This window comes from Hevea brasiliensis, chromosome 10, assembly GCF_030052815.1.
Source record: "Hevea brasiliensis isolate MT/VB/25A 57/8 chromosome 10, ASM3005281v1, whole genome shotgun sequence".
In the NCBI taxonomy this organism is placed as follows: domain Eukaryota; kingdom Viridiplantae; phylum Streptophyta; class Magnoliopsida; order Malpighiales; family Euphorbiaceae; genus Hevea; species Hevea brasiliensis.
In genome coordinates, this window is record NC_079502.1 from 4,661,360 (window position 1) to 4,910,517 (window position 249,158).

The following is a 249,158-nucleotide window of genomic DNA, read 5'->3' on the forward strand; positions in this document are numbered from 1 at the left end:
TTGGATGAAGTATATATTTAAAAATTACAAATATAAATTATAATAAGCATGTCATTAAATTGATATATGTGGTCACTTATACATACATACATACATACATATATATATCACATATATCAATTTAATGACATGCTTATTACTTATACATACATACATACATACATATATATATATATATATATATATATATATATATATATATATATATATATATATAATAGAAAAAATGGCCAATTGGGATCCATCATTAGTGTATTATATATCTTGCATGACCTTGCTAAAGGCAAGCCATTATTGAGTTTTAGTGGAAGGAGTAGCTAGCCGGACTAGATAAGTCATATACTATACTATATAATATAATACGGTTTGGATAATCTTACTTAATTAACTTCTCTAATTTCATATTCTAATTATTAAATGCAAAGGAAAGTAGTTAAGATGCCTTTGAATGGAAAGACGATATTACCCTTAACAAAATACTTGTTGAAGCATTTTTACAAAGGGTATATTAGTCCTTTGATCATATGAAATTAAATAACTAAATTAGGAAGTGTCCAAGCGGCCACAAGTTATTGTTAGACTCGTCACTGTAATGCATAATCCAACAACAAAACTGGAATGGAGGTTGGTGGTCTTAGGTTCTACTAAATTCCAGACAAAAGAAATTGGCCAATGCAGCAGTCACTCAGCTCAGTGAAAGCCACAATATAGATAGAATCTAATTGCCTAATTTGTTTAATGCTAAATGAGAATTTATTATAGCTTTTAAGGTAGCATTTGATATTTTAATATCTAATCAAAATATTATTTATTTTATTTATACTATTTATAGGAATAGTATTTATATTAATGTTTAGAAATTAAGGGAGTAGTTCATAAAATGTTACAAAAAATGAGGGAGTGTTTTGACTAAAGTAAAAAAGATATATCACTATTTGTACTTAACAGCTAATTTAACGATTATTTTTACTAAATGTTTTTATTTTAAATCACTATATAAAGAGCTAGCAGTTAGTAAAACAATTGACAGTCACTGAAACAGTTAATAACTACTAAAATAATTAATATTGCCAAATAAGCCCTATATTTAAAACACTTCAATAAATAGAAAAATAAATAAAAAAAACTATATTCAAAACACTAATTATAATTTAATTGATATAGGAAAGAGATTATAAATTGTGGCATGCACGCATGGGTTTTTTTTTTTAATGACAAAAAGAATAATGACTAGAGAGGTAGGTAGAGACCAGCAATTTTCTATTACAATCAAAAAATCAAATTATATGGACATTAATTAATTTATTCTATTTAATTTGATTAATTTTTTTTTAAGTGTCACAAGGGTTTGCGATCGCCGAAGGAGATGGCGATGAATATTGGTTTTTCCAAGCCAAGCCAAACTGCGGGTTGTTCACCAATCTCTCCTCCTCGCTGAAGAATTGAAAAGATCGGTTTTTCATATTAAGGAGCAAGGATCCACATGGCTTTGAGGGAGTTCCACGTAGTTAGAAATATTTGGTTCCTAAAGTGCTAAAGAAGATCGCCCTGAATAAAGATGAGGACACCATGGTAACAGAATTGAAGAATCAAGCGACCGTTCATAAATATTCATGTTTGGATGCGGGTATGGCTGAGCTAAAGTGGTGGATGATGCGGATGATCGCCCGTGAGGACTATGAGCTGCAACTCTCTGACCTCAGCCCTAGGATCGGTAAAACCTGAACTTTAGGTCTTACACTCTCAACAAACTCACTAACTTATTTTATGTGTAGATATGGCTGGAGGCGAATCCGCAAAGGAGAGCCGCAAGCGGAAAAGGGAGCTTGCTCGAAAGGTGCATGAGATGAAGGAAGCTACAATCGCCGCTCAAGCCCAAGATCGGGTTTTGGTTGAAGTTTCGAGTTCTCCATCCAAGCCTCAAGAGCAGCCAGCCTCGGAAGCGGAGGTCATCACCTCCCCACCTCGACAGGCCGAACCTTCGCCTCCTCCGGTCTCTTTAAGTGTAGAGGGGGGGTCTTCTGGACCCGTTGCTCAGCCGCTCTCTCGGGGTGCCTAGGTCCTCCTCCAGTCTTTGGAAAGGAATCGCTCAGTTTGGGGCAATCCCGATCTGGCTAAGGTCCTAGGCGCCACCATCTGCTTTCAAGAAGATAGGACTCGGATGGCCCAGGATAGCATCGATGATCTTCTGACTAAGACAATGAGTTTGGGTTTGGTGGCTATTGCGAACTAGCAAATGATCAGAGAGAAAGCCCATCTCTTGAGGAGGGAGATCATCAAGGCGGTCCAGGACGCAGCGGCTGCAAAGACCCAACTCTCAACTGCCAATGATCGGATAGTTGAGTTAGAAGATCGAGTGAAATCTTACGAAGAAAGGATGGCAGAACTGGAGCAGGAACTTTAAGACGCTCGGGCCTGTCGAGATGTCGATCTCGTTCGATTCTCTGAGAAGCTCAAGGCGAAGGAGGAGGAGGCCTTTGTGAAAGAGGCTGGGGCTTATGTGAATGCTCATAGTGACCTCCTGGCCGAATTGGTGAAGCGTTATCCTAAAGAGGACTTCACCTGGATGGAGAAGCTCGCTCCGACAGTTGAAGATGACAGCGAAGAAGAGCATGAGAGAGAGGAGAGAGAGAGAGGGATGAAATTGAAAAAGTAGCTCAGGAGCAAGTTAGGGAAGACCCTCCTGCCGAATGACTTGTGTATTTTCCTTCTAAAATGAATTTTTTTTTTGTTTGACTAATTTTTGATGAGGTCAGAAAAATAAGCATTAATTGAATGAGTTCAAACACAAAGCTAAAGATCGGTTATCGAACATAATTGCTTAAAGAGATCGGTGAATATTAAGCGCGAAAACCCCTTAAAAAGAAAAAAAAAAAGAAATGACTTGAGATCGAGTTTTAGTCCAGATTTGCCAGGTTCAGGATCACCTATTTAGAGATAGGATAAGATATTAACTTGAAAAAATGTACGCGAGTTCTTATCCTGAGATCGGGTGGAACACTGAGACGAGAGATCGGCTTAAAAGACACTTGAATTAATTTTAAAGGTTCGCCCAAAATATGGTGTCTACAGTTACCCCTTTTCACATGTTTTCTATTTGAGAGAATGAAATTCTCTCATATAGGAATCATGTAAAGATTTAGAACTATATTTTGGGCGGTTGGAATACTGTGATTGAAATCAACTTAGATCTTGAATCCAGAGGTTGATGGCAGGAAATTAAAATTAACTTGGATCTTAAATCCAGAGGTTGAAAAATGCTGAAAATTAAAATCAACTTGGATCTTGAATCCAGAGGTTGAAAAATACTGGAAATTAAAATCTAAGGTTGATGACAAGAAATTAAAATCAACTTGGATCTTGAACCCAGAGCCTTGTGATGTGATTTCTCTTTAGCCTCTGGCTATTGAGATTCTATTTGTTTCGAATGGCATGATCTAACTGTGGGTTTTATGAAATGTGTTTTGATACTTCGAAATGAACTTGGTTTGCATTAAAACCTCATAATTCATGTTTTGTGTTTAATGCTCATGTTTAGTCAAATTTTTTTGAATAAATGTGATTTAAGTTTTGCATAAAGATTATTTTAGTATGTTGTGCACCACTGAGTCCTAGTACTCAGCGATAGCTTCTATTGCTGTCGCAGATACAGAGACTAAAGGAGCAGCAGACTGAGCTGCTAAAGATTGAGGATCAATAAACTTGAAGTCTTCGGGTATAATTTATACCCTAATTGTAAATATTTCTTTTGATGTATGTGTTGCATATAAATGTATGGACATGTAAATGGGTCTTGAGCAGCTTGTACAAAAATTTGTATGAAGTTTGTAATAAAGTTTAGTTTGTATTTCTTTTGATGTAAATTTTGTAAGAATGTATATAAATTGTTTTGTCTCTAATGAAATATGAGTACAACTATTTTATTTAATTTAAATGAAATGTATTGCTAATATGCTGAGGATTATTGAATTTTGAACTTGAGAAATTTATTGAAATGATTGTGAAATTGATTGAGTTTGATTGTGAAATTGAAGTAGTGGTTGAGAAAAATTTTTAGAAGTGCTTTTTACAGGTATTTGAAGAACTGGTTTCTCAAAATACAGACAGAACTCTGTCAAAATTTTTATAAAATTTGCGGAAAACTAAAATGGACCAAAAATATTAACTAGTTTTAATTTTAACTAAATGTTTTAAATACCTATTAGAAAATGCTCACCACTTGTCAAAAATAAGAAAATTGTTTTAAAATCCCTTGTAGGGTACTTAATGAGTTATCGGTAGGTGAAGTTCGGTAGTTCATTAGGTATTCTACGAGATCATGTTATGCCTTACAGAGGGGTAAGGTGTGACACAGAAGTTGATAACAGGAAATTAAAATACTGGAAATTAAAATCAACTTAGATCTTGAATCCAGAGGCCGATAACAGGAAATTAAAGTGATGAAAATTAAAATCAACTTGGATCTTAAATCTAGAGGTTGATAACAGGAAATTAAAATACTAAAAATTAAAATCAAATTAGATTTTGAATAATTAGTTAGCTATTATGAATGAGTTGTACTTTGAATGTTCAAACTACAAAGCAAATCTGATGCAAGGTGTTCATGCCATTAAAGTTTACTTAACAAGGCCTCGTAGTTAACCGACTAATGGAAGTAGTTGGAGCAAATCCCAAGACTTATCTCATTAACTACTTTGTCATTATCATTCTGAAGACTCAAATGTTTTCTTCGAAGAGCCCCTTCAGCTTTCTCCTTTTTTTTTAACTCTCTTTTCCAGGGTGCCTTTCCGGGTTTTCACCCTTCACTCATTTTGTAGAAAGCGCCCTTGTGGGTTTTCGCTTTCTTTTTCATATTTTGCTAGGAGCGCCCTTTCGGGTTTTCACCCCTACTTTTTTTCTTTTTTTTTTTTTTTGGCTCTGATCCTCAGATGTAGGTGCACCAATCGCCTGTCAATCGTTTACCTCCTGCAAATCTCAAAACAAAGTATATGAAGTTACCTATGTTTAAATCCTCATCTTATAATGAAGCTTTAATAAATTAATAGCCCATAAACCAAGGTAGACGACTTAAGAACAAATTTATTCATGAAATAAGGAGGTAATTATATTATCACAAGAATAAAGATACATTTTTGAAGAAAGGGTACAAGGGCAAGTCTCACGAATTCCTTTTAGTTAACTTCTAAAGAACCCCAACCACCATCGTTTTAAGTAACCCTCTAACAAGCGTTTGTGCTATGATAACTTATTGCTTCTTGATCCTGAACCCCCTTATTTCTCTGCTGTTTCTAACTAGGAGTGCCCTTTTCGGGTTTTCACCCCTAGTTTTTTTTTTTTTTTAATTCTCTTTTCCAAGGCGCCCTTCTGAGTTTTCACCCTTAACTCATTTTGCAGAAAGCGCATTATGGGTTTTCACCTTCTTTCTCACATTTTGCTAGGAGCGCCCTTTTAGGTTTTCACCCCCATTCTTTTTTTTTTATGCATAATATCTTCTTACAGCATCTGTGTTTACTGGCCTCGGCAATTCTCCCTCGTCCATGTGAGTCAAGACTAATGCACTGCCAGAAAATGCCTTCTTAACCACATAAGGTCCTTCATAAGTTGGTGACCATTTACCCTAGGAATCGCTTTGATTTGGGAGAATCTTCTTTAAAACTAGATCTCCTGGTTGGAATTCGCATGGGCGTACATTCTTATCAAATGCTCTAGCCATTCTTTATTGATACAACTACCCGTGGCATACCGTTGTGAGTCTTTTTTCATCGATCAAATTCAACTGATCTATCCTGGATTGAACCCATTTTGTCTCGTCTATCCCTGTTCCTTTTAGAATCCTCAAAGAGGGAATCTCCACCTCTATGGGTGAAACAACTTCCATTCCGTAGACTAACAAATATGGGGCTGCCCCAGTGGAAGTTCTTATTGTACTCCGGTAGGCATGAAGGGCAAATGGGAGCATATCATGGTAATATGGTCATCTTTTCAATTATGCGTTTGAGATTCTTATTGGCAGCTTCCACAGCTTAATTCATTTGGGGTCGATAGGGTGACGAGTTGAGATGGCGTATCTTCTATTGATCGCATAACTTTTGAACATTTGGGCCATTCAAATTCTTAGCATTATCAGTGACGATCTCATTGGGAAGGCCATACCTACTGTTATTTCTGAGAAACTTCAGAAATGTATTTTGAGTAATATGGGCGTATGAAGTGGCTTCGACCCATTTGGTAAAGTAATCAATGGCCACCAAAATGAACCTGTATCCGTTGGATGCCTTTGGATTAATCGGATCAATTACATCGATGCTCCACATCGCAAAAGGCCATGGTGTGATGAGATTATAGAGTTGATGAGGTGGGACATTTAACCGGTCAGCGTAGATTTGGCATTTGTGACATCTCCGAAAATATTCAATGCACTCCTCTTCCAAAGTGGTCCAAAAGTACCCCCGCCTTAAAATTTGCTTAGCCATCATGTGTCCATTGCTATGAGTAGCACAGTTCCCCTCATGGATTTCAAAAAGAATTCTCTTTGCTTCTTTTGTATCTACGCACCTCAATAATTCACCATTAGAGCTCCTCTTGTATAGGATTTCGCCACTGGGAAAGTATCCCAATGCTAACCTCCTGATCATTCTTCTTTCATTTCTACTTGCCCCAGGAGGGTATTCTCTACTTTTGATGTAAACCTGGATGTCATAATACCAAGGTTTGCCATCCGTCTCCTCTTCAGTCATGAAGCATTATGCCTGTTCACTCCTTGCTTTAATTCGTAATAACTGCGTTATTTGTCCTTTCTCCATTTGAGTCATCACAACTAGAGTAGCTAAGGCATCGGGGAATTGGTTCTTGTTACGATTCAAGTGAGTGAAGGAAATTTCTTCAAACTCCTTGATTAGCTTGAGGAGATATTTCTGGTATGGGATCAGTTCTGGATCTTTAGTTTGCCATTCCTCTTTGACTTGATAAATGATTAGAGCTGGATCCCCATACACCTATAATTTCCTTACCTTCATTTCTATGGCAGCTTGTAAACCACTCACGCAGGCTTCATATTCTGCTAAGTTATTGGTACAGTCAAATCTTAGCTTGACAGCTATCGGGAAATGCTTCCCATCTGGGGATACCAATACCGCCCCAATCTCATTACCGAACAAATTGACTGCTCTATCGAAATACATTTCCCACACGTCATCTAATTCCTTATCATCACTGCTTACTGCATTAACATGCTCATCAAGGAATTCGAAATCCAGAGCTTCATAATCATCGATTGGGTATTCCGCCAAGAGATCAGCAATCATACTTCCTTTTACTGCCTTTCTTATCATATAGACAATATCATATTGAGAGAGTATGACCTGCCACTTTGCTATTCTTCCAGGTATGAACGGGCTTTCAAATACGTACTTAATTGGATCCATCCTGGAGATGAGCCACATTTTATGATCCAACATATAGTGTTTGAGTCGATTCGCTGTCCATGCTAACGCATAATAGGTTTTTTTCTAGAAATGAGTACCTCGACTCACACTCGTTGAATTTCTTACTTAAATAGTAAATGGCTCTTTCCTTTCTCCTAGTGTCATCGTGTTGCCCCAGAACACAACCCATTGAGTTTTGCTGAGCTGCCGTGTACAGAATTAACTGCTAGCCAGCCACTGGAGGAACCAATACAGGTAGATTCGACAAGTACTACTTAATCCTTTCGAAGGCTTTTTGACAAGGTTTATCCCATTTCACGGGATTGTTCTTCTTAAGCAATTTAAAAATGGGTTCAGCCTTAGCGGTGAGATTGGAAATGAATCTCGAAATGTACTTTAATTTTCTCAGGAAACTTTGCACATCTCTTTCTGTCTTTGGGGACGGCATTTCTTGAATAGCTTGAATCTTGTTTGGATCTACTTCTATTCATTTCTCACTGACTATAAACCCCAGCAGCTTTCCCGATCTTGCCCCAAACACACATTTCGCAGGGTTTAATTTCAATTGATACTTTCTGAACCTTTCGAATACCTTTCTTAATACCTGCACATGGCTTTCAGTCCCTCTAGATTTAATAATCATGTCATCCATATATACTTCCACTTCTTTGTGCATCATATCGTGGAATAATGCGACCATGGCAGGTTGGTAGGTAGCTCTTGCATTCTTTAATCCGAACGGCATCACTCGGTAATAAAATACTCCCCACTAAATCATAAAGGTAGTCTTTTCTTTGTCATCTTTGTCCATCAAAATTTAGTTATACCTTGAAGCCCCGTTAATACATGAACATCTCTCCAATACTGCTACATTATCCACTAGCACATCTATATGTGGGAGAGGAAAATCATCTTCCAAACTTGCTTTGTTGAGATCTCTATAATCAACGCATACTCTTACTCTTCCATCCTTTTTTATCACAGGGACGACATTAGCTACCCACTCAGGGTATTTTACCACTTTCAGGAATCCTGCATCGTACTACTTTTTAACTTCATCCCTAACCTTGAGCAGTGTATTAGGGTTCATTCTCCTCAATTTTTGTTTAACTGGGATTGTCCCTGGAATTAGGAGGATTTTATGTGTCACTATTTGGGGATCCAATCCCAGTATATCATCATAACCCCATGAAAATACGTCAATGAACTCTTTTAACAGTTGAATCATGGGTTCTAATTCTTCATTATTCACAATCTTGATTTCCTTTTTATTTTCTTTAGTCCCCAAGTTTAATGTATTTATCTCATCTCCACAAGGTACCAGAGTGGGCTCATTTACTTCTGTTTGTTCTTTCACAGACTCTTCTTTGGAATCACTTGTGTCGATGGCAATTGTGGGACTTTTAAAGTTAACATAGGGAATTTCAGAGTCAATTGAATTATTATGTCTGGATTGATCAGTAGTCCTGAAGAAATGAAAGTGGAGTGCATTAAAGAATGGATTTTAACAACGAACTTTTAGAAGGAAATATTAGACATAGAATTTTGAAAAAATGCACTATTAATTCATTAATGTCTTATCATAAAAAAAGGGTTCATTTATAGAATCACACCTGTTATCATGGACGGAGTAATCAAGTGTTGGTAACAAAATATACTTTACTTGAAATAAAGCATAGGAATATCCTCTGCCCCCCAATTATCAAGTTTTTGCTCTTCGGCAATTGGTAAAATCAGCATCTCGGATATGGTTGTTGGTTGTAGAACATTGGTGGATAGCTCTGAGGGAGGTTTTTCATCTTCTTCTAGATTTTCAATGATCGGTCTGGTAAAAACATCTACAATCTTCGGGATGTTTTTCATCTTCCCGAGTGATTTGTCAAATCTCTAATCTCTGAGCATGTTTCTCATCCAGAACCTACCATCTGTCAGAGCATCCTCCTCATATCCTAAGCCAAAATGACCATTTCTCTGAATAGCTGATACAGGTTCGATAATTCTTTGCAATGTGGTGCCCAATCCCTTGCCTTTTTTATAACTGTTTCTTAGCATCACCTTTGCGACCATAGCTGCAGCTCCCCCATCACTCATAGCGGTTCCTTGCAATTCCAACGCTTGGAAAGAACTTTCCAAGGATCTTTCAGTTGTCTCTACATAGGGAACTGATTGGGGCTTGTTAACTAGCATAGCTTCCTCCCGTCTCACTGTGATGATTTTGCCATCCATGACATATTTGATCCTCTGGTGCAAAGTTGAGGGCTTTGCGTTTGCTGAATGAATCCAAGGTCTTCCTAACAACATGGTATATGCCGACTCAATATCCATTACCTAAAATGTGACGTTGAAAGTATATGCCCCAATCTGAAATGGCAAATTAATGTCTCCCAGTACATCTTTCTTTGTATCGTCAAAGGCCCTCACTATCATGGTACTTTGGCGCACGCCAGATGCGCCGACGGGGAGTCTTGCCAAGGTCGCATTAGGCAAAATGTTGAGTGCTGAACCATTGTCAATTAAGACTTTAGCAACCATACATCCTTTACACTTGACTGTCACATGAAGAGCTTTGGTGTGCTTCAAGCCAGCGGGGTCTATCTCGTTTTTTGAGAAAGTGATGAGATTGGATGCTTGGATTTGTCCAACTATCTTCTCAAATTGTCCTAGTGTAATATCGAGATTTACGAAGGCCTGATTTAGGACCCTTTGTAAGGCATGGCGATGCATCTCAAAGCTCAATATTAGTGACAACAAGGAGATTCTAGCAGGTGTTTTTCTCAACTGTTCAATTACATTGCCTTCACTTTGCTTCATTATTTGTAACAACAATTCATCCTCTTCTTTCGTCTCACTGGATTGTCCTTTCTCAACCTCTAAGGCTCTTCTTTCTACACTCTCTGGTAATTCTCCCACCTTTACTTTCCCTTTATCTTTCTTCTCCATTTCACCAGTGCCATAACACCTATCACTTCTAGTGATAAATTCTATTCCTTGCTCAGGGAGGAGTGGGTCCTCTGTTGGAACTGGTTTTGGTGTTAATTGGGGAGAAGTATCATTAGAGGAGCTAGAGGGTCCCATATAGGTCATTTTAAAGTGAGCATGTGGGGTGAAGCATGGTTTGGGGGTTGTGATAGGTTATGTATAGTTATGGTTGAGAGTTGGGATAGAAGTGGTTTTGGATGCATTTTGTGTAAAAACTTAGAAGTTATAATTCCAAGGAATGGCATGAGTATTGGTGACTAAGAGCTATGATGGAGTGCGTATGACTGTTCTTGGCAGTACTAATGGTGTTGTAGTGGTGGGCACAGAAAAAAACATCTTTGGAGTAGATCTTGAGATGTCTTTGCCATATCTGGTAGTGTTTACTTCCTTTTCTTCTTTTGACTTCAATTGACACCTCAAGATTCTAAGCGATAACATTCTTAGAATTTTCTCCTTGAATTCATTACAGTTCTACAGCTCATGATCTGCTACTCCATTATGATAGGGACATCTTGGGCCTGGCTGATCATTTTCATAGTCGAATCCCCGTGGGTGTATGTACCCTTCCTGTACTGCCATTGTGAGAATTTCATTAAAATACGGGATCAACTAATTCACTTCCATAATTAAATTCTCGTCTAGGGACTCTGCCATATTCACACCGTTCCCTTTTCCCATATCATGATGGGGTAATGGGTTTAAAGTGATATTAGGAGCAGAGCCATTCCCTTCAATCCTCAGCCACTCATTCCTAATCAGGGATTGTACCCTTCCTCGAAGTGCTCCACAGTTATGTGTTGAATGTCTGACAACCCCACCATGATATTCGCATCTAGCGCTGGCATCATACCACCTTGGATATGGCGGTTGGACAGGGTCTACTAGGATGGGCACTATCTGATTGATGCCTAACAAGTAACGGTAGATTTCACTGAGTGGGAGAGATAATGGCAGGTCAGGATTCCTTGATGGTCTTAAACGGGGTTGAGGAGCAGATGATCTGAATGGAGCAGGTTGGGCAAGTGGTCTAGGATTATAAGCAGCTTGGGGAGGATATTGTGGACGAGTGTAACACCCCTCACCCGACTACAGTGTAGTCTAGCAAAGTGTACTACATTCGGTGCCGGAGCACCCTAACTTATCTTACTTTATTTCTTTAAAAATTTTGTTCTCGTTATATTTAATATTGATTATTTTTTGACAGAGAAACTAACGGAGTTTTCCCTATTTTATTATCGTTTGACTTGTTTTACTATTCATCTGTTTGAAAATTTCAATAATATTTTAAAATAAAAATCTCATCCATACTGATCATAATCATCTGATCAGTTCAAATATTCTCTATATAATTCAATTTCACATTCATTTCCATACTTTATCATTCATGCTCATCATATTCATCTCACATTTAATTCTTGTAATTCACATACTCAATTCATATGTAAATATTCTCAAATTACATAAGCAAAATTTTAAAATTTCCTTAATTTACAAAATAATTACATAATTTACAAATTTACATGATCTACAAATTAATTACAGTTCCATAATCTCTATAATTCAACATACAATTCATAGTTTACATTACAAATAATAACTAATTATAATGTACAAAATACATAATATGATCTATATGGGCCCTATCTACATGCATTGCTGAGTAGGTGACAACCTTGAACACTCTGCAGATCAAAACTCTAAAATCTCTGTTTAGTATTCGCTGGGCTTTAACTTCAGTACCTGCGCGAGGAAACAAATTCATCGCGCTAAACATTTCTGCTTAGTGGTGCAATAATATAACAAGAAATAATGTATACAAATAAAAATAATTGGAGCATATTTTCCATACTCAAGAATTTTACTGGGTTCATATGAAATTTGCCATACAGTATATTTTTCGTCATTTGTGTTGCTCTCTAGAATCTCTTCTGTCATAAGTTTACAATAATCATTTATATAATGTGCAAATAAATCTAAATATTTAGTTTATGTTTATATTATTATGGAGGATGCATTTCTAATAATTATTTACGTTATGCTTATTTTGCTAGTCTTTCATTTACTCTCTTAATATTTTCTATGTATTGTGGATCATTTCGTAATAATTAAATTCTTAATACTAGTTTAATACCTTTCAGATTTTTCTCACTGATTTATTTAGTTTCTAATATTTTTAACTTATTTCAATAAATTTTTCTGCCCAGGTAACCTATGATAGGCTGACTAAATTGGATAACGGGTCGTTGGCACTGGACACCGTGGTGCCTCGGGCCGTCATACCATGGGACGCAGAACGTCAACCACGTATGCAATCAGTATGGCTAAAAAGCCATGATAATACATAATCGGACATAAAGCCATGAGTGCGGGCATAAAGCCATGAATACAGGCATAAAACCTTTTGCAGTACTGCTAAAATAATACCCTATTGGCATGCCAAACTATCCAATCTGACACATATGTCTAGGCAATACAAGGGCATATAATATCATTAAATATTATTATATTGTGTTTTATGACTTCATTATTTTATAATAAATTTTGATTATAATTCATACATTCATTTGATCATTTATATGATCACAATTCACATCAATTATCATTTTATACCATTGTACTCAAAGTACTTTTTCTTTCTACAATAATGAGAACTAATCTCTCATTTATACATTAATATGATTCATTTATTTATTCATTATGTCATTCATATTAATCACAATTCAAAACAATGGTTCACATGTACCATTGTATTCAAAACATTTTTCCTTTCTCATTTATTCATTTTATGAATTCTATTTGTGATTGGCATATAAGCCCTAACTATCTATTCACATCAATTAGTTGGTTTACTTTTCATGTTTCAAGCAATCCATGAACATTTCATGGATTTCAAATTTATGGCCTTAATTTCCCTTTAACAATATAGTTCTTACACTTTGTGTCTTTGTATTACTATATTCACTCAAATTGTTGACTTTTTAATACATAATAAATTTATTGAACCTAAGTTCACCAAGATACCACATTTTGCATTCTAAAGTTGTTGGTATTGGTTGCCAATACCATTTCAAAGCTTAGTGTTGGTTACTTTATAATTTTCAGATTTCAAGCACTAAGGTTTACTATTCCGTTGGTCATTTGTACAGTAGAAATTTGACAAAATTGTCTTCATGAAAGTTGTTCCTTATTGTGTCTAGTTATATTTATTTTTTTGAATCACTCCATTTGGAGTTTTGTAGCTCAAGTTATGGCCTAAACACCATAACTAGCTGGATTGCAAATTTTCCAAATTTTCTGGACAGAACCAAATCTACAGTGATTTGTACACTGACTGCAGGTCAGTTTTTAAACATGTTATGATCAAAATTTGGGTTTGGTTTCTCCATGAAAGTTGTAGGTCTATGTCTCAGCTATCTGCTGGTAAAATTTCAGGTCAATTGGACCTTTCTACACTGAGTTATGACCAAATGAATAAATACTGTTCATTTAGTCATTTTGCCCAGGCAGAATGCAAGTCACCCGGATTAGGGCAATTTTTAGGTTAACTTGGTTTGGTTTTCTGGGCAGGGTTTCTAGACCAAAGTTGTGCCATTATGTGTCTAGTTTCATGTCCAATTGGCTTTACACCAATTGAACCTATACAACCTAAGTTATGGCTAAATAACCATAACTGGTTTATTTCCTAATTCTGTCTCTTTAATTAGGCAGATTTTGGCATTACCAATTTCCAATTTAATTATATATGTTGTAGTTACTTTCAGGCTTAGCATTCTTCATATAATTTGTTCCTTGTGTCTTATAGTCACTCAAAAATTTTAATTACAATTTTCTAAGTTTTGTAGAATTAATTATACTAATTTAATTGGCCTACACTCCCGTACCCTGTGTCTTCCGGTTCCAGGTTCAAGTCAGTGACTGCAAGTGGATTTTTAAGGTTCTTACGTTCATAATTTGAGGAAGGTTTCTAAAACAAAGTTGGGGCCCTGCTTCTTATGTTTCTGGAAAGGTATGGCTCGTCCCAAATGGAGTTGTCTAGTGAAAGATATGCTATAAACACTAATCCTGGATCAGATGAAATTGAGCAAATTTCCAGGTTTGGATATACCAAGTCCTTTTAAGCATTTGACCTAATTTCTTTAGGTTCTGAATTTTGGCCAAAAGACCAATATTGTAGGCCTATGTCTTATAAAACGTTTTCCATCGGTTTCATTGCATTTGGATTTTTATAGACCAAGTTATGGCCATTTTTCCAAAACTGGTCAGGTGAGCTTTAGTCCACGAAATTCTGGGTAGAATGGTTCTGGTCAGTTTGGTGACCTCACTTGGGCCAGCAATTTCATTTGGTTAGAGGCATTTCTGGGCTTGGTGTTCTTAATGAAAGTTGTAGTCCTATATCTAATCTTTCCAATGACACAAAAATCAGGTCATTTGGACCTGTCTCGAGGAAGTTATGGCCAAATACTGTTCATTTGGTCAATTTTCTTGGTTCAGTGTTTGGATTTCTGAATTGGACCAACAAATTGGTCAACTTATGGATAAAATTTGGGCAGGGTTTCTTCATGAAAAATGGGGTATTTTGAGTCTAGTTTCACCTCCAATAGGCCTCATACCAATTGGAGTCACATAATTTCAGTTATAGGTCAAACAAGACCCTGGACTCATAGGTCCAAATTTCCTGCACCTGAAACATCACTTCCAATATTCCATTCTCCTTACTCCCAACTACAATTTATCACTCATAGCACTTCAAATGATCAACAAACAGCCTCAACAAGATCAATCTTAAGCCATATCACCAGGGTAACAAAATTAACTCAAACCCTAACATGTATAGTTTGCTTCAACTTTTTTTTTCATTTTATTACTTAATTTGTTGTTCTAACAAGAAATAAAGATGTAAAAGAGAACAATAAGGCACTAACCTCAATTGATCACTCTTCCAAGTTTCCAAATCTTCCTTTTCTTCTCTTCTTTTTGCTGCCTAGAGGTGTTCTAAGGTGTGAGGATCAAATTTAGTGAAGTCAAGTTAGAGATTTATGGTGATTTTTCAAGAGAATTTCTAGTGAGAAGTTTGCATGAAAATGGTGTGAGGAAAGAAAAGAGAGAAACGACTGAATGAAGGAGATGAGATGCAGATTGTTGTTTCATTTCATCCCATTTTATCTCTTTTTAATAACTTTAAATATGCTTGTTGTGTTGTGATTGGTGGAGGCCTTCTTAATAACATCATGTGATGTCAAAATTCCAATTTTCTTCATTTTTTTTTCTTTTCTTTTCTTTTCTACTCATTTTCAATTCAATTTTTAGCAATATTTATTCATATTTTAGATCATAATAATTATTTACTTAACTGGACAAGTCGGCCAAAAATCATATCTGAAGCCGAAATGACCAAAATGCCCTCTGTTTGGCTTAACAGACTAAAATTGTCTGTATCGATTGAAAAATTTTTCTAAACCTTTTCTTGGCATTCTAATGCCATAGAAATCTCAATGACTCTTGTCAGGAGTCCCAAAAATTATTTTATGAATTTTCTCCTGGGTCTAGGGCTCCTAGTTGCGAGAACCGCAACTTCCCACTGGGTTACCCATCGCTAGGGCATAACATGATCCCGTAGAATACCTAATGAACTACCGAACTTCACCTACCGATAACTCATTAAGTACCCTACAAGGGATTTCAAAACAATTTTCTTACTTTTTAGAAGTGGTGAGCATTTTCTAATAGGTATTAAACATTTAATTAAAGTTTACTAACTAGTTAAAATTTTTGTCCCTTTTTATTTTTTCGTAAATTTTAGAAAAATTTCGGCATAGTGCCGTCTGTATTTTGATAAAATAGTTCTTCAAATACCTATGAAAAACACTTCCAATGATTTATCTCAGCAACTTCATCAATTTCCACAACCATCCCAACCAAATTCAACATCATTTCTCAATTTCCAAAATTCAACAATCATGAAAATACTATTAATCAATTTCATTCAAATTAAAACAAAATATTTCCATTCATATTTCATTAAAGATAAAATAATTTATATACATCATTACAAAAATTTACATTAAGAGAAATTCAAACCAAAATTTATTACAAGCTTTATACAACTCTATACAACTTTATACAACTGCTCATAATCAATTTTATATGTCCATACAGTTACATACATTTACATATATCAAAATAGTTTTTACACTCAGGGTATAAAATATACCCGATAACTTCAAAGTAGGTAGCTCCTCAATCCTCAGTAGCTCACTCTGCTGCTCCTCTAGTCTCTATATCTGCGACAGCAATAACAGCTATCGTTGAGTACTAGGACTCAGTGGTGCACAACATACTAAAATAATCTTTATGCAGAATTTAAATCATATTTATTCAAAAATTAAACTGAACATGAGAAATAAATAAAAAACATGATTTATGTGCATTTAATCCAAACAATTTCAATTCGAAAGTCTCAAAATACATTTTCTAAAAATACAAAGTTATATCATGCCATTCGAAACAAATATCATCTCAATAGCCATAGGCTAAGGAGAAATCACATCACAAGGCTAGCTAGCTCAAATATATGGGAACCCATTCTTTTTCTTCTTCTACTGGCACACACCTCAACACTTCAGCCAGAGAATGAATCAAAATTCAAAACTGATTTCCCCCACTAGTCATGCTAGTGAGGTGTTCAAATATATGGCCATGACACTGTGGTTTCAAAACTTATCTTAACAATTTACTAAACATTTATTGCCATTTCAAACATACACAAATAAACTTTCAACAATTCAAAGCAAAAGCATAATACACATTTCATGCACTTTGTAAATGAATTTTAAAGCATATTGATGTTGTGCACAAACCTTAAGCGAGTCGCCTCTTGGTCTTGACTCGATCCCTCGGATTCTTTCCCGGTATTCTTTTCACTGAAATACACAGTTTCACAGTGTTTCAGTATCACAACTCATCATAAATCCAAAAATAAATTCAAATTCACTTATACCTAGCTTTAATATGCTAAACTTGGCGTTCTTTAAATTTTGTATTTCGGGGTTACTATTCATGATACTATTCAAGTCAATTTGTTGACTTTCTAAGGCTTAATAGGTATGGAAATTCCAACTATACTCACATACCACATTTTGGTCACCAATTTTGTTGGTTTTGGTTGTTTTCTCAAAACTTAAGTCTTTTAGGTAAATTTGCAAATTTTCAGTCTTGGTGTCTTATGTTGCATTGTTCCATTGGTAATTTTTCTGTTAGAATTTGGTAAAATTTTCTTCATAGAAAATGTTTCCTATTGTCTTAAATTTATTCTCCTTTTTGAATCACTCCAATTGGAATTTTTTAGCTCAAGTTATAGCTATTTGAATCATGGCTGCCGGATTGGACTTAACCCAAATTTTCTGGGCAAATTCTGGTTCTAGCAGTTTTAGGTCACCGAATTTGGGTGCTTAAATGACTTGGTTAAAGGCATAATTTGGGTTTGTATTCTTCATGAAAGTTTTAGGTCTATATCTCAGCTTTATACTGGTAAAATTTCAGATCATTTAGACCTGCCTAGCCCAAGTTATGGCTAAATGAACAAATACTGTTCATTTGGTCATTTTTGTACAGGTCAGATTGCCTAATCCGGATTTGGTCAATTTGTTCACTAGGTTTTAGTCACTTTTTGGGCATGATTCCTAAATGAAAAATGTGTCATTTTGTGTCTAGTTTCATTCCCAATTGGCCTCACACCAATTGGGCTTGTAAATTTTCAGTTTTGGTCCCTGAAAGGGACCTTGGTCATACTGCCTGCAGCATGTCCCTAATCAATCCGAATTTGAACCTAATTCTAATACTTCCAACATACCTCAATTGGTCACAAATGACCATTTTTCAGCTCAAACTAGGTCAAACATACCATTTAACCAATTCTCCAATTTTTTTTTCTAAAACCCTAAGGTCAAGAACCCTAACTTTTCCAAGTGTTTCAATTTATGCAATTAAGGTATCTAAACATTCTCTACACACTTAATTACTAATTAAGCTTATATACATAATTCATTGAACTAAAACACTTCAACCTCTCCTAACATCATGGCTGCTAGATTTTCTACTCATCATGCATGCAAGATTATTTTCATTTTCTTCACAATTTCCATGCATCTCAACTAAATTTCAAGTAGTATTTAAATATTTAAAACCAATTTATACATACCTTGATTTATGGATTCTCTAATTCTCCAAGTCTCCTTCTTTTCTTCTTCTTTTTGTTACTAATCACTCCACCAAGGTCTAAAATCAAACTTTAATGTTAGTGGTTAGGGTTTTTATGTTGAGGAAGGGAGGAGAAATGAAGCTTTTAAGGGTTAAAAATGGTGGAATTGTGAGAGAATTAGAGAGAAAGAAAGAGTGGCGGAAATCTATGAGGAAGAAGACCAAAAAAATAAATTTCTTTATTTTGTTATTTTATGTGTATTTATCCCAAATTGACTTAGTCAAATTAAGTAAATAATTGATAATTATTTATTGAGTCATACATGATGTCATCTATGATGATGTCATTATTCTTTATTTTATTTTCTTTTCTTTTTCTTTTCTTTTTCCTCAATTCTTTAATTTAATTATATATTCCAAAATTTTCATTTCTCAGATTTTATTGGACAGTTAGGTCAGGTGTCAGCTCTAGGGGTAGGTTTCTTCATGAAAGTTGGGGTAGGTTCTGGCCAAAATTTGGGGTAGGTTTCTTCATGAAAGTTGTTTGTCTATGTCTTATCTTGTTGTTGTAAAAATTTCAGGTCAAGTGGACCATTCTACAGTGAGTTATGGCCAAATGAACAGTTACTATTCATTTGGTCATTCTGCAGATTCTGCTTGCAGGGTATCCGGATTGGGGCCAACTTTTGGTCTACTTGCTTTGGTCTTTTGGGCATGGTTTCTTCAGCAAAATTGTGCCATTATAAGTCTAGTTTCATGTCCAATTGGCCAAACACCAATTGAACTTACACAGCTAAAGATATGGCAGTCCAAGTGGGCTGGACTCACAGCCTCCCTGCTGCTGTCACTAGGCAGCCTACCAATTTGGTTTGTAACACTCTAGTTCACTTCAAATTATGATTAACTTATCTCAAATGGTCACTAATTGACCATTAGAATTTTCACTAATCATTTCATAAGCCAAGTCCAATTTTCACTCCCAAAACCCTAATTTCCCATTATGATTCACACAATATGCCTTAATTAACTAGCTAATTCACTATCCACATATATATATGCTTTAAACATGATCTCTAGTCCACTTTAAGTCCATCAAAACAATCAACCCTATCCCTTCCTTAGGGCTGCCGAAATTCATGGTAAACATACACATAATTTGTATTCATTTGGCTTACAAATTCTTACTCCTTTTTAAGTCTCTAACATGGAAATAAAGAGTTTTAGATATATATGTGCACTAACCTCTTGTAGGGCAGAATTTTCCAAGCTTAAACTTCACTTCCTTCCCTTTTCTTGGCTGCCAAAAGGTTATGCAAGGTGCAAGGATGAATTTTAGTGAAAGGAGTAGGAGGATTTATGGTGAAAGGAGGAGAGAAATGCAGCTTGCTTGAGGTTTTAATGGAGGTTTGTTTAGGGCATGAATTTCGGCTGCATTTGGGGAAGAAGAAGGCAGCTGCATTTTTTTAATTCCTTAGGTCACATTTGTCTCTTTTTATTAGTTAATCACATGGTTGTTTGATTATAATTGGTGGAGCTTTTAAATGACATCATAATGATGTCATATTTGGCATTTTATTGATTTTTCTTTTCTTTTCTTTTCTACTAACTTCAAATTAATTTTTCATCAATATTAATTCATATTTTATGTCATAATAATTATTTACTCAACTGGACAAGTCGGCCAAAAATCACCTCTGAAAGCGAAATGACCAAAATGCCCTCCATTTGGCTTAACGGGTCAAAATTATGCATCTGATTGAAAATTTTTTCTAAATATTTTCTTGGCATTCTAATGCCATAGGAACCTCAATGACCCTTCTCTGGAGTCCCAAAAATTATTTTATGAATTTTTCCCCGGGTCTAGGGCTCCTAGTTGCGAGAACCGCAACTTCCCTCTGGTTACCCATCGCTTGGGCACCGGCTCATTTGACTTGGCTGTATTTTATTTCTAAAATTTTTCCTAAATTTTTCTTATTAATATTTGAGTTAATTATGGTTCCTTACTTTAGTTTAAATATTTTTCCGGACTTTCTAGCTGTCCGGACCGACACCGGTCACCGGAACAGTAGAATGTACGGAGTTGTTACCGGAAGGGTGTTACAGGACTGGAGCCTCAGTCAAACACCTCTTCAATTCATCAAAACTCTGTTGACATTTATCCGTCCACTGAAATTTCACATCTTTTCGGAGTAACTTAGTCAATGGAGATGCCAACATAGAAAATCCCTTCACAAATCGATGGTAGTATCCAGCTAAACCCAGAAAACTGTGAATCTCCGTGATATTTCTGGGTGGCCTCTAATTAAGGATAACTTCTATCTTACTTGGATCTACCTTCATGCCCTCTACCAATACTACATGCCCCAAGAAAGATATTTCCTTCAGCCAAAATTCACACTTCGATAATTTAGCGCATAGTTGTTTCTCCCTCAAAGTCTGCAGTACAATCCGCAGATGTTTATCATGCTCTTATGCACTCCTCGAATAGACCAATATATCATCTATGAATACCACAACAAACCGGTCGAGGTATGGTCTGAAGATAGTGTTCATCAGATCCATAAAAGCAGCGGGAGCATTAGTTAACCCGAATGGCATGACCAAGAACTCATAATGGCCATAGCGGGTTCTGAAGGCAGTTTTAGGAATACTCTGCTCTTGTACTTTCAACTGATAATAACCTGATCTCAGGTCAATTTTGGAGAACACAGCTGCACCCCTCAACTGATCAAACAAGTCATCAATACAAGGCAATGGATATCTATTCTTTATTGTCACCTTATTCAACTGCCGATAGTCAATACATAAGCGAAGAGTGCCATCTTTCTTCTTAACAAACAACACTGGCGCTCCCCAAGGTGACACACTAGGGCGGATAAAGCCCTGGTCAAGCAGCTCTTGCAACTGCACTTTCAACTCTTTCAATTCTGCTGGAGCCATTCTATATGGTGTTATGGAAATTGGGTCCACACCAGGCATAACATCAATCTCAAACTGCACCTCTCCTTCTGGACGTAATCCTGGCAATTCATCAGGAAACACATCCGGAAAGTCACATACTGTAAGAATGTCCCTCAGTGCTGGGCTCCCCACTTGGGTGTCTATCACATGTGCCAAGTATGCTTCACACCCCTTTCTGATCATCCTTCTGGCTAGTGCAGCCGAAATGATGTTTGATGGCAGTAAATGCCTCTCCCCATGTATTACCACATTACCGTACAGAGAGAGACCAAAAGTGACTGTCTTCAATCTACAGTCAATCATGGCGTGATGCCTGGCTAACCAATCCATGCCCAAGATAATATCATAATCTCTGAAGGGTATTTCAATCAAATCTGACAGAAAAACATGTCCTTGGATCACCAAAGGACAGTCTCTATAAATTTTGTTGACCCAAACCTCTTGTCCTAACGAACTAGTTACTAGCACTTCAAATTTTGACACACTGAACAGCAAGTGAACTAACTATGCTAGCACTAACATATGAGTGGGTTGAACCCGGATCAAAAAACACAAATACTTCTTGATCAGAGATAGAGAATGTACCAGCTACAATATCAGAAGTCTCAGCCTCTTCTCGCTGTCTCATTGTGTAAACTCTGGCTGAAGCACTTCCTTGTCTTGATCGACCAACAAGATCGCCAGCGGTGCCTCTACCTCTGCCTCTTCCTCTGCCAACTGGTTGTGAACCTCTGGGAGTAGGACTCTGAATAGATCCTTCTGCAGTCGTAGGAGCTGGACCGAATCTAGGAGCACTAGTGCAATCTTTAGCAAGATGGCCCTTGCCTCTACAGTTAAAGCAGGTTCCTATTGCCCTATTGCATTCTCCCCCATGAATCTTGCCACAAGTCTCACAGGGGCGGGGAGGTTATGAACCCATGCTCGACTGTTGACCAGACCTAGGGGGTCTCTGTCCAGAGAATTAGCCCCTTCCAAACCTTCCACCTCGACCTCTGCTAGGTCCACCAAATTTCTTCCTCTTCCCAGAAGTACCACCAGGACTTGGCTCTACTGACTTTTCCCCCTTATCTTTCTCTGATTTTTCTTTTACTGGGGTCGCTTCTGATTCAATTCTTTCCAACTCAAGTGCTTGAGAAATGAATTCTGAAAAATTACTGTGCCTGAATCCCACTACTTGCATCCGTAGGCTGGGCTTCAAACCCGTCTCAAATCTCTTGCACCTTTCCTTGCTAGTAGAAAGGAGACTCCCAGTATAGTGGCTTAAGCGGGAGAACTCCCTCTCATATTTTGCCACTGTTCTATTACCTTGCTTCAAACTCAGAAATTCTTGTAGTTTCTGATCCACATATGCATTTGGGACATATTTCTGTCTGAATTCTCTGTTGAAGTCATCCCAGGTCAGTACTAGTGGTTCAGCCATGCTGTGGGGGATGGTCTTCCACCAATCATACGCATCCCCTTGCAGTAGTGACACAGAGTATTCAAACTTCAGTTCATCTTGGCAGTGTAGCTTCTTGAACACTCTGTCCATTCTTTCCAGCCTTTGCTCTGCCTCTAAAGGGTCTACAGTACCCTTAAATTCCGTAGCCCCATACTTCAACAGCTTGTTATACTGTCTGGCTGGAGGCTGTGGTTGTATCACAGATGTCTGGGGTGGAGCTTGAGTAGGCATACCCCCAGCCATTTGTTGGAACATCGCAGCCATCTAATGTGTGAACTGTGCAGGAAACTGCTGCATTTGTGGGGCTGGTGCCACTGACCCACTGACATTTTGTAGAGCTGGGGCTTCCTCTTGTGCCTCAGCTTCAACAGATTGCTCAACTGAGCGATCCCCTTCTTCCATATCAATCTGGAGTAGGAAATCTCCTGAACAAATAACACAAGGAGATTTCCCTCCGTTAGTTCATATTTATGATGTAATGCACTGTATGTAACAAATAAGGACATTGAGCAGTTGTACTTAGCAAAGAAAAGACACAAATTCATAAGTAAAACATACTTTAAAAAAATTTACTCTGATACCAGTAAAACATGTCACACCTTACCCCTCTGTAAGGCATAACATGATCTCGTAAAATACCTAATGAACTACAGAACTTCACCTACCGATAACTCATTAAGTACCCTACAAGGGATTTTAAAACAATTTTCTTACTTTTTGAAAGTGGTGAGCATTTTCTAATAGGTATTAAACATTTAATTAAAGTTTATTAACTAATTAAAATTTTTATCCCTTTTTATTTTTTCACAAATTTTAGAAAAATTTTGGCAGAGTGCCGTCTGTATTTTGATAAAACAGTTCTTCAAATACCTATGAAAAACACTTCCAATGATTTATCTCATCAACTTCATCAATTTCCACAACCATCCCAACCAAATTCAACATCATTTCTCAATTTCCAAAATTCAACAATCATTAAAATACTATTAATCAATTTCATTCAAATTAAAACAAAATACTTCCATTCATATTTCATTAAAGATAAAACAATTTATATACATCATTACAAAAATTTACATTAAGAGAAATTCAAACCAAAATTTATTATAAGCTTTATACAACTCTATACAATTTTATACAACTACTCATAACCAATTTTACATGTCCATACAGTTATATACATTTACATATATCAAAATAGTTTTTACATTCAGGGTATAAAATGTACCCGATAACTTCAAAGTAGGTAGCTCCTCAATCCTCAGTAGCTCACTCTGCTGCTCCTCTAGTCTCTATATCTGCGACAGCAATAACAGCTATCGCTGTGTACTAGGACTCAATGGTGCACAACATACTAAAATAATCTTTATGCAGAATTTAAATCATATTTATTCAAAAATTAAACTGAACATGAGAAATAAATACAAAACATGATTTATATGCATTTAATCCAAACAATTTCATTTCGAAAGTCTCAAAACACATTTTCTAAAAACACACAGTTATATCATGCCATTCGAAACAAATATCATCTCAATAGCCATAGGCTAAGGAGAAATCACATCACAAGGCTAGCTAGCTCAAATATATGGAAACCCATTCTTTTTCTTCTTCTACTGACACACACCTCAATACTTCAACCAGAGAAGAAATCAAAATTCGAAACTGATTTCCCTCACTAGTCATGCTAGTGAGGTGTTCAGATATATGGCCATAACACTGTGGTTTCAAAACTTATCTTAACAATTTACTAAACATTTATTGCCATTTCAAACATACACAAATAAACTTTCAACAATTCAAAGCAAAAGCATAATACACATTTCATGCACTTTGTAAATAAATTTTAAAGCATATTGATGTTGTGCACAAACCTTAAGCGAGTCACCTCTTGGCCTTGACTCGATCCCTCGGGTTCTTTCCCGGTATTCTTTTCCACTGAAACACACAGTTTCACAGTGTTTCAGTATCACAACTCATCATAAATCCAAAAATAAATTCAAATTCACTTATACCTAGCTTTAATATGCTAAACTTAGTGTTCTTTAAATTTTGTATTTTGGGGTTACTATTCATGACACTATTCAAGTCAATTTGTTGACTTTCTAAGGCTTAATAGGTATGAGAATTCCAACTATACTCACATACCACATTTTGGTCATCAATTTTATTGGTTTTGGTTATTTTCTCAAAACTTAAGTCTTTTAGGTAAATTTGCAAATTTTCAGTTTTGGTGTCTTATGTTACACTATTCCATTGGTCATTTTTCTGTTAGAATTTGGTAAAATTTTCTTCATAGAAAATGTTCCCTATTGTCTTAACTTTATTCTCCTTTTTGAATCACTCCAATTGGAGTTTTGTAGCTCAAGTTATAGCCATTTGAATCATGGCTGCCGGATTGGACTTAACCCAGATTTCTGGGCAAATTCTGGTTCTGGCAGTTTTAGGTCACCAATTTTGGGTGGCTAAATGACTTGGTTAAAGGCATAATTTGGATTTGTGTTCTTCATGAAAGTTTTAGGTCTATCTCTCAGCTTTCTACTGGTAAAATTTCAGATCATTTAAACCTTCCTAGCCCAAGTTATAGCCAAATGAACAAACACTGTTCATTTGGTCATTTTTGTACAAGTCAAATTGCCTAATTCGGATTTGGTCAATTTGTTCACTAGGTTTTAGTCACTTTTTGGGCATGATTCCTAAATGAAAAATGTGTCATTTTGTGTCTAGTTTCATTCCCAATTGGCCTCACACCAATTGGGCTTATAAATTGTCAGTTTTGGTCCCTGAAAGGGACCTTGGTCATGCTGCCTGCAGCATGTCCCTAATCAATCCGAATTTGAACCTAATTCTAACACTTCCAACATACCTCAATTGGTCACAAATGACCATTTTTCAGCTCAAACTAGGTCAAACACACCATTTGACCAATTCTCCAATTTTTTTTTTCCAAAACCCTAAGGTCAAGAACCCTAACTTTTCCAAGTGTTTCAATTTATGCAATTAAGGTATCTAAACATTCTCTACACTTATATACATAATTCATTGAACTAAAATACTTCAACCTCTCCTAACATCATGGCTGCTGAATTTTCTACTCATCATGCATGCAAGATTATTTTCATTTTCTTCACAATTTCCATGCATCTCAACTAAATTTCAAGTAGTATTTAAAGATTTAAAACCAATTTATACATACCTTTATTTATGGATTCTCTAATTCTCCAAGTCTCATTCTTTTCTTCTTCTTTTTCTTACTAATCACTCCACCAAGGTCTAAAATCAAACTTTAATGTTGGTGGTTAGGGTTTTTATGGTGAGGAAGGGAGGAGAAATCAAGCTTTTAAGGGTTAAAAATAGTGGAATTGTGAGAGAATTAGAGAGAAAGAAAGAGTGGCGGAAATCTATGAGGAAGAAGACCAAAAAAATAAATTTCTTTATTTTGTTATTTTAAGTATATTTATCCCAAATTGACTTAGTCAAATTAAGTAAATAATTGATAATTATTTATTGAGTCATACATGATGTCATCCATGATGATGTCATTATTCTTTATTTTCTTTTCTTTTCTTTTTCCTTTCTTTTTCCTCACTTCTTTAATTTAATTCTATATTCCAAAATTTTCATTTCTCAGATTTTATTGGACAGTTAGGTCAGGTATCAGCTCTAGGGGTGAATTGACCAAATTGCCCCTCGCCGGTTCAATCCGGTTTGCTAGTTATTTGATATTTCTTCCGGATCCCTGACCTAATTATTTAACCTGCTTAACAATTCTTTTTCATTATTTTCTCTTTTCTACTGTGTTCACAATAGTCCTAAGGACCGCGGCGTCACATTTTACGGTTCGAAATTTGAGTTTAAATCGACCTCGCAGTCCTTCCCGAGAAGGTCACCCATCGCTGTAACTCTCGGCTCATTTAACTTCTTGTGTTCTGTTTTTCTTATTTATACTTAACCAATTGACAATTACTAATTATTTGTGTTCAGAGCTTATCTAATTGTCTTAGGCGTGGTTCTAATTCCCTTAATTATCCGGACCGACACCGGTCACCGAAATAGTGAAATATACCAGGCTATGCAAATAGGGGTGTTGCGTTCAGTGCTTTAATGGGGGAAGTGTTCCTCAAAGTACTCATGCAATAGTGGCAGACATTCAACAGCTTGCTAAAGGATGTCTAACTGTTTTATTCTGGTTTGTTCCAAGATCATGTAATAGAGTGGCTCATCAATTGGCTTCTAAAACTCTTCATGATACATCTTTTTGGGTTAATATTATGGCCCAATCTTCTTTTATATGTAACGAACTCCATTTGGATATTTGCTAAGTAATGCTATTCCATCTTTTGAGGAAAAAAAAAAAAGGGTGGCATTGGGGGTTTGGCCATTCTGTAATTTGATCCTATTGTATTTGCCCAATTAACTTTATTTAATACAATGCATATAAAAGAAAAAAAAAAAAAAGAAAGAAAGAAGAAGGTAGGTAAATTACGTGTCTCTTGTTAGAATTTCATTAAATTATTGTTAATTTTAATAAAAATAATTAAAATATTTTTATCTTTATTTTTAATATAAAAATAATTTAATTTCTAAAAATTTGTTTTATTAACAATTCAAACTGATTTTCAAACAGATTTTCCGTTAACTTTATAATATAGAGAGAGATTTAAATCTCAAAATTTGCCTCTCACAAAATTATATTATTTTGAAAAAAAAAACGAAAAAGAATAAACAGGCCCATTTGGTTGATAATAAAATAGCAGCATTGTTATAGGCTATGAATCTCCAACATAGAAAACAAACAATATTAATTGAATCAACAATATTTAGTCGTAAATTGAAAATCATATAAATAAATTAACAAATTAATTAGATATTCAAATATATATATATGTGTGTATATATATAACATAAAAATTTAAATATAATTAATTTACATATATGTTTATGAATTATAATTACAATAAAATGTACATTTTTTTATTAAAAATAATTAATTTGTATATATTAAATAAAGTTTATTAGTCTTATTAATGCCATTAATAATATGTGACTTTTTATTATTAATACTTAATATAAAATTTTAAAAAAATTAATAAATATTTATATTTATGAATCATAATTGCAAAAAATTCTTAAAACTAGGACTAATGAGTATAAATAATTAAAAATACAATCAAATAACTAAGTAATTGTCCATAATTTTAAGTAATTGGCCATAATTTTAATGTATCTTATTTCTATCTTTTATAGATATATTTTATAATTAATAATTAATAACTAATATGTGCATATTAAATAAAATTTATTGGTCTTATTAAATTTATGATCATATTATTTTTACTAATCACTTATTAGTGTGACTTTTCGATTTTCTAATTCTTAACATAATATTTGTATAAATTTATATCTATGTAATATTATAAAACCAAGCTATGAAATAACACCATAACATAAAACTAAGTTATGATAGGAAGATAAATAAGCTAATGACAAATAAATGAAAAATAACTAATGAACATAATAGTGGCATATATAAAATCATAATCACAAGTGTATAATCATAAATAAATGTTTAAGTAAAATTAATAGTGAAAAAATAATTATATTAATTTTAATAAAAAAACTAATATAAATTTAAAATTATTATAAACATCTATTGTTAGATCTTAAAGTTATGGTTAAAAAAAGTATGTACAGATGGTGAACAACAGTTTTCACAAAATATTTAAAAACTATGTTCTTAAATTTAAGATTTTTTGTAACATTTTTAATATTTTTTCTAAATTTAGATACTATATTTTTATTGTTTATTAATAATTTTAAAAAATTAAAAAATCTATGCAAAGCAGGAGTAAGTGTCTAGTCACCATCAATTTAGCCTCAAATTTTCACTGTAAAGACATTAAGATTAGTCACCAACAATCAATTCAAGGCAGGCAGTCAAACATTGTCATTTAAATTATTTGTATGGGGACATGGAATACTAAAAGCCATTGGAATAAATGGACAAAGCTTTTACTTGTGAATTGAATTATGATGAGCAGTTGAATTTTAACTTTGAAGATGTCTGCTCCATTGTATTTTTACCAACTTTACATTAATTTACTATGATCAGCTCTACCGTTCAAACCAATTAGTTCTATCATATTTTTCAAAATGACCTCATTTACTCCAAATTTTGAGAGACTAGCTCTAGATGCTTTGACCTTTTTTTTCTTCATGTGTTAATTGCAAAACAGTGGCGTTTAGTGCAAAATCAAATATCTAGTGTTTCCTTTGCCATTGTGATTGTTTAAGTATACATAAAGCAAACTTGGAAGTTTGAAAGGTCTAAACTCCCTCTTGTCTTCTACCGATCTTTATTATTTCCTCTTTTTAGTTCTTATTACGTTCAAATTAACTTCCCCATCTCAAGAATTTTTAGCTTCTCCACTTCCCAGATGCTGAAAAAGGTACGTTTAACCTTTCTTGATTCTTCATCTCTCAGTTCTTACTGCTAGTTCTTGCGTTCTTGTTCTTGTTCTTCTAGATTTATGTTTCATTTTACAGCTCTAATCTCTGTTTCTGCTTCGTATGCGTTTCCTTAAGAAGGAAAAGGCAAAATTTTCACAGAAAGATAACTAGTAATTTCATCACTGCTTTCAATGGTGGTTTAGAGTATTTATTGTATAGCGGATGGATTGGTTGATATGAAAAATGATAATAAAAACACATGGCGTCATTTAGATAAGCCATGGCTGTGGGTTGCCTTGTAGTTTGGCAGCAAGCCAGTATTGTTAGCCTGCAGGAGGAGCGGTAGATATAGGTGTACATCAAGACAGTTCAGAGTGTTTGGTTTGCATCAGGGTTTAATTTTTGAGATTGGAACTGGTAGAGCGTCCATGATTTTAGCTTCTTTGGAACCTAAATGAGCTTGTTGCATAAATTTTATTAAAATTTAATAAATATTATGATATTATAATTATTATTTATGTACATATATGTTTATTATATGTAATAAATAATAATTAATTGAGTTTTATGAAAACAAAATCTTAAAATATTTTAAATTAATGATTAAATTATATAAATTAAAATTTTAAATAATATTTATATTTAAGAAAATGAAACTTTAATTAAATTAAAAATAAAAATTAATTAATTATAACTCAAAACTGTTTAGTTATAAGATTTGTCAATTTAACAAAATGCAGAATTGAGAATCTAGTTCCATTTTTAAAATTTTCTCACTCCTAGTCCTAGGCCCTTAATTGCGTTCATCTGCACAGACTGATAAGTCTAGAAACTCTTTCTTGAGCAGGCAGTCTCGTAACTAAAACCACAGTTGCTTGTGCTAGTACCAGATCATCAGAAAGATGAGGAAAGCAATCCTATCAGTTAATTACCATTGCATTTTCTTCTGTCTTATTGCATTTCTGTTACTATATGAATCGGTTATGGGGGATCCCAGAGCTCAACAAGTGAAAATGACATGCGGACGACAACTTGGACACAATTCAAGTATCTATGTACCGAATTTTGTTGCCACAATGGAGAACATCAGTGAGCAGATGCGCAATTCAGGATTTGGAGTAGCAGTTACAGGTTCTGGACCTGACGCTGACTATGGCCTTGCTCAATGTTATAGAGACCTTTCTTTACTTGACTGTGTATTATGCTACACTGCTGCCCGAACAGTTCTACCACAATGCTATCCTTACAATGGGGGTCGCATTTTTCTTGATGGTTGCTTCGTGAGATCAGAAAACTATAGCTTCTATGAGGAATATAAAGGACCTGAAGATGAAGTTGTGTGTGGAAATACAACAAGAAAGAATTCAACATTTGGAGAATCAGCTAGGCAGGCTCTTTCAACTGCAGTTTCAACTGCACGAAATAACCAAGGCTATGCAAGGGCTCAGGTGGCAGTTGCAGGGACAAATGAATCAGCTTATGTATTAGTTGATTGCTGGAGGACATTGAATGCAAGCTCTTGCAGAGCATGCTTGGAGAATGCTACCGCGTCCATATTGGGATGTTTACCTTGGTCAGAGGGGAGGGCACTGTATACTGGGTGTTTTATGAGGTACTCGGACAGTAATTTTCTCAATGCAGAGCCAAGGAATGGACGTTCAAGGGGTAAAGGAAATTGACTCTGTGGTTCATTAATAGTTATTTGAGTCATAGGAGAGTTAGAACTTTTTATGTAGATTAATATAGCCTGATTGTTTCAAATACTGAATGCAGGGAAGGTCATAGTGATAGTGGTTTCAATTGTCAGCTCTCTGGTGGTCTTAGGAGTTGGGGTAACTATAGGAATTTATATCAGGAAGCACAGATACTTAAAGAAGAAAAGAAGAGGTAATGAAGCTTTCGTTGTTCGCTTGTGCAATGTGAAATCCCCAGCATAGCAGACATTTTAATGGATGGTGGTTGATACATTTGGATAAAATTTACATTTAGATTAAATTAACTATCCATTCGGTTTTCGTTATCTTTTAGATTGCTATTGTCTTTGTCTTCCAGGTTCAAATGACATACATAAGTTGGTTAAAACCCTTATCGACAGTAGCTTGAACTTCAAGTACTCTACACTTGAGAAGGCTACAGGATCTTTCGATGATGCCAACAAGCTTGGACAAGGAGGATTCGGATCAGTTTATAAGGTAGTTGTTCTCCTTACAAATTTTCTTTCTAACATGTAGAGTATTTATTAAGTCATCAAAACCACCTGCCACTTGCCATTTTTCGTCTGATTATATGCTTACTTCATTACAGGGAGTTTTGCCAGATGGAAGAGAGATTGCTGTAAAAAGGCTTTTCTTTAACAACAGACATAGAGCAGCAGATTTCTACAATGAAGTTAACATGATAAGCAGTGTGGAACACAAAAATCTAGTCAGATTGTTGGGATGTAGTTGTTCCGGACCTGAAAGCCTCCTTGTCTATGAATTCCTGCCTAACAAGAGCCTTGATCGTTTCATCTTCGGTAAATACTAGAATTTCACATTTAAAGCTCATCTGATATTTGCAAAATTATTACAACCCACAGTAACACACAAGGCTACTCTAGACTTGATACCTTTCTATGACCATGTCTTAGTCTTGCCGTCTCAATACTCAGTCAAGCTGAACTTGATAATGTTATGCATAACATCTAAATGTGTCAGATCAAAACAAAGGCAAAACACTAACTTGGGAGAAGAGATATAACATCATTATGGGGACAGCAGAAGGTTTAGTCTACCTTCATGAAAACTCCAAGATCAGGATCATTCACAGAGACATAAAGGCCAGCAATATTTTATTGGATACTAGGTTCCGTGCTAAAATTGCCGATTTTGGATTGGCCAGGTCTTTCCAGGAAGATAAGAGTCATATCAGCACAGCCATTGCAGGAACACTGTGAGTATCTGTTCCATTTTGGTCTTTGGCAAACTGAGAACATATTAAGTATCGGTCAAACTTTAAGGTCAATATTCTAGTAATTGAAATGATTCAATATGTAATTCATATATGAACATAATACTATCTATATATATTTGAACGAGCAATGATTTCAATTTTATAAAACTATAGTGGATACATGGCTCCAGAATACCTTGCTCATGGCCAGTTAACAGAAAAAGCAGATGTATATAGCTTTGGTGTGCTTTTGTTGGAGATTGTCACAGGAAGGCAGAACAACAGGAGCAAAACCTCAGAATACACAGACAGTCTAGTCACCCTTGTAAGTTCCAGGAATCTCACCTCTAATAATTTTCCTGTTTTCGGTCAATCATCCTTATGCAGCATTTAAGAACGATCAGTCCCTGAATTTGTGTACTTTTAATACATCTTACCCAAAAACCAGACGTGGAAGAAATTTCAGGCAGGGACAGTGGAAGAGCTTTATGACCCAAACCTAATGTTGCACAACCACCATAACAGCAACGTGAAGAATGATGTTCTGCGAGTAGTGCATTTAGGACTCTTGTGTACCCAAGAGATACCTTCGCTCCGACCAACAATTGCAAAGGCGCTACAGATGCTAACAACAGAGGAACAACTCCCTGCACCCACTAATCCCCCTTTCACAGACGAAAGAACCATGGAATTCAATGACACATGTGAGGACCCATGGTATCCCCTTAATGCTGGCCTTTCAGCATCAATTGCAACTGTCACCCTCAGTTCCTTCCATTCGAGATGAACTGGAGCAAAAAGAGTTTTACAAAGGATAATCGCATTTAAAATGTGAATATAAAATCAAAGATTATAAACATCCCCAGTCAGTATGTAACCTCATCAAATCACATGTTGCAGGCAATTTCAGGAACCTGATGAGGTATTTGAATAGTTGGCAATAAAATGGGAAGCTGATTACTTGTAGACATGAGGATAGTTGCCAATGTTGATATGATTATCATGACATTAGTAAAAATACAGCATCCCCCTAAACTTGCATTATCACCAGCCCACAAATTTTGGGTTTGAATCGATGGATAACAGCTTGTCCAATGGCAATAATAAGGTCCCTATTTCTTTTTTTTACCGCTAGTGATTTGCATTTTTCTTTTCTTCCAACCACGGGAAAGAATGGATCAAGAAAGTGAGAAAATAAAGTTCACTATATTAGTGGGCAGGAGAAACAGGACTATAATTAATTCATTACTCAGTTTGGGACTTCCGAGTTCACAGACAGCATTCAAAATACAAAGTTAAAACTCCTATACTTCCTCACAAGAAAACTAGGAACACATCCTGGCAAATCCCAAACACCATTCTTTGTCTAACGGGAGGCCACTAGGTTTCCCATTAGGCCTCCACTAATTTCATAATGTTTGGCAGTCGAAAATCCTGCTTCCAGAGCAAGTTCCCCCAACTCCTCCCCTGTATCAAGAGCACACACTATGATCACCTAGTCAACAATAAGAAGTTGCAGGAGTAAATGTGCCTTCCATAAGTATTTCCAATTTTGCAGTTCCACCTTCAAACAGTTTTGAACATACTGGCTATTATAAAACAACCAAAACTTGATACAAATCAACGGCCCAACAAAAATCTTTAGTTTCTGACACAGTAGACAAAAAAGACCTCGAGATGGATAGTAACTTGACAGAGAGAAGCAATTAAATATGTATTTTCATTAGACCCGAGGTTTTATTAGTATTCAAAATTTGTTTATTTTACATTACCACTCTGAAAATAAATAATGCATACATTATAGGGGGAGAAAAAAGACCTGTCAAAAATTCTCTGATTGAGCTGTTCAAGTATTCATACTCTTTTGCAAGGCCATGGGCAGATGCTACAGGAACAACAACACTGCCAATCATCCATTCCTTGATAAGAAATATACAAAAGATATGATTTTTGTCATATTTTCAAATAGACAATAAATATTATCAAACTTTAAGCCTGCCAATCAATTGACATTTGCAATAAGTTTCAATAATATATAAAAGTCTAATTGTCTGAAAAATCCTAAACTTTTAAACACTTTCAATGGTATTCCACACTTTTAATTTTGTCATTTGGTTCATAAATCATCAATAATCAACGCTGGCTCATATTGAGCAAAAAAAAAATCATTGACAGCAAACAAATTTCATTTGTTCAAGCTCGATTAGAAACATCATATGCACAGAATTTTAGGTGTCAAAAAGGCAAAAACCAAAAGTCTTTCATTTTGTAACTGAATACCTGAAATGAAACCACAAATGGTTGAGTACTCTTATTAAAGTCAAGGACAGATGCTTTTGCACCTGTAAAACAGAGCAAGGATGAGAAATTTTTTATCAACCTATCATTTTATTGGATAATTTTCAGGCAGAGGAAGAGCAAAAAAAGGACCCGGTTTGGGGATTCGAAACATCCCAGAGCAAGGATGAGAAATTTTTGATCAACCTATCATTTTATTGGATAATTTTCAGGCAGAGGGAGAGCAAAAAAAGACCTGGTTTGAGGATTCGAAATATCTCCTGCATGGACTTGCGCTTATCAATCACATGTTGGAGCCCATAACCCATGGTAACAGCATCAAAGTTACAATCAGAAAATGGCAAATCAGTTGCATCACCCTCAACCCACCTGTGATCACAAGAATCTCTTTTTAGAGCAGGACACCCTACCATTCACATTATTGAGGCCAGAAAACTCAATGATTATACATGAATCATATAGAACTTGGTAAGCATTTTCCAAGGGTTTTTTCCCCACCCCCTTAAGCATCTTTCAGTGTCTCTATATATTAAAAATCTTTTCATTCACCTTGCTGATATATACCAATGCTCACTCGATGATTTGGTAGCATTCTTTTGAAGACAATTGTTGCCGGGATGAAGCAATCAACAGCTGCTCCCTCAAGAAATCAACACCTGTCACCTACAGTGTCGCTAAAAAAAGGGAATTGTACAACAAAACTATACAAACTATACGGTATAAATGTATATGCAATAGCACAAGTTTAGACAAAGTCAGAAAGCAAGACATTCAACAAGACAACAACATTATATGAAACAAACAGTTAACAGCTAAAATATTAATACTTATACAAAATGCAAGTTTGTGCTTACTAGAAAGCATTTTTTGTTTTAGAGAAAATAAGGTTAGATGCAACAAACTACTATATGATTAGAGGGAAGCCAGCCACAAGTTCAAAAATATGTTTCATCACTAATTTTCCATTAGTAGACCCATTAACCCTAGGCTACTCAAGATTAGGACTCTCATCTCTAGAATCCAACCACAATCAAATTAAACTAGAACAACAGTACTCATTGTTAGAATTTCATCCCAGTGTTTCTTCAGCAATATTATCATTACCCAAGCAAATGAAATTTCACATAATTGATTTCACAAATTTGCATGAACCAACATCAAGCTTCTTAGCACATTTTCTAATCAAGAAACTGCTAAGAACATAGAAATAACATAAGGAGAGAAAAGAAGAAACCTTTCCATTGGAGCGAACTTTGTCAGACGAGAAATGCTAAATCCCCACTTCCACAACACAAATCCAACACACTGTCCCCCATTTTTGCCCTTTACCAATATTCCAATATTTTCAATAAATAACATGACTTCTTGAAAATACAAAAGCCAAAATAATAAAATAAACAAACAAACAAACAAAAAAATAAATAAATAATACCCAGTCCAGGATACAGCCATTCGTTTCCATATTCGATGCTGACCCAGACTAACAAATCATTCAACTGTCACCAAAAAAAAATCACAAGATAAAATTAAAAATAAATAAATAAATAAAAGAAACAAAGGGGAAACTGGTGCACGTTATCGTAAACAGAAGCAATGCGGCTAAAGAGCGCCTGGCGTTCGTTAGTGCATCGAACAGGCCGGTATCTGAACCAAAAAATGGAAGTTCGTGGACCTGATGAGAAGGCTTAACTGAGCTGAAGAGCAGCCATGGCAGCTCCGTTTATCCTGAAACTTTTGTTTACAGTTGATTTGTCAACAAAACCAAAGAAGAGGGGATATCTATAACCCAAAACTAAAAGTGTAGATATGGGCCAATTCATTTCTCGACAAGGATAAGGTCCAAAACAAGTCCTTTAGGCCCAATTGGCTCACCATGTGATAAATCCATTTTATATAGGTATTTTAGAATAGTTTTACATCTATTTTGTTCTTTTTAATTTAATAATTTTATGTTTTTAGAGCTTGTTTTAGTTAATTCGTTAATTTCAATTTCATTATATTTGATTTTTGAAATTTTAATGTTTTTTATAGGTTTTAATAAAAGTTTAAAGGCAAAAATGTCCATATATAAAAAATTTAAAGTGATTTGGAAGTTTAAAGTAGCGTGAAAAATAAAGAAAATTTGCCTAAGGGAAAAGACCAGTCGAGATTTTTAAGGGTTTCAACATGTCGGGTGTTGAATGTCGTGTGAAGATAAGAGTTAGCCGACAGAAATCATATGAGGTATGTAAATTCAATACTGGGTCGTGTAGACAGAGATTTTGGAATAAAATTTGCCGAATGTTTTAGAGACTTCAACATGCCCCGTGTAGCTGATCGTGTATGATCTAAAGGCTCCTCCTCCGAATTAACATGAGGCATGTTGAAAATAACTAAAATCAACATGAGGCATATGAGATGACACTAACAGATTTGTTGACATTAAAAATTTTTCTTTTTTCACATCTTTTACACATTTTATCTTTATTCCTTTATATATTACTTTTTAGGGCAAAACTTGAGGGGATATATAAGCATCATATTCTCATTTTTACTATAAGGAGAAAGAGAGAGAAAAATTTGAAGAAGAAGGAAAGAAGGAACCACGCCATTTTCTGGATGAATGACACCTGCAGAGTGATGTTTTCAACTTCCATTTTCAGATATTTAGATTCTCTTCTTCTGGGTTCTTTTATTTTTAGTCTTATTTTTATGTTTTCTTGCTCTATTACATATTTTCTACTTATAAATATAAACATGAATGAGTAGATACTTAAGATTTCAGAGTTAGGTGTAATGATTTAAGTTTTATTTATAGATTTGGACTGGTTTTAACCATATTTTAGTATATATAAATTTTGATCTTTATCTTGTGTGCTTATTTACGTACTCATTATTGGTACCCTTTGGGTTTTGTTCTTAATTTTAGATTAAATGACTGAGAGGTGAAAATCTATGATAGATAATCATGATAATGAACTTAATCACCTAGTGTTAGAAATAAACTAGTAGGTTAAGAGGAATTTCAAGTTGATTAAAGTGTTTAAAAGGTTTTGGGTAATTAAACATCGCATGAGAATGGAGTTTAATTTCATTTAAAATACTATTTAGTTTGCTTGAAAGAGAAATTAAAGAAAATCAGAATCAACTTTTTCAAACTTGTATTTCCCTTAATCTTGGTCTTACCTATCAAAATCCCAATGAAATTTACTTCATGAACCCCAACTCTGTAATAAATTTTGTCATTAATTAATTAAATCTTATGTTACATGCTAAAATTTTAGTAAAATAGTATAGTACTTAGAAATTTAATTGCTTATTTTATTATAATTTTCTTATTTTTTTAATTTAATTTGCTACATCTCTTGTTTTACTTTTTGGCACATATTATTGATAGCCCAAATAATCGTGACTTTTATAATTTGGTACTCAAACAATAAATATCTGTGAGACGATATTTTTTCTTTACTACTTGAATGACCCGTATACTTGCGGAGTACGCATCACCACGATTCTTCAAATTTTCAAACGATACCAACTTCTAAAAAATAAAATTATTAAAATTCTATTGAGATTTACATTATTATATACACTTCCATAGATATAATTAAATTTAATAAAATATTTTGATAAAAATAATTAATAAAAAATCAGCAATTCAGTGTATTTCCCATTTCCTTACTCCTTCAATTTGAATCATATTCCACTTATTTGCAAATTAAAATTTTATAAAAATTTAATTTAATTAATTTTTTTTATTAATTCTCATATTTAAAATAAAAAATTTAATTCTTTTTAATTTAAACAATTTTCATTTAAAAAAATATAAATTAAATTAAATTCTTTTTTTCAAATTATTTATACTAAATGAGGTCATTTAATTTATTCGCTCTTTCATTTCTCATGGCTAGCCAATGAAATTGCATCCAATAATTTAGTGCCATCACAATATTAGAAGGCATAAAACATATAATAAATAAAAATAACATAAAATATCAAATTATAAAGTTTTATTAATTAAAAAATTTATAATAAATTTAGTTTTGGCTATTATGTAAGGTTAAAATATAAATTATATTATAATTTATGTAACAACCTGATTTTTTCTTAAATTTTATTTCTTAAATTCAAAATATTATTTTAATAAGATATTTTAATTGAATGTTATTTTAATAAAATTACTATTATTTAGAAATTTAAATTAATGTTATGGATTTAATTACAAATATTTCCAAGAATTAATTTAAACATGTTGTTGTTATTATTATTATTATTATTATTATTATTATTATTATTATTATTATTATTATTATATTTTCTTTACTGCTCAAATAAACACATATTTGCAATTGGGATCTAATTGAAAAAGAATTTTTGGACTTATTTGAGTAAACCTGAAAAGTTCAGGGATTGAAAATGTAATTTTTCTATTTTATGAGAATTACCTTGTTTGGAGGGCCCAGGAGGAGCCATACGATGTTGATGGGATATGGATGTGGGAATTGTGATTTAGAAGTGTTATTTGAATTATATTGTAGGTTGGGTAGGTCCTAGGTATGGGGAAAACTCTGTCGAATTTTTGGCATAAATTATAGTATTTTTTTGTCTCTTTTGAGTCCTGTTTTGAGTTAGTACTAATGAAAATATAATATAATTATTTAGATAATCAAGATTGATCGCCTTCCTCCATCTAACCACTACAGTAGTCATTGGTTAACCAGTGAATAGATTTTAATTTTATTTACAATTTCAATACTATTGTTATTATATATCACAGCATGCTCATGCATCACTTATAGATATATATATATATATATATATATATATATATATATATATATATATATATATATATTAGCTACTATAGGCACACTTTGTGTTGTATTTTTACTTGATGCTTTGATGTGGGTGTCGCCTAGGGTAATTTGGAGTTGTGTATGTGTGTCGGTATGCGTATGGTGTATTGGTGGTGGATATGGGTAGGACGGGTAGATCGGCTTAAGCTAGTCTCGCTTGGGCCCAGTCCTTTTGTGATAAGTTAGGGTGAGTACGGCATTGAGTTGATCTCGCTGACCCCAGCACTTGGATTTTTAAGAGAAAGTCCAACTTGAATTGAACTCGCTAGCAGGCCTTGGATTAAGAGAACTATATAAAGGATCAACTCCTATATTGTATTTATACTGGTGTGACACACAGATGTGTAAGTGCTCCAAATTATTATTTGTGCGAGTATTATTGAAATTATTTGAAATTGTTAATATATACTGTATTTCATCCTTAAGAATGCACTAGTACTAGGTAGTTATAGAAATTGTATGTAAAATCAATATCTTACTATATGAGTCGAACGCTCACTCTTGTTCATTCTATTTTTCCAGACTACAAGAAGAGTTCTTTTTCAGAATAACTTGCTTTCTTTCTTGCAGGTTTATTAGCAGTTATTTATTTGTATTATATATATTTTTTTAAATTATAATTTAAAATCCGTATGTGTTAGAGGAATTTTGTTAAGGATAGTGTTAATTTAAGTTTTTGGTATTAATAAATGAAAATTTTTATGATATTTAAATAATTTGTAGATGATGGTATCAGGGTTGAGTTGAGCTCCCCTGATTTTAATTTTTTTTTTTTTTATGATTATCAGGTTTGATTGACCCGTATAAAAATATAATATATTTCTGGCTTATATACTAACTGAGTACTTATAATCATAAGTCAGCTTTTGGGTTATGCCTTATTTGCATATTGGACCTTAGTTTTAAGCATTGGTTATGAATTTAGAGAATAATAAGATTTACTATGGGCCTTGGAGGCTTTATACTAATTCAGGTCCTAGTGTCAGTTCGACCCGTAGAACCGGGTCATAACAATTTAAAATAATAAAAACAGTTGACATTAAAGTATTATATAAAATTTTTTCATGAACTTATAAACCTAAAGCTAAAAAAGCAAAAATAAATCTCAAATAATTAAATTATATGACATAATTATTTAAAAAATAAATAATTTTTATGTAAAATAAATTCATTACAATTTTATGAAAATAAGAAAAAATAGTTATATGTATCAATTATTAATCTATTAAACATTTAAATACAAACAAAATAATATTTGATTTTACTTTAACTCATACATTATAATTAGATGTGGGCTAAGTGTAATAAATTCTCAAGGAGCTTTGAAGTGTTTTTTAATAATTAATTAAATAGTTATAAAAAATACATTTTAATGGTCAACCAAACGCCAGCACACCTCAGACTTCCAGCAAAAGCCAGAGAAAGCAAGGGGGAAAGCGAAGGCTGAAAAGTGCAATCTTCATTTTTTATTCCTTTGACGAACTCTAGATATGGAGTTCAACTTCAATCCATGTCCTCCTATAGCCTTCTGCCATTACAATGCCAAAAGCCAAGGAACAAACATGCATCAAATTATCATCTCCCAAATGTTATCCTTTCACTAGACAATTTCTCTTAGATAGCCAAAGTTTAAAGACTCAGTTGACCCACCATTTTTTCCGAAATCAACCATGCTTAATTGTCTAGCAAAAGCAAGATTAAGCTATCAATTGTGGCCAATTAGCGCACAAGCACAAAACATTTTGTCGGGTCAAACTAAAAATTACAGTTTGCCATCTTAAACGTGGCTTAAGGTTCATCGTGGTATGTGCTTAATTAAAAAGTCAATTAGTATAAAATTTATCTTATTAGCAACTAATCCTAGGCTTTTACTTGGGTATCTCTTGATAATGACTCTTAAGGCTATTTCAAGTCGTGAAATTTATGACACGTTTGTTTTGACTTGCAATTGTTCCTAATTATAATAACTTTCTTTAAATGCACCATTTTACTCTTAAGGTTGTGGTGTTTAGTGAACTTCTCTTTTTTTCTTGTTTCCTTTGACCAACTGTATCCCAAGATGCCTTGCTTTGATTAATGATGATGAAAGTTCATGTTTATTCCAATAATTAAATGTTATCATAGACACATGTCGAAACTTCATTTATAATCCCATCATTATTTGTTGAACATCATTTTACCAAGTTTTTTTTTTTTAATTTTAATCGAATTCTCTCGTAAATCTACGTAAAAAAAAATTAATTGAATTAAATTTTTATAAAATTTTAATTTTAAAATAAAAAAATAAAATTTTAAATTTCATCTTTATTTTTTAAAATTCTCTAATTAATTACTATTGTCCACCATACAAAACTAAAAGCAAGCTTGTCAAACAGAATCTAAGCACTCCCAAAACAATGATGATTCTTTCTTTGGGGAGATAACATAATTATTAGGGGCTAAACACTAAATGAATAAAATAATCTAATAAGAGAAACATTTCCAAGCTGATGTCTAGTGATCTTGTTTGTTTGAAGGTGAAAGTCTATATAAAGGGACCAAATCAAACACTTGAACTGAGCTATCACAACCCATTTGCATTTGATTTACGCAACCTCTCCTTTTCCTTTCCGGTGCTTCCAAATCTACTGCTACTTCCTAAGAATGGCAATCTATTAATGAATATGCTGCCAAATTCGCCTATCCCAACTTCCAGTTTGGCGTTTTTTGCTGTAAGCCTATCTATGCAGCCTGCCTTTCAATATCAACCTTCGGATTCTAATTGCTTCCACGGATACGCCTAATTTTAGTTTCCCAGGTATGTTTCCTTCTGTACTCCTTAATTTCGATGTAGCTTTGCTTTTGCACAGTATTTTGGACTTTCGATGATGCCTCGCATGTAGAAGCAGCTATGCTTCTTCTTATAGATCATGATATGTGAGTTTATATTTGTAAATTTTATTATAATGATTATTTTGAAAATTAATTTATTTTACTTTAAAAATAAAAAAAATACTCTAGTTTATAATTTAAATATTTAATAACCTTATAAAATATTTAATTTTATTTATCTAAAATATAAGAAACAAAAATATATATATATTGTTATGAAAATGTTAAATTTTATATTTTATTGATTATTTACATATACAAATTGTATATTATTTTATATCTAAATAATAGATTGATCCGATGTACCTAGACTTCGGATGAACTAGATTGGGATCAGCTCATCAATGATTTCAATTCGTGAATCGGCCTGAAACCGGGGTATCCTCTCTCAAACTTAATAGAAACTGGCCTAAAATCGCGATTTGAATTGGCAGCTTTGAGCCTAAATTGGTTCAATTAAAAAAAATTTTCTGAATAAAAGATTTCTAAAAATTTATTATAATTTGATAATATTATGATCCAAATTAGAATAGAGCCATAATCATATTGAATTGAAACCGTTTCAAACTATAAGATTAGCCAAACCAGTGATTTCGAGTCGAAATCAAACCAAAAGAAGCCCTGGTCAGGTCTAGATGTGCTATCTTCTGATTGGATTTAATTATAATGCTCATCCTAACTGGATCATACGTGCATAGGCAATTATTTTTTGAGAAGAACAAAAGCAATCGAGCGAGTGGGGTTGTAGTGATTAAATTTATTCTGACCGTACGATTAACATTGAAAATCGTGCTTGTGAGATACGAGAATAATCAAACGGTGAGTATTGAAGCACGTAAAAACAGCTACTCTAGTTTCTGTTGTCAGTTAATTTGCGCGCCAAAATACGCAAATTTGATAAGTCAATCAATCAATCAATCAATCAGTCTTTTTGACAAGAACCCAACAATTGCTTACGGCCTGTAAGGTTTTTTCTTTTTTTTTTTCTGCCAAGTAGATGCACAAGCACTTGAAATATGTTTAAATTTGAGAAAAATAAGAAGAAATGAAAAATTATAAAAAAAAATATATATAATTTTTTATTTAAAAATGAGAAAAAAATAAAAAGTGGAAGTGAAAAATAATAAATGTATTTATTTTTTTTATTTTGAGGAAAAAGTGAATAAAAAATTATAAAATTATTTTTTTATAATTATTTATTTTAATTTTAAATAAATAAAATAAATATTTTATTATTTAAAAAATTATTTTTTCTTTTTAATATCTAAACAAGAAAAAAAAATATTTTACATTACTTTTATCTTTCTTCCTTTTTTTTTTTTATTTTCTTTCCTCTCTAACAAAGTTTTCAAACATAATGTTAAATAAAGGGGATAGACCACACCTCAATTTATGATAATTTTTAGAAGAAATCTCAAATATTGCTTCTAAGTTCTAAGCTTATATTTATTATTATTATTATTAAAAAAATATTTCAATTTTATTTATCATAATTTCAGTTTAAAATATAATTAAAATTTATGATATTGTTATAAAAAAATTTCACATTAAAAATACATAATAAATCAAAATTTAATAATTTAATTAAATATTCAAGTGTACCTCCATAATAGGCCCGAACGTGAAAGTGTCAACCAAACACGTCTTCTTGTCTTCTTTACCTTTTAGGCCATGTTAGGAGGAGAGATTAGAAAAATTAGAAAAATTTATTTTTAAAAAATATTTTTCACAACAAAATTTTCTTTTGAAGATAAATTTCTAAAAGAAAATGAATTTTAGTATTAAAAAACTTTAACATTGACATGCATATTTAAAAGAAGATTAAGATATTTTTATTATTTTTTTGGGCAAATAAATTTTGTATGGAAAAAAAATTATAGAAAAAATTTCATTTGAAATTTTTATTTATTTGGAAAAAAATGTTCCAAAAATATTGGGAAAATACATTTTTCATGGAAATAATTAGTAATTGATAATATTTATGAAATTTTATAATATTTTAAAATTTTTATTGCTATGCAAAAAATGTATAAAAAGTAAATGAATTAACTAAAATATTAACAAAATCAAATATTAATAACTAATTGATTTTAAAATATAAGATTGAACAGTTAATTTTATCAAAATTCAGTTTAATAATTTATTTTCTATGTAATTTCAATTTTTTAAATAAGTTAATAAAATTACAAAAATCACATTTATAATTTGTTAAAAAATCTTTTTTTTTAAATCACCAAGAAGTAAAAAATTATATATATATATATATATAAATCGCTAAAAAATGGATGTGAGCAAAAGAATTTTACTATTTTATTAAAAATAAATAAATTTTTTGAAATTTTAATTTTTTAAATGAGATTTTGTAAATATATAATTTTTGAAATTTCTTGTTTTAATTTTTTTTATATTTTTTTATCATAAAAAATATTTTCACATGCATAAAATTGACTAATATATTAAATAAGTGAGGTTGTATAAAATTATGAAACTAAAATTTATAAATTTTAATCGCCACCCCTTCTCTCCAATAACAGCTAACCCATGACGTGTTCTGCTGATGGGCCCTGGGTTCTTCGATCTATCGGTTTGTGACTTGGTAACAGTATACATTTAGTGGCCCGTAGTGCAGCAGATCAGTCTAGTTAAGTACCGTTTAAAATTGCATATAGAGATTAAAAATTACTTTTTTTTAATAAAAATATTATTTTAAATATTATTAAAAAATAATTTTAAAAAAATAATTTTATTATTCTTATAACTAAAATTATCAAATTTAATTTTAAATTATTTTTTAATACCCTCTGACTAATATATTTAAAAAGTGATTTTTTCAATAGTAATTCCAATAGTCATGTTAGTAAACCTGTAATTGATCAAGGCATGCATGAGCATGTGTCAAGGGCTGAATAAAGGAGGAGGATTGCAGTAGTTAGGTGACAACCAGCTTAAAAATTTTGTCACACCTTATGATATGGACGTTGGGGTGTATTCTACTAACGACGCGCTACATCGGAGCCATGGTGTAATGAGAAATATGCAAGAGTGTAGGGCGTTCACCGAAAGCGATGCGCTATGCCGGCGCCCGGGTGTGGTGTTAAGTGAGCAAGGGTTCTCACATCATGGACGGGTGTGGGTAAAGAAGTTAGTCCATAAGATAGACAGGAGAACAGATAGTGGAACAAAACACAAGATAGACATAGAAAATAATATAAGATATCATAAAAGGAGAACAATTAGGAAGGAACAGGATAGGAGGAGGATCAGGGTTAGTACTTGGAATGTTGGAACACTTACAGGAAAATTAATGGAGCTTGTAGATATCTTGGAAAGGATAATGGTGAATATTGCTTGCATTCAGGAGACTAAATGGGTAGGAGAGAAAAGCAAAGAAGTGGGTAATTCAAGGTACAAACTGTGATTTGCCGAAAAGGAGAGAAATAAGAATGGAGTGGGCATAATCATAGACAGGACATTGAAAGACACTGTAATAGCTGTGAAAACAGTAGGAGATATAATTATACTAGTAAAGCTAGTACTAGAAGAAAAAATAATAAATGTAGTTAGTGCTTATGCCCCACAAATAGGACTAGATAGTGAGAGTAAACAAAGGTTTTGGGAAGATATAGATGATTTCATGCAAAGCATACCAAATGAAGAGAATATTTTCATTGGTGGAGATTTGAATGGACATGTAGGAAGTGATAGGCAAGGCTATGAGAATGTTTATGGAGGTTTTGGTTTTGGCAGTCGAAATGAGGAGAGAAAAAGCATCATGGATTTTGCTATGGCATACGATCTAATACTAGCATATACCTACTTTATAAAAAGAAAGCCACATTTAGTGACTTTCAAAAGTGGGTAACATAAAAGCCAAATCGACTTTCTCTTAACCAAGAAGAAAAATAGAGCTCTATACAATGATTGCAAGGTCATTCCAGGAGAGGCTTTAATAAGTCAACATCGGTTAGTGGTCTTGGATGTCAAGTTTATGAACAATTCAAGTAAGGTCATAAGAAATAGTGTAGCTTGAACAAAGTGGTGGGAGTTCAAAGGAGTAAAGCAAGTGAAGTTCAAAAATAAGCTTATCGAGTTCGAAGTATGAAAGCTGAATATGGAGGCCAATGATATGTGGATACAGATGGCATCAAAAATTAGAGAAGTAGCTAGAAAAGTACTTGGAGAGTCTAAAGAATATGAACCACCCTCAAAAGAGAGATGGTGGTGGAATGAGAAAGTACGAAAAGCAGTAAAGAGAAAAAGAGAATGGTATAAGAAATTACCTAAATGTGATAATAATGAGGCATATGAACAGTACAATATAGTAAAGAAAGAGGCAAAAAAGGCAGTTAGTCAAGCAAGAGCACAAGCCTTTGAAAAGTTATATGAGAAACTTGAAACTAAAGAAGGGGAGAAAGATATTTATAGATTAGCAAGGAGGAGAGAAAGGAAATGTCGAGATCTCAATCAAGTTAAGTGCATTAAGGATAAAGAAGGAAAAGTGTTGGTGAAAGATGAGGGTATTAAATAAAAATGGAGAAATTGTTTTAATGATCTCTTTAATAGTAGTCAAAATAGTAATAGTGTGAATATAGACTATAGAATGATAGAAAAGAATGTGAATTATAATAGAAGGATTAGATCTTTAGAAGTAAAGAAAGCACTTAAGAGAATGAAAGTGGGTAAAGCCTGTGGACCCAATGAAATACCAATTGAAGTGTGGAAGTGTTTGGGAGATATGAGAGTGGCATAGTTAACTAAATTATTTAATAAGATTCTAAACTCAAAGAAAATGCCTGATGAATGGAGGAGGAGTATTTTAATACCTATTTTTAAAAATAAGGGAGACATACAGAGTTGCTCGAACTATAGGGGAATTAAACTCATGAGCCATACTATGAAGTTTTGGGAGAGAGTTGTGGAGTATCGACTACGTCGTGATACTTCTATCTCTCTCAATCAATTTGGCTTCATGCCCGGTCGTTCAACTATGGGAGCGATCTTTCTCATTAGAAGCTTGATGGATAAATATATAGATGTGAAGAAAGATCTACACATGGTTTTTATTAATTTGGAGAAGGCTTATGATAGTGTTCCAAGAGATGTCCTATGGAGTGTGTTAAAACAAAAGAGGGTATCTATTAGGTATATATGTAACACCCTAGGCAAATCCCACATCGGCAAAACACGGGAGAGATGCTGGGTTCATAAGTTGATAGTTCGTAACCCCTATTAACGCGTTTTAAAACCGTGAGGGCTTCGGCCCAGAGCGAACAATATCACTAGTGGGTCGGGCCATTACATTTGTGGTATCAGAGCCGCTCCGCGTGCAACCTTGAACGGTGGTGGGGCAAACCTCAGCGAGGACGCTGAGTCCCATAAGGGGGGTGGATTGTAACACCCTAGGCAAATCCCACATCGGCAAAACACGGGAGAGATGCTGGGTTCATAAGTTGATAGTTCGTAACCCCTATTAACGCGTTTTAAAACCGTGAGGGCTTCGGCCCAGAGCGAACAATATCACTAGTGGGCCGAGCCATTACATTTGTTTATAACGCGTCAATAGGGCTTAGGAACCTCCATCTTATGAACCCAGCATCTCTCCCGTGTTTTGTCGATGTGGGATTTGCCTAGGGTGTTACAATCCACCCCCCTTATGGGACTCAGCGTCCTCGCTGAGGTTTGCCCCACCATCGTTCAAGGTTGCACGCGGAGCGGCTCTGATACCACAAATGTAACAGCCTGATCCTTCTCCAGTTAGTATTGTCCGCTTTGGCCCATGGGCCTCACGGATTTGTCCCTTGGGAGGTTTCATTCCCAAAAGCGCGCGGACCAGGTGAGGAAGGCTCCCACATATATGGCCCAAATCTTTTCTTCCCATTTCCGATGTGGGACACGAAGTTTCCACCCCAGTGCGTAGCTGGTTGAACAAGCACGTCCCAACCCCATCCCTGGGTCGTGACAAGCCCACCAGCTTCCGCTTGGTGCGTCCTCGCACCACACACCGTACTAGAGGGAGTCCAGCTCTGATACCAAATGTAACAGCCCGGCCCACTAGTGATATTGTCCGCTCTGGGCCGAAGCCCTCACGGTTTTAAAAAGCGTCAATAGGGGTTACGAACTATCAACTTATGAACCCAGCATCTCTCCCGTGTTTTGCCGATGTGGGATTTACCTAGGGTGTTACAATATACAAGTGTTGAAAAATATGTATAAAGGAGCAAGTACTATTGTGCGCACAGTGGGACGGGACACAAGAGATTTTCTGATCTCAATTGGATTACACCAAGGATCAGCTACAAGCCCTTACCTTTTTACATTAGTTTTAGATGAATTAACGAAACATATACAAGAGAGTATTCCTTGGTGCATGATGTTTACGGATGATATTGTTATGATAGATGAGACGTGAGAAGGAGTCAATAGAAAACTAGAGCTTTGGAGAAGTACTCTAGAGTCAAAGGGCTATAAGTTAAGTAGAACGAAAACAGAATACATGCATTGCAAGTTCAGTGAATGCCAAATTGGCGATAGGGAAGGAGTTAGTTTGGATTGAGTGGTACTGTCCCAAAGTAATCACTTTAAATGTCTCGGCTCAGTCCTTCAAGTAGATGGGGGATGTGAGGAGGATGTTAGTCATAGGATTAAAGCTTGATGATTGAAGTGGAGATGTGCCACGGGAGTTTTATGTGATCACAAGATTCCCAATAAGTTGAAAGAAAAATTTTACCGTACAGCCACACGACCAGCTAATTAGTTGAGTTTAGTTGAATTTATAGGACATAAAATCCATCTTTTTAAATCAAGTAAATAATTAATTTTTGTTTTTCTACGAATTATTTTTTTTGCTCTCACTATATTTTAGAATTTTTCAGTATCTGTTTTTTTTTTTTAATTCAAAGAATATATTATGAATCGGATGCAATTGATAAACTACACGAAGGTAATACTTAAATTCGAAACTTTCCTTAAAGTGGAGGAAAATAATAAGGTTATTCTTAATTGGTAATTTTAATTTTAATTTAGTTTGAAAATTTTAAACAAATTTAATAATTTTTTTAATAAAAATTTAATCATCCGTGAAGATAAATAAGTCGATACATAAATTCAGAAAAAAAAAATATTTTTTAATAAAATTATAATAATTTTATTAAAATTTATTAATTCTTATAAATTAATACACATTCATTTATAATTTATAATTGATATAAAATTTTAAAGAATCAGCACATTAATAAATGGAATTATCCTTTATTTTTTAATCATGAGCACACCAACACCAACTTAACTCTTAGCTTTAGCCATTTTTTATTAAATAATTATGTCATTCTTTATGATTATAATATTCTCCGACTTTTGGTGGCGTCCAGAAAACAAAGTGAAATGTGGTAGAATAGAATAATAATGAAAATTTTAAGTTTATTTTTGGATGGTAAACATTTGGTGAAGTGAAAGGTGGTGAGTCTGACAAAGCCAAAGCCAAATCCAAATCCTTACCATTTTGGCTAAGCCTTTTTTCTATGGCAACTTGTGGTTCCTTCCTCATTTCCCCTCCAAAAATTCACTCACTCCACACTCATGTCTTGCATATTCTCACGTGAGCATATCATTACCTTTTTTTTTTTTTTTTAATAAATACTATTTAATAATATATTTTAATAAAATTAATTATTTATTTTAAAAATACATTATTCAACATCGGTTTATTTTCTAATAATTGAAAATTCAAAAAATTAAAGAAAAATATTTAAAAAAAAGAAAAAATCATTTTTTGACGTTGATAATCCTATATATATATATATAGTTAAACATTGTAAGCAAGTAATATAAAATATTTTTATAAAAAATATTATCTTAAAAAATATTTTCTATAAAAATATTTTCCAAATACAAATTAATTTTTACAAGACGCATGAAGCCTTGGTCTCCTATTTTTTAATATGTGAATTATTTAGTCATTGCAATTTTTAGTTAAGTTAGTAAAAAAAAAGAAAATAATTATATTATTTAAATTATATTACCTGAATAGTTGATTGCTTTAATTTATGAAAATTAAATAGATATATTATTTAAATTATAAATATTAAATAATTGAATTGATAAAATTTTGCTTTAAAATAACGACAAAGACTAAATATTTCATGTGCTAAAAAATAAAAAAAAACTAAATAATATTTTTTTTAAATAAAAAAATAAATAAAATTATATTTTATTAAAATACATTGAATAAATAGTAAATTTTTCTTTCTATATCTTTTTTTTTTCTATTATGATAATATGAAAAAGTCTTATATGAACTCGTCTCATATATTTAATTAATATTGATCTTTAAAATATATGCTAGATATGTAATAAATAATTTATAATTATTTTATTTACAATTTATATATAATTATTAAACATTAGATTTAATTTTATAATTAAAAAAGTTTTTATTTTACCAATAAACTAAAATGCTATTTATATTTTTTATCGGATAGAATTGTAATAATAATTTCTATTATTTTTATCATTTATTAATGTGTTTTTAAAATTTTTTTAAATAATTTAAATAATTTTATAGTGTAGACACCATATTTTGGCCAATCTTCAAAGGCAATGATCTTTTAAAATTGAAACTTTATTATCCACTCTCAACCGATGTTCCCAATCACAGGTAGTTTTTCCAAACTTACTGATTGCTCGTCCCTGGAACAAATCAATCTCACGCTCAAGTTAGATTGTTTTCCGACCTCCTGGTCTTTATCAGATGAGTTCGAGTCAATATTGGGTCTTCGGACCATTCAACCTTGCCTGCTGTTGTTTTCCGATCTCTCTATGTACAAATATCGCAGAATTTCATTTTACTAATGTTATGATCGGGCCTCTCGTGTGAATTCCCTGGATATTCCTCAAAATAAAGTTAAGGTTTTTATCTGGTCTACTAATGGTTATAACCTTAAAAGTTCAAGTCAGTGTTAAATCTTTGCAATTCTAATATTCTAAAGTTCCATCCGGTATTTAGTCATGGCTTCGTCCGATCTCATGTTCACGTGTGATATTTTTTCGATCTCTTATCTTTTGATTAATAGTTACTCTCAGGTTTTATGTTCAACTACATTTAATCAATTAAGTACTCAGACAGTTTGGTTTAGAGGCTTTCCGATCTCATCAAGAAATTTAACATAAAAGATTTCAATTCATTTCAAAAAAAAAATATACAAGTCAATTAGCGAGGGGGGTCTTCTCCGCCCTGCTCCCCCAGCTACATTCCTCTCTCTCTCCTCACCCTCGGGCTCCTCATCAATGTCCTCTTCGGCCTCTAGGATGAGCTTATCCATCCAGGAGAAGTCCTCTTTAGGATAACGCTTCTTCAGTTTGGCCAGGAGGTCGTTATGAGCGTTCACATATGCCCCAACCTCTTTTGTAGTACTCTCCTCCTCCTTTGCTTGGAACTCCTCCTCCTTCGTTCGAAGTTCCTCAGAAAAACGAGCGAGATCGGCAGATCGACTAGCTCAGGAGACTTCAAGTTCTCGCTTCACTTCAGCTATCCTCTCTTCGCAATACTTAACTCGATCTTCTATTTTGGCGATGTACTCATTGGCAGAGGAGAGCTGAGCATTTGCAGCGGATGCATCCTGGACCGCTTTAAGAATCTCCTTCCTTAAGACGTGGGCTTTTTCTTTGATCACGTGTTGGTTTGCAATAGCCTCTAAGCCCAAACTCATTGTTTGAGTTAAAATATCTTCAATACTCTCCTCAGCCAATCAGTTCTGATCTTCTTGGAAGCAGATGGAAGCGCCGATGACTTTGACTAGACCAGGATTCCCTCGGGTGGAACGGTTCCTTTCCAGCGATTAGATAAGGAGTTGAGCTCCTCGGGAGAGCGTTCTGACAGTAGGGCCAGAGGACTGCCCTTCTACATTAGAAGAGATCGGAGGAGGCGGACACTCAATCTGCTAAGGTGGAGGGACGACGACCTCTACTTCAGAGATCGGCTGCTCTTGAGGTCGAGGAAGGGAGCTCAGTACTTCTACCAAGTCTCGTCGAGGTGTTTGAGCAACAGCAGCAGTAGCCTCTTTCATCGCCCGTACATTTCGGGAGACCTCCCTCTTTCGCTTGCGGCTCTCTATAGAAACATCACCACCCGCCATACCTCCACAAAGAAGAAGTCAGTGAGTTCGCTAAGATTGAGAGGCTAGAGATATGGATTGTACCAGGACCAAGGTCAGAGAGCGAAAGCTCATAATCTTCGTCAGTGATTAGCCGCATCATCCACCACTTCAGTTTGGCCATGACCGCATCTAAGCATGGATATTTATGGGTGGCCGCTGAGTTTTTAACTCTTTCACCGTGGCATCTTCGTCTTTATTTAAGGTAAGCTTCTTAGGGAGTTGGGGGACCAAATAATTCTAATTATGTGAGATCCCCTCAAAGCCGTCTCGACCCTTGCTCCTAAGGATAAAAAATCGATCCTTTTAGTTCTTTAGCGAAGAAGGGAGATCGGTGAAAAGCTCGCAGCTTGGCTTTGCCTGAAAGAACCAGAATTCGTCATCCTTCCTTCGGGCAAGCCTATGCAGCTTGGCAAAGACCTTAGCCATGGGCTCCATTCTCTTGGCTCGGCAGAGGCCCCTGAAGGCTACTAAAGTCTGCCAGGAGTTCGGATGCACTTGAGCTACCGAGATATGGTGGAATTTTAGGACAGTCTTGTAAAATCCATCCAAGGGAAAATGGAGCTCGGCCTTCAGCTGCTCCTCGTACACTATGATGAGATCGTCTTCTTCAAAGAAGTGATCGGCGCAAAGATCGCCATGGCATCTGATCAGTTCAAAAGAGTCGATCCACAGATTGTATTCTTGACTTATGGACTGGAGATCAGTTTTTCTGAGGATTGACGGTAGTTCATCAACTCGTAGGCTCTCCTTCCTCGAAGACATTCCTCGCTTCGGTCTGATAGCCGGACCAGTAAACGGAATGATGGTCGTGCTGGATCGTCTGCTTGGTCTAGTAGCGTCGCCTTCTTCCGAAGTCCACGAAACATGGACGGAAGGTGGGCTCGCAGCTCTCTGACCCTCGGTACCACTCATTTTCACAAAATAAAAAGGAAAACTAACCGAGAAAAGATCAAAACCCTTATCGGAGTGTGAATCGATGCCTGAAAACTTTAGAAAGCGAGAGGAAGTGTTGGAATCACTAGGGGAAGGTCTGAAAATGACATAAGAAAACAAATTACTCAACTTTCCCCTATTTATACCCGTTTAAGTATTAAATGCTCACAAAGTCCCAAGTGACACATCGGTTAGCGGAACCTTGCTGCCTCCTTGATACGTAGCAAGAAGGTTCCAGAAAACATAGTAAAAAAAATTGGATAAATGAGATCGGTCAACTGAGGTCATCGGATTGAACAAATTTTCAAACCCACAGATCGGCGAATGGCGATTTGTCTAGGGATCAGATCGGGTACACTTATCAGAGATCGGAAAAATAACCAATGCAATAACTAAACAAAAACATTCAAATAAAAATTTTATTTCATTTCCAAATATCAGATTACATCATTTGGGCGATCTCAAAAGATCTGATTGTATCATTTAGGCGATCTCAAGAGATCTGATTACATTATTTGGGTGATCTCTTAAATCAGCACTATGTTTTACCTAGCTTAAGACTACTCTAAAGCCCAGAATGCTGGCTTATGTCAAAGCCTAGTCTTGTGGCTGAATTAAAAGATGTGTTTGATCAGAAAGCCAGCCACAAATATTGGATAGATGTGCAGCTCAGATAGGGTGACTATGACTCTCATGATATTGAACGGAGTCATCACTAATGTCATTGACCAGAACCGAGCTGTAGTCGGGACGCCCGATATGGTTGGAAGCCAAGTGAACTTCAAGAGGCGGTCATCGACATCAAGATTGAAATTAGCAGTCCTCTTGTCTGAGATCGGTCTACCGATTGTACCGATAGATCGATTCAAGATCGGCACGGCCGTCACTTTCGATCTTGATCTGTAAATTAGTCTGGTTCCCTCACTGTTATTAGATGTCATTCTCATAGCTCTCCGATTGCCAGGGTCATAAATTTTCAGGCGAGGGGCGAAGGAAACAGTTAGAAAAATATCAAAATGGCCATCATAATTATAATTATCACCGAAAAAGCTAGAATTGGGGAAGTGGTGCATTGAAAATAAACTTAAAAAGGAAAAGTGAAGCGTGAAGGTGATTTTCTATTGCTGCATATATATAGAGCCCTGGCATTTATTGCATACAGAACCCAAAGCGGATGCATCGGTAACTGAAGAATTTATTACTTTGACCAATGCAAGTTAGATAGAAAGGAAAGATCATGGATGAGAGAGATCGGGAAATAAGAGAGGACCCGATGCAAGAGATAGAGATCAGAATAATGACCCTAAAAAGGGATGGTCATAATGGAAAGATTGGAAGAAACAGGAGACGACCTATAGAGATCGGAGTACGCAGAGGGGTTAAACAACTTCCAGTCAGAACTTTCAATTAACTCTCTTCATCGTTAGATCCGAGTTAGTTAAAGCATTGCAAGCATGATCAGATCCTCACCACACATCTCATTTGAAAGGAACCCCTCCTAGTCGCCAGACTCCAAAACGATTAAAGCAGCCTTGTACATTCCGATCTACACCGTTAATTATAATCGTAAGGATGGATCTGGAGCCCTCGGATCAAAAGCAGATGACAGATTCGGCGCTTTTTATTCCTTTCCTTTGGATCCATTTCGTAAGGCAAGACCCTTGACCGTTGAATTAAGAGGAGAAAGGACAAATATTCTAAACGAAATCCCGACCCTCCATTTTGATTCTCTTTAATTCTCAGACATCAGATTATGTTCTTTTGAATCTAAGCCTTCCGTCTCTCCCTAATAAGATCCTGATCCTTCATTTTGGGTGCCCGTTTCCTATAAATACCTGCATGCAATACTGTAGAGAAGGGGAAGAAGGTGGTATTATTGTGGAAAGACTCTGGATTTTAATTCAGTCTTCCTACTTGTCATTCTGAGCTTTTAAAGTGTTGAGAAACTTTAGGGACTAGTTTTCTGAAGTATTTCGTCCAAAGGAGCTCTAAATCCTGAGATTCTCATTTTTAGTTCCTAAGCACCACCCTCTGAAATCTTCTTCACTCCGCCTCATTCCCACTGTCCTAATATTTGTGCATTACTCTCCGAGCTCAACTTCGTTCTAATCCATTCCCATTACCTCGGGTAAGCTCAAGTCCCTTGACCGTTAGCTTTACCTCTCCAAGATTTGTGGATACCGGGGTTAGCTCGCCTGTCTCCTCAATTTTCCACAGGTAAGTGTCTAAACTATCATTTTGTTGAATACTCTTGGTTTGTTTTCTCCAGTTTTCTTTTAAAGTTTCTTTTATATCCAATCACATTAAATCTCAGAATAGGTTATCTAGGCCAGTAGTTATTTCCTGTCCCTTCTTTTTATTCATTCGTAAACTCTATTTATCGTCACCTAGTTTTCATTCCTTTCGAGATGTAGACGTTCAAGTCATTGGCGACCCATAAATACTCTAAAGAATTTAGGCAGGAGTACTTTAACATGAGAGTTTTTTGTTTGAAAAAAAAATGAAAAATGATAAAGGAAAATAAGTGTAACAAAAGTCGAACAGGTTGGAAACAAAATTAGGTCAAGCAAATAATTTATGAGATCGGGCCTTGGAATGAGCCCAGATGATAAGACAATAGATCGGGGATCAAGACAAGTTCGGATCCTGGGTGAGCGACTAAAAAGAGATCAAATGTCGCAAATCAAAGAGTTCTGATAAAACGATCATGCGGAAGATCGGCAAGGAGTTCAGTTTTTCATCCACCATCTAGTTATAAGGTCCCATAGGTAAGGAAAAGCTTTACACGGGTTTTTTGCGCCTTTGGTACTTCATTCCCATATAAAAAGGGGTCAAGAAGGATCCCTTACCAGAATCCTTAGTTCAAAATTCTTATAAAACGCCATTCTAATAAGCCCATCAAGAGATCTGGGGAGAGTTCTTACCCGAGTTATCAACTAAAATTCTTAATACACTAAAAGATCGGAGGAGAGTCTTACCCAAGTTCTCAACTTAAATTCTTAATACAATAAGAAATCGGGGGAGAGTTCTTACCCGAGTTCCCAACTTAAATTCTTAATGCGCTAAGAGATCGGGGGAGAGTTCTTACCCGAATTCTTGGCCAAAATCTTAATAAAATATGTGGAGATCGGGAGAGAGTTCTAACTCGAAATCCTCTACTTAAATTTTGACAGAATACATTAAGAGATCGGGAGAGAGTTCTTACCCAAATTCTCTTAGCTTAAATCTAAACTAAAATATCAAAACTTCAATATTCGAACTAACCCCCAACAAAAATCCATTACACAATATCTATTAACGGAATGGTCATCTCATGTACTCGTGTTCTTGGGCAACCAAAAATAGTAAAACATCAAATATTCCTTTTATCTATACAAAGGATTAACATCATCATTCTAACCCCCTAAATTATCAATTTATAAAGAGCATAATATCAAATCTGCTTATCCTCGCTGAGGGACGAGATGGGGTGCCTAACACATTCCCCACCCGTATACTGACCTCAAATCTAGAATCTCTGTTTTTAAAGTGATTTTTAATTTTTATAAATGGTTTTTTTTAATTTCCCTCAAAATTAAAGTGGCGACTCCTCACTTTTTTCATTTCGGTGAGAATTCGTCCGGTGACCGCAAAGTCCTTGCGATATATAGCATTAAATTTTTTTAATATTATGAATAATATTAAAAAAATAAAAATATTTTTATTCATTAAGAAGTTAACTATTCATTCATAATTTCATATAAATAAAATATTACATTATTTTTTCTTTTCTATGATAAACTTAATTTTATATTTATAATATTTTAAAATACCACTATTAAATTAACTAAATAAACACTTGGGTGTAGAAAAGGAACACCGTATTATATTGCACAATTTACAAAATATATTCTCTGCACTTTGTTTTTACTACTTGCAAGTTGCAAACTTGGCTTCTATTTAATAGCATAATACGTCAATCATAATCATAATAAAGTGAAGAATATGATCATCCAATGTAACTCATTAAAGAAGAATCAATTTCATGTCTTTTTATGGTTTTAAAAAGAGGCTTTTTATGTTATTTTATATAATTATAATTTAAAGGAGAATCAAATTTATCTTTATTTATATGTATTGTGCATCACATATATATGAAAAATAATATAATTTAATCATATAAAAGTGAATATAAAAATTTAAATTTCATTTTTTATATTCTATTTTATAATATTAAAAAAAAAACTAATAATTAAAATATATGCATTCGAAAAAGTTTCAACGGAAGAGAAATTTTAATTTATTATAAATTTAAAATATAATATACATAATAAGATTTTGAGTAATTTATTATTTAGCTTTTAAGTTTTTATCGATATTATTATTTAATATTTATATTTTAAAAATTAAATGATTTTATCCCTCGTTTACATTTTTTAGTTTAATATTATCATTAGTTTAAGTTAAAAGATAAATATACTCATTATTTAATTAAAAAAATTTATTATTTAATTTTTGAATTTAATTAGCATTATAACTTGATCCTTTTATTTTGAAAATTAAATGATTTAATTTCTATGTTTGATAATTACTGAAATTATTAGGTTTTTTTATTAATTTTCTTATTATTAAAGATTTTTCTTGAATTCTTTTCATATAACATAAAAAATTAATTTATTTGATATCAATTAATTTTAATTAAAGGAAAATATAAGTAAGGGACTAAAACGTTTAATTTCTAAAATATATAAATCAAATTATAATATCGGTTAAATCTCATGAGTCAAATCGTAAATTTTTCTCAATTAAATAAATAATATATTTATTTTATTACTTAAACTAATAACAATATACGATGAAAAAACTTTTAATTTTAATGAAAATAAGAGTAAGGGACTAATTCTTTCGACTTTTAAATTATAAGAATTAAGTTATAATATCGATAAAAAAATTAAATAGTAAATTTTTTAAAATTTTTTATATAAAATAAATGACTTATAAATATATATTTTAATTTTATAATGAAATAAACATAAATAAATTTTTGTGAATGTTATTTATTTATTTGTTTATTATTTTTATTTTTCTAGGGCGTGGGCATTATTAAATGTTACTATGTAAATACTATATATGACGTCATGGCAGAGCTCAATTATACGCGAACCTTGTTCCCATGTTACAGAAAGGATAAACTCAGAGACATCAAAGTACCAGAACGACCAACAATTCTATCACTATGGTGTTTGGGCTAACCAAATGTACTCGTAGTATTAAGAAATAGTGCTTCGACTCATTTAAAAAAAGGTGAGTTATTTTTATAATATAAAAAATAAATTTTACATTATTATAAGAGATAGTGTATGTGTATTGAATATATTTAATAATTTCTTATGATTTTGTAACTCTTTCCCATTGAACCAATAATGAAATTCTTCAGTATTATATCGTAAATAGTAAAAAATTTCATTTCTAATACCTTGCTTTTTCTTTTTTAATAAAATGCTATTAATAAAATGCTACTATCTCATACACAACTCAAGCTACCAGAATTGATTCAATTACCAATGATAATTTCATTTTCTATTAATTAAAATTTAATTATATTAAAAATTTTTAAAATTATTTAAATTTTTTAATATTCTAAAATAAAATTATTTAGAGTAATATCTGAAAAAGCAATAAATCATTTTAAAATGCTCTAAAATTGTCTACAAAATTTTCTTAATTCAACTTAAAAAAGAAAACTAAAAAATCACTTGGTGATACACTGAAATCATTCTCTTAATGATTTAATAAATTTATAAAAAAATTCTTTCAAAATACTCGATAATACCACTTTTGATTTAAATATTTAGAAATCAAGTAAAATATAAAATTTTGTTATTCTATCTCTTCATTTGGCTAAAGAAATGCCATCAAAAATGAACTAAGCATAAAACTGTAAAATAATATGGATGGGGAGAAAATAGAGAATAATAAAATTAAGAAATCAAGAGGTCTCAAAGCATAAAATCGTATTTAGAAATTAAGTCAAGTATAAAATTTCATCATTTTATCTTTTGATTTGATTGGAGAAATATCATCACGAGTAAATTAAATATAAAATTATAAAATAATATGAATTGGAGAGAAAATAGAGAACAATAAAATTAAAAAATTAAGGGGTCTCAAAATATAAAACTACGTCCGATTTAACTATTTAGAAATTAAGTTAAATATAAAATTTTGTCATTTTATCTTTTTATTTAATTAAGAAAATATCATCATGAATGAACTAAATATAAATTTATAAAATAATATAAATTTGAGAGAAAATAGGGAATAATAAAATTAAGAAATCAAGGGTTCAAAGCATAAAACAAGTGTCCTTAGCTTAGTTGCCAGAAGTTGACTCTCCATCAGACCACTTTCAGTTCCTCTCTGCTCCTTGAATTCCAGCAAAAGCCACACCACCTCACATCTTCTTCCTATTGCTCTAAATTTTTAGATGTTAGAAAAATAAATTAAAAGATAAAAAGCTTCTCTCCTTACATAAACTTCAGCTCTCCATCGAATCACTTGTTAGTTTGTTTCCTTTTCTTTTCTTTTCTTCATTCTAGAGGGAGCAGAAACGACTTTTAATATGGATGGAATGTACGGTTTCCACTCGACGGCGGAGTACTCTGACAGAGCGTTGCTGTCGCCGGAGAATCTGATTTTGCCTTCAGATTACCAGACCTTCTTTTCTTCCGAAACTTTCCAAAATCGGATTCCTCTTTTCGTATCGGATGAGCTATTCTCAACTGCCTCGGCGATTTCTGAGACCGCTTCAATCGCATCCGAAATTCCACGAGAAGAAGATTTCTCCGCTTTGATCAAAGCTAAAATCGTTTCTCATCCTTCTTATCCTCGCCTGCTCCAAGCCTATATCGATTGCCAGAAGGTGAACATCTGGGAAAAAAATAATCTACTACTTGTACTCTCGCTATATCTATTTGTGTTGAAAGGAGTTATGACGTGAGTCTTTTTTGTGTAAGCTAATGGATTGGGAATTATTTCGCTTGCTACTATACCAGCTGTTTTCAGGTTTTGAATTATGGAGTTTTGTGTCAGTACTGGCCAAAGTACATGCAAGCTACAAGAGGAAAATTTTACGGTGGTTGCTACTTGTGCTCTTAAATTATAACCTAAAAAGACATGGATTACCATCATTCTATACTCAATCTGTAGCTCCTTTGCTATAACTTCTTAGCTTTTGAAGTAGCCGCTGGTTTTGTGGAGATTTTTGTTTTGGTTGTTTCTTGATTTTCAAGATCCAAGGTGGAGAAATCGGTTTTCAATGAAAAGCGTTTTTGGATTTTAACTTTGGAAATAATTTTCATTTCATGAGAAACTTGCGTTTTAATTTTGCTTATATTTCTTGAGGGGGAAGACATATGGTTGTGTTTCAGACTCCGAGTCTGAGTTTTCAAATTCGTCAAATTTCCCTTTGTTTCAGGTAGGTGCGCCTCCGGAAATAGCATATTTGTTAGATGAAATCCGGCGAGAAAACGATTTTTGCAAGCGAGACGCTGTCTCCACATGCTGGGGAGCTGATCCCGAGCTCGACGAGTTCATGGTCTCTCTCTCGATTTGTGTACTTAAGATGTTTCCTTTGTGTTTTTCCTCCTCCTCACAAAAATGGCTTATCAGGATTCTTCTTTCTTCTCTTCTGTTTCTGTGAAGGAAACCTATTGCGATGTGTTGATGAAGTATAAATCTGATCTTGAAAGGCCTTTTGATGAAGCGACCACCTTCTTGAACAAGGTTGAAATGCAGCTCCGCAATCTGTGCACGGACGCCTCCATTAGAAGTCCCTCTGGTGTGTCTCCTCTCTCTCTCTCTCTCTCTCTCTCGTCGAAGTTTGGAATACTTTATTCACCGTTTTTATTATTCTTCATTTTTTACTGGGGTTCATTGATTTTTGTGCTAGACGTTGTTTGTTTATCTTTCACTTCTCTATCACTGCTGCATCATCTATGCAACTTAACACAAAGGAGTAAAGCAGCAAAAATACCCTATAATCTTCAATTACCATTGCTGAACTGGCAGGCAAATTCTTTGTATGTGCAAGTTTTTTGATTCCACTGATGGTGCGAAATGTACAAACCGAAAGCATATTGAAGCGACAACCATTGCTTTCCTAGTCCTAGGCTACTATTCCTATTGTTAACCTTTTTCTTTTCCTGCGAAGAACTACTTATTGACGGGAAACCCCAATAATACTCAAAGAACAATGCACCGGTTTGGGGTATGGTAATAATAACACAAACAAACAACAAAAACCCTAGACATATGGAAAGGGAATCTTAAGACTTTACTTGTTCAAGAATAAGCTATTGGGATGATAATCTGAAATGCTTTGTTTCAATAGGGTTTAGGATTGTTGTGATCCTATGTTTAATTTATCTCGTTGTTGATAAATAAAAGAGTTTGCTATAAGGGTCAAGGTTTTTGCAGTGATGGACTTTGTAACAGTTGTTAAATCTTTTCGTTTTTAGTTCAAATGCTATACGGCCTCAGTTTGTTTGCATTTTGTACTCATCTTTTCTTTGTTGTGTTTTCCTTTTTAAATTCCTCTCGTTATCTTTTTTTGGAAAAACAATTTTTCCTTTTGCTCGTGTGAGAGAAAAATTAGACTTTAAGAGCTTATGTTTGTGATTCTTAATTTGACTTTTCACAGTTAGTTTTTTTTTTTTTTTTTAATTTTAATTCTCAGAGTTCAGCTAATCGATACAAATAAATAGTGACTCGAGGAATTGAGTGCAGTGACATCTGATAGTCTATCTAAAAGACAATTGCAAACCAAGTTAATGCTGCTTTCTAGTTATACGAGTCATGACCTCTTCCTTATCTCAAAAGTCGACTTTTAATTGTTTGAAAACCTTCTGTGAAAAAACTTGAAGAGGTTACCTTACATTTCTCATCTTTCTAATTATCACAGCTTAGCTGATAGCTTTTATCCTTCTAATTTGTGCATTGGCAACAACTGTGGCATTTCTGAAACCAAATTGTAGTGGAAAACCAATAGATGTACACTTAACTTAGATATGTTTTAAATTGAACTTCTTTTCTTTTTCTTTTTTTGATAATCCATCACTATTTTTGGTTGGCCAAAAATGTGGTGTTCAAATATGAACTTGCAAATGGATGGATGAAAAATGATATTGTGTTAATTATGCCTAGAAGAACTGGTAATACATTTAAAACATAAGTTCTTGACATCAAAGAAACATTGCTTTTATTCTCAACATTTCATGTAGGTATTCTAGCAAAAAAAATACAATGAGATCATTAGATGTCATTTAGTGCCGCTTATGCATGTTTATTGCAGTATATTGTTGATTTAAATTATGTGACGAGAAGTTGTAGAACGTTGAATTCTATGCTTTTTACATTGCAACTCTAAGAATTTCTATTCCTTGAATGAAAAAGAGTGATTTTGTGAGACAGCATTTTATCAATGGAAATTTATTTCTCTTTTCATCAAGTCTTCTATCAAGTTGCTGCTCTAATCTTAATCTCAAAAGCAATAAATATACATTCAAAACTTTTCATTAAACATCATTAGCTTTATCAATTAGTTTTTTGGTGGCTTGAAATTCCTCAATTTGATTATATTTAGTTCCTTTTTTTTTGGTCCTTAACTTTCTTTGGTAGACAATTCTCTAAGAAAACAAAGCGTTTGCTGGAATGTGCGTTATACTGTACCGTTCAACCTACTTGTCAGAAATTAGATGGGCTTTCCTGATTTCAATGGGAAGGTAATGAGGTGTCTAATTTGTTTACTTTAAGTAACTTCAAGTTCCAATAGGACATGAGCAAGTCATATTAGATGGCAGAATATTAAAAATGTTAGTACTTTGGAAATTGTCTAAGGGTTGCCTGACCTCCACCTCCAAAGTTCTATTTCCTCTCACAATCGTATCTTCTTGGAAGTTGTATTAGTTGTAAATTGTAAGATTATCATCAAGTTGTTAGAACCCAAACCAATTTAATATAGTAGTTGGTTTTTATCTTACCATCCTCATCATCAACGATACTTGGCACATGCGAATCTTATGAATCACGGTGACTTTCTAAAAGGTCTTCTATTGGAGCTTGATGATGAGCAATTCCCACGTTGCATGTTTGATATCCATGTATTTTTTAAGCCTATAGAATTCTCATAAACTCCCTTTCTAGGCTGTAGATTGTGACCATTTTTCATATTTAACTCTTGAAAAGTACGAGTGGACCTAGAACAAATCGCATTTTTTGATTGCTTTGGTACTTTCGCTATTAAGCTGGATGACAAATCTATATGGATGGGGCATGGGTATTGTTTTTCTTAAGCATCTATCAGAAAAAAAAGCTGCTATTGTTTCAATTCACATGGGAGTTGAGGTCGTGCAATTGGCATGGGTATAACAGCCTTAGGAGTTCAAATTGTATAGTGGTTAGATTTCATAAAGAAATCAACTGATGGAGGTTTTTAGGATCCCTCTGATCTTGGTTGTTATTGGTTGGCAATTTCCTTTGAAAGTACAAATTACTTTCTGAGTAATATTCTTATCATTATTTATTTAGCTTCTTTTGTACTTTGTTTTCTAATATTTTTAGGTGGGGATTCTCCATGATCTTTTTTTGTAAAACTAAGATTTTTTTAGTTACTGGAAAAAAGAAAATGACTAAGATTCTTAATATATTCTGCCATAATATATGGTTGTCCGCATGAATATATTAAATAAATAAGCATGTATTCCTTTTCATCTTTATTAACCTTAATGTTATGTTTAATAAGTCGTAATGTAATGTAATGTAATATAAATAATTTTTTTATTGAATTTTAATAGAACATTTGAGTTTATGCATTGCATTACAGCATAAGTTCATCTTTTGATTGTTACATTTCTCAACCCTTGTTACATTTAGGTTAATTTCTAGTGTTTGGTTAAATACTTGTGTGATTGCCTTGTGGAGTATATTTTTTCCTTCCAATTAGTCCAGTCTGCATTGGTGTCTAAGCACGGGAGAACGGCTTAACGCAACTTGCTGCATAATTGTGCGAAAATAATCAATTCTACCATACTTACAATTTCAATAATCAATCCTATTACTTGGAGTTAGACTATAAGGTTCTTAGATAGTCTTAGTGCTAATAGCATGTTTTATATGAAGTGGGCAAATTAATTTGAAGTACTATTTGATAGCCAAAAGAGAAATTATAATCCATTTTAAAATCTTCTGCAAGTCATTGTAGCGTTTTCTACAGTTATGGAATATGTTGCTATTAGCAAATTATAAGTTGAAACACACGAATGGAAAGGGACGAATTCGTCATATAAATTTTTTATATTTTTACATGTAGACTGAAATAAGATTTGAGCGCTGATTTTAAAACAGGAGCAGCAACATGCATATATATAGGGGAAAAGATACGCAGAATTTTCTAACATCCTTCTAAGGTCTTTTCCTTTAGCTCTTGTCTCGACTGTGGCCTCTGTAAACGTGGTTCTTGTGGGCATGCACTTTCATATTAGATGGAAGTAAAAAACCAAAATTTGAGATGTCAAGGACGATTAAATGAATAAGACTTTGGTTTCAGAAGAGTATCCATGCGCTTTTGTTAGGTTTTTTCAGTTTTTGCGATTTTTGAGCAAAACCAATAAGGAATGCGAAAATATTCAGTAGGCTTGGCTTTAATTGGGATTGGATGTGACGGAGTTGGGTTATTGAACAAGTGTGCACCTTTTTTTATTTTTTTCAAAGTCATAGTTTAAAACCTTAGCAGTGACGTGGAAAGTATTACTGTGATAGATTGAGATTGTTATATGTATTGTATATTGTAGTGTGAGGAGGGTAGTGAAGACTAGATGGGTCCTTTTGCCCGTGTAGGGCTGGTGGTCGGAGTTCACAGGGTACTCCCGCAGATTTCGCTGTGAACCCACTGCTTCTTTTACCCATGTAGATTTTGAGAAAGAGGATAAATGGAGAATTCACGAATCAATGTTGCCTTTTCTGGTCTTTTTCCTACGCACTGCTAAGCTGCACCTGCTACTACTGCTAGTGTTAGTGGTTGTCATTTCCATTGACATTAATTGGTACTCATGGACTTGTGGGTCTTTGTGCTTCTTGATGGGCAGCACACATGTTTGAGCCTTTGGGCTCTGTACTTGGGTTTGTAGCGGGTTCCGAACAGTGCCAGCCAATTTGTTTCTTTCTAGGCGCTTTTAAAACATGTACAATTCTTATTAAACTCGATTTAGGTTCAAAACACATTCTTCAATATATTTTATATTTTGAGTAGTATGATGAAACAACAAAAATCGTCAAAACACATTTTCTCCTTTCGCCACTTATTGTAAATGGTATGCCTTTCTCGTTAGAGATTTCTACATTAGACTGTCGTTATCACCCATTCGGTGCCAGAATATTTGCTGGGAAATACTGTTCTTGTTGAAAATCCCTGGTAGTAATTTACCTAGTTTGTTTTCTTTACATGGATAAATTTTAAAAGAGAAAGGAAAATAAAAAAAGAAAAATATTTTTTATTTTCTTTCTTTTATTTTCGTAGAAAATAAAAAAATAGAAAGTAAAAGTTAACACAAAAAATAAAAGGTAGATAGTACAAATTTAACTATTTTCTTTGAATTTCTCATTTCTCTTCAATTTATAGAAAAAATAACTTTTTCTTCCCTCCTTTTTTTTCCTCTCTTATTCAAACAAGGGAAAATACTTTTCAAAGTTATTTTCCTATATTTATTTTCTTTCCTCTCTTTTTTTACCTATCCAAACATGGTGTTAGGTTCTGGAAAATGTAAAATGTAGCATCCCTGCAAATTACCGGGTTCGCTTTTTTGAACCGACTGATCGAGGCTGGCTTGATTTCAAGGTCAAATGAAAAAAGAACAAAAAAGTTAAGCCTGATTTTTTTAGAAAATAAAGATTTGGATCAAATTTTCTATGAAGTACTTCGAAAAATTATTTCTTGGAATCGTTATATGCACAAGTTTTGTGCATATAATTATTATATTCTAAAATTTCTTCAAGGACTGTCTCTGTGACAAGAATTGACATGTCTTCTGGTTAACGCACATACTTCATCCCTGGCCATGCCTGTTCAGGGGAAAGCTTTCTTGTGTAAGAGATCTTTCCTCACGCAAACTTTGGATTGAGACTTTGTGTAGCTGTTGACCCAGTTTATAAAATCTTTAATAATGTAATAATTCAAACTTTTCTCGTTTCCACTACTCTTCTTTCCAAAAGTTTGATTTGATGGCCGTACCATCCTTTCTACTGTGACCTCGAGTATCTGCCAAACGACATAACTAGACACTACCTGCAGTCTGGTTGTGGAGACTGGAAACTGCTGTAGTGCGCTACACTGGCCGTTCCATCCTTTCTACTGTGACCTCGAGGTTTACGTGGGTCCCTAAAACACTCCCCAAGTTCCAAACCTATTCTCACATTTCTTCTACTCGTTCTAGGGTTGCAATGTTTGCAAATGCCAGTGCACGCTTGGAGAAATTGCATGAATTCTTGAGTCTCGACTCTTGACTCGTCAAGTAATTCATTGACATAAGTAGTTTTTTAATTGTTAATCAAATGCATATAACTGGTGATATTTTTTTCTTTTGTTTTTTTGTGCCATGACATTACAAGCTATGTAGCACGGAAACGAAAACGCGGACATGGAGAAACGAGAAAAAGGACATGAGGAAACGATATTTTAAAAAATATAGAAAAATATAGGAAACGGAAATATGTGAAAACGTGTAAATATAAAAAAATATATGGATATATTTATAAATATATATATACATATCATGAAAGATGCTCAATAATAAATAAAGTCCAAATCAATATTTAAATTCAACAATAAAAATACATATTTAGAAGTTTCATACTTATAAGAAATAAATATTAATTACAACACATTCAAATGTTAAAAAAGAAAAGATAATGAAATTTATGGCATTTCCTCAACTTCACTGTCTTTCTTCTTCTCCATACTTGTAGTTGCATTTTCATCAAACAAAATAGACTCTAACTCTAACTCTGGTTCATCCAATGAAAGGTTGGCAAATTCAAGAACTTCCACATCATCCATACTCTCAAATTGATCACCACCAACATTCCACAATTTTGTCTTCTCATCATAATATTGGGAGGAGTTTCTCGACGGAAGACGAAGATTATTATGGATAAAAATCAAGTCCTCTGCACGTTTTGGAGTTAATTTATTCCTTCTACATGAATGAATGAATGAATAAATACTCCAATTTCTTTCACAACAAGAGGAGGAAGTAGGTTGTCTAAGCACTTTAAAAGCCAACCTTTGAAGTAAAGGTGCAATAGAACCAAAACATGCTCACCATTTTCTAGGATCTGTAACATACATACTTCCAATAGAATCAGGATCAGCAAAAGGGTCACTTTTCATAGAAAAATTTGCAAATTCATCATTTGCTCTAATTCGCTCATTTTCATTAGAAAAATCCTCCTAAAAAATTTAATTATTTCAGTTGATACTTCTCCATCCATATGAGGAGTCACTCTACCTTCTCCCTCTTGAAGCTATTTTTCACTATAAAATCTTCAAAAATAAGAAAATAAATTCAGAAAATAATAAAAAAAAATTATAACAAAAAGATGAGTATGTAAGTTAGAAATTTACCTTGGATTTAATGAATAGGCTAAACAATGAAGGGGAGTGTTGCTCTTTGCCCAACGATCAACAAGAATTCGATGAACCACATAATAAAAAGGAGAAAACTCATCTGCTTGCTTTCCTTCATGATAAAAAATAACTTGCTTCACATTTTCAATCATAGAATCTCACAACTCATAAACCAAATGAAGGCATGGTTTGTCTATGTCACAAACTCTGATCATGTCATAAATGGGCCCAGTAAAAGCAATGATGTAATCAACTTTTTCCCACCAATCCTCATCTGCCACTTTATCACGAACAAATCTAGCTTTGCCTTGGTTCATCTTCTCGGTATTGTGCCCATTTATCACTCAAAACCATTGCTTCTAAAGCACGCCTAATAAGTTTAAATCTTTTAAGCATCACAACAATAGAAGCAAAACGAGTGTCAGCAACTGAAAGCAATTTCAAAGGGCTAAACCGATTATAAATTGCAAGCCTCATGGAATGATTCATTATAAAATTTTTTATTTGCAAAGCATCCCCATGGATTTCAGTGATCCAGTGACACATCATAAGTTTCTTGATTAGTTTTTAAATTTTTTGCTGCACATATATTCTTCAAAGCAAAATTAAGAGTGTGCACAACACAAGGAGTCCAATAAATATGTGGAACCATTCCCTCAATGAATTCTCCAGCACCTTTACAATTTGAAGCATTATCAGTCATGACTTGTATCACTTTTTGATGACCCACCTCATCAATTACTTCTTTTAGCAAATTAGCAATAAATTGCTTATCTTTCACTTCACCAAAACAATCTACAGATTTGATAAACATGGGGCCAGACTCAGAAACAACCATAAAATTAATCAAAGGCCTCCTCTGGGGATCACTCCATGCATCACTCACAATACAAACATTTTTCTAACCAAGTGCTTTTAATTGGTTCAAGCAACCTCTCTACATTTGCTTTTTCTTGCTGAAGTAATATGGTTCTCAATTTGTTATAATCAGGCGGCACATAACCACCCAAAACATGATTAGCAGCAAAAGAATAAGAATTCACATAATAAGGATTTCTAGCAAAATTAAAAGATAGACCCCCCAGTGTAGAACATTTTAGCAATCTCTGCATCTAATTGAGCTCTAGTTTGCAAGTCAAAAGCTCTATCAAGAGGAGAATCATTAACTCTTCTTTTCTTCAAAGTTGTTGAAATACTTGGTTCAGTTATATTCAATGAAGGAACAGAAGTTATACTAATAGGCAAAGAAACTCGCCTAGATTGTGAATTGGTAATTTTGTTTGTTGCCTCATCCTCTTGTTTCCTCATTTCAGAAATACAATCATTCATCACTTTTTTACACATACCAATCCCTTTTCCAGTGATTTTCAATAAATGAGCTCTCACTATAGTAGAAGTCCCTTGCTTTTTTTGTCCACAAAAACTGCATATCCATCTACAATTACCCCCTCCTTATTCAGTTTTCTCAAGTTTAGTTACATATCTCCACAAAGGATTAAATTCTTCCTCCCTAGTTTTTGAAGAAGTGGCACTAGTGCTATTTGCTTGGGTAGAATTAGAGTTCGAAGAATCCATTCAAATATTGTTCTATCAAAATGACAAAAAAAAATGCAATTTTATACAATTTACAAATTATTTAAACAAATTATATACTATGGATTAAAGCACAATGCAAATTATATATTAAAATATTAAAGAATTAAATAATAGAATTGAATAAATTGACTAAAAAATATTATGAAAAATTTTAATATATAATATAACGATACATTAAAACAAATTATATTAAACACATATATAAATTATTACAAAAATATAAAATATATTAATATAAAATACAAATTTTGAATGTTGAAATTTTTTTTATTTATCATTAATTAGAATTTAAACTTGAAATTTTATAATTTTAAAAATAACTCTAAAAATATATTTACATTTATCATTAATTTCCTTCAAAATGTTGATTGTAAAAATATGGCAAATCTTGAAAATTTTTAGTGAATTTTGGAATTTTTTTTTATTTTTCTTTTTTTCTTTAAAAAAATATTTATGATAATTCCTCAAATTTGGTTTAAGAAAAATCTAATTATGGAATATACATTTAGAGAAAAAAAATTGATATTAAATATGATAAATTTATGATTAATTAGTGAAATAAAATTGTGATTAATTAATGAAAATTGCTTAATAAAATTGTTTCACAAAGAAATTAGAAAAGGAAAATGATAAATTAATGATAAGGAAAATAATAAATTAATAAAATCCCAATATAAACCTAATACTTCACATTCACAATCGGGAATAGAAAATAGGAAAGGCCATTGTTATCTGTCGACTGTCTTCTTCTTCTTCTTCTTCTTCTTCTTCTCTGTTGATAAGGATGGAGAGGGCATATCAAAGAGTGAATATGGCAGATCAGAGAGAAACGAAGAGAAAGGTGTTATGATCCTTACTTGCGTTGCGAACTGCGATGCTGTCGTTGAAGGTACTCCCTTTCTTTTTCTTCTTCTTCCTTTTCTGTTGGCGAATGTTGTGAAGTGATCGATTTTAACCTATCCATTTTTCATTTTTTTTTGTTTTAATTTTCTTTAAAGAAACGGGTTTTCAATTTTTAATATTTTCGGAAACGGCCCGGAAACGTTTCCCAGCCGTGTCAGGTCGTTTCTTCATCTGAAATGTTTTCGACACTGGGAAACGTGACTCAGTGCCGTTTCCGTGCTTCATAGATTACAAGTATCGTCATTGTTATTGTGAATATCATTGCACTATAATATGCATAATATTTCTTTCTATAGGACCTTTTAATATCCCGGTTGGTCCTGCCTTGTAGTGGATCAAATTTTATAGTTGGGAATGTTAAAATGGAATCTCCGGGTGCTTAAAAGATAATAACTAAGAGTTTTTTGCTGTTTTACCTTTAGATATGGTCTACTTTGGGCTTCTGTGGTTTAGGTTTTTATGGTTTATTTTAAAAATAGTTTTAAAAGGAGAACTCAACTCAACTCAACTCAACTAAGCCTTTATCCCAAAAATTTGGGGTCGGCTATATGGATTCGCTTTTTCCACTCTGAACGATTTTGGGTTAAATCCTCAGAAATGTGTAATGCTTCTAAGTCATGCTCTCTTCCAAGTCAATTTAGGTCTACCCTTTTTTCTTTCTATCCTCTAGCCTAATGTGCTCTACTTGTCTACATGACCAAACCACCTCAATCTCACTTCTCTCAACTTATCTTCAATTGGCACCACTCCTACCTTTTCTCTAATACTTTCATTAAGGACTTTATCTAGTCTAGTATGACCACTCATCCACCTTAACATTCTCATCTCTCTCTTATCTTAGATAACACTCACTACCATATAGCATAATTAATTTATTGGGAATCTTACGATCACATAAAACTCCGTGGCACATCTCCATTTCAACCATCCTTAATCCTATGACTAACATCCTCCTCACATCCCCATCTACTTGAAGGATCGAGCCTAGATATTTAAAGTGATTACTTTGGGCCATTCAAACTAACTCCTTCCCTATCAAACTTGCAATGCATGTATTCGTTCTACTTAACTTAAAACCCTTTGACTCTAGAGTACTTCTCTAAAGTTCTAGCTTCCTATTGACTCCTTCTCGTGTCTCATCTATCGAACAATATCATCCGCAAACATCATGCACCAAGGAATACTCTCTTGTATATGTTTCGCAGTTCATCTAAAACTAATGTAAAAGGTAAGGGCTTATGGTGATCCTTGGTGTAATCCAATTGAGATCGGAAAATCTCTTGTGTCCCCTCCCACTGCGCACAATAGTAGTAGCTCCTTCATACATATCTTTCAATACTTGTATGTACCTAATAGATAACATCTTTTGTTCTAACGCATTCCATAAGACCTCTCTTGGAACACTATCATAAGCCTTCTCCAAATCAAAAAAAACCATGTGTAGATCTGGGTTGGCATCTCTATATTTCTCCATCAAGCTTCTAATGAGAAAGATCGCTTCTATAGTTGAACATGAAACCAAATTGATTGAGAGAGATAGAAGTATCATGACGTAGTCGATGCTCCACAACTCTCTCCCACAACTTCATAGTATGGCTCATGAGTTTAATTCTATAGTTTGAGCAACTCTGTATGTCTCCTTATTTTTAAAAATAGATACTAAAATACTCTTCCTCCATTCATCCATTTTCTTTGAGTTTAGAATCTTATTAAATAATTTAGTTAACCATGCCACTCCCATATCTCCCAAATACTTCCACACTTCAATTGGTATTTCATCTGTCCATTACCTACTTTCATTCTCTTAAGTGCTTCCTTTACTTCTAAAGATCTAATCCTTCTAGTATAATTTACATTCTTTTCTATTGTTCTATAATCTATATTCACGCTATTTCCATTTTGACTATTATTAAAGAGATCATTAAAATAATTTCTCCATCTTTCTTTAATGTCCTCATCTTTCACCAACACTTTTCCTTCTTTATCCTTAATGCACCTAACTTGATTGAGATCTTGACATTTCCTTTCTCTACTCCTTGCTAATCTATAAATATCTTTCTCCCCTTCTTTAGTTCCAAGTTTCTCATATAACTTTTCAAAGGCTTTGCCTCTTTTTTGCTATCTTATACTGTTCATATGCCTCATTATTATCATATTTAGGTAATTTCTTATACCATTCCCTTTTTCTCTTCACTGCCTTTTGTACTTCCTCATTCTACCACCATCTCTCTTTTGAGGGTTGTCCATGTCCTTTAGACTCCCCAAGTACTTTTCTAGCTACTTCTCTAATCTTTGATGCCATCTGTATCCACATATCATTGGCCTCCATATCTAGCTTCCATACTTCAGACTCAAGAAGCTCATTTTTGAACTTCACTTGCTTTACTCCTTTGAACTCCCACCACTTTGTTCGAGCTACACTATTTCTTCTGACCTTACTTGAATTGTTCCTAAACTTGACATCCAAGACCACCAACCTATGTTGACTTGTTAAAGCCTCTCCTGGAATGACCTTGCAATCCTTGCATAGAGCTCTATTTGTCTTCCTGGTTAAGAGGAAGTCGATTTGACTTCTATGTTGCCCACTTTTGAAAGTCACTAAATGTGACTCTCTTTTTATAAAGTAGGTATTTGCTAGTATTAGGTCGTATGCCATAGCAAAATCTAGGATGCTTTTTCCCTCCTCATTTCGACTGCCAAAACCAAAACCTCCATGAACATTCTCATAACCTTGCCTATCACTTCCTACATGTCCATTCAAATCTCCACCAATGAAAACATTCTCTTCATTCAGTATGCTTTGCATTAAATCATCCATATCTTCCCAAAACCTTTGTTTACTCTCGTCCTATTTGTGGGGCATAAGCACTAACTATATTTATTGTTTCTCCGTCTATTACTAGCTTTACTAGTATAATTCTATCTCCTACTCTTTTTTTCAATGTTGATTATACCTTGTTTCTCTCCAATCACAATTTGTATACCCACTTCCTTACTTTTCTCTCCTACCCATTTAGTCTCCCAGATGCAAGCAATATTCACCCTTCTCCTTTCTAAGGTATCCACAAGCTCCATTATTTTTCCTGTAAGTGGTCCAACATTCCAAGTACCAACCCTGATCCTCCTCCTATCCTGCTCCTTCCTAATTGGTCTCCTTCTATGATATCTTCTATTATTTTCTATGTCTATCTTGTGTTCCACTATTTGTTCTATTATCCTATGGACTAACTTCTTTACCCACACATGATGTGGGAACCCTTGCTCACTTAACACCACACCCCCTACACCCTTGCATATTTATCACTACACAACGTTTATATCATTTGAATCCATATCATAGGGTGACGAAATTTTTACGGTTGTCACCTCGCAACCCTCCTCCTTTATCCAACTACTTAGGCGGAGTTAGTTTTAAAAGGAGAAACTTAACTAAAAAACAAAGCTAATATTTTAGAAAGGATAAGGACAATTTAATTTTTATAGCAGTTATATATTTTTTCTGTTGCTTTTGTGATATATATATATATATATATATATATATATATATATATATACATTTTATTTTTTTTTTTGCATTTATATATATTACAAAGTAAGAAAATATAAAATATATTTAAGAAAGAAAAGAAAGTGAATTGGAATCAACTACACATAAAGTTTACCTAAATATGCTGATTCTAATCGTTTTTTATTTGACAACTCAAAAGTTATATATATAGTGTTTCCTAGCACATTTCCACTGTGTTGAGAAGACTGGACTTGGCTCAGAATCATTTTCTTGGAAATGAAAATAGTTGCATAATGGATATGTTGTGTACTGCGGAAGCGTGTAAGTTGCAAAAAAATAAAGTAAATATACAAACATAGGGTTACATTCACGGGCATGCCATCTGCCACTATCATCAATAAATAAATCATCATTACAAGCTCAAAACTGTACTACCCATAAATCCAATTACACCCAAGAGGACCCATACAACATTAAAATGCTAATAATAAATATATTAATTAGTCTCTCTCAGTCTCCTCTAGACATAACCCAATATATTTATTATTACAATACTATACCACCATAAAAGAGTGTTTTCAACTATATTAGGCAAGAGCCTTCTTATCAATGGACAGGATTCCCTTCCTTTTGAATTCTATGTCCTTTCTCCACTTTAGGTCAAAGCCTCTCTCCACTGCAATGGACAAAAGCCCCTTATCAGTGGGCAGAGTCAAATTCATAGCAATTGGTAATGCCCCTCTCTATGCCCCTCTCTACAATGGGCGACATCCTCACTCCATGAGCTGAAAGTCATTATCTTCAATGAGCAAAAGTCAAATAATCTTTTCCATCATTCTCCTATTTATAATGTTAATTCCCTCAATCCTTGTCTGATTAGGAGTCCTACTCAATTTTGAAATAACACTAAAATAAGAGTTCTACTCATTATAGGAAATATTCCTCTATCCTATTGAGGAATATTTCTCCCACTCAAATTAGGAAAAGATCTCTCTCCAAATCCATTTAGAATTTTGAGTAATAATTCTAACAATCTCCACCTTGACTCAAAATCCATCAACTATTGCATACCTCAAATTCTTAGGTGTCATCAAATCATCAAATCTCCATTCTTTAATCTTCATCTTGGGTGTAACTTACTTTTTTGTTAAAAAAATTTCGCGTTATCAACAAATATTAATTTTGCATCAAGAGCTCCACCTTAAATTTAACTCTCCACCATCATCATTGTTGCATGTGAGACTTTCCACATGTCGCAGCAGCTCCACCTTCAACCAAACTCACCAAGATCATCCCCATGCTCTGATACCAATTTGTTGTGCACTGCGGAAGCGTGTAAACTATAAAAAAATAAAGCAAATACACAAAACACCAATATTTACGTGGTTCACCCTCTCAATATAGAGTTACATCCACGGGCATGCCATCTGTCACTATCATCAATAAATAAATCATTGTCGCAAGGACTTTGCGGTCGTCGGACGATTCTCACCAAAGTAGGAAAGGTGAGGAGTCACCACTTTAATTTTGAGGGAAATTAAAGGAAACCATTTGTAAGATTAAAATTTAAAAATTTATGAAACCACTTCTAAACAGAGATTCTAGATTCGGGATTCATATACGGGTGGGGAAGGTGGTAGGCACCTCACCTCGTCCCTCAATGAGGGTAAGTAAGTTTAACGATGTGCTCTTTATAATTTAAAACTGATAATTTTGGGGAAAGCATTATGATGTTAATCCCTATTGTTGATAAAGAGACATTTGATATTTCACTATTACGGGTTGCTCAAGAACACGAGTACATGAGATGACCCTTTAGTGAATAGGTGTCGTGCAATGGATGCTTTGAGGACTAACGTGAGTATTAAAGTTGCGATATTTTCAGGAAGAATTTTTCTTGTAAATATGAGTGCCTTGAGGAGGACTCTCCATCGGGCCTCATCATAATGTTCGAGATACTTTGGATGAACTCTCCCACAGACTTGCCATTTAGAACGTATGATGAGTATTAATTATAACAATGGAGTTAGAAGGGAAAAGACTCTCTCCCGATCTAAAATGTTCTATTAGGATTTTAGCTAAGATAATTCAGGTAAAAGACTCTCTCCTGATCTCTTAATATATTTTAATTTGAATTTAAGCTAAGAGAATTCGGGTAAGAACTTTCTCCCGATCTCTTAATGTATTCTGTTAAAATTTAAGCGGAGGATTCGGGTAAGAACTCTCCCCCGATCTCTATATATATTTTGTTAAAATTTTGGTTGAGAATTCGGATAAGAACTCTCCCCCGATCTCTTAATATATTTTGTTAAAATTTTGGCTGAGAATTCGGGTAAGAACTCTCCCCCGATCTCTTAATATATTTTGTTAAAATTTTGGCTGAGAATTCGAGTAAGAACTCTCCCCCGATCTCTTAATATATTTTGTTAAAATTTTGGTTGAGAATTCGGGTAAGAACTCTCTCCCGATCTCCCGTATTAGGATTTTAGTTAGGAGAATTCAGGAGAGGACTCTCTCCTGATCCCCCGTATTAGGGCTTTAGTTAGGAGAATTCAGGAAAGGATTCTCCCCCGATCCCATATTTTAAGAATTTATTGTTGAAAAAGATTTTGTAAATTTTATAAAGGTGGGTTTCAAGAAAAGGACTCTCTCCCAAATTCATATTTTTTTTAGAATTTATTATAAAGAAAAAGATTTTGCAAAATTTTAGGGAGGAGTTCGGTCATAGAGTTTAACCTGTTCTTGGCTCTCCCGTAGAGATCGGCCTACTGACCAAAGAGATCGGCTATGGAGTTCGATCATAGAATTTAGCTTGCTGCGGGCTCCCATAGAGATCAGTCTACTTCCTAGTTCGCCCATAGTGATCGGCCATAGAGTTCGGCAATAGAATTTAGCTTGCTCTTGGCTCTCCCATAGAGATCGGCCTACTGCCCAAAAAGATCGGCCATAGAGTTCGATCATAGAATTTAGTTTACTCCTAGCTCCCATAGAGATCAGCCTACTTCCTAGTTCGTCTATAGAGATCGGCCATAGAGTTCGGCCATAGAATTTAGCTTTCTCCTGGCTCTCATAGAGATCGCTCCCATAGAGATCAACCTACTTCATATTCGCCCATAGAGATAGGCCACAGAGTTAGGCCATAGAATTTAGTTTGCTCCTGGCTCTCCAATGGAGATCGGCCTACTGCCCAAAGAGATCGGACATAAAGTTCGATCATAGAATTTAGCTTGCTCCAGGCTCTCATAGAGATCAGCCTACTTCCTAGTTCGGCCATAGAGTTCGGCCATATAATTTAGCCTACTCCTGGTTCTTCCCATAGAGATCGGCCTTACTTCCTAGCTTGGTAATAGAGATCGGCCATCTTCCTAGCTTGCTCATAGAGATCAACCTTAGAGCTAGTTTGCTCATAGAGTTTAGCTTGCTCCTGGCTCTCTCCGAACTCATATTTTTAAAGAAATTATTATAAAAAAAAGATCTTGCAAAATTTTAGAAAAAGAGGAGGAATTCAAGGAAATGACTTGTATCTTAAATAAAATTATTAATAGGTTTAAGACGTAAAAAAATAAAAAAATAGATAAATAAATAAAAGGATTAGCCAATATGCAAAGGGGTTCTAAGCAATGATGAGGTAAGTATACTATGACTTGTGAAGATTGGAGGTAGAGCTAAGGCACTTTTGAGGTGATGGGTTATGGAGAATGAGCCTCTTTCTTAAATTCTAAGTTCTACTTTTGGAAAAAAAAAAAAGACCCCTTCTACTGTGGAGACTTTTAGTATTTATAGGGAATAGGAGTCCTAAGATGGAAGGTCAGGATTCTAGATGGAGAAAATAAAGGATCTGGATTTAGAAGGACAAAATATGAGGGTTAAGAACTAAAGAGATAAAAAATTAAGGGCAAGGATTTAACTCAGGACTTCTTTGTCATTTTCTCTTTAATCCTATGGTTGAGAATTATGCCTTACAAAACAGATCCAAAGGTTGTGGATAAAAGGAGCCAAATCTGTCTTTATTACTTTAATCTAATGGCCCAGGATTTATCCTTAGAAATAGGATTAATGGTGAAGATCAAATCGTACCCCAAATACTTTAACCAACTTCAATCTGATGGTGAAGATTATCTGTCCTTATTACTTTAAGTCAATGACCCAGGATTTATCCTTAAAAATAAGATTAATGGTGAAGATCAAATTGTACTCCAAATACTTTAACCAACCCCAATTTGATAATGAAGATTTAATCTTTAAAAATTAAGGCTCGGTACTGATACTCTTCCTAAAAATCTAACATTAGTGGAGCTGGATATTTTAGTACCTTAATGCTCAAATCCCTCTCCTTGCTTCCTAGCTAACCCATAGAGATCGGCCATAGAGTTTGGCCATAGAATTTAGCCTGCTCTTTGCTCTTTCGTAGAGATCGGCCTACTTCCTAATTCTCCCATAGAGATCGGCCATAGAGTTTGGCAATAGAAATTAGCCCGCTTTTAGCTCTCAAATAGAGATCGGCTTGCTTTTTAACTCGCCTACAGAGATCGGCATAGAGTTCAGCCATGGAGATCATACGTAGAGATCGGCCTGCTTTCTAGCTCCCTTATAGAGATCGCCCATAGAATTCAGCTATAGAGATCAGACGTAGAGATCGGCCTGCTTTCTAGCTCGCCTATAGAGATCAGCAATAAATATTAGCTTACTCCTAGCTCACATAGAGATCGGTCTGCTTTCTAGCTCGTCTATAGAGATCGACTATAGAACTCGACTATAGAGATCAGCCTGCTCCTTGCTCACGTAGAGATCGGCTTGCTTTCTAGCGCGCCTATAGAGATCGGCTATAGAGATCAGCCTGCTCCTAGCTCTCACGTAGAGATCGGCCATAAAGATCAACTTGCTCCTAGCTCTCACGTAGAGATTGACCTACTTCCTAGCTTGCCTATAGAGATCGGCCTACTTCCTAGCTTGCCTATAGAGATCGGCCATAGCTCTCACGTAGATATCGGCCTACTTCCTAGAAATCAGCCTACTCCTAGCTCTCATGTAGAGATCAGCCTTAGAACTCTTTAGAGGGATGTGACGATACTCAGGTAGGTGTGGATGAGTGTATACTTTCCCCTTCAAATAATAAAGTTAATTTTTTTTAAAACTAAGAAATATTCTAAGAAATAATTTTATCTATTTATTTTTTCAAAATTAAAATCAGATTACACATGAAAGTGAAATTCTATAACTTCAATTAAACCAGGGTAATGGAATTAACATGTAAGATTGAAAATAAAATCAACATGTAAAAAGGACAATTGAAAATAAAATTATAGTGAAAATAACAACGCAATTACACATTTCTTATTGGTCCGGATAAAATATGGTGTCTACAATCATTACAAGCTTAAAACTATAGTACCCATAAACCCGATTATACCCAAGAGAACCCATACAACATTAAACTGCCAATAGTAAATATATTAGTTAGTCTCTCTCAGTCTCCTCTATACATAACCCAATATATTTACTATTACAATACTATATCACCACAAAGGGTGTCTTCAACTATATTGGGCAAGAGCCCTCTCATCAATGGATAAAAATCTCTTCCTCTTGAATTCTATGTTCTTACTCCACCTTAAGCCGAAGCCTCTCTACACTGCAATGGGCAAAAGCCCCTCATCAATGGGCGGAGCCAAATCCCCAGCAGTTGGTTGGCAAGGTCCCTCTCTACAATAGGCGAAAACCTCACTCCATTAGCTGAAAGCCATTCTCTTCAATGGGCAAAAAGGCAAATAACCTTTTCCATCATTCTCCTATTTATAGTGTTAATTCCCTTAATCATTATCTAATTATGAGTTCTACTCAATTTAGAAATAATACTAAAATACGAGTTCTACTCATTATAGAAATATTCCTCCATCTTATTGAGAAATACTTCTCCCACTCAAATTAGGAAAAGATCTCTCTCCAATTCCCATTAAGATTTTGAGTCATAATTCTAACAGAATATGATTGCCTTGGAAATTTGGGTACATGCTCATCTTTGCATTGACCATGGGCTAAAAATTGTGGAAAATGGTTTTTAATTCTTCTTTCTATTTACTTGGTCCATATATATGTAACTTTATGCTGTTCTTAGGTTTTATTTAATAAGCTGCATTGATAATGGGTTAATGTTAGAAGAAAATTCTATTTGAAAGAGATTTTTTTTGTTAAAAAATATAAGTAGATTGGGATTGAGAGGCTCGAATCTAATATTTGTAAGGTTTGAGTTATATCATTAGCCAACAGAATTAAGTCGTGTTAGGCTATTGGAAAGAGATTGTAAGTCAATTTGTGAATCTTCTTTCTGCACGTACAGCCTAGACAATTCAAGAATTCTTTAGATTACTTTAGTGTCATTATTTGTTCTAGATGAAGGTGCACAATCGTCTGACGAGGAGCGGAGTGGAGGAGAATTAGAGGTACATGAAGCTCAACCAACCAGTGAAGACAGAGATCTTAAAGATAAACTTTTGGGCAGGTTTGGAAGTCAAATTAGCACGTTAAAGCTGGAGTTTTCCAAGAAGAAAAAGAAAGGAAAACTACCCAAGGAAGCAAGGCACACCCTGCTTGAATGGTGGAATGTTCACTATAAATGGCCTTATCCAACTGTACGTATCTCTCTTCTCGCCTGCATATGCATGCATATGAACCGTGTTGAAAAGGAATTTTTATTTAGTACAATCATTGTATATACACATAAGTTTAATTATTATCATTTATCATGGTATGAGATTCACTTGAGACCTATCACAATCAATATTTACAATGAAATTGATATATTTCATTGTATAATTTTTCGTTGAAAAGATATTGAAAACAATCCTGTTATTCGATTAGGATTAGATAGCTGTTATCATGGATTTTTGTTATTCTTATTATGATATCACTTTAAAAATATATAAGAAAGGGTAAAGAGAATTTAATTCTCATATGAGAATAAACTTATCAATTGTTAAATTAAATATTTGTATATAGATTCGTGCGTTCTATAGATATACTTTAATTAATTTTATATATATCTCAATATAAATATTTAATTTAATAGTGATTAAATTTATTTTTATATGAATTCGAGTTTATATTTAATGTAGCTATAGGAAATTAGACATAGTAAAACTGTTTGGTTCCAAAATGTAGGGTGGAAACTTACAACATGGGAGGAGGAATTTCCGTGCATAATTATGAAGTTATGAGAGTTAAAAGATTGATATTTATCGATCAGAAGATGACATGGTTAAAGCTTGGGACATTTGAGCTTGATTGTTCTCTATAGTGTTAGTAGGGTTTGAACCATTAGATTGGAGACCGTGCCACAATTCGATTTGGAGTTGTGGTTTGGAAGGCACTAAATTGAATTGCATGAGGCGAATTTGAAGATGATTTGGTTTTGAGCTGAGTTCGATGCAATTGGATGGTAGAAATTTTTTTACCTTTTTTTTTTCTCTCTTAAAGGCAGTTTAAATTAGGTTGGATTGTCAATTCTAATGGAGTTCAAAGTTCAAGGGGGAGGAGCTGGAATCAGCCCTCTCAGGGAGGGGTCGTTGATTGGTTTCGAACCCAACCCGGACTGTGGTCTGGTCTAGGAACAAAGGCTTTGAACTCAGCTATTTTTCTTGCCTTGGTTAAAGGCATAATGACCCTTATTTGTTTAAAGTAGCTGCTGTTACGGATATAAATGTGGCAATTTAGTACCTCAATAAAATTGCATTTGTTCATTCCATATTACACTTCAATACCTTTTTTTTTTTTATATAATAATAATAATAATAATTATAATAGTAAAGCACATGCTGAAATTGTATATTTGGCTGCTAGATGATGATATCACGTTGGTCAGTTATATATTCCATGATCGTCTGTTTGCAATGGTTGTAATTCATACTTTGTATATATAAAAAAAAGGTTCCTAAGTTAATTATGATGTGAAACTGTGTAGCATTTAAAATGATTTTAAAATTGTGACGATTTATTTTTAACCATCCAGGAAGCTGATAAGAAAGCATTGGCAGACTCAACTGGACTAGATCAGAAGCAAATTAATAATTGGTTTATAAATCAAAGAAAGCGACACTGGAAACCCTCAGAGAACGTGCAATTTGCTGTTATGGATGATCTTCCTGGACCCTTTTTTATTGATGATTGAGTTTCATGGGCATTCTCAAACCTGGTCATTTGTGTTGGCTTCATGTCTATTCTGCAATGCAAACTTTAGTAGCATTGAAATGCTTAGGAAGAGGGGAGGGGGTTGTTGGGGTGGGGTGGGGGGGGCAAAGATTAATTTTATTTTGCGCTATGTATATATATATATATTCTCATCGACGGACATTGATATGAAATGCTTGCATAGTTTGGATGAATAATCTACCCGTGCTTTTATGAAGTCTGAATTATTCTTTTTCTATATATTCATTTAGTCTTTCAAGGGAAATATGACATTGGTTAATTGTCATGGTTGTAGGATGAAGATAATAACGCAAGCGAACTTGAATTTCTGTATCATTATTTCAACATGTAATGGATCGGGAAGCAGTAAAACTACGTGATAAATCTTCTATTTCTTGAACCTAGTTCTCGACTGTCAAAACTGCATAAAAAGAGGTGAGTACGAAAGATGGTGCTATTTGGACGCATATTATGAAATATCCTTAATTTTTAAATTTATTATTTTGTGAATAAATATTAATATTTTATTTTATTTTATTTAAATTTTAAAAAATTATTTAAAAATTTTCAGATTTTAAAAATTAAATTTGATTTTTTTTAAATATAAAACTTTGATGATTTTTAGAAATTAATTTAAATATCACGTGGTAAAATTAAAAATATATTTGGACTCTATGAATTTTGTTGAGTTTTCTAAAATTTTTTCGAAATTTTTGAGCCTCGTTTTTGATCCCCAGATAGAGTAAAAATTTAAAATTTTATATTTTAAATTGGACGGATTAAATCGGATTGGATCGGATCTGACCGGTTGAATCGGACCGGTCTTTTTTTTTTCTTCTTCCTCCTCTCTCACGCGCGCCCGACGTCTCCTCTCTATCTCCTGTTTTCTCTCTACTCTCATCTTCCCTCGCTTCGTCGCCGCCACCCCAGCCCTCCCCACTCATCGGCGTACCGCCCCAGTCCCTTCCTGCCGCCGGCAGACGCTCTAGGTGGCCGGAAAACGAGTGCGAAGTTCCCCCCTGCGCACCCGCGATGCTTCACCTTCCCGGCCAAAATTTGGCAGATCCGGCCACTGATCGGATCGAGTTTTGTGTCAAAACTCTTCTACACCTCGAGAGTTTTCCACAGACACCAAGAACACTAAAATTTATTTAGCGATTTACCCAATTTTTGTCTGGTAAGTTTTAGCCCATTTCGACTTTTGGGCTAGATTTCTCACAAACCGTGAACACCACGAGAAAATTGAGAGTACCGGAGCGCTCCACTCGTCGAGAGCTTCGTGGCAATATAAATTTAAAAATTTTACGACACTGTTGTTCAGTGGGTCCCACGAAACTTCGTAGTGTTTTTTCGAGCACTAAATGAGTTTAGAAATTTCCGTAAAAATTATGTACTAAGCACTAAATGAGTTTAGAAATTTCCGTAAAAATTATGTACTAACTCCCGTGTTATGGACTTCGTATATATACCTTCAATTCGCGGAAATTTAACGATTGCCTGGGTCTGTAAATTTCTAGCCAGGCAGACAGGCTACAAAAAAAATCTTGGAATTGGGTTGAGATTTTAGCTACCCCACCGTTGTCAGACGTCCCGATCGCGTCCCCAGGGTCGGAATCGGCATAGATAAACCCGAACCTTACTTTTTCTTAATTATTTAGTGCTTGAATGGGATTAAAAATTCATAAAATATTCGTGGTAGCTTAGAAAATTATAATTCCTTTTGCATTAGTTTAGTAATATTGTTAAGGACCACGGGGCAAAGTTTTAGAAATTTTAGAGCTTATTTTGGTAATTTTTGCAAAAGGGTCAATTATAAGGATTAAACTGTAATTTTACATATTGTGATTGATAACCGTTTGAATGGGCTCAAGAGGGGCTGTGTGATGTGATTGAGTTGTGGGTGTATGGTTTGTGGATATAGAAGTGCGTTTTAAGCCCTTTTGCAGGTTGGGTATGTCCTAGGTATAGGGAAGACTTTGTCGGATTTTCGGCACGACTTAGGACATCTTTGGTCTTTTCTCAGTTTGTATTGAGTAAAATATATTAAATAATTGTAATAAAATTGTTAGGTAAGCCGAGACAGCCTTCCTCCTCCGCCCAGCCGCCACAGTGACTGCGGTTAAGTCTGTGAGTAAAATATTAATTTTAATTATAATTTCAATATTATTATATGTTCAGGCATGCTCATGCATTATTTATATGTATATATCTATGTAATTAAATGCTAGACACGTTTTATATTGCATTCTTAATTGATGAATTGCCATGGGTGTTGTTTGTAGTAATTTAGAGTAGAGTGCGTGCGTTGGCGTGCGTGTGGTATGGTGTTAGATATGGACAGGACGGGTAGACATGGCTTGAGGGATACTCGCTGGGACCCTGTCCTTCGGGGTAGACAATGCTTGAGAGATTCACTGGTGCCTCGTATTTGGTTTATTAAGCGAAAGTCCGGCTTGAGATCTTCGCTGGTAGAGGTTGGATTAAGAGGGTTGTATAGGGGATCAACTCAAGTATATGTATTGTTTAACGTTATCGGGTGTGTGAGTGCTCCAAATTACCTTTTTGCTGTTATGATGTGAAAATATTAACGATGTTGCATTTCACTCCACATGGTGCATTAGCTTTAGATAGCTATAAAGATTATGGTTAAAATTGATATTTTACTCTCTGAGTCGAACACTCACTCCTGTTCACCTATTTTTTTTCAGGATACAGGAGGTTTATTTTTGAGTTTTAACCTGTTCCCATCCCTCGCAGGTTGCCTGTTTATGTTATGATATTATATAATTTTTATTTAATCCTAGAATTTCTCATATGTTAGAAATATTTATTTGATTGAGTCTGTAATATAACTGTCATATTGGACCTGTAAACTTATTAAATGCATGTATGGTTGGATTGGATGAGGGAGCCGAGCTCCCATTTATTTTTATGACATTTGATTATGTGGAGGGTGAGCTGAGCTCCCCAGTTTATTATATATATTGTGTTTACTGTTCGGGTGAGTTAAAAACTCCCTATTAAATAGTCCATGTTATGATCAAACTCTGTCCGGTTGAATTCTTGAAATTGGGCCCAAATGGGTTTTAGAGTTGGGTTGAGAAATAGTTAGACTTACTACAGGTCTCAGGAGCTTTAGGCTGGCCCAGGTCCTAGTGTTAGTTCGGCTCATAAGTTGAGTCGTGACATACTCATTCTGATGATAATGTCAATTTTGAGTGAAATTTGTATGGTATAGTACAGTATAGTATATGGGAAGTGTAGAATATGCACCTTTTGCTTAATTTGCTGGGTATTTATAGAGTTGATTTAAGTTTCCTTGTTCCAAACGCTCCAAAAGATTTTTGTGCTGACCTGGATGATATATTTTGTCATTAAATATTTTATGACTTGCTTTTAGTTTTCTTATTCCAGAAGATTTTTGTGTTGAGTTGGATAATAATATTCTTTGTATTAGCTTTTTTTTTTTTTTTCCTCAGTGATGTAAAGATTAAGCTATTTGACCTGAGTAATTTTTACCTGCATTTGGGTGTACACGCCCAATTAATCAATAATTGTAATTGGAGTTAAAATTATAGTAGATTCTATTTAATAGTATGTATGGATGATTGTCTGTTGTATGGGTGTTTACACACCTTAGCACGGGTGAGAAATTTCCATTTGACCTTTTCAGATTTCTTAACTTGATCAAAGTAGTTTGTTTGACTTCTTGACTTTAGACACGGGTAATTCAACTGATGACGTGTAGTACGATATTAAGTGTTGTGTATGATTAGTGCTACACTATCGAAGTTGGTGAAAACCACCTCTAGAATTTATATTTTTCTAATAAAGTGTGGACGTGGTGCTTTTATTCTTGGGTTAGGCCCATTTTATAGCACTCTCTTAATCTCTTGGGCCAATGGGTTCTGTTTCTACGAAGCCATGAGAAATGGTCCAATACTAATGGAACAGATAAGGCAGCTAAGCTTATCATTAACATTGCTTCAAAAAAAATAAAGGAAAATTGGATTAAAAATTAAACAACTTCAATAATTTCTCCTTAACAAGCATGATTAAAGAAGATTAAGTATTACTTGATTAATAATTAACCATTTGTAGTCCCAAAGCAAACGCATCCTAAGACCTGACTTAAACATCAATGCAGCATCATTTTCATTTCCAACTTTTTATTTTTCTTCGTGATCATTGGTTTGCTGGTAATGACTAAGGAGGTATCAACATTAGTGATATGCCTATGAGGACTGCCATGAAATAAAGTAAGAAGTGGTGTGATGATGTTGTAATTTACGCTTTTCCATCATTGTATATGCATGGCTTTAACTTCTTTTTTTCAGAGTTGGAGCTTAAATTTCATACACAATGAATACCTGCTTCGGGAAATCTACCTATACAGATGCTTATCTTCATTTTGCACAAACTATGCACATAAATCTCTCTTGTATTAAGTGAGAGAAAGTTTCTCTCTTGGAGATTCTTTTCTTCAGTTTGTTTGGAGTGTCGAGCGTCTCTCTCATTGGGCTTCTCTGCCCAAAGACAATGGAGGACTTTGATTTTGGTCCTCCAGCCTTGCTTTGAGGGATCACCCTTCCCTGACAGGCTTTGAACGCATATAGATCGATGGTTTTGTGTTTGACGGGGTTGCATGCAAGCTGATGATCTTCAATGAAACGGCTTCTATAGCAGTGCTTGTGTGCGGTGTTTGGTTTTGTGTTTGACGGTGTTGCATGCAAGTTTATGATCTTCAACGAAAGGGCTTCTATGGCAGTGCTTGTGTGCGGCGTTTGGTTTTGAGGTCTCTGGTTGGAGCTACGATTGTGATAGCCGAAAGCAGTTTAGAGGCCTTTATTTGGTGTTTCGTCTCTTAAGTCTATAGTTTGGTTTTGCACGGCAAGAGAGTTCCCTTGCATTTGGTTGTCTTTGCATCTTTGGGATTGCTTCTACACCATAGTTGGGAAGACCCAAGTTGTAACTATTGCCCTTTTGATCTTTTAAATGCAAGCTAACATTAAAAAAAAAAAAAAATTATGTACATGCTTATCATATGAAAATTCCTCTATAAGAAAAAAAAAATTTAAGAGACTATCCTCAAGTAAGGTGGTAAAAATATATCCATCTACCATCTTATTCAAGTTTCATTCTTTTCATTCGTGTCTTTTTATGTGTGACATTTAAATATATATTTTACCGACACAAATTTAATAAATTGAGATCAAAGATTAATAGCCATTGCGATCTTTCAAAAAAGAGTTTTATGTTTATAAATAGTAATTGATAGTTGATGTTCTTTATTAAGTGATTTATGTTGAGGATAATCATGTTTGTCTCACTATTTCACTTTTACTTAAAATCCAAAAAGAAGTAAGAGTTTATAGCATAAATTTTAATTCAATAATATTAAAATATCTCATAATTTTATTAAAAAATGTGTCCTACCATTGAATCATTTAAATACATCTATACACCTTCGAAGAAAAATAAAAATATATCGAAGCATCTCGAGCATGAAAAGTATTCTATATTTTTTTATTATATTTGTAAATGGTCAAGAAGTGTCGGTAATTGCTTTAAAGAGTACCATGTTATTGTTTTTACCTCTTTTAATATTCTCTAAGATCTGAATTGTGGAATCTTATCACAAAAGAAGCTTTTTTTTTTTTCTTTACAAATCTTTTACCCTTCGCAAAAATATTGATGCGTCTAAACTGAACTTTAAAAAAAAAAATTCTAATAGATGTTAATACAATTATGTTCATCAAAAATTTTAATTATAAATTTAAATTCATATAAGAATTAATTTAATAATTATTAAATTAAATATTTATATTAAAATATATATAAAATTAATTAAAAATATATATATAAAATATTTAATTCTATATATAAATATTTAATTTCATAATTAATAAATTTATTCTAACATAAGCTGGAATCCTCTGTAACAATGCTCCTCTGCAAATGTGATAACATCACCTGACATTAGATACTATTTAGAGGACTTATATTACATGAGAATATGAGATAATTTGTTTCAATCATGTCACAGTCATTCAGCAACACAGTACTGAAGTTAACATTATCGATGGGAGGATTTAAGGAGGGACCCAGAGCTTGATTCTCAATTCATACCAATTCAAAGTGGCTATAAAATTATGAAAGATATTCTTGTGACAAAATATATCATAATCATGATTACATTAATGACAACTTTAAAGTGTGATTATAATTCTGAAATTGAACTCAAATTCCAAAATCAGGGTGGTCATTAGCCAATTGGTTCAAATTATAGTGGCCCCTGTACATACTTCATTGAAGAAATTTGAAATGTCATATCAACCAACCTTTTCTCTTCAACTTTCCCAAAAGGGTTCTTGCTTAACAATAATGGGCATTGGATTAATCATCAAAACACACATGCTATCTTTCACAATTACAAGGAGAGAACGAACATGATGATTCATCAAATGGGTTAAGTCAGATTCTCTAAACAAACATTAAAGAGTAGAAGGGAAAAAAAAAAGTTACCATAATTTGTTTGCTTGCATTAAAGAAAAAGGCAAATAAAAGGGTATAAGTGGGTAGTCCAAGTGGTTATTACTGGGTGCGATTCTGAGGGGGAGATCACTGCCTTTGTATCTAAGATCTTATCATAGGAGAAAGGGTGCACAAAATATTAAAATAGAAAAAATAATAATAATTAGACACAAGTCTATATTAATATTCAGAACTTATAAATATTTTATAATTATAAATTTCAAAGATTGAGAATTTAGAATCAAATTAAATGATTCTAATTTCTGTTCTAATTTTGATTCAGTGTGATCCAATTTTAATTAGGTATCATCCGATTTGATTAAATTACTCGTGTATAATTGCACTTTTCCACTTCAAAGCTCATAGCCATACATGAAATGCCACGCTTTTTTTCTTGTCCATAATGGGAATAGTGTGGAAATCCTCCAAAGATTGTAAAAGGAGGAGGTGATAGGGACACGTAACTTCATGCATCTATTCAGCTTTGGCTTGGCTTACCTTTTTTAATTTTGATAAAATTAATTTTTTTTATCAGCTGAAAATTTTAATGAAGAATTTCCCTTTAGTATTAAATGAAAAGGGTTTGTAATTAGTGAGTTAAATTTTAAAGTTTTAATATGGAAGACAAATTTTCAATGTATATAATTATTTTTTTTATTAGAGCAGTCGAATTTGAGTTTCTTAAATTTAATATATATATATATATATATAATTAAAAGTGCAATTTTTACTATTAATTGTATCATTTTAATTTATAAAAAATTTTAATATAATAATATTAAAATTATTTTTAAGGGTATGAGATTTTAAATTTAAATTTTAATTATGATGAAAAATAATAATCATTTTAGTTTATAATAAAAGAAAGATGGTTGATTTGATTGGTTTGGTGGGAGTCAGTTGGCTAAGAATGGCTCCCAGAAAAGCACAGCTGCCTTGATTGCTAGAAAACATGGGATTAGTGGGAATTTGTAGGATCTGTGGGAAGGAAAAAAGGTTGGAAATGAGCACGAGTTAGTGGATCCACTTATGCAATATAAAAGTAGAAACACCACCACCATTAAATCTAAAGGAATGCAACAAAGAAAAAGTAATATTTTTTTTTTAAATAGACATTAATATCCTTCTCCAATTGCTAAACTTAACATTATGCCCTATGAGGTGATCTATCATTTACATTATCCTTATCCCTATTCAATAATATTAACCGTTGCAATAGTTATTAATTATTTTAATAGTTATTAATTATTTTATTAGTTATTAAATATTATTTGATAGTGATTTAAGTAAAAATATTCATAAAAAAAAATAATTATTAAATTAATTGTTAAATATAAAAATAATAATATTATCTTGTTGATTTCAATCAAAAGTTAATTTTTTTTTAAAAAAAAATACATTAATATCCTTCTCCAATTCCTAAACTTAATTTCACAAGATTATCAATCATGGAAATTAACATTATTCCCCGTTAGCTTATCTATCCTTTACATAATCCTTAGCCCTATTCAATAATATTAGTTGTTGTAATAGTTATTAACTGTTTAAATAGTTATGAGTTATTCTATTAGTTGTTAGTTATTAGATATTATTTAATAATAATTAGATGTTTATATAGTGATTTAAAATAGAAATATTGATTAAAAGTGAATATTAAATTAGCTATTAAATGTAAAAATAGTTGATCTGATCAAAAGTGAAGAGGGTTAAATATTAATTTAAATACTCTACCACTAAATAGTATAAATAAGAGAAATAATATCAAAATATTAAACTATTTTAAAGCTGTTGTTGACCCTTAATAATAATAATAATAATAATAATAATAATAATAATAATAAATTGTAGGCATAAATATATGAGACAGGTGAGTGAAGGGTAAGATAGTCATCAAATGGAGACATCTTCAAATTATTAGGAAGCTTTCCAACCTGAGCAACTTTTTAATTGTGAAATTTTAAAGGAAAAGTAAGGGTTGTTTGGGATAATAATCTATAAAGAGATTTGTCGCTTCTCTTATTATTTCATGTAACCAATTGTCAATCCCAGCATCTATTTAAGGCCTCTAGCAATGGAGCAATAAACTCCCCACTAGCTTGAATAAGAGCCTATTGGATCGCATTAAACCAAGCTGTCAGTTCCTTGTATCTGATAGGAATGGTGGCCTTTCATCAAGAATCCATCCTTGGGTCTTGGAAAGCTTGGGGGGGCTTGGAGAGAGGGATTCCTCATCCTCCTCCAAAATTCCAACAGTTCGCCTGTGCTTAGCCATGACGAATCATCCCACAGATACAAGAAGAATCTTCCCTGAAGCAAGCTCAGTGTTTGGCTAATGCCTGGCAGACCGGCAAGTCACAGAAAGGCAACAGGCTCGTTTATGGCTTAGTTTTTGCTCTTTTTTTTTCCTTGTTTTAATTTAGCTTCTTGCTTGAAAATATATGTGCAATAAAAGTCTGTTTTTTAACAGAACCTCAGCCAGACCTTGTGGTTGAGTGTTATTTGTTTGCTCTTGCGAACTGATCAGTTTCTCTAATCCAGTAGACAATAATTTGATCATCTCTCTCTCTCTCTCTCTCTCTCTCTCTCTTTCTCCCCCTCTCCATGCACGTTTGCACCATTAACAAGCTGATTTGGATTCATTAGTTCCAACATCACTGTATCCAGTTACGGAGACAGGGAGGTTCGGAAGATGAGGAACATAATGCGGACAAGTGTGTTCCTCTAATGGAACTCGCTAGTTTCTATCAGTTGCTTCAGTGAAGAGAAAGCATGTAACTTGCAGGATGGAAACATCCAGTCTACTCAAATCACTGCCTAATATTTGCCAAAATAATCTGATGCAAAATTAGTACAAATTTATTCCCAGTGTGATTTGAACATGAAGAAAGAGCTCAATATCTATGGATACAGTGGTCTCCATTGAGAAAGAGCCCTTTCAAAGGATTCACTGTTTCACTTTACATCACTTCTGGAGGACTTTTCATGCATGACATCATCATTCCATTATAGCTTTTGGCTGCTTTCTGCATCCCCATTTGTCACGTTCCAATAGGTCAAATGTTTAGTAAAGGAAGTTTACGCAAGTGATGACCCAGTTGACAAGCTAAAAAGCTCTCATTTTAGAAGGATACTTTGCTAAGTAAGCTTCATTAAAGATTGGCTCTGTTTCTCTGTGACACTGTCCTCCTGAGTTCCACTGTCCTCCTCTGCAACTTCAACACATAAGACGCTTTTTCTCCATGGCATGTCACAAGGGCACAGAATGAGAGAAGAAATTCCCCTATGCGGTTCTCATGAAGGAAACACTAATTCTTGCTAAGGAGCAATGATAAACTCAACTCACAGAGATTACAACCAGAGAGCAATTACAATATCAGTTTTGAGATAGAATTCAAATTGCCAAAATGTTAAAATTCATTAAACATCATGATAGACAACTTGGACATTTTACTTCAATTGAAAACAAAAGTTTATGGACCAAGCTCTTCAGAATAGAAATAGATGAAGGTTCACATTTAGAATATTTTCGAACTGATAGGTCTAGTGCGTGATCTACTCCCATATACTAATCTTTTGCTTGGAATTATTCCACAAGTTCTGTAATGAAGATACAACTGTAGTCCATGGGCTTCCAAACTGTTATGAAAATGCAGAACAACTAGAAACAACACACATAAATAAGATAGCAGTCAAAAGAATCATACAATTTTTATGGTTTGGCAGACCCAAAGAAAAAAAAAGGAAGCACTTTGTACATTTTAGTTTGGCTAGATTGCCTACATTGATAGAGAAGAGGTCAATCCACCATTAACTCAATATATGCATATATGTATGTATAGAAAATATTGTGTATATTGTGAATTCCAACCTCACACCTCAGTCCTATTGTCTCATTGGTTTCGTCTAGAAAAAATCATTTATAAGAAAAGAATTCCATTCAATTCTATTCTCATACAATCATATTATTTTTGGAATGATTTCTAGTTCTTTAAAATGATTTTTTTTGTTAAGTTAAATTTCCAAACATGAGAATTGACAAAAAGAAAAAAAAAATCAATTGAATTGAATTTTTGCAAAATTCCAGTTTCCAAATGGGGGGATTATGTTTTCTCTCACAATGAAAAGGATTACAATCAGCCTGTGCCTCTGCCTTCAGGAAAGGCTTGCAGTATCTCCCAATTTAAATGCAAGAGATCCACAGAATACCAACTAGGGATATTCTATTAATTAATCCCAAATCACTACTCCTGAAATAAAAATAAAACCAAGTCGTATAAGAATCAACTACTTCACATAAGAATTTAATCAATGGAGAGAAGGCAACTTCTTAATGAACAAAGGACGATGAAACCAAACAGAAAAGCATTTTGTCAAAAGGTAAAGGCAAGAGGATATGAAAATGAAACGGATTAAAAGTTCCAAAATATGCATAGAAAAGCGTGTGAGGAACTGATAACTTTTGATAACTTTGCAAGGTAAATTAAATTTTAGTTCTTGATATTCTATAAAAGTAACAAGTCTTGATAATTTTTTCAAATAATTTTTTTTTTTAATTTCCAAAGAAAATATTTTCGATGTTGGAATTGTTGAATATTTATTGAGATTGCTCATTTTGATTTTCAATTAAATTTTGTTTTCTGCCATTATTTTGGTTTTTCAAAGTGAAAGCATAGAGATGGGAAGGATAAAGGAGAAAGATTGAAGAGATAAAGAGCATAGAAAGAGAAGGACCAAATTGTAGCTTTTTATAAACTTCAGGAAGCAAATCGTAAAATGCCAAAAATTATGATTAGTACCTCCACTGTGTGTGTTCTGCAGATCTAATATTTGTGTCAAATTTAATCAAATTTGCCAAATTCAGGGTCTAATTGACCCAAGAAAAGCCTTTTGTACCTAAATCTTCCCACTGGGCAGTAGCTGAACATAGAGGAATGGATAGGTCTACGATTTAAAAGGATTTTCCATTAGTTCCAGCTTTTCTTGCTATCACTCATATTCTATGACTTTAAGCCTGTTAAGCAACTTAGGATACCTACAGAACTTGGCGTGTGATGATGATTAGTCCAAGTAACTGTAAGTTAGCACACCCAACAAAAATAACAGCCTTTTAAAGTCAAATGACTGGAATTGAGTAGCCTTCTATTTCATTATCTTATCATTCTTTGCAAAGAACTATCTAAATCAGAATTGAATCTATTTTTCCTTCCATTGAAAATGTAAAACAGCTACGCCATAAAAAGAAAAGGAAAGAAAAATCATAAGAAAAGCATTAAAGTAGAACATAACTTGAACCCATTTGGATGCCATTTCCATTTAACAAATCCATCATCAGGCCTTCTATTAATGTGACGATTAAAATCCCTATCAATATGAGGACTAGAGCCTGCAGGATAGTAAAGGCTTTGAATCATCCCTCACCCACCGACCATCTAATATATTGCATGTTTCAAAACTTGCATTTTGGTTTTCTTCTTCTCCACCAACTTCTTCTTTGTAGTACAAAATGCCCTTATCGCTATTTGTTATAACTGTAATGTTCACATTACCAGAAATCGCTACATACTTCTCTTCGATACTTCTGTTTATATCCATACGTCCATCCTCGGCAAGGCAAAAATTCCTACTAAGAATTCCTTCTTCACCAGACAAGCTTCCATTCTCTGCCATATCAGAAAAATTACCCAAATGGGTTCTCTTTAAGACCCTACCATTCCCACTAGAATCAGAGAAATTTCCACCTTTTGCTTCCTGGGTTTTCTCTTGAACTCTTCTTCAACAGTGATGCTTCCATTTTTAATATTCTCAGTGGAATTCTGCAAATGTAATTTCTTTAATAGGACCTGGACCTTTAATGCATCAGGTTCAGGGGCTTATGCCACAACCAAATCCTCGGACCGTTGAAGGAATTACTAAGCAAAAGCAGAAAAAGTAAAATAATAAGAGAAGCACCGACCCACAAAACAAGGCTAGAAACAAACCATCCTTCTTCTGGGTGAAAGAACCAAGTCAGGCAATGCAAGTCTTGACATTTTATTAAATTTACATCAAAATTTTAATTAAATAACCGTTAACTTTAAAAAAATATCAAAATGTTATTTATTATATTTTTTATCTAGAATAATTTAACTTTTAAAATTTAATAAAATTTATAAATTAATCTCTAAAGTTTAATAAAACATATAAATTAGTTGCTATATTTTTAAAATTTACCTATTTAATTTTTAATATTTTAATAAACCTACATATGTGTAAGTTTCCATCAAAATTACCATTAATTTAAAAAAAATAAAAAAATCCCTTCATTTATGAATTTTAATATGAAATAAATAATTTCTAAGATTTTGATTTATTAATAAAATAGTCTCTGGAGTGGCAAAATTAAAAATTTTAATTATTTTAGTTTTTAATTTTATAAATTAAAATTTTTTAAATTACATGTAAAAATTTTTAACATTATAAGTAGTAACTATTAATTACAAAGTTGACTATTAATTAATGGTGAAATTACACAAAATTAACTATTAACAAATCCTAATTTTCAATTGTTTTAAATTGTATCTAATTTTACAAAATAACTATTAAATTGTATTTATGTTTTATATTATATTTGTGAAATATAAAGATGAATATGTAATTAACAAAAATATAAGTAATTAATTTTTTACTTTAATAATTATAACCATTTACAAATTAATATTTGCAAATTTGTAAATACTTAAAATATTTAGGGATTATTTTTTAAAATATATGGATATTTTTTAATTAACTAAAATTTTTAAGGACCTTAAAATAATTAATTATATTTTTAACAACTATAATTTATAGGAACTAATTTATTGATTTTATCAAATTTTAAAGATTAAATTATTTTAAATAAAAAATATAATAAATAACATTTTGTTAATTTTAATTAAAATTAAAAATGACTTAACCGTAATTTTAATAGTAAGAACTAATTGATAAGTTTATTAAAATATTAAGAATTAAATAATTTGCTTTAAAGATACAATGGTTAATTTATGAATTTTGTCAAACACTAAAGACTAAATTATAATTTACCCTTAAATTAAAGCAAAAGAGAAGTGAAAGTGTTAGAAAAGGCTTTCAATTAGATAGAAGAAGTTGTGCCCGCAGCATGCAGTTATACATATATTTTTTTGGTTACATTATTATTAGTAAATGAAATTTTATATATATATATATATATTGTAAAAATTATTTAATTATTTTCAGATACTAGATTGAGTGAGACATATTTGATATTCGTGTTGGGTTCTGATGATAATACGCAGGTGGGGTGTAGATGGAAGGTTTGATTTGAGTGACAATGGAAAGTATGGTTTAGAATAGTATGTGTTATGATAAAGATTCAAGCCTCTTGCCAGAATTATATCTTCTGTGTGATCAGTGATCACATTCTATTAGCAACCCATCAATGTAACAGATATTTTTTGGTGATCAATAGAAAGTGATAGAAGAGATGCAATAATACATACAAAACTCTGATATTCTATGACAGTCAATTTGTGAGAGAGCAATCAACTCAACTGATTTTCCAACAAAGAACAAGATGCTTATACATGACTTTCCTTTTCAATTTTTTTTTTTTTTTTTACAGATGAATACATGCATTCTGCAGATCATATCAACACCAATAACATAATTCCTAATTTCAGAGCTTTGCTTTTCATAAACATAAGGAGGTGTATGAGCAAGTGTGAAAGGATTCGTCACCGAGGGCCAGAAAGCTCCATTGCTTCTACCACAAGTGAAGATTCTTCTATAAAATCTGAATATCTTTGAGGATGGTTTTCTCTTGATCCCAGCCTTGGGGTATCAACCTTCTGTGATGCCTCCCATTTCTCAGCTAAACCATCACCTTCTAACATCTTCAGTACTTCAGACATCTTTGGTCGGTGAGAAGGATTAAATTGAGTGCATAAAAGAGCAACTTGAACCATTTCTTCCAATTCAATCCTGTCAAAATTTCCCTTAAGATCCTTATCCACTAGTAGATTTAACTTGCCTTCTTGATGGAGCTTCTTCACCTGGAAAAGAATTTTAAGAATAATTTAATCATCTGAATGCAGAAGAATATTGGACCAGCTTATTACATCAACTCATCCACAGCAATATTTGGTATTTGCATCAGTTATTGATTTTTTTTCCCCCCTTTAACTGTAAGATCAACATATCAAGTTGATCATGTTTTTTACCAATAATGTACGGAACAAAGAATGATTAGAAGCAAAAAGTAGATAGAGATTGCAAAAAAATCATCAAGTAGGTCGAATTTGGAATCTCATTACAATCCACTTGCAAGAATCCCATTCCTATGCTAAACTGCAAAACATAACCCCACTCAAATATTAACAACTTGGTTATTTTACTTTTTCAAACTCATTTATCAAAGGTTTCCCAAACAGATAGAAAGAGAGAGAAAAGGGTGTACCCTATCAAGCATGACACCTTTCTGGTTAGCTGCCCTTCCAAAATCCAATGCTTTCTGACCTGTGATAAGCTCAAGAAGCAATATCCCAAACCCAAACACATCAGTCTTCTCTGATGACTGACCTGTTGACAAGTACTCTGGAGCAATGTGGCCAACGGTGCCACGCACAGCCGTGGTCACATGGGAATCTCTGTGATCCAAAAGCTTTGCCAACCCAAAATCACCAACAACAGCCTCAAAGTCTTCATCCAACAAAATGTTGGCTGCTTTGACATCACGGTGAATAATTTTGGGGTCACACTGCTCATGCAAATAAAGTAGCCCCCTAGCTGTACCTAAAGCTATCTTCTTTCGCCTTGCCCAGTCCAGAGCTGGTCGGCCATGAATGTGATCTGATAACAGGAACCGCAGTTGATAAAATTAGTCTCTGGTAGATGATAGGTTGCAAAGAAAACTATTATTATTATTATTATTATTATTATTATTATTATTATTATTATTATTAGGAAAGCTGGAAGTTGAAAATGACAGACTGGAATCATGATATATTATTGGTAATAAAAGTGCGGTATCCCACTGCACAAACATTCCAACTTGCAAAAGCAATCAAGTGAGCTGATGCTCCAAATTACTATTTGGAAGCATAAATCCTTTTCTTGGAATAAAGAGCTTAAAATGTTTTGTGAAGTAAACTTAAAAAGGTAAGATTATAATTGAACTCATAAAAACTGTGTTCAAAATAGTTGTTTCTGAAAGGCTGTACTTGGAAGTATGGGGTTGAAACAGCACAATATTGGTTTTGAAACCTCAACAAGCAAACTAACATAAATGGAAATTATATCCTTTGTTTGGGCTGGGAAGAGGGTTTGAGTTGTCAAGGAGTGAGCAAATGCAGTTCATTCAGAGAAAAACGCACTGCCAAAAGCTGGAAAATTATGGCATGTGTCTATCATCTAGATGATGATATTGATGGCAGCAGTAGGTGGTGTTTCAAGAGGAAGCAATTGGAAATTAAGCACCAGAGTCATGTATCTGGTTGGGGCAGTCATCCCACATTGACTTGTGCAAATGGTAGGATTTTGCTGGTCCTGCCAGTTGCAAATCATGGCAGTTATCATGCATTTTATGGTGGTCCTGCAGGATGATTAGTGCTGAAGTGGGCTCAGTGCCAGCTAATGGGGTAGCAGCAGCCATGATTCCCCACATGAAGACCAAATAGACAGTTTAGAACATTGGCTAAAAAATGAATACTGACCTCTTAATCGAGATGCTACACTTCCATTTGGCATATAGGGGTAAACAAGAAGCCTTTCATTCTCAGTAGTGCAGAACCCAGAGAGTCTGAGCAGATTTCGATGGACAGCTAAACTTATTGTCTCTACTTCTGTCTGGAATTGGATTTCACCACCAGCTATATCATAGTCCTTCAGCCTTTTGACAGCCACCAGTGTTCCATCATTCAAAAATCCCTTGTACACTATCCCAAATCCACCTCTCCCGAGAATGTTCTTTGAACTGAAATGATCAGTTGCAGCCCTGAGCTCCTTAAATGTGTACCTTCTCAAATGGCCCAAGCATACCTCTCCGTCATATTGTTCTGCCAAGGAACACACAGCAGTTGAGAATCTCAGTATAAACAAGGCAAGAAGAACAGCATGATATAAAAAATGAATGCATGACACAGAGTAATTCAAAGTTGAAATGCATTTAGAAGCACTTGAAAGTGTAGTAAATAGCAACCAAAATATCAGAGAACTCTTTATGCAATGATTTTAGATATTTTCACTTGGTGGGAAAGAGGCATTCTTATAAACCAAGTTCAACCATCAAATTTCATTCCCCCATCACTTCATTGCAAGGCATTCTGCTCATCTTTCATTCTGCTGGCAACAATGCTAAGGCAGCAAAAACACTTCCCAAGCAATAATTTACAATTAGGAAGCAATGCCAATGACCATTCTAAAACAAGATCCAATGTCTCTTATCGTATCTTATGATAAATGCCAAAAATGCAAGCATAAAACAACGTACAGCAAGACCATATAATTCTGGCAATAAACTTCTTGAATTTAATAAAATATGCATAGAGAATAGGAAATTATTGTCACAAATTTTTATTTTTGAATGAATAGAACAAGAAGGGGAAAGCTATAGAGTACAGAAGAAAGTACAACAGGATTAATCACAAATTATGAAACTAACCATTAACATCAAAGAAAATCTGCTGATTTCGTCTATATCGCCACCAAACAAGTAACCCAATAACAATTACGATGCAAAAAGCAGCACCAAAGCTTGCACCAAAAGCAATAGCCATTCGATGGCTACTGGTTCCAGAGTCTGACTGACCTAAGAAACCAAAGAGCAGAAGCACAAATATCATCATATATTTTTGTGAAGAAGAATAAGAAGCAGATATATGAGCATGTGATATTACATGACAGGTACCTTTCAGACCATCTGGTGGGAAAGAAAGAGGCTCTGGAAAGACAGCAGTGCAGCTGCTATTGACCTTTGGTCCACATATTAAAGGGTTGCCTATAACTCTAATAGTGAAAAGAAGAGCATGGAAAATTTGTGTTAGTAATAAATTGGAGTTAGGAGAAGGAGCTAAGCACTATTGGAACAAGAAAAATAATTGCTCACTTGAAAGTTCTTGCTGATATTTTAGGCAAGGAACCACTCAGATTGTTAAATGAAAGATCCCTACAAGCAAGAATCATTTACATTTCCGAATAAGTATATTCACAAATATAACAACTAAGAAGCTGCTACAAATGTTCATATGATTGCAGCAAACCCTAAACTGTGTAAAGCAAAGGCGTAAGGACATACACAAGTGTAAGACCTTCAATGTTGGATAGTGACTCAGGGCATGGTCCGAAAAGGCTATTGTTATTTAACCGCCTGAATTGCTCATCAACAACAATGGTTGTGTAAGAATTTGAATCAAAGTATAAATAAGCCAAATGTGCAGCATCTGGAGGAAAGCAAATATCACCAGCAAAAAAAAAAAAAAAAAGAAAGAAAAGAAAAGTACACAATTTTTGAAACTTACAGGTAATTCAGGTTCTTGAGATTCCCCAAAGAAGCTGGTATTTCTCCGGTGAATGTATTGTTGGAGAGATCAAGTGTTTGAAGCTTCTCCAACCTCCCAATTGCAGCAGGTATAGGACCTGAAATGGCATTATTCTGCAACAACCTGCATTTTTATGTAGAGGATGTCATATATCAGTCATGCACTATAAGAAAACTTTGTATTGGTGAAAATTAATCCAATTCAGCTATTAAATCAAAAGCTGAAAAAGAACAAAGCAAGCATTCAATACTTAGAAAAACTGAAGGCAGCAACTTACACTGATTGCAAGTTAGTAAGGTTCCCAATCCAAGGAGATAAGGTCCCAGACAAACTCTGACTGGGAAGTCCCCTGTTTTAGACAAAATAACTTCTCAGTTCCAGAAACCAATACATTGGAGGAAGTATAAAAGACAAAGAAATAAAAGCAACTTACAAAGCAGAAACATATCCATCAGGAGAGCAAGTAACCATCCTCCAGCTGCAAGGATCAACAGAGTTGATATCCCAACTCTCCAGAACATTGTATGGGTCATATAAAGCATTTTTTATGCTCACCAACGCTACCACTGCTCAAGTTTCAATTCAAATAACAAGGATCACCACCATGAAAAATTGTATGAAGAGGATATATGAAAGAAAATAATATATATGCCGCATAATATGCCCAAAAAAAAAGATCTTGAAGCTACAGTTCTTATATATCACTGGGTAGATTAATGGAAGCAGTTGAAATAAAGTTACAAAGTACAAAAAGGTTTTATGAGGGTAGTTCGGTTATATGTAGGGGCCTTAATAGCATTAGGTACAAGAAAAGAACAAAATCTCCCAATTCACAAATGATATGCATTCAGAAATATTTGAGTTGCAGAACCAATTAACAAATGAAGTTTAACAGAAGTAAACAGAAAACACTAAGAGAGAGAGAGAGAGGAAAGCAAAGATCTTGGAGAAAATAAACTGACCTTCATAGTTTATACCAGTAGGAGAAAGAGTAGCAGAAGAAATCTCCACCAATGCCAAAACCAAAAACCCCATTCTCCACAGCCAGAAACTCCTCTCTTCCATACTCTTCTATTCACAGTTTACTAACTTTACTCTCTTTGAACAAGCACTATCCTCTTATCAAAATCGCTATATCCAGCAACCCCACAACCCAAATTCTGGATGGCATGTTACCTTATCCAAATAAAAAGCTCCCTCCAGAATCAGAACCACGTACAGCAAAAAGCCACCACCATTTCCATAAAAAGAACACTGTACCCTTCTTGCCTTCTTAACTTTGCAGAAACCAGATAAATATTTTCAACTGGAACCAAAATTCACCATTTTACTTAGCATCCAGCTGGGGCACACTGAATATGTGAATCAAAAAGAACTGAGAAAAACCATCAGCTAAAAAATAAGAGAATTTTCTTGAGAAACAAGCAGACCTGAACTTGTAAGATCCTAGAGATCTGGGAATGCCCATGTATGATTTCTTAAGTTTTGTCTGATCCCCACAAATTCCATGTGGGTTTGTTGCTGGCTAGTATGCTCACTCTGTTGGTCTCTCCCCTTCTGTGATTCCACTACTACTATTATCCTCTTCAACACACAAAAACAAACTAAAAATGAGATCTTTTATGAAAATTACAGTCACGGGGAGAGAAAGAAAGAGAAAAGAGACAAAAAATAAACCATAAGGCCAAAACAAAATGCCAAAGGAGACACAGATACAGATGCATACCAGTAACAAAAGAGAAAAATACTGTTCTTTCCCTTTCCTCTTTTAGAGAAGAGGGAATAATAATTCAATTTTGTACTTTTAATTTATTTTTCAAAATTAAAACATTTAAATCTTTAATTTAATAATATTTAAAGTTATCCTTTTAACTGTTAGTCTCCAGTTTGATTTCTAATTAGAGCTAATTGCATCAAACAAAATCCATTAATTGACTGAAGCGTTGTGTGGAAGTGATAATAGAGAACTTTTTTTCCAAAAATAATAGAAAAAATTGAGGAAAAGGAAAATTAAAATTTACACATATATATATTTGTGAAAGTAAGGATTCGGTAAGTCACGTGCTTGGTTTGTCTTGTCCTTTGTTGGCTTCTGCCTTTAAATTTTTAAATTCATATGCTAAAGTAATATAATAATCACATTCTGTTAAAAGTTATTTGCACCTCATGGCCACCCTTGCTAAAATGCGCCGAGTTTATTTAAAATGATGCTCGACAGAAACTCCATTTTAGTATATTATACGGCAGTTTGCTATCAAATTCTTAACTTTATCATTATTCATGTTTTGATTGTTATGCTCTAAGGGTTAGTTCGGTAATAAAATAGATTCATTTGAAATTTTATACATGGATCTCGCTTTTCGGTATGAAAAGTTTAAGACCCATTGATAATTTTCTGAAAAATTTTTAAAAAAAATTAAAAAATAAAATTTCGCATTCATGTTTACCCGTTTCTCTCTCATAAGTCTCTTTCTCTCTTTTTACCCCTCCTTTCTCCCTTTCTTAATCTCTCTGCCTCTCTCTCCCATTTTGCTGGTTTTGCTTCAGATTTTTCTCTTAAGAGTTCATGAGCTGCAGTCCTCCCCTCATTCTCTTTAGCAGTGGTTGGTTTACGACCAATGTGGTGTTGCTCTTCGTAAGCTTTGCCTTGTGCAGCTGTTTTGTTCTGGAGCTTTGCAGCCTTGGTCTGAAAAAAAAAAAGCATTATTATATCACCTTAAATTTAGAAATAACATTAATTTTTTTACACATAAAAAGACTAAAATACGCCGCTCTTGTGGAGGCGCGTGCGCAGTTTGGACTCCAAAGTCCCACTCCGATATTCTTTTGGGATGCCGTGAGAGAATCTTTAAAGCGTCCCCCGAACACCACCAGCTTGGGCATTTCGGGAACTAAGAGAGAATTTTCATTTATATTTTCATTCAGAAAAGTATTTTTTTATAATAAATTTATTAATAAAAAAATATGAATTAAAAGAACTGAATATGATGGTGAGAGCCCAACATATTACTTGGCGTTTCAATTAGTGAAGGGGCATAATCGGCAAAGTGCTTTTTATAATAAAAAAAAAGGGAAAATGCCTTGATGTGCTGTAATGTAATGGAGAGCCCCAAAGCCCAAGGGTATTTTTGTCGCATTGGGAAAACTGAATATTCTCTAATCATCATTAATTTAAGCATTAAGCTACTAATACGTGGCAGATAATTCTGTAGCCTCACTATAGGGGTATTTTGGTCGCTTTGGAAATTGAGAATTGATGTGTATTTATTTTATTTATAGATAATCATATAATATTTATAACAAAATTAATTTTTTATATTATTAATAATTACTTTTTAATTTAATTTCAATATAATTTCAAATTTATACTCTCTACATTGTAGAAAAAATTATATATAAAAAAAATTATGTGATTTCACTCATTTTTTATTTTAAATCTGTTGTCTACTTTATAATAAAGTAGTGTCTTAAGATTTACAACATTAGAAAATGGTAATTTTTTGTTTTTTCCTTGTTAAAAAATACTGATGTGTAACAGAAATATATTGATGTGAAAGAAAAATATGTTAGACGTAGAATAAAAAAAAAGTAAAAATAAAAAAAAGGTATCCTATAGTTTCATTTATTTTTATTTCAGGGTCTGTGATTTATTTTGTTTCAAAATAGTACTCTAAGGTTTGCATTATTAGTAAATTATTTAACTCCCATAAATAATCAAAATCTGAGATCTTTTACTTTCAAAATACCATGAAAAAGTTTATACATATTTTCTTTGAAAAGTTCAATTTTCCAGTTTCAATATTCTATGATGCCGAAATCTTTAGGCCATAAGAATTTGACACAGTGTTTAGAAGTGCTATAGAGTTCAAGGGGCTGCTTCAGCCACGAACTCTTCAAGGCAATGTTGATGGAAGCTGTGTCCAGAATGAAAAAAAGGTATCAGTCATCTCATAAAAGGAAAAAACAAGTGGCTAACTAGCTAAGAGTATCGGTTCAATCTAGTCGCTCTAATGATAAAACTATTGCTCCTATCCAAATTCTCAATAATACTAATTCAATAACTCACCCGGGAGTTTATGCTATATCAATCATCATTGATAGTGATTTTGAAAAGTGAAGGTGCAAACTCCAGGTTCAAAAATCTATTGATAGTGACTCCAAAAGTCAGAGTCTTTATGCAAAACTCCACATCAACATACTTCACTTACAGAATTACCATGCCTAAATAGAATAAAATCTATTTCTTACATCTTAGCAGTGTGTAAATTATTTTTTTATTAAAAATAATTAAAAATACTATTTTAATGCCACATTAGCAAAAATTGATAACGTCAAATAAAATGTTATGTTTGCTAATAGAGTCTTATGACAGTGTATCATTTTGTCACATAGTAAATTTTATGCTTTAAAGTGAAAATGAGTAAAACCATAAGGTATTCTTTTGTAATTTTTACTTTTTTTAATTCCACATCAGTAAATTTCTTTTTCATGTCAGTATCTTTATGTTTTTTAATGGAGAGAGGACGAAAAGTCATCTTTTTGCTAATGATGCAAATTTTAAATTATCATTTTGTCACAAAGTGAATTGCAGATCCTGAAGTAAAAAATGAGTGAAACTATATAATACTTTTTTGTAATTCCTCTAAAGATAAATTTGTTTTTCTTTATACTTGTCCTAAATTATAAATAATTTTTCTTTTTAAACTAATAATTTATTTATTAACTTATTAATATGCTCTTATTTAATTTACAATAACAAGATTAAATTTATTAGTTTAAAAAATAATTTAGTAATATAAATTACTTAATTTCTAATAAAGTAATAAGAGTGAAAGACATATTGAATTTTTTTTAATTATATTTCTTTTAATTCATATGGAAATTGAAGTAAATCTATCTTTATGGAATAGAATGAGTAATATTATTCTTGTTATAAAAAGTTCACATTTAATGTTTATTTGATAAAAGAATATATATAGAACTAATTTTAACCCTTTGAATTTTGTAGATTTTCAAAATCAATAATTAATTATTTAAAATTATTTTTGTAAACCTAACACTTATATTTATTAGTTTTTATGTTGTCAATAAGTAATTATTAGTATTTAATTGTCAATCATAGGTCCTGTATTCTAATTTTGACTGACTGAATACATAGTTTAGACAATAATTTAACATGAAAAACTGGTTAAAATTTTATATTATTATTTAAGTTTAATAAATTTCTTAACTTTTGTTTATATAGAAATTACATAACTCTAAACATATAAAAATAAAATTAATTTAAGTTTTCATTACTTAAAAAAGAATGTGTGAAAATATATTTGAAAAAAATTAAGAAAAAACCTATGCATTAAGTCTATAATTATTGAATCAAATAATCCATTGGACTAGAGTGATACACTTCATGCTGGCCCACACTGTTACAATTTTTTTTTTTTAACTATAACCACTCTTAGGGTGGTTACGATTCAGGAACCGTTGGTTATAGTTCTTGAATCATTGATTCAAGTTCAATGAAATTATGAACTAGAACCAAACCGTCATGGAATTGTTTGGAACACGATTTCTGAACTGTCGGTTCTGATTCGAACCTCAGTTTAAAACGGTTTGAAGGGCAATTTGAAAAAGGATGGCTCAAGATGGTTTGAAGGACAGTTTAAGAGTGACTTTGTCGAAAAAATTAGAGAAAAATTTTATTGATTTAGAATTTAAATTATATTTGTAAACATATTTTAATTTTTCTTATAAATCTTTTAATCAAAATAAAATAAGAAAATAAAGAATAAAAATAAATCATTTTTAAGAAAAATTTAATAAGTTGAAAAAAATTTATTTTTAAGAAAAATTTAATAAGTAAAGACTTGAATTTATTAAAAAATTATAGATAAAATTAATCCTTTTAAAGAAATTAGAAAAAAATGCATGAATTTAATTTTGCCTATGTATCCATTTGGAATTTAGAGGAATCAAAATTTCTAGTTATATTGCTTACCCTTTTTTAAAAAATTATATGATAATTGATAATTAAAAAAAGTATAAAAGAGAAAAAAAAATAAAATGGAAAGTATTGGAAATTTTATTGAGGATATAAAATAATAACAAACTAATTGAGATAGTGTTAAAAATTTCAGTGAATATATAAAATAATAAAATATGAGATTTATGAGAATACTGAGAATTAAAAGAAGTGTAGAAAATAATTGTTTAGAAAATTTGAGAAAAATTAAAAAAGTATTAAGAATTAAAGAGAGTATAGAGAATAATTGTGTAGAAAATAAATGATATATATAAATGAATTAAGTGTAAGGTGAGGTATTTATTGAATTCTTTTATATTTAAATTATCGGTTCAACCTGATTCGAAACTGTCGGTTCAATCCTATTTAGAATAATCAGTTCACTATTCCTAAAAAATATGAACCTGAACTAAACTACAAGAATAGCAGTTTCGGTTCGATTCGAAGTCAGTTTCGATTTTGATTGAATCGGTTTCAGTTTGGTTCTAATTTAATATCGGACTGTGGCCGCCCCTAACCACTCTTATATTAATAAGACCCTAGAAACATAGACACAAATGAAACAGAGGCTCAAATTTAGCACAAAAACAACTATAATCCAATACAGAGGTCCTAAATCAAACTCCTACCTAGAAAATCTGAACCATTACTATCGCTCAATTTCTGTTTTTTGCTGGACTGTCAATGGAAGAGAGAAAACCACCATCGTCTAAAAGAATATGAGGTTACTCAAACTCAAGGACCACTAAGATTCAACTCCAAATGGCTGCAACTACTCATCTCCTCCAAAATCAACACTGCTTACTTGATCAAGAGAGTGGCGCGGTAAAGCTCACCGGCCTCTCAGTCTCCAATAGCCTTAGGGGAAACACTTGCAACTAGAAAGGAAGGCTCTAGCCCTAGAGATATTGACACCTCAGACATACTTCAGCCTCTCCCACCAAGTAACAACACTTTCTAGACCCAAAAAACCTGCAAATCCAATAGAATTTCAACATACCAGCTCTCTTGGTATCTGATCTCCTACATATCTCCCTCTTCTTGAAGCTTTGAGATCAATAAATAAAACCCAATACACCACTATCAACAAGTCAAATCAGAGTGGGGAGGGTTCCCATATTTCAGTCGGAACAAAACAACTAACCTTCTCTACCTAAAGATAGGAAAAGTCAGCCAAAAGTCATGCCCAGCAAATCTAAAATGAAATTGAAACTCTTAAAACAATTGAGAGAAAAGTTTCTCTCTAAAAGAATAGAGAATCAATTCATATGTTATCACTGTTACACTCAAAAGTGATCAAAAACCAATGGATCCTAAACACACAAACCCAGGATCTCTAGTTCACAAATTTTTTTTCTCTTTTTAGTTGATTTGTTTAATCCAAGTACTTTGAAAACTTTGTTCTTGCAAAAAGGGGAGGGCAAAGGGAATAACTTTGAACAGTAAAAAGAGAAGTTCAAATTCAAAGTAAAAAGCTGGTACAAATTCAAAGTGGACCTAACCCCAATAGAGAATTGAAATGGTGGATGTTTGTGTGTTATTAGTATATTTTTTAATAAAATTAAACACTAATTAATAAAAAAAAGTAATCTTTGTTATCTTGATTAATCCTGGATGATGTGTTTTTTTGGTATTGTTAGGTGAAGGAAAACAAATAGTAGAAAGAAAAAAGCCTTTGACTGAGGGTGTGGATTTCTCCATGATGGATGATATTAGCTATTTTGTTGTGGGCAGTGGGTCCTTTTCCAAGTTATCATGATTCCTTTGGTGGGCCAACTACCCAGACCAACTGTGCCCAATTCCTTCATTCCATATTTCAATATCCCCATTCTTTAATTTTTGGTTATGGGATGCTTCTAACTAATATCAGGAAGTGGTGACTCATGCTTGATAGTGATGGTTAACCCATATTTTCAGTATTTTACAGTTTTTTTTTTTTTTTAATGCTTTGATGGGAATAGAATCATCTCTTTTCTGCTGTGCTGCCTGCAAGGATTATACCAATATATATGACATATTTTATATTAGCATAATTGAAAGATAAAAACTGTTTACTTGAATATAGAAATGGCAATGAATGGGATGCCAACCAAAATCACTTTATTCAATTTTAATTAATATTCTCAATACTCAAATTTGAAATTAAAATTACCAATGAGATTTTGATTTTATCTCAAGAATCAGACATCACTCATGCCTATTTTGATTAAGACTTACACAAATGTATGGGGTTGTAAATTAAAATGGGAAAGTGTTTAATTTTGTTTTGAAAATTTAATTTAATCTATTTTAAATTTTTAATCTAATTTGATTCAAAAGTTTCTTTTTAAACTTAATTTAACCTAAAAATTAAAATTTATGTGTTAAATTTATTGATTTCTTGATTTAAATAAAAATAAGAAATTAAATTTCTTTATTTTAAGGCTAAATTTTTTTTATTTAAAATTTAAAAATAAAAAAATTTAATTTCTTGATTTTTTTTTAATTTTTGAGTTAAATTAATTTAAATAAAAATTTAAATAAAAAATAGATCAAATAAAATTTTTTCAATAAATACATGAGAAATTAAACACTGATCTGCCTCAATAAGATATTGACTTCTGGGCTTGTCCACTTCGCGTAGGCATTGAACTGGAAATGGATGTAATGAGTTCAAATCCATGCAAATTTTTATAGGGATATGGGCTGCCAGACAAAGTTTAGGGCTGAAACAAAGGCCATGGAAGGACTAAGAAGCTAAATATTGGGTTCAAACAAGCATTATTTGAGACAATTGACATCTATTTACTTTGTCTCCACTGGACCCAATAATTGTTGTCAAGTGACACAGATGCTTGCCACCTACCTTTGCAGCAGAGAGTAAGATGTGATTGACGGAGCCATTAAGACCAGGAATTGCACACAAATTTCAGAATCCTGATCGAGAATAAAAGATGATATTGATGTTAGGCTACCGAGTGAGGACTAACTTCGAAAAAACTGTTGAAAAGTTAGCTTAAACTTCAGATATTAAATTCTGTAGACCCAAATTCTTCATCCTGTTCCCATCATCATCCCATTTGGACCACTACTGAGGCATTGATTTTTCAGCTGAAATAAGTTTGTGAAGTTACGTTGCATCGTGGATAAGACCAACCATAAAATGTGTACTATAAATCCTTCTATTGTTCCCAGAAAATTTAAAAAACAGCATATCCATAATCACCACATTAGCCTTTTAAATTGGCATTTTGTAATTAACGCTACTTTCAACAACCCATGAACTAGCTACTTCTGCTAAAAATGCAACTCCAATGATACGCTCCTCACTTGTATGTGAAGTTGCGTGAAGGCAAAATTTCTAGTGTTTGTAGCTTGGATTAGAAGGTTGGACTGAATTGGCAATTTCTTATGATGAGAAACTCTGATTTGTTGCTGTCATCTAGTGATTGATATGGACAATGGTTTGGTGAGTTTGTTTTAAATTTGGGTTGTGTTGGGTTAGGTTAGGTTGGTTTGGTGAGTTACCAATCCTCTTCTCTGGGTGTAAAATTTGAATAGTTTGCTAATAAATTATATATTAATTTATTTTAATTTATATTGATTAGAGTGTATCTAAAGAGTTTGAATTCATAAGAGAACAAATATATCTATAATTAGATTAAATTTTTTCATATAAATTCTTATAATTTATATATATAATTTAATTAATTTTACATACAAATATTTAATTTAATTGAATTTATATCATATGCACTCGGATTAGACTTCTAAGTGCATTTGGTTCAATAAACTAGATTGAAATAAATAAAAAAATTTTGAAGCTTTTGGTAATTAACTGAAAAAAATAATAACAAGTGAAAATTAAATAAAATAAAACAAAAGGGGGGGGGGGGGGGGGGGGGGGGCCCGTTATCCTTCTTCGTTGCAGATGCGCTGGATCTCACATGGCGATATCAACTCTTTATTTTTTATATTTGGCTTGAATTTAAGATTCGAATCTGAAACAATTCCGGTTCCCGAACCAATCACGAAAGCTCTCCGTCTCTTCAAAGTACAGCGAATTGCCTATCCTGGGCCACAATCGCCCTCTGCAAATCTCCTAAACCCACATTAGCACATGTAAACACCAACCTTTCCGTCAATCGACACTGATCATTCACCACCGCGTTCCGCACACTGCTCCATCTACACGCGCCGTCGCTAAACTCGCAGAAGACCACCTCTTCTGGCGCTGATGTCTTGCTTATATACACAAAATCGCCCATCACATTGATAACTGCCGATGACATGCTACAAAAGTCACCTCTAAGCTTTTCCACTAGCTGCTTAGGCATTTCACCAATCTGTCTGCAGAGCTCAAACGACGCGCCGGTTAGCTCCCACAATTTGACGCTGGTAACTTCTTCCCCATGATCGTCTCCGATCAGACAGATCAAAATCAGATGGTCGTTAGCGAATCCGATGGCGGAGCTGCACACATTTCCATGTGGACGCAGACTGTAAGGTCCGTACCAGGACTTGGTTTCTGGATCGAAGCAGTAAGATACACCAGTACTCTTCTCTGCCACATACATTTTGTTATCTGAGACTGCAATGGAGAGCCACGTGGAGGCGGCGGAATCCTTGAAGTGCGCGGGCAAGGACTCGCATGTGTCCCACGTGCGAGTCTTGAGGTCGTACATTTCCACAGCCAGAGGATCATCCTCGAAATCGCAAGCGCCGCCAGCGACGATTACACGGTGGCCAACGACGGCGACGATGGGGTCCGTTCTCCAGACGAGTGGAGCGTCAACATTGTGCCACGTGAGATGCAAGGGGTCAAAAGAGAAGGAAAATTTGGAGGGTGATAACATGTAGAGGAGCGTGGAATGAGAAGATCGAAGGGCTGAGATGTATTTGATGGGGGGATGGTGGATCTGGAGCCAGACGCGCGAGCGAGGATCGTAAGCGTACGCGGTTGTGGAGTAAGGAGACCTGGTGGCCTGACAGTGGAGAAGAAGCCAGGGTTTGATTTTGTTGAAGTGACGAAGAGAAGTTGAAACGGCGCGTTTCCAGGACTTGGAGACATGGGAAGCAGCGACAAGGTCGATGAGAGGCACGTGAGTGAAAACAGACTCTAAGATGTCTCCATGATATGAGGTTGCTTCTTCTTTTTCACCTTGTGCTGTTGTTTCTTCATCCTTGCTCTGTTTTGCCATTTTAGATTTTTTCTTTCTTTCTTGTTGTTAATGAAAGAGAAGGCGTTGTAGATGTTTTATACAGGATTTTGGGGTATAGGATGAAGTAAATCATTGAAAAATTAAAATGATTTTTTTTATGAAAAAATTTCTGAGTCAAAATTACTGTTGAATTTATTTAGCAATATGTGTATATTTTAGATGGATTTGGTGGTTGCCAACTATTATATTATTATTATTTTTTTGCTTGTTATATTATGTAGTGTATGCAATAGCCAAAGCAGTAATAAAATAAAAAATGAGATGGGGGATGGAGAAAATTATTTTATATATGTCAACCACTGCTAATCAAATCAGACCTAGACTTGATTAGTCCTAACTCTACGCAATCCCAATAATAATAATAATAATAATAACAATAATAATAATAATTAGGCAATAGACCTCCACAATAAGACTATTAAAAGGAAGCTTTTATCAATTTACGAATTAATCCTGAGTTTTTATTGTTCTCTTTTTTTTTTATAACAATAGTAAAATTTTATTAATAGTAAATGGCAAAAAAAAAAAACTTGGCATAAAATACTCAACGAAATCTAAATTTTGAATCACTAAAGCAATGATCCAACAACACGTACTTTTCATTTACCAAATAAATAAGGATGGTTAAAGAGCAGCCAATTTTGAAACTGCTTTGACTCACCCAATTTCTTTTGATTATGGAAAAACCATGGAATGCTCCTAATTCTTGTTTTTAGTTTCAGTCGATTCAATTCAACGAAAAAAAAAAAAGGAAATATTATTTAGTCATGACCCATTAAAAGGAGTTATATATATGTGTGTGTGAAATGATCTAAAAATTGTTCAAATTGATTTAGAAGAGATGGAATTTAAGTAGGAAAAGAGCACTGTTATTAAATTATATTAGCTTTTCTAAAGCTAAGAAAAACTGCAATCATAGCAATTTGAATAAACACAGAGGCCACTTTGCATTTTAAACATTGGGCCTACAAAAAGTAAGCACAAACCTTTTCTCCAAATTCAAATGTGTTGATCCACCAAATCATCTGATGGAGCAAGCACACAATTTAATTAATTCAATCCTATCTCATGTCCACCACTTTTGACATTTGTTATTTGTTTATTGTTGGACCATGAATCTTATGTCCTAGTTAGTGAACCTACCTACTTCAAAATTACAAGGATAGACTTTTTTTTTTTTATTTGGCTTCCACTGTTGAGAGTCATTTGATAGGAGGTGAACAAAAATAATTGTTACTCTTGTACCTTTTAATCTCTCGTTAACTTAACTTTTCACTTCATTATATTTATACTTTCTTAGAGGAGAAAAGGTCTTTGATTAACAATTATTGTCTTTAAAGTTAAAACTTATAAAGATAACATTTAATTCTTAATTTTTTAACCTTCTATTAAAAAAACAACCCTTAGAATGTGAAATTCTTGTTTTAAGAATGTCTGCCATCATCTGGAAACAAAAATATATTTACTGATTGTCATTTTAAATGCTTTCACATTGGACCTCAGAAGAATCCAAGACAAATGGCGAAGATTAAACTCCTCTTAAAAGCCCATCTCAAGTATGCTGAACACAATATGTTGGGTCGATCCATTTTCAAGATAGTTACTTCGTAGCACTGAAACCTCACAGGTGCTTGCATAAATTAAGACTCAAGTGACATGGTATATTCAATGCAAGCAGCTATTTTTCTTTATTATATGGGAACAGTAACATTAAACTAGAGATTACGATTTGACTTTCCCAGCATTATTCCATTACTTATGGTCCATCAACAACTAACATTACTTTGTGGGGTTTCTGCTACAAAGAAAATGCTACTAAAGATCCAAGATGATGCTCAGAAATTTGATATGAGAAAACGAAGTAAGAGAACATAGATGGTTATCAGGAGTCAGCCATTTATGCAGCCGCGGAGATGCAATCAATTGCCTGCTTGCATATACCGGTCATTGTTGCTTCAGGCCCGTAAACCTAAAAGAAAAACGAAGACAAACAATTTTCATTACAATTACTTGTGAAGTCAGAAGTGGCTTTCTTAAGCATGGCATTTTGCAGTTAGTTAAATGCAACTAAGGAACAGGACAGGACATTTCACAAATATGGGTACCTCAATTGGAATTCCAATTTCTTCTCCGAGTGATCTCATTTTTGCAAGGCCTCTCTGGTAATTAGGACCTCCTCTCCTCACATATATGTGCATCCTTGCTGCTTTAAGCTTAGATTCCTGAAAGATCAAAGCACCAATATCCTGGTTAACACAGACCAAAGCAAAGGAAAACATTCAAATTGAGAACAAATTTTCAATAGTCAGTTGGTTAAAGGTTTGACACTTTGCAGTAGAGTGTTTTGGATCTTAGTTATGACACAACTTCACATTACACTAGCTCTGCCATTACATTCAGTTTTAAAAGAATAAAATGAAGAGCCTAATTAATTTATGCACACCTTTTCCTTCAAGGCTCGAATAATGCCATTAAATGTAGCTGCTACATCAGTGAAGTTAGCAATTCCTCCTCCAATTACAAGAGCTCTCTTCCGGCCATCAGGATCAGAAGTTGCACACTGTAGGGAAATGATAGATCAGTGTGCAGTATAATGAAATATATAATCCACATCTGAGAGTTTAATGGAATCTGAAAATGTCTTATAAAAGTTCTCTTCAAAATTTGTTAACCGTATATATATATACACACACTTGCAACCATCCTGGAGCATTTGTCAGGTAACCAAAATCTTTTAACAGTATCGGGCAGTTATGCACGAAAATGACTTTTCACATGCTAACATCAAACTGTGACGCACTGCTAATGCGGAGGGTGAGTACTTACATCAATTACAACTCTGGCATACTGCAATACTTCCTCTTCATTGGGGGCTCCACTATATTCTGCATAGTTTCCAAGCTCAGAAGCATAACCAAGATCTCCAACCTGATGAACAAAATTTTTATCACATAAAAGGTCAGTGCAAATGGAGAAATAAAAGAAAGAAAGAAAAAAAAAGATTCATTTCCATGGAAATACTATATCCAAACAAAGAGAACCATACTGTATCTGCATAGATGACGCTTGCACCTCCTCCAGCCACCATAGTCCAAATTCGCCCCTTTGGATTCAAAACTGTGAATTTCAAAGATGCACTTGTCTGCAAGAAAATTGCAATTAAAAAAAAAATGAATACAAAATTCATATTGGAGAAAACTAGTTGATAAAGAGCAGTGCTAGCGTTTTCAAAGATACATGAATAGCAATCACTCTTAAAGACATTTAAGGATGCAAAATTTAATTTCAAACATGATCCAAAAAGCCTTTGTAGAACACTATGTTGTAAAAAATTTTTAACAATAAAATTTATTCTAGCAAAGATCCTAGCTTTTCACTCCATGGTTACTGAGGATTCATAAGAGATTAGAGATACAAAAAATGGTAAGGCATAGTATTAGATTGGGAAGCAAATTTCAAAAATGGGTCTGGAGTCCGGACATCTATAGATATCTAAAGTACCTTTTCATCTAGCCCATGAATAAAGCTCTCTGTGGGGCTCATAACTCTGCCAAATGGCATTGGAAATTCAATGTCGCCCCACCTAAAAAGAAAATAATGAAGCATAAGGGATTACTGAAGATGGTAAATGCATTCATTTAATAGATCAGATGCATAAAACTGTTAGGTTTAAAGATAATCGAAACAGCATGCAAAGGAGAAAAATCACTCAAGCAAATGAAATATACTTCTTGAAGTTCTTGAAAGCAGCAGTGTCATCCAGCTCGCCTCTCATATCCAAGGGATAAGGTTTTCCATTTACCAAAGTGAAAGGATTCATCTCAAGGAAAGTAAAGTCAAGATCTGACTCATGCAAGATTCAAAAGTTAATAAAAAGTTTTTAATAGCCAAAAAAAGTTACATCTGAAATTAAGAATTTCAGTAAAATATTGATTGTCAAAAAAATTACATACCTTGAAATAAAGCAAAAACTGATTTAATAAACTCCTCAATTTCTTGTTTTATCTGCATCCAAGAATGAATTATTTGTAAATGAAAACAAGTTTAAAATAAAAGCCTAACAAACTGAATCAAATGATTGCCTATTTCACTAGTGTTACCTGCAAATATTCAGTGGTCAATCAACTAGGAAATGCTTTTTTTCCCTCTTATATATATATATAGCAAAAAGACTGATCGGCTATTAACTTTGGAACACCAAACTTAATGCTAAAATAATGTTGACCAATTACAACAGTATAGCCACAACAGAACACAAGCAGTCAACCAGATTCCACAAATTACCTCCAATGGAAGGGTTGCAACAAGTGGAGCACATGTTTCTGATGTAAACGATAACCCAGTTGGAACATATATAGTCTTAACCTGGATAAAAAAAATAATAAAAAAAAAACTTCCTTAATATGATGAAGCAAATAGGTAATAAAACAGAAGCTTGAGCAGAATTTTTTTTTTTTTTTTTGATGGGAAGCTTGAGCAGAATTTAAACATTAGAAAGACTTCTTTATGTACTGATGGGCGACCAATTCTCCTTTTCAATGTATCAAAAAACAAAAGAAAAGAGTTAGAGAGAGAGAGAAAAAAAAAGTGATAATTCACATCTAAGAGCACCTTATCCCAATTCTCTTCAATTTCAATTCCTCCACATTCTGAAAAGCTTATGCTGCACCCAAGTCGTTCTGAGACAATATTAAGATAGAACTCCTCGTTGTGGGGGATGAAAGGTTCAACGATGAATGTTGTTATAGGACCTTTACATCCACTCATCTCAACCTGTTAACCAAGAGAGAAATTTAATCCAAAAAACCAAAAGCTGTATGGACAACTGAATCATTCATTTAGCCATAGCAAGAGATAACACTGGGGAAAAGAAGTTCTACCTCTTTGCCAAGGCGTTCTTTCACAAAAACAGCAACTTCAGCCAACTCTAGATTTAAGGCAACTAGACCACTCTTCCCACGCTTCCCAAACAGCATGTCAGGCTTCACAACCAGTTTCCCTGATGAAAGCCAGGGTTCCTTCTCTGCTAGCTCCTTGAAATCAGTTGATTCTGTAACCTAACAAATCAAAGAAACAAATTTCTTATATGAAAATGGAATTATACTGCTAATTTCATATGGGATTTTTATTTAAGATGATGTATTGATTGGGGGGTTCGAACAACAAAGAACAATAGAACATGATTAAAGACATATAGGGTTTAAGGTTTCAACATTCAGAAGACGCCTTATTGATCAGGCAACATCAATTTAGTTTTATAGGGTCCTAATAACACATTAGTCCCAATTCCTACAAACTGCTGCATTATTCAGCCACGTTAAACATCTAGTAAATAATGCGATCAAATCCATTAAACAAATCTTATTAACCAACGAACTAAAACAGAACCACTGATTTAGAATTCAACATAAGCACGATCTAGATTCTCATGTTCCAATGAATAAAAATGGATCCAGTTTAGGACCTAAGGCAAAGACTCAGACGCAACTTCTGTACTTAATCAAACAAAGATCTCCAAATCCATACTCGAATCAAGAAAATGCACTCACTTGTGCGGATTTGATGGGTAATTCATAACCAGAAAGCCTCTTGAAATGCTCCTTCAACAATCTCTTGGAGTCGTACTCTCTGATCTTCTTGCGTGCCATTTGCTTACCTGATTTTCAACAAAACAAAAGAACCCATAAATAATCAAATGCAAGTTCACTACAGATCTAACACTACCAGATCACAAACTCAACCAAAACCCACAACTACCCTTCTTCCAAATTCCAACAATCTGTACCAAGGAAGTATTAAATTCAATGGAAACCTCAAAAAGACAACAAATATCTCAAAATTTTTTGTCCATTCCCAAATGGGTATTGATTTTTCTCTTCATTTTTAACAAAGAAAGATTCTTTGGAGCTGTAGATGCACAGAAATCATAAAATGGGAAAATTTCAGAATCGAACATACTGAAGCTGAAGAGTCATTACCGTTGGCAGAGAAGGAAAGGGGGAAAATTGATGGGTTAGGTAGTTAGGAGCTACAACAAGAAACACAAAGACTTGAATTTAGCGGCTACAGATAGCTCATTTATAGCGGGAATTCAGCTCTATTAATTTATTTTTTTTATAAAAAGAAAATCTGAGAAAAAAAAAAAGTGAATTTGTCGGGCTTAGAATTCAGACTACATATATTCGATCGCGGGAAGGTGTTAGTTATATGCTTCGGCTGACCACGTGGGCACGTACCGTTCACTTCAGATCAGCGTTTCAACCATTAATCCTCCTGTAATTTTCTGGTGGAGATGATTTGGTATGATTCCTACTTCAAATTGGCTAAATGAAGTTGATATGATGATTCATTTATCTGGTGTGGGTGGGTATGGTTTGGCATTAAGACTCGAGCAGCATTGTTCGTTAACAAACAGTTGTCTTTCATTAAGAAGCAGCCAGTAGGTTCAATATTACATATGGTGATTTAATTTTTTTGAGTGTTTTATAAAAGTCATTGATTTTTTTTTTATAAACTTTATTAAATTTTAATTTAATTTTATAAAATTTATTATAATTAAAAATTAAAAATTTTTAAATTAATTTATTGACTTATTAACTATTATATAAATAAAATTATTTTATTTTATTAATTTCTTTAAAAAATATATAATACATAAAAGGCATTCAGCTATTCTTCTTGCTATCAAACTCTTTCTTTTTCTTTGTTTCTTCTCCATCAACAACAAATAAATTAGATAATTTTATATGTAAAATAGTTGATAGATCAGCAGGTCAATTTAAAAACTTTTAATTTTCGATTATAATTATTTTTATAAAATTAAATTAAAATTTAGTGAGTTTTATTAAAAAAATTAAAATTTAATGACTTTAATGAAATTATTTATAAATTTGAGTGATTGTATATGATAATTATCTAATTAGCTGATTTGATTGAAGGCGTATTATTTATTTGATAAATTTAAATTTAAATCTTCATTCTATAATAAATTAAATAAAATTACTAATATGTGTTATTTCAATAATATTAAAATCATCTTTGATAATTTTTTTTAAATAAATAAAAAAGAAAAATATATCAATGAGTTTAACTTAAGATATTACAATCATACTTTAAAATTAAAAAATTTTAAATTTAAATTTTAATCAGAGTCAATTATATATATATATAATGCATAAAGTTAACCTATTATATCAAAGAAATGGTGAAATACATAAATAGGCATTGCCTTCCAAATTCCAAGTTTGAGTAATTATTATTAAAAGGACAGTGAAGGTGGGTGAGTGAACACTCCAACAATAACACTTTGGTCAATCTTCATAGTTGATCTCTCCCTGTCAAGGTCCATTGACTTGGTATTTGCAAGCAAGCTGTGCTCCTTAAATAAAATCAACCCATAATTCAAAGAAAATTATTATATGCTATAAATAAAAATAAATGGAGAGAGTATAATTTTAAATTAATATTAAATTTTTAAATATTGAATGGTATGTGATAATTTGGTGTTGTATTGCTTGTTTGCACTTTGCAGGCTTTGAATGTTGACCTCAAATATAATGTGATGGGATTGAGCAAATTAATATGTAAATTTATACCCTATTGTCTCTATGATTGGTGCATGTCATACTTCATTCCTTAATTATTTATATCAATTTTTTTTTTATTCTAAGTTGTTAATTTCTACAAATATAGAGGACTCAATTGGAAGCTAGTGGTGGGGGATTATTTATTTTAGTCAAAGTATGACTGGCAATTCATTAAATTCAATTTGATGGGAGTTGAAATTCATAATTATATTTATGAATTAAGGAAAATTTTAGAATATTATATATATGTAGAGAGATTTTTTTTTGTTAAATATAATATATTCTTTAAATTTATTTAAAAAGATGAATTAATTAAATTTTACATAAAATTAATCCAAATATTATTAACGATAAATTCCTTTTTACTTTGTAAAAAATGTTTAAAATATTTTTTGCGTTTTCTATTATTAGAAAAAAAGTATATGAAAAATATGGCTTTTTTTTTTTTAGAGTGCACATGAAAAATATTGTTGGATCATGGAAAATGCCAAAATGGCCTTCAAATTCAGAGAAAATGACTTCCTGCTTGCTAATGGCCCGCTTGGCTGTCTTTTATTGGGTTTTGCTGCTACTGAATCTTGTGAAACGTGGTCAATGGACTTCGTCGTCGATATGCATCAACTTGGTTTGAGGCTTTTCCAGCATTAACTTGTTAATACCACTTTCAGAACCCACCGGGAGACGAAATGGCAAAATATATAGTCAGCCGCAGACATTTCTGAACTTGTAGATAGAGAACCACCTCAAGGTCTGAAATCGAAATCTTCTAGACTAACTTCAGTTTCTTGAGCACCTTCTTTACTTGATTGGGTCTTTTCTTTGATCAAATTTACTGGTATACAGGGACGGAATCAGGGGTGAGCCGAAGGGGACATTGGCCCTTGAAATTTTAAAAATTTATAAAGATTTAATAGTATTTTTTTTTTGTTCTTATATTAAATTTTAATGAGTATGAGATATTGAAGGTTTTTAAAATTTTAAGTGAGTATAAAAGTAATTTTATATAAATTTTATTTTATAGTTATAAAACGATTATTATTATTAGTTATTTATTCTCTTCATTCAATACTTAAGTAATTTATTAATAAATTATTTATTTTAATAACTAAAATTTTAGCTCTGTCGCTACCGATATATCACAAAAAAATAATGCTTCTTCTTTCTTGTTCTCTTATTTATGAATGTTCCCATTTCTCTTTAGCAGGATTTTTTTTTTTTTTTTTCATGTGCACTCTAACCTCTATAATAAATTAGATAATAAATTGAAGGGAACTTAAGTTGATTGCTTGGAAATTGAGTATAATGTTACGAGAGGGAGTGTTTGGAGGGAAGATATGAATTTTAAAATAATAGATTTATTCCAAATGGAATTTTTTTTAAGAAGGTAAAATTTTTTAAAGTTTCAAAAACACATTAAATTGGTGAATTTAATAGAATTTGATATTGGTGTGAGCTCAAGCTTATATGATGATAAGCTTATCGATCGTTAAATTAAATTTTTATATTTAAATGTGTGCATCCTCTGTATTCATTTTAATTAGTTTTTCACATATCTTAACATAAAAATTTAATTTGATGATTGTATAATATTTAAATATGTTTTTTTAAAAAAGAAAGGGAAACAATAATAGGCCTTAAAATTGTATGGCCCAATCCGCTAATAAATGAGCCTAAACTCCAATAATAAAGGACATTTAATAGGGCCACCGGGCCCAATGTTCATTTTTTAGTTTGATTTGATAATAAAAGGCCAGTGTGCATAAGAATTTTTCAGATTTTAATTCGAGAATAAATTTTTATTTTAAAAAATTGCCAATATTCAATATTTGCAATTAATTAATAAAAAAATTATCTTCACTTGTAAAAATTTCAATAATTTTTTTTATTAGGTTAAGAGTTTATGGATCAATTTCCTTTTTTTAATAAAAAATTAAATCAATTGATTAATCAATTTATTTAAACAATTAATTGATATCGGTTGACTAATTTAATTAATATAATTTTAATTTATAAACATTATGATCGATTTAGGATAAAAATGATTTCTACCGTTTATTTTAGATCAAAATTTAAATGAATTGAGAAATTTAAATTTTAATTGAATATTATTTTAATAATTCATAACTCCGCCTAAGTAGTTTGCGCTAAGCCGGTCCCAAACCCGGATAAAGGAGGAGGGTTGCGATAAGTGACAACTAGTGTAAAAATTTTGTCACACCTTATGATATGGATTCAAATGATATAAACGTTGAGGCGTCTTCTACTTACGACGCGCTACATCGGAGTCCGGGTGTAGTGAGAAATATGCAAGGGTGTAGGGCGTTCACCGAAAGCGACGCGTCATGCCAGTGCCCAGGTGTGGTGTTAAGTGAGTAAGGGTTCCCACACCATGGACGGGTGTGGGTAAAGAAGTTAGTCCATACGACAGATAGTAGAACAGATAGTGGAACAGAATACAAGATAGACATAGAAAACAATAGAAGATATCATAGAAGGAGACTAATTAGGAAGGAACGGGATAGGAGGAGGATCATTGTTGGTACTTAAAATGTTGGATCACTTACAGGAAAATTAATGGAGCTTGTGGGTACCTTGGAAAAGAGAAGGGTGAATATTGCTTGCATTCAGGAGACTAAATGGGTAGGAGAGAAAAGCAAGGAAGTGGGTGATTCAGGATATAAACTGTGGTTTACCAGAAAGGAGAGAAACAAGAACGGAGTGGGCAAAATCATAGACAGGACATTGAAAAATGCTGTAATAGCTGTGAAAAGAGTAGGAGATAGAATTATACTAGTAAAATTAGTACGAAAAGGAGAAACAATAAATATAGTTAGTGCTTATGCCCCACAAATAGGACTAGATAGTGAGAACAAACAGAGGTTTTGGAAAAATATGGATGATTTAATGTAAAGCATACCGAATGAAGAGAATCTTTTCATTGGTGGAGATTTGAATGGACATGTAGGAAGTAATAGGCAAGGTTATGAGAATGTTCTTGGAGGTTTTAGTTTTGGCAGTTGAATTGAGGAGGGAAAAAGCATCCTAGATTTTGCTATGGCATACGACCTAATAATAGCAAATACCTACTTTATAAAAAGAGAGTCACATTTAGTGACTTTCAAAAGTGGGCAAAATAGAAGCCAAATCGACTTCCTCTTAACCAGGAAAACATTCCAGGAGAGGCTTTAACAAGTCAACATCGGTTAGTGGTCTTGGATGTGAAGTTTAGGAACAATTCAAGTAAGGTCAGAAGAAATAGTGTAGCTCGAACAAAGTGATGAGAGTTCAAAGGAGTAAAGCAAGTGAAGTTCAAAAATGAGCTTCTCGAGTCCGAAGCATAGAAGCTGGATATGGAGGCCAATGATATGTGGATACAGATAGCATCAAAGATTAGAGAAGTAGCTAGAAAAGTACTTGGAGAGTCTAAAGGACATGGACCACCCTCAAAAGAGAGATGGTGGTGGAATGAGGAAGTATAAAAGCCAGTGAAGAGAAAAAGGGAATGATATAAGAAATTATCTAAATGTGATAATAATGAGGCATATGAACAGTATAAGATAGCAATGAAAGAGGCAAAAAAGACAGTTAGTCAAGCAAGAGCACAGGCATTTGAAAAGTTATATGAGAAACTTGAAACTAAAGAAAGGGAGAAAGATATTTATAGATTGGCAAGGAGGAGAGAAAGGAAATGTTAAGATCTCAATCAAATTAGGTGCATTAAGGATAAAGAAGGAAAAGTGTTGATGAAAGATGAGGACATTAAATAAAGATAGAGAAATTATTTTAATGATCTCTGTAGTAATAGTCAAAATGGTAATAGCGTGAATATAGACTATAGAACAATAGAAAAAAAATATGAATTATACTAGAAAGATTAGATCTTTAGAAGTAAATGAAGCACTTAAGAGAATGAAAGTGAGTAAAGCCTGTAGACCTGATGAAATAACAATTGAAGTGTGGAAGTGTTTGGGAGATATGGGAGTGGCATGGTTGACTAAATTATTTAATAAGATTCTAAACTCAAAGAAAATGCCTGATGATTGGAAGAGGAGTATTTTAGTAACTATTTTTAAAAATAAGGGAGACATACAAAATTGCTCAAATTATAGAGAAATTAAACTCATGAGCCATACTATGAAGTTGTGGGAGAGAGTTGTGGAGCATCGACTACGTCATGATACTTCTATATCTCTCAATTAATTTGGCTTCATACCCGGTCGTTCAACTATGGAAGTGATCTTTCTCATTAGAAGCTTGATGGAGAAATATAGAGATGTGAAGAAAGATTTACACATGATTTTTATTGATTTAGAGAAGGCTTATGATAGTGTTCCAAGAGATGTCTTATGGAGTGTGTTATAACAAAAGATGGTATCTATTAGGTACATACAAGTGTTGAAAGATATGTATGAAGGAGCAACTACTATTGTGCTCACAGTGAGAGGGGACACAAGAGATTTTCCGATCTCAATTGGATTACACCAAGGATCAGCTATAAGCCCTTACCCTTTTACATTAGTTTTAGATGAATAGACGAAACATATACAAAAGAGTATTCCTTGGTTCATGATATTTACGGATGATATTTTTCTGATAGATGGAACGCGAGAAGGAGTCAATAGAAAGCTAGAGCTTTGAAAAAGTACTCTAGAGTCAAAGGGCTTTAAGTTAAGTAGAACGAAGATAGAATACATACATTGCAAGTTCAGTGAAGGCCAAACCGGTGATAGGGAAGGAGTTAGTTTGGATGGAGTGGTACTGTCCCAAAGTAATCACTTCAAATATCTCGGCTCAATCCTTCAAGTAGATAGGGGATGTGAGGAGGATGTTAGTCATAGGATTAAAGCCGGATGGTTGAAGTGGAGACGTGCTACGGGAGTTTTATGTGATCGCAAGATTCCCAATAAGTTGAAAGGAAAATTTTACCGTACGGCTATACGACCGGCTATGTTATATGGTAGTGAGTGTTGGGCACTGAAGGAGTTGTATGCGTCTAAGATAAGAGTTGCGGAGATGAGAATGTTAAGGTGTATGAGTGACTATATTAGATTAGATAAAGCCCGTAATGAGAGTATTAGAGAAAAGGTAGGAGTGGTGCCAATTGAGGATAAGTTGAAAGAAGGAAGATTGAGGTGGTTTGGTCATGTGAAGCGTATACATACAGAGACTCCAGTTAGACAAGTAGAGCACATTAGGTTAGAGGATAGAAAGAAAAAAAGAGGTAGACCTAAATTGACTTAGAGAATAGTAGTACAACATGACCTTGAAGCATTATACATTTATAAGGATTTAATCTAAAATCGCTTATACTGGAGAAAGCGAATCCATGTACCTGATCCCAAATTTTTTGGATAAAGTTTTAGTTGAGTTAAGTTGAGTATTATTTTAACAATTCATATGATTTAAAGATAAATTCTACCAAATAAAATCTTAAATTTTGACAAAGAAATTTTTTTTTAAGATAAATTTAACATTTTAACCGGAAAGACTTGCAATGCGTACATGACCCAAAATGAGATGTCAGACCCGGAGATCCGACCCGTTCGCCAACTACGAAAAGAAAACAAACGAGAAGAAACGATCAGAGCCGAATTATATAGGTCGTGGATCTAAACTTGTTTGCCTGCTATAATTTCTGAATTCTGAGTCGCTACCATTGCCAAATACCCTTCTTCAACCAGGTACAGGTTTTCTGTGTAATTGAGTCTTTTAATTTTGATTTACGAGAGGTTGGATTTTCGAATTGGGTGGAAATTGGAATTTGCAGAACTGAAAATTGTGAAGATGGAAGGAATGGAGCAGTGGAAAAACGAGGCGAAGCAGTGGTTGCAACAGGGGATTGAATATGCCCATCAGATACCTCCCACTCAGCTCTATGCTGCTGCTACTGTATTGCTTCTAACCACGCTTTTCCTCTTAATTGGTAATTCCCTCCCTTTCCTTTGTAATTTTGTTTGTGTCATTTTCAGCTCTCAACTCTGATGTGTTTGCTTGTTCTTGGTGCTATCTCTGTTGGGTACTTAACAATTAGTCAATTAGAGAACCCAGACCTTGTAGAGCTATGCACTACTTTATTATTTTTTTTTGTGGAAAGGCCATTTGAATTGTTGATTTTATTTGTATATTGGGTCAATGAATACTTGAACTTATTTCAAGTGTTTCTTTGAGCAAATGCATGGATTCTTATAGTCCAGTGTGGCTGCATTAGAACATTGGCTGGGACTGAGGTTTTGGGATTATTATTCCCATGTCATTCCAAAATGTTATATTTCAGCATTTTTGGAGGACGTATAGATGTATTTATTGCTTCTCATCACATGAGAAAGATTAATTTTTGTGGCAACTGTTCTGAACATAGTTAGCATTTTTTCACAAGTTTTTCGCTCACCCGCTATTTGTGAATTTAACCATAGGGGTTAGAATTGAAGTTAAAGTTTGTGGAAACTGAGGAATTCAATCTGATGTAAATCTGGGGAAGACTGGTTTTAAAATCAGTTGATGCTTTCCTGAGGTTAGAGAATGAATGGCATTGTTAATTCATTGCCCACTAGCAAATAAGGAAAAGAAGAGGGTTATTTTACTTATCTGGATAGATGTCTTGAATGAATGATCTCTGTCATCTCTGATGTTTCAACTACCATTTACACTTCATTGTCTGCCAAACAATGTTGGGAAGACCAAAAAATATTTCCTACAAAATATTATAATTTGGAAGTACTTTCCTTTGCAGTTCGCTTGTTCAAACGCACAAAATCTAATACCATTGTGCTCACTGGGCTCACTGGGAGTGGGAAAACTGTTCTTTTCTATCAAGTAAGGCTCAATATTGTTGGTTTGGTTCCTTGAAAATCATAGCGGTGAATAAATAATTTTCCTTGATCATATATTCTATTCTATTATATTTACTTATTGCCTCTCTTTCTTGATGATTGCAACGGTCATTAAGTTTTATGCAAATAATCATTTTTGTGGATTACAGATTTAGTCTAATTATTATCCCATCATTTGATGCTTGTGCCAGCTTCAAGATGGTTCTTCACATCAGGGCACTGTTACTTCAATGGAACCAAATGAGGAAACTTTCATTCTACATTCTGAAAGCTCTAAGGTGTTGATCTTAATTTGGCATGTATAAATATAATTTATGCATTTGAGGTGTATTAATTGCTGAGTTTTCCCCCCTCTTTTTTCAAAAGTGCATTGAAGCAGATATTATATTAAACTTGTGTCCCAACCCCCAAACCCCCCCACAACAAACCCCCCCCACCCACCCCTCCTCCTCCTCCTCCTCCTCCTCTCTCTCTCTCTCTCTCTCATGCTGTTTCTTTTGTGCCTGACAGAAAGGCAAAATAAAGCCTGTTCACCTTGTTGATGTTCCTGGGCATTCTCGTCTTCGACCTAAACTAGATGAGTTCTTGCCTCAAGCTGCTGGCATAGTGTTTGTTGTTGATGCTTTGGAGTTCTTGCCCAACTTGCGTGGAGTTTCAGAGTAATTACAAGCCTTAAGATAGTATTTTTGATTAAGCATACATGTTTACACACACATCCACAAATTCAGATGTAAATATGCCAGTATTCTGATAAATTATAGCTATTATGTGATAGATATCTGTATGATATTTTGACCAAGGCAAGTGTCGTGAAAAGGAAAGTTCCAGTTCTCATTTGTTGTAACAAGACTGACAAAGTGACAGCACATACCAAGGATTTCATCCGAAAACAATTGGAGAAAGAAATGTAAAGCTTTATCTTTTTTCTGGTTAATGGCTTTCCTGTTGCATGCATTGTGAACAGTTGGTAGGATCATATGCCCAGTTGGGTTTTTGGTGCCCACTTCAAGAATTATAACAGCTTGTACTCATAACAAATGTTATGGCAAACAGCTTTAGTGCTTGGGATCTGATTTTCATTACTAAGGAGAGTATAATCAGTTTCAGACAACATTCCTAGTACCATCACATGCTTACTTTTGAGCCTTTTTTTTTTTAACCAGTTATTATGCATACTTTTCATTTTAATAAGATATGGATGCAGCCGTTAGACCTTTTTCTTTTCCTGTCGTCTTGCAGTGAAAAATTACGAGTATCAAGAAGTGGAATATCAGAAGCTGATGTTGCAAATGAGTTTACTCTTGGGATCCCTGGGGAATTATTTACGTTCTCTCATTGCAGTAACAAAGTTACCATTGCAGAGTCTTCTGGCTTGACAGGCGAGATATCTCAGGTGGAACAGTTCATTAGAGAACATGTAAAGCCCTAGACTTATGTTCTATTTGACAACATGTACTGTTGCTGTGTCTTCTTTGGAAGCTGGTTGTTGTTGCCTCCTAGTTGTTGGAAAAACTCGAGCATGCCATGAGGAACCACCTCAATTTGCCAGCGGAAGCTGGAGGAAGGAAAAAGTAAAAGTGAAAAAGAGCGGAGGTTGAGGCATGGTGGGCTGCTTGAAACAATGATACAAAAACAATTAAGACAAATGTTTCTTTTTTTTTTTTTTTTTGATTCTATTGATAATGAACTCTCTTTCTCTCTAGGTTGCCTTATTGATTGGTTGATATTATATTATCCTTTTTTTTTTCAATTAGCATGTTAAATGAGTAACGATTTCAAAGGTTGTGATATTGGCATTCCAAATTCGTTGGTGATCATAGTTTTGTAAGGCTATGGGCATCCTATAGAAATCATGACCACAGGGTCAAATTCATCAAAATTATACCCTTCATCCAAAGGGAAAACAGCAAGTTGTGATGATATTAGAAAAGAAGCGAAGGTACATGATTGGCGGGTCGCCCTGCCAATTCCAGATTGAATCATCCAAGCACATGTATTTAGTAAATATCACTCTTCTAGGGGTGATAAAAACAACAAATGCAAGGTACAAGATGATCACAATCTTTACATCTTGACTGCAAAGACTTACAAGCTCCACTGGATGAACTTACAAGACGAAATAACCTTATATTCAATATTTCATAACAAGTACAAGACATTTTCTTCAGCTTTACTCGTGGATCATCTTTACTCCACAGCTGCTCCTCCCTTAAAAACAATGACTGTCTTCATCAACCAACGAAGCTAATGCAGGAAAGGAACCCAATTACTAGCCCAAAACAAGTGCAATTCCTTTTCTCAACTAAAACCCTGATAGGACTCGGGATATGATCTCGACAACCAAGAATGCTTTAGCTTAATTATCAAAGCAAATATGCCATAGCAAAGGATATGCATAATCCCAACTCCTATGTACCTGTAGAGTCCATAATAGCCACACAAATGGATTAGTTCATGCTAGCAAGATTGAATACGTTTTAATTTGTTGCAACAGCCAGAAGGTGGCCACATAAGTTAAAAGTAGTCATGGTGCTGCCAATCTTTGAATTCCCTTTGCAGGTCAGAGGATTTAAATATAGGAAAATATAATTAAAAACAAAAAACTGTAGGAGTTGAATTAAAAATTAAAAAAATCCCCTATGGGAACGTGTTTAGATATCCAAGGATTTAAACTTTGAACTAGTTCAAATTGTATAACTATGAATCTCAACCTCTACAGGAGGGAAGCCAAAAATAAAAAAAATCCAATTTGAGTGTGTGCTTGAAACTGCATTTCTTTTTATTGGCATTTCAAATTCATTCTTAATCAACTTTCCATCCCAATTCATATGCCTAACTAATGATAAATGCGCGTGTTTATGTATATGTGTGTGTGTGTGTGTGTGTGTGTGTGTGTGTTTAATCTTAATCAATACACCAAAAACAATCGAGATCCCTCCAAATTTATGAAGATAAATGGAATCTTAAACAACTCAAAGTCATAATCTCTACCCCCTTTTCCTTTTCCTTTGAGGACAAAAAGGGATATCTTTGTTTCACATGATGCTGCAGATGATTACCCATACATTGGCATTCTGGCACTGCAATTAAGGGGGCTACCTTTTACTCAAAAATAGTCTACCCAGAAAGACAGAATCCAATAACATGTAAAGAAAACTTTGTTTGAATAGCCTCAGGTTCCACTAGCTAGTTAAATTTACAAATGTAAAATGGAAGAAAATCCAAAGGAACAAGAAACTTAGTTGGTTCACCTGGAGGTTATCCAAGTGTTTGGTCATGGATTCAAAACCCAAGACCTGTTGGCCAAGAATAGGAAAGAAGGAGGGGCATAAGAATCAGTTGAATCAGTTAAATTGAATGTAGAAGTGGTTCCTTAAACAAATCTTCAAGGGTTTGGATGCATATGCCTTACTTCATAATGATAATGATGGGGATGAAAACAGAAAATGATTACATACCATAAGGGAGCATATGGGGATGACAAGTCAAGAAATGGATATGGCCACCTATAAAAAGAGGGAAGAAAAAGCATGATCATGATGCATAAAAACTAAAATACAGAGAAATAATATAACAAATTTGTAATATAACTTTACCACATCGAAACACATGCATGGATGATCCACTGAAAGATGACAAATATACATGTCCACAAAATAAAATATGCAATCCGAAAGGTGGGAAACCGCTGGAAGGAAAAAATTGTAATTTATAATTGGCCATTAAGGAACGAAAATGAAAATCACCAATAACATTGAGAAATTAGGATTACCAAACTATTCAAAAATGTGTCCCCAACGAGTAAGACAGCATTGACAGAGTGCATGCAAGCATTCAGCTGCAGTTGAAAGAAAGAACACCATTTTAAGTGAAAAATTTTTGCAATAAAATGAGCCATCTAATTTGTAATATTTTTGAGCATACGCATAATGCTGCTAGTTCTTTGCAAGCTTTGCTTATGGCATGACTTGTTCAACGTAAAGTTGAGATTCCAAAGTTTAAAAGAAAATACTGCATGGTTTATGTAACATAAGCTCTTTGACATGAAAAGCTAAAAATATATGTACAATTTTGAGAAAAAAAATATTCTCTCATGAATTAAAGACTGTAACTTTATGGAATGGTTTCAGAAAAGAACTTCTATTCCACTTATCAGAAACACTTTCCAAGGCTAAGGTGAAGTATTATGTACTATCAGAACTTGAAACAACATACTGTGAATATCAACTATGTTTTAATTGAAGAATAATTCTGCACTGTGGTAGATAATGTACAATGCAACTATCTAATTACTAAACAGGACATGGTCCTCACAACCTTAAGTTGCTATCTTATAGTTGGGACCCACTATGATCCTTTATGCACCATCCAATACAGCAAGTAACAAGCAGTGAGATGATAGGCTGATACTTACAAAATCGAGAGTATAATATTTGGACATTACAAATGGATAAAGAATAAACCAGAATACAGTATCAGTGAGCACCACGGCACCTGCAGAAGTCTGCTCATACAAGGAAGAGAAATCAATTAGAGAGACATTTTAACTGCTTCACTTTACACAATGCCGTGCCAACTTTTAAACTATGCTTCAATAATAGAAGCAGCAAGGACAAAATTAGTTAAAAGGGAAAAAATGAATAATGAGCATGGGGAAAGCATTAAAATTGAATTAGAACAGGCACAAAGAATGGACAGACCAGACTATATGCATAATTTATCCCAAACTAGTTGATTTCTGCCCTGTCATGATAGGCACCAAGTTATCATGAACTTATGTAGCACGTACAAATTTGTGGAATCCTTATTTGACTTGACTTTGCCTCACTAAATACAATTACTTCATGTTAAACAAAATTTGCTATGGCATTTTTGATGAACCAACAGGTAGAATTGCTTGATTCTCAAAAGACCAAATTAGGCCTAGCAAGGTTCCCAAACAGCCGCAAGAAAGATAATTTTATTCTTAGTGCAATATGTCATGGAACCAAAGTTATTTGTTTGGGAAGTTGCTGATATTGATAACAGTCAATTCCTTAAGTTATGTTTATGATTAACTAAAGTTGAAGAGAAAAGTTCATGAATGTTAGAACAGTTGTACAAGTGTCACTTTAACTATAGCACTGTTACCAAATTGACATTCCTTGTATCTATAATCAACAATATTTTAATAGATAAATCTATAACCTGATTCCATAGTTAACATTATTCTGCTTTGCATGTATATAACATGCATATTTCCACCATCCTGCTTGCACATAAAATATGCACATTTCTGCTTCAACTATCTATCTATGGGAGTAGTTACTCACTATTGTTGCAAACAGATGATCCCATAAATCTTAATTATTAACTATCTGGGGCACTCTAGAAATATAGATGGTCTCAATGCCAAGTCAAAACTTGATTATGATTCAACAATTCACAAAACATGCTTAAAACAATTTTGCACACCATCAGTTGAGCAAAACCTCCCCTTCCCATCTGCCTATGTTCTCAGTGAACAACCACAGATATTTTCCACAAGACTATAATACAGAATTCTTTACTTTCTTTCCTCCCTTTTGGAAACTTTTGAAGTCAAGAATTCAAGGAGAGAGAAAATGAAGATAATGTACCAAGGCACCTGCTACAGGTGGAAAGAAAGAAAAACTTCAAAACCAAAGAATTAAAAACAAATTTTCAATGTTTGCACAAAAGCTGAAACAAACAATTCTAGATAAAAACTCACCTGAAAAATAATTTGAAAAACATAGCCCCATCGACCAGCAGTTAGGCGACCTCGAGGTTCTCCATTCATATCTAGACTTTTGGGCAAGTCAAATGTATCTGCAGTTTCCCCAAGTGCGGGAGCTGTATAGTGATCACCATTGAGTCCATGGCGATGTTTGCAACACCCATAAATGGATAATGAAGATCCAAGCTACAGATTGAAGTCAAGAGCTTAAACAACTTACGCAAACTGACACTAAAATAATCTAGAACATAAGAGCATTCCTCCTTCCAAAATTAATAAAGAAATTGAAATATTTACAAATTGATGGCTCTTATATTGACTCTCTTATGTTTGTCAATACAGGAACTAAAAACAATTCATTCCTAACAACTCTGGATAAATGAATAAACAAATTTGTACGGGAAACATACCGCAAAATAGATTGTGACCAAAGTAAAAGTCCACCTGTGTAGCGAAGAAGGAAAGCAGGAAAAATGAGCAAACTTAACAATTCTCTCTCTCCTTTTTGTTTAAACTCTCTTGGTTTAAACCTTATTTGCTTTATATTGAAATAACTTAAGTAAAATAAAAAAAAATACTGTGCAGCTTGATGACTTACTGAGTGTAGAAGTAAAAAATGCCAACTCCATCAACAACAGCGTTTGCTGTGATCAGTGAGAACATGATAATGAAAGCAATTATCCTAAACCCAAGCAACCAAGCAGGATGAAGTCCTTTTAGACATGTCTTCCAAGCTTCATCCTCATATAAAAATCCCGCACTTTCTTGCTGATTTTCTCTCCTCTCAGATTTTGATTTCCTTGATCCTTCATACTTCCATATTAGAATTGCCGCAAATATCATAGCAAGTAAGATAAATACTGCACAGATGGAGAACCTCCAGTTCAACCAGTAACTTAAAGTGGTTGTATCGGCAGTCATGACAGGCTGCCAAGTATGCTTTGAGGATCCTGTTAAGAAACTTAACAAATTATTGAATCTTGTTCAGTCAATCACTATAATTTCCGAATTAGTTTTCAATGCTCTACTTGGATTTGGCATGACAAAAAAGAGTCTACACTCAATGCAACTACGAGCTCAATTCAACAAGTAAAAAAAAAATTCATTAATTAAAGCAGATTAGATGAAACTGTAATTTAATAAAAGAATTTCTGCAGAGAAAAACTAGTGTCCGCGATTCAAAAATGTATTTAAAGAAACAAAAAAATCCCAAATTTCAGCTATGATGTATATGTAGGGTTGTGTTAAAGAAGTGAAAACTCAGAAGAAGTTCTAACTAATTCATCGCAAGAAAACCCATTACTGCAAAAATGGAAGAGTTTTCAACAAATTCAAGGAATAAAAAAGTGTAAAGTAAATTAACTAACCAGGAAATATAAAAGCAAAAAAAATTGCCAGAGAGACTTAAATTTACAAACAAATTTTGAAAAAATAAAATTGGCAAAAAACGCAGAAATGGTTTAATGTAGATAAGTGAATGCCAAGCCAACAACAACCTCAAAATTATCGGCAGTCATGACAGGCTGCCAAGTATGCTTTGAGGATCCTGTTAAGAAACTTAACAAATTATTGAATCTTGTTCAGTCAATCACTATAATTTCCGAATTAGTTTTCAATGCTCTACTTGGATTTGGCATGACAAAAAAGAGTCTACACTCAATGCAACTACGAGCTCAATTTAAAAAGTTAAAAAAAAATTCATTAATTAAAGCAGATTAGATGAAACTGTAATTTAATAAAAGAATTTCTGCAGAGAAAAACTAGTGTCCGCGATTCAAAAATGTATTTAAAGAAACAAAAAAATCCCAAATTTCAGCTATGATGTATATGTAGGGTTGTGTTAAAGAAGTGAAAACTCAGAAGAAGTGCTAACTAATTCATCGCAAGAAAACCCATTACCGCAAAAATGGAAGAGTTTTCAACAAATTCAAGGAATAAAAAAGTGTAAAGTAAATTAACTAACCAGGAAATATAAAAGCAAAAAAAATTGCCAGAGAGACTTAAATTTACAAACAAATTTTGAAAAAATAAAATGGCAAAAAACGCAGAAATGGTTTAATGTAGATAAGTGAATGCCAAGCCAACAACAACCTCAAAATTCAATGACCAACATCATGCAACTGTAAAAACAAAAATTTCCCCATTTCTTTTCATTTCCCATTTCCTTGAATGAAAAACTCAAGGGATAAAATATAAATACTAGAAGTGAGAAGCAATACAGGAACATGTTTGTATACAATTCAAGAACACAAAATAGAGATTCTTTATGGGCACAAATCATTAATGTTAAAACAAGATAGAATTATGGGCAGTTGAATTCCATTCCTAAAAGAAGAAAAACAAATAAAAGGCGCAGCACTTACTGCTTCCAAAGTGAAATGGTGATCACGCAAAAGAAGATGCTTTGCTTCTCTCAATCCTCCGTGGGAGAGAGAGAAAGAGAGCAATATAGCTACCTTAAAGGAATTTGTTTATTGGCCTCTTAGGATTAATAAAAAAAGAACTTGTCTGATTCTCCAAATCCTGAAAGACTGGAGAAGATTCAGTAGAGCAAATGGATTGCAAAATTGCAAAATTGCAAAATTTAGCTTCTGGGTATTGTTTTTCAAATGAAAAACAAAAAGGGTTGAACCTAGTTGTTGTAATCGCGTGCTGGATTGCCGGGACTGGGAGAGAGAGAGAGAGAGGGGCGAGTCTCTTGAGAATAAAAACCCACAAAGACAAAGTTGACAATAAAAGCCAATAGTGGGGCTTTGAAGAGTGACAGTTTGACACGATATTAGCAACTGACCAAACTAATAAGAACAAAAATTGCACTTTCTTCCTCATTTTCCCAATATACTAACACGTCCAGCCCCAGGGTTGTTGTTGGTTGAGATCCAATGAATTAATAATAAGTCAATTTTTTTTATTTTATTTTTATGTGGCTGTGAATTTTTTTACTTTTAAATTTTTTTTTTCTTTTATGAGATCCAATGAATTTATAGTAAGTCCTCAACATGCAATGAAATTATAGTAGTTTAATCCAAAAATTCTCAAGTATATACCATCAATGAGGTCGTAAAATTAACAAATCAACTGGTGTTTTCATTTGGGTGTTGTCTGAATTATTTATTTTTTATTTTTAAAAATATAATTTAATATTTTTTATATTTTATATTTTTATAATTATATTATAAAACATTAATAATAAAATTTCAACTGACTATAATTTTATTTTATGTATTAATAAATAAATAGATTAATCAATATATTATTTTTTTATTATTTTTGATATATATTAATAAAAAAATAAATAAATAAAAAATTACGTAACGTGACATTTTTTAATATATTATTAAAATTCTTATATTTAAATATAATAAAAAATATTTTTAAAAATAAATGCTTAAATTTTATAAATAATTTTTTAATGAATATATATATATATATATATTTAAATAATTCACTTTTTTTAATAATTAATTTTTAGAGATATTATGATAAGCATAAACTTAAGAATTTTAAAGTTATAAAAAAATTTAAATAATTATTAATATTTTTATATGAGGTAAAATTTTAATAATTGAAATTTAAAAATATTTAGATGAAATTAATATTTAATATAAGAAGTTAATTTTTATATTATGAAATATAAAAATTAGAAAAAATTATGTCATATAATATTTTTTAAATGTATTTTTAAAAGTAGGTGGCACATTTTTGTAAAACCACATATATATATATATATATATATATATATATATATAGCATTAAGAGAGGGGAATATGTGAAATTTGAATTTATGAATTTCATCTTATTGAAATTAAATAAAAATAGTAACAATTTTCCATTATTGAGTTAACCTACGTTGAAATATAAGAGACAGATTATAGTCCAAGTATTTTCCCTTTCAGAACTTTGGTTAAAAAAAAAAAAAGTTCTCATCCAAAGAGATTTTCGAGTTGAACTGAACTGATCCTTACATTGCCAACGACCCTGCAATTAAGTTTGGGTACAAACCATTCTCTTCCGAAGATGGTGAATTGGCACAAGACACAAGTAGTTGGTTTATCAATCCTCAACTCCCAGGGCATTAATGGTTACCAATTATCAACTTCACAAGAGAGCCCCTCCAAAATTGTCCAATCAATTATCATCCCTTTGTCTTACAATGGGGAAAGACATATCTGTGACACAGCAAAAATCATAAACAGAATAACAGTCCTTTCATTTACTCTACAGATTTACACCATAGGTAGACTTGCTGGTGGCAGTGAGTTGCTGAAATTTCACTGCTTTTAAGCAACTTACATGTACAGCCTTCAGAAATAGACAAGCTCAAATCTTCCGACCACCTTTTTCTCCAAATATTACTGATCTTTTATACTGTACCAACCTCTTCGATTTTCATGACAATGTAACTACCACTTGTAACAGTAACATCAGCAATTTCATTCTTCTCGATCGAGTTCTTCTGCTATCAGATCAACAGGTAATGATCCTAGAGGGACTGAAGCATCTACTTCTTCAAAAGAGTCACTATCATAATATTCATCATCTTCATACTCATCATCATAATGTGTGCCATCTTCAACAAAACTTTCACTAGGCGAACCATCTTCAAATGCTGACATTATATTATTGGCACCATCCTCGTTAGACAAAATTACAGCTGGATAGGAGTGTTCTGTAGCTTGTGAAATGTTCTCGAATTCCTCTACTTTCCTCAGAAGATCATCAGGACCAAGGTTAATCTCATCCAGCAAGATTGCCTTGCTTGCCTCAATTGCACGCTTCCACAGGGATATCATTTTTGGGCTTGACCTCACTATATTAGCATCAGGATTACTACAATCATCATTAAGCTTGCCTGAAAAGCATCATGGAAACAATTCTGAGAAATCATGATGTAATATTATGGAGATGTTTCTTATTGAAACCTAGGAGAAAAATTAGTTACTCATGTCCATTTATTGTCAACCATTAGCATCAAACAATTGACAAGGTAGAACTGCATAAAGTAAACTACCTCTTCCCAAACAGTTAATTTAACTATGAGAAACGCAATTTCTAGGAAACTACTATGGTGCAACGTCTGATAGGTATCTTATCAATCTTATCAGAATAACTGACTACACAACCCAGTGGAGATTCTGAGTTTCTAATCTTCACCAAATCTAACAGTTCTAGTGGCCAAAAGAAGCTTCACTCTACTTGATTGCAATGCACTCCACTGTGTTCCATTGTGATTGAGATGAACTATTCATAACACTAGTATTGGTGAGCGCTCCATATATGCCTAGGATATATCCACCTTGACTTCTTGTCAATCATCTAAGAGCTAACACAACTATTGTCCTATCTTGCAACCAGGCAACATTATTACTTGGGGACGACGCTAAGAGTCGAGACCACAAACTATTCAAAATTAAGTGCCTTGCAGTTCCAGTGTATAAAATAAACATATTTCAAAACACAAGGTTCATCCCACAAAAAAAAAAAAAAAAAGGAAGTGGCTGAGAGAAATTATTGTAGCAATTAAACTCCTTGATCACTGCAGTCTGCAATAAAAGTTGTGGTTTTCTAAAAGAAATTATGCAAATGTAACTTCTATTCCTTTTTCTAAAAATATACCTGAACCATTTGTAATATCAACTTCAACAGGAATTGAAACTGAAGGAACTTCTGGGTACATTGATTTCCAGTTTTGACCCCTCCACATTAATATCTGCTCATCATCAAAAGACAATAGCACACACGGAACCAGTTCCTGCTAAGAAATGAACAGGGAAATGCAATGCTTAGAAAGCTTAGCCATGTCATCTAGAATAGTTAAGGCCACAGTGTAAAGAAAACAAATAAACTGCACTAGATGATGCTCAATTTTCAACAGATTATTCCATACTTACAAGTAACTGCTAATTGATTTGCTGTTTTATTGAGTGCACTATAACAATATAGCACTATATCTTCAAATGATTTGAAATGTAAGCAAGTTTCCTCAACATAAAAAACTAAACTGGTGGTTAATTCCTTAACCCCCCCCCCCCCCCCCCCCCCTTTCTCTCTCTCTCTCTCCTCCTCCTCCCTTTTTTTTTTTAAAACCCTTCATTTTTTTTTTTGGGACAGAAGCAAGACTTTCATACTATTGCTTTCTCAAATGCACGCATGAACCTTAATGGGTGTAGAAAGAGATGATTCTCATATATTTCAATTAATCTGTACATGGGTATTTATATACAATTGATTCCTATAATTGTGTTATACTAATTAGGAAGAAATCCTAAATAGGAATACAGAATACAGAATATACACAGAAATAATATAATGATTGACTTTCCATAACACTCCCCCTCAAGTTGGAGCATAGATGTTAATCATGCCCAACTTGTTACAAATGTAGTCAATCCTAGCTCCATTCAGAGCTTTTGTGAAAATATCTCCTAACTGCTCTCCAGTTTTGATATGTCCTGTTGAGATGATCTGTTGTTGAATCTTTTCACGAACAAAGTGACAATCAATCTCAATATGTTTGGTCCGCTCATGAAATACCGGATTAGAAGCAATATGGAGAGCAGCTTGATTATCACACCACAATTTCGCAGGCAGGGGGGTCTTAAAACCTGTCTCATCTAGTAATTGAAATATCCACATTACCTCACATACTGATTGTGCCATGGCTCTGTATTCGGATTCAGCACTAGATCGAGAAACTACACTCTGCTTCTTGCTTTTCCAAGACACCAAATTTCCTCCAACAAAAACGCAATATCCAGTAGTTGACCTCCTATCAACCTTAGATCCAGCCCAGTCGGCATCTGAAAAACATTCAACATTTAAATGCCCATGATTACCATATAACAAACCTCTTCCTGGAGCTCCCTTCAGATAGCACAAGATTTGTCCCAAGGCTTCCCAATGAGCAACAGTTGGGGAAGACATAAACTGACTTACCACACTAACGGCATAAGCAATGTCAGGACGAGTGACAGTAAGGTAGTTCAATTTTCCTACCAATCTCCTGTATCTCTCTGGATCTTCAAACAACTCACTATCCCCTGCTAACAGTTGTAAATTTGGAGTCATTGGTGCACTACAAGGCTTAGCACCTAATTTTCCTGTCTCTGTCAATAGATCAAGGACATATTTTCTTTGAGATAAGAAAATACCCTTCTTACTTCTCATAACTTCAATACCCAAAAAATACTTTAATAATCCCAAGTCTTTGGTCTGAAACTGGGTTTGGAGGAAGGTTTTAAGAGATGAAATACCTGCAGAGTCACTCCCAGTGATGATAATGTCATCCACATAGACTACCAGGAGAATTAGACCCGACCTCAGTTGCTTATAAAATCTTGAGTGATCTCACTTACTCTTTTGCATACCAAATTCCTGTACTGCTTCACTGAATCTCCCAAACTAAGCCCTAGGACTTTGTTTCAAGCCATAAAGAGACTTCCGAAGCCTACAAACTTTACCCAACTCCCCCTGAGCAACAAACCCAGGTGGTTGCTCCATATACACCTCCTCCTGAAGATCACCATGAAGGAAGGCATTCTTGATATCCAATTGGTGCAGGGTCCAATCATATGTAGCTGCTAAAGAGATAAACAAGCGAGCAGTAAGTTTAGCTACGGGAGAAAAAGTGTCAGAGTAATCAACCCCATATGTCTGAGCATATCCTTTTGCTACAAAGCGTGCTTTTAATCTAGCTACAGAACCATCAGGATTTACCTTTACTGTAAATACCCATTTGCAACCAATAGCTTTCTTACCAGTGGGCAAAGGCAACAGTTCCCATGTACCATTAGCATCTAAAGCCTCCATTTCCTCTTTCACAAGAAGACACCAGCCGGGATGAGACATTGCCTCACCAACAAATGATTAGGGATGGGAATAGAGTCTAAAGAAGTAACAAAACACCGAGAACAAGAAGACAATTGATTATAAGAAACAAAAGAAGAGATAGGGTAAGTACATGAACGCTTACCTTTACGAAGAGCAATGGGTAAGTCTAGATCAGAATCATGATCAGTATGAGGTACAGGATCTCCCAACGAAGTAGGGTGGAGGATCTCGAGTCGGGAATCTCAATCTCCTGGAATAAACATGAACAACGGAGGCCGAGTAGGTCTAGAGACGGAAGAAATAGGTGTGAGAGAGGACTAGATATTGGTTGGACAAGATATATTAAGATATCATCTTCCTCCCCACGACTCTCATACAGATGATTGAGAAAAAAATGGAGTGGACTCAAAAAATGTGACATCTGCAGAAACAAGATAACGATTAAGAGTAGGAGAGAAACAACGGTACCCTTTTTGGATCCGGGAGTACCCAAGGAAGACACATTTGAGAGACTTTGGATCCAATTTAGTAACCTGCGGACGAACATCACGTACAAAACAAGTACAACAAAAATACGGGGTTCAACGGAAACAAAGATTTTGTAGGGAACAAAGCGAAGATAAGGAATATCCCCATTAAGGACAGAAGAAGGCATACGATTGATCAAAAAACATGCCGTAGAAACTGCATCCGCCCAAAAGTGTTTAGGAACTTTCATCTGAAAAAGAAGAGCACGAGTTACCTCAAGAAGATGCCGATTTTTTCTTTCGGCCACGCCATTTTGGGATGGGGTATCCACACGGAAGACGATGAAGAATGCCATTTTGTGTCATATAAGACTGAAATTGTCTTTGAAAAATATTCTTTAGCATTGTCACTTCTTAATATGCATGTAAATATTAAATTGAGTTTTGATTTCATTACAAAAGGCACAAAAGATAGAAAACAACTCAGAACGATTCTTCATTAAATATAACCAGGTAACACGAGAGTAATCATCAACAAAAGTAACAAAATAACGAAATCCAGTTTTAGAAGTAACAGAACAAGGACCCCAAACATCAGAATGAACTAACTCAAAAGGGGATGAAGCCCGTTTATTGACTCTAGACACAGAAGGCAAACGATGATGTTTTGCAAACTGACACGACTCACATTCTAGTACTGATAAAGACTTAAACTGAGGACACAACTTCTTCATGGTAGACAAAGAAGGATGACCCAATCTACAATGAGCTTCAAGAGGTGTTAAGGTACTGGAGCAAACAAGCGATCGCGGTACATGATTTTCATGAATGTAGAGACCACCTGACTCACGTCCTCTACCAATAATCTGCCGTCGTAAGATCACAAACAAACACCGATCGTAAAAAAGGAAATAGAACAATTTAAGGTACGAGTAAGTTTACTAACAGAAAGTAGATTAAAAGAGAAATTTGGTAGACACAAAGCAGATGACAAAGAAATTGTGAAGTCGGATTCGCGATTCGAACCCATGACACAAGAAGTAGAACCATCGGCTAAAGTAAATGAGAGAAGTGGGATTAGACGAAAAGTAGATAGAAGACTAGAATTACCTGTCATGTGATCTGTTGCACGTAATCAATAACCCATTTGGATGAGGAAGACACAAGGCATGTAGTGGATTTACGACTCGTGATCGCAGATGATAGGGAACTGGTAGGCTTTAGAGATGCACGATCTTTGGGAAAAGCGTGCAAAATCCTCTGCGGATACCAAAGCAGTTTTCTCGGAGGAAGATCTTGTAGAATCCTCTCACGCCATATTTGCCATCTGTGATCGCGATTTTTCCTCTGAAGTTGCGGACAATTATATTTTGTATGGCGGGCTCATGACAATAATAACAAATGACTCCTCTTGAGTCTGATTAGAACTAGCCTCTCCATTACGCTGATTACTTACATTTGCTGTAATTCCTCCTCTACTTCCTCTTCTATTACCACGTTGTCCATTTGGATTACGGCTAATAAGAGCACTCTTGACAGTGTGAAGATTGGGTACTCTGCACGAAGGACCCGTGTGAATGTTTCATGCAAAGAGGAAATCTCGAATCGAAAGAATCGAGATTTAGCGATCTCATACTCAAGGAAGGCACAAGAAAACTCATAATGACCAGTTGCTCCGTTGGGCTCTTGAACTTTCACATCGTAACTAAAAGGCAACAATACATTAAGTTCCTCATATACCCGCTTAAAATCCATAAAATAAGCCGTGAGAGACTTATTCTCTTTCTCAAGACGGTAGAATGCCTTACAAACATCATAAATACGGAGATATTCCCTTTACGAATCTGAGAAAATCTAAGTAATCCATCAATTCCTTAACAAATTCCACGGTGATTAATTAAACTAATTACCTCACCGTGAATCGAGTTCAAGCCGCAAAAACAACCGAGCATCCTCCCTTAGCCAAGTTTGTTGTGTATCATCGTAGGTGGATCTTTAGTAAGGTGATCATCCTTATCAATGCTACGCAAATAGACCCTAATGATCTTACTCCACTCCGGATAATTCGAACCATTAAGTTTGTGTTCCGTGATCTTAGTCATCATCTAATCACATCGTAAATAACATTCTTATTGTCCGCCATTTGTTGAGACAAAGAAAACTAACCAAACGCTAATCCAAAGTCTTGTGACAACAAAATAATCCAAAATCACAAATCAAGCAAATACCGAAATAGGATCTGAGAGCCAAACCTCAGAAGTCCTTTAATGGTGTACTGGATCAGGCAACAACACACAGTGGTGGAATGAGGGGATTGAGGCGACGCTGGCAATGTTGATCGGAGTCGAAGCAGGCCGGCGGCCAAGGTCTCTCTGGTGGGTGGTGAGAACAAATAATCACCCTAGATAGATGACCTGCTTTGATACCATGTAGAAAGAGATGATTCTCATATATTTCAATTAATCTGTACATGGGTATTTATATACAATTGATTCCTATAATTGTGTTATACTAATTAGGAAGAAATCATAAATAAGAAATCCTAAATAGGAATACAGAATACAGAATATACACAGAAATAATATAATGATTGACTTTCCATAACAATGGGCGAGGACAAGATCCAATTGGATAAGCACGACTGTTAGGGTTATTGGTATGCTGTACTAAAAGAGAGGTTGGTTCCCAGGCATTTGAAGAATTCTTTCCAAAATAAGCTTATAGAAAGCTTATCTCTGTCAGAAATAATAGAAACAAGTGCCCCATGGAGCTTATAAATGTTGTCCAAAAAGAGTTTGGCAACTGAGGAAGCCGAAAATGGATGTGCAAGAGGAAGGAAATGGCCATACTTGGTAAATCTACAAACCACTACCAAGATGGTGTCTTTACCATTTGACTTAGGCAATTGCTCAATAAAATCCATGGAGAGACGTTGCCAAGCTTGGGATGGCAATGGTAAAGGTTGGGGCAACCCTGGCATGGAACAAGTTTCTGTTTCATGTCTAGCACATTGATGACATTGTCTCACCCACTGCAGAACATTAGATTGCATACCAGGCCAATAAAAATGTTTCTTCAACTTCTGGCAGGTGTTATTAATCCCTGAATGACCGCCTAAAGAAAAGTCATGATAAATGGAGATCAATTTCTGCCTTAGTGCTGTAGAATTCCCAACATAGACCTTGTTCTTGTAATACAAAAGACCCTGCTTGTAGTGAAAAGAAGGTACTGCTGTCCCATCAATTGCTAATTGAGTAATTAACTCTTTAGCTCTATCATCTTGCTCATAACTAGCCACTATAGAAGTGATCCAAATAGGAAATAGACTAGAAATCACAACATATAATTGCTCATCATGTGAAAAAGATCTTCTAGACAATGCATCTGCAACCTTATTCTCAACTCCCTCTTTATACAAAATTTTATAGTCAAGGCCAAGTAACTTTGAAATCCCTCTTTGTTGAAGCTTAATGTGCAACCTTTGCTCCAATAAAAATTTGATGCTCTCATGATCAGTTTTGATGAAAAAGGTACCTTACTCTAGGTAATGTCTCCATTTAGAGACAGCAAAGGTAACAACTAGTAGTTCTTTCTCATAGACTGAAGTGCTTGAGTTCTTGGCCAAAAAGGTTTGGAAATATAAGCTATGGGATGACCCCCTTGTTGTAATACAGCTCCCATGCCCTTATCACTTGCATCTGTTTCAACCACAAAGGGTTGAGAGAAATCTGGCAAACCCAAAATAGAGGCAGAAGCCATAGCTTCCCTAAGTTGCTCAAAAGGCCTGCTGACTTGCATTAGTCCAAACAAACCCATCATTCTTTAGCAAATCACTAAGAGGTTTGCTAATGAGAGCTTTACAAATTTCCTGTAATACCCTGTAAGACCAAGAAAGCTACTTAATTCCTTCACATTTTAGGAGTAGGCCATGAGACCATGGACTGAATTTTTGCTGGATTAGTGGAAACACCAATAGCAGAAATTATGTGGCTCAAATAATCAATAGAAGTCTGCCCAAAAGAGCATTTTGAGAGCTTAGCATATGGGTGCTGCTCTTGAAGCACTTTAAAGATTTCTTCCAAATGAGTAAGATGTTACTACATAGTGCTGCTGTAGATTAAAATGTCATAAAAAAATACAAGCACAAATCTTCTCAAATAAGGCTGGAAGATATGATTCATTAGTGCTTGAAAAGTAGCTGGGGCATTGGTTAAGCCAAAGGGCATGACCTTAAACTCAAAATGGCCATGGTGACAGTCTTATGAATGTCAATAGGTTTCATTCTTATTTGATGGTCCCCTGCTCTAAAGTCAATCTTCGAAAAATACTTCTCACCATGCAACTCATCTAACAAATCATCAATGATAGGAATAGGAAACTTGTCCTTGACAGTCAGGTCATTGAGCTTCCTATAATCTATACAAAATCCCCATGAGCTGTCCTTTTTCACTAAAAACATAAGTGATGCAAAGAGACTCTTACTAGGCTAAATTATAGAGGAATCAAGCATCTCAGTCACCAGCCTTTCTATCTCAGCCTTTTGATAGAGTGAATACCTATATGGTCTCACATTTACTAGTTGAGAACCAAGTAATAAAGGAATTGCATGATTGTGAGTCCAAAATGGTGGTAACTCCTTAGGTTCTTCAAATAAACTACTATAATTTTGCAACAGTAATTGTAAAGAGGATAAGGAAGGAGATACACTTGAAGTCACAATCATACAATGATTCTCAACTAAATTAGAATTTTGAAACTAAATACAGAACACTGGTGTAGTAAAATCTGCACCTTGTTTGTGCATTAATTGAGAATAGGAGCTGCAAGACAATAAGGGAACTTCTTTAGTAAATTTTTCTTTCCCATAAAGGGTAATTAACTGTCCATCCTTCTTAAAAGAAATCTTTGCAGCTTCAAAATCAAAAAGAATGGGGTTGAAGCTTTTCATCCGATCCACTCCTAAGATAATGTCAAAGCCCCCAAGGTCCAATATCATCATGTCAAAGGAAAATTTGTTGTTCTGAATTTTCCATGTGAATCTCTGACAAATTAAGGAACTAGAAACCTTCTACCATCAGCTACCACAATAGAAGTAGTTGGTGCCTCCACTAAAGGCAATTTTAACTCTTCAGCAACTCCCTTATCAAGGAAATTATTGGCACTACCACTGTCAACAAGAATGACTAACTGCCTATTCTTGAAAGTTCCCGACACCTTAATAGTATTAGCTCCTTGACTTTCCTTCATTGCATGTACTGAAAGTGTCATTTCTTTCATTTGGTTCCCCAAATTTAACTCATTTCCCATATCAAAACATCCCTCCTCAACTGGTTCTTCTTCTTGCTCCTCCTCTACTTGAATTGCCATCACTGCCTTTGGTTTACAAGTGTGACCAGGGAAGTACTTCTCACCACATCTATAGCAAGGTTTGAAGGTATTGAAATGGATTTATAGGTCACAAGATTAAAGGTATTGGATTAGTGAATGGTCTAGATTTTTTGGTATTTTTTACTAACTGTTCTTGTAGTCTAGCACTTTCAAAGGCTTGGCATAGGGTAGTAGGTTTCAACATTCTAATTATAGGTCTTATATCATCCCTTAACCCCCCAATGAATCCAAACAAAAAAAAAAAAAACTTCTCCAAGCCCTAGCATAAAATTCTCCATTCTAATCCTCAAATCTATCTTGGTATTCTTCCACACTAACATCTTGCCTAATCTTCATAAATTCCTCCATAACATCTTCCAAACCCTACTCCCCAAATTTAGCATACAAACCCTTCTCAACCTCTTCCCACACATCAATCCTCTCTCCTTTAACCCAATTACGGAACCATGCATCTGCCCTTTCCACCAAAAAGAGACTAGCAATACTCACCATTAATTCTCTAGGAACCTTATAGACTTCAAAATATTTCACACACTTCCTAATCCATGCCCTAGGATCCTTGCCATCAAAAGTAACTAGTTCAACTTTAGGGAGAGTGTTAGAGTTACCTTCAGAATCTAGAGCAATTAAAGATTGAAAGCTACCGCCCTGATCCCTCTGCTGATTCCTTGGCATGGGCAAAACCCCCCTATCCTCATTTCCTGCCACCATCCTGTCTCCAACATTGGTTCCTTTGCCCTTATTATTTATCAAATTCAACAATAAGGGTTTCAGTTCATCAAGGATTGCATTCTTGATGTTCATAGAACCTGCTTCCATCTCTTCTTCGATGTTCATCCTCATAACTGCCTTAATTCCCTTCACCTCAGCTCTCACCTCCTCAAAATCCCTTCGAGAGGTCTCTCTCAAGAATTGCTCCTCCAACTCTACCATCCTCACAGCTTCAGCACTCACCACCTGAGATCTAGACATGATGCGAGTCCCAACAATAATTTCCAAATGATGCCCACTAATCAACGTCTTTCTGATACCAATTGTTAGGATTATTGAACCCTAAAAAGTATTCCTTTCTAAAATAGAATAACAACAGAAGAAGAAAAGGGAGAAATTATAGAAGAAAGAGAGTTGGAAACAGATAGAAAAAGATAAGAAGAAAGGAGGAAGGGGTTTATTATTGTGTAATGATTATTCACTGATTACACTAGGCTGTTATGACTGTTTTAATATAGCAATAACTGCTACAAGTAACTGTTCCAGCCAAAACTCATCCCTACCAACTCGTGCCAGCTGTTCTAACAACTGATGCTAGCTCATTTAACTACACTAGGCTTATTCTTTCTAAACCTTGTTTTCTTGTATGTAACAAAGAGCTAGCAACGGAAAATTTCTCCTTTTAGCGAGCCTCATCCAAGACAAGGTGGAATATGTTATTTGAATTGTGGCTTGATTTTTCACATAACTACTGCTTCAGCCTGTGCTGTGGGGTAGGCCTCCTTTCCTCTGCATACAGCTTGAAACTAGCATCTCACATAAAGAGTAGGTGTTAATTGCCCTAAAAAGCATTTAACATAAGCCCAATCATGTGGGAAATAAACTCAGCCCTCTCTTTAGTTCAATGAAAGGACCAGGGAAAGAGAATAAATGATATACTTAAGTCCAACCCGCCCTTTTATTTTGAACATTACCAAGCAACCTAGAATCTAAGAAAAGCTGAGAAAACAATATCTACACAATAAAGGAGAAGACCCTAAAGGGCTCAAAATAATCACTTCAAATCAGACAACTAAAAAGAGTATATCAACATTTTAATATCATATCATCACAATTTCAGGGAAAACTAAATCAAGTATTTCAGTTTGTACTAAAATCCTAGCACATTAAAAATCAGTAAAAAATTCACATTTATTCTATAAATGCTTTATTTGCATCAAGTTATGAGAAAACATTCTCTTCTTTTTACCCCTTTAGTGAAGATAAATTGTTCTCAACTTTTATGCCAAATAATGTTTCATGCAATTGGCACCAAAACAGGCTACTTTATGCAGCATAAGGAGTTAAGGCCAAAGGAAGTTTATAGACCTTAAGCTTAGCACCCAACTTCTTGTAATCACTTGGATTCATCCCTTTGCAGTCAATCTTCACCAATGGACTTCCTTCAAAAGCAGTCCTAACATCTCTCACCAAGGTAATGTAAACTCCATTTTTGGCTGCAATTTGAATGAATAAATAAGCTATTTGAACTAATCACTCACTAAGATAGAGAATGGTTCTTAATGATGGACACATAACCTTGTCATAAAAAAGGTCAATGTATATTTGTGTACATATACTGTCAAAACAAATCGAGTGTTGACAAAATATAAGCAAGCATTGAAGATTTTGAATATATCAACTGACTCGGAAAACAAACTAGAACAAAAAAACTACAAATTTGGCGCAGATAACATATTTGGTTTACACCACATTAAGAAGGCATGAAAAGTAACAAATATGTGGGAAGTGAAGTGCCATCCAAGACATCCTTTTGGAATTACAATAATTTAGATCGATCATTTTAAGCCCAAAGCTGAGTTACTTGCAACATAAGCAACAAGAAACTGGGCTATTTTTATATGAATAAATTGTGGATGACTTACCTAATTTACATATTGGCAAAAGATTCTTTCCTTTCTTCCGAAATTCATCAGCTTCAGTTTTTGTCAATCCTTCAGGAGCTTCTTGGATAAGTTTTGGGTAAACAGGAGCTGCTGGTTTCCAGAGCATAATTGGGTATTGTGGACGAGTTCGATGGTCATAGTGTCTGCCACGAAAAAGGAATACTACACCGCCAACTCTATGAATGACGACTCCTCCAGTTTTTTCCTAGCATTATGCCTCAAAGAAATTACATAGGCACAGCGTAGTATATTCATCATCAAACTTAAGTTACAATGAATGAAATAATCACCATATTTTAGTAACACTTTAAATAAACAATATTATGCAGGCATCTATTGCCTAGAATAACTAGAGTGTAGTGGTGATAAGGAATCAAGCACACCTCCAAATGACGGCAAACATTATCCATATCCACCGTCGGAATGCCCTTACAACGAACTTTACACACAGGCGTCCTTTTCCAATGTGTATGTATCAACTCCAACATATTATGAGTCAGTCCATCCCTCCCTACCCAGTAGAGAAATTAAGCACATTCCAGTTTGAATTCTGGCACTTTCATAGGGCTTAAAGGTCCAAATGGATTGAAATTGAAGCAAGTCAATAACCTACCGAGATTAACCTGGCGATTATCAGACAAGAGAGGCTTAATAAGCATTTTAATTTCCCATTTCTTCAAGGGTTCCCCGAGTATCTCCCTTCTCGATTTCCCTTCCTCTGGAGACTTCCGCAACGGGAAGGCAACAGCCACTTCCACGTACTTCGCCCCTTCTTTATCAGGTGGAGGAACATTAAACGAACCGAAAAGCGGGATCTTTTTCTTCGACTTCTTCAACGGGGCTTTCCCCGTCCACGGTCTTGGCATCGTGGGAGGCGCGAACGGCAAGAAAGCTGGCTCGCGGATGGCAACCGGCTTGACTTTAGGAGTCTCGGAGTAGCTATACTGGAACTCGAACGGAGCCCCTGGAAGGAGATAGGAGACACCATTCTCACCAACGAGGACTGAGCGGTCGCCCTCTGATGACACGACGCCGTCTTTCACTGGCTTGTAGTACTTGGTTCGACGGTGGGGGAGCTTGAAGGCTGGGGAGGAAGGCGCAGTTTGAGGATTTTTGGATTTTTTGAGAGGAGGAGGGTATTTGGGAATGGGTATGGGTGGTTGGGGAGGAGAGGTAGATGCTGTAGGGTCGTTTCGTGGTGGGTTTGATGGGAGTGAAGAGAAGAGGTTGAGACCTGGCAGAGAAGACACAATCGCCATTGAAGTACCTTACCTCAATTCTCTACCTCTACGGGCATTTCCTAATGTAGAATCAGTTATCGGAGCTCAGATGCTTTTCTGCTTTTTCAGTTGCAGAATGAGGACGATAAGAGCTATGGATATAATATGATATTTCGATTATCTAAACGACGCCACTTTGATGAAATGTTTTACAAGTTGCAGCCTTTCCCAAAACGTTACCGTATACATAAAACGCCGCCGCTTTTCTTATGTTCTTGTTTCCACGTGTTTCGCTCTGATACTAGCATTACCAAATTTTCATGCATGCGCAATGGATCAAATCACCTCTCCGCAAACCCTAAACTCATAACGCCTCACATATAAATTCCTCTTTACCCCTGTTTCCTTCTTCTACCCCAAATTCCCCACTTTTCTACCTATCTTCTTCTCTGCAACCATGCAGATCTTCGTGAAAACCTTAACGGGGAAGACGATAACACTAGAGGTTGAGTCATCAGATACCATCGACAATGTCAAGGCCAAGATCCAGGACAAGGAGGGCATCCCTCCCGATCAGCAGCGGCTGATCTTCGCTGGGAAGCAGCTTGAGGACGGCCGCACTCTTGCGGACTATAACATCCAAAAGGAGTCCACTCTTCACCTGGTGCTTCGTCTCCGCGGCGGCGCAAAGAAGAGAAAGAAGAAGACTTATACTAAGCCCAAGAAGATCAAGCACAAGAAGAAAAAGGTGAAGCTCGCCGTTCTCCAGTTCTACAAGGTCGAGGACTCGGGGAAGGTGCAGAGGCTGAGGAAGGAGTGCCCGAATGCTGAGTGTGGAGCTGGGACTTTCATGGCCAACCATTTTGATAGGCACTACTGCGGCAAGTGTGGCTTGACTTATGTTTACAACAAGGCTGGTGGCGATTAGATTTTTTATAATGCGTTTTTGGTTTGTTATAATGGATTTGGTAATTTAAAGTTTGGTACTTTTTGCGTAATTTTCAATAGATGAGTATTGGATTTTATCTTTTTGTTGGATAATGGATATTAATAGATGGATTTTGTTGGTTTAGTTGCTTAATATAATTATCTGGGTCCAAGGATTAATTAGTTTAGCTATCTTGTGTTTTAAATTTTGGTATATGATTTGGTGTGCTCGCCATTTTATTGCTTGGAATTTGATTGAGGTTTGGCTGTTCAATGCTTGATGGTTTTATTTTTGCTCGAGGTTTTGATATGCTTTTGAGTATTGAGTGCATAAGTGTATTAGTTCTGACTTTTTTTTTATACTAGTAACATCGTCATCCTTTTAGTGCTATATTGCTACCTTGTATGATTTTTGTATTTTCTTGTGAGTGGCGTAATAAAATTTAATTGTCTACTAGGCTTGTCCCTTGAAAACCCTAATTTCACCTTTTAAGGACAAGAAAACAGGAATTCTTCTAGTTCTTTACCTATTTTCATTGAGAATTGCTATGCAAATTGAAAATTGGGCGAAGTGGTTGTAGCAAAATTGCAATTTTATCCCATTCAGTGAGCAACAAATTTGCAGTATTCAAATTTTCTTCATCATTAGGTTTGGCTACTGTGCTCAGCCTGCAGTTCATTTGAATCTCACGGTTGAGTTCTATATGTTATGTGTAACTCTGTAGATCATGATTTTTATTATACGAGTAATCTATCTACTGAGCCAAGTATAGCTCTGAGCCAAAATGTTAACTAAGTTTCTGTCTTGTTATTGTTTAGTAGATTTTCCCACTTTCCTCTTTATACGGATTAGTTCTATTTCATTGGGTTCTCATGTTAAGGTGTTCTACGTCACTACATGGTGACTAACTTAACAATTCTACCAAATTGATGTTATATACTACTTGTATTTATACCATAGACACTTATCATCTATTGTTCTGGGTATAAATAATTTTATAGTGAACAGAAACTTGTGTATGAAAATGTGCGGGTAATGGTACTGAGTTTTGATAATGGTTCAGAATGTTAAATGCCTTGCTATGATATAGAGTAAGGTCTTGCTCAGAATGTTCAGAATGGTTCAGCTCATCCGTGACTAAGTTTCTTGGAAAACCCTGTTAAAACATTCACTGGGGATCTCAGAAAAGTGAAAAAGGCCAATGCTGAACTTTTTTTTTGTATATAAGGATGTCATTGTTTTAGAATTGGAACATGTTCTATTTGTTACAAGGACATGGATCCAAAAAGCTTTAAAGTTTTAGGCTGCTGTAGTCTACGTAAATATTAAATGCACAAAAGGTCACTGTGTTCATATTCATGGTGAATTGAACTGAGCTCTGGATTGTCATTGTTGGATTTATAGCCAGATTCCTCTTTCTTTCGTTCTTTCTTAGTTGGGAAATTTTTAAAAAGGATGTGGTTGTTAGTATTTGAATCAGACTTCTTACTCGACTAGTGGGGTACAAACGCAATGGCAGATTCATTGTGAGGAATGTGTTTCCAGTGTGGACGCTTGATTGATTCTGTTTCAAGGGAGGCTAACAGGCTTACAGCTTTAGGTGCCAACAGACACCCTTGACAATCTTTGATCCTGGTCTGGTAACTGGTTTCTGTCATGCACAGGTTATACATTTAGCCTACTTATTATCATGCTGCAAATTATAATAATTGTGTTTAAATCAAAATATTATGTGCTTCGGCTTAGTTCAGGATTCTTTTGAATTGTACAATCTTCAGTTTGGGTGTCAGCTGCGGGCCTGCGGCTACTTTGTGTTGGGCAAAATATATATGAAATTACTAATATAATGTTCTTATTAGGATAAAAAAATTTTAAATTTTATTAATTATTTTCATATTTCTCGTTAAAATTTTTTTTTTAAGAATTATGAAATTCAAATCAACTTATTCCAGCGATTTTTTTTTTTTTTAAGAAAATGCTTATTTGTTGAGTTTCTCTTATTCTCATGCAACGCTATAATTAGCAATTTTCTTTACAAAAATTTAATTTCAGAATTGATCCACCCAAAACTTAAGTAGACTTACATGGGTGTGTCAACCCTCAGCAGCAGAAAATTGACAGATGTGAAGCTGCGGTGTGAATTGAAAAATAGAACCTAAAAAAGTAGATGTTAGGCACTAAAAGGGTGAAAGTGAGAAAGTAAAGAGATGGGAAATAGCATGAACAAAGAGAGCACAGAAACCGGGAGTAAACCATCGTCATTGTCAATTATACTTACCCTCTCTCAGCAAAGATTATAACGATCGGGCTCCAACCACTAGAAAAATTATCTGCTTTGGCCATAAGCCTCACGATTTTGTCTCATAGGTGGAATGGAAAACCTCACGGTTTTGTCCCATAGGTGGAATGGAAAACTTCCCATGAGGTCATCCATCCTAGGATTTCTCTCAAGCGAGCACGCTTAACCCTGGAGTTCTTTTAACTCTCCAGGCCATTTCACCAAAAGGCGCCTCTAGTGATTAGTTCCCCCATATTATATATCGTTATTTTTTGAACACAAGACCATCTCCGTGCTTTGCCGATGTGGGATTTGTCTAAGGGACTTTTCTCCCCCACTTTCAGGACTCAGTGTCCTCACTGAGGTTTGCTCGACTATCACCCAAGAGGACACGCGAGTGGCTCTGATACCAATTGTAACGATTGGGCTCCAACTACTAGAGAAATTCTCCGCTTTGGCCATAAGCCTCACGGTTTTGTCCCATAGGTGGAAGTGAGAACTTCCCAGGAGGTCACCCATCCTAGAATTTCTCTCAAGCGAGCACGCTTAACCCTGGAGTTCTTCTAACTTTCCAAGCCATTCCACCAAAAGGCGCCTCTAGTGATTAGTTCCTCCATCTTATATATCGTTACTTTTTGAACACAAGATCATCTCCGTGCTTTGCCGATGTGGGATTTGCCTAGAATTATACTTAAATATTAGTGAAGAGAAATAAGATAATGAAATACAATAGAGGAAAATACAAGAAAACAAAGGAAAAAATAAGAGCAATGAAATGTAATGAGATTAAACGAGCCAAAAACCCTAGTGATGGGTGACTGCAATGGGAAGTTGCAGCGAGGACCGTTGACTAGCCCTGGACCACGGGAAACCCTAGAAAATATTTTTAAGACTTAAATAAACATCTATTGAGGTATAACTGACTTAGAAAATGTCAAAAAAAAATTAATTAATTAGTACAAAGAAAAATGAAAAATCGAAAAACCAATAAAAATCGGTATTATCGAAAAATCAGATATGTAACCGAAAAAGGGACATTTTGGTCAATTGACACCTAGAGTTGGCTTTTGACCTCAATGTCCATTAAAAATAAGTGACATTAAAGTACAGATATCCGCTGCCCGCATTGATGACCTGTTTGATCAGTTGAAGGGTGCAGCTGTGTTCTCCAAAATTTATTTGAGATCTGATAATTATCAGTTGAAGGTGCAAGAGCACAGCATTCCAAAAAACTACTTTCAGAACTCGATATGGTCATTATGAGTTTCTGGTAATGTCATTCGGGTTAACTAATGCTCCAGCTGCTTTTATGGATCTGATGAACACTATCTTCAGACCATATCTTGACCAATTTGTGGTTGTGTTTATTGATGATATTTTGATATATTCGAGGAATGCAGAGGAGTATGATAGACATTTGCGGATTATACTACAGACCTTAAGGGAGAAACAATTATACGCCAAATTATTGAAATGTGAATTTTGGCTGAAGGAAATCTCTTTCTTGGGACATATTGTGTCAGCTGAAGGGATCAAGATAGATTCCAGCAAGGTAGAAGCTATCCCTAATTGGAAGCCACCCAAGAATATCACAGAAATTCACAGTTTTCTGGGTTTAGCTAGATACTACCGCTGATTTGTGAAAGGTTCTCTATGTTGGCTTTTCCACTGACCAAGCTGCTTCGGAAAGATGTGAAATTTCAGTGGACGGATAAATACTAGCAGAGTTTTGATGAGTTGAAGAGGTGTTTGACTGAAGCTCCAGTCCTTACTTTACCTACACTGGGTAAAAAATACACAGTTTATAGTGATGCTTCTTACAATAGGTTAGGCTGTGTACTGATGCAAGATCGAAATGTCATTGCATATGCATTATGCCAGTTGAAACCGTACGAGAGGAACTATCCGACACATGACTTGGAGCTAGCAGCTATTGTTTTTGCTCTGAAGATCTGGAGACATTACTTATATGGGGAGAAGTGTTATATCTACACAGATCACAAGAGCTTAAAGTATTTGGGCACTCAGAAAGAATTGAACTTGAGACAAAGGAGATTGTTAGAACTGATTAAAGACTATGATTGCTTAATCGACTATCAGTCAGAGAAAGCAAATGTAGTGGCTGACGCCTTAAGTAGTAAGACTATGGCAAGTTTCAGAGTTTTCCCTTTGTCTATGGTACATGAGTTGAAAGCACAGCATGCCAGTTTGGAGATTGATGATGATGAACAGACAGTAGTTGCATGGCATGTACAGCCAGTGTTGATTCCTTAGATCAGAATGGCTGCTCAGAATGATGAAAAATATCAGAAGCTACTGAAAGAAGTTCAGCATGGCAAGAAACCTGAATTCTCTGTGAGAGATGATGGTTTATTGCTACATCAGGGTAGAATGTGCGTTCCTAATAATGTTGACTTGAAACAGATTATTATGAAAGAAACACATGAGTTTCCTTTTGCTATGCACCTGGTGGCACTAAGATGTACAGAGGATTAAAAGAGCATTACTGGTGGATATGTATGAAAAGGGATGTAGCTGATTTTGTCTCCAAATACCTAACTTGTCAACAAGTGAAGGCAGAACATCAAGTACCAGCTGGTTTGTTACATCCATTGCCAGTACCAGAGTGGAAATGGGAACGGGTAACTAAGGATTTTGTGATGGGACTTCTGAGGACACAGAATAGCTATGATGCAGTATGGGTTATAGTTGACAGATTGACCAAGTCTGCTCACTTTCTGCCAGTTCGGATGGATTGTAGCCTGGAAAGATTGGCCAGATTGTACATAGATGAGATTGTAAGACTGCATGGAGTGCCAGTATCGATTGTATCTAACAGAGATCTTAGGTTCACTTCTAGATTCTGGGGTAGTCTTCAGAGAGTCCTAGGAACTAGATTGAACTTCAGCACGGTATTCCACTCATAGACAGATGGCCAGTCTGAAAGGGTAATTCAGATATTAAAAGATATGCTACGGGCTTGTGTAATCAATTTGAAGGTAGTTGGGATACACACTTGCCTCTGATTGAGTTTGCTTATAACAACAGCTACCAATCAAGCATTGGGATGCCTCCATATGAAGCTTTGTGTGGCAGAAAGTGCAGAACTCCCCTGTGTTAGGATAAAGTGGGTGAGAGAAAAATGATTGGGCCAGAAATTGTTCAGTAGACAGAGGAAAAGATTAGACTGATCAGAGATCGACTCAAGGCTGCATCAAATCGTCAGAAGTCCTGCATGGATATGAAGAGAAGAGATATTGAGTATGTAGTGGGTGATAAGGTATTCATCAAAGTTTTTCCTTGGAAGAGGATTATGAGATTTGGCAAAAAGGGAAAACTGAGTCCTCGTTTCATTGGACCATATGAGTTCCTGAAAAGAGTTGGTCCTCTAGCATACCGATTGGCACTACCTCCAGAGTTGGAGAAGATACATAACATCTTCCATGTATCTATGTTGAGGAGGTATCGATCAGACCCATCTCATGTTCTACCTGTTGAAGAGATTGAGGTAAATCCAGACCTCTGATATGAGGAAGAACCCATAGAGATTCTGGCATATGAGGTGAAGCAGCTAAGGAACAAGCAGATACCCCTGGTTAAAGTGTTGTGGAACCATCATTAAGGCTAGGAAGCTACTTGGGAACGTGAAGAGGACATGACGAGAAAGCACCCACAGCTGTTCAGAGACTGATGCCAGGTAAAATTTCGAGACGAAATTTATTTGAAGGGGGAGAGAATTGTAATACCCCTATATTCGGTAATGCGTTCTACTGTTCCGGTGATTGGTGTCTATCCGGACAGCTAAAATGCCTAGAATTATACTTAAATATTAGTGAAGAGAAATAAGAAAATGAAATACAATAGAGGAAAATACAAGAAAATAAAGGAAAAATAAGAGCAATGAAATGTAATGAGATTAAACGAGCCAAAAACCCTAGCAATGGGTGATTACACCGGGAAGTTGCAGCGAGGACCATTGACTAGCCCTGGACCGCGGAGAACCCTGGAAAATATTTTTAAGATATAAATAAACATCTATTGAGGTATAACTGACTTAGAAAATGTCAAAAAAAAATTAATTAATTAGTACAAAGAAAAACGAAAAATCGAGAAACTAACAAAAATCGGTGTTACTGAAAAATCGGAAATGTAATCGAAAAAGGGACATTTTGGTCAATTGACACATAGAGTTGGCTTTTGACCTCAATGTCCATTAAAAATAAGTGACATTAAAGTTTGAAAACCCCATGAAAAATGAAATTGAAAATGAAATATATAAATAAGAAAAATTATGGGGTAAGATTTTGAATAATTAAAAGTTTACTTAAACTAATATTATCTTAACCTTAGTGGACCACTATGGACTACATAAGTCTTAAGAAAATCAGAAATTCTCCACTATTTTCTGCCATCTTTTTCTTCCTTAAACACCATCTTGGCCGAACCAAAGCTTGAAGGAAGTCCTCCCATGGCCGCCCACTTTTCATGCATGAAAACTCCATGATCAAGCCACGATTTTCCCAACTTGTCTTCATTAAAGTTTCTTCCCACCTTGAAAGGAAGAAGTTGATAGTAATTTCAAGAGATTTTGGTGAAGATTTAACAAGCTTCAATAATAGGTAAGTGTCCAAACTCCTTCCTTTCTTAAGTAAAGTTTGTGTGAAGCTTGAGATAAGTAAATTGATGAAGAAATTTTGAGATTTTGATGAGTTATGGAGGTGCTCCATTTTTGGCAGCCATGGATATTTAAGAAGTTTGAGTTGTTTTCACTTCAATTTGATGGGTAATGAAGTTAATTAGAGTGCTTAAATGTATAAAAGTTTGATTTTTTTTGTATATGTGTGAATTGTGAATGTAAAGTGAGATCACATATTGAAATTGGGAAGCTTGATGTATATGAGCAATTTGGCACAGTTTTGATGTGTTTAGGAGATCCTTAAATTCATGTATAATTAATGTTAATTTAAGAGCAATAGATTGTATTTTATGGATTTTGATTAGTTGAATTGGGTTTGGAGAGTTGAATTGTACTTGAACATGGATTAAATTGCTAGATACTTGATCAATTAAATTGTGGCTGAATATTGGTTGTATTGAACTATTGTTGGACATTTTATTTTATTAAACTCAGTTGTTGCTGGACAAATTATCAAATTGAGTTGTTGTTGGCCGTTTGACCAAATTGAAATGTGAATGGTAAACATTAGAAGTGTAAATTCTCAAATGCAGATTTAGGTTTGTAAGGGCAGTATGCAAATTGGGCTATAAGTGAAAAATTGTGACCCCAATTGGTATGAGGCCAATTGAACGCAAAACTAGACACAAAATAGGCCAACTTTCATGAAGAAAGCAGACCTAAATTTTGTCCGGAAAGTGACATGAAAACTGACCTAATCCAGATTGATAACATTGCAACCCTGAAATTTGACCAATTGAACAGTATTTACAAAAATGACCATAAATCCTTGTACACAGGTCCAAATGACCTGAAATTTATATTGTTGGAAAGCTTAGACATAGGGCTACAATTTTGGTTAAGATCACCAAACCCAGAAATGACCATAAGCAAGTCAAAATGCTTGCACAAGTTCGGGTATAAAACCTACCAGAATTGGAAATGACCTAAGTTCACAATAAAAAGACAATTTGATCAGCAATAGTAAAATGACCATAACTTGGTCCAGAAAACTCCAAATGACATGAAATCAATGTCAAAATGTCACTAAAAAATAAACCTACAATATTGCTCTTTTGACCAGGACCCAGAAACAAAGGGAAATAAGTCAATTAGCTAGATCAATATAATGCATTAAATCTGAAAATTTGTAATAAAATGCAATAAGCTTTAAAATGAAATTGGTAACATATACCAACACTTGAGGACTATAAAATGTGACATATTGATAACATTAAAATTAATTTACCTAGTGTGTATTAAAGGTCAACATTATAGGTTGACTAATAAAATGAATTGAAGTGAATAGTACTAAGAAAATTTAGTTATTAGATTTTATTATTAGAAACAATTTAACTGAGTACTCAAATACTTTAAATTGTGTGTTTCAGTTAAAATGGATATTGAAAAGTATAAGAAACATTGAGTCAAGGCCTAGAGACGACTCAAATCAGGTTTGTACACAATAAACCTATTTAAGTATTTCTTATTGAACTTTTAATTTGGTATGCTTTATGAAATCTCTATGTTAACTATGAATTGTATTGCTACTTTGTGAATGAAAATATGACTTTGGAAATTGATTAGATTTTTCATGAATATTTGAATAAATTGTTTTGAATTGATTTTGGATTCACACTTAGTATGACAGTACCATATTATTCCTCCTTCATTTATGGGGTTGAGATCGATTATTTTTCTCCCTCTCTGACTTACCAGTTCAGGTTGTAGATCGGATGAGTACTCATTGGCTAGCTAGCCACCTCCCTCATTTATTTCAATTAGTGAGGTTGTAGATTATTTTGTTGTAGTGTACAACGCGGCATTGATCGAAAATTTTATGTCATGACTTAAGATGTGTATGGATTGGCAACACTGTATTTATTATATTATTTGATAAAATTGTATTATAAATTTGATTTGAAAATTGTGAAATGGGACTGTGATTTGTTTGACTTATGATTTAATTGTGAATGTTTTATATTCAGCATTTTAAATTTTTATTATGCACCACTGAGTAAATTTTACTCAGTGATAACTTATTTTGCTGTCGCAGATAAGAATAAGGAGAAAGCAGCAGAATGAGTTGCTATTGAGACAGAGGACTACATTGACCTTTTTGTACAGGTATTTACTTATACCTTGTAGTTATTTTGATGTAAATATGGTAGTGTCATATGTACTAATATAAAGTTGAGCAGTTATACTATAAATTGTAATAATATTATTTTGGATTTTCTTTCTGTAAATTAAGACCTATATATGTAAATTAAAAATAAAATGCAATGTGGATGAATTTATGAATTATTTTGAGATGACAAATTTGATTTGAATTGTGGACTTTGAATTGAATTGTGTTGAACTGAGTTATATTTGGAGGTTGGGAGTTGTGAAAATAATTATTGGAAGTGCCTTTATACTGGTATTTGAAGAACTATTTTCTCAAAATACAAATGATACTTTGCCGAAATTTTTACAAAATTGTGGAAAAATAGAAATTTTCAAAAATTCTACCTAACATTAAACTTCAAATAAAAGTTTTTATTTCCTGTTAAAGGTACTCAGCACCTTCAAAAAGAAATAGAGTTATTTTAAAATCCCTTGTAGTGTATTTAATGGGTTATCGATAGACGAAATACGGTAATTCATTAAGTATACTACGGGATCATATTATGCCTTACGGAGGAGTAAGGTGTGATATGTTTTAGTGGTATCAGAGCCGTTCGCGTGTCCTCTTGAGCGATGGTGGGGCAAACCTCAGCAAAGACGCTGAGTCCTGAAAGGGGGGGAGGGGGAGAAAGGTCCCTTAGGCAAATCCCACATCGGCAAAGCACGGAGATGGTCTTGTATTCAAAAAGTAACAATATATAAAATGGGGGAACTAATCACTAGAGGCACCTTTTGGTGGAATGGCTTGGAGAGTTGGAAGAACTCCAGGGTTAAGAGCGCTCGCTCGAGAGAAATCCTAAGATGGGTGACCTCCTGGGAAGTTCTCCATTCTACCTATGGGACAAAATCGTGAGGCTTATGGCCAAAGCGGACAATTCCTCTAGTGGTTGGAGCCCGATCGTTACAAAGACAAATCTTGAGATGCCTCCTTTGCTTCTCCATGCACTCTTCTGGAACTTACCCGTCTTCTTATTATGGTAAAATCTTGCTGCATTCTCACTCTCATGAATGAGAGATGTGTCTCAAAATAGATAGATGAGTAAATAATTCAGAAAACAACACATGAAACAAATTGGCACTAGTCATTTTACTTGCTGCATGCACCCATTGAAATTTGAACCCTATGCCATATAACCTCAAATGTTAAAGTTTAATTCTCTCTCTTTTAGCATGCACCTACATAAACAATATGAATCCAAGGTAAGAGAAGCAACAATTAAATCAGAACTACATAAATAGAAGGAAATCCTAACCCTAAACTTGTTCAAGGGTGTGATTGTAATTTGATTTTTTTGAGGTTAAAAACATTCTGCAATATGCTTGAGCATGAGAGCATTTATTCCATGGCAGCTGAGTTATGAATATGTACTTCTTTTTTTTTTATAAACAATAATTAGACTTCACCATTTTGGCATAACAAAACATCCAAAACATGACATTGAAGACAACTGTTCCTTACTGCTATCCTTAACACCTATAAATCTCCCCTTTCTATATTAGACATGATCCACAACCACAAGGCTTCTCTCTCTCTCTCTGTCTCTGTCTCTCTCTCTCTCTCTCTCTCTCATGCTCGCGCAATGGCAACACTTAACCATCTCTTTGAGCTTCTGGAGAAGATTTGCTACTTGCAATGTGGTTTCTGCGACACCATTTTACTTGTATAGTTTCAAGAAACAAGATTTAGTGAAAATTCAGTTGATTATTCTTTTGGGTTTTTATGCTTAACCATTTCTCTTTAAGTATATAGGTAAGTGTCCCATGCAGCAGCCTGTCCATGGTGGTGACTGTGAGGCGTGGGCACTACACCAGCCCCTTATTTGTCAACATGATGAAAGTTTCTTTTGTACCTTTCCAGTTTTTAGCGTCTTTCAGCATGATCATCCGGTGTGCAATAGATACTACCACTACTACTAGTCAATTTGGTTCTACATATTAATTCTCCATTGATCTTTTTCGTTTTCTTGAAACTTAATATTGATTCTAAAGATAACCCGTTGAGATCTTCCAAAGTGAAGATCGAATTTGATATTATTAGTCAAGAGGTTACTTGTTATGATCTTTCTCTAATCTCCAGCAAAAAGAAGAAGTCGGTCCAGAAGAAGCTGATATCCAAAAAGCCTTAAACAACATACATAGATCATCATCCATGTTGGCCTATTTTGATAACGAATTAGAGGATAATAAGAACCCTTTGAACCGTGTTATTAATAAACATAATTCACCTTAGTTTGGTTAATTATGATGATCAATAACACACACACACATGCAGTTCCAAATTAGTTGTGTAAACTCATATATATAAATTCTAAACAGCACCAGAGAATAGGCAGAGAGCACCATCAGCTTACGACTGCTTCATCAAGTAAGAAAAATCTTAATTAGTCTTACTAAAGATAATGTTAATTAACTGTAATGATTTAGCTTTGAGATTCTTATGTACATGTTGTTGGATTTTTTATTTAAAATTTAAAATATATATATATATAATAATTATAAAAAAAAAAATCTTTTTGACCCAGTAAAGTTTGTTCCCTATTTTTTGGGAACTAATTTTATTTTTTATTTTTTAATGTTATTTGTTTGCTACTTTTAAGGATTAGTGGCCTAATATATCTGATTAGTGGATTAAAACTAGAAATTTTTTAGTTGTTGAAAAACACATTTTTTCTGTTCATGAACCACTCATTATCATCACGTACTCTCCACTAAATCCCATCTAACCTTTAATCTTGTTTTCTTCTATATATCATGAATTGATTGTTATATATTCATTCTATATTTATTTATTTATTACATCTTCAAGTTATTTTTTTTTTTACTCTACCAAAGGAAATAATTTTTCTGTTTGATATTTCTGGGTATATCGATCAATAAATTTTGAGCAATGAGAATAATCGGTTCGCAGAACTCTTAGCTGCACATAAGAGCTCCATCGGATTGAAGTATCATGCAAGAGGGACGTGGTTGATTGATTACTCGGTGCAAACGGGCCGTTGAAATTTATGGGGTGAGGCTTTGTATTCTGCATGTCTTATTTTAAATAGAATTCCTCACAAAAATTCTAGTAAAACACCATATGAATTATAGAATAACAAAAAATCCTCTTTGAAATATTTCAAAGTGTGGAGGTGTTTAGCTAAGGTTAATATTCCTATTACTAAGAAAAGAAAAATAGGTCTTAAAACTATTGATTGTGCTTTTGTTGGTTATTCTTTGAATAGCAATTCATATCATTTTCTAGTATTACATTCTGATATTCCTGAAATTTCTAATAATATTATTATGGAATCCAAAGATGTATGTTTCTTTGAAAATATATTTCTTATAAAAAATGTGTTATCTAGACCTGTTAATGAGGATCCTTCTAGTTCTAATCATAATAATGTGAGTTCATATAAACTTAGAAGAAGTAAGAGAATTAGAAAAACTAAAGTTTTGTATACTGATTTTTTCACCTTCTTGCTTGAAGATGAACATAAAATATATAATGATGTTATGATTTCTGTTGATGCTCCATTCTGGAAAGAAGCAATTAAGGGTGAAATAGATTCTCTTACTTTTAATAAAACTTGGGTTTTATCTGATCTTCCACCTAATTGCAAAATAGTAGGGTGTAAATGGGTTTTTAAGAAAAAATTAAGAACTGATGGTTCCATAGAAAAATTTAAAGCTAGGTTAGTTGCTAAAGGTTTTAAACAAGAAGAAAGAGTAGATTTCTATGATAATTATGCACTTGTTTCTAAAATTACTACTATTAGTCTTTTGATTGCTTTAGCTTCTATCCATAAGCTAGATATTCATCAAATGGATGTGAAGACAACCTTTTTAAATGGTGAATTAGAAGAAGAAATTTACATGGATCAACAAAAAGGTTTTGTAGTACCAGGACAAGAGAGAAAAGTGTGTAAGCTTGTAAAATCCTTGTATGGTTTGAAACAAGCCCTTAAACAGTGACATGAAAAATTTGATAAGATTATGTTATCTAATGGTTTTAATATTAATATTGTTGATATATGTGCTTACTGTAAGAAATTTGGTAATGCTTATGTTATTCTTTGCTTGTATGTAGATGATATTTTAATTTTTGCTAGTAATATCCATGTTATCAATATAACCAAATATTTTTTATTTAGTAATTTTGATATGAAGAATCTAGGTCAAGTTGATGTAATTTTAGGTATTAAATTATTGAGAAATGGTAACAACATTGCTTTAACTCAATCTCACTATATTAAAAAAATATTGGCAATGTTTGATTATGCTAATGTATCATCTGTATCTAGTCCTTTTGATCCAGCAGTTAAATTAAGAAAAAATACTAGAGAAAGAATTTCATAATATAAATACTCTCAAATAATAGGAGCATTATTGCATTTAGCTAATCATACTAGGCCTGATATTGCATACGCAGTTGGTAGATTAGGTAGATATACTCATAATCCAAACTCTTTACATTGGCATGCATTGGAAAGAGTATTTAAATGTAACACCCCTAATTTTTTTAAATTAATTATTTTATGGGTAGATATTAACATTTTATTTTATTTAAATTTTGGGGAATTATTTGAAATTTTTTGAACTTTTGAAATCGTATTCGACTTTCCAAAAATATAAAAATTTGATATTTTTAAAATTTTATTTAAAGACTACGTGGCAAAACTAAAAATATATTTAGACTCTACAAATATTTTTTGAGTTTTCTGAAACTTTTTTAGAATTTTTGGGCCTCATTTTTTGTCTTAAGGCAGAGTAAAAATTCAATTTCGGATATCTTGAATCGAACTAGCCGAATCGAAACAGACTAGATCGGACCAGTCGAATCAGACGGCCCTTTCTTCTTCTTTTCTTCTTCCTCCCGTGAGTCCCGATGCTCTCTCTCTCTCCCTCATTTTCTCTCTCCTCCCTTCGCCTCCGCGTCTACCACCGCTCCCTCACCCCTTCCCGCACCATTGCTAACCTCCCCTTCCCTTTCCCCGCAGCCGGCAGGCCTCCAGGCCGCCCGAAAATCACGCCAAACTCTTCCTTTATGCGGGCGAGATGCTTCAACTTCCCGGGCCGATTTCGGCCTATCCGGCCATCAATCGGATAGAGTCTTATTCCAAAACATATCTACACCTCGAGAGCTTTTCATAGACACTAAGAATACAAAAATCCATCGAGCGGTTTGTCCAATTTTTGCTCGAAAAATTTTAGCCCATTTTGATTTTCGGGCTAGATTTCTCGAAAACTGTAAACCCCACCAACAATCTGAGAGTACCGGAGTGCTCCACTCGTCAAGAGCTTCGTGATAATACCCATTTTAAATTTTTTCGACCCCTTTTCTGTGGGCCCACGAAACTTCGCAGTATTTTTCTGAGCATTAAATGAGTTTATAAAATTTCGTAAAAATTATATACTAACCCCCGTGTTATGGGCTTCGTGTAGATACCTTCAATTCGTGGAAATTCAACGGTTGCTCGAGTCTGCAATTTCAGGCCGGGCAGACAGACTTTTGGGAAAGTTTCAGAACCAAATTGAGAGTATAGGTTATCCCACCATTTTCAGACGTCTCGGATGCATCTCCAGGGTCGGAATTGGCATAGGTAAACTTGAATCCTACTTTTTCTTAATTATCTAATGCCTGATTTTGATTAAAAATCTATAAAATATTTGTGGTAGGTTAGAAAAATATAATTCCTTTTGCATTAGCTTAATAATATTGCTAAGGCCCACGAGACAAAGTTTTAGAATTTTTAGAGCTCATTTGGGTAGTTTTTGTAAAAGGGTTAATTGCAGGAACTAAATTGTAATTTTTTAAATTGTGGTTGTTGATTGTTTGGATGGACTCAGGAGGGGCCATGTGATGTGATTAAGTAGTGGATGTGTGACTTGTGGATATAGAAGTACATTTTAAACCCTTTTGCAGGTTGGGTAGGTCCTAAGTATAGGGAAGACTCTGCTAGATTCTCAGCACGACTTAGGGTGTCTTTAGTCTTTTTTAAACTTGTATTGAGTCAAATATATCTAATAATTATAATGAAATTTGTCAGGTGAGCTGGGACAGCCTTCCTCCTCCGCCCAGCCGCCGCAGTGATCTCGGTTTAAGTTTGTGAGTAAAATATTAATTTTAATTATAATTTCAATATTATTATATGTTTAGGCATGCCCATGCATCACTTATAAATATGTATCTATGTAGTTAAACACTAGGCACGTTTTAGATTACATTCTTAATTGATGAAGTACCATGGTTGTTGTTTATGGTAATTTGGAGTAGTGTGTGTGCGTTGGCGTGCATGTGGTGTGTGGTATTGGATATGGATAGGACGGGTAGATGTGGCTTGAGAGACACTCGCTGGGACTCTGTCCTTTATGGATAAGTCGGGGTAGGCACAACTTGAGAGACACTCGCTGGCCCCCGCATTTGGTTTATTAAGCAAAAGTCTGGCTTGAGAGACACTAGCTGGCAGAGGATGGAATAAGAGAGTTGTATAGAGGATCAACTCCCATATATGTACTGTTTGAACATTATTGGGTGTGTGAGTGCTCTCAATTGCCTTTTTTTGCTGTTATGATGTGATGTGTATGAAAATTTTGATAGTGTTGCATTCCACTCTTTAGGATGCATTAGCTTTAGGTAGCTATAGAAATTATAGTTAAAATTGGTATTTTACTCTTTGAGTCGAACGCTCATTCTTGTTTATCTTATTTTTTCAGGCTATAGAAGGATTAAATAATTGTGACTAATCTGCTCTTTTTCTTCGCTGGTTAATTAGTAATATTTAATGTATTTTGCACAATTTAATCAAATTTTAGACTCTGCATGTGTTAGGAGTATTTTAATTGGTTTGAGACTGTAATATATTATTATATTAAATCTGTAAACCTATTAAATGCATGCATGACTGGATTGGATGAAGGAGCTAAGCTCCCATTGGATTTTATGATATTATGAGTATGTAGAGGGTGAGTTGAGCTCCCCAAATTATTATATAGTATGTTTACAGGTTAGGCGAGTCAAAAACTCCCCGTTGTATGGTCCATTTTATGGCCGGACTTTGTTTGGTTGAATTCTTGAACTGGGCCCAAATGGGCTTTAGAATTGGGTTGAGGAATAGTTAGGCTTACTACGGGCCTCGAGGGCTTTAGGCTGGCTTAGGTCCTAGTGCTGGTCCTGCCCATAGGTTGGGTCATGACATTAAATATCTTAAAGGAACAATTGATTATGCTATTCATTACTATGGTTTTCCTGTAGTAATGGAAGGTTATAGTGATACCAATTGGATTTCTGATTCAGAAGAAACTAAATCAACTAGTGGTTATGTTTTTACCATTAGCGGTGGTGCAGTCTCATGGAAGTCTGCAAAACAAAACAATAATTTCTCGCTCTACTATGGAAGCAGAATTACCAGCACTAAAGCAGAGTAGCTTTAGATGCTACAAGCACTGAAGCAGAGTGGCTTCAGAATTTTATGAATAACTTGCCTTTCATTGTTAAACCTTTATCTCTAATTTCTATACATTGTGACAGTAAAGCTACTATAGCTAGAGCTAAAAGTAAAATTTTAATGAAAAAAAGAGGCACCTAATGGTTAGACATAAATCAATACGTCATTTGATTTCTCATGATGTGATTTCTTTAGACTTTGTCAGGTCTGAAAGTAATATTGCGGATCTGCTCACTAAAGGATTGGCACGCTAGCAAATTCTTCAAACATTGAGGGGAATGGGATTAAAGCCAATAAAGTAGTTGCCACAGTGGACACCCATCTTTAGAGGTATGGTGATCCCATGAATAAAGTTCAATGGGTAAAAACGAAACTGTATGGTAACGAGGGAGAGCACATAATACTTTTATTATTGTGGAAAAATTCTGAGTTCCATTCCTATGGTGTAGTGCTCTCTACTGTGATGTATAGGAAGAATTAAATTCTGAATGAACCCAATGGCATATTTTTTTGCGGGGTAATGATCACAGATTGCTCTTGGAGAGTTCACCTAGTGAGTGTGGTGGTGGGGTCGCCACTGTGAAAATTTGGACGATTTTCTAAAGACACTCATTATATAGATATGTGTGCATGACCGTAAAGTACAACACTGATAGAACCTAGATGATTTCTCATACTGTGTCTGTGGTGAATTTTAATCTGGTTCAAAAAGGACTAGTTTAAAATATTTATGTTACTGTGTTCTTTCAGATTAAAACTCACTAACACTAAGTGTAGGTTTAAACTTTAAAGTACCTAACACCTATTACACAGTATTATGTGCTCAGAATCAATTGAATTTTAAATCATGTGGGAATGTTGGATTTTTTATTTAATATATATATATATATATATATATAATAATTATAAAAAAAAATCTTTTTGACCCAGTAAAGTTTGTTCCCTATTTTTTGGGAACTAATTTTATTTTTTATTTTTTAACGTTACTTGCTTGCTACTTTTACAGATTATTAGTTTAATATCTCTGATTAATGGATTAAAATTAGAGATTTTTTAGTCGTTGAAAAACACAGTTCATGAATCATCCATTATCGTCATGTACTCTCCACTAAATCCCATTTAACCTTTAATATTATTTTTTTCTATCTATCACAAATTGATTGTTATATATTCGTTCTATATTTATTTATTTATTACATCTTCAAGTTATTTTTTTTTTTACTCTACCGAAGGAAATAATTTTTTTGTCATATATTTTTGGGTATATCAATCAATAAATCCTGAGCATTGAGAATAATGGGTTCGGGGAACTCTTAGCTGCACACAAGAGTTCCAACGGATTGAAGTATCTTGTGAGAGGGATGTAGTTGATTAGTTACTCGGTGCAGACGAGCCGTTTCCTTTTAAAGGATAGCGTCAAAATTCAGCGTGCTTCAATCCATAAATTTACAGGCTACTCTAATCATTTTTTCTTTTAATTTTATATTGTTATCATTTGAATTTTATTGTTTATTTGTGGTTCATATTTACTATTTTTTAGTTAATCTGATTGTTGATTTGGTATTAATTTTTTTATTTTCTATCACATCTTTATGGCAGAAAAGAGATCAGAAGGTTCAAAGCTGAAAATCCAAGCATGGCTCACAAAGAAGCCTTCAATACAGCTGCAAAAAATGTAATTTAAGTCATTCTATCTCAAACCATGATTGTTGAGACTCTTTATCTATCTGGAAGTACAATGTTTCAATCCTGAACTTGTTTTGATTATTTTCAGTGGGCCAGTTTCCCCCCAATTCATTATAAAGAAGGTAGAGAGAGTGGTGATGAACAAGAAGAGGAGAATGGAACATGGAGTTGTGATGCAACTGAGGTAAAAGTAAAACAACAGTTGCTCCACACAGGTTTATTATCAGGAGGAACATAACTTTTTTACAACCATTGAATCTATGCATATTAATTAATTGGGATGATGATAATAATTATGCCTCTCCCTAATATGTTTGAATAACCTAATTAAATGACATCCTATCTTGTGATGGAAATCAGTGCAAGTTCAAGATTTAAGATTTGGGTTGAAGTGGGAAGAAATGATTAGTTCTGTTGAAAAACCATTAATGGACAGAAGTGACACAACACAGGACGAGTTACTGATATTTTGTCCCTCGGTTCTTGATGAATTCCAAACGCAGCCGCTTTCTATATATACCCAAGTTAAAAACCAGTATATTTTCATTTTTCTTTTTAAACTTACAGTCATAGGCATTCTCAGGTCAAGTTTCGCGTATCTAGATTAAATATGCTCTTTGAGCGAACATAAGATTGCACTTCCCCACATCAGCTAGTGCATTCAAGAAAAATAATTTCGGAGTGCTCCCAAAGACTCGAATCCTGATTGATAAAAAATGAAAGCTTACATATCCCTGGACTAATCGTCTTGGGTGCATTTTCAAAATTTATGAAATAACGTTTTAAGGATATTTGAACAAAGACTGTTTTAATTCTATCTGTTTTTAGTAGTTTATGCCACTGAAGTAGATGCATAACTTCCTGTTTTGAAAAGTTTCAGGTCAACACTGAAGGCAACGGTTTCCATGAAAGAAAGGTTCCAAGGCATTCCATATGGGCAAGGATACCCTTTGAGTGAAGAAAAAGAAGAAGGGCTCATGCAGATTGCCATGTCCTAGGTTAGGTTGGGTGTACTGGTAAGCTCTATTGCTAAGTTTTTCTTGGATCCTATTTAATTTTTATTTTTTAATAAAATCTCCAGCTTATCAAAAAAAAATTTGCCATAAGAAGAGAACTGTTCTACTTTTAGGGTTAGGGTTGGTTTCTGAATCATGTCCTTTAGAGAATAGATGCTCTTGGAAATGAGGTTTTCACTGTACTTGTGAAAGACTGAACTTAAGATACTTAAGTTTTCAAGGTGCCTGTATTATTCTCTCAGGGTTAACTTTTCATTTGATCCAAGGACTAGCAAGCGAGCTTTCTATTTATACAGGTAAACAAAGCTTTCTTAATTTCTATTAATTGGGGTCTTTTTATCTCGAAAATAGTTTACGAAATGAAAATTTGACCTAGCACTTGCACATACATACAACAAATTAAACCTGCACCTGGAGGGACATATGGGATAGACAGAAGATGCTTATGAAAAACATATATAGTATGGCTACAAAATCTCCCTATATATATATATATATATATTCTCATTTTACTTCAATTCCACTATTTCCTTCTTGCCAATCTGGGCACCCTTTGAGTAGATCTATCTGAAAATCACAAAGAAAGAAAAAAGGTGAGCTGAATTAGACATTCAAATGGTATAGCTAATTAGCAAAGTACAAAATTTGGAAAAAGTTTCAATGTCTTACTTGGGAAAGGTCTGGATTAAGAACGGAAATATGCTTGAAAGAAGTCCTTGTTTTCTTTCTCTAATTCTCTCCACACTGCAGGCATGTATATATAATAACTCACTGGTTAGAGTCCTCTGAACAGTGAACAAGAATGACATTAACTTGGTCAGAGAGAAAAAAAGAGACCCGCAAGTGTAACAAGAGGACGAATATTGGCATGTTCTGCTAGTGCCTTAATGCATTGGTCTCTGCTCATGTGAAGAAGCAAGCATCTCTCTATAAGATGGTGAGCCTGTTTTGTATGTGTATGCATGCATAAGCACACAAGTGATCACTGGTTGCGATTTTAGGGAAGGAGATGGAGAGGGTTTTAGAACTTACCATCCTAATATAGCTATTTGGGTGGCAATGCAAACAAGGAAGGAGATGCTGGTGGGTAGTATGCATCTTTTTTCACCTGAATAGCTAGAAATGGACGAATCAATTATCAAAGAGAATACCAAAGAATTGAGAAGGAACAAGAAAGAAAGAAAAAAAGACAGGAGACAATGTGCAAAAAGTGCAAGTGAAGGAAAGCAAAGGAAAGAAAATATATTTTTTCTTTGGACGATTTGTGGAAGACACAAAACAATCTCGAGAAGAGAGCGACTGTTATCTACTGGATATCTGAGCGAAAGGCCAAAAAAGCACAAGAAATCCCAATGATAGATTCACCTCATCTTCAGGAGACGAAAGAACTAAGGGATGAAATTTCAAAGGTGAAATTTCGTGGCCAATTCCATAGCTACTTGATCCTTGAAGCTAAAGCTTGTAGCACTATAACTATAGCCTGCTCATGGATCCATTTGCTGCCTAATAATTTGGGTCCTACTTCTTCAAGCGGCATGAATGTTTAGTGGTCCCTGGTGCAAAATGGTACAAAAAATAGAAGCCTAGAAATTGATCTTTATTGTGATTTCAATAATGGAATGGAAACCCTAGTGTACGCGCATCCTCCACGTTGTTTGACTTGTATTTAAATTGGAGAATTTAAGGACACCCAACCGATCATAATAATGGATGGCTTGGAAATTATTAATTTCTTCTAATTAATTTGGCAAACAATGGCAAGTAAAGTTGTGAAGAGTCAAGTTTGCAAAATAGAAAGGTCCAAAGGCCCACAATCAGAAACTCTTGAGCTACCGAAGAAGGCAGAAAAGGCTAGCCTAGCTCCAATAGCAACTCTCGCTGTCGCCTGTCGGCTTCTCCAGTAACGTGAAAAGAGCAGTGCCAAATAGAAAGAGATAGATCAACTTCTTGCCAATTGAAACCTAACCTTCGTCTAACATTTTTCATCAATACCACAAGCCTTTCCTCTAACTATGGTCTCGATCTTAGCAGCTCTGTGACCCAAATTTAAATCCTATAACATTCAGAGTGGTGGCACATAGCAAAGTTTAGGGCGTCTCACTCTTATCTAGCCTTAAAGATTAATTAACAGTCAGCTGGCATGAACAATGCACGAAATTACATCGATTAGCCCCATGACTCTAAAGATACCATGCACAAAACTGTCACAGCACCCTCCATAGTCAAACACAGAGAAGGTCCACAACCCAGTTGATTGATGATAACTTTATGACCCAGTTTCACATTTTTAATAGCTCTCTCATGGTGTGATACCTGCCAATGGAATTCAGAAACTTTGACCAAATTAATCAAAGTGGGTTTATGCCTAATGTGTACTACCCAACTGATCACCAAATCTCAAGACTGGCTTTAATTTAGATGTTTTCAAATAAACTTTATTGAATTGTGTGATTAGGAATGTTAAACAAATTTAATTAATTTGATAAAAAATTTTTATTTAATTTGGGATTTAAAGAACCGTCAACGCCACCGCTATTGCGCATCTAAAATTGCGCAATTCATGGATGATGGACCTCCAAAGCTCGTCGTTTTGCTCACCCGCCAACAAACAACGAGTAAGTGCGGACCACTCCACAAATGTGAATGGGACCCAAGCCCCCTCTATTTTCCCGCTTCTTGTTGAATTCCTTTTCTTGATGGCCCTCCCACCCACCACCACCACCGCCGCCTCCTCCTCAACGCCACCTCATGATTCTCGCCTTCTTTTATTTATTACTATAATATATTACTTATTTTCCTAAGTTTTCAAATTAATATTGTCCACTCCATATACATAGATTTAAATTAATTAGTTCATAATTTAGAATCTATAAAACTCACAAATAAATAATTAAAATAAAAAATAAATTTTTTTAAAAAAATCAGATCATTCCTAATTTGCTATAAATTTATTGTATAATTTAATAATTTATCACTTAAAAAAATTATTTTCATTAAAATAATGTTATAAATATTTACATCATTGTATTATTTTATAGTCATTAATAAAATACTAACGTATTAATATTTTTAAAATTACATGATCATGAATTAAATATGTCATGACTCGCTATTAAACATGCGCCATTAACTTAGTATAGAATAATTTTGAATATTATTTTAATAAAAATGAAATTTTGTACTGTTAAATTATATAATAAACCTATAAAATTATTAAAAAATGATATAATTTTTTTACAAAATTATTATCAAAATTTAAATATATAATATATGCATTATAATATTTATACCCAATTATTATATTATTAATTTAAAATCACAAACATTAATTTTAAAATTTACCCAAAATTAGGCATAAAAAGTTGGTTTAGTAGTAATGCACACTTGTACCCATATTTCAACATAGATTCAAGTAGTAGAGTCGCTATGTATGAGGAGGGAGGGCTATAACATAATCACACCCCAATTGGAAGAGATTAGTCTTCTATCAAATCGGGGATGGCAATATCCTATTTGGTGGGAATGAGAATAATGAAAAAAAAAATGTTTTTTGGTGGGAATGAGAATAATGAAAAAAAAAATGTTTTTTGGTGGGAAATAATTTTTTTGTGGGTTAGTTAATTTTTGGTGGAATAGATTAGGGCTGAGCAGTATTCGGTTCAAACTAAAAAATCGAATCTAACAAAGTTAATTCGGTTCAATCGATTCGATTTTAAAATTCAATCGGTTCGATTCGATTTTACATTATAAAAATTTTGATTATTTCGGTTCGGTTTGATTTTGAAATGAAAAAATCTGTTAAACCAAACCGAACAGAATAATAATTTATACAGTCAAACCAAACTAAATCGAACCGAATCAATTTTTGAATTGATTTATTTTTATGAAAAATTTATGAATTATATTTAATTTTATATATATTAATTGTTTAATTTCATTGATTAATGGTTATTAGGTTCAAACCAAAGTTAAAATTAGAACAAATAACTTAAAAATCAAGTCTAAATTAAAAAATAATAAAAAATCAAACCGATCGATTTAAACCGAACCAAATTGAAATAGAGCGATTAGATTCAATTTTTCACCTATTTCGATTCAATTTAATTTTTAAAATTTATGATTTAATTTTTATAATTTAATTCGATTCAATTTGAACCAAATACTCACCCCTAAAATAGATTATACTCTCTGCACAGATGGTGTGGTGAAACATTCCAGAAAATGAGAGAAACAAAACAAAAATAGTGGGGAAGTTAAAAAAAAAAAAGACTTCATTTACCTTCCTGTCTGAAGAAGTGGGTCCCTTTCTTCTATTTGTTATTTTTAAGATAAATTATTTTTTTTATATTTTGCAATACTTAAATTTTTTATATTTAAAAAAATAAAAATATTTGTAAATTTTAATTTTGATAAACTATTAATGAAAAATGAAAAAAATTATTATGATTATTATTAATTCAGTGTATTATGTTATTATTTAATTTTATTAGAAAGTAAAATTATTTTGTTAAAAAATAAGTGAATATGAAAAAATTTTATAATTCGCGGCCTAATATTTTTTGGTAAATTAATTATTTTTAATTATATATATATATATATATTTTATACGTTTGGTGACAAGAGATTAGAGAAGAGAAGAGGAGCGGCAGCCAGCAGTACCATCACACACTGCACTTGCGTTTCAATTTTCTTTTTCTTCATTTATTATTCCTTCAATTATTTATTCTTCTTCTCTCACTGAGACCGTTCATTGTTATTACCGTTCTGCTGCCGTTACCACCTACTCTCCGATATCGTTTATAGGCTCTTGCCTTTCAGATCTTCCATGATCGCCTCTTCTTTCTGATTCTATCACCTTTCCTATAAAAATTTTTGATTTTTCAGGTATTTTTGTTTGTTGTTTCTTGACCTTTCTTTTCTTGCATTACTTTTTTTAGTTTTATTATTTTAATTTTATTTTTTAAGGTGGTGTTTGTTTTGTAGGATCTGCAGGCTTACTTGGTTCTTCAGGCGGTATCTACCAGTTTTGCTTATTGAGGTTATTTGATCTCTCTACCTTTTGGGTTCTTAGTGTTTTGATGATCCATAAATTTTTTTCCTTTATCAAAGATTTTTATTTTTGTGTTGGGATTGTTTTGGAGATTCATGTGAATCTTGACAGAGATCTATACACACACACACACACACACACACACACACACACACACACATATATATATATATATATATATATATATATATATATATTGGATTTCCTTGCATTTCGTATCTAGTGATCATCGTCGGAAATAGCCCAAATAACGTCCGAATATTAATTGGCAAGCGATATTCTTCTATTTTTCTTTCAATCGCATGCTATATATCTATTCTATTTGTTAGTTTCAGAAAAAAAAATCTCTTTGTTTTTCCATATTTCATATTTGGAAAAGGGTATGGATTTTTTTTAAGCAAATAAATAATTTTTATTCATAAATAATCATCCGGCATCTGAAATAAAATTAATCTAAAATACCAAAATAAAAAAAAAATTGTAAAAATTGTTTTCTCATACCACTACTAACGGCTACCTGGCTCACTCAAAATCATGATCCTAATTTTAACATGAAAATTCTTTGATAATACTGCATATTTCTGTTGATTGGAGATTCTCACCATAATTGGTTAAATCTTAAAAAAATTGTATCCAACTGCATTATTTAAATAAAAACCATAATTGATTCATCTCTCAAAAATCAAAAGCTCCCAGACGATGAGGAGAAAGAAAAACTCTTATATAAAGAGGAAAAATAACTCTTATGTAAAGATGAAATGAGATAACAAAAGAGAAGAACAAGAAAAGTCCAAGAAATAGAGAGAAATGAAAAAAATTGGGTAAAACACTATATTAAAAAAGGAAAGGGAAAGGGACTTATACCAGTGAAAATGGCCGGTGACAGCCCCAAAAGGTTTTTTTCTTGATAGAGAAAAAAGTAGAAAGAAGAGGGAGGAGTGCGAGTACACATTGTTGAACCTGTCATTTTTGGTTAATTTCTTTAATGTTCTTTTTAAATTTTTAAATAGAATACTTTATCTCATTTTGAATGTTATCATTATCCTCTCCTACTTATTTAATATAGCTCGTCAATAGTTTGATTCCACTAGTTATGATATCTGTTCTTTATCACCTATCCTATGATTTGCTGTTTAATGGAAAGAAATCCTTTTGGTTAGTTCCTTATCATTCTTGGGTTTGATCTATTTGCTCTTTTAGGTGTTATATGTTGATTGCCTACAGACCATAATGCGTGTTTAATACTTTTTTTAGGCTCTTCAGGTGCCTATGGCATGAGGCTGAGGAATCAGTAGGACTTGAACTTGAACATATCTAAATTGTTGAACCTTAGATTTCTTACAATGGACGTGAATAAGCAGGGGCAAGTGTGCATTCTTGTCCCTGCAAACACGTTTGTGCCCATATGCTTCTGCACATAAAGAAGATGGACACAACATCAGATTAAGTGTGAAGCAGGCACTTAATATATGTGAAATGATGATGCTGACTTTGCAATGTCTCTTTTGTTGAGTAATATGGGACATAGGCATGTTTATAATGATCAATCTTTCGTTACTAGTTAATTCAATATTTTCCATGTGTTGCTACATTCAGAGACCTTAAATTAGTCTTATTGATTTCTTTTCTGTAGAGTGAATGCTAGATCGCATGTCTCTTGCTTGAATTGCTTCTGAAAATTCTGAGACGCCCCTAGCCTGTCTTTGCTGTGTTGTATTACGACATTGTGATAATGTGCACTGTAAAATGTAAATTGACCGCAAACTTCATATGGTTTTACACTGCATTTTCACTTGCATGAGATATCTTTTTCATGAAAATATGCGCTTATTAATTGATGATTATGCTTCATGTCCACTGTTTTACTGTAATTTCTTAATGTCTACAATTTTCTCTTAATCATTACAAAAATGAGATGGAGTTTTCATTCTTGTTATCTGGTGGTATATGTGACCCATAGGGTTTGTAATCTGGTTGACTTTAAAGATTTTTTTTTAATATGTTTTTTCCTTTGAAGACAAGGAAAGAGAAGATATGTGTGCCCATGTATTATTCTGTTTAGGGGTTTCGGTTAGTTTTCCTTTTTAGACGTATATTTTTTAAATTCTACTTAGGAAACATATTTTTATTGTTTTAGAATTTTTGTCTGAATGCTATATGGGAGATTCATGTGTTGTAGTAGAATTTGTCTTTGTTTCCTACTTTCCTCGTTAGAAAAGTTTCATATTTCTTATTTAATGATGTGCCTTGTAAGGGATTGATAAAAAGAAAAGATAAAAGAAGATCGGATGTGGCACATCTTTTAATTTGATGCCAGTATAAAAGCAACTGTTGATGAGTAAAAATGTGTATTATCCTTCTAAATGCATGATATCCTTTTTCTCTTTCTCTCCTATTATCTTTCCTTCATTAGTCTTCAGCTTTTACATTGTGGTTGCCCTAACAAGTCTTAAAACTTGTAACTTTGACAGCAATTCAATATAATTATGATATTGGCAACATGAGAATTTGGCTTTTCCATCTTGTTGCAGAAAATGATTTTACCTCAGCTTTTGCAGGGGAAATATTACGATATTGTACCATTCTTGGGACGCTATATATTTTTTGTTAAATTAGAAAATGTTGGGTGGCAACAATGGTAATCCTGTACTTCCTGTTTTTATGGATGAGAATCGTATACCCTATCAGTCTAATCCTTCAAATCAGCTGCAGTTATTCAGTAATTGTAAGTTCTCATCTAAAAATATCTTGTGCTTATTCTTGCTACACGAATCTTACCTCAGTTTTGTGTATATATGCATATGTTGTTTGATGGTCTGGTTAGTTGTTTACCTTCTAGAAAGTTAGCTGTGGAGTAGTTGTCTTGTAAGTGCTAGCCAGGAGCAATTTGTCTTTCTTTCCTGTCATGCCTTACAGGATAGAACTTCTCAAAAGTGGTTAACCTTTTGGAAAAGGATATGCAACAAACTTGTGGTGAGAATGAGAAGTCGTGCAAATAAAAGTTCTGCTTATTATGCGTTAGATTTCTGAATTATTTTTTTTCCTATTTTGCCGCATTTTGATTGCTTTTACCTTTTTCTTTTCCCAAAGGAAAATATTTATCCTATGATTATTGTTGATGCCATGATTGATTTCCAATTAGTTTTGTCTTCACAATAAGTGTACATATTCTTATTTGTATAAGTTTGTTCATGAATGATTGAGAAGTGGGTTAATTTAGTGTTAAAACTAAAGAATTTAAAATTTAAACTTCTGGTTGAATATCAATTATAAGACATCCTATTAGTTTTGTCTATTATACGAACAACATTTCACGTTGGTGTGTCAATTATAGCCAACTTTGAAAGGACATAATGCTAAAATTCTCAAATTTCTAAAATATTATATGCATTTTTCTAATAAATCTGTATTAACATCTAATATGGTATATTATGTGTAAGACCAGCAGAAAATTGAAATTATTATTACACTTGATTTTTTTTTTTCAAAAAAAGCTGTGTCTTCTCTCCTTACCGCTCCCTTTAAATGTGCTTGTGTGAAAATTTTATACATAAAATATGTGCAATTTGTAAGTTTTGGCTTATGTTTTTTCAAGTTGTTGAAAGTTTTGTATGATTTAATCTAATTAAAAGGATTAGCTATAATTGCAAATCCCATTAAAGGTTCACAAGTTTTTGGTCATTGATTCTAAATTTTACTTTGATGACCAATTTTGCTAGATATGTGGAATTTGAATAAAAAGAAAACATGAGTGAGTCATTAAATTTTACCCAAAGAGGATGGAATCTGAGCAAATTTTTCATTTCACTCATTCGATGCGTGGGTTCAAAGTTTTCAACTAATACATTAATCTTTAATAGTTGAATTTTATATTGTTGGTATCCATGGACATAAAATAGTTAGAAGGTAAACAACAGTCGAGTAAAAGATTATTAATCACCTCTGACACTACTAGTAGACATGTATCTCTGGTTTCGGTTCTAGATTATAAATCTTTCCCCTCACCTTTGTTGCTCTCTCTCTTTCTCTCAACAGTCAATATATGCATAATGTAGTTTGACTGATATATGATATGAATCTTTTTTCAGTCCCAGCTGGATGCAATGTTGATGCAGTGAATTGTTTTGGGAATGAGCATATGAGCCCTATGCTTCGGTCCAATAAGAGAGCCAGAGAAACAGAAGATTTCAGTAGACAGCAAAAACTACAGATTTCCTTAAATTATAACATATGGCAAGATGAAGCTGACCGTTCAGCTAGCATTCCAAACCCCAACCCTGTATCAACTGGGTTAAGGTTATCATATGATGATGATGAACGAAACTCATCCGTAACTTCTGCAAGTGGAAGTATGACAGCAGCACCATCAATCATCCTGTCCCTTGGTGACAATTTTAAGACTGAGCTTGATCAGCAGAAAGAAGAATTTGATCAGTATATTAAGATTCAGGTGTCACTTCTAATCTCAAATAATATAGCCTATAGATGGATTTGTGGATTGCCATTGCATCATAATTGTTGCTGCATTTTAACGGTTAGTGAACTGTTGTGGACATTGCCTGTCTTTGTTCCTCCATGGGAACAGCAATTCTGTTCCCCCACATTCATTATTGTTTTAAGTGAATAATCTTGTTATTCCAGTATTTGTTTTCTCACTATTTCAGATGACTTTCAAATTGGAATTACTTCTCTCTTCTGCAAAATTCTCTGGTACTGGGACCTAATTGTGATGTTTTGACGAATTCATCTTGATGATATACCCATTTTCAGTTGGTTTAATGGCTATTTGGGTAGACATGGGGTACTGGGGTACTATTTGTTAGACAAACTCCTCTGTTTATATGCATCATTATGTAATACCTAAATTATCATTTACATAATAATGTGATATTTTAAATTTTTAATGCTGCTCTTTGCACCATTTTAATTAGTAGCTGTCTTCAAACAGGAAGAACATCTGGCCATGGGGTTGAGGGACATGAAGCAAAGGCATATTGCTTCTTTCCTTGCTGCCATCGAGAAGGGTGTAAGCAAGAAGCTGCAGGAAAAAGACCTAGAGATAGACAACATGAATCGTAAAAACAAGGAATTGATTGAGAGAATAAAGCAGGTGGCCATGGAAGCCCAGAATTGGCACTACAGAGCAAAATACAATGAGTCAGTGGTGAATGTTCTGAAAAGCAACCTCCAGCAGGCAATTTCACAGGGCCCTGACCAAGGGAGGGAAGGATTTGGAGACAGTGAGGTTGATGATGCTGCCTCTTACATTGACCCTAACAACTACCTGAACGTTCCAGGTGGGCATTCAAGACCTCTCACCAGGAATTACCAGGGCTTGAAGGAACATATAATCTGCAGGGCATGCAAATCAAAGGAGGTGTGCATGTTGTTAATGCCTTGTAGGCATTTATGTTTATGTAAAGACTGTGATATGTTAATCAATGTTTGTCCTGTATGCCGGTTGATGAAAAATTCAAGTGTTCAAGTGTACTTGTCGTAAATTCTGAAGTAAATCACTAGTCACCTACAATCTTCTTGCCGTGAGATATCCGTTTACGGTTTCCTTCCCGGACCTACGAGTTGTATGTTGAGTGACTCTATTTCATAAAATGAAATTTGGGTGATTATCTTTTGGTACATTCACCACCCCCTGCCTCTGTTTTTGCATGTGTGGCTGATGGATAAACTGAAGTCTTGTTTTGATTGGGTAACTTAGCTAGGAACCCAATAATTAGAATATTTGACAAAAGTAGCCCTCCGTCACCAAAATATTTCTCAATTATAAAAGGCAAAAAAATTATAAAAAAAAAGCCTCTATAATTTTAGTAGATAGTAAATTCATTTTGAGTCGGTTGATGCTTTTTTTGTTTGATTTTTTTGTTATTTAGATAGTAATTAGAGATGAAAATAGAATAAAATATAAAAATTAAAATTTTTTATTTCTAAAAAATTTTCAAAAATTTTCCATTAATTTAAAGTGAAAAGAAGAATAAAAGAATAAAAATTCTAAGGATATATTTTTATTAATTTTATTTTTTATTTTAAATATATAGCTTTTTTTATATAAGATTATCATAAAAAACAAGGTGTGGCACTATCGTGAAATATTTGCGAACGAGGGTCTTTAATTATTGTCTCTTTCAATAAGCCAATAAGAGGTCGATGAATAGCTGCAACAATCCTACTCGTCCTCGTCTTCTTCTTCTTTTTCTTTCCCTTCCATATTCTAGATGAACGGCGATAGGCAGCGGTTGTGAATTCCGAGGTTGCTTTCCTCTTTCTTAATTCCCCTTTGTGCAGCTTTTGTGTTTCACTTTTCTTGGTTTCTGATGTTTCAGTGTTTTTTTTTTCTCCTTTATATTTCTCTTCTGTTTTATGAAGCAAGTGGAATTCATTCCAACTCTGAACTGATTCTTTGAGTTGAGAAGTTCACAATTGGGGTTGGTTTAGATTACTGGCCGATTCTGTTTTATTTCTGCAACTGCAACTCTTTGTGTTGGTCAGGTGGCTTATTCTTGAAAAATTCTTGTTGCTCACTTGAACATGTGTGGTGATTTTGATTTTAGAGAACTCAGTTTGGAATATATAAGCTAATTTAGTTGAAATGTTTTGGGATTTATTTGTTATTGGTATTTCATATTGGGAATTTGTTTTTATGGTATTCTTTGCCAATTCAAAACACCTTTAGCTGGAAAGACTCCGTGGTAACGGTTTTGTTATTGCTAAAAAAAAAAAACTTGTATATGATCATGAAGGTTTCTTGCTGTTTTTGGCTGTTTATAAAATTAGATTTGGTGAATCGCACAGGCTTTCTCACTTGATTAAAGGAAATTTGGAATTGTATTCGAGGCGGAAACGGGGAGATGGGATCTGAAGGAGCAAAGGATGTAGTCATTCATGTTACTGGATTTAAGAAGTTTCAAGGAGTAGCTGAAAATCCCACAGAGACAATAGTTAACAATCTGAAGGATTATGTTGAAAAGAGAGGGTTGCCTGCTGGCCTTACTCTAGGAAGTTGCACCATTCTTGAGACTGCTGGAGATGGTGCTCTTCCCACGCTTTACAAGATCTTGGAATCGAGCACTGCAGCTACCAATAATGGCAAAAACGAACAAATCGTTTGGGTCAGTTTCAATTATGCAACTTTTTGTGGTTTTAGAAATGTAGCATATAATTTTGATCCTTTAATTTGGTTGGTTTTCTCTGTGCTTGCCCGTTCTTCATTTTGCTTCTGCATTGCAGTTCCTCAGCTGTTTTGGGATATATGTCTACTTCCTGTTTGCTTCATTAGTTTCCAATGCTGTGCATCATTTAGCATTTAAAGATATTAATAACCGTTATTCAGCTTGACACGCACTTAACACAGGCCTTCAATGGTACACACTTATCTTGTTGATCATACTTGGAGTATCCTAACCTCAGGGGTTATTAGTTCATAAGATGTTTCTGTGGCTAGCTCGAGAGGCTATGTAAAATTTAAGAGTCATACATGTAGTCCAGAAACCTATGCTGCTGATTATTATTATTACTATTGCCGTTTTCTGGAGTGAGTTTTTGTGATTCAATTACTTTACCTTCATTGCTTCTTCAGCTTCACTTAGGGGTGAATAACGGGGCTGTAAGATTTGCCATTGAAAGACTAGCAGCGAATGAAGCCACCTTCTGTTGTCCAGATGAGCTAGGATGGCAACCTAAGGTGAATCTGCTTGTTCCATTTAAAGAGCTAGTATTCTTTTTAAGTTGCAAGGCCATATTTTCTTTTCTTTCTTTTTTTTTTTTATTTTATTTACAAGGGGGCCATTTCAGGCTTTTCAAAACGGGTGATTTAATTTTTAGCATTCCTATACAAACAATTTTACATTACGCTTGTTCTTTTGGGCACTGATTTTGTGTTGCTTTTTTTCAGCAACATCCCATAGTCCCTGGGGATGGAGGAATTTCCTGCACAAGGGAGGTACTTTATGATCTATTTTTATTTTATATTATATGATACATGTATGCATCTATGATAACTTTTCGTTATATTTGTCTGTGAAGACTTGTTGCTCTATTGAGGTTATACTGAAGTTTTTGAAGAAGAAGGGCTATGAGGTGACAATATCAAATGATGCAGGTCGCTTTGTATGCAACTATGTCTATTATCACTCTCTTCGATTTGCAGAACAGAAGGGTCACAAACGCTTTTTGTGCATGTTCCTCCCTTTTCAAGAATTGAGGAAGAAACTCAAATGCAATTTGTAGCGTCCCTTTTAGAGGCTATTGCCGCAACATGTCAATAAAATTGATCTGAGTGTTTGTTTTTCTGTGTTCATGTTTGTTTATCATGTGCTGATGCTTGTACATCAACTGCATCTATAACATAAACAATAATAATAGTAATAATAAAAAGGGAACGCAATTGTGGATATACTCGTTCCTTTTTGTTCAAACAAATTGTTGCCCTTGATAATTAAGGTGAATCTCCCATTGTATGCATATAGTTTATAATGTGTGTTCTGATGGATAAGATTGATACTTGTTACCAGTTTCACAATTTTCTGCAATATTGCCTTGTTGGGTACATTTTTTTTTCCTCTTCCCAACGATGGTTTTGTGTTTGCAACAAGGGATGTGTCACATGGTTGAAATGCACCCTCAGTACTCAAAATGGCCTCATGGTGGGTTCAACTGGGAGTTTTCTCGAAGCAAAGACTGTTTCCTCATGAATGGCTCAAAATGGGCTGTCACAATTTCTCTTCCTGATTAAAAATTAAGAAAACAAAAAGAGTTAATGGTTTATATTAGGAACCCTGGATGTAACAATTAAGTCAGTTCCAAGAAGTCCTCTTTATTACCAGCTGAGTAACAAATTAGCTAATTGCAAAGCATCAATCCAGCAACTTAACTTAAAGATGATATTGATTTTCAAATTTCAACGATTTTTTTCTGTGTTCTTCTCTTAATCCCATTCCATATGCCTGGCTCGTGAGCAATGCAAAGCACCAAATTACTGCCTCTAGTCCGTACCATAAAAACCGTGGCACTGAAATTCCTACCATATCATCGTCAACCAGTAAACTACTGTTGGACATATCATCGTTAACCAGTAAACTACTGTTGGATTCATGCAGTGAACCCAATCGCCTTGAGATTATTTACACCAAAAAACAGGATTATTGATGGCTTGATCAATTCTGGCATTTAGATGCTGCTCAGTCTGTTCGATGAAATGCTTGTATGTGATGTTGTTGTATATAACTTGCCGATTTCTGGGCATGGTAAATATGGGATCCCCAAACAGGCTCTTTATCTTTACTCTGAAATGGTTTCACAAGGAATCAGAGAAAGATCTGTTTTAAGTAGATGTAGTGATTCGGGTTTTCCAGGGACGGAATTCAAGTTCACAGGAGAGTTATTAAACTTGGGTTCGTTTTCAATTTGTATATTGGCAGTTCACTTGCTGGTCTTTTTATGCGTATGGGACTTGATGAGTTTGTTTGGTAAATTGCCTAGGAGAAATTTAGCGATAAGGAGTTTGGTTTTACGCAGGATTTGCGAACTAGGTCGATTTGGTGACTTTTTAGGATTGTACAATGATATGAAACTGGATGATCTGAAGGCATATGGGCGTAGTTTTTGCTATTTGATCCATGGATGTTCTAACAAGAAGTTTTTCAATGAAGAGACAGCTGCATTGTCATGCGATCAAGGTTGGATTGGCGAACTCTAATGCTTTGGTGTATTTTTACTCTACATGTGGGAGTTTATGTGAAGAAAAGAAATCGTTTCAAGCTATTCTTCTAGAGGGTGTTATATCGTGGAATTCGATATTATCAGTGTATGCAGATGATATATTATTTTTCGATGTGCTTGATTTATTTTACATGGTGCATTTTTGGGGCAAGAACCGTCAATACGTTCATTTGTGGGGTTCTTAATCTATGTAGTTTGAATGGCAATATTCTGTTTGGAAAGCAGATTCACTGTTAGATGGGTTTTGACAATGGGAATGTGCTTGTTAAATCTGCACTATTGACTTGTACGGAAAATGTGGAATTCAGTATCTGTGTATGAAAGTCTTCCAAAAACAACTATGGAGTGTTGTAACTCATTAATGACCTCTTTGTTGCACTGTGGCATTGTTGATGATATAGTTCAGATGTTTGGTTTGGTGGTTGATAATGATGAAGGAATTGGACTTGATGAGGTTAATCCACTGTGTTGAAAGCATTATCATAGTTGGTTTTAGCAAGCTTAGCCAGCTGCAGATTGGTGCACTGTTGTGGAAAAAAGTTAGGTTTTGAATCTCATGTTTCAGTTTCATATCCATTGATTGATGCATATTCAAGGTCTGGTCTGGTCATGTTCAACTTTCACTGCAGGTTTTTCAACAACTTCCTTCCCCAAATATTTTCTGTTTCACATCAATCTCGATGGATTTGCCCCCAATGGATGATTGGGAAGAGAATGTCTCGACTCTGGAGATTTTTGAGGCCATGATCCGAAAGGGTTTAAAATCTGATAAAGTGACTTTCTTGTGTGTGTTAACTGGTTGCAGCCATTCTGGGGTAGAGGCACAAGGAGGACGGGTAGACACACAGCATTTTTCATGTAAGTTAGATCTGTTGGGGTGAGCAGGTCTGCTGGATGAAGCTGAAGAATTGCTGCAACAGGCGCCAGGAAGGGGTGATTTGTGATGTCGAGCTCATTGTTGCAAAGTTGTAGAAAAGAGCAGCAAAAGTATTTTTAGAACTTGATCCAGAAGATTTTACAGTTCATTTGCAAGTATCTAACTTTTTTTCTGAAATTGGGGAATTTGAAGCCTCAGTACAGATTTGAGAGATTGCTATAGCAAGGAAGATGACAAAGGAGATTGGTCACAGTATAATTGATTTAAATTGTTGCCATTAATATTTGGAATTCTGAACCAATAGCAAATCAGCCATCAATCCTGGAGCCCCAGAGCACTCGTAATGTCATACTTCGTTTTCATGAGGTGAACCTTTCTTGTGAAATTCACATCTTCATAGATCAGTTGTGGAAAGGTTTCTTTTGCTTGAAGCGTATAATGTGTGCATGTAGTGGACTATCAGGATCTGCTTTTTTGCCGCCCTGTTAGGTTCAATAAGGCAATTGACCTTGCATTTTACAGGATTTTGTGTTATTTCTATACCACATTGTATATTCACGTAATATTTAATTCTTCAATTAGAGAAATGAGATTGCCTGCAAAGCATTTTCTTTTGCAAAAAATATTTTATCCCTTTCTCTTGGGAAGAGAACACAAATCTCCTCTTTGAATGGTTAACTTCTGTATACTGGTTGAAGAGTAAAGCAAACAACTTAAAAAAACATTTCCCTTGTACTTTAAGTGTGGGCATGTAGAAAATGATGTTCCTTCATACACTTTTAAGCCAAGCCATATAGCCCTCAAAACCTTTCACTTCCAAATATAATCTGGACATATAAATTGTAACCCAATGTTTGTAAGGATTTGTACAAATCAATCTGTCTCGGAAGAGCCGGAGAAGACAAAATCATGGATAAATTATTCATCATTTCCTTTCTTGGTTTGCTGACAGTGGTTCATGCAGTTGCAGAAAACATGGTATCTAACAACATTGGCATTCTTGAGGAACTTGAAAGCTTTGAAATAGATGAAGAAAATGAGGTGGAACTTTTCGATACCCCTTCATGGACAAATGACCGTGGACGCAAGGTTCTTGTGAACGTTGATAGCTTCGGTGCAGTCGGAGACGGAGTTTCTGATGACACTCAGGTGCATATTTGAATTCTTAAAGTGATTCAAAAGGTTTCTAGCATTTGACACTTCAGTGATTTAGCTTTAAATATTAACTCCACGTTTGAATGTCAGAAGTCCTTTGTAATAGTTTAATGGCCTTCCAACAATTTACCATTAGCATTATAGACTAGTGCACTTTTTTCCTTTCTCATATAATTGATCAGCGGTTCAAACTTGGAATTGACGCTTATAGTGACAATTTTATCTTGCCAAAGTTGAACTTGTAATGAAATTATCATTTGCCTTCTCTTTCTTCTTTGAGATTAAGTTCTCTATTTTGTTATTACAGGCCTTTGTCCAAGCTTGGCAGACAGCCTGTGCTACACCAAAATCAGTTTTTTTTGTTCCTCCAGGACAACGCTATTTAGTTAATGCCACAAAATTTAGGGGGCCTTGTGAGGATAGGTTGGTCATCCAGGTAAATGTGAATGCTCTTTGAAATTAAAGGTACCCAGACCGTGCGGGCCATAAAATTGTTCACTTCTATTATTTATATGAATGCTTTATCGATTGGGCTTATTATCAATACTATTAGCAGGATTATCTTCAATGTTAACATTTCATTTTCTTTATTATCGTACAGATAGATGGAACAATAGTAGCACCTGATGAGCCTAATAACTGGGATCCAAATCTTCCACGACTCTGGCTTGATTTCTCTAAACTGAATGGAGTTCTTTTCCAAGGGAATGGAGTTATTGATGGCTCGGGCAGTAAATGGTGGGCGTCATCTTGTAAAAAGAACAAGTCAAATGTAATTGATCTAATTTACTCTCTTGTTTTTTCTGTGTTTTAGTACTTCAAATCAACAAATAAACATTAACGCATGGTTCTCTTTCTTCATTTCTTTACAGCCTTGCAGAGGAGCACCAACAGTATGATCTTTTCCCTTAATTTTGTGACATTCTTTGAAAATATTGAAGCTTCTAGGACTAGAACTACTAAATATTCATCACGTGAAATTTAACAGACGAGGTTTTTGCAGGCGTTAACTATTGATTCAAGCTCATCTGTGAAGGTAAGAGGCTTGACTATCCAAAACAGCCAACAGATGCATTTTGTGATTTCCAAGTCTGCCTCTGTGCGAGTATCTGAAGTACTAGTCTCGGCTCCAGAAGACAGTCCTAACACTGATGGAATTCATATATCTGAATCAACTAACGTTGTTCTTCAAGACTGCAAAATTGGAACAGGTACTTGAACCTCATCCTGTTCTTCCATTTTCATTTTCTGTTGTACAAAAGATAAATGTTAAAATGGAGATACTACTGACATTTTTAATACACTTATAAGCATTTTATTTCAAAAATACGAGATGGACCTTAAGGGAAACATGCAAAGACGCTAATCATGGAAAAAACATTCAGAAACACTGCATCTATGAAGTTTCTATAGGAAAAGAATTGTACCATTGCATGGTTGTTGATAGATACTAACAGATAGACTGTTATGGCCATGTTACGTATGCTATTCAGGTGATGATTGCATCTCAATTGTCAATGGTAGCTCTGGCATCAAGATGAAGAGAATTTATTGTGGACCAGGACATGGAGTCAGGTATGATTAATATGAATTACCCCCACGCAATAACTCAACGAAGAGAGAAACTATATGCTAAATTTGATCATTCTTCTATCCCATAAAGTAGAGAAGAGCTAGAACTGAAACTCTTACTTCCACTATTGACTTTTTTGGTGCAAATTCTCTACTCAGTATTGGAAGTCTTGGTAAGGACAACTCCACTGGGATGGTAACAAAAGTGGTCTTGGATACAGCATTCCTTAAAGAGACGACCAATGGCCTCAGGATTAAGACTTGGCAGGTAATATAAAACAGAGCATTGTGATGGGAAGTCGTTACTGTTTCAAAAACTAATGGTACTGTCTAAATGCTGTTCAGCATTAGGTTTTTGAAGCAAGTAGTTTTAAGTGTGCATCTTGAAGCTTCACTAAAAACTCATTTGTTTCTTCTGCTACAGGGAGGCAATGGTTATGTTCGTGGAATACGTTTTGAAAATGTAAGGATGGAAGATGTAGAAAATCCCATCATTATTGATCAATTCTACTGTGATTCTCCAAAAGCCTGTCCAAACCAGGTAATTTTTCTAAGTTCCCTTTCATGACTTCAGCTATTTGTGCCATTTAATATTATGGCGTCCAAAATCTCACGAGTTAGTACTCTAACCAATATCCAATTAGAAATCTTGATATGTGCATTCTTATGCTCTTGCCTTGTTAGACATCCGCTGTAAAAATAAGTGAGATCATGTACCGGAATGTTACTGGCACCACAAAGAGTGCAAAGGCCATGAAATTTGCCTGCAGTGACACAGTCCCTTGTAGTAATATAGTCCTGAGTAACATCAACTTAGAGAAGAAAGATGGCACGGAAGAGACTTACTGCAATGCCGCCCAAGGCTTTGGATATGGTATTATTCATCCTTCAGCTGACTGCCTAACTTCCCAAGACAAAGACTACTGTGGTGTTGGTCCGACAGATATTGCTGAAGACTATGTCACTGATCAGACCGAAATCACAGAGCTTGCAGAATCCAGCAGTGAGGCTATTGTTCACACCGAGCTCTGACATGCCTTCCTTCAGAAAATAAAATAACCATACTATAGCCTTTAATATAGCAATATACTAAAGTGGGAAGTTGGAATGTAGTTTACTAGCATAGATATCTTGAGGAAGATTGAGGTGCTCATGCTGAAATTGATGGGATTTTTACGTTGCATATTTAGCTATACATACAAATTTCTCTGAATCTTATCATTAAGAAAATTGTATTTTGAAGGAAAAATATAAAGTTATTGAGATTTATACTATTTTTTTTTTTTTTATAAATAGTGATTCTTTTTTATTTTTTTTATTAAAGATAAAGACATACATATAAACTCAGAAAAAAGAATATATTCCTCAATAAAATCATAAAAATTTTATCAAAGTGTGCTGATCCTCACGAGTTCATACATTCACACAACTAATACGGGACCCCAAATGGTCAGCTCACTAACAAATGGGCCACCTCAAATTTTTTACTGCAAACACATGCACACTAACTCAACTCTCAGCAAAATAGTGTTTCTTTCTGCTTTTGTTGAATAAAATGTTTCTTCAAACTCCATAGTTGATTTGATGCCAAATCCTTGGGCCATAGACAAACCCTTGGGCCTCTGTCTATGCATATAATGCCAAATCAGGACCATATTACTACCATCACATGTGTCAAATCAGGCCCAAGGGTACAACCAGCATCAACTGATTGGATATGAGAATCCAAAAATGTCTTGAATAAGGACAATCATACATCTATTGTAGCAAGACAATTCGGAAACATCAAGTAAAGTCCAAAATCCTTTAATTTATTGACCGTTAGAATTAGACAGTTCTATAAAGGCTTCGTCAATATAAAATATTTGTAAGGAATGAATTTAATTAAATTATCATATATATATATATATAATATTATATTTTTTTTTATCAAAAATATATTTTGTTAGGGGCTTGAATTCGAGGGATTGTCCAGGATGAGCCATATCTAATTTTTATTTATTTGATTTTAATAATTTTTAAATTAAAATTTATTAGTAGAAGTCTCTTTCATGATGAGAAAAGAAATTAAAAAATGAAAGAGAGAAAGTGAACAAAGGCAAGCATTGGGGGCGCAAAGCAATCCGTGACATTATTGGTAAGGCTTATTTAGGGCCATGAATTGAGGGTACTTGTAATGGAAACAAAATGGTGGAGACAAAAGTTGGCTTTGTCTTTCTGAATATTTAAGAAAAATGGGTTTCTTTTCCACCAACTGCAAACTCACATGCATACTATTTTCTTGCAACTTGATTATTATACACTCAGAAAATTGGGGTTTACAAGATCTGATGCATTGTTCCTCTTGATTTGAGATATTATTATCATCATGTGTCAATATATCTTCATCTTTAAAATGATCAACACCCTTTTTTTTCTTCAGTGGAGATTAGAGAGTAGAATTCGAACTTAGTTATGTCAAATAAATTTTATATCTTTATTCACTCAATAAATCAGGCTAGATCATAACCCTTCTTTCGTGTCTCAAATTATATAAATTTTATATTTTTTTTTATATAGTAATTATATAATTGTGTACTTACATTTATGTGCCTATTAGTAGTGTAGAGACTGTAACCAAAGCTCAAAATGTAGACTCCTATTGCCCTTTTACATACATGTGTCGCCACTCACCACTTGGTGACAGACGTGAATCTTGTGATCATGGAGATGATTATCTTATAATATAATTAAGTAAATTTATCCACATCAAAGTCCCACCAAGCCTTTTATATATGAAATTTGGATTCTAATTAACTAGAGTTGAGTTCGAGTTTTACTGATATTGAATTGTTTATTTTTTTTTATTTGTTTTATATATTAATAAATAGATTCACTATCTATGAAAAATATAAATAAAAACATTGCCATTGATGAAATTCTCTTGCTTCTTCTTGGTGCATTATTGTGTTAACATAAAGACAAATGTAAGCATGGAATTTTCATGCCTCGGTTGGTAAAGGATATATATATATATATATATATATATATATATATTGAGAAGGACCCATGGATGACAAGAGGCATTGGACCCCTTAGATTTTAAGTTTCTTTTAGTGGTATGGTGATATTTTTAGAAAAATTAATATTTTTTTCCTATTGGTTATCAGATTTTGATTGATATTGAATTTCAGTATTTTAAAAATTTATTAATAATTATATATAAAAAAAATTTATTACCCTATTGAAAGAAAAATATCAACTAGATTGTTACTGCATCCTCACCTCTTATTTTTTTATCAATTTTATTTTATTATTTTGACATTAATTAAAAATACTTTTATTTTAAATTTAGTAATTTATATTATTAAATATTTATTTTATTTTTTAATTAACAATTATTTTATTTAATTTTTAACAAGTTAATTTTATTTAAAAAAAAGTGATTATTTTTATCACTCTATCCATTTTAATGTTTTCATTTTTATAGTTATAAAACAATTCTATAAAAAAAAACTATCAATTATTGCAGAATTATCACTATCAGTCAATCAATTAATCTATTTAATCAACTCATAAGCAAGTGATTATTGAGTAACTTAAGATTTATATAGAAATCCTTCCTTTTATTTCAGAATTATAACAACGTAACATATCAAGTTACCCACCAAATATGAGAAAAAATAAAAAAATAATTTAATTAAATTAATAGGTGATTTAACTATTTTGTTAATCACTGCATATAAAAGTTAAGAGATGGAGAATATATATATATATGGAGGAAAAAGAAGCAACCCTAATCATCTGAATGCAGGAAAGTTGGCAAGAGTACTCAAAGTTCACGAGCAAATATGGACAAAAAGACGGCTAAGATCATCTGGAAGGACCCACCCATATTTGCTTTGCTTGTCACAAAGCCAAAAAGGCCTTTCATTTTATTTATATATTGGGATTTCTTCTCTCTCTTCTTTTATATACTTTCACATGTACACCAATTAAATTATAATAAAAGCATTCATATAAGAAAGCTGTGGCTTTTATGTCCTCAGATATAGGAGACCCATAAATGTTTCTATTTTTGTTTATTTATTTATTTTTATAAGGTACCACTAGGGATTATTTAATATGCCAATTTTATGATTTGTAAATAAGAAAAATGTATCTTTTATTAAATAGAAAAATATATTTTTCATATAGTTTAATTTTAATATTTAAATCTTAATTAATATAAGTAAAAATAATAATTTTTCACCAATCAGAAGTTACCTAATTACTCTTTTTATATATTTAAGGTACAGAGAATAGGAAATTATCCTGTTCGAGCATCTCAATGTATTTCTCATAAGATTATTCACTTTTTTGGTGAGAAAGGAAGAGGATTATCCCTTATTATGTAGCTGATCGATTATAATTAGTTTATTGTATGAAAATTTTTTACTTAAACCCGTTTTATTATAAATTCAAGATATAAATATATGAAAACTATATATTTAATAGGTGGGTTTTGTGCAAAGAATAAGTTTATATAAAAAAATCCTTGCCTGCATGACAGTTAACTCTCCTATAAACAAATAAATGCTCTACTTTGTGTTGTGATCTACCCACTGAACACCAAAAACTATTTATTTTTCCAACTAACTAAATTCAATTTAATTTTATGTGTGTTATGATTTATTTTAACTTTATCTTCCAACTACAAGCTAGCTAGCTACCAGGATTCATTTGAATCACTTTTTTTTCCCATAATTTTTCTATAATTAATTAAGAGGTGCATGTGTGCCATCCATAAAAATATGATTCAAAGCTACAGCTAGCTTGTCAGTAACTAAATCCACATAGCAAGAATGAAATTATTATTTATTATGTATATGTACTAAATAAGAATTAATTATGTTAATAGAAGATTTGGCATATGCTAAACAGAAGCATCTTCCAAGGTTAAATGATATAATTTCAAGTAAATTAAGTAATGCCACCATCCACTGCCAATCTTACATAATCTCCTTTGCATTATTTTCATTTCTGTCAGGATTTAAATCTTTAATCTCTTACTTTACATTCTAATCATTCCAGTGCTAAGGGTGGAATCAGTAGAACTGTGATCATCTCCAGGGCTGTAAGTTCCCGAGTTTGGTAGGATTGTAGATGGAGAGAATTTGTGTGGTGAGAAATCTGTAATCTTGAAGGAAAGGGACAAGAGGTAGGGGTCAAGAGGAAGGGGTCAAAGACTTGCAGATAAATGTTATTTTTTGTTATTTGAATTTTCGATATGTTTTCATGGGCCTGAATTGTGATTCAATTTGAAAGTTTCGCGTTGCGACCCTATTTTGGATAAAAAATGGGATCTGTAGTGGTAGTAGAGGGCATGAGCCAATATAAATATTGTAATATTTTGCCATTTCTTATAGAATTGTGAGATATTCGAGAAACACACTACGTTTAGGATTTGAGAGTTCTGAGTGATAAATTCTGTGTTATTTTTATTTTCTTTTTTATATTGTGTAATTTATATGTGCATTTTAGATTTGTGTGCCTGTTATAACAAGAAACTTGTAGGGTGATGAAAATGAGGTGTGGAGTGGTCTCCAGCAAAGGGTGCTTCTGTAAATTTAATTGTGTCTGCAGAAACCAACAGAAAACTCTTGAGGCCATGAGCAAACCTGCAGAAACTAACAGAACTTGCCATTTCTTATACATGCAATTTTCTTGTAATTTTTTTCTTTAGAGAAAGTAAAAGAAATCTAGATGGAGATTAAGCATGTGACCTAAAACTAGAAAAAAAAATTTTCGAGTTGTTTTGTGTACTAATTTGTGGTTGGCTGGAAACCTGGAGGGACCCTTTCAGCTTCTATTATTTCAAGAACAGTACGAGTATTGTCCAAGCATAGAGCAAAACCAGGGGCGCATGAAGGTTTGCTTGCTGCTTTTAGCCACTGTCAGCTAGCATTTATGCAATTTGGAGTTATATGTATTCAATCATTTGTATTTTTTGCTCTTTTTTTTTTGAAAAATTAAAATAGATTTCCACAAAAACTCAAGAAAAATGATCTGATGATGTGAAATTCAAACTTTGATGAAAAATCAATTCATTAAAAAAAAAAGAAGAAGAAAGATTCAAGAAATTAAAGAAAGAAAAGAGAAGTAGAAGAGGAGGAAATCAATGAAGAAAGTAAAGAAGCATTGCAGGCCTTAAAGTTTCAAGCCATGGTTTATGGGTAAAAAAGTGAAGCAGGACAAAGAACAAAACTGAAGTCCGTGAACGTTGCATGTGACCATCATAGAGCTGTTATAATCAGTGCCCCTTGACACCTTGTAGACCCACTCACGTGTGCCCTTTTGGCCTTTTAAATAATAAGATATCACAATACCCATAACAGAGAAAACAGGTAAATCGAGACAAGAATAAGGCAAGTGCAACATTGACATTGATAGGAAACTTATACCTCATTTATGTCTTAGTTTATCTGTTTCATTCTCCATACTGATAAGCAAATACACATTATTCAAAGATAAGATTGTGTTAAGCATATATGAATTCTTTTGCTCAAATAAACATCTCATTCTTATGGATTTTAGGGAGAGCTGATATACGCAGCCTTACCCTTATTTTGTAGAGAGATTAATCTTTAAATTACAAATATAATAATTTTGCTGTGACACACCAAAGTCAACCTCTCCTGCTCAACAGTATAAGTTAATTGATTATTAATGCAGGGCATATTGGATGAGTTGCAAGAAACAACATATTGACATGTGCCATAAAGAAAGACCTAAATTAGTCCCAACCAGAATTCACAGAGAGGAAAAGCAGGTAATTAATTAAAGAGCCTAAAGAATGAACATTAATTACATAGCAATAGCATTATATATATATATATATTTTCAAGTTTAGGTCTGCAATAGTCTCATAAGCTTTGGCCTGCTCTCTCTATATAAACTCAACCTTCACTTATTTTTGGCAGTTTCAAGAAGCTCTCTTGTTTCTCAAACTCGCTCTCTCTCTCTCTCTCTCTCTCTCTCATACATATCTACAGTAAAAATGGGTGCTTTTAGTTTTAGAAGCATTTCATTCATGCTCTTCATTGCTTTTCTAGTTTTTTCTTCAAGTTTTGATACTTGCATTGCTAGAAGAGGTAGGCATTGGAGGCAAAACAGAGGTACGTCTGCTTCTCTGTATAAGAAGAAAGGAAAAAGCCATGGCAGCAACAGCAATCACAACCACCATAATGGAGGATCAAAACCAAAACCACAACCTCCATCCCATCAAGCTCCATTGCCTACTGCTCCAAAGCCACCACCGCCATCACCAATCGAAGACTCTACAACCTTTAATGTGCTTGATTTTGGTGCCAAGGGAGATGGAAAGAGTGATGACACAAAGGTTTGCACTTCAATTCCCATTTATAATTTTATGCTTAAATGTTTTTCAACTACTTCTAGAAATAAGAAATTTGAAAGAAACGTTGATTGTTACATAATAATTAACCAGGACAACTGTTTCATTTCATGCAAATTCTTTTATGTTTGGTGCACAAGTTAGTCTCTTTTGCTTCAGCCTAATGATAGGACTATGCACAAAGAGTAGCTTCCTCCATCCCATTAACCCAATCACTTTCTAGTGGCTCGAGTTTGAGACACCAAATTAGAATTTGGCACTTCAGCCATTAGATTGCTCTTTCAGAAGGGCATCGCCCAGCCTAATGCCCAACATAGCCCCATTGAAAATTTCATTGGCAAAGGCCACACCACAGAGAAATTCTCCTTGTCATGACATGCATGTCAGATTCACCTGCCCTTATTTCACATGTAAACAAAATATTTCTTCATATTCCTCAAACAACATGATTTTAAGTAAAAATCCATGTAACTCACAAGCAATGCAATTAAGTACCACCAGAAGCACATTTCCATCCAGAGATGCATAGCTCTCACATTTCACATTATAATAATTCAACAAGCAAAGAGCATTAAGGCCATAAGCACCGAATTTAGATCTCGTGAGCTTGGAAGAAGGTAGAACACATATTTAGACCTTACCATAATATTATTATAAAACAATTTGATTTCTGCCAGGTTTAGAAAGCTTGCACGTGAAAACAAGAGAAACCTAACAAGCAAATAGCATACAAACAAAAAGACAACAGAAGCACAAAACTAACTCAAGGTGGGGTCCACTCAACCAACACACACCCCCCTTCCCTACACACACGCGCGCGCGTACAACACACACACACACACACACAAATCTCGTTACAGCAGTTTATTCATGGTCCCGACAATAATTGTGTACAGTGAGGCACAAACCAACACCAAAACCAACCGTAATTCTCCGCATATAGTTATTGTTACCTAGTAAAGTATGGTGTGCTATGGTGCATCGCAGGCATTCCAAGCCGCATGGGCAGCTGCTTGTAAGGTGGAGGCATCAACGATGCTCGTTCCAGCAGAATATGTATTCCTTGTGGGACCTGTTTCTTTCTCAGGTCCATACTGTCAAGCAAACATTGTATTTCAGGTAAAAGTGACAAACACAGCTCTATGATGTTGCATTCTAATCTGTGACTGTGTTGCTCGAAATCAGATGCAACTGTTCGACACATCCATGTCTGTTTTAAATGTTTGATACGTGTCCCACATAGGTATGCTATCATAAAGTGAAGGGTTGAAGCAACAAGAATTCTAGCAACATACAGATGAAAACTACAGTAATGCACTCAAAACTGATAAACTGATTAGTTGAATTTTTTCTTAGTTGTATGGCACAATTATTGCTCCAACAAACTCCAATGTTTGGGGAAAAGGTCTTCTGTGGTGGATTGAATTCACAAAGCTTAAAGGAATTACAATTCAGGGAACGGGCACCATCGATGGGAGTGGCTCAGTATGGTGGCAGGATTACCCATTTGATGATCCTGTAGATGATGAGACAAAACTCATTATCCCACTAAACAACACAGTAGAAGAACACCCACCAATTCCGGTAATTACCTTTAAGTTTGTAATTCAGCTGTATCTCTCTGTATTATATGCATCTGATAATGCTTCTTGCGAAATTGTGTGGCAGATAAGAAATGAATTCAGTAAGAAAATGCCAAGCATTAAGCCTACAGTAAGGACCATTCAATGACTATGAAGATTTCTATTTTAGCTCATAACCCTTCAGTCCCATAACACAATTGGCTTGCTTTCTTTTTATAGGCACTAAGATTTTATGGAAGTATCGATACAACAGTCACGGGCATTACAATTCAAAACAGTCCCCAATGCCACCTCAAGTTTGACAACTGCATGGGAGTGGTGGTACACGATATAAACATCTCATCACCTGGTGACAGTCCTAACACGGATGGAATCCACCTGCAGAATTCCAAAGATGTGCTACTTCACAGTAGTAATCTTGCTTGTGGTAATTATGTTACTTGCAGATCAAGAATATCAAATACCATGCTTAATTAGACAATGTGGGCAACTGGGTTAGCTTAAATATTGACAAACTAGAATAAGACCTGCAAAGTTAAAACTTGGAAACGTTGATACCACTCTTGCAATTACAGACAGCAAAGGTAGATTAGATATCTGGGATAGAATTCTGATACACAAAGGCAGAACCTTATCCTTCTAGTTGAACTGTTTGGTCAAACCTTCAGCAACCACAAGTTATTTGACATGTAGTGGCCAACAATCTCTGACATGTTGAATAATGTAGCCATCAGTCATTTGACATGTGTCATACTCTAAATCATCATTGGGATCCAGTATAGGATTAGGTTGAACCATAAAGACAACAAGAACACATCTTTGTTTCACCCCTCGTGCTTTCTTTTGTCCTCATCAGCAAATACTCTTTCTCTGCTTGTCCACTTCTCTAAGTGAAGGTCTGAAAAGTTTTAGCATAACATAGCAACGAATGCTAAACAAGTTCAAATGTCAAGTTCCTACTGAAACAAGCCTTACAAACTCGAAATGAATGAATCACATGAGAATATCAGATTGCAAATAATATTGATCCTAAAGGCAATTAGTCTGCAATAGATATTGAACATAGAAGGATGTCCATGTCAGATTTATGATGATATTAAAAATCAAAATGCCCTGATTTATGCAGGAGATGATTGCGTTTCTATACAGACTGGATGCACAAATGTATACGTACACAATGTGAATTGTGGACCAGGACATGGAATCAGCATTGGAAGTCTGGGAAAGGATAATACCAGAGCCTGTGTCTCCAACATCACTGTTCGAGATGTCATTATGCACAATACAATGACTGGTGTCAGAATTAAGACATGGCAGGTATTCATACCATCTGTGCTCCCATTTCATTCAAAATTTGTTGAGTTAAATTGGCATTTACAAACCAAAAGACTTTCAATCCCACGCATGAGACTAACCAAGAATGACATACCATACAATTGAAATGTGAAAGTGAATATGATCTCCACTTTAATAAGGTTTTTAACTTTTACAATTCATTTCCAAGCAATTTCAAACATTCTGAATACCCTATTTTAATCAAAAGTTTTGGAATCTGATAAAATTTCAAAGATCAAATTTTGAGAAGATGACTTCGCTCTCTTGAAAATGGAATAAATGTTCTAACTGAAACTTTGAACACAGCCAAAGCTTCAACAGCTCAATATGATGTTTTATCTTGTTTATGCGCAACATCCCCAAGTTCACACTTCAAACTAATGCCAGAAAACTAAAATTTTATCAATCTGAAATGTTTTTGCTTAGTAAATGAATCATAGACTTTCCAACTCAACCTTGTTGCTAGTAGTGCTCCTCACACTTTATTTCAAAAATTGCACTTGCAGGGTGGATCGGGCTCTGTACAGGGAGTACTGTTCTCAAACATTCAAGTTTCTGAGGTTCAACTTCCAATTGTGATTGACCAATTCTATTGTGACAAAAGCACATGCAAAAACCAAACTTCAGCTGTGGCTCTATCAGGAATAAACTATGAAAAAATCAGAGGGACATACACAGTAAAACCTGTACACTTTGCTTGCAGTGATGCCCTGCCATGTATAGATGTAAGCCTAACTACCATAGAACTAAAACCACTGCAAGAACACTATCACATGTATGATCCTTTCTGTTGGCAAACTTTTGGAGAGTTGAATACTCCTACTACACCTCCAATTAACTGTCTACAGATTGGTAAGCCATCAAGCAACCGGCCTCAGTCAGATCATGAAGCCTGCTGAACTTTGCCCATTTAATTTACGGTGTATTGACTTGTGTGGTCGGCATGATTTCCTGACCCCTATCACACCATTAGCTTATTAGGCAAAGGATTTATATTTAGGCAGTCCTTTTTTAAAGGAATTTTCTTCTTTAGCAGGATTACACTGAATCACATTGTGTGAGTATACGAGTAGTATTACAAGCTACAGTCCTATAGTAGAGTATAAGGTAGTCTTGTTCCCTATAATGGATTGTTTAGCTGTGAGAAAGTATACTGAGTGCTTGATTGCTGGATGTACAATAAATAAATTATCATCAATGGAAATTTGAAATTTCAATTCAATATGACACTTACCATAGAGTAACATCAAGAGGAAAAAATGTCCATGGAGAACTAACATGTATGGCTGAAACAAGCTTCAGGAACCATCCAACATTAACAAGCAAATAAATTTGATCAGCAATGACCAGAGGGTAGGGAACATACCTGCACAATCAGAAAAGAAATCAATGTTAACAATTCAGAAAACTTTTCTGCCAAAACTCATCCATATTCACTCTATTCAGACACCCCCAACTTAAAGGGTTCCTTCATAATAAATCATTTGCAACAAAAGGATTCTCACACGATCATGCATGATTTCTATTTCTTTTAAAATGGATTATTTTTTCATGTTAAGAGAATTTAACTCTTTTAATCCAATCATGAGAATTGATAAGAAAGAAATCAATTGAATTGAATTCTTGCAAAATTATAGTTTCCAAATGGGGGTTTATGTTAGATTCAACTGATTTTGCTCGCCATCAACCATTCAACCCAGCACCATACTCTTCTAAGGTTTGCCCCACTATCGTTCAAGGTTGCACGCAGAGCGGCTCTAATACCACAATGGCCCGGCTCACTAGTGATATTGTCCGCTCTGGGCCAAATCCCTCACGGTTTTAAAACCCGTCACTAGGGTTACGAACGATCAACTTATAATCCCAAACATCTCTTCCGGGTTTTTGAGGATGTGTGATTTGACTAGGGTGTTACACATCTGTCCAAGAGCAGTATCACACTAATTAAAAGAATGGATAGTAATGAAACAGATTCAAATATACACTTGAATGGTATAAAATTGTACTCAATTTTGCACCAATGACTCGGCAATTATGCTTCATTCAAATCTATGCACATCCCAAAGCAAAGATAGATAGAACTGCTTCTGTCTGCACTACAAAATGCTTCTACAAAGACGAAATTACATAGATCCAACTTTAATAAACGCTTTGTCCACTTTAAAATCTGATTGTTCACCAAGCACTTCTAGAGCTGTTGATATACTAGCCTAGACTCATCCCATTTGAACTATCTATAGTTTAAACAGAAATTTTTATCGGATTCAACTTGAATGCAACGACTCAATACATCATAAACCCACAAAACTCAACGATTCAAGTATTTTACTTACAAGAGATGCGAATTTCTTCCTCTTCTTTCCCAACTCAGTTTTTACACAAGCTATGATCTTCAAGGCAAGAGCAAGCGCCACTTACAGAAACGGAGCCACTTCGCGCCGTTTTTGCTTACCTTTCCTTTTATCCACACGACGTCGTTTCTTCAAAGCTATGCATGAAGCCTTATCTTATCTGAAAAGAAAGTGCCAACCGCCATTTTCAACGTCTCCAATCCGAGACACCAATGAAGAACGCTCCTTTTGGACTTCAAACCCAGACCCTTATTGAAAAATCTCTAGAGCCATACTCAACACTAGCACATTTCCTGATAGCTCGTTTAATTCCAATGTCGAAAGTCTCCGAGAACGAGCTAGACAGTGTGAGAAGGAGGGTGGCCTCTGTTTCCAACCATCTCGCCCCAGTTCCTTTCTCCAATTATGTCTCGATTGGATTATCCAACACTTCAATGAACGATAGCTATCACAGGATACATGGGGAAGTCTCGACAGAGCAAGTCGTTTGGAGAAATACCCATGATGGGTCCGAGCAGTTCACTGACATTATATATGACAAAGCTGTTGGCGAAGGGATTGCAAAGGTTTTGCTTTTGTTAATGCTTGATGGGAATTCTGCTTAGTTCTGCAGAGAGAAGAAGTCATAGTACATAGAACTGCAATTTCTGATGTGGGTTTCTCTTGTTTTTATGTGATTTTTGTAGATTACCATTAATAGGCCAGAAAGAAGGAATGCGTTTCGGCCACAGACGATTAAGGAGCTAATTCGCGCATTTAACGATGCTAGGAACGATGCTTCTGTTGGAGTTATTATTCTAACTGGGAAGGTATTTTTCTTTGTTCACTATAAAATTACTAAATCTGTCATTTAGCATGGGAAGAGAAATCTATAACTAATGAAGTTTTAACAATGTGAATGCAACTGTGAAACATCTTGGTTTTCTTGGTGTTAATTGCTATATATGGAGGCTTGCATTCATTTGTTCTTATGAAAAAATTTTACTGTAGGGAACTAAGGCCTTTTGCAGTGGCGGCGACCAGTCATTAAGAAACGCAGATGGTTATGCTGATCCTAATGATATGGGTCGTCTCAATGTTTTGGACTTGCAGGTACTAGTGACTAGTGCGTCACTCCATGGTTTAAACTAAGCTTGCTCTGGATCTTGCTTGCTGTGTTGATGTGTGCATATATAAAAGACTACACATTCGTGGTCTGTAATGCGTCATTTCCATTTCTAACTGCAGTTCAAATGATGATTCACTATCAAATTTCAGCCTCTTTAGCAACTTCGAGGTCTTTCTTATGAGAACTACTATTATTTTGGCCTTAATTGGGTACTAAAAACACCGAATTGAAATGTTTATGGCTCAATATAACATGGCTTCAGTTAGAGGGCTTAATAGGAAAAACTTGAAAATGCCAGTAGCTCTTCAATGGGTTTTTACTATATTAAGGCGTGATCTTGGTTATGCTGTTTTTCACCTTCAGTCATTCTGTAATTGTCATAACTTATTTGGTTTAATCATCATGCAGGTGCAGATTCGGCGTCTTCCAAAACCAGTAATAGCAATGGTATACACTTCTTATTCCTGCATGGATTGTCTCATTGAATGTGGTAACTAGCCGTGAATACTTGAAATTTGCTGAAAATATGATTACAAAACTGTATGGTCCGAATGCCATATCTTTTATTCATTATATTTTAAGATTCACATTTCCTTTAACAGAATTGCAATGTAAGTTCATGAGATAATCATAGTTTAGATTCATCATATATTCGAGTGCATTGCATAATTCAATACAATACTCAGGTTGCAGGTTATGCAGTAGGAGGGGGACATGTATTGCACATGGTTTGTGATCTCACAATTGCAGCAGATAATGCTATATTTGGCCAAACTGGTCCAAAGGTAAATGTCTCACCCACCATTTTATCAAGTTATCTTATATTTGTTTCGATTCTCTGCTAAAGCCTAAAGGAAAAAAAGCATTGCGAGGTTCACAGAAGATATAGGTCAGTCCACCAGGTTGGTACTGTCTTATTTTCATGATATGAGGGCAAGAGCGCGCAAAGGAAACATACACATTAACTGTTATACGTTGCTTCACTTTCTTCGAACTACTGAGACCTCGTTAATGTCTGCTTTATTCTTCCGGTTTATACAGATAATGCTGTTATAATATTGATATTGCAGTACTATTGTTTCTGTGATATTCCAGGTTGGAAGCTTTGATGCTGGTTATGGAAGTTCCATTATGTCCCGTTTGGTAAGCACCTAAGCATCCTAGTTTTTGATTTGACAGGACACTTGCATCAGATTAAATTTAATTATAGTCCATTTTCATGGTTTTCCTGGGGAGTTCCTTCTTTCCTATTTCTAGTATTTGCCTTGTAATTAAGTGGAAGATTTTCTTGAGCAGAGTCCATATAATATTTTCATTGCTGAGTAATTCTATAACATGAATTTTGGTTAAACAGGTTGGACCCAAAAAGGCATGCGAGATGTGGTTTCTAGCAAGGTTCTATACAGCTTCTGAAGCAGAGCAAATGGGCCTGGTCAACACTGTTGTGCCTGTGAGTTCACTTTTTCTTATTTTTTTACAAAAACTGAATAAATTAAATGCAAAAACTAAATAATAAAATATAAAAAGTGAATGAAACATATAAAAATTATATAATGAAAAAGTGACATACTACATAACTACATCACTATTATATGGTGAGTCACTATACATAGCGGAATTCCTGATCAAATTTCCTATTATTGCTATTCTCCCTGCTAATTTCACTCAATATTTTGCTGGTGAATATGTCTGATTTTTAGTAATGCATAACAACTTCTTTTCCAGTTAGAAAATTTAGAGCAAGAAACAGTGAAATGGTGTCGACAGATACTAAGGAATAGCCCAACTGCAATTCGTGTACTCAAGTCAGCTCTTAATGCAGTTGACGATGGCCATGCTGGACTCCAGGTACATTAAAAAAACTTTGCTTGTCTGAGGTCTCCAAGCTATTTTAACCCGGCAGCTGTATACTCCTTCCCACATAATTCTCATTTTTATTGTTCACATCATCCAAACAGAATAAGCTCTATGATATGTGGTGCTTCCTTCTCCTTTTCCATTTGCACTCATAAAAAATTATTTCTCATCCATGCAGGAGCTTGCTGGAAATGCTACACTTTTATTCTATGGCACTGAGGAAGGTAACGAAGGGAAGACAGCATTTATGCAACGTAGACGCCCAGATTTCTCAAGATTTCCTCGACGACCTTAATGTCTATCATTACTGTTGTCATGTATATTATTTCCCACATTGGTGGAGATGAATTTTTTAATAAAGAGTGCTGATAGCTTTCTTTCCTATCAATGCACTTCTGGGTTGATCAGCTTCCCTTTCAACAATGAGAGATGGATATTGAAGAAACTATCCACCAGTCGCCCAGATTGGTGTCCCATCGAGATTGCTAGTTGTGATATATTTTTCATCGTTGTAATTCAAGGTTCAGGTTGACGTCATTGTATTCATTCAACAGATAGCATTGGTAGAATATGGATAAAATGAAGAAAAAGAATTATAATGAAGAAACGGTTTATGATCATGGGTAAAATGGTGTTTGTTTTTTTTTGGCTAAATCAACTTCAATTTGAGCAACTTAAGTTTTAGCATTTTAATCTTAAAGCGGAATTTTTCAATGTGGAGAGTGGTTATACATGCGTTAATCATAACATGTTCATAATTGAGAAATTTGATATATAAAATAGACAATTTGACTGTTATTAAGAGACTTCGGCAAATGCCTAAAGAAATTTAATAAATATTATTGAAAGTGATTTACTAACCATGAAAAGTTACATGATAATTCTCGATCTATTCAAGTGACAGAGCCCAAAAAAAATAGAAAAGATTCGAAAGTGATTTACTAACCATGAAAAGTTACATGATAATTCTCGATCTATTCAAGTGACAGAGCCCAAAAAAAAATAGAGTGTTGTAACTCATTGAAAATCTGCACTATTGACTTGTACGGAAAATGTGGAATTCAGTATCTGTGTATGAAAGTCTTCCAAAAACAACTATGGAGTGTTGTAACTCATTAATAACCTCTTTGTTGCACTGTGGCATTGTTGATGATATCGTTCAGATGTTTGGTTTGGTGGTTGATAATGATGAAGGAATTGGACTTGATGAGGTTACTCCACTGTGTTGAAAGCATTATCACCGTTGGTTTTAGCAAGCTTAGCCAGCTGCAGATTGTTGCACTGTTGTGGAAAAAAGTTAGGTTTTGAATCTCATGTTTCAGTTTCATATCCATTGATTGATGCATATTCAAGGTCTGGTCTGGTCATGTTCAACATTCACTGCAGGTTTTTCAACAACTTCCTTCCCCAAATGTTTTCTGTTTCACATCAATCTCGATGGATTTGCCCCCAATGGATTGGGAAGAGAATTTTTCGACTCTTGAGATTTTTGAGGCCATGATCCAAAAGGGTTTAAAATCTGATAAAGTGACTTTCTTTTGTGTGCTAACTGATTGCAGCCACTCTGGGGTAGAGGCGCAAGGAAGACGTGTAGACACACAGCATTTTTCATGTATGTTAGATCTGTTGGGGTGAGCAGGTCTGCTGGATGAAGCTGAAGAATTGCTGCAACAGGCACCAGGAAGGGGTGATTTGTGATGCCGAGCTCATTGTTGCAAAGTTATAGAAAAGAGCAGCAATAGTATTTTCAGAACTTGATCCAGAAGATTTTACAGTTCATTTGCAAGTATCTCACTTTTTTTCTGAAATTGGGGAATTTGAAGCCTCAGTGCAGATTTGAGAGATTGCTATAGCAAGGAAGATGACAAAGGAGATTGGTCACAGTTTAATTGATTTAAATTGTTGACGTTAATATTTGGAATTCTGAACCAATAGCAAATCAGCCATCAATCCTGGAGCCCCAGAGCACTTGTAATGTCGTACTTCGTTTTCATGAGGTGAACCTTTCTTGTGAAATTCACATCTTCATAGATCAGTTGTGGAAAGGTTTCTTTTGCTTGAAGCGTATAATGTGTGCATGTAGTGGACTATCAGGATCTGCTTTTTTGCCGCCCTGTTAGGTTCAATAAGGCAATTGACCTTGCATTTTACAGAATTTTGCGTTATTTCTATACCACATTGTATATTCACGTAATATTTAATTCTTCAAATAGAGAAATGAGATTGCCTGCAAAGCATTTTCTTTTGCAAAAAATATTTTATCCCTTTCTCTTGGGAAGAGAACACAAATCTCATCTTTGAATGGTTAACTTCTGTATACTGGTTGAAGAGTAAAGCAAACAACTTAAAAAAACATTTCCCTTGTACTTTAAGTGTGGGCATGTAGAAAATGATGTTCCTTCATACACTTTTAAGCCAAGCCATATAGCCTTCAAAACCTTTCATTTCCAAATATAATCTGGACATATAAATTTTAACCCAATGTTTGTATGGATTTGTACAAATCAATCTGTCTTGGAAGAGCCGGAGAAGATAAAATCATGGATAAATTATTCATCATTTCCTTTCTTGGTTTGCTGACAGTGGTTCATGCAGTTGCAGAAAACATGATATATAACAACATTGGCATTCTTGAGGAACTTGAAAGCTTTGAAATAGATGAAGAAAATGAGGTGGAACTTTTCGATACCCCTTCATGGACAAATGACCGTGGACGCAAGGTTCTTGTGAACGTTGATAGCTTCGGTGCAGTCGGAGACGGAGTTTCTGATGACACTCAGGTGCATATTTGAATTCTTAAAGTGATTCAAAAGGTTTCTAGCATTTGACACTTCAGTGATTTAGCTTTAAATATTAACTCCACGTTTGAATGTCAGAAGTCCTTTGTAATAGTTTAATGGCCTTCCAACAATTTACCATTAGCATTATAGACTAGTGCACTTTTTTCCTTTCTCATATAATTGATCAGCGGTTCAAACTTGGAATTGACGCTTATAGTGACAATTTTATCTTGCCAAAGTTGAACTTGTAATGAAATTATCATTTGCCTTCTCTTTCTTCTTTGAGATTAAGTTCTCTATTTTGTTATTACAGGCCTTTGTCCAAGCTTGGCAGACAGCCTGTGCTACACCAAAATCAGTTTTTTTTGTTCCTCCAGGACAACGCTATTTAGTTAATGCCACAAAATTTAGGGGGCCTTGTGAGGATAGGTTGGTCATCCAGGTAAATGTGAATGCTCTTTGAAATTAAAGGTACCCAGACCGTGCGGGCCATAAAATTGTTCACTTCTATTATTTATATGAATGCTTTATCGATTGGGCTTATTATCAATACTATTAGCAGGATTATCTTCAATGTTAACATTTCATTTTCTTTATTATCGTACAGATAGATGGAACAATAGTAGCACCTGATGAGCCTAATAACTGGGATCCAAATCTTCCACGACTCTGGCTTGATTTCTCTAAACTGAATGGAGTTCATTTCCAAGGGAATGGAGTTATTGATGGCTCGGGCAGTAAATGGTGGGCGTCATCTTGTAAAAAGAACAAGTCAAATGTAATTGATCTAATTTACTCTCTTGTTTTTTCTGTGTTTTAGTACTTCAAATCAACAAATAAACATTAACGCATGGTTCTCTTTCTTCATTTCTTTACAGCCTTGCAGAGGAGCACCAACAGTATGATCTTTTCCCTTAATTTTGTGACATTCTTTGAAAATATTGAAGCTTCTAGGACTAGAACTACTAAATATTCATCACGTGAAATTTAACAGACGAGGTTTTTGCAGGCGTTAACTATTGATTCAAGCTCATCTGTGAAGGTAAGAGGCTTGACTATCCAAAACAGCCAACAGATGCATTTTGTGATTTCCAAGTCTGCCTCTGTGCGAGTATCTGAAGTACTAGTCTCGGCTCCAGAAGACAGTCCTAACACTGATGGAATTCATATATCTGAATCAACTAACGTTGTTCTTCAAGACTGCAAAATTGGAACAGGTACTTGAACCTCATCCTGTTCTTCCATTTTCATTTTCTGTTGTACAAAAGATAAATGTTAAAATGGAGATACTACTGACATTTTTAATACACTTATAAGCATTTTATTTCAAAAATACGAGATGGACCTTAAGGGAAACATGCAAAGACGCTAATCATGGAAAAAACATTCAGAAACACTGCATCTATGAAGTTTCTATGGGAAAAGAATTGTACCATTGCATGGTTGTTGATAGATACTAACAGATAGACTGTTATGGCCATGTTACGTATGCTATTCAGGTGATGATTGCATCTCAATTGTCAATGGTAGCTCTGGCATCAAGATGAAGAGAATTTATTGTGGACCAGGACATGGAGTCAGGTATGATTAATATGAATTACCCCCACGCAATAACTCAACGAAGAGAGAAACTATATGCTAAATTTGATCATTCTTCTATCCCATAAAGTAGAGAAGAGCTAGAACTGAAACTCTTACTTCCACTATTGACTTTTTTGGTGCAAATTCTCTACTCAGTATTGGAAGTCTTGGTAAGGACAACTCCACTGGGATGGTAACAAAAGTGGTCTTGGATACAGCATTCCTTAAAGAGACGACCAATGGCCTCAGGATTAAGACTTGGCAGGTAATATAAAACAGAGCATTGTGATGGGAAGTCGTTACTGTTTCAAAAACTAATGGTACTGTCTAAATGCTGTTCAGCATTAGGTTTTTGAAGCAAGTAGTTTTAAGTGTGCATCTTGAAGCTTCACTAAAAACTCATTTGTTTCTTCTGCTACAGGGAGGCAATGGTTATGTTCGTGGAATACGTTTTGAAAATGTAAGGATGGAAGATGTAGAAAATCCCATCATTATTGATCAATTCTACTGTGATTCTCCAAAAGCCTGTCCAAACCAGGTAATTTTTCTAAGTTCCCTTTCATGACTTCAGCTATTTGTGCCATTTAATATTATGGCGTCCAAAATCTCACGAGTTAGTACTCTAACCAATATCCAATTAGAAATCTTGATATGTGCATTCTTATGCTCTTGCCTTGTTAGACATCCGCTGTAAAAATAAGTGAGATCATGTACCGGAATGTTACTGGCACCACAAAGAGTGCAAAGGCCATGAAATTTGCCTGCAGTGACACAGTCCCTTGTAGTAATATAGTCCTGAGTAACATCAACTTAGAGAAGAAAGATGGCACGGAAGAGACTTACTGCAATGCCGCCCAAGGCTTTGGATATGGTATTATTCATCCTTCAGCTGACTGCCTAACTTCCCAAGACAAAGACTACTGTGGTGTTGGTCCGACAGATATTGCTGAAGACTATGTCACTGATCAGACCGAAATCACAGAGCTTGCAGAATCCAGCAGTGAGGCTATTGTTCACACCGAGCTCTGACATGGCTTCCTTCAGAGAATAAAATAACCATACTATAGCCTTTAATATAGCAATATACTAAAGTGGGAAGTTGGAATGTAGTTTACTAGCATAGATATCTTGAGGAAGATTGAGGTGCTCATGCTGAAATTGATGGGATTTTTACGTTGCATATTTAGCTATACATACAAATTTCTCTGAATCTTATCATTAAGAAAATTGTATTTTGAAGGAAAAATATAAAGTTATTGAGATTTATACTATTTTTTTTTTTTTTATAAATAGTGATTCTTTTTTATTTTTTTTATTAAAGATAAAGACATACATATAAACTCAGAAAAAAGAATATATTCCTCAATAAAATCATAAAAATTTTATCAAAGTGTGCTGATCCTCACGAGTTCATACATTCACACAACTAATACGGGACCCCAAATGGTCAGCTCACTAACAAATGGGCCACCTCAAATTTTTTACTGCAAACACATGCACACTAACTCAACTCTCAGCAAAATAGTGTTTCTTTCTGCTTTTGTTGAATAAAATGTTTCTTCAAACTCCATAGTTGATTTGATGCCAAATCCTTGGGCCATAGACAAACCCTTGGGCCTCTGTCTATGCATATAATGCCAAATCAGGACCATATTACTACCATCACATGTGTCAAATCAGGCCCAAGGGTACAACCAGCATCAACTGATTGGATATGAGAATCCAAAAATGTCTTGAATAAGGACAATCATACATCTATTGTAGCAAGACAATTCGGAAACATCAAGTAAAGTCCAAAATCCTTTAATTTATTGACCGTTAGAATTAGACAGTTCTATAAAGGCTTCGTCAATATAAAATATTTGTAAGGAATGAATTTAATTAAATTATCATATATATATATATATAATATTATATTTTTTTTTATCAAAAATATATTTTGTTAGGGGCTTGAATTCGAGGGATTGTCCAGGATGAGCCATATCTAATTTTTATTTATTTGATTTTAATAATTTTTAAATTAAAATTTATTAGTAGAAGTCTCTTTCATGATGAGAAAAGAAATTAAAAAATGAAAGAGAGAAAGTGAACAAAGGCAAGCATTGGGGGCGCAAAGCAATCCGTGACATTATTGGTAAGGCTTATTTAGGGCCATGAATTGAGGGTACTTGTAATGGAAACAAAATGGTGGAGACAAAAGTTGGCTTTGTCTTTCTGAATATTTAAGAAAAATGGGTTTCTTTTCCACCAACTGCAAACTCACATGCATACTATTTTCTTGCAACTTGATTATTATACACTCAGAAAATTGGGGTTTACAAGATCTGATGCATTGTTCCTCTTGATTTGAGATATTATTATCATCATGTGTCAATATATCTTCATCTTTAAAATGATCAACACCCTTTTTTTTCTTCAGTGGAGATTAGAGAGTAGAATTCGAACTTAGTTATGTCAAATAAATTTTATATCTTTATTCACTCAATAAATCAGGCTAGATCATAACCCTTCTTTCGTGTCTCAAATTATATAAATTTTATATTTTTTTTTATATAGTAATTATATAATTGTGTACTTACATTTATGTGCCTATTAGTAGTGTAGAGACTGTAACCAAAGCTCAAAATGTAGACTCCTATTGCCCTTTTACATACATGTGTCGCCACTCACCACTTGGTGACAGACGTGAATCTTGTGATCATGGAGATGATTATCTTATAATATAATTAAGTAAATTTATCCACATCAAAGTCCCACCAAGCCTTTTATATATGAAATTTGGATTCTAATTAACTAGAGTTGAGTTCGAGTTTTACTGATATTGAATTGTTTATTTTTTTTTATTTGTTTTATATATTAATAAATAGATTCACTATCTATGAAAAATATAAATAAAAACATTGCCATTGATGAAATTCTCTTGCTTCTTCTTGGTGCATTATTGTGTTAACATAAAGACAAATGTAAGCATGGAATTTTCATGCCTCGGTTGGTAAAGGATATATATATATATATATATATATATATATATTGAGAAGGACCCATGGATGACAAGGAGGCATTGGACCCCTTAGATTTTAAGTTTCTTTTAGTGGTATGGTGATATTTTTAGAAAAATTAATATTTTTTTTCCTATTGGTTATCAGATTTTGATTGATATTGAATTTCAGTATTTTAAAAATTTATTAATAATTATATATAAAAAAAATTATTAACCTATTGAAAGAAAAATATCAACTAGATTGTTACTGCATCTTCACCTCTTATTTTTTTATAAATTTTATTTTATTATTTTGACATTAATTAAAAATACTTTTATTTTAAATTACTAATATATTTTAAATTTAGTAATTTATATTATTAAATATTTATTTTATTTTTTAAATGAAAATGATTTTATTTAATTTTTAACAAGTTAATTTTATTTAAAAAAAGTGATTATTTTTATCACTGTATCCACTTTAATGTTTTCATTTTTATAGTTATAAAACAATTCTATAAAAAAAAAACTATCAATTATTGCATCAATTAATCTATTTAATCAACTCATAAGCAAGTGATTATTGAGTAACATAAGATTTATATAGAAATCCTTCCTTTTATTTCAGAATTATGACATAACGTAACATATCAGGTTACCCACCAAATATGAGAAAAAATAAAAAATAATTTAATTAAATTAATAGGTGATTTAACTATTTTGTTAATCACTGCATATAAAAGTTAAGAGATGGAGAATATATATATATATGGAGGAAAAAGAAGCAACCCTAATCATCTGAATGCAGGAAAGTTGGCAAGAGTACTCAAAGTTCACGAGCAAATATGGACAAAAAGACGGCTAAGATCATCTGGAAGGACCCACCCATATTTGCTTTGCCTGTCACAAAGCCAAAAAGGTCTTTCCTTTTATTTATATATTGGGATTTCTCCTTTCTCTTCTTTTATATACTTTCACATGTACACCAATTAAATTATAATAAAAGCATTCATATAGGAGAAAGCTGTGGCTTTTATGTCCTCAGATATAGGAGACCCATAAATGTTTTTATTTTTGTTTATTTATTTATTTTTATAAGGTACCACTGGGGATTAATTAATATGCCAATTTTATGATTTGTAAATAAGAAAAATGTATCTTTTATTAAATAGAAAAATATATTTTTCATATATTTTACTTTTAATATTTAAATTTTAATTAATATAAGTAAAAAAATAATTTTTTACCAATCAGAAGTTACCTAATTAGTCTTTTTATACATTTAAGGTACAGAGAATAAGGAGCTATCCTGTTCGAGCATCTCAATGTATCTCTCATAAGATTATTCACTTTTTTGGTGAGAAAGGAAGAGGATTATCCCTTATTATGTATCTGATCGATTATAACTAGTTTATTGCATGAAAAATTTTTACTTAAACCCATTTTATTATAAATTCAAGATATAAATATATGAAAATTATATATTTAATAGGTGGGTTTTGTGCAAAGAATAAGTTTATATAAAAAAAATCCTTGCCTGCATGACAGTTAACTCTCCTATAAACAAATAAATGTTCTACTTTGTGTTGTGATCTACCCACTGAACACCAAAAACTATTTATTTTTCCAACTAACTAAATTCAATTTAATTATATGTGTGTTATGATTTATTTTAACTTTATCTTCCAACTACAAGCTAGCTAGCTACCAGGATTCATTTGAATCACTTTTTTTTCCCATAATTTTTCTATAATTAATTAAGAGGTGCATGTGTGCCATCCATAAAAATATGATTCAAAGCTACAGCTAGCTTGTCAGTAACTAAATCCACATAGCAAGAATGAAATTATTATTTATTATGTATATGTACTAAATAGGAATTAATTATGTTAATAGAAGATTTGGCATATGCTAAACAGAAGCATCTTCCAAGGTTAAATGATATAATTTCAAGTAAATTAATTAATGCCACCATCCACTGCCAATCTTACATAATCTCCTTTGCATTATTTTCATTTCTGTCAGGATTTAAATCTTTAATCTCTTACTTTACATTCTAATCATTCCAGTGCTAAGGGTGGAATCAGTAGAACTGTGATCATCTCCAGGGCTGTAAGTTCCCGAGTTTGGTAGGATTGTAGATGGAGAGAATTTGTGTGGTGAGAAATCTGTAATCTTGAAGGAAAGGGACAAGAGGTAGGGGTCAAGAGGAAGGGGTCAAAGACTTGCAGATAAATGTTATTTTTTGTTATTTGAATTTTCGATATGTTTTCATGGGCCTGAATTGTGACTCAATTTGAAAGTTTCGCGTTGCGATCCGATTTTGGATAAAAAATGAGATCTGTAGTGGTAGTAGAGGGCACGAGCCAATATAAATATTATAATATTCTGCCATTTGTTATAGAATTGTGAGATATTCGAGAAACACACTACGTTTAGGATTTGAGAGTTCTGAGTGATAAATTCTGTGTTATTTTTATTCTCTTTTTTATATTGTGTAATTGTGTAATTTATATGTGTGTGCCTGTTATAACAAAAAACTTGTAGGGTGATGAAAATGAGGTGTGGAGTGGTCTCCAGCAAAGGGTGCTTCTGTAAATTTAATTGTGTCTGCAGAAACCAACAGAAAACTCTTGAGGCCATGAGCAAACCTGCAGAAACTAACAGAACTTGCCATTTCTTATACATGCAATTTTCTTGTAATTTTTTTCTTTAAAGAAAGTAAAAGAAATCTAGATGGAGATTAAGCATGTGACCTAAAACTAGAAAAAAAAAATTTCGAGTTGTTTTGTGTACTAATTTGTGGTTGGCTGGAAACCTGGAGGGACCCTTTCAGCTTCTATTATTTCAAGAACAGTACGAGTATTGTCCAAGCATAGAGCAAAACCAGGGGCGCATGAAGGTTTGCTTGCTGCTTTTAGCCACTGTCAGCTAGCATTTATGCAATTTGGAGTTATATGTATTCAATCATTTGTATTTTTTGCTCTTTTTTTTTTGAAAAATTAAAATAGATTTCCACAAAAACTCAAGAAAAATGATCTGATGATGTGAAATTCAAACTTTGATGAAAAATCAATTCATTAAAAAAAAAAAAAAAAGAAGAAAGATTCAAGAAATTAAAGAAAGAAAAAAGAAGTAGAAGAGGAGGAAATCAATGAAGAAAGTAAAGAAGCATTGCAGGCCTTAAAGTTTCAAGCCATGGTTTATGGGTAAAAAAGTGAAGCGGGACAAAGAACAAAACTGAAGTCCGTGAACGTTGCATGTGACCATCATAGAGCTGTTATAATCAGTGCCCCTTGACACCTTGTAGACCCACTCACGTGTGCCCTTTTGGCCTTTTAAATAATAAGATATCACAATACCCATAACAGAGAAAACAGGTAAATCGAGACAAGAATAAGGCAAGTGCAACATTGACATTGATTAGGAAACTTATACCTCATTTATGTCTTAGTTTATCTGTTTCATTCTCCATACTGATAAGCAAATACACATTATTCAAAGATAAGATTGTGTTAAGCATATATGAATTCTTTTGCTCAAATAAACATCTCATTCTTATGGATTTTAGGGAGAGTTGATATACGCAGCCTTACCCTTATTTTGTAGAGAGATTAATCTTTAAATTACAAATATATAATAATTTTGCTGTGACACCAAAGTCAACCTCTCCTGCTCAACAGTATAAGTTAATTGATTATTAATGCAGGGCATATTGGATGAGTTGCAAGAAACAACATATTGACATGTGCCATAAAGAAAGACCTAAATTAGTCCCAACCAGAATTCACAGAGAGGAAAAGCAGGTAATTAATTAAAGAGCCTAAAGAATGAACATTAATTACATAGCAATAGCATTATATATATATATATATATTCAAGTTTAGGTCTGCAATAGTCTCATAAGCTTTGGCCTGCTCTCTCTATATAAACTCAACCTTCACTTATTTTTGGCAGTTTCAAGAAGCTCTCTTGTTTCTCAAACTCGCTCTCTCTCTCTCTCTCTCTCTCTCTCATACATATCTACAGTAAAAATGGGTGCTTTTAGTTTTAGAAGCATTTCATTCATGCTCTTCATTGCTTTTCTAGTTTTTTCTTCAAGTTTTGATACTTGCATTGCTAGAAGAGGTAGGCATTGGAGGCAAAACAGAGGTACGTCTGCTTCTCTGTATAAGAAGAAAGGAAAAAGCCATGGCAGCAACAGCAATCACAACCACCATAATGGAGGATCAAAACCAAAACCACAACCTCCATCCCATCAAGCTCCATTGCCTACTGCTCCAAAGCCACCACTGCCATCACCAATCGAAGACTCTACAACCTTTAATGTGCTTGATTTTGGTGCCAAGGGAGATGGAAAGAGTGATGACACAAAGGTTTGCACTTCAATTCCCATTTATAATTTTATGCTTAAATGTTTTTCAACTACTTCTAGAAATAAGAAATTTGAAAGAAACGTTGATTGTTACATAATAATTAACTAGGACAACTGTTTCATTTCATGCAAATTCTTTTATGTTTGGTGCACAAGTTAGTCTCTTTTGCTTCAGCCTAATGATAGGACTATGCACAAAGAGTAGCTTTCTCTATCCCATTAACCCAATCACTTTCTAGTGGCTCGAGTTTGAGACAACAAATTAGAATTTGGCACTTCAGCCATTAGATTGCTCTTTCAGAAGGGCATCGCCCAGCCTAATGCCCAACATAGCCCCATTGAAAATTTCATTGGCAAAGGCCACACCACAGAGAAATTCTCCTTGTCATGACATGCATGTCAGATTCACCTGCCCTTATTTCACATGTAAACAAAATATTTCTTCATATTCCTCAAACAACATGATTTTAACTAAAAATCCATGTAACTCACAAGCAATGCAATTAAGTACCACCAGAAGCACATTTCCATCCAGAGATGCATAGCTCTCACATTTCACATTATAATAATTCAACAAGCAAAGAGCATTAAGGCCATAAGCACCGAATTTAGATCTCGTGAGCTTGGAAGAAGGTAGAACACATATTTAGACCTTACCATAATATTATTATAAAACAATTTGATTTCTGCCAGGTTTAGAAAGCTTGCACGTGAAAACAAGAGAAACCTAACAAGCAAATAGCATACAAACAAAAAGACAACAGAAGCACAAAACTAACTCAAGGTGGGGTCCACTCAACCAACACACACCCCCCTTCCCTACACACACGCGCGCGCGTACAACACACACACACAAATCTCGTTACAGCAGTTTATTCATGGTCCCGACAATAATTGTGTACAGTGAGGCACAAACCAACACCAAAACCAACCGTAATTCTCCGCATATAGTTATTGTTACCTAGTAAAGTATGGTGTGCTATGGTGCATCGCAGGCATTCCAAGCCGCATGGGCAGCTGCTTGTAAGGTGGAGGCATCAACGATGCTCGTTCCAGCAGAATATGTATTCCTTGTGGGACCTGTTTCTTTCTCAGGTCCATACTGTGAAGCAAACATTGTATTTCAGGTAAAAGTGACAAACACATTAATAAGATGTTGCATTCTAATCTGTGACTGTGTTGCTCGAAATCAGATGCAACTGTTCGACACATCCATGTCTGTTTTAAATGTTTGATACGTGTCCCACATAGGTATGCTATCATAAAGTGAAGGGTTGAAGCAACAAGAATTCTAGCAACATACAGATGAAAACTACAGTAATGCACTCAAAACTGATAAACTGATTAGTTGAATTTTTTTTTAGTTGTATGGCACAATTATTGCTCCAACAAACTCCAATGTTTGGGGAAAAGGTCTTCTGTGGTGGATTGAATTCACAAAGCTTAAAGGAATTACAATTCAGGGAACGGGCACCATCGATGGGAGTGGCTCAGTATGGTGGCAGGATTACCCATTTGATGATCCTGTAGATGATGAGACAAAACTCATTATCCCACTAAACAACACAGTAGAAGAACACCCACCAATTCCGGTAATTACCTTTAAGTTTGTAATTCAGCTGTATCTCTCTGTATTATATGCATCTGATAATGCTTCTTTGCGAAATTGTGTGGCAGATAAGAAATGAATTCAGTAAGAAAATGCCAAGCATTAAGCCTACAGTAAGGACCATTCAATGACTATGAAGATTTCTATTTTAGCTCAAAACCCTTCAGTCCCATAACACAATTGGCTTGATTTCTTTTTATAGGCACTAAGATTTTATGGAAGTATCGATACAACAGTCACGGGCATTACAATTCAAAACAGTCCCCAATGCCACCTCAAGTTTGACAACTGCATGGGAGTGGTGGTACACGATATAAACATCTCATCACCTGGTGACAGTCCTAACACGGATGGAATCCACCTGCAGAATTCCAAAGATGTGCTACTTCACAGTAGTAATCTTGCCTGTGGTAATTATGTTACTTGCAGATCAAGAATATCAAATACCATGCTTAATTAGACAATGTGGGCAACTGGGTTAGCTTAAATATTGACAAACTAGAATAAGACCTGCAAAGTTAAAACTTGGAAACGTTGATACCACTCTTGCAATTACAGACAGCAAAGGTAGATTAGATATCTGGGATAGAATTCTGATACACAAAGGCAGAACCTTATCCTTCTAGTTGAACTGTTTGGTCAAACCTTCAGCAACCACAAGTTATTTGACATGTAGTGGCCAACAATCTCTGACATGTTGAATAATGTAGCCATCAGTCATTTGACATGTGTCATACTCTAAATCATCATTGGGATCCAGTATAGGATTAGGTTGAACCATAAAGACAACAAGAACACATCTTTCTTGCACCCCTCGTGCTTTCTTTTGTCCTCATCAGCAAATACTCTTTCTCTGCTTGTCCACTTCTCTAAGTGAAGGTCTGAAAAGTTTTAGCATAACATAGCAACGAATGCTAAACAAGTTCAAATGTCAAGTTCCTACTGAAACAAGCCTTACAAACTGGAAATGAATGAATCACATGAGAATATCAGATTGCAAATATATAGATAAAAAATAATATTGATCCTAAAGGCAATTAGTCTGCAATAGATATTGAACATAGAAGGATGTCCATGTCAGATTTATGATGATATTAAAAATCAAAATGCCCTGATTTATGCAGGAGATGATTGCGTTTCTATACAGACTGGATGCACAAATGTATACGTACACAATGTGAATTGTGGACCAGGACATGGAATCAGCATTGGAAGTCTGGGAAAGGATAATACCAGAGCCTGTGTCTCCAACATCACTGTTCGAGATGTCATTATGCACAATACAATGACTGGTGTCAGAATTAAGACATGGCAGGTATTCATACCATCTGTGCTCCCATTTCATTCAAAATTTGTTGAGTTAAATTGGCATTTACAAACCAAAAGACTTTCAATCCCACGCATGAGACTAACCAAGAATGACAGACCATACAATTGAAATGTGAAAGTGAATATGATCTCCACTTTAATAAGGTTTTTAACTTTTACAATTCATTTCCAAGCAATTTCAAACATTCTGAATACCCTATTTTAATCAAAAGTTTTGGAATCTGATAAAATTTCAAAGAAGATCAAATTTTGAGAAGATGACTTCGCTCTCTTGAAAATGGAATAAATGTTCTAACTGAAACTTTGAGCACAGCCAAAGCTTCAACAGCTCAATATGATGTTTTATCTTGTTTATGCGTAACATCCCCAAGTTCACACTTCAAACTAATGCCAGAAAACTAAAATTTTATCAATCTGAAATGTTTTTGCTTAGTAAATGAATCATAGACTTTCCAACTCAACCTTGTTGCTAGTAGTGCTCCTCACACTTTATTTCAAAAATTGCACTTGCAGGGTGGATCGGGCTCTGTACAGGGAGTACTGTTCTCAAACATTCAAGTTTCTGAGGTTCAACTTCCAATTGTGATTGACCAATTCTATTGTGACAAAAGCACATGCAAAAACCAAACTTCAGCTGTGGCTCTATCAGGAATAAACTATGAAAAAATCAGAGGGACATACACAGTAAAACCTGTACACTTTGCTTGCAGTGATGCCCTGCCATGTATAGATGTAAGCCTAACTACCATAGAACTAAAACCACAGCAAGAACACTATCACATGTATGATCCTTTCTGTTGGCAAACTTTTGGAGAGTTGAATACTCCTACTACACCTCCAATTAACTGTCTACAGATTGGTAAGCCATCAAGCAACCGGCCTCAGTCAGATCATGATGCCTGCTGAGCTTTGCCCATTTAATTTACGGTGTATTGACTTGTGTGGTCGGCATGATTTCCTGACCCCTATCACACCATTAGCTTATTAGGCAAAGGATTTATATTTAGGCAGTCCTTTTTTAAAGGAATTCTTCTTTAGCAGGATTACACTGAATCACATTGTGTGAGTATACGAGTAGTATTACAAGCTACAGTCCCATAGTAGAGTATAAGGTAGTCTTGTTCCCTATAATGGATTGTTTAGCTGTGAGAAAGTATACTGAGTGCTTGATTGCTGGATGTACAATAAATAAATTATCATCAATGGAAATTTGAAATTTCAATTCAATATGACACTTACCATAGAGTAACATCAAGAGGAAAAAATGTCCATGGAGAACTAACATGTATGGCTGAAACAAGCTTCAGGAACCATCCAACATTAACAAGCAAATAAATTTGATCAGCAATGACCAGAGGGTAGGGAACATACCTGCACAATCAGAAAAGAAATCAATGTTAACAATTCAGAAAACTTTTCTGCCAAAACTCATCCATATTCACTCTATTCAGACACCCCCAACTTAAAGGGTTCCTTCATAATAAATCATTTGCAACAAAAGGATTCTCACACGATCATGCATGATTTCTATTTCTTTTAAAATGGATTATTTTTTCATGTTAAGAGAATATAACTCTTTTAATCCAATCATGAGAATTGATAAGAAAGAAATCAATTGAATTGAATTCTTGCAAAATTATAGTTTCCAAATGGGGGTTTATGTTAGATTCAACTGATTTTGCTCGCCATCAACCATTCAACCCAGCACCATACTCTTCTTTATCCTTCTTTATTCAGGCCCATGCCCGGCCCACTAGTGATATTGTCCGCTCTTGGCTGAAGCCCTCATGGTTTTAAAACGCGTCTCTAGAAACACCCGCTTATGGGACTCAGCGTCCTCGCTGAGGTTTGCCCCACCATCGCTCAAGGTTGCACCTAATACCACAAATGTAATGGTCCCACTCACTAGTGATATTGTCCGCTCTGGGCCGAAGCCCTCACGGTTTTAAAACGCGTCACTAGGGGTTACGAACGGCCAACTTATAATCCCAGCACCTCTCCCGGGTTTTGACGATGTGGGATTTGACTAGGGTGTTACACATCTGCCTAAGAGCAGTATCACACTAATTAAAAGAATGGATAGTAATGAAACAGATTTAAATATACACTTGAATGGTATAAAATTGTACTCAAATTTGCACAAATGACTCGGCAATTATGCTTCATTCAAATCTATGCAGATCCCAAAGCAAAGATAGATAGAACTGCTTCTGTCTGCACTACAAAATGCTTCTACAAAGACGAAATTACATAGATCCAACTTTAATAAACGCTTTGTCCACTTTAAAATCTGATTGTTCACCAAGCACTTCTAGAGCTGTTGATATACTAGCCTAGACTCATCCCATTTGAACTATCTATAGTTTAAACAGAAATTTTTATCGGATTCAACTTTAATGCAACGACTCAATACATCATAAACCCACAAAACTCAACGATTCAAGTATTTTACTTACAAGAGATGCGAATTTCTTCCTCTTCTTTCCCAAATCAGTTTTTACACAAGCTATGATCTTCAAGGCAAGAGCAAGCGCCACTCACAGAAACGGAGCCACTTCGCGCCGTTTTCGCTTACCTTTCCTTTTATCCACACGACGTCGTTTCTTCAAAGCTATGCATGTAGCCTTATCTTATCTGAAATCTTATAATCTTAAGAAAGTGCCAACCGCCATTTTCAACGTCTCCAATCCGAGACACCAATGAAGAACGCTCCTTTTGGACTTCAAACTCAGACCCTTATTGAAAAATCTCTAGAGCCATACTCAACACTAGCACATTTCCGGATAGCTCGTTTAATTCCAATGGCGAAAGTCTCCGAGAACGAGCTAGACAGTGTGAGAAGGAGGGTGGCCTCTGTTTCCAACCATCTTACCCCAGTTCCTTTCTCCAATTATGTCTCGATTGGATTATCCAACACTTCAATGAACGATAGCTATCACAGGATACATGGGGAAGTCTCGACAGAGCAAGTCGTTTGGAGAAATACCCATGATGGGTCCGAGCAGTTCACTGACATTATATATGACAAAGCTGTTGGCGAAGGGATTGCAAAGGTTTTGCTTTTGTTAATGCTTGATGGGAATTCTGCTTAGTTCTGCAGAGAGAAGAAGTCATAGTACATAGAACTGCAATTTCTGATGTGGGTTTCTCTTGTTTTTATGTGATTTTTGTAGATTACCATTAATAGGCCAGAAAGAAGGAATGCGTTTCGGCCACAGACGATTAAGGAGCTAATTCGCGCATTTAACGATGCTAGGAACGATGCTTCTGTTGGAGTTATTATTCTAACTGGGAAGGTATTTTTCTTTGTTCACTATAAAATTACTAAATCTCTCATTTAGCATGGGAAGAGAAATCTATAACTAATGGAGTTTTAACAATGTGAATGCAACTGTGAAACATCTTGGTTTTCTTGGTGTTAATTGCTATATATGGAGGCTTGCATTCATTTGTTCTTATGAAAAAATTTTGTTGTAGGGAACTAAGGCCTTTTGCAGTGGCGGCGACCAGTCATTAAGAACCGCAGATGGTTATGCTGATCCTAATGATATGGGTCGTCTCAATGTTTTGGACTTGCAGGTACTGGTGACTAGTGCGTCACTCCATGGTTTAAACTAAGCTTGCTCTGGATCTTGCTTGCTGTGTTGATGTGTGCATATATAAAAGACTACACATTCGTGGTCTGTAATGCGTCATTTCCATTTCTAACTGCAGTTCAAATGATGATTCACTATCAAATTTCGGCCTCTTTAGCAACATCGAGGTCTTTCTTATGAGAACTACTACTATTTTGGCCTTAATTGGGTACTAAAAACACCGAATTGAAATGTTTATGGCTCAATATAACATGGCTTCAGTTAGAGGGCTTAATAGGAAAACTTGAAAATGCCAGTAGCTCTTCAACGGGTTTTTACTATATTAAGGCATGATTTTGGTTATGCTGTTTTTCACCTTCAGTCATTTTGTAATTGTCATAACTTATTTGGTTTAATCATCATGCAGGTACAGATTCGGCGTCTTCCAAAACCAGTAATAGCAATGGTATACACTTCTTATTCCTGCATGGATTGTCTCATTGAAAGCTTGAAATTTGCTGAAACTATGATTACAAAACTGTATGGTCCAAATGCTATATCTTTTATTCATTATATTTTAAGATTCACATTTCCTTTAACAGAATTGCAATGTAAGCATAGTTTAGATTCATCATATATTCGAGTGCATTACATAATTCAATACAATACTCAGGTTGCAGGTTATGCAGTAGGAGGGGGACATGTACTGCACATGGTTTGTGATCTCACAATTGCAGCAGACAATGCTATATTTGGCCAAACTGGTCCAAAGGTAACTGTCTCACCCACCATTTTATCAAGTTATCTTATATTTGTTTCGATTCTCTGCTAAAGCCTAAAGGAAAAAAAGCATTGCGAGGTACACAGAAGATATCGGTCAGTTCACCAGGTTGGTACTGTCTTCTTTTCATGATATGAGGGCAGGAGCGCGCAAAGTAAACATACACATTAACTGTTATACGTTGCTTCACTTTCTTCGAACTACTGAGACCTCATTAATGTCTGCTTTATTCTTCCGGTTTATACAGATAATGCTGTTATAATATTGATATTGCAGTACTATTGTTTCTGTGATATTCCAGGTTGGAAGCTTTGATGCTGGTTATGGAAGTTCCATCATGTCCCGTTTGGTAAGCACCTAAGCATCCTAGTTTTTAATTTGACAGGACACTTGCACCAGATTAAATTTAATTATAGCCCATTTTCATGGTTTTCCTGGGGAGTTCCTTCTTTCCTACTTCTAGTATTTGCCTTGCAATTAAGTGGAAGATTTTCTTGAGCAGAGTCCATATAATATTTTCATTGCTGAGTAATTCTATAACATGAATTTTGGTTAAACAGGTTGGACCCAAAAAGGCATGCGAGATGTGGTTTCTAGCAAGGTTCTATACAGCTTCTGAAGCAGAGCAAATGGGCCTGGTCAACACTGTTGTGCCTGTGAGTTCACTTTTTCTTCTTTTTTTACAAAAACTGAATAAATTAAATGCAAAAACTAAATAATAAAATATAAAAAGTGAATGAAACATATAAAAATTATATAATGAAAAAGTGACATACTACATAACTACATCACTATTATATAGTGAGTCGCTATTCTCCCTGCTAATTTCACTCAATATTTTGCTGGTGAATGTCTGATTTCTAGTAATGCATAACAACTTCTTTTCCAGTTAGAAAATCTAGAGCAAGAAACAGTGAAATGGTGTCGACAGATACTAAGGAATAGCCCAACTGCAATTCGTGTACTCAAGTCAGCTCTTAATGCAGTTGACGATGGCCATGCTGGACTCCAGGTACCTTAAAAAAACTTTGCTGGTCTGGGGTCTCCAAGCTATTTTAACCCAGCAGCTGTATACTCCTGCCCACATAATTCTCATTTTTATTGTTCACATCATCCAAACAGAATAAGCTCTATGATATGTGGTGCTTCCTTCTCCTTTTCCATTTGCACTCATAAAAAATTATTTCTCATCCATGCAGGAACTTGCTGGAAATGCTACACTTTTATTCTATGGCACTGAGGAAGGCAACGAAGGGAAGACAGCATATATGCAACGTAGACGCCCAGATTTCTCAAGATTTCCTCGACGGCCTTAATGTCTATCATTACTGTTGTCATGTAGATTATTTCCCACATTGGTGGAGATGAATTTTTTAATAAAGAGTATTGATAGCTTTCTTTCCTATCGATGCACTTCTGGGTTGATCAGCTTCCCTTTCAACAATGAGAGATGGATATTGAAGAAACTATCCACCAGTCGCCCAGATTGTTGTTCCATCGAGATTGCTAGTTGTAATATATAAATATGTTTCAGGTTGACATCATTGTATTCCTTCATCATCAGATAGCATCTGTAGGATATGGATAAAATAAAGAAAAATGATTATAATGAAGAAACGGGTCATGATCATGGGTAAAAAAGTGTTTGTTTCTTTTTTGCTAAATCAACTCCAATCAGCTTCAATCTAAGCAACTTGAGTTTTAGTTTTTTAATCTTAAAGAGAGATTTTGGCACTTGAAAATTGATTTAGCTGCATTTTGAATGCCTAGTATCAATGGACCGTAATATCTTTTTGGGTTTAAAAAAAGGTCATGATTTTCAATGTGGAGAGTAGTTATATACGTATCAATCATAACATATTCATAATTGAAAAATCTAGTATATATAATAGATAATTTGACTGTTATTAAAAGACTACGATGACTGTCAAATTTAGTAAATATTATTGAGAGTGGTTTACTAACTATGAAAAGTTACATCACAATTCTCGATCTATTTAAGTGACAAAGCTCAAGAAAAATATAAAAGATTCTTGTTCACTCTTTTAAAGTAAATAGACGATCAATTTATATAGATAAAATTCATAGACATTTCTTATATTTTCATTGCATATATCACCCTTCAATTCAATAGTTGAATGAATAATAAGAGTCTTTATAGTAAATTTCCTCCTAGTTTTATTTTTAATTTTGAAAATTTTACTTCGGAAGCTTGATTGACCTTGGCAAATAATAAAATAATTAAAAAATATATTTCTAATAAAAAATACAATATATAATTTATTGCAAATCATATAACTGTCATTTGTGCCATGTTTTAACCGTCGTTTGGTGCAGCAGGCCGTAGCCCAAACAGATCACCTGATCAATTCCTTGGATGGTCAAATATTAGCCATTGACCTAGGGGCCCACTTCTTAAAATGCTTACGTGGCACTCTCTGTAAAATCCGCTGTCTTCATCTTCCTTCCTTTCTTGTCTGTGAGCTAGTATTTTCTTCTACGCGAGCTCCATTTTCTTTTCCGTTTTCTGTTTTTCCAGTCAGCTCTTCAAAAATCCCAATTCCACTCTCACAAAACCTTCTAATCATGAAAATCAATTAATTTAGAGTTTAAATAAAGAAAATCATGAGTGGAAACGAGTTTCGATTCTTCTTGTCCTGCGACATCAATCTCTGGGTGACCTTTCGCATCGAGAGATTAGAAGGATTGTTGCTTTCTACCAAATCTCCTAATTCAGGTCAGAAATGTTCTTTTCTCACTCTTATTGGATAATTTTCTGTTTTAATCTAAACGCCAATGTGTTTCGCTTAATTGATTTCACTCTGCAGGAACTGATCCCGTAACAGAGGAGAGAAAAGCGGAGCTCTACGTGGAGTGTGCATTGCACATTGATGGTGCTCCATTGGCCTTCCCATAAGAACAAGGTAAACTTTAAATTAATTGCCCCCTTTTTGTGTGTTTGTGTGAGTGCGCGCTTTTCGTTCTTTCCCTTTTTGGAGCTTTAAAAACTGTTTGCGGTTTACTAGGTTAGAGTCCTCTGGACCATCGTATTGCTGGAATGAGCTGATTACACTTAGTACTAAATATCGAGACTTAACTGCACATTCGCAGCTTGCTGTAACTGTAAGTCCGCAATATACTTGCTCAAGCTCCTTTCTTTTTAGGTATCATTTTATGTGATATGCAAATGTGTGTATGTGAGGGTGGATGGTGTGAATGTGTTTGTGTTGTTAACGAATGTGTTTACCCTTACTTGATCTGCAATTGGGAAATTATATTGGGTGTTGGTGTTGGCAAAAGTCGTTTCCTTTGTGGTGTGAATGGTTGGGCATTTTACCACTTTTCTTCTTATCTTTGGGATTTCACCTCTTATTGATTTTCAATCTACTTGGAAATTTAGGTTTGGGATGTTTCACGTGGGAAAGATGAGGCTTTAATTGGTGGGGCTACTATTCTTCTTTTCAACAGTAGAATGCAACTCAAAACAGGCAAGCAAAAGCTTAGGCTTTGGCCAGGAAAAGGAGCTGATGGATCATTTCCAACAACTACTCCTGGAAAGGTTCCTGATTGCAGCTATGTTTTCAACAAAGATGTGAGATATGTTCTCCAAGATAATTTCTGCCATGTGTTTTACTCTGCATAATTGTGGAATAGGTACCCAGGCATGAGTGTGGGGAGTTGGAGCGTTTAGAAAAGCTTGTGAATAAATATGAGAGGGGACAGATTCAGTGCATTGATTGGCTTGACTGTCTTACATTCAAAGCTATGGAGAAAATCAAGGAAAGTGAGAGCTGTAAAAATGGAAGTTCTCATTTATACTTGGTCATTGATTTCTGCAGTTTTGAACATCGAGTTGTTTTTCAGGTGCTGCCCATCTCCCATCTACGGTTATCAGATTAATTTTTGGCTGACTTTCTTGGTTTGAATGTGCTCTAGGGCCACGATAATATTTAAAAAAAATTAGACTTTCAGTTTTATTTTTATGGATTTGTAATTTTCTTAACATTAAACATCCAATTGTTGAATTGGCTGTCATTGTCATCTATTTATCTATTTGTTTTCTGATTCTGGCTGTTTGGACCTGGGGCCCATGGCAACCCACCTCTCCACTGTACCATTTGTGGCACGAGCTTCGTAACACGGATAACACGGTTATATATGTTTAGTAATTTAGTTGATTTCTTTCATTTTTTTAAAAATTTTCTAAAATCTATAAATGTATCCTTGACATTTTTTAAAATTGCATAAAATTATATAATAATTAAGCATGTTCAAAGAGCTATAACTGCACCAGTATGGAAGTTTGAGCATATTGAAATCGTACAAGATTAGAAAGCCAAGGGCATGCCTGAGAAGGGATTGGAGGATGTAGTGAAAAAGGATTTAGGGTCTCTAGATCTTTTTGAAGATGTAGCCCTACACCAAGTAGAATGGAAGAATGGATCCATAAAAATCTTTCCATGAAAACATCTTAAACATTTTGAAACTACATTTCTGGTCATGCAAACATGGCCATTGAGTTTAATCTTGTAATGCTGGTTGAAAAATGGGAAATGGTTGTAACTCTTTTTTGTTTAACATGTAGGAGTCTGGAGCAAATTTCTTATTACCATCTCCTATAGCTTCAACAAATGAACTTGTTATTGTGTGGGACCCAGAACTGGGAAAGATAAATCCCTCTGAGCATAAGCAGCTAAAATTGGCTAGGAGTCTAACTCGTGGTATTGTTGACAGGGATCTGAAGCCAAGCTACAATGAACGAAAGTAAGCTTAAAAATCCTGTTGTAAAAGATACAAATAATTGCTTGTAACTCTAGTTAGAATTATTTGGACTTTATTATTTTTCTCTAGTTAGTTTCCTCATTAATATATAGTGAGCATCTCACTTGCATGTTGAAAGGGTCTCTGTCCCATAATTTGGTGCTTCATTAGTTATTGGATGTCAGTACATTTAACTGAATTTGTACCATGGATTCTCATTTGAGGTTTTGTGCAATGTAATAGCTGGATTTATGACTCTAATATAAATGACAACTCTTAAAACTCCTCTAGGTTTTGATGTGTCATCATCGATTAATTAGGTCATTAGTACTATATTTTCTCTGCAATAATGCTTTGGCTAACTTTTTGACTGATTAATTTTCATGAGTTGAGGTTATTTCATTTTACCTGTTTGTTGTTTATAAGGTCAATACAAAGAATTCTAAAATACCCACCAACGAGGACCTTGAATGGAGATGAGAGACAGCTCCTCTGGAAATTTCGTTTCTCTTTGTTGTCTGAGAAGAGGGCTCTCACAAAGTTTTTACGATGTGTTGAATGGAGTGATGTTCAGGCTAGTATTATTTTTGTTTATCTTTGTAATAGGATACACTGCAATTTAAAGTATAGGCCAACTAGTTGAAAGTTGCTTTTATTGTCTCTTCTATTCGTAAATTTCTTTTCTCCTCGCATTTGCTCTTATATGAAACTTTGGATCTCAATTTCATGAAAATCTTGCGGGTTGGAAAAAGGTGGCAAGATTTGTGCCAGATATTGGTTCAGTAGTTGCTTTAGATTAATTGATCATATCATCATCCACTGAACTTAATAATAGAGATTTGGAACTCCTCTCGTCATCCTATTAGTTTATGCTTTCATGTTGTTTGCACACAATATGTGGATCATTTCTGAAGATTATCATCCTTATTGATGCATTTGCAGGAAGCAAAACAGGCACTAGAAATGATGGGTAGGTGGGAAATGATTGATGTCTGTGACGCATTGGAGCTTCTGTCACCTGTTTTTGAAAGTGAAGAGGTAGGTGTGCTTAAGATTGGATTAATTGTTTTTGTCTTTCTTCCTTTTCATATTCAAAGACTTATGGTTAGTAGTCTTTTCCTTGTTGGTGATCTTTGCTCAGTGTGTTTTGAAGAAATTTCCTTATGGATATTATTTCAAAATTTTTCTTCCTGGGAAATTAATTAGGGGGCACCATGATTCAGTGATGGCCTTTAAAACATTGAAAATGATTTAAAGTATTTTCAAAAGAACATGAAAAATTGCACTTTGTTCTTTATTGCGGCTAAAGGCTTCGTACGCACATAGTATCCCAGATAAGAACTTTGTGAATATTTTAGATTCTTTGGAATTGATGTTGAACGATTCAATTATCCTGACATAATTTCACTACAAACGTGCATAGCATTGTGGATGTTAATTGCATATATCCTAGAGTCCAGAATGAATAGTGTCTGATTGGAACTCTGGTTAACAGGTTCGTGCATATGCTGTCAGTGTTTTTGAAAGAGCTGATGATGAAGAGCTCCAGTGTTACTTACTTCAACTTGTTCAAGCTCTTCGGTTTGAGCGCTCCAATAAATCTCGCCTTACTCAATTCCTTGTCCAACGCTGTAAGCATATTACTGCAAATGCATAATTTAATTTTATGTGTGTGCATGCTTGCAATTGTGTGTATGTGTATATGAGTGTGCATGTATAACTGTTAATATAATGCTGTTAGTTTGTCATAGCTGAGACTGTTTTAGGTTTTGACAGTGTTAAACAACATTGAGTTGGCTAGCTTTCTTCGCTGGTACGTTGCTGTGGAACTTTATGATCCTGCATATGCCAAACGTTTTTATTGTACCTATGAGATCCTGGAAGAGAATATGATGAAGGTTTGAGTCCTTAATATGTTCATTAATCCTTTCCACAATTTAGTTTTTCCAAAATATCAATGCCAATGATTTTGTGATAGGTTTTTTCTTCCCTTTTTTTTTAAGCGCTCTCTATTTAAGTTATATCAATTATACAAACTGTGTAAGGGTTGCTCCATGGATTTAAATCACATTGTGTCTAATGGAAAGAGGGTTGCCACAGTCATAACATAATGGTAACAGCTTATTACTGCACAAATTTATTTTAAAAATTGTAACAGGTAGGACACTAGTAATATTCACAGAACCAACTAAAATTAAGAGATCTAACTAACTAATAAATATAAATACATCAAAGAAACACCTTGAATCCATGATTTATTTTCTTCATTCACAATTAACTTAGCTTACTAGCATGAAATAGAGTAGACACTGAAATATAGTGTTTTCTTTTGAAGTGGGTCGATGAAATTAAGCTTCCAAGTTCCAGCAGAACCTTTTTTTTTTTTTTTTTGTGAAGTTTTCTGTTGCCAAGATGGGAAAAAACACAGCTGGAGAAAATTATTGAAGACCTCTGTCTTCTGTCTCAAAACAGGAAAAAGATTAAAAAGAAATTGTCTGTTATATGTCAGGGTTAATGGTATCAGACTGCCAAAAAACCGTTAAATAATGCAACGGCCATTTTTTAAAACTAAGGGCTGGTCCAAAGCAATAGTAAGTACAGCAGATCATAGCGGAATCAATAATTCCTTCTAAAATTGTCAAAATACTATTTTGGTTGCATGGAACATGGATCTCTTACGATGAAGATGAAGCAAATTGATTTGTCAAATGGTTTTAACCTATTATAGTGCTGCTGTATTAAGCAGTTAAATAATGTATTTTAGGATGATAGCACATTTGATTGTGAATTTGTTGGTTCTACTTATTACAGTTGACTGGTGGTCCAAATGGAGAAGATGGATTCAGGTTGTGGCAGAATTTGGTGCGTCAGACAGAATTGACAGCCCAATTGTGCTCTATAATGAGGGATGTAAAAATGTGCAAGGCAATACTCAAAAAAAAAAATTGAAAAGCTTAGACAACTTCTTTCTGGTCTTCTCAGTGAGCTTACCTATTTTGAAGAGGTGTGTCCTGATTGCAAGTTACTTCTTCCTTGATCACAGTGTTTAATAAGCCTATTTAGCCTCCTTGACATTTCATTCTAGTAGCTGTTGAATTATAGATGGGTGCTAAAAGTTTATTCATTGTGTTCAAGTAATGTGTGTATATTTTCAGCCAATACGATCACCACTTGCTCCTAGTGTCCTCATCATTGGGATTGTGCCGTCAGAGTCATCAATAGTTAAAAGTGCATTGCATCCATTGCGCCTAACTTTCCGAACACAATGCAATGGAACTTGCAAAATCATATTTAAGAATGGTGATGGCCTTCGGCAAGACCAATTGGTAAGTGCTTGACACTTGCTAAGAAATCTTAACCGGGCCTCCAAAATTAATGTCTTTTAACTTCTCTCTCTCTTTTTCTGTCTTTCTCTCTCTCTGATGTAGAAGCAAGAACACTCAAAGCAAAAAGGAACAAAGTTCTCTAAACTCTTATTAAATTCACAATTGTCAATAATAATCATAATAAGCTTTCTACTAAAATGCCTAAATGACAGAGGTATTTATAGTATAATAACTAGTCTTACTAGTACTAGGATTAGGAATTACTAAACCACTACTAACTAGGAATATAAAACTAACACTAATTAGGAAAATAGTAAACCTGATAAAACTCTTGAAATATTCCTAAATAATACTAAAATTCCTAAATAATAGAAATACTACTTCCTAACTAAATTTTCTAAAAAATAGAAACCTAAACTTCTTAATTTTACAATGAAAACTTAAATCAAAAGAATTCCTGAATCTAGTTTCTCTCTATCCCACTCTCACGACACATGTACCATGCTTACTTGAGAGGAATAGTAGTGGTGAGGGATGTTGGGAAGCCTTGGTATTTGGAATATACTTATATATATGGTCTTGTCGGTTGTTCAAATGGTATCTCTAATGGATCGACTACTTAAGTTGGAAAACCTTGATCTGCACTTAACTCCTTATAAGGTGCTTGCTACTGGACAAGATGAAGGCATGCTCGAATTCATACCATCACGATCATTGGCTCAGGTATTTTATAAACTGAATGGTGCTTCTCTAGTGGAGAGTGTAGTCAATGCTTGCAATTACCTTTTTCATTCTTCTTTAAAATAATCGAGTTGAGAAGGTCCATCCTTATCTACACAGAATGAATCACTATATGGTAAGTAGTGGAGCTATAGCATGGTAAAATTGATTGGCATGTACGTCAGACCATTCTTATCATATTTTACATTCCCTTTTCGTCCTCTTCATTAGGGATGGATCTTCTTGAAGGGGGGGAAAAGACATAGTATAGGAAAACTAAAATTATAATTTTTTTTTAGGGGATTTATTAATTAACTAGTCTGTAAAGTTCAGTTTCAGTTTATTCATAAAAATTTCAAATTTTCAGTTCAGTTTTAATTTTTCTAAAAATTAACCCAATGGTCAACCAAACCAACCCAAAATATATATATATATATTCTCCTCATGGAAAAGAGTTTTCTGCTAATAACATTTGAATATTCTCAACATGGCTCCTTGTTCCAGATGTGGGATGGTGGACGGAGGCAAGTACCTTCTTTGAGAAGTGAAATTAAGCTCGTTAGACATGTGTGTTTGAGCTGAAGAGGATTTTGCATAATTCTTTTGTAGATTTTTTTTTTTTGGGGTGCAATTTGTTACTAAGATAAGTTGTCTTTGAATCCAGATTCTTTCTGAGCATCTTCTTTCTGAGCATCGCAGCATTATAAGCTATTTGCAGAAGTTTCATCCTGATTACCATGGACCACTTGGAATTACAACTACCTATCTTGAAACATTTATTAAAAGCTGTGCTGGCTACTCTGTCATTACATACATATTGAGCATTGGAGACCAGTAATCATTTAGTCATTTACATTAAAATTTTGAGATATGCATCTTGCCACTTAGATGAGCACTTCTACCTTTTCATTTCATAGTAAGACTCTGGGGAAGGGTGGCTTGGGGAGAACAAATTTGCAATTACTATAAACCTTGATATTAAGTTTTCTTTGGTGTTTTGTGTAGAAATAAAATCTTCATAGTCCTGGCTTTAGAAGATGTAAGATGAATTCAGAATTGTAAGTTTTGTAATGCAAACTGTAATTCCTTTTTGAGGTGCATAATTATGTTTTATGGATAACTTTTGCATGAAGTTTAAGTTTGGAGAGAGAAAAGATTGGTGCTTCTTCACAATGTAGAACAGACAAAAGTCATTTTGCCATTCGCTTCCTTCCTAGGGTCATTTATCTTTGCTTATGGAAAGTGCACTTCTGCCTCTAATTGCGTGAAAATAAAAATTAAAAGAAAAATAAAAAGCAAAAGTAGAAAAGTGCAAAGCAGAGTTGCTGTTTTATGCTGTATCATTGATGTTTATTCTTACATCTGAAATTTCATGCTAGTATACTGTTAGAATTCTATGGTATGCATAATTTTCTATAATTGCTATTTTATATATATATATATATATATTAATTTCAATTGTGAATTATAATTTTTTGAATTTCAATTGTGAATGTGCAAACATTGCAATGTCAAGCTGCACACTGGCATCCTGAATTTCAATTTCCTAAGGCTGCTGATTGTTTCAAACAGAAATGTGACATTTAAGGCATCATTATATTTGGTCTGCAGGCACCTTGACAACCTTCTCCTTAGGGATGATGGGCGTCTATTCCATGTCAATTTTGGTTTTATTCTTGGACGGGATCCTAAACCATTTCCGCCACCAATGAAGCTATGCAAAGAAATGGTTGAGGCTATGGGTGGTGCAGAAAGGTAATTGTTCTTCTTTCTTTTACACTTTCTTTTTTAATTAATTTTTTGTGCTTCTGCTTATGTCCAGTTTTCTGGATAATATAAATAGATTTATCCATATGACCAACTTGCGACTCTACACCTCATTATGTGTTGGTGCAAATTTGAGAATGACAATTAACAGAGTTTGATTGCTTTTTGCCTTCTCTGCAGCCAATATTATACCAGGTTCAAATCATATAGTTGTGAAGCATACAACATCCTCCGAAAATCTAGTAACCTAATTTTGAATCTTTTCCATCTGATGGCGGGTTCAAATATTCCTGACATAGCTTCAGATCCTGAAAAGAACATTCTTAAGGTAACTTTCTTTTACATTCATAATCTGATGATTCAGCTAATATTTTTATTTTTCTTCTTATCATCAAAGCTGCATCAATGCTTGCAGCTTCAAGAGAAGTTTCGGTTGGATTTGGATGATGAGGCTGCCATACACTTCTTCCAGGATCTTATTAATGAGAGTGTCAGTGCATTGTTCCCACAAATGGTTGAGACCATTCATCGCTGGGCTCGGTACTGGCGCTAACCCCGGAAATAGTCTAGGTTTTACCCACGCTTTTGTAAATAGTTAGGTAAGATTTAGATGTTGCATGATTGTGATTCTAAGGATTATTATTATTATTTAACACTTTTCCTTCTATTTTTCTCATGTTTCGGACTGGAAGTCAGTTTCAGGGATGAATGACACGCTTGACCAAATAAAGTATGCTGGTAGATGGAGACGAAACCAAAGCTGTTAACAACTGTGTATAAAACTTTTCAGTGAATATAAATTTTTAGATCTATCAAATGTCACAGAAGAAGAAACAATCAACATAATGTATAAACTATTGTCATCATTATCATTTGTCCACTTGTTCATATCTGTAGCTATCTGAAAATAGATATTCATAGTGCTCTATTACTCCTTTTCTTTGAAGCTTGATGTCTCACCAAATTTAAACGCTTGGATTTGTATTGTAGCACACTCACTCCAACTGCATACATTTCCAACTAGTTTGAAATTAATGCTTAATTGTTATTGTTTGTATGTCCAGACGAAGAAAATGTACTAAATTTTTTTCTTTTTTCTTCTTGGGCGAATTTATCTGACAATTCCCTCTTGAAATGATTATACAAACTCATTCTTGAAATGGTTCTTGCAGTGAAGAAGATCGTTCTAATGGTTAAGCCTTTTTTTTTTTTGACCATGCATCTGTTATACATATAATGAATTGAAAAAAAAAATTACATACTTTTGGCTGAGAGTCAAATAAGTTTAAAGTTAATTTTTGAACTAAATAAGTTTTTATGTTTTTTAATTAAAAAATAGTATTAAAATAAAATTTTAAAAAATTGAAGAGCATATGAATAAAAATTATTTAATGTTAAAATATTATTTTTATATTTTATTGTTAAAAAAATAAAGAAAATAATATTTTATTTTTTTAAAAAGTAAAATTTTTTATTTTAATTAGAAAATATAAGGAGCTTATCTTGTTTAAAATTTAATTTTAAGATTATTTGGCCATTAATTAAAAATATATGAGCTTATTTGATCAATTTTTTCATAATGAATTCTTTTTTTTTTTAATTATTAGCCATAATGGATATTTCAAGTGAATTTCACTTTAGTCAATTATTAAGATGAGTGTTTCTATTATACATATGAATTTATTTTATAATTTTCTTTTTAGTTATTCGAATTATATATATAAACATTAATATATTTATTTGTAATAATATATATAAAAAAATATATGATATTTATTTCATTTTTTAATAATAATAATAACAATAATAGATTAAGAGTATTCCGGCAATCTATTTTATTTTATTGTATTATAATTTGATCAAATATAAAAATTATATATTTCAAAGAGAATTAAGATTATAATCAAACCTAATAATATTATATTTTTAATTTCATTAAAAAAATAATTTTGATTAGTGTCAAAAAAAAATTGAATAAAATTGTAAACCACTGTTTTTTAAAAAGGCCGCAAATGGAATTCAATTTGAGCCACGTGGCAGCGAAAATGTTAAATAATATTAAATTTTTATGCCCTCTGCATTTGAATTTGAACAAGCGCTCCACTGGTCTTAAAAATAAAATTTATTTATTTATTTAGTATAAAAATTTATTACTTTTGTTCCTTAAAAATAAACTTATTTTTTATATAAATTAAAAAAATAATTAATATAATTAAAACAATAAATTTCATTTACCCTCCTTAATATACATTTCATTAATATTATTTATTAAATTATTTTAAAATTAATGAATTTTTTTAATATATATAATATTAAATTATATTAATAAACAATAAATAAATTATTATTTTAAAATAAAAAGTGACTTACAATTTATGATAATATATATATATATATATGAAACAGAATAGCCTCCACAAACATTTTTAAGAATGTGCTGGTCACTAAATTATTGGTAAGAAGCATAAATTAAACATTTTTATCACCAACTGATAATTTCAAAAAATTATTTATATTTAATTAATAATTTTAAAAATTATTTTTATATATTTTAATAAATTTAATAATTTTTTCAAATATTTAATTTTATTTATTTAAAATGTAACATTTAAAAAATATATAAATATTCTTTATATATAAACGCTCAAAATCAAGGGCATTTCCGTTATTTCAAATTTACCACCCATCCCCTTTATAACCCTCTTTCCTTTCCATTTCTCACCCCTTCTATAACGCGTTGCTGTTAAGCTTCTTCTCTTATTTTCTCCCATTTCCTTCTCTCCTACTCTCGCGCCCTCGTTCTCTCTGTGATTTCTCTCTCGGATCCCTCTGCGAATCTCTCCAGAAAGGTAATTCCGACCGTTGATGATAGATCTCGGCCAATTTGATTCATTTTGTTTCAACAAGTCTTTATATAACTAAATCATTCGACATTTGCACTTCCGGCTGATGTTGTGTAGAGTTTGGTGTCTCCTTCCTTGTTTTATTTGGTGATTTTTGAATTTTGCGAACAGTTATTAGTGTTTTTCATCTGATCTGAGGATTGCAGAGTGGGATTTATTTAGATCCGTAGTTTTTGTATTATATCATGCACAATGGAATATAAATCTTAAAACGAAGCTTTGGTCTTTTCGTTTTCTATGATCACTTGTTGATCGCATCCCATTTGGTTTTGATATGCAAGTGTTCTGCCTTCAGATCTATTCGATCTGCCTTTTATCTCTCTTTTTTTTGTTCTTTCGATTTTTATTCGTCGCGTAGATCCATTTTTGGAATTGCCATTGGCTGGAAGCTGCTATTGGGTGCATTTTTATATTTGGGGATGTGAAATTAATGGCTGATTTACGAGCTATTGTGTCATTAGGGATCAATAGCTGAGAAGCAGAAATGGGGTTGACATTCACGAAGCTTTTCAGCCGGCTTTTTGCCAAGAAGGAAATGCGAATTCTGATGGTGGGTCTTGATGCTGCTGGTAAGACCACAATCCTGTACAAGCTCAAGCTTGGAGAGATTGTCACCACTATTCCCACTATTGGTGAGCTTTCTGTTATTGTCCCTTTCTTTCTTTTCTCGTTGACAATATTAAAGTACAATGCTTTGTTGATTTTGTTGTAGATCAAGTTAATCATTTGCTTGATTCATCATTGTTTTTTCCTTGAACTTGTGCTTATTGGTGAATTATCATTATAGTTGCTTATCGCATTAATTGCCTTTTAATCTGGACTTCTTACCATTAAGGTGAATTTGGTTTTGTGGATTCAAAAACTCAAGGATTAATGTGAGTTCAAGTTATGTAATTTAAAATTTAAGTATGTAAGGGGAGGCAGAAAATGCTTAAACCAAATATTAGAAAGTGTATCCAAAATTAAATCTTTTTAAGAGTTAAATTCGTACTTGAACAATTTATAACCCATAGTCATGAATATAGATTCCAACACTGGACAAAAGAATATCATATTGAAACTAAGATAGCATGTCCAAATTCATTAATTTTAATGCTTTCCTATCAAAATTCAACCTTAGGGATGGCCATTTCAAATACATACATGTACTTTATATTACATCCACATGCACATCTGATGCATACAACTATGCATTTTGTACTTACACATTCGTGTGCATACTTAATCTCTAACATGCAGGCATTGTAGGTGCAACTACATGACCTGTTCAGATGCATTTTTAACTTAGAATTTTTTATGACTTTGATTTGCTCGATATTTTCAATTGATGGGTAAAATTTTAGGAAGCAAGATTTGTGAAAGAAAGATGGCATTTCTTTGAGTATCTCTCTTTTAGTGGAGAATTTTAGTCTTGGCTTTTCAAGAAATTGGAGCATTGGTAGTATTAGTGAAAGTTTTCACATCAATAGAAAATTATGTCCAGTGTGTATATCTTTGAATATAAAAGGTCAAGAAATTTGGAAAGCCATCTATTGAGATGTGGATAACAGGAGAAACTGATGTTGAATTTGTGGTTTCAAATTCATCATAATCAACTTTGGAAATGCAATTAAAGTGCTTGATGTTTTTGTGCCTATGATGCACTCCATGGTCTCCAGTCTCTTAGCGTGTTATTTAATTCAGTTGCTTTATTTCTGTGATGTTTCTTCTCTATTCTGCTGATTCTTTGAATTCTATGGGAAAAATTAAGCATGCAATTAGCAATTAAGAAAATATTCTTTTCTGCAGGATTTAATGTGGAGACTGTGGAATACAAAAACATCAGTTTCACTGTGTGGGATGTTGGTGGTCAGGACAAGGTGTGAGATTCTTTAAATATAATTCCATCTCTTTGATGGCGGTGAAGTCTTCTCTTTGATAATTTTGATGAGATACTACTTTTTTTTTTCAATCCTTGTCTTGCATTAGACTATAACACTTATGGAATGAACAACTTTGTTTAAAAATAATTATGTAGAGGTTAGCACTATAGTTTATAATCTTTTTGATTGTTTAAAGTGAATACTATTTTGTCATATAGATTCGTCCCTTGTGGAGGCACTACTTCCAAAACACCCAGGGTCTCATATTTGTGGTGGACAGCAATGACAGAGACCGTATTGTGGAGGCAAGGGATGAGTTGCACAGAATGTTGAATGAGGTATGCGTATGCTAGCACATTTTTTTTAAAAAAAATTGTTATTGAAATGATATTTTTACCTTAATCAAATTGAGACCTACTGTTAAGAGGCCAAAAAATTTCATATCAGTGCAAGACTTAAACAGAGTAAAGTTTCCAATCTTTTGGTCACTGATGACACAGCTTTTTTACCCCTTCATTGAAAGCAATATTTAGCTTTAATCAATTGAGATCAAAAGTGAGAGGCAAAACAATATCATAGCAATGTAAAAGGAAGATAAACCTCCCTTAATGAAAAAAAAAAAACTTTACGTGAATGAGTATCAAAATATGATGGCTACCTTAATAGAGATCTGTTGGTTCTGATTATCATTGGTCAATGTTTTCAGGATGAGCTGCGAGATGCAGTGTTGCTTGTATTTGCTAATAAGCAGGATCTTCCCAATGCAATGAATGCTGCTGAAATCACTGACAAGCTTGGGCTGCACTCCCTCCGTCAGCGTCACTGGTAAAGTTACTATTTATGTTGTCCGGTTATTTGTAATTAACAATATCAATTTATGCCTCCATTATTATGCTGCTGCTGGTTGTCTTTCCCCTTTTTATCTATTCGGATTGTATGGTTGGTAAAAATATGAGGTGTGGTCCTTCAGGTACATCCAGAGTACCTGTGCAACCTCCGGTGAGGGACTTTATGAGGGCTTGGACTGGCTCTCCAATAATATTGCTAACAAGGTAAGCATGTGGATGCCTTTCTGTCTATTGAATAAATGTTATGCATTTTGTGTTTGAGATGAGTGCAATCTATCCAAACTCCCTATTTTTCTTGTCCGTGAGCCAAGACTCTTTTATAATGATCATGCTGTACAATGTTTGACGGTTAGTTATCTTTGATGAATTTCCGGTTTCAGAAAATATGCATTTCCTATTTTCCATGCAATTGTCAATTTTTTATTTTCTGTATAAAATTCTTTGGCTGTTAAGAAAAAGTTAAAGATACTGAGTTTCACTATAGTAAATTCGAGTTTTCATAATTGAATACTCTCTTTGAGGTCCTAATTGGACTTGTGTCCTCATCATCTGCAGGCATAAAGCAAACAATGAGACATTGTGGAATGGCAATTCTGGATGCAGGGTGAATATTATCTAGTCATTTTTGTTTTTTTTTATAATTTTCTTTTTCTTTTTCTTTTTCTTTTTCTTTTTGAGAGAATTGGATTGTGTTTACATCCCCCTTCTTGGGATGATCCTTTGATTTAGGACCCTTTTATGGTTTATATTGTAATAGAATATGGGCTGGATATACCATTGAGAATTTATCTGCAGTTGGATTCGATGCTTCTAGTTGTAATTGAAATGTATTTTGTGTTCCATCCTTTCCTATATTGCTTTTACCCGCTAGGTATTCTTGCAACAGTTTGGTATTTTGTTACTTTTTATGCGTATATTCCAGTGACGGAGCAAGATGAAGTCCCATGTCTAAAATGTTGTGTTAAATGTTTGTTCCTATATAGTTTGATAGATAATGATTATTATGTTCTGTTAAATGTTTGTTCCTATATAGTTTGATAGATAATGATTATTATTTTTTCCATAAATTAGTCTCGGGGAGATCAGGTCGTTGTTCTAAAAGTTATTGGTGGCAAGTTCTTTTGGTGTTAGGGGTTGTAAAATCTCCTGGTTTTCACTGGATTTGATTGTATTTGCATATACCCTGTGAACTTCAATTATGGGTCTAGTTCAGGATTAAAAGTAATTATAAAAAAAAAAAACTCAAAAGTGTCTTTTTGATATTGTTTCTAAAACTTGTTAGAGGTTATTAAAATTTGATTTTACATATGTTGATATTAATTTTAAAGTAGATTTGATATGTCTTAATTATGAGAATTCTAAAACATTTTAATTATTTTTTTAAATTGCTTTCAAACATGTCCTAAATAATCTTGAGGAGGTCTTACGAGAGCTGAGTAGCTGTGGAGGAGAAAGCAAACAAGGAAAGGAAAGTTTCCTGAGAAGGGTACTAACGCGTGAAAAAAAATGAATAAAAGACGTGGGAAAAGCCCAGTCCTGTCAGCAAATTGTGGCGAGGAGAGGTGGAAGTCTTTTGCATGATGAGCCCTGAGTGGGATGTCGTCTCATCAACAAGTTGCATGGGGCATATTTGAACAAGTCTAGGAATCACAGAAGTTGAAAGTTGTAATTGGGAGGTTTAAGGCTCTGGAAGAGCTTCTTTAAGGTGGAAATGGTCCTGTTTGTCGCCTATCCTGTTATCATCGATGATTGCCATTTGAATGGGAACCACATTTGAATTACATGCAGAGGGCAGAGCATCTCTCCAACCTCAATCACCTACTCCCAGGTCGCTTTTTTCTCTTCTACCTCCATTTCCAATGGGTTTGGGGCCCTCATGAGAAGAAGACCTTGCTGTTTTGACAAGTTTTTGGTCCCCTGGGAGATAATTAATGAGAAGGTGCAGCTAAAATATCCCCAAATCAGAACAAAATTTTGTCCTTTTCTTCTTTTCATGGATTTTGTTTGGATTCGAAATATCGCAGGTGTTATGAGTTATGAGCTCCAGGGCTTCAGAAATATTATTCTGTGGAAATGGTTTTTCAAATAAATCCTTTTCTTACAGTTCATTTTTTTCTCCACAAGAGAGCTGAATATTTGAGAATATTGCACACTGGCACAAAGATAGAATTCTGTCACTGCACCTCCTGGCACAAAATCAATCATTGATATAGGAGATGAATTCAATAGTATTGTCTTCGTGACTGAATGGCCTTGAGATTAGTGTAATTTTCAATAGAAAAAAAAAGGGGGGTGCGTTGATGGGCCACCACTCCACCATCACCAACACAGGACTTGCACTACTGAGAAGCTTCAAGGTTTGTTAGGTCCCAGAAAAAAGAAACCACTAATGAGGTGATAGATAGCAATCTGACAACTACGTTCAGTGGCCAGTAGAAAATCTACCTTGGATCTTTACCCATTGAAGTTGAAAGGCAAGATTCCTATTTTAATGAAGCTTCTACTGTCTGCCACTTTTAACATTTTGTGCTTGCTCTTCCGGAGATTGGGCATATTATCATCTTGTACAGAAAAATATGACTCGTAGAATTTAACAATCATATGCCTTGCAAGTACTCCCGTGCCAGGAAATGTCCATAAACAGACAATTATACTAATATACTAAATCAGCCAACACTTTTACTGTTCTTAAGAAACGGTAAAAGTACGCTTTTGCCACTAGCTAATATGTGCACACTACACACTACACTTGATACAGGTTAGATTGACTTTTTCTTTTTTTTTTTTTAATTTTTTTTATCAGAAGCCTTTATTTTCCTATTGTTCCTTTTTGGAAAACGTCATCGTACACAAATATGTATGAATTAATTGTCCACATGATAACATATTCATGTCCACATTCTAATAATAAATTAAGATGACATTTATGAATAAATGAATAGATTTATTATTAAAAAAATGATGGTAAGAAAAATTAATACTAATAAATATTTTTAATGCTGAATATCATAACACTGCATAAATATTAATAATTTTTTATTCTAAATATTATTAATTTATTTATTCAAAAATACCATCTCTTTTCAATTTATAAATTAGCTTTTTAAGTCAAAAGATGTTAAGTATAAAAAAAATAAAAAGAAATGACATTGAAGTAACTTTTTAATAATCGAGTTTGTTTTATAATTATATATAAAATCAATAATTTTAATTTTAATAATTTTACACTTTAAAAAAGAATTATAAAATAAAAATGAGATGAATAAAAATAATATTTTAATTTATACGGATTATTAATTTCATGTATGATTATTTATTATTTAATTTATTATTAAAAATAGTATTTTCAATGTTTTTAGGAACCATGGGAGTATCACTTTGTCCCTTCCTTCTTAATTACATCTTTACTTTTTTACATCTACTAATTATTTCATTCTCATTCTTCAATGCTTTTTATAAATTTTTAATATGAAATATTTCATTATCTAACTAATATAAATAATTTATCTTAATTACGTCTTTAATATGTGAATTCCTCCAATTAGTAAATCAATCTTTGGATGAAATAGAATGAAATTATAACATTTTCTTATATATATTTTTTTCTTGAATATTTGGATTAAAAATATTACATGATTAATTGAAAATTTATTAAAAAAGAAAAACATAATAAAGCATAATAATAGTATATTAATGAAAAAATGTTAAATCTTAAACATTCAAAAATGACTTATTATAAGTGGTCTTTAAAATAAAATTATAATTTTATTTATATAAGATTTAATTTAATTATAATAGAGTTATATATATATATATATATATATATATATATATATATATATATATATATATATATATATATATATATATATATATATATATATAGTGTCAACCCTCTGCAAGACTAAGCATTTCATCCTAATTTCATTCAACAACAAAACTCCTAATCTTAATAAAAGACTACTAATTTCACTCAACTACAAAATTTTAATTATTACAAAAGCATAATTTTTAATTATTATAATTTTTTAAATATATATATATATATATATATATATATATATATATATATATATATATATATATATATGTAAGTAAAAGAAAATATTATAAACATTTTATTGAGAATGTTATAAACACTTTTTTAAAAATGCTATAAATATTTCTTTTAAATGCTTAATTAACAATCTCTTAATAATTTATTCATAATTACATGCGAAATTATTAATTTAAATTTAAAATTTATTTCAATTTGCACATGTAGACCGATTATAGAAGTTAAGAATAATCACTAAAAAAATTGCAAATATTAATTTTCGAAATAGAATCATGCAAAAAAATATAAATATTTTAATAGATTCCTCTCTTTTAGACCAATTATAGGAGTCCAGAAAATTCATAATAAAATTGAAAATTTTGATTTTCGAAATAGAATCATATAACAATTATAAATATTTTAATGGACTTTATAAAAATATATTATTGAAGTGAAATTTTTTAAACAAAATATTTAAGTATTATTTATAAATTTTAATATACATATACATACACACACAAGAGAAGATTATAAAGGGAAAAAAATAATAACAAATAAGATTTTTCATTAAATTCATAAAATAATAAAATTATGAAAAAATTAAAATTTTGAAGAAATTAAAATATGAATTATATAATTACTAATCCATCATGCTTCAAAGTTTCAATACTAGTTGCTTTCAATATGAATTATGTTATGCATTGCATGTGTAACATCCCAAATTTTTAAATTTATTATTTTGTGAGTAAATATTAATATTTTATTTTATTTAAATTTTAGAAAATTATTTGAAATTTTTGGATTTTAGAAATCGGATTCGATTTTTCAAAAATATAAAACTTTGATGATTTTTAAAAAAATTAATTTAAAGACCACGTGACAAAACAAAAAATATATTTGGACTCTACGAATTTTTCTGAGTTTTCTAGAATTTTTTCCAAATTTTTGGGTCTCGTTTTCAGTCCCAAGGGAGAGTAAAAATTTAAAAATTTTGTGTCCTGAATTGGACCGATCAAATCGAACCGAACTGATCGGACCGATCGAATCGGACCGACCTTCTTCTTCTTTTTCTTTCTTCCCCGCGCGTTCTAGTCCCTCTTCTTCTCTTTCTCGTTTTCTCTCTCCTCCCTCCTCCCCACGCCGCGCGCGTCGCCACCCCTGCCTCCCCACCTGGCGTCGCCGTCACCCCAGCCTCCCCACCTCGCCGGTGCGCGGCCCCAGTGCCTCCCCATGGCCGGCCGACTCTCTAGGAGGCCGAAAAAGGTGCGCGAAGATCCACCTGCTCAAGCCCGCCGTTTCAACTTCCCGACCAAAATCCGACCGATCCGGCCACTGTTTGGCCCGGGTCTTGTGTCTAAACTCATCTACACCTCGAGAGCTTTCCATAGACACCAAGAACACCAAAATCCATCAAGCAGTTTGCCCAATTTTTATCCGAAAAATTTTAGCCCATTTTGATTTTTGGGCTAGATTTCTCGCAAACCATGAACCCCACGAGAAAACTGAGAGTACCAGAGTACTTCACTCGTCGAGAGCTTCGCGGCAATATAAATTTCGAAATTTTCTAACACCGTTTTTCAGTAGGTCCCACGAAACTTCGTAGTATTTTTTCGAGCACTAAATGAGCTTAGAAAATTTCGTAAAAATTATGTACTAACCCTCGTGTTGTGGGCTTCGTGTAGGTACCTTCAATTCGGGAAAATTCAACGGTTGCTCGGGTCTGTAAATTTTTGGCCAGACATACCTGCTACCCCACCATTGTCAGACGTCTCGAGCGTGTCACCAGGGTCGGAATCAGCATAGATAAACCCGAACCTTACTTTTTCTTAATTGTTTAGTGCTTGAATTGGATTAGAAATCCGTAAAATATTCATGGTAGCTCAGAAAATTATGATTCCTTTTGCATTAGCTTAGTAATATTGCTAAGAACAGCAGGGCAAAGTTTTAGAATTTTTAAAGCTCATTTGGGTAGTTTTTGCAAAAGGGTTAATTATAAGGACTAAAATGTAATTTTACATATTGTGATTGATGACTGTTTGGATGGGCCCATGAGGGGCTGTGTGATGTGATTAAGTTGTGGGTGTATGGTTTGTGGATATAGAAGTGCGTTTTAAGCCCTTTTGCAGGTTGAGTCGGTCCTAGGTATAGGGGAGACTCTGCCGGATTTTTGGCACGACTTAGGACATCTTTGATCTTTTTTTATTAGTTTGTATTGAGTCAAAAGTATTAAATAATTGTAATAAAATTGTCAGGTGAGCCGGGACAGTCTTCCTCCTCCACAAAGTCACCACAGTGACTGCGGTTAAGTTTATAAGTAAAATATTAATTTTAATTGTAATTTCGATATTATTATATGTTCAAGCATGCCCATGCATCATTAATATGTATATATCTATGTAGTTAAACTCTAGGCACGTTTTATGTTGGATTCACAACTGTTAAAGTGCCATGGATGTTATTTGTGGTAATTTGGAGTAGTGTGCGTGCGTTGGCGTGCGTGTAGTATGGTGTTGAATTTGGACAGGAAGGGTAGACACGGCTTTAGATCTTCTGGGACTCGATCCTTCAGGGTAAACACGGCTTGAGTTCTTCGCTGAGACCCCGTATTTGGTTTATTAAGTGAAAGTCCGGCTTGAGATCTTCGCTGGCAGAGGTTGGATTAAGAGGGCTTTATAAGGGATCAACTCCCATATATGTATTTTTTGACACTCTCAAGTGTGTGAGTGCTCCAAATTACCTTTTTGATGTGATTTGTATGAAATTTTTGACGATGTTGCATTTCACTCTATAGGGTGCATTAACTTTAAATAGCTATAGAGATTATGGTTAAAATTGATATTTTACTCTCCGAGTCGAATGCTCACTCCTGTTCATTTATTTTTTCAGGCTACAGGAGGATTTTTGTTGTGCCTAACCTCCTCTTCTTCTTCGCAGGTCTATTGATAGTTTTAAATGTGTTTGTTCTATTGGGTTAAAATTCTTAGACTCCGCATGTGTTAGAAATATTTATTTGATTTGGGTCTGTAATATAATTGCTATGTTGGACCTGTAAACTTATTTAAAAGCATGTATGCTGGACTGGATGAGGGAGCCGAGCTCTCATTTATTTTTATGGCATAAGGATTATATGGAGGGTGAGCTGAGCTCCCCAGATGATTATATATTATGTTTATAGGTCGAGTGAGTTAAAAATTTCTCCTTAAATGGTCTATTTTATGGCCGAACTCTGTCTGATTGAATTCTTGAAATTGGGCCCAAATGGGCCTTAGCGTTGGGTTGAGGAATAGTTAGGCTTACTACAAGCCTCGAAAGCTTTAGGTTGGCCCAGGTCCTAATGCCGGTCTAGCCCATAGGTTGGGTCTTGATAGCATGTTTTTTTTATAACTCCACCTAAGTAGTTTGTTTTTAGCCGGTCCCAAGCCCGAATAAAGGAGGAGGGTTGCGGTAGGTGACAACCAGCATAAAAATTTCGTCACACCTTATTATATTGATTCAAATGATATAAACGTTGGGGCGTCCTCTACTTACGACACGCTACATCGGAGCCCGAGTATAGTGAGAAATATGCCAGGGTATAGGACGTTCACCAAAAGCAACTCGCCATGCCGGCGCCTGGGTGTGGTGTTAAATGAGCAAGGGTTCCCACATCATGGACTGGCGTGGGTAAATAAGTTAGTCCATATGACATATAGTAGAACAGATAGTGAAACAAAACACAAGATAGACATAAAAAACAATAGAAGATATCATAGAAGGAGACCAATTAGGAAGAAACAAGATAGGAGAAGGATCAGGGTTGGTACTTGGAATGTTGGATCACTTACAAGAAAATTAATGGAGGTTGTGGATACCTTGGAAAGGAGAAGGGTGAATATTGCTTGCATTCAGGAAGCTAAATGAGTAAGAGAGAAAAGCAAGGAAATGGGTAATTCATGGTACAAACTGTAGTTTGCCGAAAAGGAGAGAAATAAGAACGGAGTAGGCATAATCATAGACAGGACATTGAAAGACGCTGTAATAGTTGTGAAAAGAGTAGGAGATAGAATTATACTAGTAAAGCTAGTATTAGAAGCAGAAATAATAAATGTAGTTAGTGTTTATGCCTCACAAATAGGACTAGATAGTGAGAGTAAACAAAGGTTTTGGGAAGATATGGATGATTTAATACAAAGCATACTAAATGAAGAGAATGTTTTCATTTGTGGAGATTTGAATGGACATGTAGGAAGTGATAGGCAAGGTTATGAGAATGTTCATGGAGGTTTTGGTTTTGGCAGTGAAAATGAGGAGGGAAAAAGCATCATAGATTTTGCTATGGCATACGATCTAATACTAGCAAATACCTACTTTATAAAAAGAGAGTCACATTTAGTGACTTTCAAAAGTGGACAACATAGAAGCCAAATCGACTTTCTCTTAACTAGGAAGATAAATAGAGCTCTATGCAAGGATTTCAAGGTCATTCCAGGAGAGGCTTTAACAAGTCAACATCGGTTAGTGGTCTTAGATGTCAAGTTTAGGAACAATTCAAGTAAGGTCAGAAGAAATAGTGTAGCTCGAACAAAGTGGTGAGAGTTTAAAGGAGTAAAGCAAGTGAAGTTCAAAAATGAGTTTCTCGAGTCCGAAGCATGGAAGCTGGATATGAAGGCCAATGATATGTTGATACAGATGGCATCAAAGATTAGAGAAGTAGCTAAAACAGTACTTGGAGAGTCTAAAGGACATGGACTACCCTCAAAAAAGAGATGGTGGTGGAATGAGGAAGTACAAAAGGCAGTGAAGAGAAAAAGGGAATGGTATAAGAAATTACCTAAATGTGGTAATAATGAGGCATATGAACAGTACAAGATAGTAAAGAAAAAAGCAAAAAAGGCAGTTAGTCAAGCAAGAGCATAAGCCTTTGAAAAGTTATATGAGAAACTTAGAACTAAAGAAGAGGATAAAAATATTTATAGATTAGCAAGGAGGAGAGAAAGGAAATGTCAAGATCTCAATCAAGTTAGGTGCATTAAGGATAAAGAAGGAAAACTGTTGGTGAAAGATAAGGACATTAAAGAAAGATAGATAAATTATTTTAATGATATCTTTAATAATAATCAAAATGGTAATAGCGTGAATATAGACTATAGAATAATAGAAAAGAATATGAATTATACTAGAAGGATTAGATATTTAGAAGTAAATGAAGCACTTAAGAGAATGAAAAGTGGGTAAAGCCTATAGACCCGAGGAAATACCAATTGAAGTGTGAAGGTGTTTGGGAGATATGGGAGTGGCATGATTAACTAAATTATTTAATAAGATTTTAAACTCAAAGAAAATGCCTAATGAATAGAGAAGAAGTATTTTAGTACTTATTTTAAAAAATAAGGGAGATATATAGAGTTATTCAAACTGTAAGGAAATTAAAATCATGAGTCATACTATGAAGTTATGGGAAAGAGTTGTGGAGCATCGACTATATCATGATACTTCTATCTCTCTCAATTAATTTGGCATCATGCCCGGTCATTCAACTATGGAAGCGATCTTTATCATTAGAAGCTTGATGGAGAAATATAGAGATGTGAAGAAAGATCTACACATGGTTTTTATTGATTTAGAGAAGGCTTATGATAGTGTTCTAAGAGATATTTTATAAAAAGTGTTAGAATAAAAGAGGGTATCTATTAGGTACATACAAGTATTGAAAGATATGTATGAAAGAGCAACTACTATTGTGCGCACAGTAGGAGGGGACACAAGAGATTTTCCGATCTTAGTTGGATTACACCAAGGATCAGCTATAAGCCCTTACCTTTTTACATTAGTTTTAGATGAATTAACGAAACGTATACAAGAGAGTATTCCTTGGTACATGATGTTTGCGGATGATATTGTTCTAATAGATGAGACGCGAGAAGGAGTCAATAGAAAGCTAGAGCTTTGGAGAAGTACTCTAGAGTCAAAGGACTTTAAGTTAAGTAGAACGAAGATAGAATACATGCATTGCAAGTTCAATGAAGGCCAAACTGGTGATAGGGAAGGAGTTAATTTGGATGGAGTAGTACTGTCTGAAAGTAATCACTTTAAATATCTCGGCTCAGTCCTTCAAGTATATGGGGGATGTGAGAAGGATGTTAGTCATAGGATTAAAGCCGGATGGTTGAAGTGGAGACGTGCTACTGGAGTTTATGTGATCACAAGATTCCCAATAAGTTGAAAAGAAAATTTTACTGTACAGCTATATGACCGGCCATGTTATATGGTAGTGAGTGTTAGGCACTGAAAGAGTCGTATGTGTCTAAGATAAGAGTTGAAGAGATGAGAATGTTAAGGTGGATGAGTGGTCATACTAGACTATATAAAGTCCGTAATGAGAGTATTAGAGAAAATGTAGGAGCGGTGCTAATTGAGGATAAGTTGAGAGAAGAGATATTGAGGTGGTT

General features: G+C 34.1%; 18 protein-coding genes, 3 long non-coding RNA genes and 4 pseudogenes across 36 annotated transcripts; 16 read left to right on the plus strand and 9 right to left on the minus strand.

Moving 5' to 3' along the window:
• The first annotated feature begins 29,216 nt into the window (after positions 1-29,216).
• Positions 29,217-33,352, plus strand: LOC110631645 (cysteine-rich receptor-like protein kinase 2). 2 transcript variants are annotated; one of them, XM_021779555.2, is made up of 8 exons: positions 29,217-29,450; positions 30,299-31,116; positions 31,225-31,338; positions 31,504-31,643; positions 31,756-31,966; positions 32,148-32,382; positions 32,557-32,707; positions 32,831-33,352. In XM_021779555.2, the coding sequence occupies exons 2-8, from the start codon at positions 30,354-30,356 to the stop codon at positions 33,167-33,169; spliced, it is 1,953 nt and encodes a 650-aa protein (XP_021635247.2). In that variant the 5' UTR covers positions 29,217-29,450; positions 30,299-30,353; the 3' UTR covers positions 33,170-33,352. The 2 variants fall into 2 exon arrangements, with proteins under 2 accessions (XP_021635247.2, XP_057984954.1); XM_058128971.1 differs by having other exon boundaries at positions 29,220-29,450; positions 30,449-31,116.
• A 206-nt stretch (positions 33,353-33,558) lies between these two features.
• Positions 33,559-36,389, minus strand: LOC110631646 (2-phytyl-1,4-beta-naphthoquinone methyltransferase, chloroplastic). Its single transcript, XM_058128972.1, is given in 10 exon segments — positions 33,559-33,849; positions 34,202-34,301; positions 34,663-34,724; positions 34,916-35,049; positions 35,255-35,343; positions 35,915-35,942; positions 35,944-36,003; positions 36,113-36,164; positions 36,167-36,176; positions 36,255-36,389. Coding segments are annotated over 10 exon segments (771 nt in total). The 3' UTR covers positions 33,559-33,748.
• A 23,436-nt stretch (positions 36,390-59,825) lies between these two features.
• LOC110631627 (homeobox protein knotted-1-like 6) lies at positions 59,826-82,396 on the plus strand. Its single transcript, XM_021779524.2, has 5 exons — positions 59,826-60,371; positions 60,927-61,046; positions 61,154-61,289; positions 80,527-80,765; positions 82,142-82,396. Exons 1-5 carry the CDS (start codon positions 60,072-60,074, stop codon positions 82,298-82,300), a joined length of 954 nt encoding a protein of 317 aa, XP_021635216.2. The 5' UTR covers positions 59,826-60,071; the 3' UTR covers positions 82,301-82,396.
• Positions 82,397-96,335: 13,939 nt separating this feature from the next.
• Positions 96,336-102,258, minus strand: LOC110631628 (protein NSP-INTERACTING KINASE 3). 4 transcript variants are annotated; one of them, XM_058128975.1, is made up of 12 exons: positions 102,112-102,258; positions 101,348-101,969; positions 100,819-100,951; positions 100,663-100,734; positions 100,365-100,508; positions 100,142-100,213; positions 99,953-100,012; positions 99,755-99,852; positions 99,509-99,655; positions 98,562-98,903; positions 97,307-97,698; positions 96,336-96,902 (listed from the first exon to the last, which is right to left on the minus strand). In XM_058128975.1, the coding sequence occupies exons 2-12, from the start codon at positions 101,448-101,450 to the stop codon at positions 96,585-96,587; spliced, it is 1,881 nt and encodes a 626-aa protein (XP_057984958.1). In that variant the 5' UTR covers positions 101,451-101,969; positions 102,112-102,258; the 3' UTR covers positions 96,336-96,584. The 4 variants fall into 4 exon arrangements, with proteins under 4 accessions (XP_057984958.1, XP_057984957.1, XP_057984959.1 ...); XM_058128974.1 differs by lacking the exon at positions 102,112-102,258 and having other exon boundaries at positions 101,348-101,691; positions 101,816-102,105; XM_058128976.1 differs by lacking the exon at positions 102,112-102,258 and having other exon boundaries at positions 101,348-101,737; positions 101,816-102,105.
• Positions 102,259-110,135: 7,877 nt separating this feature from the next.
• LOC110631677 (F-box/kelch-repeat protein At1g23390) lies at positions 110,136-111,711 on the minus strand. The gene has a single exon (XM_021779587.2). It carries the CDS (start codon positions 111,582-111,584, stop codon positions 110,433-110,435), a length of 1,152 nt encoding a protein of 383 aa, XP_021635279.2. The 5' UTR covers positions 111,585-111,711; the 3' UTR covers positions 110,136-110,432.
• Positions 111,712-113,269: 1,558 nt separating this feature from the next.
• On the minus strand, positions 113,270-117,747 carry LOC110631674 (ATP-citrate synthase alpha chain protein 1). Its single transcript, XM_058128977.1, has 13 exons — positions 117,584-117,747; positions 117,155-117,261; positions 116,486-116,662; positions 116,217-116,378; positions 115,890-115,970; positions 115,559-115,610; positions 115,334-115,448; positions 115,107-115,188; positions 114,652-114,747; positions 114,432-114,533; positions 114,049-114,165; positions 113,711-113,827; positions 113,270-113,574 (listed from the first exon to the last, which is right to left on the minus strand). The coding sequence occupies exons 2-13, from the start codon at positions 117,251-117,253 to the stop codon at positions 113,503-113,505; spliced, it is 1,272 nt and encodes a 423-aa protein (XP_057984960.1). The 5' UTR covers positions 117,254-117,261; positions 117,584-117,747; the 3' UTR covers positions 113,270-113,502.
• A 6,924-nt stretch (positions 117,748-124,671) lies between these two features.
• On the plus strand, positions 124,672-127,745 carry LOC110631684 (uncharacterized). 2 transcript variants are annotated; one of them, XM_058128979.1, is made up of 7 exons: positions 124,674-124,872; positions 124,959-125,114; positions 125,922-126,004; positions 126,213-126,299; positions 126,532-126,680; positions 126,797-126,928; positions 127,261-127,745. In XM_058128979.1, exons 2-7 carry the CDS (start codon positions 124,976-124,978, stop codon positions 127,448-127,450), a joined length of 780 nt encoding a protein of 259 aa, XP_057984962.1. In that variant the 5' UTR covers positions 124,674-124,872; positions 124,959-124,975; the 3' UTR covers positions 127,451-127,745. The 2 variants fall into 2 exon arrangements, with proteins under 2 accessions (XP_057984963.1, XP_057984962.1); XM_058128980.1 differs by lacking the exon at positions 126,797-126,928 and having other exon boundaries at positions 124,672-124,872.
• Positions 127,746-127,900: 155 nt separating this feature from the next.
• LOC110631683 (uncharacterized) lies at positions 127,901-134,520 on the minus strand. 3 transcript variants are annotated; one of them, XM_021779591.2, is made up of 9 exons: positions 134,122-134,516; positions 132,357-132,719; positions 132,169-132,202; positions 131,753-131,944; positions 130,436-130,525; positions 129,794-129,859; positions 129,618-129,709; positions 129,480-129,527; positions 127,901-128,437 (listed from the first exon to the last, which is right to left on the minus strand). In XM_021779591.2, exons 2-9 carry the CDS (start codon positions 132,677-132,679, stop codon positions 128,320-128,322), a joined length of 963 nt encoding a protein of 320 aa, XP_021635283.1. In that variant the 5' UTR covers positions 132,680-132,719; positions 134,122-134,516; the 3' UTR covers positions 127,901-128,319. The 3 variants fall into 3 exon arrangements, with proteins under 3 accessions (XP_021635283.1, XP_057984961.1, XP_021635287.1); XM_058128978.1 differs by having other exon boundaries at positions 132,357-132,708; positions 134,122-134,515; XM_021779595.2 differs by lacking the exon at positions 129,794-129,859 and having other exon boundaries at positions 132,357-132,708; positions 134,122-134,520.
• A 1,351-nt stretch (positions 134,521-135,871) lies between these two features.
• Positions 135,872-149,460, minus strand: LOC110631630 (CRS2-associated factor 2, chloroplastic). Its single transcript, XM_058128981.1, is given in 6 exon segments — positions 135,872-136,634; positions 137,375-137,510; positions 147,523-147,650; positions 148,080-148,305; positions 148,484-148,611; positions 148,714-149,460. Coding segments are annotated over 6 exon segments (1,707 nt in total). The 5' UTR covers positions 149,360-149,460; the 3' UTR covers positions 135,872-136,191.
• Positions 149,461-149,706: 246 nt separating this feature from the next.
• LOC110631633 (ubiquitin-40S ribosomal protein S27a) lies at positions 149,707-150,435 on the plus strand. The gene has a single exon (XM_021779532.2). It carries the CDS (start codon positions 149,778-149,780, stop codon positions 150,246-150,248), a length of 471 nt encoding a protein of 156 aa, XP_021635224.1. The 5' UTR covers positions 149,707-149,777; the 3' UTR covers positions 150,249-150,435.
• A 10,515-nt stretch (positions 150,436-160,950) lies between these two features.
• LOC131169470 (axial regulator YABBY 4-like) lies at positions 160,951-169,444 on the plus strand (annotated as a pseudogene).
• Positions 169,445-169,901: 457 nt separating this feature from the next.
• LOC131169471 (uncharacterized) lies at positions 169,902-171,010 on the minus strand. The gene is made up of 2 exons (XR_009140416.1): positions 170,172-171,010; positions 169,902-170,069 (listed from the first exon to the last, which is right to left on the minus strand). It is a non-coding gene; the product is annotated as an uncharacterized LOC131169471 (long non-coding RNA).
• A 3,116-nt stretch (positions 171,011-174,126) lies between these two features.
• LOC110631624 (probable BOI-related E3 ubiquitin-protein ligase 2) lies at positions 174,127-180,191 on the plus strand. Of its 8 annotated transcripts, none has more exons than XM_021779515.2 (5): positions 174,127-174,386; positions 174,468-174,540; positions 175,807-177,277; positions 178,641-179,002; positions 179,501-180,191. In XM_021779515.2, exons 3-5 carry the CDS (start codon positions 177,172-177,174, stop codon positions 180,050-180,052), a joined length of 1,020 nt encoding a protein of 339 aa, XP_021635207.2. In that variant the 5' UTR covers positions 174,127-174,386; positions 174,468-174,540; positions 175,807-177,171; the 3' UTR covers positions 180,053-180,191. The 8 variants fall into 8 exon arrangements, with proteins under 8 accessions (XP_021635207.2, XP_021635211.2, XP_021635209.2 ...); XM_021779519.2 differs by having other exon boundaries at positions 177,102-177,277; XM_021779517.2 differs by having other exon boundaries at positions 177,111-177,277.
• A 481-nt stretch (positions 180,192-180,672) lies between these two features.
• On the plus strand, positions 180,673-182,855 carry LOC110631641 (uncharacterized). The gene is given in 7 exon segments (XM_021779549.2): positions 180,673-180,817; positions 180,934-181,056; positions 181,360-181,676; positions 182,144-182,248; positions 182,459-182,506; positions 182,590-182,719; positions 182,722-182,855. Coding segments are annotated over 5 exon segments (654 nt in total). The 5' UTR covers positions 180,673-180,817; positions 180,934-181,056; positions 181,360-181,415; the 3' UTR covers positions 182,832-182,855.
• A 28-nt stretch (positions 182,856-182,883) lies between these two features.
• On the plus strand, positions 182,884-189,173 carry LOC110631640 (probable polygalacturonase At1g80170). 2 transcript variants are annotated; one of them, XM_058128983.1, is made up of 10 exons: positions 182,884-185,527; positions 186,126-186,310; positions 186,624-186,752; positions 186,918-187,088; positions 187,189-187,209; positions 187,320-187,527; positions 187,810-187,891; positions 188,048-188,156; positions 188,313-188,429; positions 188,573-189,173. In XM_058128983.1, exons 2-10 carry the CDS (start codon positions 186,137-186,139, stop codon positions 188,918-188,920), a joined length of 1,359 nt encoding a protein of 452 aa, XP_057984966.1. In that variant the 5' UTR covers positions 182,884-185,527; positions 186,126-186,136; the 3' UTR covers positions 188,921-189,173. The 2 variants fall into 2 exon arrangements, with proteins under 2 accessions (XP_057984966.1, XP_057984965.1); XM_058128982.1 differs by lacking the exon at positions 182,884-185,527 and having other exon boundaries at positions 185,881-186,310.
• Positions 183,454-185,764, plus strand: LOC110631642 (pentatricopeptide repeat-containing protein At1g74600, chloroplastic-like; annotated as a pseudogene).
• Positions 189,174-194,773: 5,600 nt separating the features above from the next.
• LOC110631636 (polygalacturonase At1g48100) lies at positions 194,774-199,403 on the plus strand. Its single transcript, XM_021779540.2, has 7 exons — positions 194,774-195,248; positions 196,251-196,382; positions 196,620-196,847; positions 196,932-196,976; positions 197,066-197,273; positions 197,973-198,163; positions 198,688-199,403. The coding sequence occupies exons 1-7, from the start codon at positions 194,907-194,909 to the stop codon at positions 199,078-199,080; spliced, it is 1,539 nt and encodes a 512-aa protein (XP_021635232.2). The 5' UTR covers positions 194,774-194,906; the 3' UTR covers positions 199,081-199,403.
• On the minus strand, positions 196,456-200,664 carry LOC110631639 (uncharacterized). The gene is made up of 4 exons (XR_009140608.1): positions 200,515-200,664; positions 199,416-199,547; positions 196,856-199,139; positions 196,456-196,779 (listed from the first exon to the last, which is right to left on the minus strand). It is a non-coding gene; the product is annotated as an uncharacterized LOC110631639 (long non-coding RNA).
• Positions 200,665-200,700: 36 nt separating this feature from the next.
• Positions 200,701-204,117, plus strand: LOC110631637 (1,4-dihydroxy-2-naphthoyl-CoA synthase, peroxisomal). Its single transcript, XM_021779541.2, has 9 exons — positions 200,701-201,098; positions 201,219-201,341; positions 201,523-201,624; positions 202,049-202,087; positions 202,327-202,425; positions 202,736-202,783; positions 202,995-203,090; positions 203,366-203,488; positions 203,676-204,117. The coding sequence occupies exons 1-9, from the start codon at positions 200,745-200,747 to the stop codon at positions 203,790-203,792; spliced, it is 1,101 nt and encodes a 366-aa protein (XP_021635233.2). The 5' UTR covers positions 200,701-200,744; the 3' UTR covers positions 203,793-204,117.
• Positions 204,118-205,963: 1,846 nt separating this feature from the next.
• LOC131169124 (probable polygalacturonase At1g80170) lies at positions 205,964-209,140 on the plus strand (annotated as a pseudogene).
• Positions 209,141-214,701: 5,561 nt separating this feature from the next.
• On the plus strand, positions 214,702-219,378 carry LOC131169708 (polygalacturonase At1g48100-like). The gene is made up of 7 exons (XM_058128984.1): positions 214,702-215,214; positions 216,209-216,340; positions 216,578-216,805; positions 216,891-216,935; positions 217,025-217,232; positions 217,947-218,137; positions 218,665-219,378. Exons 1-7 carry the CDS (start codon positions 214,873-214,875, stop codon positions 219,055-219,057), a joined length of 1,539 nt encoding a protein of 512 aa, XP_057984967.1. The 5' UTR covers positions 214,702-214,872; the 3' UTR covers positions 219,058-219,378.
• Positions 217,289-220,703, minus strand: LOC110631638 (uncharacterized). The gene is made up of 3 exons (XR_002490547.2): positions 220,608-220,703; positions 219,391-219,522; positions 217,289-217,703 (listed from the first exon to the last, which is right to left on the minus strand). It is a non-coding gene; the product is annotated as an uncharacterized LOC110631638 (long non-coding RNA).
• A 123-nt stretch (positions 220,704-220,826) lies between these two features.
• LOC131169473 (1,4-dihydroxy-2-naphthoyl-CoA synthase, peroxisomal-like) lies at positions 220,827-224,141 on the plus strand. The gene is made up of 9 exons (XM_058128701.1): positions 220,827-221,204; positions 221,325-221,447; positions 221,629-221,730; positions 222,154-222,192; positions 222,400-222,498; positions 222,809-222,856; positions 223,068-223,163; positions 223,397-223,519; positions 223,707-224,141. The coding sequence occupies exons 1-9, from the start codon at positions 220,851-220,853 to the stop codon at positions 223,821-223,823; spliced, it is 1,101 nt and encodes a 366-aa protein (XP_057984684.1). The 5' UTR covers positions 220,827-220,850; the 3' UTR covers positions 223,824-224,141.
• An 861-nt stretch (positions 224,142-225,002) lies between these two features.
• LOC110631665 (phosphatidylinositol 3-kinase, root isoform-like) lies at positions 225,003-234,138 on the plus strand (annotated as a pseudogene).
• Positions 234,139-235,784: 1,646 nt separating this feature from the next.
• LOC110631647 (ADP-ribosylation factor 2) lies at positions 235,785-239,534 on the plus strand. Its single transcript, XM_021779558.2, has 7 exons — positions 235,785-235,930; positions 236,446-236,616; positions 237,773-237,843; positions 238,065-238,184; positions 238,553-238,671; positions 238,817-238,898; positions 239,250-239,534. Exons 2-7 carry the CDS (start codon positions 236,469-236,471, stop codon positions 239,253-239,255), a joined length of 546 nt encoding a protein of 181 aa, XP_021635250.1. The 5' UTR covers positions 235,785-235,930; positions 236,446-236,468; the 3' UTR covers positions 239,256-239,534.
• The last annotated feature ends 9,624 nt before the right edge of the window (positions 239,535-249,158 follow it).

Coding starts and splice junctions, on each gene's coding strand:
- LOC110631645 (XM_021779555.2), top strand. CDS start 30,354: ATGAGGAAAGCAATCCTATCAGTTAATTACCATTGCATTTTCTTCTGT. Junction 31,644..31,755: donor GATTCGGATCAGTTTATAAG/GTAGTTGTTCTC, acceptor ACTTCATTACAG/GGAGTTTTGCCAGATGGAAG. Junction 32,383..32,556: donor ACAGCCATTGCAGGAACACT/GTGAGTATCTGT, acceptor ATAAAACTATAG/TGGATACATGGCTCCAGAAT.
- LOC110631627 (XM_021779524.2), top strand. CDS start 60,072: ATGGATGGAATGTACGGTTTCCACTCGACGGCGGAGTACTCTGACAGA. Junction 60,372..60,926: donor CCTATATCGATTGCCAGAAG/GTGAACATCTGG, acceptor CCTTTGTTTCAG/GTAGGTGCGCCTCCGGAAAT. Junction 61,047..61,153: donor CCGAGCTCGACGAGTTCATG/GTCTCTCTCTCG, acceptor GTTTCTGTGAAG/GAAACCTATTGCGATGTGTT.
- LOC110631628 (XM_058128975.1), bottom strand. CDS start 101,450: ATGGAAGAGAGGAGTTTCTGGCTGTGGAGAATGGGGTTTTTGGTTTTG. Junction 100,214..100,364: donor CTCAAGAACCTGAATTACCT/GTAAGTTTCAAA, acceptor TGAGCAATTCAG/GCGGTTAAATAACAATAGCC. Junction 98,904..99,508: donor GATTTTCTTTGATGTTAATG/GTTAGTTTCATA, acceptor GTTCCTTGGCAG/AACAATATGACGGAGAGGTA.
- LOC110631677 (XM_021779587.2), bottom strand. CDS start 111,584: ATGGCAAAACAGAGCAAGGATGAAGAAACAACAGCACAAGGTGAAAAA.
- LOC110631674 (XM_058128977.1), bottom strand. CDS start 117,253: ATGGCACGCAAGAAGATCAGAGAGTACGACTCCAAGAGATTGTTGAAG. Junction 114,534..114,651: donor GCGTCATCTATGCAGATACA/GTATGGTTCTCT, acceptor TTTGTTCATCAG/GTTGGAGATCTTGGTTATGC. Junction 114,166..114,431: donor ATGCCAGAGTTGTAATTGAT/GTAAGTACTCAC, acceptor ATTTCCCTACAG/TGTGCAACTTCTGATCCTGA.
- LOC110631684 (XM_058128979.1), top strand. CDS start 124,976: ATGGAAGGAATGGAGCAGTGGAAAAACGAGGCGAAGCAGTGGTTGCAA. Junction 126,681..126,796: donor AACTTGCGTGGAGTTTCAGA/GTAATTACAAGC, acceptor ATTATGTGATAG/ATATCTGTATGATATTTTGA. Junction 126,929..127,260: donor AAACAATTGGAGAAAGAAAT/GTAAAGCTTTAT, acceptor GTCGTCTTGCAG/TGAAAAATTACGAGTATCAA.
- LOC110631683 (XM_021779591.2), bottom strand. CDS start 132,679: ATGACTGCCGATACAACCACTTTAAGTTACTGGTTGAACTGGAGGTTC. Junction 129,528..129,617: donor CATGCATGTGTTTCGATGTG/GTAAAGTTATAT, acceptor CTCTTTTTATAG/GTGGCCATATCCATTTCTTG. Junction 128,438..129,479: donor TCCCCATATGCTCCCTTATG/GTATGTAATCAT, acceptor TGGACTCTACAG/GTACATAGGAGTTGGGATTA.
- LOC110631633 (XM_021779532.2), top strand. CDS start 149,778: ATGCAGATCTTCGTGAAAACCTTAACGGGGAAGACGATAACACTAGAG.
- LOC110631624 (XM_021779515.2), top strand. CDS start 177,172: ATGTTGGGTGGCAACAATGGTAATCCTGTACTTCCTGTTTTTATGGAT. Junction 177,278..178,640: donor GCTGCAGTTATTCAGTAATT/GTAAGTTCTCAT, acceptor ATCTTTTTTCAG/TCCCAGCTGGATGCAATGTT. Junction 179,003..179,500: donor ATCAGTATATTAAGATTCAG/GTGTCACTTCTA, acceptor GTCTTCAAACAG/GAAGAACATCTGGCCATGGG.
- LOC110631640 (XM_058128982.1), top strand. CDS start 186,071: ATGGATAAATTATTCATCATTTCCTTTCTTGGTTTGCTGACAGTGGTT. Junction 186,311..186,623: donor GAGTTTCTGATGACACTCAG/GTGCATATTTGA, acceptor TTGTTATTACAG/GCCTTTGTCCAAGCTTGGCA. Junction 188,430..188,572: donor CAAAAGCCTGTCCAAACCAG/GTAATTTTTCTA, acceptor TTGCCTTGTTAG/ACATCCGCTGTAAAAATAAG.
- LOC110631636 (XM_021779540.2), top strand. CDS start 194,907: ATGGGTGCTTTTAGTTTTAGAAGCATTTCATTCATGCTCTTCATTGCT. Junction 196,848..196,931: donor AAGAACACCCACCAATTCCG/GTAATTACCTTT, acceptor ATTGTGTGGCAG/ATAAGAAATGAATTCAGTAA. Junction 198,164..198,687: donor TCAGAATTAAGACATGGCAG/GTATTCATACCA, acceptor TTGCACTTGCAG/GGTGGATCGGGCTCTGTACA.
- LOC110631637 (XM_021779541.2), top strand. CDS start 200,745: ATGAAGAACGCTCCTTTTGGACTTCAAACCCAGACCCTTATTGAAAAA. Junction 201,342..201,522: donor TTATTATTCTAACTGGGAAG/GTATTTTTCTTT, acceptor ATTTTACTGTAG/GGAACTAAGGCCTTTTGCAG. Junction 202,784..202,994: donor GTTCCATTATGTCCCGTTTG/GTAAGCACCTAA, acceptor TTGGTTAAACAG/GTTGGACCCAAAAAGGCATG.
- LOC131169708 (XM_058128984.1), top strand. CDS start 214,873: ATGGGTGCTTTTAGTTTTAGAAGCATTTCATTCATGCTCTTCATTGCT. Junction 216,341..216,577: donor AAGCAAACATTGTATTTCAG/GTAAAAGTGACA, acceptor ATTTTTTTTTAG/TTGTATGGCACAATTATTGC. Junction 216,806..216,890: donor AAGAACACCCACCAATTCCG/GTAATTACCTTT, acceptor ATTGTGTGGCAG/ATAAGAAATGAATTCAGTAA.
- LOC131169473 (XM_058128701.1), top strand. CDS start 220,851: ATGAAGAACGCTCCTTTTGGACTTCAAACTCAGACCCTTATTGAAAAA. Junction 221,205..221,324: donor TTGGCGAAGGGATTGCAAAG/GTTTTGCTTTTG, acceptor TGATTTTTGTAG/ATTACCATTAATAGGCCAGA. Junction 222,499..222,808: donor TTGGCCAAACTGGTCCAAAG/GTAACTGTCTCA, acceptor GTGATATTCCAG/GTTGGAAGCTTTGATGCTGG.
- LOC110631647 (XM_021779558.2), top strand. CDS start 236,469: ATGGGGTTGACATTCACGAAGCTTTTCAGCCGGCTTTTTGCCAAGAAG. Junction 237,844..238,064: donor ATGTTGGTGGTCAGGACAAG/GTGTGAGATTCT, acceptor TTTGTCATATAG/ATTCGTCCCTTGTGGAGGCA. Junction 238,672..238,816: donor TCCCTCCGTCAGCGTCACTG/GTAAAGTTACTA, acceptor GTGGTCCTTCAG/GTACATCCAGAGTACCTGTG.